The sequence below is a fragment of the Suillus fuscotomentosus genome, assembly GCF_016647785.1.
Source record: "Suillus fuscotomentosus strain FC203 chromosome Unknown F5891scaffold_14, whole genome shotgun sequence".
Classification (NCBI taxonomy): Eukaryota; Fungi; Basidiomycota; class Agaricomycetes; order Boletales; family Suillaceae; genus Suillus; species Suillus fuscotomentosus.
In genome coordinates, this window is record NW_024539526.1 from 437,033 (window position 1) to 683,881 (window position 246,849).

The following is a 246,849-nucleotide window of genomic DNA, read 5'->3' on the forward strand; positions in this document are numbered from 1 at the left end:
TGTCGAGGTATCTTCCTACAGTGCCTACCCTACCGACGAGGGTCTCCGCTCGCTGCAAGCATATCATACGCCGAGTTTCGTGAACATCTTGCGGCTGGAGATGACCCAATGCTACAATGTTAGTTCTACTCACTCTCCTTGCGTATGAGGGATATACACGATGGCACTGGTTTGTCCTTGAGTTCACTTCGTGGCTCGCGTATCCTTCGTGGATCGTGAAACTCGATTCAGACTACTCTTGGGCTGGTTCCATTTCCAATTTTTTGTTTCTCGAACTCCTTTGTGGAGTGTCATCTTCCCGAAATCGAGGGTTTATGCTTGTGTCCGAACCGGTTGAAAGGAACGTAGTGGAAAGGATGGGAGTAATCTATGTGGTATGCAATATTCTTTCTAGTTTGACCTCCCGCTTTTACGTGGCAAAGATAATGTGTTATTTTCTTGTATTTGTAGCCACCACGTTTCTTTATTGAAGCCCTTCGTAATCGCTAGAAAGCTTCAAGTTCTTTCCATTGCATCTCATTAAGAATCACGCTGAATCAGTGAACTCGACCCGACACAACATTGGGTGGACACCAGTTGTATATATCGCCTGGAAGACATGGAAGGCGTTCCGCGCACACAATTATTTACTTCTCGACATGTAGACTCCAGCAAACAAGCATGCACTCGCCAACCTTACCTTGGTCGAGCAAACTTTTGACTCTCAGCTCCTATACTAATATTATCACCGCCTATCAAGATTATGGGGGCGATATTTCACACACAATCGTATCTTCGTGAGTCATCATGTTGATCACTGACACGATGAAGGCTCTCCTAATGACCCTAATGTCACGCAGCTATCTTCACTGTTTAATATTCTGCAGACGACGGTCATCTCACGTCCAGACTATAGTCAGGGAATGTATAGGAGCGTCTTTCGATGACGCCTCCCTGGTGCCTAAGGAGCTATCGAAGACGCAGATCGAGGCAATCGCTGGCACTGACGTCATTGAAACTCACAATGCTCACAGCTATCTGCTGTTCTCTTTCTTGAGTGCTATGAATAACACGCACACAGACGAATACGGCGGAAGCTTCGAGAACATTCGTTGAGTTTCGAGGTTGTGGGTGACTATGCTTGAAAATATACCACTTCTGAAGTATTTTCATGTTCTTTGCTTGATCTGACTGATGTGTCGAGGAACTTGCTGGTATTCTTGTCGAGCACAGAGTTTACTTTCCCGACTTCTCCAGCGGTGCTACCCGCCTAAAAGCCACCCAACTTAGTAGGCACCGTTTTCACAGGCAGTCAAACAAGCTGCCGGAGACAACCATACTGCTGAGGCTGTCGGCTCTATTACTGATGCCGAGGAGATCCTTGACAAAAGCCAAGCCAAGCCGATGTCGTCGGGATTGTGATTGTTGGGGCGTGAGTACATTCTTCACCAGATAAACTAACTCATGATCGATGTATTGGCGGATTTGCCTCAGACCGGTGTCGCTATTAAGCTACAGAATAGATCGGGTTACGGACGGAAGAAATTTGACTGCCGACTACAATTGCAATGACTCGGAGTTCGGAAAAATACAGATGGTGAACAAGAATGTCGCTCGCAACTTGAATTTAGGACGTTCATATATTCCATCAGTCGAACTACAAAAGCAAATGTTGCATTGAGCCTTCTAAATTGACAAAAGGCTCTCCATCCTGCTGATAGGCTCCGCGGTGCCAGGATTACTAAAGGCCTCTTTCAAAGCGCAGCATTGAAGGCCATGTACCTGTGGGACAACGTTGCTTCCGGCCTTATCTAGTCCCCATATGCCAAGCTGCATCCAAGCTACCCATGGCTCTAAACAGTGATCTACAAATACGGAAAGTCAAGCCACTCGAGTTCGATCAGGTGATCATTAACAATCACACAAGCTTCGGCCCGGGTAACACGTCTATCACTGACGAATACATAACGTAGGGCTCCGATGGCGAACGTCGTATTTTCGCGTCATTTGTACGACCTTCCACGACCTTCCAGGAGGCCACAAATAGCTGACGCAGCGGTCCAAGTTGATGACTCACCACTGCTGTTTCCCGCCACGACATCCGCCACACACAATAACCAGCTGCCGAGGGGCCCATGCATGCGCAGTTTCCTCAGGATGTTCCTGTGTATATATAAGACCTTGTTTGAGCCGACATGATCAGCACAGTCTCACTCGTCCAGTCATCTACCAAGTCTTCCCGCTTCCCTTGCCATATCAGTGATGTCGTCATCTTCAGGACTCTACATCCCTGTACACCGACGGGCACCTTCACCGAGTTCAGCCAGCTCATCAAGCGTCTCTTCCTCACCAGCGCACTCATTGTCACCCTTGCCTCATGATAGTCGTGAGTATCTTCTCGAGTTATGAATACCTAATACTGACCACGTCACAGTGCTCATCTACACGCCTTCAGACTTGCTGCTATTAGCATCATCGCCTCTATCAAAGTTGTCGAATGAGGAATTGAGTGCCTTGCGAGCTGCAGCACCAGAGATCGTGCAGAGCCGCAGGCAGCGCAGATCACGCGAATGGCACATGAACCATAGCCCGTCCTGGCCCGGGAAGCCTCACAGACGCTCTCAATTCCCCTCGCGCTCGTACCCAAACACTTCTGAATCAGAGGGGGAGGGACGTGGATACATGAAGTAGCTTGTTGTAGCAAGACATATACCCCTCCGAGTCAACCAATTTCATCACTCGTCATTCACAGCATACCCCAAGATCAGTGACAATCACATACACCCCCATCAGTCCTTATGTAACGAACATTTCCTTTGCCACCCTGGTATCAATCCCCTTATATATACACATTCATCTATTGTCTTCACTCTATCAGGACATTCAATGCCAACGTGTTTAATTAGAAGAGACTATAGTAGGCCAGTATTACTATCAGTAGTGAAGGTCTCAGCCTTCATATAGTAGTGGCAACAGATGTATCGTATTCCACCGGTACCCAGATGAAGTTTTACCATTCAGGGTGTCTTGAGTATGAACTCATCGGGGCATCGGAATATAGCATGGATCGACAAAACTAGGGAGCTGTACATAAGGTGAAAATATTCCCAACCTCGTTGACTTCCATGCGGACGACCATCCTCGACTTTCTACCCAGACAGTGTTCGAAGCCGGCGCTCTCTTTTCAACTCTCGATCTTTGGTGAAAAAATTTACTGCACGGTGATACCCCTCCTTGAACGTCTCGTCAATGTTGTAAACCGGGTTTGCAACCAAGGTACCATAATCGTCTTCTTCGTCTCCGCTATCCCCCTCTCCATCTTCGCCAGCAAAGAGGAAAATCGGTGTGGGAGCTTTCAGGGTGAAGGGTTCCAGTAGTTCTTTTGGCGGTAAAAGGTCTTCATCTACGAACCCGGGTGTCGACGGCGAAAGCGGCGCTGCCTGCCGGAGGGCTTGGTCGCGCTGTACGAGACCAATGAGTAGCTCCCAGCGAGCGTACCAGTTCAGCTCCCAGGCGCGAATAGCCTCCCATGTACACGCGGGAGATATTTTTGGAGTTCTAGACGATAGACATTCTTGATGAGGCCCGTTGTCAAGCGTTTGTTTCTCGAAGGGTGGTTCATCGTCAGCAACAAGGGTTATGTCCCCATCACCGCATGTCGATGAACCAGTCGACGACTGCAAGCTTCCCGAAGATGCAGAACCTTGTATCTGGTCGGAAATATTGGTTGCCCTTTGATACATGTCGAACACGTAGAGCGTCTTGTGAATGGTCCACAGCGGAAACCTGAAGAAGCACCGGTCGACATTGGCAGAGTACGGATCACGAAGCGCAGAGATATCGCCCACACGAGGGTAGATCGGCGCGTTCGAGTCCTGGACAAAGTCTCTCGATGCATACCCCTCAAAGTCACGCTCCAAGCCAGATAGAGGCACGCGGATTTGCGATGGCAGCCCAGAGACTTCCTGACCATCCATGAGCGTGATGCCAGTATATGCGCCTCCAGGGTCTTGTGCGCATATAGTGTGGTCTATTCGCCGTTTCACTTCTTTGGCCTGCCATTCCAACCATTCGTCATGGCGTGCTGTCCAGAAAGACTTTTGATGCAACAAAGCACTCCGTGAAAATCCGCGGTGGGGGTAGTTCAGACGCTGCGAGTAGGGACGTGACACAGGAGTTGGATTTTGCACCTTTGTTTCTTGTGGAAGCGTCGCATGGCGAACAGGCTCTGGTGCCAATGGCTCCATGGTGACTGTCTGAAGTGAAGGTGAGAATGGGACGCATTGGAGCTCGTCTTCGAAGTTTGTCTGGGAATTGGTGCTGTGGTCATTCACGTGGAGGATTGGTGGACCCATGAGAGGCTCGTCGCCGCCGTCCTCCTCCTCCCTAAATTTCGCGAGTGCCGGGCCGCTACGGAAGAGGTTGCGTGCCCACTTGACCCTCGAAATCGGCAGTTCTGCGTCTGCATCTGATTCAGAGCAACCGACAGCGCCGCCTTCTTCATGAAAGAAGTCAAGTCTACTAGGAGAGCGTGGCGGAGAGATCAAAACATCTGGCTCTTCCGAGGATAGAGGAATATCTGTGTATGGTTCGTGTCTCGCGTCCGCTAGAAGGTCCGAGGCATCGTGCACGCCAGTGAAATAAGGCATTACTATGTAGCAATTAGGTATGATGATAACAATAGACGCGCAGGGATGGCGGAAAATAGCAGATGTGACGATAGCCTTCGGTTGCGTGATGTTAGCAGTTAGGCTAGTGAAGAAGTACGATGTCATTCATTTACGGGAACGCGTCGGTAGCAAATAGACATCAACAGACGCGCGGGTCAATACGGTCACATGACAGACGCGTTCTGGAGTGCTGCCAATCATGTATGTGCTCTAATTTATACTAGGCTGAAGTCTCTGCATCTGGTTTTCTCAGAGCGGTTACCAACTATGCGAACCGCGCAGTAGCAGAAGACAAACATTCACAGGAGGCGGACAAGAAGCGCTTGGGTGAGAACACCGTTGTTGTAAAGGTTGAAACTAACAAGTGCAATTGCCGGTACGTGATCATGATCGTAATTGTTGAGTGATGCCTCGCAGTAATGACAAGGGAAAAATAGGAGGTCCGAGAAGCCGAGACGTTGATTGCTGTTTTGAAACACCAACTCGCATCCATTCAACTTGCTAGTCTGTCGAGGAAGAGGTAGAGAAGTATCGTACTTTAACCGACAATCTAAGATGAGGTGGATGCTCTGATGTTACTTTTGGCCCAAACAGAGCTCAAATGCCTGCGAAACACGTTTCACAACTAGTGTACAATTGTGAGCAGCCCAACCCGTACCGACTAGTCAAAATCCTGACAGTCAAGGGACCCGCGTACCAATCAGGTCGGTCATATAGACACACTAGGAACCTCTGTTGAATCATCGTTGTCTTCAAACACTATGCGTGTTCGCTTCTTAGTTCGAACAGAATCCGCATCTTTCTCTTCCTCTACTTCTTCGTTCTGGCTTTCATGGACCTTATCGTCGTCCATCTTCAGCCCCACTTCCCCACTGCGCACCAACCCAACTTTCACTTTCCTCATCTTGTCTCTACACTCAGAGGAGGGCGCTGCATAACCAGCAAGACAAGAGACCAAGCCTGGCTTCCCTCCTTCACCAAAATCGGGCGCTGGAATGACTTGGGTAATCGTCTGAGTTTCAACGCTGTGCACTTCGATTGTGCCATTTGGCAGAAGTGTTGTTAGGTAGGGATAGTCGAGACCTAGACAGGTTCATCCACGGTAATTAGTCTTAGAACTCGAAAACAAATTGCGAAGTGATAAATAAAATGAAAGTAATTTATGCACCACTGAGAAAGTCGAAAGGTGGTGGAGAATTAGCGAATTCGAGCTAGCAACACGAAAGAGATTCACATAAGATATCACTCACACACAGACACCGGATACGCTGGCCACTCAAGTGTTCCACGTACGGGATCACCATCGCCCGTGACGAACAGACCAAGTGTGCTCCCGCCCGTCCAGCTCAGTAAAAGGAACTCAGATGGAGATATGACAACGATATGTGGTTTAATCGTACTGTTAGCCGAGTCAGTAAGAGTCAGTAAGGAGATGAAAGGCAATGTCCTATTCAACTTACCCCGCCGTGACCTCGACTTGTGTCACTGGAAGCAATTCAAACATTTGTGCAGTTACAAGATCAATTACACTGTAAATATCTGCGGTCGCAATGCATAGGTGGCGCCCTGAACGCTGAGCACGGAGGGATCCAGATCGGAAAGGGATTTCCTAAGGAAGAATAAATGGGCATCAGCTTATAAGCAAAAGAAAGATGGAACACCAACCCTGGTGAATGATAACTTCTCCTCGCCCAAACTATACATGGCAATAGTACTGCGTTTTATAACACAGAGGTCAATGGCATCAATTTTCCCTCGTTCAGTAGGAAAATTTGTTGACGTGGAAGTGGCTCTAGTGGTAAGCGAGGTCGCGGCGGGGCGCTGAAGGTGATTATGGTCGACTGCGAGAGCCTCAACATTGCGGACGGGTTTAGTGTTTGGAACAAGATCAAGCGAAGGGAGGGTGTATATATGTAATTGACGGTCTGAAGAAGTATATTAGTTCATGTTTAGCGACTGAATATGTAGAAGAAAGTACGGTGTAGAGCGAACAGCATCTCAAATTTTCACAACACAATAAGCTGCACGCCCTAGATCAAGCACTCACGGATGAGAGGATAACGCACCACATAATATCAGCACTCTCGCGATACAAGGTACGAGGATGAGCTCGTCGATCTGCTTGCCCGAAGGATGGCTCTGTTGCGAGAGCAAAGCGTAAGCGTCTAGCTGGGCTATGTTAGCGTGGTGTCGCAGGCTTGAGTTGTGAAAGAGGAGAAAAAGAAGAGAGTAATCTAAAGGTGGAATGCATGAAAATGATAAAATCTATAGGGCGATGAATGAGAAGGCTGTTGCAGACGTTGGTACCGACCTTGGTGGGATCCGCATCTGGCTGGAGGGCGTAGCGCAGGAGCTCACCATTCGAGCAGCCAACATATATTTCGGACCCTGTACTTGGTGTTAGCACCGGTTCTTGAATGATAGGGAGACTAAGGAGGCAACGAAAGAAAATAGTTGTCAAGTGACCCATGGTCGTTCACGCACCAAATGCCTGCGCACAAGTAACAGTCCCTGCAATGATTCTAGGGATGAGCGGTTGGAGGAGGTATGGCGGAACTTCAAGTGAATTGACCATGTCGCTGAAGCACTGATTTACTAGCCTGAGCTAGTCAAATGCTAATTACCAGTACTCAGCTGATAAACGAAGTTGATTGATTGGTTCACTACGCCACCACCTTTTATAATCACACCTTTGATCAGTCACATGGTGACTGGCAACTCTTCATTGCATTTGTCGATGTAAGTTACTGCCACTTTGTGATCAAGTCAGTCTATAGTCACCATTGAGCCGCTGCAGTTTTTATTCGCGATATCTTTGTTCTTTCGTTTCTTGGTCGTACAAATATTTAAGCAGAGCGGTCTCGACGTGATAGAGATGTTTTCCAGGCTACTACTCGAGTCCGCTATCGACGACTTAAATTCTGGTCAGTTTTTCGTCCCATAATGCTGACATCGAGTCTCAACTTATGGCAAGACAGTGGACAAAGCTGAAAATGAAAGCCAAAGCAGGGTTACTGTCCCTTCCTGAAGAACTGCTCACTTACATTCTGAGCTTCCTTCCTTGGCGAGATATCCTTCGTTGTACATCTGTGAGTTACTATTAAATTTCTAACTGCTGTCGATCCATCGTCTTAAATGGACTCCGATACTGGCGATCGTCTGGCAGTCATGCAAGGCCCTTCGCCACATATCCATGTCCGAGTCATCCTCTGGGCTTCAGTACGCCATTGAACTCGGTAGCCAACGACTACTTCCTGTTTCCAACAATCACATCCCTGTTGCAGAGCGCCTAAAACTCCTTAGGGAAAACGCTAGCGCATGGTTCAAATTTGATCTCCATTCTTTCGAAACAATCTCCATACCAGAAAAATTCCACTGGTTCACAGCAACGTATATCACTAATGGGCATGCTTGTTTCTGGAACCCAAGAATAGATTCTGTCAGAATCTTTCCAGTACTACCAAAACCCTCACAAGAAACCATCGAACGTGATTTCTCTCCAGGTTCGCTTTGTGCTGTTTCTAACACCAGCGACATCGATGTTTTCATGGACCCAGCGCAAAATCTACTCGCCATCGCCTATGCCATTAGTGGTGATAATTATCCATATGATGAGGAGTCCTATATCGAGCTTCTTACCCTGGATGGAGATGGTGTCCACCCGCAAGCTGCTGGACGAACATTGTTTATGTCCGACTTGTGGCTTCCAGAAGGACGTGAGAACTTTGTAAGATGGTGTTCGAAACTCGAGGGTTTTGAGAAGTATATCGCTTTCCTTCGCTTCGCACCACTGTTTGATGTTATAGGTTCATCAGTCTACTCCAAGTGGTGCTTACATATCTGGGACTGGCAACACTCGACTTCGTCCAATGTGAGTATTAGCCAGAATTAGCTGAAAGACTTGACAGTTGACTCGAATTAGAGCATGCTCAGTGGCTCAACTACACTAGATCTAGATTCCGACAGGCCAATCGACTTCTGCTTCCTCGGGAACGATAGATTTTTGATTATCAGCGACAATTTAGAGCTCTATTTAATTGAGGACATGTCTCGGCCACCGCAGTTGCTGGCGCGCTTCTTGTTGCCTGCATCAGTGTTCAACCTAAAGTGCTGTACTCCGACGAGCGATATTGCATGTAGCTCACACCCGGAGAAACAAGCTCAGCAAGTAACATGGGTCTCAGACCCTAAGTATCGAGTACTCTCTCTTGTTTCACATCCTTCAGGTCTCGACTTCGTTATTTCCACCACGATTTTCTTCGATGACTTTTTTGACTCGGAAGGAATGTCGCCAATAATACCGTGGATATATTGGGGTCCTTCAAATGTTCGTATCTTTCTGCACGATTTTCCATGCAGACTTGGCGTCAGTGGGAGTCGAGCTTTAAATCCATTCCCTGCAGCTGGCGCGACAAACTCGGATGATGAATACAGGCTACACATGATGGATTTCAGCCCATCAGCTGTTAGGCGTCACCAGCAAGGCCTAGGAAGACTGGTTGACGAACCATCCACAGTATACAACTGTGAGTCTGGGGAATACTTGACGACATTCCTGCCCTATGTCGAAGTCGTGTCGGACAGAACATTCGAATTTGGCGAGTTTGCCGAGATATGGCTCGATCAAGACAAGATTTATTTGTTCAAAGAACATTTAGATATAGACCCTGTAGGTTCCTATCATTTTCCAAGGAAGTGCGACATACTCATTGTTTATCCCTCATTATTTCTCTAGAATGATACGGATGAGCTTGAAGTCATCGAGATGTAAGAGTAAACGCTGTATGATGTAGCTAGATCGTCGACCTTCAATTTACTTAGAGTCTAGACTTGTGAGACCTCTCGCTGCTCAATATTATCAGTTGGATCCCCAGGTCATTTATCAGTTGAGATCCGCTACCCTTCAAGCTGCCCTTCCCACCTGCTCCGCAGTACCATGAATTTGAGGTTGTACATGAGGGTTTACTTATATTAGACGGACAACACTTAAGAGTGCTTGTTTACCGACATCCATGGCCAGGCTTGAGGCAGATGGTGTTACACTCGTAAACAAGTCGACATCGAATATTGGTTGCTACCTCTAATATTCTCGTCGTCACATTTTCTCCTTACTCATCTTTATTTTCCTTCTATCCAGTTCCATAGTTTTCTATACCCTACAGTACTTAAACTCGCGTAGAACTACTGTTAGGGTAGTTGATCCTTTCCCCGAAGCAACAAGCTTAGTTCTAACAGTTCTCTCTGCTGGACTCTAAGTTGCTTTATAAGTCAACTTCTCGTGTGAACGTCTTTCTAGACATCACATATTTTGAACTTCGAATACTAAGCCCCCTTCCCCTTCCGCCCAACTACGGTCGCTGCACAGAGGACTGATCACCCTCCAACGCTCCGACTCTTCTATTCCTCGCTAACACCTTCAAGATATCTCAGAAAAACTTCGAACTCGAGTTAAAAATGTCTGCAAGCGCACCAGACAACTTATCCCCTCTGACCTCGCTTCCAACGAGTGAAGAGAGTGTGGATGCCGGCGCTCTCGAACTGGGTGTCGAGAGCGCCTGGAACCTGGACGACGTATCTGTCTCCGGGTTAGAGAGGAGTGACAGCGTTCGCGCTGAGCCTCCCTCCGGCGAACCAACAAGTCAGACTGGGCCTGACCTTGCTGGCGCTGTCATTGATGGCAGGACACCTAGTGTCCCCACTGCCCTAAGTACCCCGTTATTGGATAACGGCGGGAACGAACTAAAAGACTCACCAGAAGATGGTGATGGACTAGGCTCAGTCGCGATGAGCATCAGCCCGCCCTTGGCTCAACACAGTGAGCAGGAGCGCAGGTACCCTCAGATAGGACTACTAGATAGCCTTAGGTACCAGTACAGACGTCACGACGAGCTAGATAGTGACAGATTGAATGAAATGCCCTCGTGGGCTGATCTCCCCATCAATGATGATCTTGGAGATGTTCCTGACCTCAAGAACAACTGGCAGGACAAGACCATAGGGACAGACACACCAAGCCCGCGCATCCCTGCTCAACTAAAAGGAAAATCAGCCGTAAGGCCCTCCACGTTATACGACAACGAGGGAGGACCGACTGATGACCTAGATGAGATAGACGCTCTCAAAGAGCATATCCGTGACCTCGAAAGGCTCGTGTGCCTAAGTCAGTTACGTGAAAACAAAGCTAATCAGAAAGTAAAAGAGGCTCACCGCGCCCCAAAAGTCAGTATCCAGGGTGAAGACGATTCCCAAAAGGCAACCGAGGCCAAGTCAGCCCCAAAGACCGTCAAAATCAAGAGTGAGCAGACCAACAACCTCCGCTACCAACGCGCGTCGTCGCTTTTACCTACTGAAAGCTCCGTCAAACGAGCTATGACCGGGGCGTCCAAACAAGGTCATGATCCTGGTGACCCCGAGCCTCCTTCATCGGACGACGACGGCGAACGATCGTCGACTGAGAGTGACCTTGATCAGCCATCTAAGACAGCGTCAACGAAGAAAAGGCATACCTTGAAAGAGGACTCATCCGATAACGAGTTTGGGGCAGACTTCCTGGCCCAAGAGCCGGAATCGGACCATGAGAGCGATTCGCCTGATACTAAGCAATTTAAACGCGTAGCACGACGGAAGTATCGGTCAAAACTTACCTTGCTCAAGTACCAGCAAGGATTCATTAAAAACGAACCCCCGTTCACCTATAATGGGGAAGCTAACATCATAACGTTCAAGAAGTGGGTCAGAGAAACCAGAGACTGGAAAAAGCGTGCCAGACTTACTACAGGTCAAACCCTCAATCTCCTTGGGAAGTACCTGGGAGGACAAGCATACCGTTTCTATGAGCGCGACGTTCTGGACCTCGAAAAGAAATACTCACTGACCGAATTCTTCGAAGAATTATTTGACTACGTATTTCCGTCTGACTTCAGGATGCAACAACGTCAGAGATTTTTCGAATGTAAGCAGGACGTTAAGCATACCGTGAAGGACTATCTTAGACGACTCCGAGACCTCGCGGACACTGCTGGTGACATTCGCGAGCGTGACATCGTACTCCAATTCTGGGTACATTGTAAGCCATATCTCAGAGCAGCCTTGGTAGACAAGGGATATGAACCTAATTCGATAGACCTTGAAACACTGGAGGAGAGAGCGATACGGACGGAACGAGCCTTCCTGGCCAACTCGCACGATCCTAACGCTCTTCTGGCCCTGAACCCAACAGCAGTAGCTAGCATTGTCAGTTGGAACCAACGGACTGATAACCACGACCGGCGTGAGCACAAACGTCCTAACCGACATGACAGAACCCACTCACTCTCAGCCAATGCTGTCCAGGCCGCTGGTGATAGGCCACCCAGGAGTAAGAACGAGCACCCAAGAGGTCAAAGGCCTAGGGATAACCGTAGTCAGCCAAAAAAGAGCTCAGATGCTATTAAACGCTTACGTGACAATGATCAGTGCTTTGAGTGCGAGCAGAAGGGCCACCTTGCTAAGGATTGCCCAAAGAGACACAAGCTTCCATATAGGCTGGGACCCAGAACAACAAGCCTGCGAGCCAACGCTGTTGGAATCTCTGATGCCGATATCAGAGCCGTTGCGATAGAGGAGGGCGTGGCCCAAGGCCTATATGGTATGGCCGTTGGCGTAGGAGAAGACTTTGGTCCTACCGGTGCTGAACGCCTCGCCGTAATCGCAAATGTGCTAGCTACACTAAGGTCAGCCGTGCCCCTACCAACCGACGAACTCCATGACGCGATCTATGACGCCTATGGAAAAGACCGGTTCAGTCTATCCATTCATGGTGGTGTGGACACCTACCTCCTCAGCGACAAACACAACTACGATGATTACATTGTCTACTATGATCAGTTGCGCGATCCCTCCTTTGATATAGTAGCATGGTTAGTTAGTCTGAAGATTCACAATTACTCCGACTTAATACGCACCAAGTCCAGCTTTCAGCCAACCTGGGGAGGTACCGCTAGTGGAACACCCCAGCACGGATATGAAACGGACGAACCTCCGGGGCTTATAAGTTGTGAATCCTCTGACGAAGAGTATGACAGACTCACTAGTCCCGAAGAGGAGATCGAGGATATCACATCCGAGAATCCCTGTGACACCACGGATAAGCTATTCTGCGGTGGTACATCAACGAACCTACCTGATATCAGATCCCTACAACGGCAATCCGCAAGGCCGAAAGGTTCTTCTAGGATATTGCCGAGAGCGCTCGTGGTGATGGTCCAGATCGAGGGTCGTCCATGCAGGGCACTGCTGGACTCCGGATCACTAACGGACTTCGTGTCAAGTACGTTAGTAGACCAACTAAAACTGAAATATGACTTACTGGAGAAGCCCATACCCCTTCAGTTGGCTGTGTCCGGCTCTCGAAGTGTAGTCAAAGCTAACACTACAGTGAACCTCATATACCAAGACATCTCTGGACCCCGCACCTTTGATATTGCCAATCTTGAGGCATATGACGTTATCCTAGGGATGCCCTTCCTGTTCCAGCATCAAGTACTGCTGGGATTCAACCTGCCGGAAATCAAGATAAGGAGTTTAGACCCCTTACCTATCCGCGGTGCACAGACACAAGTCCTCGAACTCAAAGGTTCCAGCCCAGATATGGACCTAATTGAATCGTACCGTAAGGAGCTCTTTGAGTACGCGAAGGACATTTGTAAGGACGCTATCGACACACCTTTGCCTCCCCTGCGTGCAATCAACCATGTCATCCCGCTGATTCACGATGACCAGGTGTACGCTTGGCGACAGTCCAGATGCCCTGAGGCCCTGCGTCCAATATGGAGGGCGAAGCGAGATGACTATGTACGAACGGGCAGGTGGGAGTTCTTCAGTGGGACGAACGCTGTCCCCATGATCATGATGAAAAAGACCACGAAAGACGGGTCTTTGAAGCTGCGCACTGTCCTAGACACGCGTCAGCGAAACAAGAATACTCGGAAGCTAGCGTCCCCGTTACCCGATATTGACACTATCCTTCGCAACGTGTCGTTGCACCCCTATCGCTCACTACTGGATGGCAAAGATGCCTATGAACAAATTAGGATTGTCCCAGAAGACGTACCTAAGAGTCTCTTCGCCACTCCTGACGGCACCATGATCAGCCACGTTATGCAGATTGGAGACTGCAACGCTGGAGCCACGTACCAGTCTCTTATGAACCATATTTTTGGCGCCTATATTGGTGCCTTCATGGACGTCTACCTCGACGATATAGTGATATACTCCGATAGCCCTGAGGAACACGTCAAGCACGTTAAGATTGTCATTAATACGTTGAGAGAGAATAACTTTTACCTGGGGGAACACAAGCTCCAGTTCTTCAAAGACGAGCTGCACATACTAGGGCACGTTATCGACGACGCGGGCATCCGACTCGACCCGCACAAAGTAGACAAGGTCGTCAACTGGAAGACACCTACATCCAAAGAACTCCTGATGCAGTTCATTGGCTCGGTAGGGTACCTGGCGTCAGGATGTGCTGGAGTGCGTGTTGACATGCAACATCTCTCCAAGGTAGCCGCCCAAACGACGCGATGGATGTGGACACCGACTGACCAACGAGCCTTTGACCTAGTCAAGGCATGCGTTGAAACCCATCGTAACGTTAGCAGAAAGGCGATAGACCTACCTTCAGCCATAAACGGATCGCAACCAGTCAACCTCACCACAGATGCGTCTCTGACGGGAGCCAGTGGTGTGATATCCCAAGGCCCGGACAGGCGGTCCGCCGCTGTTATAGCCTTCTGGTCAGGTAAATTCAATTCTGCGCAGCAGAATTACCCTGTGCACGAGCAAGAATTGTTAGCCATAGTCGAATCACTTAAACGGTTCCGGCACCTTCTGATTGGGTTCCGGTTTCGCATTTACACAGATCACAAGGGTCTGGAGTGGATATCCACCCAGACCAAGCTATCGCCTAGACAAGCTCGCTGGTTAGAGGCGCTCAGCGAATTCGACTTTGAGATTATATACGTACCTGGCGCAGACAATGAGCTGGCGGACGCACTGTCGCGTATCTACAGCAATGAACCTAAGGGTACAGTAAGGTCAGCCAGCGAATACGTAAGTGTTGAGGAAGAAGACATACCTCGAGGCCTGTTACTTAATTTTGTGACTGCACCCGTCTACACTGGATCCCCATTGTTCCTCGGCACGACCGAAGCGCAACATTCAGCTCGTATCGCGACCCAGAGAGTGATAGGTGGTACGGAATCCCCCACCAACAGGAACCACCGGTCACGACCTGCAAACCGGAACGGACCAGAGTCAGTGCCACCCGCGACAAAGAGGGGAGTGAAGGACTCACCAGCGTACCCGTACGCATATTACCCCCCTGGCAGCTCCGCCTCTGCTCAGCCGGGCACTGAACCTCTGGAAGGCGAAAGCCCTACGAACCAAGAAGCCCCACTGAACGGAACACGTCCTGCGGCGGACACAGCAACTGGAGGTGGACCAGCGAAACTGCCACAACGACGAGTGATACTGAAACTGGGTAAACCCCCAGCATCACTGGAGGGCGGGTCAGTACACACTAGTACAGAACAAAGACACTTACCTGCAACACACCCCAAGCATCTTAGCGAATCGCACAATGAGAAGGACGCACCAGTAGGAACAAACAAGGACCTACAGAGTAACGTGACCAGTGATCACATAAGCGTCCCGGTACCAAACAATGACGTCATAGAGCAAGACCTGGGCCAGAACCGCATGGAATCAAGTGACGTCACCCATGACGCAAGTGCGGAAACTCCCGGCTGTGTGAACAGCGCCGACATCAATGTACAATCAGACTCCGTCTCAAACCTACTAGAGTCGCCACCAATCCTCACCGAAACGATAACGTTAGGTGATCCATCCACTGATGTACATGCCAGTATAGTAAACCGGTACTCTGAAGACCAGTTCTTTGAGAAAATCCTAAGTAACCCTGGAGCATATAAGAACTTTGAAGTGAGTAATGGGCGCATATTCCTTAAGGACTCAGAAAAGCGGATCCTATGCATCCCAGACATCTCCATTGGCGCCAGACGCATAAGAGAACTTGTGATATCCCACGCCCACTCCATACTTGCACACCTAGGGCCATCCAAAACCCTTTCGTACCTCAGAGAAAACGTCTGGTGGAAGTCTATTGCCACGGACGTCCAGTCTTACTGCAACTCGTGCTCCACCTGCCAAGTCTCAAAGCCGTCGAACCACCAACCGTACGGACTACTGGAAACACTCGACGTCCCAACTCGTCCATGGGAAACGATAGGCATTGACTTTGTAGGTCCACTCCCTGAATCCAAGACGCTAAGTGGCGTCTTTGACATGATTCTAGTAGCCATCGACCACCTAACCTCAATGGTCCACCTCGCCCCTACGAAACAAACGTACCGAGCGAAAGATATCGCGGAGGTCATGTTCCACTCAGTATACAAATTACATGGAATGCCTACTAACATTGTTAGTGACCACAACACCCTGTTCACCAGCACCTTTTGGCAGAGGCTCCACCAACTCACTGGTGTAGAGCTTCGCATGTCTTCTTCATTCCACCCTCAGTCTGATGGTGCTACCGAGCGTGCTAACCGTACGATGACTCAGATGTTACGGACCCTGGTGTCTCCTCACCAGCGGGACTGGGCTATCAAGCTACCCGCCGTTGAATTCGCCATGAACTTGGCCTGCTCTAGCTCGACCGGGTACCCCCCATTCTTACTGAACTACGGCATGCTACCACCTCCTCTCATTTGGAATACCAAGACCGAGTACCCCGGTGTCCGCGTGTTCCTGCAAAGAATGAAAGACGCCGTCATGAACGCTCACGACGCTATAATAGCCGCCCGCGTCAAAAGTACTGCCAACGCTAACTCGAAACGGAGAGAGAGCCCCTTCGTCGAAGGAGATTTAGTCTACCTCTCCACTGAAAACTTATCCCTGCCCAAAGGTCGCGCTCGAAAGCTCTCGCCCAAGTACATTGGTCCTTTTCGAATCGCCTGAGACTATAAGAATAACACTTTCTTATTAGATCTCCCAAGCGAACTAAAACAACGTGGCATCCACCCTGCATTCCACGCTCATCTACTGCGCCTCCATGTCCCGAACGACGACCGAAGGTTTCCGGGTCGGCAGCTTCAACAGATTTCGGATATTGGTACCCCCGAGGAATGGTCAGTCTCCCGCATCTCTGATCATCATGGTGCGGGTACTGATGCCATATTCAAGGTCGTTTATACGACCGGTGACCACGTCTAGCTACCTTACCACGTTGTTTCACGACTCGAGGCCCTCGTTCAGTACTTAGAGGCTCTGGGAGTTCCAGGTATCAAGCACCTTACTAAGAAATTGCATCCCGATCAAAGCAATATACAGCTCGCAACCGTTGGTACATTCGCCGAAGCGAAAAACTTAGTATATGGTGTATCTGATCTACCACTCAACGACTTAGCCGAGGCCAGCCGAACGTCCGACCCGCAGAGTATAAAACCTCGTGCCGGGTCACCCAGTACCGCTACACTCACCACCAATACCTCTCCCATCTCTCTGCTTTCGATGCCCCTAATCGGTCGCGGACCCCATTCCAACGACATGGTCGTTGATGACCCGGTACCCCTTCGCACCTCCGAGCAGACCTCTGGTCCTCGTCGAGAAAGATCTTCCCACCGTGGACGAGGTTATCGTCACCGTGGCGGGCGTCGAGGGCATGACCTTCCGCCCCGGGCTCGTGAGTCCAACTCCGATGCCATGAGCGCGTTCACTCGATTCTTTCGAGCTGAAGCTCAAGCCAGCAAGTACCCCAGCGGATATCGTCTCCCTGCCGGTACTTACTTTACCCGTCGCACCCCATTAGAGGAGTTCACCACTTAAACATAAATTTTACGACCAACTCTTATACTCACCTTACAAAATGTCTAACACCTACAATTAGTAAAATCACGGCACGTCAATCTGTAAACTCATAAATAGTATTATACATTTAAGTCCCGTGGCCAATGACTAGGGTGATGAGGATGATTTAGCTTCCCTTTCATTCATATTGAAACTAGCGACTTACTTCTGTGCAATATCATTTTGGCTACAGATCCGTAAAGCCACAACTTGGCCACGGGCGTCTTCGATATGACACAATTATGGTATAACGTCCAAAAGTTATGACTCACCAGTAAGTGGCATCCTGCTGCGAATCGGTACTTTTGACTTCGTATGTCATTTGTTGGAGCAGTGGATATCATATGGCGGCAGTTAGATATACCTGGTCTATTCATTTGATAATAGATACTACATTATAATCCTAAATGTGATGGCCCGTTTGTTGCAATCTGTCACATGAGTCAAGCTGTAGTAACCATAGATCAGTAGTCAAACTTATGCCCTCTCGATATATGTTTCAAACTATTTTTACTGTGGAGCATCTCTTGCACTTACTTTGTTCTGATGCATGATTTCAATCTCAGGCAGTAATCGCATATATTTCATAAACAGTGACGAAAAGTAAAGGTTTCCCAGACACCTCTAGCGTATATGTATTGGCTGTCATTCAATGTCTCAATTGTGTAGCCTCGCCATGTTACACAATTAGGTCTACATGGGGGATACGCGATGCTGTGGCAGCAATGTGCTGTGTGTGACAATTCCAGCTTCGTTTGTCACTCTAGATCCATGCCATTCATTTGCGTTTCTGTTCAATTTTGAATAGCTGCGTATCCATTATATTGATCCCACAATGTACATTATTGTGTACATAGATAATACAAATAGGTAGTACATGCATTAGTAAAACGTATCACTGGCAGCGTCTGGCAGAAGTGTTAGCAACAGAGTATTGCACTACATTCTGAGGCAAGTAAGTAGACACATTGCGAGCCCCAAATACCTTTCTACAAAGTGTAAGTAATGTACGAACAACAGAAAGCTTACAACACACTCACCTGTTCCACCAAACAAGAAGAGTGTCGATGGAGGCTTTGGCGGCAGATGTAGGTGGATGCTCGAAGTAGTCGATGATGTAGATGTAAAACTGACGATGATCAAACTCATCATCAACGATACGCCAGGCACCACAGCTTGATAAGGCAAATCGTAACTGGGATTCCAGGTCCCTTCAGTTATCGTCGTGTCTAAGAAAATTATTAAACATACTTGGACTGCTGAATAGGCGATAGCTCGCGGTTGAACTGAGCGCATTCCTAATATTGTCGCAATGTTGGACCGGGTGCGCCGTTCACCTGAGGTCCTAGACCGCTTGTGCGATGATTCCTGGTAGCCCAGGGGTTCTTCTTCGTCAGGTCGTATCTCCCCAGCAGAGCTGGGGGATGTAAAAATATGTTTGAAAGTCTGTGCCAATAGGTGAGTACAATCCCTTGAAAGGAGATACTAATACCCACCCTGACGAGCCAAGCACTTTTGAACAGCCCTTTCGTCGGGTCGTCAGGGTCGTATTTGCCGTTACTATACAAGAATGCTGGCCATGAATGGGCAGTGACTTGGAAGTCAGGTTCGTAGTTTCGGATCCCTTCCTTCGTTCTATGGCTATAATCAGTATGAGGTGTAGTAAGCCGGTTAGTGAGGTCATACCTTGGATTGGCCCAATGGAAATCCACAGGACATAGAAGTTCCCCGGTCGCATCATGATAAAATCCACGTCCGGACTTGTCGACTGAGGAGATTGGTGGGTTGGGGGTAGGACGGCTCTCATTGAGCCACGAAGCCACTGTTTTCTTCAAAGAACTAGCATCATCGCCCCGTGCTGAATCGGCACCTTTATTGAGCTGAATTCAATTGGGTTTAAACATTGATGTGACTACTTGCATGACGGACAACTTACTTTTTGATAAGCAACGTTGAGCTGATATCCGTCACTTTGAGAGTTGATAAGGCTGCGGACACATGGAACCCAGCGAAGTAGCTGTTGAAATGACTGATAGGTTCGTTCCTCCCTAGAATATTGAAAACAGGATCAAATCAACCGACTGAAGTACTCGAGCATAATACTCACTCTTCCGTGTGTTGGTCATCTTCATCACATAGAGCGCTCCTTCGATCGTGCTCTCCGATAAGGTCCTCAACCCTGTCAGTTAAGCTCATGAGGCGCCGGATGGCTCGGCCAGCAGGGACATATATATCACCATGGCTATTGGACATCAGCTGCGTCAGATACATATAGAAATCCATGTTAGTACAATACCTTTTGTTGCGATGGCTTTCTCCCTGCAGCTCAGCATTTTGCTCTTCTAGAGCAGCAATGCGCCGTTTGAGAGCGTTATGGGTCGCATTAGGTGAATTGTTGTCAGAAGGACTCGGAGACTGCGACATGGGTAATAGGAACTTGAAGGAAAAAATGAGGGTGATTGACGTACCCAAGATGATAAGCTTTTCAAGCACCGATATTTGAAATTGACGTGGAGCAAGATTTACGGATGTATAACAAGATTTATGCTTGTCAGAGCCGTTGTAACGGGAAGGACTGCAATGGAACCATGGCCAGATTACGATGCGCGGGGACTAAAGTCGAATAATTAATAAAATGCTCCACTCTGTTTGAATGGAGCAGACCATGATGTCGTTATACGGACCCTTGTGGTGTTTCCGAAAAGAACGGAAATGTGGTGTCAGAGCAAAGGGGTATTGAGCGCAAGCGAAACTCTGAGTCGGATCTCATTGCGGAACTTGTAGCGTCATTGTAATGTCATGGTGGGTCCATGCAAAGGCTCATCACTGGCATCAAAGGTGGTCGTGGGGGCGCTGTGACAGCAGTGTGATGTGTCTGTTTTGCTGAGAGCATCGCTGCAAAGAGGGATCTTTGACAATTGTGGGCTATCAGTGATCTGTTGTAGCCCCGTAGGAGGTATTCTGTATCCTGGACTTGAGTTACCCGTGCTGCTGCTGCGACTGGAAGTGGGCCTCTGGAAGACCTGTCCGCCAAATGAAACGATAAGAATCTTCGTCTCATCTGGATTGTGTAGATGTTCAGGGACACCAAGCGACGAAAGAAATCGGGATCGACCAATAGGCGAGTAAACTGTGTCTGGTCTTTTGCTAATACCACGAACGAGAAGAGGAGCTTGGATGATGCTGCGTGCAAGCGGTTTCTTAGGGTGCGAGTCGGTGAAAGGTATCGAAGGATGGAGTAGGTGTGTGTCGGGTTTCTTCCTGCGGGTTTGTTCATGATGATGCTGTCGACGCTGAGTACCGATACAGCGGCTTCTGTTGCGAGCTTGATGGCCCACTGTTTTGCGGCTAGTGGGTCGAGAATCTTGAAGTCGGTAGCTAGCAAAGTGCCATCTCGTTCGGCCTAGCATATGATCAATCAATCAAAGGATGATGAACCAGAACTAGTGAACTTCACCTCTATATCGACACCCCAGACTTCGCCGCCCTCCTGCTCGTGCTTGGCCCACAACCGACTGAGAACCCCCACCCCCAAAACAGTTGGAGAGGGATAAGCATTCCAACCTGGGACACCTTCAATTACGGGTGGGGGGTGAAAAGACGGTAAGTTGGTGCTCTGATCGCATTGCGCGGAATTGAGTTCGTTGGAGTGGAGGACTGTGATGGGAGGAGAAATATCTTTGCCATGAACGCGCATGCCTGTGGAAGGGATATGATCTCGTGATGGTAGGGATGAGGCAGAGGTGTCTGGTGTTATAGTAGATGAGAAAGCACCGGATCGCGAACTTAGCGAGTCGATTACGGTGGCGGCCGAATCGCATCGCGAGACATGTCCAAAGGTAGAACGGAACTGAGCAGGTCTAGGAGGGGTATAAGAAGCCACCAAATCAGGGTTGGCATAGGGATGTACGAAGTCCTCGTGAGACAGGCGACATTGGGAAGTATGAAACGACGAGACAGTATCACTACGTTCATGACCTCGTGTAACCTCCGAAACTGGAGAGTATGGTGCGGGTGTATCTTGTGTGAAGGACGACGGCCGAGAAATGTGTCCCTTACTAACTGGAGGAAGACGAACCCCGAGTTATGGCAAACCGTACTATGACCTCGACTAGGCTCTTCGAGTGTGCAAAAGAACGGGGCGCATTCAAATCATGCGTTCACATTTATTCGCAAATGGGTCTTTGAGAAAATAGCGTGAACCTGGCATTGGAGAAGGGTGACTTGGAGCTCGCAAAGGAACATGCCAACAAACCGGAGGACGACGCACCGTTGCAGAAGAAGCTTTGGCTCAAGATTGCGCGATACGTGGTGCAGGATAAACAGGACAGTTGTGCCAGCCGTCCCGGGCCGCGTGAACCATTCCGGCAAATGCCGGAGATGTCATAAACAGCCAAAACGGGACATGTACGAATCTAAGTTACGATACGAACGACATTAACTCTGCATTAACTCACTCTAAACATCTACCGCTCCAGTAAAACATGAACAACAACGCTGATGCCAATGGAGGCGGAGGAGTCGGAAATCAGAACGCAGAGGGAAATCAGGAGCATCAGGTACGTCAAGAATTTTTTAATAAATCAGTACTCACCGGTATCCTACAGATCCCTCAACATCTTCTTCAACTCATACCGAGGCCTCGCAACGTGATGTTCACGATGACCGAAAGGCAGATAGTAAGTAACGAATCATCCAGGGGTTACAGTCTTTAACATTTCAAAGCAATTCATGTACGTTACATGGGCCGGCGCACGAGTCCGCGTGCGTCAGGAACTCTACCAACCTGAGTTACCGGTTCAACCCTACCCTCAGCCCCCGGTCTGGACAGAAGAAACGCGTGCGATGATAGTGCTTTGGATCGCGAGGGAGCGCCGAATTTTCCAGATGGAGGTGGAGGAGATGGAGCGTCTCCTGGGACTTCGGGGTGCGCATTAGTGCTTCTAGGTAAGCTGCTTTTAAAATTCTGAAATTTTGAACGGACTTACGGATATTAGACCATACACAAGTTCTAAGAGGCTGGAGGGAGGTTTAGCGACTGCACACATTGGACACTTGCGCGATATACGTACCATGTAACACCACCATACAATGTAACACCACCATACAAATCCTACAAAGTCGATCCAACCTGTATATGTTTTTGCCGTTAGTATTGTCCACTTTCCCGCACAGAGAACCGAACGTATTCGATTCAGACGCTAGGACCAAACGCTTCGCCAGCACCGTCCGCCAACTGACATATCTACCAGGAGCATCGAGTGCCAGATACGCAATGTGCTTTAGCGATAAAAAAAAGTGTACCAGACCCGACGAACGAACCTCCAGGTCACCGGTCCACACATCAAGAGCTTCACCAGGATCAACGTGCCCTACTTTGACAACCATCGAAGAGTCAGCTCCAGGTGAAGACTCCCCCGCAACGAAGTGAATCAGAGTTGTCTCTGGCCAAGCCTTGTCTCCCTGGTTTAACATCCGTCAGGACTTAATGAACTCAGCACCAGGTAGAAAAATCTGACCGCTAGGAACTGTCGTGTCGGACACAAAAGCACCCTCGATAGTGTCATGACCGTGCAATTATGTCCCGGTCGCATGGAGTCTTGGTCACGCCGGACATCGTAGGTAGTGTAGTTGACTTGAAAACGACGTGGTTGCTGGACTCGAGACAGGTTATTGATGAAACGCAGCTCATTCCTCTCGGAATCAGAAAACAGATGCTCATCGCCATCATATTCGAGACCTGATCAATCGTCTGGACCAAGTTACTATAAGGTGAGATCGATTGTTCGCGATAAACCAACTTGATAGCATTCGAAGTTGGTTGCGGATGGATGGATAGAGCAGCAGGTGCCGATTCTGGCGTCTTCCTATCTTTGTTAGCAGTTGGTGGGACAAAGTTGTCGGGTTTCGTAGGTGGGGACATCATTGATTGAGGTGGCGGAGGAGGCATTCCATATTGCGATTGCATTTGTTGGGGGGCACTGCCTTGACCATGCTGACCCTGCGACTGTTGTAATAATGCGAGGATATTTGGAGGTAAACTAGGAATTCCAGTGTGCACCTGCCCTGGCTGAGGAGTGGGTGTCTGAGAAGGCATCTGAGCATATGGGTTAGCACTGGGGCCAGGCGGAGGAGTGAAAATAAATGGCAAGCGCCAGAGTTAGGATCCGAACTGACATATTTTGATAGATTCCCAAAAAAGAGATATATCGGCCATGCGGTAGACTAGGAATTCCAGTGTGCACCTGCCCTGGCTGAGGAGTGGGTGTCTGAGAAGGCATCTGAGCATATGGGTTAGCACTGGGGCCAGGCGGAGGAGTGGAAATAAAATGAGGCATGAGGAGATCGTGAGGACCGTGAGTCGTGTGTTGAAGATAACAGCCGGAGGTAAAAAGCAGAGCACGAACTAAATCAAAGAGCAGGTATAACTGTAGTGTCAGTACTGTAGCACAACAGATACTCGGAGAAAGTCCGCTCACTGCAAATCATAAGATAGATGCCGTCAAGGCTATCACTTTGCCCCAAGGGCATGCTTCAAAAGCTCCCGTGACAACTGTTATCACACTGAGTACATTCCATTTCAAGAATGAGCAGGCTTACCTTGATGAAGATTCTGAACGGTCTGTCTCAAAAAATGCGCACTGACTTGAAACGCGGCAGTTATGAAGAGTTGAAATCAGGGAATTGAACCAAGAAAGGCTAAATCTGTTAGTCATGACTCAACACTTGAGCTTACTAAGCCCAACTTGTCTCAAGATGTAGGTGCACGAATGATATCAAGGGTTAATTGGATCACTGGGACACTGCTTCAAATACACGTGCTAGGAGAGCAGTTTGCTCTTGGAGTATCATAACGATTTCTTTTCCTAACCCAGTGAGTCTCTCTTTGTCCCCGTTATCGGTGGTACGCCGCTTCTTTGCAGGTGGAAGTTCTACTTGTGAGTTTGTGATATCGCGAGCAAAGTCCCGGCGACTCTGAGCCTTTTCATGCTGAGGTTGATTAGTACTATGTGATAATTTGAGACAAGACCTCAGATGAGACTCACTTGCAGCCTGTTAGATTTGCAGCCGAAGCTCGAGTCACTTGACAAGGCACGTTTCAAAATTGTCTGTGGAATATTGACAGGAAAATTTTCATGCTAGTAACAAGAACGCTCATGAGCTATTTCGTCACATGGTATTAGGAAATATTACCTCCTGCTCAGCATCTTCTCTCGTGTTGTGTGTTGGTGATTGTGACCTTTGGGAATCCAATGTCTCCTGAGCATCGAGACCTGGTTTCGCTCTTGATTGAGAGCAGGCTTGACTGTATATGTAGTTCCCTTGCGAATCAGCTGATGCTCCTTGACCATTTGCGGGGAAATGCCATCTTTCAGAATCTGGTGAGTCTCTGACTCCGAGGATTTGTGAAGCACCGTCATTGCGACTAGAGCCTCGAGAGCTATGTTCAGAGCTTTTATCAGGATCATAAGGCATTGTGAAAGATATCTGACAATTGAACGCTACCTCGTCCTCCAAGTCAGGCTAGTAGTACCTCTTACCACCCTAATGATATCATTCGTGGAGCATCAATTACATTTCCAAGCACATGATTCACGGCGACCTGACTAGCGTAAGTTTTGCATATGCTGTATGGGGAAGAGACGAACAGGTGGTACTCAGGTGGAGCGCGAACGCGAGGTGGACGCGAATCGGTTCCGCGTGATCAGATGTTCTGTCCTTACATGTTAGATTTTCCGAACGTGGTAAGCTGTATGTCAACCGTACTCGGATTCGATGAAGTGACACCAAGGCCAACGGGCCCCAGATTGGCCTGAGGATCGTGTCAGACAGCGGCACCTTTCTAACTTGAAATTCCAAACCTGTAACTCGGTCTTGAACACTGCACTGATAATATGCTCCGTTTGCCACACGAGATCGAAAGGACAGTCTTTCAACTTGCAGCAGGCGTCCATCCTGCAAATGATGTGCACTCGTATTTATTGGTCGCCCCCAGAGTTCATGACTGGTAGGCAAAAGTCCTGAGATATGCTGGATTCAGTTGTGACTTACAAGATGGTAATAGGATTGAAGGATTGATGTATCGAACCGTTGTCCTTGCCAGTGAGGCACGAGCATGCCTCTTTGTTGATTCACTTCGTTCTCGACCAGTGTTTGCTTCTGTGAATGTCAAATCTCTCTGTATTCGCGGTATGGTGCAACTCGCCACAGCGGTAGAGGTCATACAACTGTGCAGTGGTATTGTCGACCTCGCCCTCTGGATTCTGCCAGAGGGGGATCATGACATGCTGGATCACCTATTGGATGCATTAAACAAGCTACCTTTATCACGGCTGTCTATCCACTTATCGACCGTCTTCCGTAGAACTGACATGCCATTCCTACCATCCATCTCTCTATTCAGCAAAGTCACCCACCTTGACTTGTTGGAAGGTTGGGTGCTTTGGGGCTCCCCAATCGGCATACATTGCCTAACGCAACTTACACATATTTCCCTTCGACTGTTCACTGATCGGACAGCACCAGCCTTGCTGCAAATGATCCTTGCAGATTGCATTCACCTGAAGGTATTGGTTTTGCGTGTAACAGAGGAAGTTGGCAGGGTAGAAAAATGGTTGCAGGAGCACGACGGTCTCGATGATCATCGTATTGTTGTGACGGCCAAGAGCTCTCGTGATACCTGGAATTGCAAAACAAGTGATGGTATGAGTCTGTGGCAGTATGGAGATTATATTGCAAAGTGTCGAGACGCGATACATGAATGTACATACAATTTAGGCCGAGAATATCTGCAATGATGGTATATGATCATATGGCATCATATGGTTGTCGTTGCACGTTTGTATTTGTTTGTCTGCAAGTTTATGGGTAACGATGCACCAAGTCCTGACTCCATTTCCGCCAAATCTAATATTGACACTACTTCAATCATTTGCCGCGTCACCCATGTTATATTACATCGCTCGCTTACCAGTATACCATACTTTCTCCAATAAGATATGGTAAGCATCAGTCCTCCACAGTCTGCGTTCAGTCTTGATCTGTGGTGCAGATCTATCGCCACCATGAAGTTGAACCTCACCACCATAACCATGACATGGAGCACAAGAAAGCAGGATCTCTCCTCGGGCGTGTTCACTGCACCATTATGGCCCTCGGCCTATGGGACTCGGGTCGCGCTGTCGCGTTCGTTCTTGGTGAGTACTTGTATTGTATCGCTAAATTATCTCTGATGTGCTTGGAAAGGTTGCGGAATCGGTGTTTTGCTTCGCATGTTCTGGGTAATGTCTGTCCTCGTGTATCGCACTGTCAGAGGTGAGCGATCGGAGAAGATCAGCCACGGGTACATCATGTTCGAACATGATGCAGAGACCCACTTCGTGCCTCCTCCTGAATACACTGACGAGAATCCATTCCTTCCCCTTAAGCACTTCATCTACAAACTTCCTGTTCATTCGCTAAACAAGCTCGAGTCCCTTGCTCTGGTGTCCCATGACCTTACAATTTCGCCTGCTGTTGGCATTAGTGGCTGGGGCACATCATTTACCGCAGTCGCTCCCTTCATACGCCCAACCAATTTCTTGTTCCTCTTCGAATCTGGAAGCACCTCTCTCACACTCCAGTTCAGTACGCGCTTCAGCGAAGCGTGAGAAAGCGCAGGTGCGCGCAAGGTACGAAGGCGCGGGAACGCGCGCGGTATAGCGCGAAGCGCGGAAGCGCGCGCATGTAAGCGGAAAATAAGAGAGACTAAACTTATGTGAAGATATAGCAAGATAAGGATGTGAGATGTGTTGTGCTAATGAATAGCTTTCTACTGTGACTTTCTAAGTAGTAGTACTAGGTAAGTTGGGTGAAAGTAAGGTAACTAATAGTATGTACTGCTGGCGCTTATATAGCGCGCCTAATGCGCGCTCATGCGGAGCCGAAGCGCTACCGAGTAGGTATGTAAAAAATATATATGAGTGAGAAACTATGATAAAATAAAGGTGGAACTATGCTAATAAAGGAAATGGAAATATCGCACTAGGGAGCTTGGTGGACAGTGGATGGATGCATCTGGATGGTGGCGCTATAGGGCGCGCAAGCGCGGGATGGTGCCGCATGGCGCGCGTGCGGCGGGAAAGCTGCCGTCTTCCTTAGCTTTTGCGGGCGATCGTCCAGCCATCCTGGATCTGTGCTTGAAGATATGTTTCTGGACCAGATGCTCTCGCGCATCTTAGATCTCTGATTCCAACTCGCAACACTACTGCAATTGATCACCACGAACGTGCCATACCATAATTTCATACATTTCATTTGGGAATGCACTAATCTACCCATTCTGTACTAGTATCCGCCGCCTGCAGCACTGTCAGTTTAATATACAGTGTCTTATGCTCTGATCTGTGTGATCGTGGAGTGGTTAGTGTTTGTCGAAGTTCCTGCATGAACTTTTTTTACCTTCTGAGTCTTTCTATGTGGGCTCTGGCTGCAGCGCATTTATTGTGTCGATGACATGAACATAGAAATTCATGATCATCAGAGGGCACAGGTTGTAAAATATATGAAGGCTTTCTGGAGAGACGATGCACATATCATCTAGAGTCTTCACTCCCATCAGTTTCAAAGGGGTGAGGAATAACTCTGGCCATTGCCGCGCCGGCTCATCATTACTGAGCTGCTCCATAAAGGCTTCCAAAGTGGGATATGGAATTGATGGGTCGGTTTCAATCTCCACATCGATGAGTATGCTTGAAGTGATAGTAGTTACTGACATGGGGTCGTGATAATAGAGGAACAATGACTTGGACTCAGACTTTAATGCGCGGCTGTACTCACTATGGCATCTTTATAACAGAGCTTAGGGTACTACAAGCTCCAAGGATGCTACAAGCTCCGATCCTAGGGCGCAACATGATGCGACTTGGCAGTGACTCGGACTCAATGCGGCGACTCAGTGAACTCCGATCAACTTACGCATGGTTCACGCTAAGCTTAATGTAAACTAAGAAGCCGCAATATATGGTCATGTATTAGCCTCACCAGTTTGATCTGAGTCATCACTAGGTTCTGGGGTATTCAAGTGATCCAAACTCCACGGGTCTTATTGGCACTGCGTTCGTTGTGTCATGATTGGAGTCAAAGTTTTTGTTTGTTGACTAATGGAGATCAATTAGATAATCGCACGCACCTTTACCTGCCAGCAATTGAACAGGCCTTCAGCCCAATCGCAATCGTCATGTCCACGACCAGCACAATCACTATCAGGAGTCATTCCTCACAATCCCATAGCCCTAAAAACAACAGCCAGGGCAGGCCTACTTGCAAAGTGAAAGTTATCGAACGATACAAGCAGCCTCCAACCAGGTTAGCAACGAGCCGGGGGAGAAAGCCGGCGACCAAGGACACTTCTACATCTCAAGCCACCCTCCGTGAAGTCAATCCAAATTTGACCAAGGCTCCCGTTACTGCACGACACAAGGTGCTTAAATTTGTCTCACAATCGAATGGTGAGGCAGATTGCGAGGTATGTCTGTGCGCTTCAACATTCATTTACTTAATCATTACGTTGCCAGGTATTTCAAAATATCACTCAAGCGGACTACAATTATATATCTTGCAAAATCGAAGACTACCCTGCAAGACCAAGGTAAACATATTCCAATAATTTCTTTCGAGTTATAACATACAATTCTTCTAGGTTGGAATACAACTGCAATACCCATACCCTTGTCGTTGAAATGCCATCCCCCGTACACGAGGCTATAATCAAGGTTATCGGCAAAGGATTGGAACGTCTAGACGATTATTTGCAGGATCTCATGGTCGAGAATTTACTGTCCTCAGACACCCATACTAACTTGACCATTGACGGGAACTCGGTGAAATGTGTCCCTGATGTTCTCCACATGGTTACTGCCCTCACCGACCCCCCCATCCTAAGCACTCCTGTCATGGGCGAGGTGGCTGTATCGCAGTCCAGAGCTGATCTACTGCAGAGGCTCAGGGACAGGGTCGAGGCATTCCCAGATATCATCCTGCTCTTCATGGCCGAGATCAATGAACGCATCACCTACAGCCAACCCAAGCATATGAGCAATGCATGGCGAAAGCTACAAAAGGATGAGAATGCTCGCTCCCGCACCACCTTCCTTTCCAACCGCACTGGATCAAGATCACTCGATGTACCCGCTGAAATTGAAGTTGAAGGGCACGTCTGGCATGCGATGTCAAGCGTGCATTTCCAGGTCTGGGTGCAAGACGTCAACGGGCGAATTGACATAGACACGCAGAACCCAAATCTCACAGCACGTGGCGTAAGTCCCACCGGCACTAAGCGATTTGTGACTGACCATACTTACAACAGGAATTATTTCCGAACAAATCAATGGACAATGTCACACTGATGATGGAGAGGGGACTGTCCCGGATGAGGGAACAGTATGCACAGCTGTCCCAACAGGTCAGCCCAAATGTTGACGTTTCGGCCTTGCTGGCCGCGCCTGTCACTCTCCCCTTCGGATGGGATGGGATGCTTTCTAAGCTTGCCCTCGCAAGTCTGACAATGGCTCATGATCGTTATAAGAATTGCCATAATGCGATGGCACGCAGTAGGACAGCCAAGCGCACGGCAGAGGAAGCGTTTGATGCAGGGCCAGCCAACAACACACGTTCACGCACGCGTGCTCGCACTGCTGCACTTGTCCGGGGCCAGAGCTTACCATAATATAGTACCCACAGGTAGATGCCTGCTGCTAAACCCACCTTGATACTCATTGTCACTCAGTCCTACCATTAGCGTTCATCATCATCTTGTACTCTAGCACACCATTTTCAGATACCCGATGTACCATCACATTGCACTCGTGTATGATGCTTTCTTGAATTGATACAATAGTTGTATTAGCCCTTTTGCCTTTGGCATCGACATGAGACACAACTCTGAGTTCATTCTTTGCGAGTTTTACATGACGTACGTAGATATATAGTATTTGAGGTCGATATCACGTTGCAGTGACGCGCTACGGAAGTGGAGCTATTACATAGAGTGGCAGTGCTGCTAGTACTACACCTACAGTTCTTCCACTTCACTGCTGACCTGACGGTCAACTGCTGGGAAATGATCGACCTGAAATGAACATTACTAGATCTACCCTCTGCATACTTCTGTGTCTGACTTTGTGTCTTCTGACGATGGACCATCACCGCTGGGAATGTGGGCCGCCCTGTCCAGGCAAGTTCTCTGACTACACGGGGCTTGGTCGACATCGTAGGACTTGCAACCATTACAAGCACCGCGTGGATCTACAAGCCCAGAATTTCAAACGTCGAGCTCGTGAAGACCCCCGGCACGTTAAGGTGTTTAAGAAAATGAAACCCTCCATAGCGGATGAAGACCAGGTACGTGATACTTATTTTATCGTCCATGGGTGACAGGCTAATTAGTATCCAAGACCTTAGTGGCTTCATCCTCAGGCATCGATTTAGAGCAGTCAACAATCAACCATACTCCCCAGATACTGGATCAATCCAACAGCATCGCTCCCTCCCCATCCACCAACAATTCAATTGGCCACAATCCAACTAGTTCTCCTCCCCCAGACCCTTCCACCACTCTGGACTGTGATCATAATTCACGCCCAAGGCGCATGCAGAGACTCCCACTGCGATATAGGGATGAACTTCCAGAAGCACCACTACCTTTCGCTCAGGATCAGCCAACCTCGCGTCCTACCCGCGTAATTCTCCACGTTTTCGACTCTATCTGCACATTATTCAATAAGTTTGGCATTGCCCGCCAATATCGTCATCGCCCTTCATATGATCCAGATGCATTTGTATCGGCAGATGAACTCTCCAACATACGTCCTACTGAATCCCATACTAGTGACCACAGCATACAGGATGGTGAGGTGCCCTCAGGTGATCCTTCACGTCCAACGGCACCACCTTGGCCTTGGAAAAACATGTCAGTCTGGAGGCTGATGTCGTGGCTGGTGACAGGAAGCGATCGGAAGTCGATGACAGAGGCCAAACGTCTGGTCGATGACGTGATAAAAGCGGAGGATTTCAATGTCAATGATTTCGAGCACTTCGACCCCAACACTCAGATGAAGAATTTTGATACATCTATAGATCACGCCGACACCTTGGACATTCTACAATGAGATGGTTGGAAGCAGACAGACGTGGAGATTATGGTGCCGTCAAAGGAGAAAAATCCTAGAGGGAATGGGCGTGTATTCTCAGTTTCTGGGCTCTTCTACCGGCCACTCACTGCAGTTATACAAGCTGCATTCTCGGAGCAGTCTTCGAAATGGTTCCATCTGACGCCTTTCAGGCGTATTTGGAAATCACCAGTCACAGGGCAAGAGCAACGACTTTACGATGAGCTTTACACCTCGGACGCATGGCTTCAGGCTCACGACGAGTTACAGAAACAAAGAAGGGATGATGGTTGCAAACTGGAGAGAGTTATTGCGGGCCTTATGTTCTGGTCCGATGCCACCCACCTAACTCAGTTTGGGCGTGCATCAGCATGGCCGATATATCTCTTTTTTGGGAATCTATCAAAATATGCTCGTTCGGATCCTAACTCTGGCGCTTGCCACCCAATAGCTTTTATTCCCACTGTAAGCTTTCTAGATGTCTGTCTACCAGTGACGTGTTATTGATTTGTATCTCATGTAGCTACCAGAGTCAATTACAAGCTTCATATCCACCTTTTCGCTGAGGAAGAACTACGACGATATACTTACACATTGCAAGCGGGAGCTGTTCCATGCAGTGTGGCGTATCCTCCTGGATGATGAGTTTGTCCATGCTTATGAGAACGGCATCGTGGTTAAGTGCTATGATGGGGTGTATCGGCGTGTTTTCCCTAGGATATTCACGTATTCAGCGGACTATCCAGAGAAGTACACTACTCTCATCCTCGTCTCTTTTTCAACACTGACTGGGTGTTGATACTTGTAGAGTCCTTATAGCAACCATACGTGATAAAGGGAATCGGCCATGCCCTCGTTGTCTGACTCCAAAGTCAATGTTCAACTGTGTTGGATTTTTGCGTGACGTCTCACAAAGAATGAACCAGCTACGCACATATGTTACCAATAAAGTGGCCAAAGCCCGTGATGCGATATATATGCGTGGTGCTCCCATCAAGGGAGCCTTAGTTGAGAGTATTCTGAAAGATCTTTCATTGGTGCCTACTGTTGTAAGTTTGATGCTTGCTCTCGCAATGTGGAACTGACATTTCTCTAGAATAGCTTTGTAGATCGCCTCTCACCATTTGGTTTCAATCTTTTTCCCACCCTTGTGGTTGATTTGCTGCATGAATTTGAACTCGGAATATTGAAAGCGGTAATGACACATTTGATGCGGCTACTCTTTGCAGTTGACCCGCGGAAGATTGTCATCCTCAATGAAAGGTACGGTGTTCTTTTGGTTCTGATCGATTCTCATCTTTGATGCCTTCGCACACCAGGTTTCGGTTGATACCTTCCTTCAGGGAAAGGTTCCATTCGACGGTTCCCCAAGAATGTTTCATCAATGAAACAGCGAGCAGCTCGACATTTTGAAGATATGCTGCAGGTAAGTCTCTATCATCTCACGCACAACTCAGATGTATTCTGACCGATTTATTCATTCCAGTGTGCAATACCAGCTTTTGAGGGGCTTTTTCCCGAAGAGCACGACAACGTCATCAGGGTTCTCCTGTTTCGCATGGCAGAATGGCATGCCCTTGCGAAGATGCGCCTTCATTCTGACGACACCCTGAAATTGCTTGGCCAGTCCCTTCGACGACTGGGAACTCAGCTTCGAAGGTTCAGCAAATTTACTTGCTCAGCCTTTCGCACTATGGAACTTCCGAGTGAGGTGTCTGCACGTCACAGGAGACAACATGATGGGTTTGAATCTCAGTCCAGACCAAACGCAGCTGACCGAACAGGACCTCGACCGAAGTCATTCAACCTATTTACGTATAAGTTACATGCTCTCAGGTGACTATGTGCAATCGATACGAGCGTTTGGCACCACCGATTCATACAGTACCCAACTGGTCAGCACATTTTTCAACTGTGTATATCCGTGAATTATAGCTCATTTTGGACGCAGGGAGAAGTCGCACATCGCCTTATCAAGAAGTTTTACCGAATGACCAACAAACAGGATGTTCCGAAGCAACTGGCAAAACATGAAAGGCGGCACACACATATCAGGCGGCAGCGGCAGGACCTCGAAATGGACTCGGAGGAACCTGTCGAGACATTTCCAGAACTTCATCATCACCTATCGGATTCATGCGTCAACGTCATCAACCTTGCAACATTCCTTCGTGACCATTCATCTGATCCGGCAGTCAAAGTCAGAGTTTGTCCCTTGCGCACCTCATTTGACAGATACTGATACAGATATATACTAGGACTTCGTTCTCAAACTCAAAAACCATATTCTATCTCGCTTGCTGGGTCTCGAATATGATGGCGATGAGCATCTGTTTTCTGATTCCGAGAGGAATGAGCTGCGTTTCATCAATAACCTGTCTCGAGTCCAGCAACCACGTCGTTTTCAAGTCAACTACACTACCTACGATGTCCGGCGTGACCAAGACTCCATGCGACCGGGACATAATTGCACGGTCATGACACTATCGAGGGAAGAGGGCGAGAATGCACACCCTTTCTGGTACGCGCAGGTATTACGTGCCTTTCGCATACAGGTGTTGCATACTGGATCGCAAGCTCGAAATCGTTCGTCTCAAAGTGTAGAAGTTCTTTGGGTTCGATGGCTCGGGGTGGATCCTACTTATCGCTGGGGCCTTAAAGAAGCTCGCCTACCTAAAGTCGGATTTGTTCCTGAGACTGATGACAATGCTTTTGGCTTCCTCGACCCGTCACTCGTTATCCGTGGTTGCCATCTCATTCCAGCGTTTTCAGAGGGGCGTTCAAATACTCTCCTCAGACACGGTCCTTCTCTCGCAAGGCTTCAGCATGAAACTGACGACTGGGAGTTCTTTTATGTAAATATGTAAGGAGAAATGGTCCTCATCATGCTACAGCCTACACTCACCTTGCTTTGTAGTTTTGCAGATCGAGATATGTTTGCGCGATTTGCTGGGATTGGTGTTGGACACGAGGTCCAGTACACCTCCTCAGCAATCAAGCAACATTCCAAGAAATATTGGGATGACGCTTTCAGTTGCGGAGACGAATCATCCGACGAGGAAGACACCATCGAGGATGGAGATGCCGAGGGAGATGTCATTGAGGAAAATAACATGGAGGAAGGCAATGTTGAGGAAGGCAATGTTGAGGAAGATGATGTTGAAGAAGATGACGACGAAAGTGATGTCAGCGAGGATAGTAACAGTAGTACCGAGGATGTTGATGAGCCTGAAGAGTCAGACTCGGACGGGGAGGATGACAGCGATGACGACGACAACCTATACTATAGATTTTAATGCATGGGGAACGTTACATCACACAGGCCATTTGCAAATAGCTGTAAGTTGAAGGTACTAGCGGGCACCGGGAATGAACATACTTAATTTGGACTTTGTGTTACAACTTACAATGGTATTTCTTAGAATATAATACTTCGACGAGAAGGGTAGCTTTTCTCATTGGTGGAATTAGCGATCCACCCTTGTCAGACTATCCAATACTATCTCAACAGCAAGAACAATGATTCACGTTTGTAGTTTGAGTTTACTTGCAGATAGACTTTGTAGCGCTTGATAATAATAACAAAATTTGGAGCCTGTGTTACAAGGGTATTTCTGAGAGTATAATACTTCACCGAGAAGGAGAGATTTTCTCGTTAGTGTAATTAATGATCCACCCTTGTCAGACTATCCAATAAAATCTCAACAGCAGGCATGATGATTCAGCTTTGTAGCTTAAGTAAGGCCATATCACGATATGAGGTTTTCAGTGGTGTTAGCGATCAGGAAGGAGGCTCATGCCTTTGATCAGTTGCTTAGGGCCGAGCGATCTGCTCGGCCCCGTGAGTACTCTCCCTACCGTCCTGGAGGGCGCAACATCAAGCTGGACAATCGTCCCCCGCTCCGTGATCTCCCATCCGAGAACGGACAGTCACGACGTGCTCCACGTCATGCACCCAGGCACTCACCTCGCAGAGGTCCCACCACAGCTGCCCAGGTCATTGCAGAAGTCAAGACCAACGCTGCTGCAATCCTGGCGCCTCCTCCCGCCACCATCGTCACCACCCCAGACCCAGGTCCGGACGTCGAAGAGATTATTGCCGCTGCCGAGCAACTCGACCTAGAGCAATCTAGTAATCTCCAGGATATCACGCCTGATGACGTCTTTGGTAGATACATCTCCCTTAGCCTGCTGGTCGTCAACACGCTGATCCTCCTCGTCCTATTAGCGGCCTTCGCGTCCATCTCCGAAGGTGCTAGCCCCGCGTAGATTGGCGACTCCAAAAGTAAAGGTCCCCTCGCCGAGTTGACCTGGAGGGCGTATGTTACACTCGTAAACAAGTCGACATCGAATATTGGTTGCTACCTCTAATATTCTCGTCGTCACATTTTCTCCTTACTCATCTTTATTTTCCTTCTATCCAGTTCCATAGTTTTCTATACCCTACAGTACTTAAACTCGCGTAGAACTACTGTTAGGGTAGTTGATCCTTTCCCCGAAGCAACAAGCTTAGTTCTAACAGTTCTCTCTGCTGGACTCTAAGTTGCTTTATAAGTCAACTTCTCGTGTGAACGTCTTTCTAGACATCACAGATGGCTAGCCATGGAACGTATGAGAAAACCATCAATACTGTTCTGCCCTGCTAGGCGGACGCTCAAAGGTGATACCGGCCGTGCTTCAGACTAGTGTAAACAACAAACAAAGCCATCGTGATCAACGCAGTGACAGCACATGTATCCAGGGCAGTACTCTTAGCAGCCAACGTTTGTTGCAACCCGTTCAACAGATGCGTGCGGATCTCCCCTGAGCACCGAATCCTTGCCACCTTTGCAACCGGTACGTTCTGATCTCCCCCAAGCATCGAGTTCTCATGGCAGTAAAAAGCCGTACACTTTAATCACATCAATCAGAGTGATTGATCCAAGGAACTCAATTCGATACAATACATCGACCTTAACTCCTCACCCTGCCGAAAACCCTCCCAATCTCCTCCCCAACCCTCCCAACGCCAACACCAACACCAACCAAAACACCCACATCAACAACCCAAAGCCCAAAACCAGCACCCAAATACCTAGGCGCAAATATCTTCCACACCATCAAATGCCTCCTCAATACCGCTGCGCACGCAGCTGCCCCAAACGCCAGCACCGAGAAATACAACGATATCGCCAGTGCAGCTCTTAGTGCGTTTGGGCGGGGGCGAGACGGTGAGAGGGGTAGGGGAGGAAGGTTCCACAGTACGATCAGCGGCACCGCCAGCGCTCCGAGGAAAAGGGATCCAAAAGTATTGATAGCAATGGAAACGTGTGAAAAGGGGAAGGAAAGCGTCTTTCCGAGGATAAATGCGCTTTTCCACTGGATAGATGAAAACGTCGATTGGTGGCCTGTACTGTGATACATGTGCGTCGCTAGGAGCGCTAGGGGTACGATTTCTGAGAATAAGAGGTCGTGGTTCGGATTAGTATCGGCGAGTTGGAGAGACGCATTGGGGGATGTGAACGCGTTATTTAGGCTGTGGACGTCCCGGACGCTGTCGATGATCTCTAGATACGAGAGAAGAGCGATGGATGAGAGTCCAAGGGCGATCTGTCCGGAAAGTTGAGTCATCAACCACACGACACTAAAGAAGATGAGCCAGAACATGAGATAAGGGGAGCCGAATGCGTTGGCAAAGCCTAAGACAGTAACTTCGGTCTTTTCCTGTGTAGATGCCTCACTCGTTTGGCTTTTTGAGATCGTAAGGCAAGCGGGCGACGTCCACCACACTGACAAACCCCCAATCAACACAGTAGCAGCAGTAGTCCTCGCCACCACGGTCCTCGTCACCCTCAGAGTATCACCCATATCACCCAGGGCCTGTGCAGAGTCTACCCATTCGAGCATCCAGAACACCGTGCCAGCAATCAAAGACGGTGCGAACAACAGCGGGATGAACGTTGCAGCGAGACCAGAGTCTGATTTCGAGATTTTGAGTATGCGCCGGACGACGAGGGGAACCGCGATAGCAACAGGGAAGGCGAGGAGGAGTGCTGTGAGTGGTGGGGCTGATGATGACTCGGAGGCGTAAAAGGTAACGGTACAGTATGGGTGTTGTTCCTCCCTGCAGACGGTGCTCATAGCCATGAGGCGCACACATATAGCGAAAAGAGCGGAAAAGCCTAGTATGCGGGAGCGAAGTCGGGAAGTGGGAGCTGTGAAGCCTGTGATGACAGAAGGCACGATGGACGAGATAAGGAAGAAGAGTACGATGTGGTCTTCCCATACTGTAAACGAGTTTGATGCGAAACATAAGGTGTGCAGAATGAGGAAGATAGGGAGTGATTTGATGGCTTTCAAGGTGATCACGGGGCGGGTGGAAGCTATCATGACGAATGATGATGCGATGGCGGCAGCGAAGAGGACGGTCTGGTGCATGGCAACACCGTCCAAATACTCGTGCAAGACAATGTGTGCCAGGTATCCTAGGGCAGATCCTATAGCAGAGGCGCTGAACGACCACCAGACTTTGTCGTCCACCCACTTTTCCCACTCGACGTCCGCAACATCTCGGAGTTTGGAGTACAACGCCCAGCCGGCGACGATGCTCAAACCAATGACGGCCAATCCAGCGCCCATGAGGAAAACGTTGAACTGAGCCCAGAGGACACGACACGCGGATAACGCCAAACGAGTAAAGTTATCAAGCGCAATGAGACGGTCATTCCCGTCCATCGCATGTACGCCATCCCAGGTGAGGGAAAAATCATACCAGGCAGCATCAAGCTCCTTACCAAATGAACTAGATCGATAAGCATCAAGATAGCGCCTGATCTGAGCTGCGTTGAGTTCCATGGCTTTCTGCAAAGATGAACCATCGGAATCACGATTAAAAAGTTCTGGGATGACGGTTCCGAGGTTATTGAATGGGATGGGAAGACCGAGGAGTAAGGAGATAGTTGGCACCAAATCTATCTGCTGGACATGGCGATGGGGGACCGGAGTGTCTGGGAATGTGATCACCGGTAGAATGGCCTCTGGAATTGTGTGTTCGGGGAGGGAAAGAGGGACCTTGCTATAGATCCAGAGAGCTGACATTGTCTCTAGGATGTTGTCACCGCCGTGATTACCCATCTTGTCCATTCCATGATCCCCAAGCATTATGAGGAGGGTGTCGTCGTCCATGGCTGCAACGACATCGCGTAAAAGAGTGTTCATCTGCTCAAGTTTTTCTCTGAGCACGGGATGATCTGGACCGACTCTGTGACCTGCATGGTCGACCCCTAAACCGTGACCAATGGCAAAATGCCATGAGTTTTTATGATGCCGCATCAAGGGTAAAAGATTGTCGATGACGCCCTGGTCTACGGTGTGAAGATCTTCGACGTTGAAGGAGTCAAAGGCAAAGGTCATGTTTGGCTGAAAAGCATCTGGGAAAAGGGCGAGCCAAGTGTCATCGCCGGCAAAAGCGATCTTTCCTTTGGATTGTATCAGGGAAACGGAGGGAAAAAAAGAAGTGAGCACATACCTTTCTGCCCGCAGCATTTAGCTGATGGATGATAGAATCCTCATGGATGGAAGAGCCTTCAAAATTTTCTCCTGCGTCTACAAAGGTGGGTAGGGACCCTGTGGTGATGCCTTTGAGTCGCTGAAGAGTCGTGGTCGGCGGGTCAGAGTGCGCGTTAAATATGAATGATCTGTCGGGATGAGCGGCGGTCAATTCGCGTGGTAGAGTTAGAATGTTGTGATGGAAAGGTGAAACAGGCTCTGGCGGGTGTTCCGCGATGAAATCAAAGCGTAGGGCGTCTATAACGAGCAGGACAGCTCTTTTGTGGGTAGCGAGTGAAGTGCAGGCGTCTACACTTCTGTCGGGGAGTGCGAGTCGATTGAGGAGGAATCCCTTTGTGAATAGATAAATCCCAGCTAGGTGAACACATAGTACCCAAAACAAGATTCTAAATTCCCGAGATATCATTGCATTCAGAATATACAAGTTCGTCGAGTACAGTAACATTGATGCCCGACAGCGGGGTTTTTATAATTTCCCACCTTCAAAGACCCAACTCCGGACCCAATTGATTCTTTTCGCTTACCGAGGCGCATGAGCGCAACACTGCCGGAATCCGCCTGGGTAGATCCTTGGCCCACTTTCCTGCCGCGAGCACACTTTCAGACAAGTACCCACAGCCCGCCCTGAGATTTGGGTCTCCCAACTTGTGACAACTTGAAGACCACCCGACAAGCACCAGCACAATGAGCGCCGTCACACCTACAGGGACCGAGGGTACCACAGTCGAGTTACGAAAACATTCAGCTAAAAATGCAATCACGAAAAATATCATCCTATCAGCTGTAGTGAATAACTTGAAACTGATAGGGGAGAGTCAAACGCACCCCCACATGAGTAAAGCATACGGTAGGCTGTATATGATTGCAAGCGTCTCGAGGCCGTGCTTGGGGTGCACCATGCTCTGCAGGTGTGCTTGCTAAGCAAATACATTCATTGGAGATTGCCACTACGCGAGTTGTAACAAGACGTACCACATTATCGACCATGTCTGGACCTTGAGTGTAGCTTTGTCTCGCGATATTCACACCAAGCAGCATGCACCCAAAACTTGAGATCACAGAAACGTAGCTCGTGATCTGCGATAAAGAATATCCTCCACCATTATCTACGCTCTGAATCGCCAAAAAGCCAACATTGACACTCAAGAGCACGGTCGCCTGACCATCAATGTGTCAGCATGATCCGCATATCACAAACTTAACGGGAATGAGTTACGAGCAGATTGAAGTCCTGCATCTCGGCGTTCAGCTTTTGAACGAAGGTGCGCCAGTCGAGCTGATGAACTATGGAGTCGACGTAGAGTTTGTGAAGAGAGTGGACGTGCTCATAAGGAGCATTGAAGAGCAAGGGTGCAAGACATTTCATCATAACGGACCGCTTTTCGTAGGAGTTGCCATGTACAGTCTGGTCTCGAGAGAGCCGTGCGCCTCGCTGCCCATAGTAGTTGAGGTATTGACAATGTCCTGGTGCAGGGAATTGGAGAATATCTTGAACCAGAATTAGGTCACGTACTAAAATGGTTCATTGTCCTTGCTAATAGTTACGATGTCATGAATGTCGATTTACTGCGCGCGAAACACGACTGCTTACCGACGAGACATTTGTCATGTGCCGACTGAATCCAATCGTCCTCCACTTGACATGCGATGAGCTTTACGATTTCGGGAGTTGGCGTGACTTACCATCTACATCTTTGATGAGGTCCAGAGTGTTCCTGAGGACATCCATGCTGAAAGCACAGACTGCCGATACTTCCGAAGTCATGCAATCTGGAACAAATTGAGTTCTCTTATGATGTCCCGATGGTAAAGAGCTCACCGCTTATCGCAAAACGAATGATCTGCTGCAATTGTCGAAGGACCTCGGAGTGGAGAGCACTTGCGTGCGGAAACAGGTCGATATGTTTCCTACTTGCGTGAGCAGCCACCATGCCTCAACTGATGCAGTCAGTATAATGCATTCTGGCAATGAAGCATACATTGAATGTACTCACAAACTGCTGTAGAGCGTACCAGTACTGAGCCTCCAACTCAATCTCTGCAAGTGTTCATCAGACACAGTCAAGCGCGGGTCCACAAAACTGACTCTTATGAGCAAGTTCAGTGACTCCACTGCATTCTCGCAGGATGTCGACGGCATCGAAGTCCAGCAACCAGAACAGGCACCTGTTCTTATGATGCACGAAATAATATTCTCCTATAATGGTTTCTCCGACATCCTTAGGTTCCAATACGAGGTCTACATTCGCCGGGAAAGAAGAATAGTGACAAGCATGACTATAAGCGAGTTTTGCAAGGTCCTCGATTGTCTCAGCAACTCCGTCGCGAACGAGATCCGCCTGCGTTATAACGTGAATTTTTCTTGAACATCCGTCAAAAGTCACCACGTTCTCATAACAGTAATAGAGACGGCCTTCAGGATGAATGTAGGCTTGCCATCCAGGAGGAGCTGATATCCTAGAATGTATGCATGAGATACGAAAGTGGCAAAGTGAAAATGTGTTACTCGATAGGATCTATCATCATGTGTGGGATGTTGAAGTTCCCAATGTCTCTCTGACTGTGTGTCAGTGGTCAGTCGGACATGGTCGATGATCTCCAGCGCCGACCTACATGATGTTGCCTGGTTTATATCTCTGTGCTTGTACTCTTTCGGCAGGCATGGGCCTGAGCTTCAGACGTCCATCGGAAGACCATATGACTTTCTGAACATCAGATCCATGGATCGGGATAGGTCGACTTGGTTGGTGGACTGTTGGAAGATGGAGGGATACTATTTGCATTGCAGTTTGTAAGAGGATCTCGGGAATTCGTTCTGTCCAAGGGAGGCAGCAGGTTTGGGGTATATATCTATAAAACTCAGCATCGGTTCGGGAGCCTCCATGCTGTATAATTCAAGCTTCGATCGAGTTCCATATCACGTTTATCTCAAGCTGGATGCAGGAACCCTGTCATTTTATTGGTGGCGGTCTCTATACATAGTCAGTCGCACTAGCCTTATGGCAGTACTTACTGTACGAATTGAACCTGCCACCGAAATCGGAAGTTCGGGCCACGTTGTGTCAACGTTTCAATGTTCAAGACGCGGCACTCCCTGCTCGACCCACATAGTTAGTCAGGTTCGTATGGTGTGTACAACCCCGAAGAAATGGACTCGGATGTCGACAACGAAACATACAAGCTACATACATTTCGATCAACCATTCTCTGGCAGTGTATTCCTGTGTACTCTGGTGGCACACACCTGGCCACAGTGACGATAACCTGCCGCCGGACTTCTTTCGGCGGCTTGGGCATGACCACATTAAATGTTACTCTCAAAAACCATGAGCACTATGTAAGCCCGAGTTGCCAATGTCAGGAGTGCTGTGCGAAATTCTGGACTAGATGATCCCAGTCTTTTGTTCGACGAGTTGTTGGTGAAGATTGCTGATACGGTCCGTGACTGTTTCAAGGTCTGAGAGCTTGTGCGTAACTGCATCCAATTTCCTGTCTTTGAGGAGGAATGGAGACTGCCACTAGCTCGGGAGTAGGAGGTTTCGAGGTCTAGTACCTCATCACCATGATCAATAGAGAAGCGAGTGAATTATTATATCCAGACGCCAGTACAAAACCGAGTATTTACTATACAGTGCACAAGTGACACCTGGGACCGGCGATTTGATCTTTGAGTGTTGGCCGTATGTTGACAGTTGTTCGTGACATTGAGATTATGACGGAGATTTGAAAATAGTGGCCGATTTGGTCACGCGTCACGTCAATGTTCACTGGCGCTCTTGAAGCTTGAAGGCTGCCATCCGATCTCCTAGTCAATTCTCGTCTAAGCAATTAACAAATATTACGATTGCCCGGTTCAATGTACCCTGCACGATGAGTAAGTGTTAATCTGCCTTGATTGATAAGTTGAGCGAGAAGACATCGATATGGTTTTGCAGCATGACGAACACGTCCAAATGGCAGGGCTACTACCTCCAAAGGACAACTCTTCCAGCCAGTAATGGTGTCTTCGCAGAAGGGTAGGCATATCAATTACCATTCAGTTCCTCAGAGTCACAAGACCGTGACTTGTCAGGGACTCAGGGTATGCCTTGGCCCCCTGCAGGATGATCACTCTTTTTATACACTTTTCCTGCTCTCGTTTTAGTCACATCGTCAGTATTTAAGCGAAAACTAAGTTCCGACCTCTTCAAGCACACGTCCCACCAGCTGTACCGCTCGAAAAGATATCTGAAACATTCAAGTCATCCGAGTATATATGTCCACGTCCATTTCGGCATCTCAGTGGGGTTCCCCTACCGCTTCTAGGCGGGCTCTCCTCATTCATGGGTTGACTATGTCCTCACAATCATGGGAGGGCGTTGCTCAGCTATTAGCAACAGAAGGTCAGGTCTTGCAATGTTAGGTGATGATACTCTGTCTTAACGGCTAGCCAGGGTTCTTTGTTGTCGCGCCGAATCTCCTTGGGCACGCATGGAGACGAGGCACCGACTATCGTGTGTCCACCCTTGCTGAGGACCTCCGACCGTATTTTGTCATGGACACGTCCTACGATGTGATCATAGGTCACTCTCTTGGGGGCGCGGTGACCTTATCGCTCTTGCCATTCCTGTCCAACACAAAAGAAACAACTGTTATACTCCTCGATCCTGCCCTCGAGCTCACAAAGGAGATCGTCGACAAGTATGAAAACTGGTTTCTGAAGGAGATTGCCAATCTCAGAACCGCTGACGACCACATGGCTGAGAACCCTGCTTGGTCTCGAGGTGACAGCACATTAAGAGCGCTGGGAATCTCCATGTGTGATCATACTGTTGTCAAGAGGATATTTGAGGTAATAGTTCTAGCATCGAAATGGGAAACATTGCTGACTTCTGCTGTGAACAGCATAACAGGCCATGGTCTTTTAGTGGCCTGCTCAAAAACATTTCACCCCAAGTGAATATCACTGTGCTGGCATCAGATCCGGCGCTCGGTGCTATTTGTCATTTGGAGCACGTCCCGTGTGACGTGGCGAGATTGCACGCCAAAGTTCTTATCGGAATTGGTCACTGGATTCAATACGAGAGTTTGAATATCATCATGAGTGAAATTCCGCTACGAAGAGCAAAACTATGAGCCGAGTACTTGCAAAGATATTTTTTGTGGTGTAGTCTTCGTCTACGTTCAGTTAATACGGTCGCTATTGATATTCTTCTTCAGATTCTGTTGCTTGTGTAATGTAGTTTCGCAGCGATTTCAAAACGCAAGTTAGGTTCTCTCCGCCCTAAATAGACTAGGACTTTACGGATGGGCAGGACCTGCCATATGTGCAAAGTCACCGTTTCAATGGTATGTCCTGATCCACTACTCTCGCATTTAGACAGACGCGTCAACCTCGGCCGGTTTTTTCTCACTGCTGTTTACCGTGGACTCTGTCAGCTTTTAAGTGCAGAGCGACCGCCAATCCTCTTCGATATTCTCTGCTGACAAGTCCTAAAGACATCCAAGTCATCTCAGTGTGCACATGACCATTTCAGCGTCTCAGTGGGGTTCTCCTACCGCTTCTAGGCGGGCTCTTCTCATTCATGGCATGACCATGTCCTCGCAATCATGGGAGGGCATCGCTCAGCTATTGGTAGCAGATGGTCAGTTGTTTCCTATATAATAAAGTGAGCCATTTTTAACAGGTTGATCAGGGTTTTTCGTCGTTGCTCCGAATCTCCTCGGGCATGCATGGAGACAGGGCACCGACTATCGTATTTCCAACATTGCAGAGGACCTCCGATCGTATTTCGCCATGGGCACATCTTACGACGTAATCATCGGTCATTCTCTTGGAGGCCCAGTGGCCTTGTCGCTCTTGCCATTCTTGCCCAAGACGCAAGAGACCACTGTCATACTCCTTGATCCTGCCCTGGAGGTTACAGAGGAGAAAATAAAATCAACATGCAATTCGTTCTAAACGAGATGTCAAGGATCAGAACCCCCGAAGAGCATATGGCTGAAAATCCTACTTGGTCACGACGTGACTGCATATTAAGAGTGCTGGGGATGGCCATGTACGATCGCGCTGCTATCGAGATACTTCGGGTAATATTTTAGTTTTTGAAATGGCAGGCATTACTGATAGTTTCTGACCTTTTCTCGGACAGCAAAACACGCCGTGGTCTTTCACTGGGTTACTCAAGAGCATTCCACCCAACGTTAAGATCACTGTACTGATATCAGATCCAAAATTTAACCCTTTTTTGGATTACGTCCCTCTTGAGGTGGAGAACGTGAATTCCAAAGTTCTTACAGGAATTGGGCACTGGATTCAATACGAGCTTCCGCATGCTATCATGGATGAAATCCCCTTACCGAGAGCCAAACTGTGAGCCATGTAAAGAAGGGATAGTGTCTTGCGAATTAATCTTCATCTGTAACCGCTAAATCTAAATGTATACTTACTTGCTCTTGATGTTGGCCTCAGATCGCTTAAGATAACGATAACTGACTGAAACCTAGTGTCGTCGCTCTTGCCGTTCTTGCCAAACCCGAATAAAACCATAACCCTCGATCCCATCCTGGAGGTCGATGTTAAATTTACATAAGACAAAATTGTTTTTTCGGAAAGAAGGTCAGAACTGCCAAAGAGCACAATGCACGTGGCTGATAATCCTGCGTACTCGTGACGTGAATGCCGCCGGGAGTCTCCATGTGCGATTGCCCCGTCGTCGAGATACGGGTAATATTTCAGGTGTTGAAATGACACCTTGCTAATAAAGTCTGCCCTTGTTTCGAACAGCAAAGCGACAGACTTTCAGTGGGCTGCTCAAGAGCATCCCCACCAACATAAAGATCACCCTAAAGGAGCTTGGCGATAACTGTTATTCGGATCTATCCTCTGCAACATGAAGATATTCTTACCGGCATTGGTCCCTGGATCGATACGAGTGTCCGGGTGTTGTGATTCCTCCACCACGAGGAAACCTGTGGGCCCTCCCCAAGAGTCTAGTGTTCTGCAATATGACTTATATTTGCACACTCGTTATATGAGAGAATGGTTTACTGTTAACGAGCACGACGCAATCATATTCAGTACAGTATATCATTGCGTAATTCGGGAAGCTGTGGGAACTCACCCGCTCATGCCATCTTAGGGAGTCTTGTCTCATGTTAGATCGCTCATTAGTCCACGAGTCCGCTGACGTCACTCCTAGCAGGACTTGATTCGCGTTCCTTAGACCTGTAATGGAACGTTCAGTGCATAGCCTCTAAGGGGGTGTTTGAAACCTACCTGAGTGTTCCGACATGAGACCACCCATTGAATTGTGACGTATCCACCCATCGCCTTCCAACATCCTGATAATGACGTTTCCGCTATCGAATTCGTTGATAGAGATATGAGATTGGTATAGATAAGTTAGCTGGCCTGGAGAGTAGTAGTGTGAGACTCGACGGAGTTTTAAGTGTGGCGTTAGGCTTGGTGTGTTGGAAAGGGAAAGGCCGGGCGGCTGTAGTACGACGTAATAAGAGGAGCGGCATGCAGTCATCCAAATCATGCACTACATGAGCCGTCCCGGTTTCTTAAACAACTTCTCATCACTTTCCATCGTACCTAGCGCTTGACACCATCTAACTGTCACTGAAACATTCAACGCGTATTTTGAGACTCGTTCTCTCTTGGAACCAGTCGAAATAAGTAGTACATACTATGGCACAGCGGAGAGCATCTATTCCAAGACCAACCCGCGGACAAAGCCCAACAATTGCTGATGTCCCTACTGCAGAGGTAGAGAAGTGGGTCTCGCAGTGGGCACATGTATTGGCTAAGGGTGCGTCTAGGTCTATAACAACTCGTTCCATATCTGCTTCGAATTCAATTCCGGACCTTGATACTAACATACAATCGTGCAGATTTGATCGATGTGCGCGTAGTTGAAGTAGATGCAGACATGTCCGTCGAGGACGCATGCGATGTGAGTTCAATGTTGGACTTAGTAAGTGCACTAGCGCTGACTCTTTCTCTAGCTCCTTCTGCAAGAAGAAATCCCGTGTCTCGCTGTCCGCACACTTCCGGATTCGACTCGCACAGGTCCATCTTATCTTGGACTTTTTGACGTGCGTTATTCTTTTATTTCGCGCTCGTCCAACCTGACTCGTATACCCCTCCATTCTGTCCGGATTATCGCCATACTATGCTATGACACAACTTGGACGATGTGCATGTAGTTTTCAGATGTGAACGCATTCCTCACGCTCGCCGCGACACGGCACACCATCTCACTCGCAGAGCTTCGTGCTAACTCGCGCGCCGATCAGATTATGAGTGCTGCACGAGAAGGACGTGTACCTGTGCACCTTGTTAGCAGTATGTGTTGAACATTATTCTTCACGTCGATGGCGTGTTTTATGTCTTGTTTATCTTATCCTACGCCACGGATGTTGTGACTTCGTATCTCTTGCATCTTCCTCCTCTACGCTCATGTTGATGCACCTTCACTCGCAGATCTCTCAGAAAAGAATTACCTAGAGACTCTTCCGAACGATGCCAGCCTTATTTCGCTGCTTGGAGTGTTTGCGAAGGGGACGCATAGGGGTAAGCGTCCCCGTCCGCCTATTTGTTTCTTTTGCTAACACTTATCTCTGCGCGTTGCATTTTGTTCTGTACCATGTAGTGCTTGTCGAAGCCGCCCCACCCACCGCTCCTGCAGAGTCTGATACTGCTCCGGAGGCGACAAGAACACAGACTACCTACCTTGGTGCAGTCTCCGACCGTGCCGTGCTGGCGTACTTCGTCAATTTTGCCATGCAATCGGACACTGTTGTACACCCTCACTCTCCCATGCAGCACCCGCATTCTCCTCGGCTGCCAGCTTCAGTGCAATCTTCCATCCAAATTTCCCAGCCTTCTCAGTCTCCCAAGCCTGTATCAGCCTTAACAGCTTCCCGCCCCACTGCTCCGCTCCAACCCCAGCCCCAGCCCTCTTCCACTCTCACATTTGCAAGGCTCCTCTCGTGCCCCCTATACTTACTTGCTCTCCCGTCGCTTCAAATGTACACATCTGTAATAGCTGCTACCAGCTCATCTACAGTACTTGACGCGATGCGCCTGATGAGCGACGGTGGTGTGAGTAGCGTAGCTGTTGTCGATGATGGCGGAGGAGGATACGGAGCTGGATACGGGTCCTGGGGTGGGCTGACTGGAGCAGTGAGTGTTACTGATATCGGAAAGGTGTGTTTCCTTTGCTATCGCCGCAGTGCGGAGTTTGATCAAATTTCTCTCTCTTTTCACGAACGGCATCTGGCTTCAATCTATATGCATTATCACAATATACATACAGCTCGTCGTTCCTTCGGAGTCCAACCACATTCTCTCCGCGCCTTTACACCAGTTCGTCGCGCAGATCAAGGAGCCAGGCGGAAGCACGGATGGAGCAGACCGGTATCCTGGTTCGTGTCTCTCTTTGCTTGTATTTGTGATTCCACAACAACGCCTCATGTGCTTTGTGGATACTCGTTTCAGTATTAGAGTGGTTTAACTGATGCATGTCACACAGTATATGTCGTCCTCCCCACCAGCACACTCTCATATACAATTCAGAAACTGCTTGCGAGTGCGTCACTTTTCTCCGAGTCACAGCGTGGGATAGACTGATGACTTGATCAGCCAATTCGCACCGACTCTTCGTAATTGACCCGGATTTCGAGCCCAGCTCATCTCCAGGCTCACCCATGGGCGGCGGACTGTGCGGAATTGTTAGCGTTGTTGACAGTGCGTATTTTGTTCCTCGAATATCTCGATCATCTCTAATGCCTAATCATGTAGTTCTTTCTTTTTTCGCACGTATCGCCAACCTTCCAAATGTTGATCCTACGCAACGCATGCGGCACCGACGTGCCTCATCTTCATCTTCGTCTTCACACTCGTCTCGGGCAGTGTTTGTGCGGGACTTGTCACGGTCGCTCACACAAACACGAGATCTCTCGCAATCCAGCAGAGATTTCGCGCGCTCAAGATCGAGTAGCAAGACGAGCATACGTCTCAGCCAAAGCCCGCGAGTCATCCCAACTGTAGATGTTGGCAGTCCGCGCTCCATTCCAAGTTTGGGGCTAGGGGATGTCAGGGAGAGTCCGCGGATGATGCCGACGCTTGGTGCTGGTGACAGAAACTCGTGGATGGGTTTAGATTTTGGGGAGCTCGTGGGACAGTGGGAGTGATTGTGAGGTCTTCTATTTTGCTTTTGCTTTTCGTGCGTTATTCGATGATTTCCGGCAATAACTTAGGGTTCGCTTGCCATGCTTTTTGTACACAAAGATAATTGTCGACAGGGATGTATGTAGGTTTTTAGAGTGATTTCAAGCACCAGTATTGACTGCTGGACTGCACTACAAGGCTTGTAAATACTACTGAAGCTAATCAACGATCAACTCAACGGGCACATGGTCTTGACGTAAGGTTCTGGTTAGTTCAGAGACTTCACGCGAGGATGCTTACGGCTCAGTACCCACTAGATCCGACCGCTTGCGCATTTCGTGTGGACGTTCAGATTTGGAGTCTAAAAATTGTCACATAGCATGCTCGAGGAAACATGCTGCATCATACAGCAAGTTCAGAACAGCGGCATTTGATATCAATGCCGCGACTTCCACTAGATCTAGGTTAGATAGAACCACACACCGCCAACGTGTTTTCGTCCACAATATTTCCTGTGAGTCTGGTGAATGTTTATCATTCCCCATCAAGGCTCACGAGGGAAGTCCTTTACGTCCTGACCAGCTTGTCCAATTAGGAGAGGTCCATCTATGTTCAGCAAGAATTCAATATTCAACGAGGATAAGAAGTTAACAATGCATGTTTTGGTGATGTCTACTACATGAATAAGGGAAATAGGTATAAATAATCGATAAAGGTGTTGATTTTTAGCTCGTGTAAGTCACATGATATGTATAACTCCGCGACTCCGACGGAATCAGAAACACCTCAAGGCTGTCCAACGAATATCCTCACACCTGGTCAAGTCCGGTGGATCCTTATTATCAAGGAAGAGGTTAGTAAATCGTAATTCTTCAGCGGAAATGTGAACATTCAACGTTTAACAGTGATCTGTGTATTGTGATATTGTCAGTCAACAACTATTCCCTAAATATTCCCTAAGATGAGCTCGAGGCGATACGACAAGTGAGGTACCTCTCAAATACGCCTGTCATTGATACTAATGAGAATGCACAGTCCTCCACCTTACTCCCTCAGGTGTGTAAGCCTCGTTGACAGGTTGATACTTGATAGGTGATGACAAGCCTTGCAGTTCCTCAGAGGCAAACCCTCTGATAGGGACTCGCAGGCCTTCTCGTCGTCATCAATCGTCCTGTGTCTTTGCAGCACTCATCGCTTTTTTTGTCGTTGCATTCACCGTTGTCAATCTCTGTATCAGCCTTTCCGAGGACCCCTTGGATCCAGATGTTCGAGAACGCATTCGCAAGGAATGGAACATTGAACTTCGCCGGCACGAGGAAGAAGTTCTCAAGCGCATTGACATCAAAAAACATTGGCTTCTGGAAGATAATGACAGGATTCGTTCCCGCGAACAATGGCGAACGGAAGTCAAAGAACATGAGCGTGAGTTGGAGGAGAGACGAAAGCACGAAGAAGAAGAACGCCTAAGATTGAATATGTTTTGGACTGACTTGGCGTCCCACACATGTACGACGTACGCCACTCGAGAGTACACTGCCCGACTTGTGAATGTTCCGTCATACTACAACCGCCGCGTGGAGGCTTGCATGGCCACACCAGTGGAGATCCGTGGGGTTGAATATACACCTAAGTGGTGCGAGGATCATGTGAGGGTTCCTGTGTTTCTTGGTAGTACAAGCAGCTGATATTCCGAGTTCAGGGTCCAAACAATGTAGTAGGTCATTGGGAAGTCGACCAGCATGAGCCAGATTGCGCGTCGTACTGGAACTGGTACAAAGATTTTGTTTGTCGATCCTTCTCGTCAGCATATTTGCAACTTATTGATTGCTGCAGGGTTGTGTTTCGCCTGGATCCGGCCAGCGAGTAAGTTTCTTAGACATGAATTCGCGAGCGAAGTTGACGGTATGCAGCGTATTGAACATTACCTCGAGAACCTCCCGTCGGGGGCTGATTGGAAGGAGTTCTGTGCTACCACTCCTGCAAGCTTCAACGGGATGCATTTCATGGGGTCAGAAATCTGCTTTCAATGGGTTCGCTGCTTAGTCGCATCAATTTGGCACGATTTGTTGATTATTTTATAGAATGGTGGCACATACGGTCATTGGGTTTTTGATGACGATAACTGCAAGTAGTCAAGTCACAATGACGCTTCGATGTTGGATGAGGCTCGGAATTTTGATGGGCTATTTTTGCTGTACCATTCGAGATACTTCATGTTTTATGTATTTTTTTTGGATCACTAGTATTCACGAGAGCGTTGAAGGATAGGCACTGCTGCAGCCACCACTGAGGGCTATGAACTTCGGAGCACGCAACACCACGGAAAACAAGATGACTAACTGGAGAATGTTCCGTCGAGTTATGACCATCGTTTGGAGGCTTGCGTAGCCATACCGTAAAGATTCACTGGACTGAATGTACACCCAAGTATTGCATGTAACCCTGCAGCAAGACTTTTGGAAGAACTTAGGTTTCACCATCTGGCGCTTACAGCCTGTCAGCTTGCTCAATTTAATCAGAGTAGTAGATTTTGGTCGTGGAGTTGCATAGCGGTCACATGCGCAGAATGTCTGGGAATAATTGAAGAGCTGTCCATAATTTCTGATATTATACTAGAATACGAGAGGGACCGGGAGAAAAGAACACCCCTGGATGGGCGTTGCCATTACGACTACAGGAAGCCTTGAAGTTGTACAGGCTCATGCTATGAGATATTAGAGATATTCAGGATATCGATTTAAACATTGTCAGTATGTATGTCAAATCACTTGACTAAATAATATGACGAAAACTTTGTATGTCTCCTTGAAATCTATTTCAGAACACCGAATACTTCGATCATGAAAGGGCTAATAAATAGAAACAAATTCCCCTACTCCTTGCAGAACAGTTAACTTCACCAAGTATCACACACCACTGCCAGTCGATATATACACATGCTCCTGAAAAGCGATTGAGGTCATACCAGTCGCTGCGTCAGCATCGGCAACGAGTTTAGCGTGGTATTCCCGAATGCCAAGGATCAGGCGTGGTCCCAGCACAAACATCTGCACGACCTGCGAAATCTGAACAAACCCAGAAATGATATTAGCGTTCAGGAGTTATACTATAGGAACGGTAAATTATGGTAGCGTGCAAAAGTTAAAGACTGACATACCGTTAAGAGTATCGGAGAGAAATCAAGAATGAGCTCGAAGCAAGAAACAACAACAAAACTACCAGGACCGACCCTTCAGCGGAAAAAGGAAGAAGAATCACAGTATGGACTTACCTCGCAAAGTAGAGCATGTGAGTTGTCATCAATATCGTAAAACAGTCCCCCATAATCCCTCCTGTCGAGTGTCGTCGAAGTTCACGGAAGTGTTTTACCGCAATCCAGACTGCGAGACATAGTGCGAGGACCTCCCACACGGTGTCGAGTATCCAACTGATGGACTCCAGAGGTATGAAATCTTCCGTAAAGCCAATCCAACATTCATAGGTGCCAGAGAGGATGAATTGCTCTGGTATTCATTAATGAGCTCCATGCATGTTTGTTTTCATCCACAATTAAACGTACCCGCAGAAGCATCTATCGTCATAAGCAAGGTGACCACTCCACTGACAATGTTGACAGCCAGGAAGGTGACAATAAGAAATATCAGGATCTTTCTGGATCGTTGATGCATGGCATGCAGCCGAATGATGATGATGACTTGCAGAATGTTTTGGTCAAGTCAATATCACTGAGATCTCGTAAGTGCTAAGCTCACCCCACAGCATCGCAAATACCACAATGAACGTCCAATAATGTACGATAGACGTAATCAAGCCTAACAAATCCAGTCAGTGACCAGCCTCGGGTAGCACACACTCCAAATAAACTCACATCTGTGGCAGTATAGCGTGGCAGTCAACGATGAACCAAGAAGTTGGCAAAGAACCACACTCACTGCTACATGGCTTCGCGTTAATTGGAGGGGGATAGTAGTAGGCATCCGTGCAGAAGACTCACTGTATCTGTCAGCCAGATGGTCGGAACACAGTCTGTATGCTGTTGGTCAGAAGAGGCGAAGACAGTGAATGTAATAAGGAGACATACTCAGCATGCATAAGCTGATTATAAGAGATAGACAATTAGCACAACACTGATCATTTAGCCTTCAGAACATACGCAGCATATGAGATTCCAAGGTAACGCACCTAGGATACTTTCAAGTCAGCACAACATGGCAACTGCGACAAACAAGCTACATACACCGAGATACAGAGCTGTCATTACCGACCAACGTTGTCTCTGGAATCGTGTATATTCTCATGCGTGTTCCTCTGATACCAGACTCTACTCATCCAGATGAGTTCTACCTATAGAAGCCATTCTCAACGAGATAGCTGCTCCGGTCATAGCATCGACATACCTCTTGTCCAAATGTAAGTGCTGAAAATACTTGTAAGATATCAGCAGTCCTTTAATATAATCATGCTCACCCCAATCATACGTCACTCCAACGAAGGCGGCAACTGCGAAATGGCAGCCAAGGTTTAGATCGAGTCAGCTTCCATGTCCGACTAATCTCCACGAACATCCCAGATGGTGGCTCGAGCCTCGTGGTGTCCATGCGAATAGCCATAATACAACTCCGCGACTCCGACGGAATCTGCTCAGGAAAACCTGGCATCCTCATTGTCAGCAACATAGGTCCAACGAATATCCTCACACTTTGTCGAATCCGGTAGATCCTTATTATCGAGGAAGAGGTTAGTAAATGGGAATTTTCAGCGAACATCTGAACATTCAACGTTTAACAGTGATCTGTGTATTGTGATATTGTCAGTCAACAACTATTCCCTAAATATTCCCTAAGATGAGCTCGAGGCGGTACGACAAGTGAGGTACCTCTCGGATACTCCTGTCATTGATACTAATGAGAATGCGCAGTCCTCCACCTTACCATGACAGGTGTGTAAGCCTCGTTGACAGGTTGATACTTGATAGGTGATGACAAGCCTTGCAGTTCATCAGAGGCAGACCCTCTGATAGGGCCTCGCAAGCCTTATCGTCGCTATCGATCTCCCATCGTCTATGTGGCACTCATTGTTCTCTTTATTATCGCAATCATGGCTGTCAAATTCTCCACGAGCCTTTCCAATGACCCCTTAGATCCGGATGTTCGAGACCGCATTCGCAAGGACTGGGACATTGAACTTCGCCAGCACCAAAAAGAAGTTCTCGAGCGCATCGACACCCAAAAGCGCTGGCGTTTGGAAGATAACGAAAGGATCAATCTTCGCGAACAATGGGGAACGGAGGTGGAAAAGCACGATCGTGAAGTGGAGGATAGGCTAAGGCGTGATGAAGAACACAAAAGTCATATGCACGAACAATGGGAAAGAGAAGTGGAAGAACACAAGAAAGAAGTGGAGGAGTTACGGAGGCGCGAAGAGCAAGACAGAATCATTCTCCGCGAAAAATGGCACAGGGAAGTGGAAGAGCATGACCGTGAAGTGGAGGAGAGACGGAAGCACGAAGAAGAAGAACGATTGAGATTGAATATGTTTTGGACCGACTTGGCGTCCCACACGTGCACAACATACGCCACTCGGGAGTACACCGCCCGACTTGTGAATGTTCCGTCATACTACAATCGTCGCGTGGAGGCTTGCATGGCCACACCGGTGAAGATCCATGGGATTGAGTACATGCCTAAGTGGTGCGAGGACCATGTGAGTGTTCCTGTGTTTTTTGGTATACAAGCAGCTGATATTACGTGCGCAGGGCCCAAACGATGTAATAGGTCATTGGGAAGTCGACCAGCATGAGCCGGATTGCGCGTCATACTGGATCCGGTACAAAGATTTTGTTTGTTGATCCCTCTCGTCGGTATATTTGCAACTTATCCATTGTCGCAGGGCTGTATTTCTCCTGGATCTGGTCAGCGAGTGAGTTTTTCAGACACAATGTAGTGAGCGAAGTTGACGGTATGCAGCGGATTGAACATTACCTTGAGCACCTCCCATCGGGAGCTGATTGGAAGGAGTTCTGTGCTACCACTCCTGCAAGCTTCCTCGGGATGCATTTCATGGGCTCAGAATTTTGCTTCCAAAATGTTCGTTGTTTAGTCGCATCAATTTGGCACGATTTGTTGATTATTTTCTAGAATGGTGGCACGTACGGTCACTGGGTTTTTGATGACGAGAGCTGCAAGTAGTGAAGTTACAACAATGCTTCCATGTTGGATGAGGGTGATGTTGTCTTGGAATTTTAATGGGCTATTTTTGCTGTACCATTCGTTGTACTGTATACTTGCATCACTGTATGTCTTTTTGGGTCACTAATATTTGGATAATCAGGGATAGGCACTGCTGCCACCGCCATTGGGGGCTACGAACTTCGGAGCACGCAACGCCACAGAAATCATGACCCAACTGGCGAATGTTCCGTCGAGTTATGACTGTCGTTTTGTGGCCATACTGAAAGATTCACGGAACTTAATCAAATGTAGTACACTCAAGTATTGCAAAGATGATCTTGGTGTTCCTGTGTTTCTTTGTGTTATGAGTACTGGTAGTTGATATCCCTCGTTCAGGGTCCATTCATAATTTAATAGGTCACAAGTTGAGAAATCGAGCAGCAGCAGCCGAATTGCTGGACACTTTGGCCGTCATCAACGCATGCTATGGAAGTTTTTTGTCCATTAAAAGGAGTACCACTCTATGTAGGATAATACACAATATGCACATCGACACAATTAATCCAACGAATTAAGCACATGTACTCCGAGTATAGTCGAATAGATACTGGCGAAAAGACAGATATAAACATAATTCGATACTAAATCTTTTACAGGCCACGAGCCTCGAGACGACCCCGGAAGATCTTCTGGAACTGCGGGACGTGGTCAAAGTCCATCAGAGTGTAGTGTTGCCCTGGCACGTCGGTATATGATGGCTCGCCACGGCTGAACCCAGACCATGGCTTGAGCTGGTTGTTGAGCCAGTCTGACTTGCTGCCGCGGAGAGGAATAGCGTAGAAAACGTCCGTGGCAGCTGAAGAGACACGGCATATGAGCAAGTGATAATGAAGTGAGAAAAGAAATGACATACAAACTGAGCCTGATGGGTTGTAGTCCTTCCCGCACTCGATCAGGGACCCGGCGATGTCCACCCAGTGGTCAAGTTTCTCAGGAGTCAGCTGGAGCTCGACGAGACGATCAGGGGGAGACAGCTTCCACACAACCTCGAGCTGCTCCTTCCTCGTCATCGGCCTCAGAGCAGGCGCGAGATCATTGGCATCGTGCTTCGATACGAGACCGAGGAAGTACGACAAGTTGAGCATGCCGCCCGTCCAGTCGATCTCGTGCATGCGGTCCGCGATATGAGGAGGAATGTTGATGAGACCGACGAATTTGACTTCTTCGCCCATCGCCTCGAGCCGCTTAGCAACTTCGAACGCGACGACACCGCCGTAACTGTAGCCCGCGATGGCGTATGGCCCAGTTGCTTGGGTCTTCTTGACTGCTGCAGCGTAGCACGACACCATCTCGTCCATAGAGGTGAAGAAGGGGTGACCGGGCTCGAAGCCACGAGCACGGAGGGCGTAGAAGGGACGCTCGTTCTGGAAGTATTTGGCAAGGTTGACGAAAATCAGGACCTCTCCGACACCAGGGTGAACGAAGAAGATCGGAGTTTTGTTTCCGGTCAGCTGAAGAGGAACGATAGGGTCGTACTCTTCAGTCTGGCTGTCCTTGGAGAGCAGGGAGTCGACATAGTTGGCGAGGCTCGAGATGACGGGGTGCTTAAGGATCTGGATAGTGGGGATTTCAGGAAGGTCGAAATGTGCCTCTCCCTCACGCTTAAGCCTGAAGATGATATGCATTAGTGAGAGCCATTTTAGGGCGGGAAGTATATACTGACCTAATAACATCAATGGAGGTACCACCGAGTTCGAAGAAGTTGTCGCTGGCTGACATCTCGCTTTCCGCGAGGTTGAAGATCCCAGCATATATCTTGGCAAGCGCCTTCTCCGTCTCCGTGGATGGCGCGACGAACGTAGCGCCACGTGCCTCGCTCAGAAGCTCTTCCGAGCGAGCGATGTGCTTCGCGAGCTGGCCTTGCTTGAAGAGACTGATCAAACGCGCACGAGACAGTTTACCGAGAGTGGTCTTCTCCATCTGGTTCACAGGGATGGGAACGACTAATTGAGGCGGCAGCGTGATCATTTTCACGCAGATGTCCCGAAGGGCCCGGTGAGTGGCGAAGAGCTTTGACGAAGCGTCTGCTCCATCGAGGTCGAAGGTTGGCGAGTAGAAAATGATGAACCCTTCCGTCTCCTGACCAGGAGCACGGTACGGTGCTGCAGCGAGGAACGAGTGAGTCACTCCTTCAACGGTCTGGAGGTGAGTCTCGAGCTCAGGGATGCCGTACGAAACACCATGGACGATGACGGTGTCCTTGATACGACCGCTGAGGCGCATGATCCCATTCTCGATGATGCCAACGTCGCCGGTGCGGTACCAGCCCCCCTCGACGAAGCTGGAGGCCGTAGCCTCTGCGTTGTTGTAGTAGCGTACGAAGACCATCGGCCCGCGAACCTGGAGCTCACCGCTCTCCCCGTCGGGGCGCAGGGTCGAGCCGTCTGCGGGGTCAACGACACGCATCTCGCAACCATCGATGGGTCTCCCGAGATCAAGGAACTCGTGAGCAGGCTCGCTTGTGAGCACATCCACGGGATGGTAAATGCATCCGGCACTGCAGAATCCCCATCAGTTTCTTTATGTACCCATATGGTTTCATAAGTCTTACCAAGTTTCTGTCATTCCAAACCCAGGAGAGATCTCGAACGATACAGCGGACGGGTTCTTGCTAAGCTGCTTCATGGTAGCAGCGAACGCCTTCGCGGTCTTGGAAACAACAGCTTCACCTCCGCTGTTGATTCGCTTGATCGAAGACAGGTCGAAAGTTCCGAAAAGGTCGGTGCGCTTTTCCAGATCGCGCGTAAGCTTGGACAGCAAGAAGTTCGGAGCAAAACTCAATTCGATCGACTAATGATTAAATCATCAGAGGTGCGTTTGGCTATGATTTCATACGGACATACCTCTTCGTCAATCAAACGGAGCAGCCGAAGAGGATCAGCAAGGATAGCAGACGCGTGCACGTGGAGTTGCGAAGCGCCGTATAGCAAAGGCGTGATGTGCATTTCCAACGATCCTGCGACGTGATCAAATCCGACCCCTGAAAGTCATGATCAGTTTGAGGATAAAGGTTAAACAACGCGCGTCATACAGTTCAAGACTCGAGATTCGGAAGTCAGGCCGTAACTTTGGCCCTTTGCACGGCATGCAGCAATAATCGTGCGGTGCGTGTGCACGACAGCCTTGGAGAATCCGGTAGACCCTGAGGTCAAGAACAGGATCGCCTCGTCGTCTGCCTTGGCTTCGTATGCAACCCAGTCAGCTGAGACGTTGAATGTCTCCGCCGACGCCTTTAATCCGGAGAGCAAGTGTACTTCCAGACCAGAAATGGTGCTAATCTGCTCGGCCCCAAGTTCATTTGTCAACCAAATAGCAGACCCAAACAAGTTCTTGATGTGGGCGACATGGCCCTCCTTGTGCGCCTGTTGCGCGCTAAGTGCAGGCTGCAAGCAAGGCACATAGCCAGCCAGCAGACATGCCCATACAGCAGCCATATTATCTTCGTGCTCCGTCAGGTACACGACGACGACTGAGCCCGTGGGCTTGCCCCACTCTAGCATGGCACGTGCGAGGTTGCGAGCATATTGGTTGAAGGTGCTGAAGGTCTTTGTCTGAATGGAGGAGTCATGTGCTGAGGAGGTTATGAAACCAAGCTCGTGGGACGGATAACGGTCGACAGCTTGAGCGATGACGTCGTGGAGAGTATTAGGTGGAGAGACGATGGATGTCTTGAGGTCGGTGAAGAATTCAGTGGTAGTGGTAGAAGCGACTGCGATGGGTGCCATTGCGAGATGAGTCTAAGTTCTGAAATTGTATGAGGATAAGATAAGGTGTCTAGGATATTGAATGCGGATCTCCTTGGAGGTCCGAGCTTATATAGTACGAAGTCAGGGCCACAATCGAGCAGCACTGCGGTGAGCTTACGCAGTACCGTTAGTTAGACTCAGATACGTCGTCGCAGGATGCACCGCTCAGATCACTGGGTGGGACTATTTTCAAGTCAATAATCGCTTGCGGAATCCTACAATGTGTTAGCATGTATTAGCACAGGACTAGCTTGTAGAAACATGAAAAGTCACCGAAGAGCCTGAGAGCCGGGAAGTCGGATGTCAATGTGCTCGCAAATATTATTGAGTCCCGTGAGACAGACCGATCGGGAGCTAGGACGACAGTACGAGCTTAGTCTAGTACTGCAGTGTACATAACTGAATGGCCTTGGCCCATGGATCGATATGGTGATCGGATCTGCACAGCGTGGTGCATATATCCAGCGTATCACCGCTAGTGACTCCGCTAGTTTGGAACAAGTTCAATTAGCTGCGTCGTGAAGTCACTGCATCAAGGCCACCTTTCGAAGGAAAAGCACACTAAAGCCAATCTGATCCCCGACGACGCTTTCATGAAAGCCGGTGAGGTGTTATCGCAACTCCGCGACCATGCTCACAGCCTAGGTGGTAACCACATGCTTCTTATGCATGGATCGTTGTCTTGATAATTATATGGCACTACCGACGATATCTTACCCTCTGCATCGACCAGTTCTTGCCAGTACAGTTGCCCGATATTCTTGGAAGAAAGACTAGCCGACCTTTTCCGATCGGTCATGAATTCTCCGCGAATAGTCAATCACAGTAGGCGATGATCGATGATCCGCTGGAGTTGGAGGCCGTTTGCGACCATATGCAAATATATATTTTACAACATCTGTATCGGTTTGTTAGTCTAGTAACCAGGTCAGCCTATCTTGTCAAACTTACTGCTAGGACTTACTGGTATGTCTCGATTCACTCAGTCTTATCTATAGCGGCCAACTTATGATCGGGAATCGAGATTTTCAATTCAGGAACTTGTACATGTGATGATATCGAATAAGGTGGCAACTTGATAGTTGGACGAGACCAAGCTGAGCGCTGAATTGGTAGCTCGCCCTTTTGATTATTAATTATTACGTAATACTTATTTGGTTGCAACTTATCAACTCCGCGACTCCGACTGAATTCGCCCATAAACACTGCCTCTAACATTTATAGGCGTTACAATTTGTCAAATCTCCGGTAGATGTTTGTCTGAGAGAGAGGTTTGTAAATGTTGATTCTTCTGCGAACATTTGATAATCAACAGCTATTCGCCAGATATTTCCGAACATGTGGCAGGATAACAAGTGAAGTACCGTCTTGAATACTCTTGTCATCGATACTGATGAGAATGGGTAGTTCCTCACCCGGGCCCCCACCTTACCATTCTCGGTGTGTAAGCCTCACGAATAGATTAATACCTGATGGGTGACGACAAGCCTTGCAGCTCATCAGAGGCAGACCCTCTGATAGGGCCTCGCAAGCCTTATCGTCGCTATCAATCTCTTTGTGTCTATGTAGCAATCGCTCTCTTTGTTATTACATTCACGATTGTCAATTTCTCCATTAGCTTTTCCAAGGACTCTTTAGATCCGGATGTTCGAAACCGCATTCGCGAAGACTGGGACATTGAACTTCGCCAGCACCAGAAAGAAGTTCTCGAGCGCAATTACACCAAAGCACGCTGGCTTCTGCAGGATGAAAACAGGATTCGTCTCCGCAAAAAATGGCAAGCAGAAGTAGAAGAGCACAGGCACGACATGAAGGAGAGGCGGAGGCGTGAAGAGCAAGACAACATTCTTCTCCGCGAAAAATGGAGCAGGGAAGTAGAAGAGCACAAACACGACGTGGAGGAAAGACGGAAACGCGAAGAGCAAGACAACATTCTTCTCCGCGAAAAATGGGGCAAGGAAGTGGAAGAGCACAAACACGACATGGAGGAGAGACGGAGGCGCGAAGAGCAAGACAGAATTCTTCTCCGCGAAAAATGGAGCAGGGAAGTGGAAGAGCACGAGCGCCAAGTGGAGGAGAGACGGAAGCACGAAGAAAAAGAACGCTTGAGATTGAATATGTTTTGGACCGACTTGGCGTCCCACACGTGCACATCATACGCCACTCGAGAGTACACTGCCCGACTGGTAAATGTTCCATCATATTACGACCGCCGCGTTGAGGCTTGCATGGCCACACCGGTAGAGATCCATGGGGCTGAATACACACCTAAGTGGTGTGAGGATAATGTGAGTTTCCTGTAGTTCTTGGTATACAAACAGCTGATATTGCGTGTGCAGGGTCCAAACGATGTAGTAGGTCATTGGGAAGTCGACCAGCATGAGCCAGATTGCGCGTCGTACTGGAGCTGGTACAAAGATTTTGTTTGTTGATCCTTCTCGTCGGCATATTTGCAACTTAATGATTGTCGCAGGGTTGTGCTTCGCCTGGATCTGGTCAGCGAGTAAGTTTCTCAGACACGATATGGTGAATGAAGTTGACGGTATGCAGCGTATTGAACATTACCTCGAGAACATTCCGTCAGGAGCTGATTGGAAGGAGTTCTGTGCTACCACTCCTGCAAGCTTCAACGGGATGCATTTCATGGGGGCGGAAATCTGCTTCCAAAAGGTTCGCTGCTCAATTACACCAATTGCGGCACGATTTGTTGATTCCTTTCAGGATCATGGCACATACGGCCACTGGGTTTTTGATGACGAGAACTGCAAGTAGTCAAGCTACAATGGCGCTTCGATGTTGAATGAGGCTTGGAATTTTGATGGGCTATTTTTGCTGTGCCATTCGCTGTACTTTATACTTGTATCACTGTATGTCATTTTTAGGTCATTAGTATTCATGACTTCGAGTATTCACGAGAACCTGAAGGATAGGCACTGCCGCCGTCACTGGTGAGTCCCAACGGCAGCTACGAACTTCGACACAACGCCACAGCAAAGGGTTCATGGGGCCAGCAAATGTTACTGCGCTGTAGATGGACAGGGCGCAGTAATCTTGAGGTCCCCAGCCGCCCAGCGAGTGCAGGATAGACCGAAAACTCAGACCCAGCCGCGACATTCGCAACTTGACCAAGGGAGCAAAATGCATCAGGTGTTTACTGAGGCCTGAGGTACGAAGGTAGGAGAAAGCCCACCAAAGGAGACGCTGGATATCAAGGAAGCAATTGAGGCAGCACGTCACGGCCGGGTTCGTCCTGCGTGCCTGTGGTATGACGTCTGATTATTAAGAAATCGCGCAATTATAGGTGACATTACACCACAATGTTGATGCTTCTACAAATTTGCTATCTCGTTCCAATTCATGCCCGAGGTCCGATTATGAAACTGGGGTACAGGCTGCCACCCCAAGCTGGACGACACAGGCATCGCAGTACGTTAAACATTTCGTCCCTCGCCCTCGATCTGCATACCCACAACTCAAGCAGCACTGCGGATAATATCCGATCAATCCTGTCATAGAGCCCACCTTTTCCTTTGTCGAACGCGAATCAAAACTGGGTACTTGCTAATTCAGCACATGAACAACGGTAGTATTTGCCCTTCGAGTCATGTTGCTTCAAAAATGGATAAGGCAATCATGGGAGACTGCGTATCCGTAGCAATGGACGCGAGGTTGACACAGAAGTTTGAACAGTCGTCGTCTGATGGGATCTCGTGTACTGTGGGGGGTGTAGAAGACTTGCCACAATAATATCCAGCAGCAATAAACCGTGTAAGTGATTCTTCTGAGGTGGTGTTCGTAGTAATCATCTGATATCCTTGAGAAGCAGATATTGAACCTGACCTTGCGACTGCAGTAGCTCAGGACTTTAAAATTAGTGACGAAGCATCGCTCATCCGCACCGAGTGGTGCAAACCGATTGAAAACCCGAATACTGTCCGGCTTAGTAAGCTTGCGGGGGTCGTATCGGGTAAAGAATTGCACCGCGAGTCATTTAGCTGGACACGCGACTGAATTTATGCAAGCGCCAGTTTTTGCTAGAAATAATCCTTAGGCATCGCAAATATCAGATATTCACTTCTACCCCGCGATAATATTATGACTACCCCGCATTCCCCAAGCAACTATCCACTTGGATCTGCAGTACCACCTTTCACTCAGCATGCGATATCTGTTTCACTTCCTACATGGGCAGACAATGTGGGATATGAGGAAGGAGAAAAGCGAGTTGTTGATGCTATGGTGACCGGATACCCAAGGTTCTTTATCCATCTACGCATCGAAAAGGTATGTGTCTGTTCCAAGTCAAATTAAATAGTATGTCCCTAACCCATTAATCGGAAGCTTGCACGGATATGCGAGCTAAAATTTGGGGCAGCCAACGAAAAATGCATGTTATACCCATCCAAGAAGGTCGCAGATCAGTGTCGATCTTTTATGCTTGATCGAGCATCATTAGCAGGCACACCAACGCACGCGCGGCTCGTGCAATATCACATTTATCCTGAGGACACTCCCGTGCCATCCACGCAACACACGGTAGAGCTACACATCGTTCTATTCCCTGCAGATGCATGGCCTTTCGCAAAACAATTCTGGCAGCATACAGGTCTCGGTATTTCTTCCCGCCTCGCGGACTACTGTCTCTCCCTTCTCCCGGTTGAATCACCAAATTCTCCGGTACTCTCGTCAACGTCTCCCCGTACTCCATTCAAGACGCTGAACAAACACTATAGCGTCAAGCGCGCCCCACAATCGTCGTCCTTCGGATCGGCTCTTTCACTCAGTTCGAACCTGCAAGAGGAACTCAGTAAAGACCAAAACATCTATCTTGAAGAACGATACGGGAGAAACCTCCCAGTTAATGCAGGTTCTCAAGCAAAGCGGGCTATGCGCAGACGAATTGCTGGCGTGCTCGTTAGAGACAATTGGGAAGACTGTCCGAATGGTCCATGTGCAGGCGCACAAGATGTCGAAGTGGGGCCCAGCCACAGAGGAGTGAAGGACGTGACGGAGGATGATGTATACCTATTCCCAACTGGCATGTCTGCAATTTGGAGTGCCCATCAATTGATTCTAGGCACACGGCCACCGGTCAAGAGCGTGTGCTTTGGGTACTTTTTTTTAAAGTTGCATCGAGATACGTGCTGATAGTCTCTTAGATTTACCTACACTGATACCCTAAAAATCCTTCAAAAATGGGGTCCTGGCTGTCACTTCCTCGGACACGGTCTTGACTCTGACATAGACGCGCTGGAGACAATTATCAAGCAGGAGCTTTCCGCGAACCCTTCCGCGCTGCCTATTGCAGCTCTTTTTACAGAGTTCCCGTCAAATCCTCTCCTTCGCTCAGCTGACATCTCCGTCCTCCGTGCCCTTGCAGATAAATATAATTTCGTGATCGTCATAGATGAGACCATCGGAAACTTCGTCAATGTCGACGTGCTGCAACATGCAGACGTCGTTGTGAGCAGCTTGTCCAAGATCTTTAGCGGCGACGCAAACACTATGGGCGGAAGGTAGGTATCTTACCATCCTCAGAAGCTTGATCTCATACTTGCTACCACTCAGTTTAATTCTCAATCCTCAAAGTCGCCACTACGCCACGCTCAAAGCACACATGTCTGCTACCTATGAAGACACATACTTTGATGAAGACGCAATCTTCATGGAGCGCAACTCCCGAAACTTTGCATGGCGCATTCGCATCATCGATGAGAACACGCTCGCCGTTTGTGACTTCTTACGATCGAGATCCATCGCAGGTGGAACATCCATACCATCCCCCGTCATTAAAGAGGTCTTCTACCCAAAATATATCACGACTGAAAACTACCTCTCGTGCAAGCTCCCAGAGGGAGGATACGGAGGGCTATTTTCACTCACGTTCACCTCGACTGCTGCTTCGCGGGCTTTCTTCGATAACATGCCATTCCAGAAGGGCCCGAGTCTTGGAACGAACTTTACGCTCGCGTGTCCATATACCATTTTAGCGCATTTTTTCGAACTTGGATGGGCAGCGGAGTACGGTGTAGAAGAGGGCTTGGTGAGGATTAGTGTTGGGATGGAAGAAAGGCAAGGACTTCTGGAAGGTTTCGAAGTCGCTCTTAGAGCTGCAGAAGCTGCGATGTGACGTGATGGCGTCTAGTTGGAGTGCTTCAACAGTACATTCAAACGTTCAACGCTTAACTCGAGACTCTTTATGTAAAGGGTCGTTCGACCTTTGGCGAGGTTACTCCTTTTATTATAACCTGTCTATCTGATGTCACTGCACTAACAAACAGTTTAATGTACAAATTATCCACCATTACCTGATCGAAAAAGGGAGCATGAAAGCTTCGAATACAACTACAAGGTGAACGGAAGAATACGACAACGAATGCATATGAACAATAGTGCATGGAGGAACGAAATCTCTACTCTATTCAAACTTCTATGAGCCATGACGACAACGAGAGAACGTGATGAAGGAGAAATTTTGAATCCATCAGGAATCTGCGTCAGAGGAAAGCCCATTGCCATTCCCCTCAGCGGTGTGTTTGGCCTCTTCTGCCTTCGACCCAAGGACGTTAATGATCTCGCCTATCCGCTGAGTGAGCTTTTCAAGCAGTGGAGACACGCGCTCTTTGACCTCTCTACCCACGCGATTGAGCTTCTCGGGGACAGGGAGAGAAGGATTCGTGATGATATCGTGTAAGTCTGCGACGGTTTTGGAGATGTCAGGATATGTAGCCTGTATGGTCTGAGGGAGCTGAGCGGTAGAATGCTGTATTTTCTGCATCTCGGAGAGCAAATTGTGAGCAACACCATAGAAGGCATTTTGAGCATTATTGAACTGGTTGGAGGCGAGAGCAGAGATAGAATTAGCGGTGTCTGTCGCGCGTTGACTGAGGGATGATTGGTCAGAATCAACGCATATATGCGCTAAAAAGAGGGTATCTCACACTAGGACACTTTGCTGCTGTACTTGCTTGAGATGCTCTGATGAATAGACGTAGAGATGGTCCTTGAGGTGCTTGGAAACGTTGATCGCACGCTGATACTGATATTGAGAGTCGGAAGATGTAGACGAGGGCGAAGAAGCACCCGATTCATTGGAAATATTTCCAGTGATTTTCTCGATGTAGTCAACGACCGGTGCAAATTTCTGAAAACTCATGTCAATCGTGTAACAGGGGTTATACGTCACGTGGTCCCCACCTTGTCGATCCCCTCTGCAACGCCAACTGCAGGTGTTTTGACATTCTCAAATGTCTTTCCTGCAGTTTCACGCACGTAACTGGCCACTTCCTCGGGCTTGGCCTGGAACGGATAAGGGTACCTCGACTCAACTGCATCGAGACCCTTGTTGGCGATACCGTCCGCACGGACGAGGAGTGGGGCTAGACGAATCTGAATAGGCTGCGAGTAGTTATAGGCGGTGTTGGTGATTGATTGAGCTGCGTGGTATGGAGAGCGGGTGAGCGTGTTTTTCTCAAGGATGGAATTTATCTGTTCAAGTGAAGACGCAATTAAGGGAATAGAAACAACACGATTTAAAACCGTGATTTCAGGTACTTTGAACTGTGATTGCGCGGTTGATGCCATTATGAAGGTGAATGTGAGGTTACTAGTAGGTGTACAAGAAGGGAATGGAAAAGAAATGGAAGCGCAAGGGGTTGATATACTTCGAATGTGGATTGACATGTGATTATACCCATATCGCGTCTGTCACGGTCACGCTTGTCGTATCTGTCACAGCTTTAGCACTTCCGGGATTCCCCACGAATCAAGCCTTGATGTGCTATCTAGATTCTCCGAGAAACTGCTACTTCCGATGCTTCGTCACTCTAGAGATTTGATGCATACGGTATCAATGACCTCGAATTGGCCTCGACTCATCAGGTGATTTTTCTGCTTCTTGTTCACCGCTCTAGCCGCTTTCTTGACATCCTTATTGTGGTAGTAGCACAGGTATGCATATACGTGGAGTGCTATCGCTTATGACAGCCGATCCCTCGTGATTTTTCAAGCGAGGGGCTGCGGAATTACCACTATCGCATGACAAGACATTTCAAACCTTCAGGTTAGACTAGCCTTGGACTAGCCTAGAGCCTGAGAGCTAACCCTGTTTCACCTCAATATACACTCCAGCCAGTGCAGAGTTTATTTGCATGGGAATGAGACGCTGTCAAGTTTTCACCGTGCAGGGAAGCACTTTGGGCCGTCTTTGGCAGTCTTACTAGTCAATCATTGATGAGATGGCTTGGCACCTCACTCGCCAAAATAGTGAAATTAATGAACCAATAGCTCATACGGACACTTTCTAACAACAGAAACAGCACCAACCTGCATATGGCGATCTTAAGTTTCTATGCAATGTTCGAATGTCGGTCGCAGACCGGCACAGACAATACAGATAAATGATTGTGACCTTTTTTTGTTCTGGTCCGGTTCCAATTTCTGTCAAAGTACTCTATGTCGGACAATCCAAGGAAGAACGATGGGTACTTGATGATCCGCGTTTCGGCCACGAACTTGGCGGTAACGTTCAAGTTCAATTCTATTTCTACTACTGAGAAAGTGTCGAGTGTGCATGTTTAATGTACATATAGCATATGGCACGAGAATAATGGGGAACTAGTTGAGGATAGGATATTTATACTGAGTCGCAAAACTATCACGTGTGAGACATAGTAGGATATTGAGTATTGTCAAAGGGAACTGGGAACGAAAGGAACTCGACGTATCGGCACCAACCAACAAAACAACCTATGAGTACTTAGTCAAAGAAAACACTCGAACTTTGGATGTGCTTCGTTGTCTACACCCAAAAAGCGCGTCAAATATGCACGGTCATCCTCCAAGTGCGCCAGAGCATTCTCACCATCCTTCAACGCGAGCAATGCTTTGTCATTTTGTGCTTTGAAATAACTTGCCAGCGCCGGAAGGATAAAACATTGTGTATAGTTCGTCCCATTTTCATACGACCCGGGGGCCTTCCGCTTCAAGTTTTCGACATCAAAAGAGCCCCAGTCGATTTCCATTGCAACCAAACGCACGATCGTGAAATCATTATTATCCCAGGGTTCATCATCATGCGGCCCCGGGAGATAATCCTGAATCTGGATGCGATCGTTAAACACAGCCGCCAGTGCAGTCGCGATTATTTGGGCGACCCTGGATTGTGTGGAGATGCATCGTAAAAATTCATATAGCATCAGTCACACACCAGCACAGATGATGCATATGAATGATTGTGACCTCTACAATCACTACTCTTTACGACAAGCTACAATAGGTATCTATAACCTTTAGCAAGATTCAGCTCGCGCTCTTCCTCACCAGCAGCTTCATTCAATCGCTCAAGATGCCGCCTAAACACCCAGCACAATGAAATGCATGAGATGGCTAGCACGATGCAAATGAGGTACGAGTTTGTATATGTCGGGCCCCAGCTGGATGGCCAAATGTATCTGGTGTGGTATGAAATGTCATTAATGGTGACATACAAGAGATACTAGAAACGGACTGACGGTGATAAGGTGTTCCCTGATGTTCCAATGCAATTCATGAACCCGATCGCAACCGCTCGCTTAGAGCTAGAACGAGCGAATGTATTACTGATCCACGTTAGCAGAATGACGTTCGAGACCTGTGCTTGGGCCATGAAAAAACTGGTTTAAATAATCAGAAACGCAGAGATGAATGATGCATGAAATACGACTGACAGTGAGATGTAGCGAACGGTAAAATTCATCGTGGACATAGCCAGAACATATCCAGTAATCAACATCAATAACGCAAAGGTCATATGCCCAAAGCGTTCACGCGTTGCGTCAGAGTGACTTGAAAAACATAAGTCTTCACTGAGGGGTAAGTTGAAACTTCAATAGCGCCTACCGTGCGATAGTGACTGCGGTGATTGTGCTCATGATCCATGGCGGTGTGCACAGCAGAAGACTGATAGTAGGCGAGTACCCCATTGTGGCCGCCAAGGTCGGGAAGAACATATTAAAAGACAGAGATGCATTACAGCAACACAATGCCGTGCCAACCAACCACGCTCTCCAATCAGTCATTAATGACAGGACAACAGCAAAGCCGCCGGATGACGTAGGCTCAGCGGTACCATGGCCTTCTGAATCCTCCTCCATCCGCTTTTGAGCCAGATTATGCTCTGCAGGGGTGAGCCAACTCGCAGTGCTCGAAGGAAAGTCAGGAAGTATGAACATTCCACCGATGCCGACTAAAATCGTCAAATAGCCCTCTATGAAAAACAGCCACCTGAACTTGAAAGTAATCAAAATCCATGCCAAGCATCTTCCAGGAAAAATGCCTGTTCCGCACCTCCAGGCCGCATAACCAAGAAGCCCCTCCATGGTTGCTAGAATTCCAGAGGCTAGCAACGAACCAAAAGCATTGCTAATTCCAATTCCTGCGGTAAAGAATGCGGTCCTGTACCCAAGCTCTTCTCGCTTATACCTGCGACTCATTCAGCAAGCCTGTCACGTGAAGTGAAATGCGAAAAATACCATCTTGAAAGCAGATAAACAGCACCAGGATAAAAGGTGGCCTCTAAGAATCCCACCAGAAAGCGTGAAGAAAGTGCTTGGTAGTAGCTGCAAAGATATATATCAGCGTTATAATCGTACACTATTGTACAATACACCAACCTCGTAGATATCCCTTTATTGATATTGTGGGTTGTTGCCGTTCATTTTAAGTTCGCCATCACAAACACGAGTGAGACGACAAAACACACCAATGAGAGTGGTCAGGAGACCCCATAGCGACATGCAGGTGGATAGATACAATGATGGTTTTGTTATGCGAGTGAGAATGAAGTTTCTGCCACCATGGTTCAACTTTCAGAGAGAAGTAGTAAAATATATAGTTACTTACGATGGTGTTTGCATGAACACATAGCCGATGTATAGACTGCTGATCAACGTATTGAACTGTGTACCCTTCATACCAAGGTCTTCCTCGAGACCACGAAGCCTCGCAGCGCTACGGATAAAAACGTATATTAGCTAGAAACATAGATATTCCTTGCGGAACGTCTTACGCAGCGTTACTTCGATCCATCTGGGGGTTGTAGTAGTTATCACAGAGGTGGAGAACGGACGAGACAAGTTACTGATGCCTTACGCACCTGGTTTAAGATGTAGATAAGAACAAGATACGCTGTTCTGGAATCTAGCTTTCGTAGAAGATTTCGCTCCACAACCTTCCTAGAAATGGACTCCGGGTCGTCATTGTCGTCGAGGGATGTGCCATAGGCAGACTGTGTAGATTCGCCGACGTCTAAATGCAGCAGCGACCTACTTTCGCTGGGAGAGGACATCTATGTTCAAAAGCTCACAGAATCGTATAGCGGTGGCACAAGGACAAGCTCTAATGATATCTCTCACTTGCCTCCAACTCCGAAAGTTCATTTTTAGCTAGCATTGCCCATGATAAGCCTGAGTAAGCCGGCGCTGTACACACGGTGCGCGGTGAGAATGACGTGTCCGAGTCGTAGTTTCTCATTAACATTGGCCGTTGCTGACGATAGACTTGGTAAAGGTAGGATGTGCAATTGGAAGTAACATTGAAAAACGAGTCGTATACCGGTCGTTCCTGATTCAAAACAAACGTTACAGTGCTTTGCATTAAAAAGTTCACTCCTTGATTTGGACGCAACACATTTACATAAGATAGGCCTCATTCATACTCTGGTTCATCACGTGACTTTAGTGTGACATTTCACTGAATTCACCTGTAGCTCGCTGTACATGAAGTGTAATTGAAAATGGTTCCATGATTATGTGCATAGAGTATGTGGCAATACACACATGTAGTTTTTACGAGTTAAATCGAGAAAATGAGGAACGAGTAGGCATTACAGTTACCAAAAAGCTTAAATGTGCGAAATGAGTGACATCAGCATTGAACAGTGTTGGGGTTATTCGAAGCGAGTCTATCGTGAACTTGCGGTGTCGTCAAAAGAGGTTGATCTTGAATGGAATGTTCTTGCTGCCCTTGCGGCTGTTCCACTAGAAGCTATTTGACGGTAGTAAGCCTTTTTCGACTCTTTAGTACTCTGATTTCAAGTTTTGATCTTTTCGAATCAGATTCTCCACACGCTCACTTAGATTTATGGACGCCTATCGCAAGGGCCTCGATGGGAAGCAGGCCGCGTGGGCGTCAAAGTGATATCACGGTCATTGAGTACTCCCAGAGACAATAATGGCAGAGTTGACAGTGGAAATAGCGAAAATGTCTTGATGTATCTTGCAGTGAATGAGCTGAGCAATATTCTGTAGAGATGTTGTATTTTATACCCTTGATACCTGACACCAGTGAATGGAAATGCTCTATACCGCTACCTATGTGTGATTGACTGAAGTAGCACTCCACCGCTGATTGTGGCGCCGTTTGACGGTCACAGATGGTCACCGAAGTCACAATGAGTCACAACAGCGCATCTGCCACCAAAATGCCTACTCCTCCTTTGATTGTCTGAAAATTGAAATTATAAGTAGAGCGTTCTGATACTATAGCACATGCTTGCAAAATCACGGAACAGTCTTTGCTACTTGTGAGTTGCTGCAGAGTTATGAGGCAAAGATGTGTTTTTGACCTCTTAGGTCACATGATGAACCAGAGTATGAACGAGGCCTATCTTATATTTGTACCCACCAAAAACCTCTGAATATTCTCGCTTGCCGTGTGACCTGTCACACTCTAGTATGTCTCCACACCTCACAGAATTCCAGCGGGAGAGGGTAATTGTCTGTCTATGCTTATCATTCAGAAGCTGAATATGATCAAGGGAAAGAACACGTGAATCATATTATTAGGTGCTGACTAACGACAGTAAACTGAAGTAAGAACTATGCAAAAGGCAGACAACATATTAAATGAGAGTTTGGGCAAAACCCCAAAGGAGTTTTTGACCAAAACATGAGACAGGTCTCTTCTTAGGAGGGGCAAGAGCGAGCTGAGATTCCCTATAATTAGGAGCGTGATGACGCATCTAGCATCAGCTCGACCCCAAGCTTTAGGAGACAATGTGGAACTTATGAAAATTAAGGTAGTGCATAGCGCATAAACAGTTCTAATACTGGGCAGTCCTGTAAGTAGGGCGCTAGTATCACTGCATGTCGACGGAGATATAGAAGGAAGGCATTGCTTGACCAGTGTCCGATTGTTTTTACAGATTCGAAAGGTACCCCCCTCAATAAATATTCTAAGGTCCCTCCAATGCGGATACCATGGCCTTTGAGAGTTCCTCCACCCAGACTATCACTGGCCATCTGCAAGCATTGCAGGAATTGTGTCCTCATCAAAGGACATAATCCTGACCGGTGTTTCCAGCTAAATAAAGCATCTCCGGCGGACGGTTTGTTAATGTCGAGGTGATTTTTCATGGCTGCGAGGGGATTGATTGTGCCTGTTTGAGTGGCCCAATAAACGTCTTCACCGGCGAGTGCGACCTTGGTACGAGGTAAGTGGAACATGGTCACACGGAAACCATTGCGATCAGTTTCGTCTCTCATGTTGCTTACCCATATGTGCATCAGCAGATCAAAGCTGCACAGAGAGGGTACCATAAACTCGCCAGTGCGTGCGAGCATGAAGAAAGAAGTGGTGAGACATGCGTATACTGCAGCATGTAGAGGTGTGGATAGGTCTAGCATTGAGTGGAGGCGAATGATGAGTGATGTGGTGAAGGGTTCTCATTTTGGACGTGTGGAAGCTGCAGGAGCGAGACATTTGCCTCCTTCTAGTGCTAAGGATATCTGATCTTGTTCGACTCGCCAAGCTTGACCGTGTAACAGGTGCCAGGCTCTTACAGAATATAGGTAGTTCTCAAGTGTTTTACCAGAATATAACCCGGCACAGGAAGCGGTGAACATGAGAATCAGAATTGAAGACACTGGGCAGCGTTGGGACTCCGTGTTGGAGATATGCTCAGCGTTGTGAATCAACAACTTTATTGATCCGCATGGTACTCCGGACCAGTTCTCCAATACTCCAACACTCCGGGACGTTTCTGGAGTCACAGAAGATGTGAAACACCAGAAGACCAGAGCCATATGATTCTCTGGTGCTGGGAGCATGGGAGTGTGCAATCATGGTCAGTATGTGGTTGAGGTCATTCTCGGATATTGTTACTGGTGAGCCTGTGTGATCTAACAAGGACCGTGATATTCCTGGTACCCATAGCCTCAGCCTATCCCGCGCTAAACAATGTGGTCTAAGAGGCGACATGACGGGTGTTAAGTCTGGTTTGTAGGGATGAACTGATGCGCTGGTAGAGGAGACAATGATGGGGGCTGGTTTAATGAACTTGGTGGGTCTATTCCTGCCAGAAATCTCGTAATTGGAGGAGTTGTTCTCCCCAGTAGCTGTCGTTCTCTGTGTCAACCACTTCATTAACACTCTGTTGTGTATCGAAGACGCTGGGGACGATCAGATTCGGTGGAGGGTTTGACATTGACGAGAAATTGACAGAGATCTCCTGGGAGGGCAATTGGGGGTAGGAGGAACCAACGTGGAGGGAAGATTCCTCATGATGGATCATCCGCTGGGTTGTCTGCACTGGGTACGTACTGCAGATGGAAGGAGGTTCCACTGCTGATTGACTCCAGCAAGTTGTGGATGCGACAAAACACAAGGTTGGTGGCTTGGTTGCGGCTGCGGTGGTTCTTCCACCCATTGACCACTCCCTGGTTGTCGCAGAACAACTGGAAGTGTTTGTGGGTGTTTGATTGATGACCATTGAGGATGGCGTGTACGAGGAGCTCGAACCCCACACACTCAGCCCACCCAATGTCACGCTGACCTCCGCATGTTTGCCATCTGGGCAGCAGACGCCAGGCTCGCCAATACCCATTGAGAGTAATTGCAATGCCGAAGGATGTGCTTGCGTCCGAGAAGGCCCGTAAGTTGATGATGGAGGAGGGTTGTGTTTGTGTGATGGAGCATCCCACGAAGGGGTGATTGAGGCATTCTTCCCACCACTCAAGCTCTTTGTTGAGATGTCGACTGGAGTGACGTGGCACAAAAGGGCTATCGTGACTGACTCCGAGCATGGTCTCCAATCCGCTGAGGTATGCACGTCCCGCTGGGACCACCAGACATGAGTGCAACAATTTCCCATAGAGCCGTTGGATGTCGAGTAGCATGTGTGTCGTGTGTGAGTGCCATTCTGCGATGGCAAGTAGATACTTTGCTTGTTTCTCAGGAGATAACCAGGCTGATAAGTGCGAGATGTCCCAAAGGAAGCCCAGATAGAGTGCCACAAAGCTGAATAGCGTGTCTTTCATGAGCTCCCACAGTATTCCCAGGAGACGAGACAATCTGGTGATATCTTCAAATGCAAATGTGAAGTCTGCGTTGATGTCAGACCTTGGTGAGGAATCAGAAAGATCACGTAGAGGAAACTTGCAATTTTCTGCATGGATGTCAAAGCTACCATCATCCAGAGGTCCATTTTCATACCACAAACAGCCTCCTGACCGTGACTTCCCATTGGTCTCCAGGAGATCATGCAGGTTCTTCTGATGTTTGTTGTAAGTAAGAAGATGCTCGTGTCGTATGTGAAAGAATAAATGATCATCCACCCATTTGGCCAGGGGTCTGATTCCAGCTGTGCGAAGTAAGTCCGCTCCAGCATCAGCAACATGTCCATAGACACCAGCTGATGGACCCATACTGAAGGATACGCAAGTGTCAATGCACAAATCTCCATCAGGAAGGCGAACCACAGCTGCTGCCCACTGTGAGTGATGTAAAGGAATGGTATGATAAGCTTCAGCGACATCGCATGTGGCTGCTTGAGAGCCGGGTGGAAGAGAATGAATGATGGTACATATGATATCGAATGTTCCCCAAGTGCAAGGGAAGTCATCTGAATTGACACTGGAGTTGATGGATGCGTTGGGATGAGCCAGAGATGTGTTGGCAGGGAATGAAAAGTTCTGGATAATGCAGAACTTTCCAGGTTTTCCCACTTTGGGGATGATGGAGATCATAGATGACTGGAACGGACCCAGAAGAACGTTGAGGTTGTCTTGTGAAAACGGGCCGATGTATCGCCCAGTGAAAAGCTCACATTCCAGAATTTTGTCGAAAGCGGTGCGAAAGGTGGTGAGTGATGCGCTATTGTCACAAGTTCCAAATACAAATCATTATTCATTCCTTAATTCTAAATCCTTTAAGTGCCCAGTCACAGCGCCTGTTCCTAAGAATATGTTTACTGTTGAAGAAGTTCCTATTATTGCGTCTATTGTAGAATTACCAGAGTCACGTTGTCTTCTTAGATAGATGATCTATAGATAAACACCTATAAAAACAAATATCTCCACGGTCAGCGATTCAGACAAATACCAATGGCTGATAACATGGTTGTTCGTGGGTGGCTGTTTACACTTCCCAAGCTATGTCAGACCACAGTACTTCTGTAAGGTCAGCAACAATGCAGTCAATCCAACAAAAAATGAAACTGAAATGAAATCACTCCAACGGTATGGCAGTGATTGAAAGACGAAAGAAAACTAGTCAACCCAACGGTATGGTGATGACAAAAAGAAACAAAGAAAAAAAGACACCTCTTCAAACCTTCCTTCAACAACAATGCCTGGTAACAATCGTATCTCGAAAGAGTTGTGTGGAATTACAGCAATCAACCCCCTCAGCACAAACAGGTAGAATCAAAGGTCAAGACTAATCAATGCTCAGTAGAACTCTTAGCTCACTGTTGAACCTGCTGCCAAGGAACTCACGATGAGTATTAAACAGAATCAGGAACGGATGTCCTTGGTTTCAGTACCAAGTCCCCTATTCAACAACTAAAGTCTAGCAGACAAGGAAGATCCTGGCTCAGTATCACTACTCAGATGAGTGAGGTCAAGCGTTACTGTCAATCCCTAAAGTCTCCCCACTAAACTATTCGGAGTCTAGATGGATGAAAGAGACAACACAAAAGCTTCTGAAAATATGAATGAAAGCTTAGCACCGAAACTTGAAAGAGAAGAAAGAGAGAGGATCACAGAGAGAGAGAAGAGAGAAAAAGAGCGAAAGAACGAAAAAAAAAGAAAGAGAAAAACAAAAGAGTGACAGAAAAGAAAGAAAGAAAGAACGAAAGAAAGAAAAGAAAGAGAAAAAGAGACAGAAGAAAACTAGAAAATCAAAGAAGAAAAATCAAAAAAAAAAGTTCTGTCGGTCGTTGAGCACAGTGAGCTCAAGGTCTTGGTCGTCGTTGGTGGTGATGAGCTAAGGGTGTTGCTGAATGCTGATGCTGATGAGCTTAGGGGCTTGCTGGTTACTGAAAGTTGCTGGCTGACTACTGGTTACAATGACTTTGCTGAAGGTACTTGACAGCCCTGGTCACTGTTGTTGACAATGATCACACTTCACACACAATTTTATTCTGAAAGTGGGGCTTAAAAGCTCTCTTCTTTGGGCAAAAATTTGGGTCTTATATACAAAAAAAAGGGTGGCTGTGCTACATTTTCCCGCCATCTATGAGGGGTGAGCTTAGTCAGCGGTACCAAAAATCATTTTGCAGGGGTTGCTTATGTTGCACCAAATGAGACCATAATTAGTCAGCATTAGTCAGCATTAGTCAGCATGCTTGGGCTGAGTGTTCTGTCATCACTTGATTTGGATCAAAAGTCACCTGACTTAAGATCATGTGATTTAGCATCATGTGACAGGCTGATTGTGCACTGCAAGAGAAATATTCATGATCATTGGTGTTCCATTCTGATGTCACTTTGTTGAATGAGAAAATGACGTGAGGCAAGTATTTAGGGTTTTGAGGAAGTTTTCCCAGGGTAACCCATGTGAGAACTATTTTTCACAGTCACCTGACATGTGTGGGATTCAGCCTGAGTCATTGTTGAGGATGACTAAGCAAAATTCATCGCAGAATTAAATATACAAAAATATTCAGCCTGTCCGAGTTCCATTGAAAAGATGAAATGAAATATTTGTCTGAGCTGCATTCTGGCTTTAGAATAGAGGGAAATGGTTTCGTAGTGATTTCTAGGGTATTAGGCTCATGGGAGAGCATTAGTCATCCATGCACCAAACCAGTTTGGTGCAGGTCAACGTGATCTATCAGACAATGCCGAAGATGTTGACGTCATACCACGCGACACTCTTGGAATGTCCCAGAGTCTTACTGCGGCTGCGGCACATGTTATGACATCATAGTTATATATAGAATCATACAATACCTTTAATTATTCTAATTGGTTAGTTAGTTCATACTCAGTTTCGATCTCAGTTTCAATATGTGTATATAGGTAGCTCATCGTAGTCAGTAGTTCTTTAGTTCAAACCTCTTGTATCTCCAAGTGAGCAATACCAAGACGTACCTGCTGTCCATCTTCTCTTGTGATTATTCTGTTGTTTGAGTCCTAGTCTCTGCCCAGCGTTAATTCGTTATTGGGTTGTGACATTAGGTTTGAACTATAGGAGACTCCGACTCTTGTGTTACACTCTCGCATCTCTCTTTCTTTCGCTTGGTCATGTTGATAGCCTTCACACCATCAACCGAAACAAAGCCGTTATACTTTTGCCCGGCTTAAAATGCCACGACTTTTTGATTTCATCCCTTTACTCATTTGAGTGCATTTTCTCTACCTATCATCTTTCGTAGTTAGTAATCCTATACCAGGCCCTGTCTTACCACAGCCGCCAGTATATGGAGGTGTTCACGACATTAGGTGTGTCACTGCAACCTTGAGTGCTGGCCCAAAACCCTGCCTGCTCAACGTTACTATAGTTTCATTTTACCTATCCTTTTCTTCATACGCACGTAGGCATTCGTTTCGAGTCAATAGCGGAACTGTCTAGATGACAAACCGTGCTTTCGACCTACGAGGATTTAGAGACATACCCTAGTGAGACTCACACTTGTAAGCTTCGGCTGAAAGAGTGATAACTTGTCCTAGGCTTGTACCCTCAGAACGGAGATTGCATTGTCCCTAGTTTTTCCCACTCGATCGAGTATAGTTTACATATCCTTTCTTAGTCAGTATTAGGGAAGCGTCAGTTGGGTTGATTAAAGAACCCTTTGACCCTGAAGTACGAGGTTGATCCAATCAGATATCGGGGACCGCTTCAGTTTTCCGTTTACATAACTTTCTTCTTTTCATCATCATTCCCTTCCGGAAGAGCCCTTACGAGCAGCTCTTCAACAGACATCAGTGAATCGGGTTCCAGAACACAACTGGCACTATGTCTGAATTACCAAACTCTCCTGTATGAGAACAACCTGCACCGGTAGTACTACCATCTACTCCACAGGAAATTGTCGAGTACATCCACTTGTCACTTGCAAACCAAGCGGACAGCTTCAGAGTCAGGATTGCAGAACTAGAAGCCAAGAATGTGGCTCTAGAAGAATCAAACAGACTCCTTGCCGTACACTTAGAAATGCAAGAAGATGAGACTATCAAAATACAGTCTCAACAACCATCATTCGGCTCTGCAGGAGCTAGCTTACTTTCATTGAACTCTTCCCCATCCATCAAATACTCCAAACCCCAAGACTTCACAGGAGAAAAAGACTCCATAGAACTAATGGTCTGGATATCCCAAGTAGCGTTATACACTGCGCAATGGCCCAATATCCAAGAAGGCCAAAGGATCGGAGTGATGCTTTCATTCATGAAAGGAACTGCAGCCAAATGGGCGCAACCTTACATCACTAAACTTGGAAAAACCGGAGATGAAAAGTTGACCGTGGAGAAATTCCTGGAAGACTTAGAAGCCATGTGGGGGCAAGAAGATCGTGAAGGAAAAGCGATCAGAGAACTGGAATCCCTTAGACAAGGATCTTCCTCGGTTCCAGAGTACGCAGCTGCTTTCAGACAAAAAGCTGCACACACTTCATTTTCCGATTACGACCAGCGACAGAAGTTTAGAATGGGACTTCAAGACCGTGTCAAAATACAACTCGCTCATGTCCGTTACGAGGACAAAAACACCATGAAGAAACTGGTGGAACATGCGATCTAAATCGGACGCAATTTCGAAGAGCTAGATGCGGACAAGAAGAAGACGACCTGGTGGACCCCTAAACAAGGCCCCAGGACCACTGAATACAAACCTGGTCCTAGCAGGGAAAGCGACGCTATGGACGTCGATGCCAACAAGCAGCGAGGTGCTCCAAGACCTCAAGGAAAGACTGGATCTTTCAAATGTTACCGCTGCAGTGGCGAAGGCCACATAGCTAGAAACTGCAAAGACGCAGTCGCACCAAAAGTGCAGGTGAAGGCTACTACAGTGCCAAAAGAAGAAGACCCTATTCCAAGTTGGTTCAAAGCTTGGGCTGCTAAGGAAGGCAAGGGTTTTTAGAGGGGTCGAAGTCAAAGTCTGCGAACTTAGACCTGAACAATCATTTCTCCATCCTATCTACCTTTTCGGATGTATCAGAAGTATTTATTAGATCCAAATCTGAGCATTTTTACATTCCGATTACGTTGAAAGGAAAGAACCGACAAGCAGATGTGAAAGCACTCGTGGACTGTGGTGCATCAACATTATTTATAAGTGAGAAGTTTGTGAAGAAGAATGATGTCCGGTGCTGTAAATTATTAAGGCCCATTCCGGTTAAAAATATTGATGGCTCATTAAATGCCGCTGGATCAATGACTCATTATGCTGAATTAGGTCTAAAGATCGGTGACCATGTTGAGGATCAAGCAGCCTTCATGGTTACGGACTTAGGAAGCGATGACATTATTATTGGCATAGATTGGCTAAGATATCACAATCCGGAAATAGACTGGAATGCTGGACGATTTGCACTTTCTCGTTGCCCGATTAAATGTATTACTAAAAAAGAACAAAGACAAAAAAATAAAGAAAAAAGAAAAGAACAAAAAAAGATAGAAGAAGTGCCAGATCTTATTCCTATAGAAGAGGATGACGAAGAAGACATGGCAATGAAGAGGGCAATGGTTGAGGAAATAGAAGATGAAGAGTATCCTGGAGAATGGATCAAATATAAAGCTTCGGTTGCTATGGAGCAGAAGGTCGCAGAAGAAGCGACAAAGGTGAAGAAATTGGTTGAAGAAATGGTTCCCGATTGGCTTCACGAGTACCTGGGAGTTTTCTCAGAAGAAGAATCTAAGCACTTCCCTGAAAGAAAGAAGTGGGATCATGCGATAGATCTTAAAGATGATGGCAATCTTCCACTAAATGCGAAACCCTACCCCTTGTCACCTAAGGAGATGGACACCTTGAAAGATTGGTTAAAAGCCGAAACTGCACTGGGACGTATTAGAGATTCACAATCTCCAGTGGCAGCACCTTTTTTCTTTGTGGCCAAGAAAGATGGCAAGTTGAGACCGGTGATGGACTATAGAAAGCTCAATGAGAAGATGGTTAAAAATGCGTATCCGCTACCGAGATCTCAAGATTTAATTGATGCTTTAACCGGTGCCACGATGTACTCCAAAATGGATGTAAGATGGGGGTACAATAATATTTGCATGAAAGAAGGAGATGAGTGGAAGGCGGCCTTCAAAACGCTGTTTGGTCACCACGAACCAACCGTAATGTACTTCGGTTTAACAAACTCCCCTGCCACGTTTCAAACCATGATGAACGAGATATTCAGAGACTTAATTGATGGAAAGACCGTAGTTGTCTATATCGATGATATCCTCGTGTTCACGAATGGCAATAAGGAGCAACACCGAAAAGTTGTACGAGAGGTACTGAAACAACTAAAAGAGAATGATCTGTATCTGAAGCCTGAAAAGTGTAGCTTCGAACAGACAGAAGTCGAGTTCCTCGGGTTGATAGTGGAGAAGGGTGGTGTTCGAATGGACCCCGTGAAAGTAGAAGGAGTAATGAAATGGCCTGTACCCAAATGCGTTAAAGATATACAAGCATTTATGGGCTTCGCCAACTTCTACAGAAGATTTATCTTCGGGTTCTCAGACATTGCCAGACCAATGAATGATTTATTACGGAAAGATGCCAAATGGGATTGGACGGAGAAACAGCAAGATGCTTTTGATGAACTGAAGTCAAGGTTTACATCAGCTCCGATCCTAGTTATGCCTGACATTGAGAAAAAGATGAAAATAGAAACCGATGCTTCTGATTACACAACTGGAGCGGTTCTATCTCAACTAATGGAAGATGACCTATGGCACCCCATGGCGTATTACTCTAAGTCAATGAACGATGCAGAAAGAAATTATGACATCCATGACAAAGAGTTACTCGCAATCATTCGAGCGTTGGAGGAGTGGAGGCACTATGTGCAGGGAAAACCTCACCATGTGGAGATTTGGACAGATCATAAAAATCTCGAGTACTTTATGACGAGCCGAAAGTTGACAAGAAGGCAAGCCAGATGGAGTTTGTTCCTGGCGGAGTATGAATTTACGCTCCAACATAAGCCTGGTGTAGTCAACGATAAGGCCGATAAGCTTTCTCGGAGAGAAGACCACAGAGGGGGGGTAAAAAACGACAATTCTGATCGTATTTTGTTAAAACCGGAGTTTTTTTACTGTAAAAGCTGCTAAAAGAGGTCAAGTTCTAGTGCAAGGAGAAAAACAATTGCTGAGAAAGATAAGGCAATGCACAGAATGAGAGCCTGAAGTCGCTAAAGCGCTACAAACGCTAAAAGCAGCACCGGTACAATTGCGTAGAGGAGTCGAAGAGTGGAATGTAGAGGATGGATTGGTGTTATTCCGAGGACTGGTTTACGTTCCAAACAATAAAGAGATCCGCCGAGAAATATTAGAGATGTTTCATGACTCTCCACCAGCTGGACATCCTGGACGAGCCAAAACCTTAGAATTAATTTCCAGAAATTATTGGTGGCCTTCAATGACGAAGTATGTCCACAATTACGTAGATGGCTGTGATAGATGCAGAGCAACGAAGATCCACTCAATGCAACCACATGGTCTGCTTAAACCAAATGAAATACCAGCGGGACCTTGGCAATCAATCACTTGTGATTTGATAGTAGATTTGCCTAAAAGCAAAGGGTTCGATTCTATTTTTGTTGTCGTTGATCGATACACGAAACAAACACACATCATGCCTACGAAAAAGGAAATTGACGCTCGAGGAATCGCGAAACTTTTCTTAGATAACGTATGGAAACACCATGGAACTCCGAAACAGGTGATATCGGATAGAGGAACACAATTCGTCTCCAAGTTTATGGGACAAGTGTCAAAACGCCTAGGCATAAAATGGAACATGTCGACGGCTTATCATCCTCAGACGGACGGACAAACGGAAAGAATAAACCAAGAAGTAGAGCAATATCTGAGAATGTTCACGTCTTACCGCCAAAATGATTGGGTAGACTGGCTTCCGATAGCAGAATTCGCTCACAATAATTCCGTCACTGTAACCGGTCATAGTCCATTTAAAGTACTCTACGGATACGATCCCGAGTTTACTTTTTCACCAATTTCCAACTCTAAAGTACCTGCAGCTGATGAACGAGTGGATGTAATGAAAGAGGCGAAGAAGACGCAGAAAGTATGCTGTGAATGGCGAATGAGCGGATGAAGAGATTCTACGATAAAGGAGTAAAAGATGCACCACAATTCAAGAAAGGAGATCTGGTCTGGCTCAACGCCAAAAATATCCGTCAGAAAAGACCAAATAAGAAACTCTCCGATCGACGACTTGGTCCGTTTGAAGTGCTAGAGAAGACGGGTGATGTAAATTACCGCCTGAACCTTCCAGCAAAATATCAGATTCATCCGGTATTCCATGTAGAACTACTCACTCCACATTCCCCCTCGACCTTAGTCCAAAGACCTCCACATCATCGTCCGCCGCCAGAGATCTTATCAGAAGGTGATTCCGAATGGACAGTACGAAAAGTCCTAGACTCGAGACTGCACAGATCAAAACTCCAATACCTAGTAGAGTGGGAAGGATATCCGATAGAAGAAGCGACATGGGAACCTGAGGAAAACCTTGAGAATGCACGGTTGAAAGTTCAAGAATTTCACTGGCAAAATCCAAAGGCATTGAATCCCTGCAAAATTAACAAATCGGTGTTCAAAACCCAAGAGTTTTTGGAATGGCGCAAGAAGTTTATCCGTCCTAGTTTCATTTGCGATGACGCTCATCCTAGAGAGGGTAATGTCATGAGTTCCAAATACAAATCATTATTCATTCCTTAATTCTAAATCCTTTAAGCGCCCAGTCACAGCGCCTGTTCCTAAGAATATGTTTACTGTTGAAGAAGTTCCTATTATTGCGTCTATTGTAGAATTACCAGAGTCACGTGATCTATCGGACAATGCCGAAGATGTTGACGTCATACCACGCGACACTCTTGGAATGTCCCAGAGTCTTACTGCGGCTGCGGCACATGTTATGACATCATAGTTATATATAGAATCATACAATACCTTTAATTATTCTAATTGGTTAGTTAGTTCATACTCAGTTTCGATCTCAGTTTCAATATGTGTATATAGGTAGCTCATCGTAGTCAGTAGTTCTTTAGTTCAAACCTCTTGTATCTCCAAGTGAGCAATACCAAGACGTACCTGCTGTCCATCTTCTCTTGTGATTATTCTGTTGTTTGAGTCCTAGTCTCTGCCCAGCGTTAATTCGTCATTGGGTTGTGACAGCTATTAGGGGGAGATTGCGTGTGAAGAACGATGGGTATGGACAGGCTGAATCCAGACCATAGACCCTCTGATAGATTGGGATACTCATTAAGAAGATCGTATTTACAGAGTTGAAGCTCCCATTCCCGATGGTTATAAGGTGTGAGTGGGTGAAGTTTTCTGCGCACGAGCGCACAGCTGAGCTCCATGTGATGTGGCAAGACACCCGGAGCACACATGGCATTCATTGTGGTGCCGACTGCTGCATCCACATGATCTTTGCCAATTGACACAAAGGACTTTGTCTGAGTTCTGTATGAGCAAGGACTTTCCAGAGCACGTTGATGAGGCTGGAAATTTGTTGTTCCATAAGTGTTCGGCGACTCATTCAATGAATTTGTGGCCATGGGTCCCCAGACAGACAGCGCACACGGCTGGGGGATGATTGCCATGTGCGCTGTCTTGAAAACCTGATTGGTTGCCAGAGGTGTTGTGAGAGCTTGGTTCATTGTGCTTGTGATTGTCCTTTGGTGAATGCAAGCGCCTCCTGGCAGACAGAGATGGTGATCCCTTCGAACATCTCGAGCTATGCTGCGAGGAGTGATCTCTGTGGTTGCTGCGCGACTCTTCCCTTGAGTGTTGTGGCTGTAGATTGGTATATGCAAAAGGCATAAATGCAAATGCAAACACAATGTACCACAAAGATTAGTAAACACATTGATGGGTTCAAAGGACCAATCAAGGTAAGGCATAACGCAAAAAAAAACGCCAATTTTGAATTTTAAACGCGGTGTCTTCTTAGATAGATGATCTAAAGATAAACACCTATAAAACCAAATATCTCCACGGTCAGCGATTCAGACAAATACCAATGACTGATAATGTGGTCGTTCGTGGGTGGCTTGTCTTTGCTCCTAAGGTACAGTCAGCAATGTATAGTTCTGCACAACAGTCAGCAGTTAACAATCAACAGTCAACAGTCAATCCAACAGTATGGATATGAAGCACAATGATAACAGAAACAGAACCCGATTGGTCAGCGATCAACAACAACAACAACCAAACAACAGCAAAAATATCAAGAGACACAGTCACTCTAACAGTATAGAGATGGCACAATACAAACAGACACTCCTCCTAACACTTCACACAGCAACAATGATTCGTACACAAACTTAGTGCAGCAAGTTGTATGGAGTTACAATGATAATCCCCCTCAAGAACAAAACAGGTGAGACTACTGTCAGACCTAGTCAGAGCTACCGTAGCACTCTTAGCCTAATATTGAACCTGCTGCCAAGGAACTCACAATGAGTATTCAAACAGACTCAGGAACGGGCGGCCTTGGACTTCAATACCAAGTCCCCTTTTCAATAGCTAAAGCCTAACTCGCAAATGACTACTTTGGCCCAGTATAACACGCAGATGTCTGAGGTCAGCGATTCACTGTCAACACCTAAAGTCTCCCCACAAGATTATCCTAAGTCTTCAGTGGACAAAAGAGACAACACCAAACTTCTGGGTAAGAATGAGACTGAAACTTTGATACTTGAGAGAAAGTTGATAGGAAGGAACAACAACACAATCAGACTGCTACAACAGAAACACCAACACAGTCACGTTCACAGAGACTGTTAGCAACAACGATCACAACACACAGAGACAGCAATCAAAGGAGATGGTCAGCACACACAGTCACCAACACACCACACTCAAACTTGAGAGACAGAGAGAGTGAAACAGAGAAACAGAGATGTTAGTTTCACAGTCACAAATCTCAGACACATTTCCAGAGAGACAGATAAAAGAAAAACAATCACAGAGACAATCTCAGAGAGAGACACAGACACAGACACAGAGAGAAAAAGAAACAGAGAAATAACAGAAAAACAATCAGAGGAAACGAAAGAAAAATAAAACTAGTCTTGCTAGTCGTCAGACACAGTGAGCTCAAGGTATGTGCTAGATGTTCAACACAGTGAGCTCAGATATGTTGTGCTGGTTGTTGAGCACAGTGAGCTCCAACCTTGAACCACACTTGCTGAATGCTGATTCACACTTCACTCACAATTTTATTCTGAGAGGGTAAAAGTGGCACTTGGGCATGCATTTATTGGGCAAGAAACAGCTCCTTATATAGACAAATTGGTGGCTATACTACTAGTTTCTCGTACTTAAAGTTGTAACTTTACTGTGATAGTACCAAGTCACACAATATCTTTGAGTCAAAAAGTAAATATTCATAACTCTCGTTGGTATAATGATGAGTCAGCAAGAGCTGTGTATAGCCCATGGGTCAGGTGTCCCTTGATGACTCAGCTAGACAAGGAGTGAGAAAGTGATTACATATTGTGTACATATGTTTGTGCAATCTGTGGCTGATGAATTGATTGGTAGCATAATGACATAAGATGCGTATTTAAGGATTTGTAAGCTTTCCCACAGGGTAACCTTACGCAAACATATTTTTCATAGTCACCTGATATGTGTGAGAATCTTTCTGAGTCATCCTCATGGCTGACTAAGCAAAACTCATTGCAAAATTAAATGTACAAAAATATTCAGTCCACTCGCATATAATCTCATAAAATGAAAAAAAGCGAAAAATATTCCCTTAGCCTTAGTCTGACTTCAGATCACAGGAAAAATGATTTCATAGGGCATAGGGCTCATAGGAGAGTATTAGTCATCCATGCACTGAACCAGTTTGGTGCAGGTCAGCGGTTGGTTCAATGCGGTTGTGAGGAGAAAAGGAAATGCAATTAGAAAGATTTCAAAGTAATTGAAAGGAGGTACTAACCTGAATATCCTGTCTGTGCACATCGGAACGAATGAGCAAGGCATGATATACTCGCTTGAAGGTGCATGCAAGGGTTGGCTCGTCGATGACTGAAATGTCCCAAGCACCTTTTGAGGATGGAATAGTGTTGTGCCACGCTCTGCGTTGCTCTTCCTGGAATAGCATGATGGCTCGTTGAGCTAATAGGTCACAAGAGTTCCAGTAACAATGTAGCATGATGGCTCCCCAGAATTGAGCTAGCATCAGCACACATTGTTGAGGCCAGTCATGTTCTTCTAGAGCTGCGACTATACAAGGAATGGCTTGTGCAAAATCTGCTGGAGATAAGTGTCTATCCGCTATGATGCCTGATGCTGGTTTAGAGGATGCGGAGCTTATCCAAACTGTGGAACCATCTTCACTGGTGGTAGGAACTAAGCTATTGTTGTCGCAAGTGCGGTAGTTGACCATTGCATCATCTAGTCCATGGTTCGTCCAGTAGTACAGTTCTATATACTGACCTTTGTCCAGTTTGCATATTGTGAACTCTGAAATTAAGATTAAGGCTTCTTCATCATTGGCGAAGGGACAAGGGCACATGGGTATTGGAATGTGTTTTAGACGGTTTTTCTTCTTTTCATCCGCACGCGCTGCAGCTTCTTCAAGTTGCAAAGCTGCTCGTTGACGTTCCTGATCTTCTTCGTCTAGGCACTGCTTCTCTGCTTTCAGTCTGTCGTCCTCTGCAAGTTGTTGTTGCCACTGTAAGCACAGGTCTTCATTGGTGGTCACCCATATGTTGTGAAGGGTGTCAGCGGCCTGGGCTTCGGTGACGTTGGCTGTTACCATGCTGATCCGACTGATGTGATACCTTTCGGACATGAAGTTGGGGCATACTGAAAACCTAGGATCCGAATGGAGTCTATCCATTGCAATTTTTCAGTAAAACTGCTGCAGCTGTTTTGACGATGTTTTTAAAAGTAGACTAAAGCAGAGTATGGCTAATGATGATAGCACAAGGCGAAATGCTCAGTGTATGAGCACTGATAGGGAGAGGAAGAGAAAGCACGAGTTGTTCTTCCCGAAATGGCATAGACTTCATTCTAATCATGTGTTCGTTCCTCACACTTTGAGAGAACACGACCAACGGAAGACAGTTGCCGAAATAACTTGTTGAACTCACCGGGTGATCTACAAAATTGACACTTCACCAAGATTTCGGACATATGAGATATCCATTTGCTCGTTGTCATGGCAAGCCTCATATTCTCAATCAAAGGAGAACAAAAGAAATACATACAATTGTTGCCCGACGAGGCTTAGTGCACTTGGTGTCTGATCGGCAGTGTGACAATCAGATAGTAGCTGTTGTGGTTAGGGTTAGAGGTTTTGGTAGAGGAATGGTTCGAATTTTACATCCACCAAATACATACAAACACGTTGCATCCAAATCAAGGAGTGAACTTTTTAATGCAAAGCACTGTAAGTAGTGGCCGTAATATTGTGGCCTCTCACAGGCCCCCTGAAGCTCCCTATAAGGTCTGTCCGTCCAGAACCCCAAAATCAGCCCCAAAAAATGCAATTTTTCGACCGTCAAAAATGCTAAGTCGGATAGAGGTCAGTGGTCACACAGTGTGACCTCCGCCAAAGTGTGACATTTCCATGTTGTGCACCGCGCAATACTGGGAGTACATAAACAAGATATGTTAGTGCTTGGGGACATATAACTTCTAACTGGCTTCTTAGACAATCCTTTCCCCACTGCTGGAAGCTTCAGTATAACCCTCTTCACCGAGGGACGTGCAAGAGCATTCCAACAAGCTGCAGTCTATCTCCAAGTCACTACATGACCTGCCCTGAAGTGCGCCTGAATCACCACCAAAAATGCTAACTTCGGACAGACATCGGCCCTCCAAAAGCCTCAAAAATGCTAAGTCTGGACAGAGATTTGGCCAAATTTCGGCCTCAAAAATGCTAAAATTCGGACAAACCTATGGGGGAGCTTCAGGGGGCCTCCTCTCACTTGGCTAACAATAGCCGCTTTAGCCGGCTATAACCGACAGTATTTAATCGAGTTTAGGGAGTACCGAGTAGCAAAGGATGGGATTTCGGGGGTGCGCATACTGAGGGCGAACAGTGTCAGGATGCTGATTATGTTGTAGCGAGTCAGACTGCATTCACAGATCCCGATTCAGCGCGAGCACCTTGATCAAAGCTAATTGGCCTATTCCGAATGGCTCACAACTCATCCCACACAATTTCCGATAGCATACATATATCTTGCGTCCGATGCTTCCATTAAAATTCCTCGCTGTGCAATAGCTTGCGGGTGAGTGAGCTCAAAAGATCCTCTGTCATAAATACTAAGCCAGAAACCGAAGAGGCAGAAGAAAAGCGAAGACGAATATCAGCGTTATCTAACGTCTACCGCTTCCCTATTGCTCACACGAGGATGTATGTCAGCGACACCAACTTCACTCCGTTGTTGGTCCTGCAGATGCAGAGCGATTTTTTCTGCAAGGCCATCCTTCTCATTGAAGCTCTCGGGTTCTCCATCCCCATCCTCTTCATCGTCTGTTTCTTCTATGATGGCGCCTTGTTCTCGGAACACGAGGTAGGAGCCCTCAAACACCTGCGAACCACGGTTAGGACTGAGTAAGGCGGAGTGGCGACTCTGACCTTGGAGTTCTGTGCAGCACAGATTGCCTTGATAATCTGACCCTCATGCTTAGCGTGGAGTGTACGTCGGAATGAATGAGTCAGGAAAGGAGAAAGGGAGCTGAGTGGCCAATCTGGAGGTACGAGGGGAATGACCTGTAGATGTTTTGTATGAGACGTCGTAACGACAAGGTAGTGCACATCGAGTTCGTGCCTATAAGGAATGCACTCACGTCAACAGCATCTAGACTCGCAGCCTGTGAGCTCAGTAGTCTTGTGGTTTGCTGGGGCTCCCTGCGAAACAATCATATGTGCCAAGATCAGGCTCGTGGGGTTTTAAACGTACCCATCTTCCATATAAACTTCTAAAAGCATTCTCACCAACTCACCCTTTCCCTCTGAACTCTTTTCCCTCTCCAAAATCCCAGGACCACCCTTAGCTGCGAACAGCGCGCCCCATTCACCCATTCCGCAAGCTTCGACAGCTTTTGAAGGAACAACAATGCCCCCCGTCCGAGCGTATGTCTCCGCAGAGACCGGATCTCGTAGCGTGAGGGCCAGTGCGCGGAGGGCCATCCTGTGCATTCCCATCTAGAGAGCAACTCAGACAATAGGAAACATTGTGTATCAGAAATACTGACCTTTCCGTCAAGCAACGCCACTTCCAAGCCAAGGACTTTGTCGAAGCCGCTAGCAACAATCTGCGACTTGATCATTTCAGCATTATAACCCGATAAGGCCTGCAGAGCAAACAAAGCTTTGAGCCGTGCGCGTTTCGATGGAGAGTCGGGTGCTGTCGATGCGAAATAGGTAAGGAAGGACGATTGTGGACGTTGAAGCTGCGTAGATGGAAGGGAGAGTGCATGTTTTTGTGAAGTTTGCGAGGTGTAAGAAGCGACTATTATTTATGCACTGGGTTGAATATTTGAGCGACTAGCATGAATTTAACGCACATTTGGCACGCCAGAGTTTCAGAGTGCTCTCGTCTTGCAGGCACTCGAGCAGCTCGTCGACACATGCTTGCACGAGCTGTGCATGGAGTTCCGCGTCCTTATCAAAAAGATTCACAGTAAGCTTCCATGATAAATGCGGGGCATAACGAAATGCGCAACATACATCTCGCCTTCTCACAATGACTAGCCACTCCAAGAACTTCCTTGCTGCACTGGAATGTAACTGTTGCAACTCGGAAAGAATGGCGAGATCCTCTTCTCGGTCTTTTTCTTTGGCAGACCTCTTGGTCGACATAAGAAGCTACACAGTTATGTGATGAGTTGCGCACATCTACTGTCGTCTTATGCTTACCATAAGCCCTCGCTCTGAATCTCGTGCTGTTAGCCATACTCCCCATTTTCGAAGCATTGCCCTGTCTTTTCCCTGTTTTGATTCTAGCAAGGCAAACATATTACTCAGGGGGTCCGACACGGAAGAATCACTATATAGTCCCTCAATCAATCTAAGGTGGGCATCAGCATTGTCGGTCTCTGTTGAATGATGAAAGGGAGGGTCAAAGCAGTACCTACCCCTTCCAAATCTCCATCACTCGTCCTTCGTCGCCTCTGGCCCTGAGTAATGCACATAGAGCACCTACTTCTCCGGCTTCGAGGAGTACAGGTTCCACAGCTGAAAGGCTTGCAGAATTTGTGCTTTCAAGGTGAGAAATGAGAGAAGTGGTGTCACCCGATCGTGCGAATAATATGGCGAGGGCTGTATCCGTCACCTGGCAATTCCTTTAGAATCATATAACTCAAACATGAAATCATATAATGACCTCCTGCTGCTTGTGCTTTCCTTGTCCCTTGAAGCCTTGGAGGATAGACTTGATCATCACTATGGCTTCTTCCCGAAGAATCTTGTGAATCTCCTGGGTAGCAGGCGCCTCACGAGTGGAGGGCGGGAGATGAGGGGAGTAATTCCTGACTAGGTTTGCGGCAACTATCAGTTCCGCCCAGACGGGGGAGAGGGGTGGGTGAGTCGGGTGCCGGGGTGTCGGAAAGAGGTAGCAGCGCACGGTCGGGAAGAGAAGGATGGGAAGGGGAATTTGATAGATTTGAACACTCACTAAGATCATCAACGTTTGCCTCGATAGGCATTCGCTTTGAAATACCGTCGTACATGTCCGCCTCTTCACCATCAGTGAACAATGGCCGCGATAACTCAGGAAAGTAAGATACAAGGATACGGGGATCCAGTCCACCTGCAAGAAAGTGTGGGGCTGCATCCACGAAACGTGTTTGAGAGAACAGAGTGAATGCGATAGCTTGGTGTATGTATTCCAGTGTTTCCACCTTTTGGACCGGTCAATATTCGTCTGACAAGCAGATAGAGTAACAGCACCTCGTCAGAATCTAATGCCTGAGCAGATGCGAAGTTGTTTGCGAGGTCGACAGCATCCTTGATGTGGTTGTTTTCAAGCAGTGCTTCAACTTGAGCAATGGCAGTCGATTGAACCAGCGAATGAACAGTGTCCTGTCCGTAAACCAAAATGGAAGAACGGGGGAAAGAACCATGGCGCATCCTGACAGACTTGCCAGTGCGTACAAATGCTGACGAGCTTTCAGTTCCTCAATTTCAGAAGGATGCAAAAAAAGTTAATAGTCGGGTGCGGTCGATATCCAAGATGAAGCCGTCCTGGCAAGCTTATGGTTAGAATGACTTGTTACTATTTCGACATATAATGCTGTAGCGTAATTGATTAGTAAGCACTTTACCTGCGGTGACGAGGGCAAACTTGCAAGCTTACAAGGTATCCATAACGCCAAGTACTTCCCGACGCTGCCATGCTTGACGAAGACACGATAAACTGGGACGCGCTACGAGCTCAGAGCCTTCTCTCTGGTGGATTTGGAAAAGAAAGAACACGTGTCTGGTGCGCGGAACTGTTTACTTATTTCCCTGAGCTGCTTAACTTATCGTATCTTCACAGGCCAGCCCTGCTCGGAGTCTGCGTTCCGTCAGAACCTCCTCCATATGCAGAGGTCTCTCCAGAACCTTGTACAAACGATTCGGCCCATCCTGACGAGCGTCAAGTACGTTTGGACACCGACCGGAGCTTTGTGATGTATCCCGTAGGCAATGTATCTCATGGCTACTTTTCTACGAGTGTTCGAACATGTCACAGGCAGACGATAATGACGATAGTCGCCGAACTGTATTGCAAACTTCTCTCAACAGTTTGATCGTTTCCCTCCTCAGGAAGCGTCGGAAGTTGCACTATTTCCAAGGATACCATGACATTGTCACTGTTGTCTTTCTAACTCTTCCACCAGAATTTCAGCTCCCTTGTGTAGAAAAGCTTTCCCTCCATCGATTGAGGGACTCTATGGGACCCACGTTAGAGCCTGTATTGGGACTTCTCCGGATCGCGCGTAATCTTCTGCGTATCATCGACCCTAAATATGCAATGTTGCTTGAGAGGTATCTTAAAGCATTCCACGCCTTGCCACGCCTTGTTTGTTAATGTGTTGTACATTGCTTCGTAGCATTGCGCCACTACCGTTCCATGCCCTATCAAATCTTCTCACTCTCTTCTCACACGAAGTACCCACCCTACCCCTTATTCAGCATGTCTGGGATTTTCTGCTCTGCCGGGAACCTTTGGCAGTGGTATGGCTAGCCGTCGCTGTAAGTGCTTTTTTTCACGGCCATTGCTGCGATACCATTCTAGGGCAAATATCGTTGTTTGAGTAATCCCATCATTGACTTATATCGTGCAGGTTATTCTCGTTCGAAAACCTGATGTTCTTCGATTAGCAGCAGAAGAAGAGGACGGCATGATACATTCAGTTTTGAATGCTCTGCCTTCACTCAGTGATGAATCCGAAACAGCGAACGACGTTCCCTCCGATCAACATACTCGATCAGTATCACCAGATGAGGAAGACACAGTCACCTTGAACACAGAGGAGATGAAGCGGCTCTCAGATACACCCGGCGAAAATACAAGCCACGAGCTTTTGACAGAACAACATCAAATGATCGAAGAGAAACTAGTTCCCTGTTTAGCAGAGAATGGAGCGTCCAAGAATATCACCGATGGTGAAGTTGTACGTGGAGAGACCAATGTGACTACTGATGCTGGCCACTCTGCTGATACTCGGGGCATCCAACGATCGGATGATTCGCACCCCACCTTGTTCTCAGTTCAGCCTCAGGAAACTCCGGCCATGGTTTCTCCAGAGATACTCGTCGATAATACTGCCGAAATTAATACTGACATCCAGCCCTCACAGCCACAACTAGTCCCACCCAACCCACCGTTTCTTTCTAGACCGACGTCCCCGACGTCGCTACGTACATCGCGTTCTAGTTCATGCACTGCGTCCCGTTCGTCCTCATTACCACCTCAAAAATCCTGCCAGCCTCCAGTTTCACTTACGTCCCTTCTAACACACGCCGCACAGCTCCTTGAGACTTATCCTCCCACCCTCCCCGAGCTTCGCGTTAAGGACATACTTGGGCCTAAGAGCGTTGTGCACACGTGGAGACCTCCTCAAAATAGTTTCTCTACACAATACGACAATGAACGTGATGACGACGTAGAGAGCTGGGTTGGGAGCCCTGATGTTGTTGTCTCATTTATAGAAGATGAAGATATAGAGAGCGAAAATGAGCGAAATACGAAGTCACGCAAAGACCCCGTCCCAAGGCACAGGAAACTCGTTCTCCTTCATCGCCTGCGTCTTCGGTTCGGACTACTCACTTCCGCCGAGAAACGGATCCTTCTGTTGGGTGCGATAGCGGTAGTTGGCCTTGCCGTTGCCCTTCGCCAGAACAGGGGCATTTCTGAAATGAGGAATGGGTGGATAGCATGGGTATGGGCATTCGGCGGTGGAATTCGGTCTAAAACTGTGGAATGAACCAGACTATCAGTAAGTACTGGTGTTATCTCGACCCACTTCAACACTAATCAGTCTTCCTAAGAATATCGTATATCACATATAATCACTGAACAACTTGACATTTGTATGGAACACTTATTGAGTCTTCAAATCAGAAACGTCTATCACAGGCTGATCGGTTCATATGCGAGTCTTTATTTTGTATAGATTTACAATTATGAACAATGTTCACCACTGGTGAGGTTTAGGCTACAAGCCTACAACGGTTCCGAATTTCGATTGTAGCTTTGTGATTGTGATCACGGAGTCCCCCTCCCACAAAAACTGGATTAATCGCGACCATATTACACCGAAGCCTTTCCTTCGCACGCCTTTGCAATCAATGATAATCACCAACAACTTGTGCGACAACAAAGATCGGTGTCTTATCGGCGGGCAGTCGGATTGATATCTAGGCCAGCCAGAACGTTGACAATACATCCAACGACGTCTTTAAGCTATGCCGGCTACCCAGTATAGATAAGTTCAAGAACGAGCATGCATTTCGTGTTCGATCTCTATAAGGTCCGCTGATCTGTGGTACGATATATCCAGTGTTTGTGACTAATTAGGGCCCGTTCGGCAACCGGTCGTTTGTATCCGTTTTGTTTGTTTGCGTCCGTTTCGTTTTGGAACAAACGGACATTGAGGTGAAACAGTGCTCCCACGGGTGTCACACACTGTCACACTCGCACGAACCTGCAGATACTACATCAGATAATGAATGATAACCATCAGTTTGCTACTCGAGCTCTATAGCTATGACCTCCTCATCATCACAAAAAAGAAAGGCCCTTAAAACCTCTCTTAAGGCAACACACTCGCAGAAAGAGAGCTGCAGTGCTAGCTGCTGCAGTGGCTGTGGTCACCTTGCCCTATATCAACAAGATTCCCCAGCACAACTCTATCTTGACAGGGCATGGATGGGTTCGGGAGCTCTTATCAGGACATCCCCATTGCTTTCATAATATGATGGGCCTATCTAAGCCAGTATTCCGCTGATTGCTCCATGAGCTCAGTGAATATGTGGTGTTCTCAGGCTCCCTGGTATCAGATGAAAGAGAGTGTTCTATTTTCTTAGGTCGCATGGCGGGTAGTAACAGTAGTAAACGGAGTAGGGACAGTGGGATATTCAGTTGACAAGAGAGCAAACAAGTACTAGTGCAACACTGCATTATGCAGCAGCATGACAGGCCCTTAACGAAACAAACATGTTGCCGAACACGTTTTGCCATTTCAAATGAAAATGGACACAAATGAACAAAAACAAATGAAATGGACGCAAATGACCAGTTGCTGAACGGGCCCTAAGCTTTTCAATATTAAGAATCGGAAATATCAGGATCATTGTATTACAGTGTGTTGCAAATGACTTTAGAGTCCTGTTTCCAAAAATTTGCCAATCTTTTGTTTGTTCCTTTGTTTTGATGTGTGACTTCTGTCACACTTGGTCAATTTTCATGCCGCTAGGAGCTGGCAATGAGTCGCAATAGCTGGTGGCAATGCAGGCTCCTTCCCAACCACTGCTTCAAGTGTGGAAGTAGTGTTGTTGGCAGAATGCTGCCATTCTGCCGGTGGCAATTGCCGGCAGTGGGTCAAAGGTGGTTGGCAGAAGTCAGCAGAAATATTATGACCTAGTATTTGTTCCGACTAACAAACAGTAAAAATTTGACATATGTTAGAATACTTAGAATGTATCTTGGTGGTTGTTACCATGGCCTCAAAGTCCAAGGGCCATCCCGTCTGAAAACTTGTGTCTGACCACTTTGTTATTGGGGAGAAGGTCAAAAACAACTCAAACCGCTATTTCTTCACATGCAACTACTGCTCGGCATCCATTGAGGGCCATGATGATAACCATCTCAAACATTTAATTGACCAAAAAACATGTCCCAATGCCCCTGATCGTACTCGTGCAGAAGTTTGTGGCTACCTTGCTACAAAAAAATGGACTTGACATTGCTCTCGCTGACAAGCTACAAAGATCATTTGCATGGATCCCTCCCCTCGCAACAGACTCTGATGACCAGGATTATCTCGAGGGTCTGGAATCAATTACAGATGAGGAGTTGGTGGATGAATTTGAAAGATTCGAGCGCAAGACACGGGAGGCTGGCCAAGCACGAGAAAATGATGAGGCAAGCGGTAGTTTGTTTGCAGGTGATGTGCCGGATGTTCTGGATGGTGGCCTTGTTGACTGGAGTGAGCTAGAAAGGGTTAACAAAGGTGTCACACCAACTGGCTTCGTTGAAGAGATTGAGGTACTCAATCAAAGCTCAAACAATATATCAGGGTGGAATGTTGATGCACTTTTGACGTCAGAAGGCATAGCCTCGATGTAGTAGTTGAAACTATTTTTGCCATAGTATAAACATAGTTGAAAAGAGCTAAAAATGCTCACAATACATTTTGCCGACTTCTGCCATTCTGCCGCTCTGCCGTTCTGCCAACTGCCGAGAGGCCAATTTACTTCTGCCCACGACACTATGTGGAAGGGCTACATCCAAGGTCACATGATACAACAAAATTTCAAACCCAGCATAACCTTATTCCCCTCACACTCTCAGCAGCGGCTGGAAGATAACATTTGTAAACAATGTGAGCCACAGTGGCTGAACCAGTGGAATGCGAAATTTATTCATGTAGAACGAACTTAGGGTTAGAAAGACGCAGGTATTTTGTATTAGAAAATTTGTGCTACAATTGAGTCCAGGACAGTAGCACATTAATGTCACAGTTGATGTTGACAGTCATACAATGGAACATTCATTTCAATACCTATTGACTACATTTGAAGATGCTGGAATCAAGCCTTTTCAATTCTTCTCAATGCTACTCACTCGCCAGGAGCTCAACAACCATCCACATGTCCATGAACTCCTTGTACATTCAGAAGACTTAATCAGTGCAATTATCAAGCATCCTTCAAGACCATATAACTCAGCACACACAGTGACCCAACTCATACAAGGGGTATATGTCCGTGAAGTGCGCACCATGGCTTCCGAAGAAAATGGTTCGCACTTTGGGGCATCGAGTGCAAACATGCAACAACTTGAAGAGTTCAGTATCGAGGAGACCGCACAGACAATGAAGTCTCATGCACCAGGATTGTGGGGATTGCTTGGGACTCTACTCGGCGAGGATGAGAGGTTGGGAAGTAATGAAGACGTGGTCATGAGCGATGTGGAAGAAGCTGTCAATGTCTATTATTGGGACTGCACTCACCTCTGAAGGGGATACAGTGGCCTCAAAGTGAGATATTCACACAAATAGATGTGCCACTATATGTAACATTGTCAGTATAATGCCTTGCTCGCATGTCAATGTCTTAGATATTAATTAAATCAGAAAAAGGTCGTGATTTTGAGTATCATGATGCAGAGTACGAACTGGAAATCCAATGCACTACAGAGCATCATCAGGATATTCTTGCAGTCGATGCACACACCGCAAAATGTCGTCGACACTCTTGCTCGCATCGGAATATCAATATCTACAGACACCATTCATGCTGCAGTGAAATCTATGTCAGCCGAATCACAAAATGCGATGCGAGAACTTGGTCAGAGTCTCCTCATGTCATATGCCTATGACAATTTTGATGTTGACCTCAAATCTCACCTTCCTGTCGCGGAAAAATCAAATGATTCACTGAAACACCTTACCTCCAGCCTGATGTTTCCACTGTGACATGGTATCACTATTGATGATTTGAAATGCTCCGAAGAGCTCTGGAGGCAGTCAGCTTTGAATACTCAAGCAATAGAACAGGACTTACGTTCCTGTAGAACTTGGAAGGATCTTCTATCCATCCACTCCGAGTCTGAAGTCACCCGAAACCTAACAAGACAGGACCGTTTCAACACATGGTTATTCTTGATGGATCTATGCACTCACGGACCAGAGTATTTCCACCTCTTTCTTTCTAACCCTAAGTTCGTTCTACATGAATAAATTTCACGTTCTGCTGGTTCAGCCACTGTGGCTGATGTTGTTTACAAATGTTATCTTCCAGCCACTGCTGAGAGTGTGAGGGGAATAAGGTTATGCTGGGTTTGAAATTTTGTTGTATCATGTGACCTTGGATGTAGCCCTTCCACACTCGAAGCAGTGGTTGGGAAGGTGGAACTTTCGAATCGTTGATGTGACCAAAAGTCATGCATTTGGCTATTACGGACTATTATACAAACACCAAGCTTGCAAAAAAATTCTCGTGCACCTCTAAAGTCATTTGCAACACACTGTATATGAATTGCTCGATGACATGACAGCTGTGCGTCGGCTTTTTGTTAATAGTGCAAACCCTAAAGACACAAAGAGCACAACAGTATGATCGATCCTATGTAGTTGAAACCCCAGTGAATAAATGATCAGGAAGTGTGTTTATGGAGAACTTGAAAGGCATGATCGTGCAAGTGATTGCCGCTACGCGGTTCTTTTTGTAATTAGCATTCGTCGATGCATCATTTATATACAGGAATATGATATCAACGATTATTTTGTCCTCCGAAAATAGGATATGTGAGGTACCTTGCAGGTGAAGAGCAGTTGGATTGTGATCAAGATGCTTGCATGTAGTAGGGGTGTAAGATGGGCGACTCGAAACTGTGTCGAGCATCTCCTTTGAAAGTGTACCTTGTATAATCGGAACTTCGACATAGAATTAGCGCTTGAAATAATGCAAGATTGGAAAGTAGTCCCTTCTAAGCAGACATGTTGGTGTATGAGTTCGTACATGAACAGGTCAAGTCAACAACTTCATCTATTTCATACCTCCGCTAGCACATTCTATTCACGTTCTAGATGGGCTGATATATCCTTGGCAGAGCATGAGACAATGTCCTATGATTGATTCTGATGAGAATGCGCACAATAGTTGGGATAACTGGCACTCCTCACTGGCTACAAAGGAGACATGGCTATAATATCAAGGATTCATGTGTTCTCTGATGTCACGTTCAGTAACAAACACGCTAATTGACCTCATGAGCGAGAACCTGACAGAAAACAACCTTGACCGAGAGTGACCGACAGCTCAAGAACGGAATAAACATCACCCAAAACACTCGCTCCAGCGTGAAATAGGTATAGTGCGCGTCGCAGGAAATGATTGGCGCAAGTGCATCACACGTTTTTCTCGATGAGAGAGCTTGGATAGCCTAGCGCCAATCAACAAATACATATCTGGGCATTCAGCTTATTTAAATGGCAAGCAAGATCATCAACACATGCTGGGTGAAGACATGGCTTTGGAAGCTCACATAGCTGCTGAATCGAGAGTAAGAGATGCGCTGATGACAAAAGGAGTAAGTAGTGGTTGCCACCTCAGGATCATACAAGTTCTGAAATGCAAAGCACGCCATTATCTCGTGCAAGCAGGTGGGACGGGTGCCGTCAAGAGATTCGAGAAGTGAAATGAGACATGATTGCATTGATTGTCTTTTGGTATCAGCACGCAGAACACAAGTTTGATGGAGTTTGTTGACTCGGGAGTCAATAAGCGACGAACCGACATCGGTCCGAAAGGATTCCCACGCATCTTTTAAGTACATTCGTGAAAAGTCGGGGATATCGCAATATTCACTGCACCCGGTACCATGTGTATACAAGGTATTTCCTCAAAATGTCTGATCAAGTGGGTTTAATCTTTTTCTCGCTTGCTTGTTCCCCACGTGCACGGCAATATTATAACACTCGTTCGCGAAAAAAACAAAATGGGTTAGTGGGGCTAAGTTTACAACCTTGATGAACCAAAGAGGACGATCGGAGCTATTATCATGTTCAGATAGGTGAGCCAGCTGCCATCGCGTTACTTCTGGCACTGGCCGATTGAGTCCGCTCCAAGTCTCTCATGCAAGCACGTTTAGGACAAGGAGCCGCATACACGGTATGCCACTACCCGTTGTGGAAATTCTGGCTCACTGTAGCTTCACTACGATGCACATCGCATTGCAGCAGGCTCAATGATTTATCGATCCGACTCATCAACAATCACAAGATAGTAGTAGTCGGAAAGCTGATCGGAATAAATTAAAGTTGTAAGTGCAATTGATCCGTGCTTGAAGCTTGGATTTCCATGTTCCACGGGACACTGCTAACTAGAACAAAGAGCACGTACTCGTCCTCAAAGTGATCTTTAAGCTTAAGCACAGGCCATCGATAATGATCCAACACGGATAATGTTTCGGCGATCGCCAGTTGACATGAATTACGGAATCACTTACTTTATCATATGACAGTCATATTCATCTTTCTACTTCGCAATTAAACAAGGTACGTAAACACTTTTTCTGATACCCGTGAACAGGCTGATGGCGTGTCTCAGTGACAACTAGGTTCTTCTTGTGCTCGATCCATGTACGTTGTGGCACTGGCGGGGAGACGTGCAGACATTGAGTCAACGTGGAGTATAACGCACTCTCGATCGATTCTGATATTGCTTGTAGAGTGGCGTCCAATATCCTCGAAGATGAACTATAATGGATAACGTTAAACAGTCTGTGCTCGTGGAGACGACAATGAATAAATAGTCTGCAGAGAACCCGTTCAAAGCACACAAACTTCATTCGAATCTCACCCAACACTTCACTCGAAGCACGCCCAACACCTTCAATATGTCCTTCAACTCAAACTCAACTGAATCGCCTCAGAGCAAGGCAGAACAGCAGCGCCTATACAGAGAGAAGGAGGGAGAGGGATTCGCGGATCTTCAGGAAGCAATTCGTGAAGTGACGGCGGGGAGGGTTGACCCGGCGAAACGCCATGAAACACTGACGGCAGGCATGTTAATTCATTCTGTCAGTATTCAATTACCTAACCCACACTCCAGCTGCACAGAAAATTAGAGAGCTCACTCGTCAGAATGAAGAGTTACGCAGACAACTCAACGGAGTCCCTCATTCGTCGTGGGGAGCGCAAGGTGCATCACCTGGCTACTAGACTCACTCAGATGCTAAACAGCACACAGGTGGTCAGACACACGGGGCATGGCCGGATTTCAACACTAATTAGTCTTCCTAAGATTATCTGTGCATCGTATCTACAATATGTAAGGACGAAACGTTTGATCCCGCGGAACCAATTCTCCTGTCTCTGCTCCAACTGTGCTCGTGCTGAGCTCCACTTGTCCTCTAAATTGGTCTAGTGCTATGTGCGCTTGACGTCTATCGATCATTATCCTCCTAACTACATACTCCTGTGCTGAGCTCCACCTGTGCCTCCACCACATTCAACGGATGTCAAGGACTCACGCTCGAGAATGCGGTACTGGACCTTCGTACAAATTCGTTCGCGCAATCAGCTTTACACTGCGCTATCGAGAGTGCGATGTCGAAGAGACATTCGGGCGCTATTTCTTACAAAGGCTGAGGAGAAGACTACGGCGAACGTAGTATAGACACGCGACGTCCGAAGGTGATCGGTACTCTTGTATCACATATAAATTATATAATCACTGAACGACTTGTCAACATCTAGTATTTACTATTGAGTCTTCAAATCAGAAACGTCTATCACAGGCTGAACGATGAACAATGTTAAATTGGCTGACTACGCTACTGATGTAACTCAGGTACTACAAACTCGTCAGCTCTTCGAAATATACTATCGTGCCAATCATGTTCATGTGCGAGTCTTTGTCCAGCCGCCGGCTCGGTGTCAATTGTGTCCACCCTTGTCATGCTGTGCTGCTCATTTGCGTGCCCTCTGACACTATCAGCCACCCACACGTGGATACCATCTACACCTTCCAGCACGCCGTACAACACTGATGCAAGCTCACATCCTGTTACCAATTCTCATTGCTCCTTTCTTGTTCTTTCGTTCCAGTGCTACATATATGGCGACCACCTGTACTTTTCATGAATTGGTCGCTATCCAAAATGTATCGTGACAATGCGACAATAAAAACTACTGGAAATGAAGCGGCTACATTGTTCTACCTGATGGTGACTTAATGGTAGCATTTGATGGATGCTCGCGCCATGAATCCCATGATTGATTCTGCAGTGACCAATGATGGCACTCCTACTCACACTTCACTTCTATGCAAACGATATTCACTGTCCTCCTGTTACCCACTGTTGTCTCGCCTTGCCCATGCTATTTTCACAGGAACCAATAGAACCTCTCAGTGACGGCAATCGCACGTTGCCTATTCTCATCGTGGCTGTGAAACAGACATTGACGAAGCTCTCCGCACATATTGGCTAATGGGGTCGCGCTTGCCTCGAACAGACTTTTTTCTCTCCTCTCTACAAAGCCTATTTTGCGACGAATCCAATGATAAAGTTATAAACACTAGCCGGCGGCTACCGCGAGTACGGACAACAGCTCTACACGGTCGATTCATCGAAGTCCAACTACTCAAGAGCCACTGCATTCCACGAATAACGTTTTATTCTCGTCCTTACTGCTCCTGTTGGACAGTGAAACGCAAACAGATTCCTTTGCGGCTACTCAAGGCTGCCAAGGTTTTACTCTCTCGCACGGTTCTCGGTTTCAGAACAGATCTTTTTATATAGATTTACAATTATGAACAATGACAATGTTCATCACTGGTGACGTTTAGGCTACAACGGTTCCGGATCCATTTTGGTTGTAGCTTTGTGATTGTGATCACGAAGTCCCCCTCCCACAAAAACTGGATCAATGGTACACACCGAAGCCGTTCTTTCACACGCCTTTGCAATCAATGATAATCATCACTAACAATTTGTGCGACAACAAAGATCGGTATCTTATCGGCGGGCAGTCGAGTTGATATCTAGGCCAGCCAGAACGTTGACAATATGACATCTTTAAGCTATGCCGGCTACCCAGTATAAATAAATCAACCTTGAGTTCAAGAACGAGCATGCATTTCATGCTCGATCTCCTACACTGCTTGCTCTATATTACTGATTTGTGATACGATATGATCGGGTCAGTGTTTGTAACTAAGCTTTTCAATATTAAGAATCGGAAATATTCTGCAACTCCCGGGATGATTGCATTACGAATTGCTCGATGCCACGACAGCTGTGCATCGGCTTTCTGTTGATACGCGAGCCCTAAATCCAACTAAAGATACAAAGAGCACAACGGTACGATCAATCCTACGTAGTTGAAACCCCAATGAATAAATGATCAGGAAGTGTGCTTATAAACAGCTATGGAGAACATTATGCAAGTGATTGCCGCCACGCGGCTCGTAATCAGCATCATTTATGTACAGAAATACGAGACCAACGTTTATTTTGTCCTCCGAGAATGGGATATGCAAGGTGGAGAGCAGTTGAATTGTGATCAAGACGCTTGCATGCAGGGGCGTAAGCCGGGCAACTCGAAACTGTGTCGAGTATCTCTCTTGAAGGTGTACCTTGTACAATCCGAACTTCGACATAGCATTGGCGCTTGAAATAGTGCAAGATTGGAAAGCAGTCCCTTCTGAGCAGACACTGTGTTGTGTGTGAGTGAAGCATTCATTGGCTGCCAGCGGTGCTCAACCTGACATCCTAGGAGAGGCCTTGCGGACTCGTATCAAAAAGACGAGCTTCCTGAGGAGAAAGAATCCAAGGATGAAGGGGCATTTTCGATCACCCCTGCGCTGTTACATCCGGCAGTGAGCTCAACTAGCGCTAGAAGACAAGTTTTGACTTGCACTTACTCCTACCGCCGTTAAAAAATCCCCAGTGGCGCCGACGAAGCATTCACCATCTTCAGATTTAGCTAGATGCGTATATATGAACAGGTCAAGCCAGCTTCATCGTGTATAAAAATATTCAGACATTTCGCAGATCAGATGCAGGACTAGAAATTTGACAATAGTATTATTCATCGCGTGAACACAAAGCGGCTCAGTAATTCAAACTGACCATTTCTGTTCTCAGCTTGCACGGATATTTCTTACCTCCGCCAGCGCATTCTGTTTGCGTTCGATGTCCTTGACAGAGCGCGAGATAACGTCCTACGATTGTGATGAGAACGCATAAAATGGTTGTAATAAGTACACTAGCACTCTCACCGGCTACAGTATCAAGGACTCATGCGTTCTCCGACATCACGCTCAGTAACAAACACACCAATTTTACTCGTGAGCAAGAACCTGACAAAAAACAGCTTTGACCGAGAGTGACCGACAGCTCAAGAACGGAAAATACGCGAGATAAACATCACCCAAAACACTCGCTCCAGCGTGAGATAGGTATAGTGCGCGTTGCGGGGAATGATTGGCGCAAGTGTATCACACGTTTTTTTGATGAGAGAGCTTCTTGTATAGCCTAGCGCCAATCGACGAATACATATCTGGACGTCAGTGTGTTTCAGCTTCAAGATTTAAACGGCGAGCAAGATCATCAACACGTGCTGGATGAGGACATGGCTTTAGAAGCTCGCATAGCTGCTGAATCGAGAGTAAGAGATGCGCTGATGACAGGAGGAATATGTAGAACACCGTGCTCAACGGCTGCCACCTCAGGATCATGCAAGTTCTGGAACGCAACTTAGCACCCCGTGATCTCGTGCAAACAGGTGAGACAGGTGCCGTCCAGGGACTCGAGAAGTGGAATGAGACATGATTGCATTGACACTAAGATCCTTATTTCGCGCATCTAGTATCAACACGCAGAACACAAGTTTCATGACAGACTTTGCTCAGTATAACAAACTAATATCTGCAGTTTTTTTGAAAGGGTTCCCACGCATCAGGGTCATTCGTGGGAAGTCGGGGATGTCGATGAAGCTGCAATGGCCAATTCAATTCACACCGTGACGGCGGGGAAACTGACATTTTGCCTTTGTCGCCAGTGAAATTACATTCGACAGAGTACTTGCTCTGGAACGCTCTAGGCTAGGTCTGGAATGGTCTAGCCAGGTCCAGATCTGCTTTTGATTGAAATCTTGCAAGACGTAAAACGTTGAAACCTCCGACTTGTCACAGCACCGGTACCGGTACCATAAGTTCTTCAAAATATCTTATCAAGTGCTTTTTTTCTTGCTTGCTTGTTCCCCATGTTCACGGCCACTCGTTCGCGAAAAGAACAGAATGGAATAGTGGGGCCAAGGTTACAGCCTTGATGAACCAAAGAGGACGATCGGAGCTATTATTTGGTTTCCATAATCTAGATAGGTGAGTCATCGCGTTACTTCTGAGATCAAGATTGACTGGCCGGTTGAGTCTGCTCCGAGTCTCTCATGCAAGCACGTTTAGGACAAGGAGCCTCGCTATGTTGTAACAATGTATGGAATGCTGCCCTGATCACATACACGGTATGCTGCTGCTCATTGCGTTCACCGTAGCTTCACTACGATGCACATCTCATTGCAGCAGGATGATTTATCGATCCGACTCATCAACAATCGCAAGATAGTGTATGATAGTAGTAGTTGGAAGGCTGATCGGAATAAATTAAAGTCGTAAGTGCAATTGATCCGTGCTTGAAGCTTGGATTCCCGTAGAACGCGGGACACTGCTAACTAGAACAAAGAGCACGTACTCGTCCTTAAGCGATTCTTAAGCACAGGCCATCGATAATGATCCAACACGGATAATGCTTCGGCAATCGCCAGTTGACATGAATTACGGAATCACTTGGCTTTCTCATATGACAGTCATATTCATCTTTCTGCTTCGCAATTAAACAAGGCACGTAAACACTTTTTCTGATACCCGTGAAAAGGCTGATGGCGTGTCTAAGTAACAACTAGGTTCTTCTTGTGCTCGATCCATGTGCGTTGTGGCACTGGCGGGGAGACGTACAGACATTGAGCCAACGTGGAGTATAACGCACTCTCAATCGATTCTGATACTTGCTTGCAGAGTGGCGTCCAATATCTTCGAAGATGAATAATGATGATAACGTTAAACAGTCCGTACTCGTGGACACGATAATGAATAAATAGTCTGCAATGAACCCGCTCAAAGCACACAAACTTCATTCAAATCACACAACACTTCACTCGAAGCACTCCCAACACTTTCAAGATGTCTTTTAACTCAAACTTCACTGAGTCGCCTCAGAGCAAGGCAGAACAGCAGCGCCTATACAGAGAGAAGGAGGGAGAGGGATTCGCGGATCTTCAGGAAGCAATTCGTGAAGTGACGGCGGGGAGGGTTGACCCGGCGAGACGCCACGAAACACTGACGACAGGCATGTCAATCCATTTTGTTGATATTCAATTACCTAACCCACACTCCAGCTGCACAGAAAATTAGAGAGCTCAATCGTCAGAATGAAGAGTTACGCAGACAACTCAACGGAGTCCCTCATTCGTCGTGGGGAGCGCAAGGTGCATTACCTGGCTATTGGACTCACTCAGATGCTAAACAACACACAGGTGGTCAGACACACGGGGCATGGCCGGGGGGAACTACCGCTATCCCCTACGTTCCTGAGTCTAGCTTCGGTGCTCCGGGGAATAACTTCAGCTCCGCGCAATATCCCGATCAATATTATCCGGGCAATGCTGCACTGCCGGATATGAACTACTTGCGAGGGTACCCCGGACAAGGCAGGGGCATTTAAGTGATATATCAATATTATCCGGCGGGAGCAGGATGGATAACATATGCCTCACTATTTATTACATTACATAGTCCCCAGTAGTTCTTCTTGTGCTTTTTGGAAAATGATTGGATCGCTCCTTTGTGAACTAATAAGAATATTATTAAGGATCCGCTTGGGTGATGGAAAATTAGTTTTTATACATTCCTAAGACGGCCAGTCAGCTTTGCCTCCGTCTTTCAGGTGAATTGCCGTGAATTTGATTTACTAACATTAAAATTCGATTGCTACCATATGAGTCTATAACGATTGGCTTGGTAACCTGTCGATCAATGTAATAGCAGTGATATTACGAGGGCATTGAAATGAGGCTGTGGAAGTAGTACCAGGTTGGTAATATATTTGGACGAAGATAAAAACATAAATATAGAAGCTGAACGTTCGAACTCCAATCGAGGCAACGTGGGTTCTGGTTTCCCTGATGCAGTGTTCACTACCGAAAAATATCGAAGGAACAATGAGGATGTATCAGTGGTATGTTTGTCTTCCAATCAGGACTTGATGTTGGAGTCAACACCGACGGACTCAGAAAAGATGGCAGGAGACCAAGAGTCATTCCCGACGACACCCGAAAACTGGAATCCAAGACAACATGGACGATCCAAGAGCAATCTTATGTATGATATCCATAACTGTGACATCAGAGACAGACAGCAGAAGTTAAAACGCGGTACGTTATTGACAGTGAGCCCGCTCCACTTGGGCATCGGATGTGTCGAACGTGTTGCACAAATACCACTCACCGCTCTATTGTATCGCGGTAAGGTTCGCAAGGGTTGCTAAATTGAAGGAATGACTTGCCGCCAAGGACTAAGGTCAGGCTTTACTGGTGCCTGTAAATAGACTTGGAGAGTTTGAGGACAATATACATTATGCTGAGAAGAATCACTATGCGTATAGCCTCGACGCTGCCTCATACGTGCAATAAGTCGCAGACCTCAAGGTACTGACGTGCAGCCCAGCCAATGAAATTAGGTTAGGTTGAGTTCGCATCCCTGAAGGCACCAGTGACGTGCAGCTCACACAATGGATTTAGGTTCTCAATGTGTACCTGGATATCTTTCGGACCCGACATCTTCGGACGAAGTTTGCTTCCATGAGGGCGCTACTTAGTTTATTTCGCATGAGTGTCGAAGAGAGACCTGAAGATACTATATGCTATACACGTTAGAAGCATCGAGGCGAAGAGAAGCGCGCTCGGATGTCAAACTGAGCAATAAGCCAACCGAGTGCACGCACCACCGTCGGCGGCACCCAACACACCACCCCTGCACGTCACCCCTGATTGGAGCATGATCCTGGGCGCTACGAGCGACCTTGAAAGTTGACACGAGGATCGATTGGGAACAACGAAGACAAGGCAACCATGTGGCATTCAGGCCAAATTCATGAGGTCAAGGGATTGAAGTCCGGCCGATGTCATCGTTGAGATTGCATAGCTACGAGCATTTACAGGATCTGGCGTCTTAACTGTGACTTGTGCTTGCACTACATCCGATGACGAGGCAAGAAAATCTCAGTGCTGTGTTTGTCACCTTCATGAAGCAAGGTAGCAACGGCAATGTTTTCAGTATTTAAGCCAATTGACCTATGACTCACTATGATTTATTCCCCTGTCGAGCAAGCACACTGTATATCCTCGTTCCCTCCAAATTCGGGGGCTTTCGACATGATGCATGACGATACCAAAGACCATGCATACAGGCAGAACAAGTCCACGCAGCAAAAGCAATACAGAGACAGGGAGACCGACGGCTTTGCAGAGCTTCGCGAGGCCATTCGCGAATCGACAGATGATCAGGAAACTCCCAAAACAAAATACGAGACGTTATCAAAAGGTGAGCATACCAGAGTAAAATTTGAGCTACAGAAGGATTCAATGCGTGATTAGCTGCGCAACATATCCGGCAACTTAACCTGATGAATCTGAAGCTGCAACAGCAACTTTACATGCTAAAATCATCGGGGACAAACGGCGAGGGCTGTATGATGACACAAAGTAGGTGTCAGCTTCTGCAGGTCTGGCTGCAAATTGTCTGATAAACAGACCCTACAGTGCGGGTACCTGACATGTCCTTGCACTGGAATGGTGATGTCAAGTCGGCTTGCACGCACCGGACGACACAAGTCGTATCGCAAAACACACTGCACGATTTTTACATCGGTATGAGCCCTGGGGTGTGCGATGCTGCCATGCTGGAGGGCGTGCGGGACCAGATGAGTACCGTCCCACGATACAGTAACAGCTTGAATCAGATCGACCAGTATACGTCCTTTGGATACCCTTCGAACCAACCTGCGTCTCGCATCTCCTATGATAGAAAATTATAATAGAAACTGAAGTAAATGTAGAATACTAGAACTTGCCGAGCTTTCTATAGGTGACGGCACGCTTATAATGGATGGTTGTAACTGGTTGGTGTGCTATGTACTTGTGTAAAATGCATTCAGTGAGTGTACTTCAATGGCGACATCTAGGCTCGTGAGCCTGACCCTGGCTTATGACACCATGGATAAAGCGGAGTGGCGAAACCAGATCTTAGGCAACTGGTCACGCGAGTGACGAGTCCCTGGCGACGGAGTTTAAATTCTGACAGATTCAGATGCCGGTCGTGCTGGTAGTAACCGGTAACAATCGCGTAGTACAGCTTATGTGTCTACCGTCGCGCAGACTGTATGCTATGTCGATGTCAACTCCAACCATACACAAGTTTGATCATCAATTTTGGCCCACCCTTGTCGTGTAGTGCTCTAGAAGCTATCGACAATCTACCAGTGGACTTTACGAGCACCCTTTCGACGAAAGCAAGCAAACTCTTGAAGCTTTCGCACAACTCACTTTTATTTTGTAAGGAACACAGCATCCTAAATTTTCAGCTCAAATACTTTATATCCTTGCTGATAGAGTATAATAAGAGGTCTGTGGCCGTCATCCGAAGCTCACAAAGGATTTTTAGGATGGCCAGGATTTTTTTTGTCTTGGTCAGGGCTAGCGAAGGATCGATAATCCAAATGAAGGGTTCAACAGATGGTACATTTTGGAGCATGAACGTGCGGGATGCATTAAGTGGTATCATTTTATCACCCTATTCAATGTTCAACGTTCAGTACTCAGTACTGCTCGACTCCGATGCGCGATGTCGATGATAAAATCGGTCGGACGCCCTCGCACGGAAATGGAACATGTACTGCTCAAATGGTACACATGTTGTTCAATCTGCACAAGTGAGATTTTCATCGATCTAGGTCTACTGACTATAGCTACTCCAAACTTACAAACCCGTCGATCTCGATGCGAGGGCGTCCGACCGATTTTTACTGGGCATAATGTTTAAGAAACTCCGCACTTCGCCTCCGAAATCTCTCCAAGATGATCCAGCCAGTCTTACCGTTACTACGTTAAGTACTTTAGTAAAAACTGGTTACGAGTCTAGGATACTAATCATATGATATGCACTTCGGCTCAGAAAGAACAGCATCTCGGTAGCACTTTGAAGATGATCCCACGGCGGTATGGACGACCCTTGAGCCACAGGCCTGTGTCAGGATGTCTCCTTGGTGGGTTCATCTGAATTTCTCTCCAGAAGATCCTCTTGCGGAAAGTGAGTCCATCCTCCTCTCCTGATCCTTCGTACTCATCAATATGTCAAAAAAAGATTTCGGCCTTGAGATACCATGTAATACATTTTAAGAGCCAACTTAGTGCATGTCGTTATAAATGGATGATAATCTTTTAATGGGTCTTACGTTGAACGCAGCATGCCGCGGAACTCAATCTGTGGTTTGTCGATGCCTTGCAAGGTTTTGTAAGTTATTTCAAAGTTTGAAGGTGCTAACTAAACTTGTAATCCGGCGGCATTGTGAGATTGGAGGTTTTGTCCGGCACAGCAGATGACTTGGTCCCATGTGATGACGGACAGCATGTTCAGATCCTTCCGCACCTGCTGTCCACATCTCCATATGTTGGTGCAATGTCCCGATGGAACCAGGCAGAAGATTGCAGGACACGAAGATGTGGAGTAGAGACAAATCGAGATTACTTGAGAAATTGACGATTAGTTCATGTTAACCCTGTAAATGCATGATCCGGCAAGTTGGAAAACCCCGGGCCTCGATGCAGGCGGGTTCGAGCGCGTCTAGAAGTCGGAATCTATGTTTAAACTGTGAAAAGCCCCGAAAGACTCGGGCCCTAGATACTCCACAAAGTCTCGGGAAGCACTCGCTTGTGAGTAGTGTCGGTGTCATCCGAGTCGAACAAGGGCTTACGATACCCAACCAAGCTGCCCGTAATCAAATGCCAGAATCTGAGAATGTACATGTGATTCACGCCGTAAATCGACCCCCAACAGATAAAAAATCTAGCTATCACGGGTAGTGAGAAGTTGATGTACACTAGGCAATTCTATTGTCCCATACATATATTTGTTCACCATGGTTGTAATATTGGCGATCCAGACTCCAATGAGAATTCACCTGGCTGATGATCTGATCATATGCCGGGGTTGTGCTCGTGTTCTCCAATGACACGTCATCGCACAGTTCATACCCTGTGTTGGTGACGTATGGATGTGATTCAGTCGGCGGTATGCCTGCGAGCTGACAGGGCTGCTCGATGAAATGATTGTAAAGTACAGGAGAATATGAGCCTTGCGTACAAGGATCTGCTGGGCGTCAATGAGGTGCGGATTGCCTGTGGACAGGATATACTTACTACTGATTGTTGTTGGGAACCCTCCTACACAACTTGGTGGCGTTTCGGAACCGGTTTGACGGGACTTTACATAAACTTGTTGTTGCAACTTTGCGTTCAACACAGAAAGCTCCCTAATCAGCCGTGCAGCTGAAGACACTCAGCTAATTTTATTTTTTCATTCAATATATATACACACCTTTTCGTAGAACATCTTGTCTTGTCTTGGGGTCTGACTTTCCTTTGCTAGCATGATAGATCTCCGCCCGTACCAAGGAAAACCCATCGAGCTCCTTGCTTCTGTACTGTCTTTGCAAGACCGACTTGTTTTGCTTTGGCATTGTTTCCACAAGGTGTTCAAGTTGCGATGGAGTTGAAGCAGCTGATGCGAAACAGGACAGTACGGTAGGCATAAGGTGACCTCGAGGCTTGCCTCCTTATATGCCGATCACAGTTGTGCCATCTGATAGGCGCCAGCGGCGGCCAATAGGTACAACTTACGTCCAGCTCCTGGCTTAACGGGATAGTTGAACCCTAAAAATCCATTGATGTGCAGGGACGAAATGAATTAACGCTCGCCCGCATGAAGTTCGGGTTTGGTGACATGGTGGCAAGGCTCAAGCCTTTTTCGTTATTCGGAAGCCCTTATATTTGGAGACGTCGAATCAGTGCGTGCGAATAAATGCACGTGATTACCTTCTGAATTCCGCCTGACGTCATGCACACCGGATATAAAAAAATTATGCAAACCTGTGCATGACGCACTGCCCAAAGCGCTCTAGTCGTGCGCTTTGCACCTCATGATGAGGTACAGGCGCTGGATTGATAGCGTACTTTTTACTTCTGGACTGCGTTATACTTGGAATGACGCTGATAAGCTGATCTTTGCAGAATAATAGGAAACCATGGCATCGCAATCTCCGTACATCCCGCGCTCTATCATGCCAAGGTCTGGGAGTATTACTACAGCAAGAACTTGAATGGCAGAACTCACATGGGCAGCGCTACTAGTACGCGTCTATTGAACTTGGAGACATGTGCATCTGGGATTGCCCAGCGAATATCATTGCAAAGCCCGGGGATGCTTCTCGGTAGTCGAGCTCTTGATTGGACGCTAGAATCAAGCCACTTTGGTACACGCTCCTAAGACGTGCACCAATCTGGGATCGTCACCGTATCATTGCAAACCCCGGAGATGCTTCTAGCCAGTCGAGTTCTTGATTAAACTCCTATAGAATCAAGCGACTTTCCTCCTTTACGATATACAGCGTACACGATCCTCGGAGCAGCACTTGACCTACAGTGCCTAGTACCCACGATTACTCCCGAAGTTGACGGCTGCTGGGCAGCCGAAATTTGATCTGTCGTCCTAGTTGGAAGGAGGCATTGCAACGCTAAACTCGGACCATATATACTAGTCACTTCGGAATGGAAGTTAGCGCAGGTGAGAGGTCTGCCAATCAATGTTTCGGTTCAAGCCACTGGTGTTTTTTGTCCTAGCTTGCTGTAAAGTTATTTGCCCTTTCTTAGATACAGGAAGCCGAACTTCCAGTGAAACTTTTTCTCAAAATAGGAATTGGCACGACGATTATTTTCCTAGTCTGACTGTCGAACTGTTCAATTGGTTTCTTCCGAGTCGAGTGCCTCCTGTATCGAATCATCGATTAAACACTTATACGGATTCATCGGATCACTGCAGGATGAGAAGGCCGTCAATGTCGGTAGAGGCCGATTATTTGACGCTTGTGATAAGGTCTCAAGTCAAGTCCAGGCTCCATAGCGCGAATATCTTCCTTATGTTGCATAGTACACAGCACTGAGTACTATAAACAACCAAAGTGATTTTTTGCAGGGTTGCAGTAGATAACGGAATTCTAAAGACAGTTGTTGAACTCTCTTGCATGCTGAGCGCAGGACTAGTAGGCTACTACTTATGTACCCATGCAGCAAGCAAGGACCTTGCATAATTAGTTCATTGCTCTTTTTCTTGTAAATATGAGGTACAAAGTATTATAGCTAGTATGCACTCCCTCTGATGCATTGGTAACACATAGAGATACAGTATGTTTTATTTGGTGTGTTATAGCTACTGATCGTATAGCAAGCCCACTTCACAGGAAGGAGCAGGGTGAGGTATGGGCCGGCTAATTGAGGAGGTACGTCGTGAAACTATCAGATCACAATACTTTTTTTTTCACGTTTATTGTCATTTTAGGTTGACCCAATGTTGACAGTACATGTGGTTTATAATACTGTATCGAAACTTGTGGCTGGTAATTCCTGAGGGGATGTGAAAGCTGGTCTGGTATGAGCTAATTGGGTGCGGGGTGCTTGCGCGAGAGCACGAGACAAGGTACTGATGCAGGATGTGCGGGACCCGGGTATATGCGGAAGTATGGACATTGGTTTCTAGACATGCGCAGAGGACGCGATACATGACTTATATTTGCCTGCAACTTGCAAGGTGGTCTCAGCCAATTGAAATCGCGCATCGTCGCTATTGAAGTACTCAGGAGGATCGACTTTGGTGCTATTCACCAATTATCAGAGTTGACAAGAGTTCCGACCTCTTTTCATCACGTTCTTACGTTACACTGTTCGGTACCTAGTTTTTGCCACAACTCGGCGAAATGGTGGCGTAAGAGGGCACTGCATAAAGAATGGCATGAATTTTTTTCGTACATGCATGAAAGGCTATATGTATAGTTAGGCTCAACTGTAAAACTAGGGGTCGGCGTTGCCGACGTGGACCTTGCTCAGCTTTGCGCCTGTTTATAGCTCTACCGTGCTCGTTTAGTGTGCCGGTCTCTATTCCTGTTCCTTTGCACAGAAGAATTCCTATTCTCATTTTCAATAATAATTTACAGTACAGAATTCTGCGGGATCATAGAGAACGCACAGAGACCTCCAGCCATAGCAGAGCTCTCACCCGCAAAAATGAAATGAATTGGACACCAGATGAAAGAAAAAGCAAAAAAAAGGTATGTGTAGTACAGACTTCTGCGGGATCACAGAGGACGCACGGAGACCTCCAGCCATAGCAGGGCTCTCCCCCGCAGAAGTGAAATCAGGCGAAAACTGAGTTTGCGAAAAAAAAAAGGGAGTTGCACGGTCAGGACTCAGCCGCAGTGAAAACGAAAAAAAGCAGGTCCGAAAATGACGAATATTGGAAGGGAAGCGCGCTAGCTCCGCCCTGCTACACCAAAGGGAGTTACACGGCAAGGTGGGCGGAGCTCTGGGCGCGCATGAGCGCAGTGCGCCACTTGTTATTACGAAGTGGCGAGATCATTGGGTAACAAGCAGGTCCGAAAACGATGAGTATTGGAAGGGATCGACAAAGTCGAAGTCGATCCCCACGAATCGGAGGTAGATCATAAGTTCGCACGGTGACGGATGAACGTGCTATTACTAATGCACCATCGTATCACGTTGTATGGCGTCACTGTATTTACTATTATTTGGAAATCAGTCCATGTGAACCTGACCTTGCTTCGCAAGGTAACAACTCAAGTGGGCATTTAGGTATATGGACGGTCCTGTCAGTGTACTTGGCAGTCGGTGCGCTTATATAAGCACCACGTAAACTTCACTGTCAATATTAATGCTGATCCATCGCTGATCCATTTATTTGGCTTTTCCTGTCAAGAAGAAATGATCGAATCATTATTGAAGAAGCATTCAAATATTCAATCAGTTTGTATTGATATATACAATCGGTCGCAGCGAGCTCAGCTGAGGCGAACTTAACACATGTCTCGAGGCTACCACTAGCTAGTGCCAGACGGATCTGTTGCTAGACATCGCGACACCATTTAAAGATGTCGGACAACCTGGGTTCCACGCGCCATCCGAGTGTTGGTGTCTTTCATCCACATGGTCATTACCCCACTTCCAGTCAGCCAATGGGTGTTGGACTGCGAATAACAGGTCAATGGTCCTGTGCTATATCTCGTAAAGTGAAGAAAGCTTACCCAGATGACAGTCGATCGAAGCCGTGGCACCATAGCCTGGTTCCGGATGTGGCGATTGATAGAGTTCCTCCAACATAGTGTTGCGATAATAAAGGAATTCAATCATTTCTGTAGCTGCGGTGAAAATGTCAACGACGCCACGATTAGGGGCTAGTTGGCGAAATCGGGTTACCTTGAACAATCGTCCCAAGTCGAGTCAGATAGGTATTTGCGCCTGGGGATATGTCATAAAGTAATTTTTGGAGTTGTGCAAGTGCATGCGCTTCTTTTGCCCGGTACTGCCGTTGCAACATGGCCTTGTCCTGGGCTGAACTCGCACGCTCCAAGCTTGCGGAGTGCGATTGAGAATGATGGAATGAATGCATGACCACAGACTCGGACATTTCAGTGATCCACAGATGCGTTCACTAAAGGATTAAATACTTGTCGTCCAGCGACGGACGAGTACAAGGAGCGCACAGGGTCCCCTTGGCACGCCTTTGAACGAGCAGTATGACACGATGATACTTGCACTTCAGAACGCCGAGATAACGTTAAATCTCTACTTGCGTGCTCACCGTGGTAATAGACCATCGAGGACATCGCTTGCGATGATACTAACCTGATGAGCTTGCACATGATGCCACATTCACTGGCACGTTTGTTCAAACCTAGATGTGCAAATTTATTCACCCGGGGGGGACAACATTTTACCGTGACACACCCACAGCCATGGTGATGGAAACAGCTGCTTGGACTTTGGGCAGTACTGCAAAGGTTAACCTTCATCAGGAATAAACCGACTCGGACATGGAAGTGGAAATTCACAGCATTATGAGTCACGTGATTTGGCAACGTGTCTACAGTAGCAAGACTAAGTAGTAACTACCGAGATCACCATAAACTTTGTGATTTAGCAATTTACTGACTACGTAGGCTTGTAGGAGTCAGGAGTAATGCGTTCTGGCGCACTTGTTGTTCTTGGATGCGCGCTGCTTGCTTTCAGCGCGTCTCCCCCAGTTGGTGTGTCCTTGCGTTCCTCTTTCAGTGCTGCAGATCCATTGCTCGAAGCCCTGTAAGTTCGGACTATGTACTTGACCCTCTCGTGCAACTGATACCATCACTTACCAGAGAAACCCTGGCCCTTACCTCTCCAGAGCACCTATTCTCACTCCTTAATCATTTCCCCCTCCCACTAAAACCCGCGACGCCGGAAGAATCGCATAACGTTGTCTTAGATCTCGCAACAAATTACCTTCTGGCTCCTGAGATAGCTGCCGTGAATGTTAGGCTAGCTTTACATGCCGCAAGTCCCAAACTCGCTGCACAGCACACACACGAAAGTGGAAGGGAGGGATGCGAGGATTGGGTAGATTGGTATGGAAGTATTGCATGCAACGCAGAAGAACTCAGGCGCCTCGTCGAAATTTCAGTCGCAGCTTCAGATTCCGAGTCTCGACCAAAAATGAAGCGCCTCCAAACAGATCATACTCCACCTCTTCAGCCATCACTTGACGCCCCCAGATGGACAGCAATACACTACGCTGATCCTATGGCACCTGAATTCAAGCCACTACATCGCGCCCTACTCTCTTTGACTCATGATATGGAATACGTACTACGCTGGGCACGGCCTGTCATTGCAACAGATGGACCATATTTGTCTGGGTTTGGTGTCGCACTGGACTTGAAGAAGATGGATTACCTCGCTGTGGATGACCGGAAGCGGGCTTCTTCCACCTCTCGTGATGATTCCTCTGCGAATGAGAGTCAGGAAGGGAATGAAAATGACGTGCTAAGCTGTGTTTTCGAGGCCATGTCATACATTGATACCGCAATGGAGGAGGATGCTACCACAAATAATCCCTTGAGTAGAGAGGAGATTCAAGGTAGCTTGAATTTTATCATTATTTTATTATTTGGGGCTCATCTCGCATGGCGCAGATCTTGGCCTTAAAGCAACGTCTTTCCTTGCACTCCTTTCCAACCCCGATTCCTTCCCTCCAGTTATCTCTTCATGCCTATTGGGAAATTCGTTCACCCCGCTGCATATTTTGCACACGCTGTCTGCGAATTTTCCGCGCTATGCTGCTCCACTTGCGCGCAAAGTTCGCGTACCGGACACAGTACGAGACGAAGTACAAGATAACTGGGGGAAAGCGATGATGGGCGTGAACACGGTATGGATCAATGGGAGGGTGCTAGAGGGTGAAGCTGGCATATTCGGGTGCGTTTTCTGTCTCTACTATTCTTACCCTCATTTGTACTTTCCTTCTGCCTATCGTGCTGTACTCTGAGGTCCGTTCAGTTCTGATCCAAGTCCAGGCTTTTACGCAACTTTGCGCGCGAACGCGCTCTTATTCGCTCACTCGTCGAACTTGGCTTGTCGCGGTCGCAGGCCATAGAGTTTGTCGTGCACCCAGTGCATTCGGGTCCTCTCGATCCATCTCCGTCGAAATTGAAAGTCAAGAAAGGCACCACGCTTGGTTCAGCGAAGCGCTTTGCCCAAGAAGTTTTGCGCGCAGATACTGAGAACAACGCGGAGGCAGAGACCTTGAATGAAGGACAGAGAGTATATGATATCTCTCCAAAGTGGAACGATCTCTTGGACGGCCTCGTCGACTCTTCAGATAGGTCAGAGGGGGGCGGCGTTATATTATGGCGGAATGATATCGAGGAAGACACGAAATACGCTGAGTGGGGGACGGACTTGACGCAGGTGGGTGTATATACGCTCAGTCGTGGATGATTCGATTGAGGCATGATACTAACTCGTCTTGTTTGCGTTACATGCATAGCTTCTCCGCACGCATCCCACTCAACTTTTCAGTCCTTACTTGCGTTTGCGGGTCAACGTCATTAATGTCGTCCTCGCCCTTAACTTTTCGCAACCGCGATCCCTTTCTCTCATTGCAAACCAAGTAGATAGCATCGTCGCCCGCGGGTTTCCTGTTAGGTGGGGATTTGTTCCAGTTTCTGGTGACGGTGACGGTGCGTGAAGGCACTATTCTAATCGACAATGATGCTCATCGTCGTACGCGGATAGGCCTTAAGATGGCGAGAATTATATACTATGTTGCACAGAAATTCAGTCGTCCAGAAGTGGCCTCTTTTTTCCGCTCTGTATGTCCTTCACTTTGCCCTTATTCTATGTTGCTTAATTATGCTCTTCCATAGTTATCCACTGCGCACACGCAGCAGCACTTCCCTACTCTGTCTTGGAGTATTGTCCATGCAACATTCAACACTCTTGGGGCAGCAGATAACTTTGCAGACATAACTAGCGGGAAGGTTCCCAGCGTTGAAGAAGCTCTTGAAAGTGCAAGGCGGTGGACGAAGAGACTTGGTATTAGCGGCAAGGATGGGGAAGGGTTTGTTAATGGAAAGTGGTATGAAGTGGGGGATAATTTCTTACGAGACCTGCAGAATGAGGCGGTTGGGCAGCTGCAGTTACTGCAGGAACTGGTGAGCGTTTTCATTCATATTCCCTCCTGACCTCGCTGTCTAGTTGATCACCTCATATACTTACCCCCTTCCCTCAGGTTTACCTCCAAGAACTGACCGGTGCTTCCGTGCCGCTCATCTCAACGTTCTTTTATGACCTCCCTACAACACTCTCGAGCCGGAATCCGTACATTTTCAGCAAGGCGCCCTCTTCAGTGCATGCTCCTTCACCGAGTACTGGGAATCTCAAAATTCTCGATCTTGGCGATTTGGGTAAGCGCACAGGGTGGAGCCCGCTCACATGCGCATGGGTGACATCGGGTGAATCTTGTTACATATACTATTTAGGCGATACTAAATCTGTATATCGCTGTCAGATGCCGACAGGACACCTGTAAGCATGGTTGTCATCGCCAATCTGGATTCAGCGGAGGGGCAGGCACTGGTTCAGGAGGCTGTGATGTTCGTTTCTGTGAGTAATCTGTGTCTGCGCGCTTTCGTGCTAATACGCGCATAGAGAGAGGAATCGCAATCACGCATTACATTCCTACATAATCCCTCTACCGGCTCACCTGGGGGTAATGTATCGTCCTTCTTTGCACACGTTGGGTCAACAAGCGACCTTGGAGAGCTCTCTCCGGATGGGTTAAAACGAGCGCTCGACGATTTGAAAACACATGACGCTACACAGGTATTTATCACCGAAGGGATTAAACTCGGATCGGATCCGGAAGCACACGCAGCATTTCTAACTACTAGCCGCCTTTTCGCGCGTGAGGCGGGCCTTCAGCCTGGAGAACAAGCCATCGTTGTTAATGGCCGGGTACGTTTATCCTTGTTTTCAGTCCCACGTGGATAATAAAACTTCATGCATAGCTCATCGGTCCTTTCTCTCGCGAATCGGAGTTCGTGTCCGAAGACTTTGCAACGTTGGAGACATATGAAATGAAAAAGCGAGTTAAACGTGTCGCGCAAGCTATCGAGGAAGTTCTAGCTGACGTCACAGAACTTGATGCGTGGGTGGTCTTGATCTGCGCTCTTTTGGGTTCTGATATCGTATTTTGCGTATACAGGCTCGCGTATGCAAACCTGGTCTCGGTGGCATCGTCAATTATTTATGCAGATCAACAGCCAGATCCAAGTGAAGTTGGATTGTTCGACAGCGCACCTCGAGCTAGGACTAGTAATTATAAACTCCTATCGGGTAGTTACACGTATGTGTTTCATCATCTACATGCAGTCTTGCGACATGTTGAACAAACTATCCTTTTCCAGGAAATTTGAATTTGGCGATCGAGAGAATGCACTGACACACCTTGTCCTGCTCCTTGATCCCCTGAGTGAAGGAGCGCAGAAGTGGATCGCAATCTTAGAGGTAAGCTGTCGTGGGGACTGTAGAATTGTCGAGTTGATGTGGGTGACCGTAGAACCACGAGGAGCTCTTCCCGGAGGTATACTTTGAACTGTACCTCAATCCAGCTCAACATTCCGAAGTATGCAAAATCACTTTGTACAGCCTGGTCCAACTAATCGATTTCACAGATCCCACTCAAACGATTTTACCGTTATAGTGTCGAGCCTCGCGTGCAATATGACAACAAAGGGTGAGTGCGTCTCTTTTCCTGCTTGTCATATCACTGAGAGCACTTCAGCAATGAGATTCCGGCGCAAGTAACGTTCAATGGCCTATCTGAAGACCCGATATATACTCTTAGTATGGACGTTCCCCCCTCGTGGCTCGTTCGCCCACGAGAAGCCCTTTACGACCTCGACAACATTCAGCCGAGCACACTTCCACCTGACGGCCTTCATGCTCTTTTCTCGCTCGACTACCTCGTCGTTGAAGGGCATGCACGGGAGACGAAGTCTAATAGCCCTCCTCGAGGCGTACAGCTCCAACTGACCACTTCATCTCCTGCTGCCAATCATACTCCGTCCGTAGTCGACGACACTCAGGTTGTCGCGAATCTTGGCTACTTGCAGTTTAAAGCTCGCCCAGGAACATTCAAACTTACTATTCGCGAGGGAGGAGGCCGTGAGGTATATGATATAGTCAGCGTGGGGAGTGAGGGTTGGAATAGTCCTTCTGTAGAAGATTCTGGAGAGGAATTGACTGTGATGAGCTTTGAGGGACTAACCCTGTACCCAAGGCTGTCACGGAAACCGGGTATGGAGAAGGCGGATGTGCTTGCAGGGTTACAGCGACACTCGGGCCAATCGCAAACCGTCGTACACGATATCTTGTCCAAGTGGGTGGTTCTCTCATTCTTTACTGCTATTGTTGGTCCTGAATTCACTTCAGGGTTTTATCTCTTTTCACATCAAAAAGTGAAAGCACGACCGAAGTCGCAGAGACGGGCGCCAGACAAGCGGAGATCAACATATTCACAGTTGCTTCTGGGCTGCTCTATGAGGTGCGCTCCCTTTCCCCTTCTGCAACACTGGATGCCTCCAACAACCCTCTCTTTTCAGCGTTTCGCTTCCATCATGATTCTCAGCGTCCTGCGCAACACAAACAGCACTGTGAAATTCTGGTTCATCGAGAACTTCCTATCGCCTTCTTTCTTGGTCAGTTGGCATGACGTATTGCTTGCAACACGCCTCATTGTGATATTACAGGAATTCGTACCACACATGGCCGAAGAATATGGCTTCCAGTATGAGCTCGTGACTTATAAATGGCCGTCTTGGCTCCGCGCCCAAAAGGAAAAGCAGCGCATTATTTGGGCATACAAGATTCTTTTCCTCGATGTTCTGTTTCCCATGGACCTAAATAAAGTCATATTTGTCGACGCGGACCAAATTGTCCGTGCGGATCTACAGGAACTGGTTGACCTCGACTTGCACGGCGCACCATATGGCTATACACCCATGGGCGATGACAACTACGAGATGGAAGGTTTCCGATTCTGGAAAACTGGATATTGGAAAGACTTCTTGGGTGATCTTCCGTATCACATCAGGTGAGTTTATGTCTGGGTTGCATGATGTTGTTTGATCTGATGCTTCCCCAGTGCCCTGTATGTCGTAGATCTTGTTCGTTTTCGCCAGGTACGTAGGTCAGTTTTGATGACAATCCCTGACTGATGGACTTTAGATGGCCGCGGGAGTAAGTCGGTTCCTAGCGCATCCGAGGACATTGGGTGACACTTTGATTTTCAGGACATCCTTCGTGGACAATACCAGATGCTTTCAGCTGATCCAAACTCCCTTGCTAACTTGGACCAAGGTCGGTCGTGTGAGTCTCGAGAGGGCACCTACTGATGCGAGCCAAGATTTACCAAATAACATCCAAAGAGAAGTGCCGATAGTGAGTTGAGACTGTGTTTGAATGATACAGGTCATTAATTCCAACCAGTTCTCTCTTCACGAAGACTGGCTCTGGGTATGTAAACTTAAACTTTAGTATTCTTCCAACCATACTGATGACGTGGCTGGTGCAGTGTGAAACCTGGTGTATGTCATCAAATTCACCCTAGATCTCCCCCTGAACCATCTGAACGTCATATGCAGGCAGCGCAGATCGCCTTCATCGTGCCAAAACTATCGACTTGTGCCAGAACCCCCTGACGGTCAGCCCTCTTAAACTACATTAGTCGTTCGTCTGACGCCTATTTGGTTAACAGAAAGAACCAAAATTATCACGTGCGAGGCGGATCCCTGAATGGGAAGAATACGACAACGAGATCGCGCAATTTGCGGGCCGACTGGCTGCCGCAGGCAAGATTCATTCGAGTGTTGCTACCGCTCGTTCGGATGTCCTTGCGAATGTTGGGTTAGTTCAGCCAGCACACGCCAATGACGTCGAGGGTACTTCAGAGGGCGAGGACCTTCAGCATCCACATGACGAATTGTAGACAAGGATCACGGACAATTTTTGCCGATGGAATTTACTAAATTTGCTGTAAAGGCTGATCCACGCTGATCAATTGAATATGCCAGGTGTCACCTCGTGAGTTCTCCGCTGTTCAGCGTTGCGCCCGGATATGTCTTGAGCCGGCTAGGATCCAGAACCAATGCTGTGATATGCTGGAACTCGCACACCCGTTTGTGAAGTTACACTTTCGCCTTATCAGTGGGGCCTAGTCTCCTCTAGCCAGACCCTATAGAAGTAAGACTGCGATACCGGCCCGCATTAAGCACGACAAACGATCATCACTCAGAACAATTCTGGTACAGGACATGCTTCGCCCCTAAGCCAGGGATGATCGCAACGTCATGTGTCGTATTTACGACTCACCCTAAACTTTCTTCATTGTTGGCGAGAGATAATGAGGCAAGGCCAGGGTCGACGCTATCGCTCGTACTCAAAGGAGATGCATGATCCGGCTCAACTTGCATAGCGTAGATGCGATCAATCTGCGTTCCCTGTTAGGACAGGATAAAGCAAACTCTACCACAAGAGAGGACATTACACCGATAAAAGCGGGAACAGGGAATAGATCTTTGATACTCATTGATATCTTTCGGCCGTTATTCCACACGCATCTACCGAGTAGAATGCGAAAGCGTTTTTCTATGATCTCCGTCAGATTCTTGGATGTGATCAGAAGGGAAATAAAGACGCAACATTATTATTAGATATGAAGCGATTCAGAACAGCATAATCTTATCCGGGATGCTGTAAGAGAGCATTCATTTCATAGAGAAAGCATCTTATCGTCGAGTGAAGACTGATATGAGCTGATACGAAGGCGAAAGACGTTGGGCGTAAATGGGTGTTGAACTTTGTAGGGGCAGGCGCGGAAGAAATAGGTGAGGGCATCGCAGTCTTTGAGTGTGTCGCCTCCGTTCATATAATTTGATGAAATCCGAACGGTGGGGAAGTACTTACGCTATGAGCTCCACTCATATCAGCAGGTGATGCAGGCAGATTTCATAATGAAAGAAGGTAAGATTCTAGAAGCGCTTTTGGAGACGAATCTGTGCAACGAGGCGTCTAAAAAAGGTGAAAGCGGCCCCGCAGGATAGACTTGAAAGGGGATGCCGGGTAAGGTGTGTGCATGAAAAAAATGATCACAGCTGGCAGCTACACAGGCACATACGAGCGTAGCGCCGCTGCAGGAAGGTATGATAAGAGTGTGATGCAGGTACAGCCTATGATGATGTTATTGTTCTTGGGGATACAACCTCGAGTGAGCAACGTTGCGGTTGCGTCAATAGGTGCGTGAAAAGCAATTATGGGGAAGCACGGTAAGGGCGTGTGCGCAAGTGATTGTAGTCTAGGAGATCAATAACAAGAGAGTCACCGCCTCTCCAAGTCACTGTGAGTACTTGGTATAGGCTATTGTATTAAGTACAAACCATGGTGATAGAATCTGCTGTTCTATTTTGTTTATGGCTTCATCTTAGTGGAGACTGAGTGGAAGATCACGAAGAACGACTCGCCAACAAAAAGGAGACGAGCTTAGCCACGGCGGCAGAGAGGATCTACGGCATAAGGAAGCCAACCTAATCAGGAAAAGAAGGCACAAGAACTTCAAAACTAGTACAAACAGTTTCTAAATGCGGACTTATTCAGACTCAGATAATAGACAGGTGTGACAAACTACTAAATTTGGTAATGCGTTACTTGCTGCGCGGTGTCGGAGAACAAAAAGGTCCATGTGTCATCCGAAGATCAGTCATCCCACGATATCCTCGTTTTTTATTCCTCTCACATCACTCTCAACTTCGTCGTCGTAATCGCCGTCGTCCTCAGCCTCTTCCCCGTCGCTGCGCTCGTTGTACTCGTCATTTCACTCAACACTCCATCCTTACCCAAATGCTCCTAGCACACAAACCACATCCTCCGCCCTTCATGTCGCCTAACATATCACATCGTCGTCATCCTTCGGCTCCTCCAGCAGTTGTAGTTCAAGCAACGAAAACACCTGGCTTGCTTTTCATCTCCAAGCAGCCTTCACGACCCTCAACTCCTCGTAGCCATCCACAGCAGCTCCCTCAAAGTCATCAGAAACAACATCGGTCTCCAAGGCCGAAACAGAGACAGCTCGTCCCTCATTCCCAGGGCCGTGCAACACAGCCTCCAATCTCAGAGTCATGCGATGAACCCACCAAGCCCTCCTCACAGAAAAGTAATTTAGATGTTGTCTCGAAGCTCACAGTCCTTCCGGCCACATCATTGCCAGACAAGACCATACGGGGTAGACAATCTAAGGCACCTAAAGATAAGGGAACGACGAGGTAATCAATTATACCCCTTTGTATTCACTCAGCAACATTTCTGAGTACCATTATTCGTTCGCTTCTCCTTTTTAGAAGCCCTTCTTCGAATGCGCAAGCCCGACGCAGCAACATTCGTCAACCTTCACCACCTATTCTCTCGCAGGCTGAGGGTACAACATCTCCGACGCAAACTTTTACCCGTCACAATAACAATCCCGCATCCAATTCCTTTGATCCCTTTGTTGTCAGTTCCGATTCTGATTCGGACAACTCGCTTCCACCCATGACCTTGACGTCCAAGAATATTTCTTCGCCAGCTCCTTCCTTGACGTCTCAGCCGGCCGGAAAACTTGCTGTTCGTCGCCGTCGCCCTTTCCCACAGCAAATTGCCACACCCACCCCTTCCACTCGGGCAGTTCCTGTCCCTAGATCTAATATTCAGACACCTCGTCACAATCTCTCTCGTTCGGCCCCCAGCCAGTCCGCTGTACCACTCCGAACCGCACGGCGCACTTCCGCCGGCTCTGTCACAGATTTCCCGGTCTGTGATGACACCACTGATGTTGATGATGATAATTCTCCTCTATCAACCCCCACTCGCGAGAGATCCGCTGGGACTTGGCAACAGCTTACATTCGAGGGAGGCCCTCGCACAGCACCGCTTAATGCGAGCACAGGGTTCCCGTTTGGTGGGCAGTTGAGCTGCAACACTCCGTCTCCATCCCGCAAACATTTCAGAACGCCCAGTGAGGGTGTTTTTCACATGTCCTTTGACGAGGACATGGCATCGGCTTCTGATGCCTCGGAAGATCAGAGGAAGTTGTTTGGCTTCATGTCAAGGAAGCCTGGGTCAGTTGGACCGAGCATCACCCGCGCTGCTAAGGACAAGGCTGGGTTCTTCGCGAGTTCAGTATTCCAAAACTCGCCGAGTCCCGACGAGTTGCCTCCACCCGCTTTTTGAGCGGTATCTTCATGTCTATCGCATTCATCAAGTGTAGAGGTTGGTGACCTAATTCTTGCGGTGACATCTCGAATCGTTGAACAGCGGTTTAGATTTTCGTATTGGCAAGCAGTCCCTAGACTAATATCACCTCACCACCGACATAATCTCCCTTTCTTTTCGCCGCGGAATATCTTCGAACGTATACTGAACTTAATACACCCTCATCGCGAAAAAAGTCGACATACACCCTGCTTCTGACGACTTCCGTGGCGCAGTGTCTTATACCTCTTTCACCGATATCATTATCCTTTCGAAGTCTTCCATCGGTCAATATTTTCGTTGTGGTCTTCTCTCTTGGGCTGTTGGCTCCCACGTTTCCACGGCATTGCCTGTCTAATAGACTTGCCGCTCTGCACTTGTCTTGCTTGTCATATCATCCGGTCTATTTCGGTCATGGTCACCCGCACACAGGACACATTCGCGGCTTGCCCCAGATGTATTGCATCTGGGTCACCACTCAGTGGCGACATTCATACCTCGCTCGCTGGCGGTTCATTCTCTATCTATTTCTTTTCACCCCTCAATGTGTCACTACCACGGCTCCATCATTATCATGCTTTCGCAACATCGCATCGGCATTTCTTATTATCTCGGTTGCCCGACAGCACTCGGGCTTGTATAAAAGGCGGCACAAGGCGCAAACTATCCACTCTATAAACGACAAAAATATTATCATCAAGTCTTGTGTCGCCCGCTGCGTATTGTGTATATGACGCCACGCCACTCTCCTCCTAGCCGATCGTGCTTATTTATCTATCGGCCTCGCGTCCACACGTGGGGTCCTAGTATTTCCACCCCTGAGCGTGTTCTTGGATCTTGGGACTCCGTCTTGTGATATTCTCATCTTTTTCTTTTCATTCACGACAGTTTTTCTTTTCTCGGTATTCCCTGGTCTTAGTATCGTATACTTTCCCGTCACCCGCCTGTGTTTTTAGCCTGATTTCTTGGGTGCCCGGGTTATTTATTTCATTTCATTTCATTCTCCCATTCCCCTCCCGGCTGCCATGCTTTTTCCGATTCTGCCGGCAGCTATTTTTTTTTCCAGATAACACAAAGGTGTATCAATATCGACTCAGCCCACACATTCTCGGACTATTACGTCGCATCATAACTCTTCACTTCTTTTCCCGAATGTGCTATAGCCACTTTACATTCTCGTAGCATCCGTGCTTCTTTATGTCTTTTACTTTTCTTCTCTGTTCATGATGCGACACGATTTTCCCAGTGTATAATCTGTCTGGGTGTGCGTTGCTTATCCCTGAGTATCCTGACTCTTGACTAAGTCTTGATTACAGTTCTATCATACGTTTTCACCCAATGGTCGTTGTACAGGCGCGGATGTACATACATACTCTACTTTCTTTCCACTATCCACACGCGCCTGTACATCTTTGATCCGCCCGTTAAGATCATACTTAAAACTCTCACTCGTTAAACATCATCCTTATATCAAACCGTACACTCCTTACTGTGATCTGCAATAGACTTCATTGGCTTTTGCAATTGGGCATTGAATATTGAGGACGTAAGGCTTGAAAATATTGTGTTGCTGCAGCTACGCTGATACGCAACAAATTGCGATCAACTGAGTCATGCAGACACGCTGGAGCGCCATCATTGGTAGAACTGGTAATCGATATCAAGATCTTATTTTTTCGAGACACCTTCGTGATCATAGATCACTTTCCTATTCTTGCACCACTAACGCACAGAAAATGGAACCCGGAAAGTACCTACAGGTTGCCGTGGTAGGCGTCGGAGGCGTCGGGACCCAAGTCGTCGAACAGCTGATCGCAAACCCGATCTATGGCTTCCAGCTCGTAGCGCTCACCTCTTCCAAGCGCATGCTCCAGCCCACCAAAGACCTCTGCATCAACCCCATAGCATGGAAGGACGCACTTAATGCCAGCGAGACACCCGTCGACCTCTCCGCGGTGACAAGCACGTTGCAGGAGCTCGTGAAGCAGGGCAAGAAGGCTGTGTTTATCGATAATACTTCTTCGCAAGATGTTGCGGAGATGTACCCTGCGTTGTTGAGTGCGGGGATCAATGTGATCACGCCGAATAAGAAGGCGTTTTCGGGCGAGGCAGGGCTGTATCAGGCTATTGTCCAGGCGAGCAGGAGTGGAAGGTATTTGCATGAGTCGACGGTGGGTGCTGGGCTGCCCATTATCTCGACGTTGAGAGATTTGGTAGAGACGGGGGACAAGGTGAAGCTTTGCTGGCTAAGGTGCGATGGATGCAGGCTGACTGCGTGCGATCAGGTCGTCAAGATCGAGGGTGTTTTCTCAGGGACCATGAGTTATATCTTCAACAACTTCTCTGCCGTGGAGGGAAGTGATGAGAGCTTTTCGTCGATAGTCAAAGGAGCCCGAGCACAGGGATACACGGTGTGTTTTCTTTCTCCACTTGGGTTTGCGCAGTGCTCAGATGCCAATCTTCAGGAACCCAACCCGGCAGACGATCTAAATGGCGCAGACGTCGCTCGGAAATTGACCATCCTAGCGCGTATCATTCCAGAGCTGAAGGATGAACAAGGAAACTTCCCACTTCTGCACGGGTACCAGTCGGTGGAGACTACCTCTTTAATCCAGGATGCCCCTGCGAGCGCTGTTTCCAACGGGGACGAGTTTATGAAATGGCTTCCCGAACAGGACGCACATTTTTCACAGATGCGCGAGCAGGCTGCGAAAGAGGGTAGTGTTCTCCGCTACGTCGGCGTCGTCGATGTAAAAAATAAAGTCGTGAAAGCCGAATTGGCGAAGTACGTCCATGATGGGTTCACGAGCATGCCCTGTTCTGATCAACTCTCCAGATACCCAAAAACTCATCCGTTTGCAACCTCGTTAGGAGGATCGGACAATATCATTATGTTCCATACCGAACGTTACGGTAAGAGACCCCTGATTGTCCAAGGCGCTGGTGCTGGCAATGATGTCACGGCCATGGGAGTTGTGAGCGATATCCTAAAGTTGATTAGGCCGTAAGTTGAAATACGACTGACAAATGTAACACAATTATCAACAGACTTAATGCTTCTAACAATATGGGATATAGGTGTGAGCGAAAAAAATGGGGTCAAGGGTACTGCAAGATGAACTCCTTCATAGGCTGCTCCCAACTGCAAAACGACAGGTTTGAACCCCCGCATGTTTCCAACATGGTCGGCCGCAGTTGCTTCATGATCGTCTTCAAGCCTTGCTGAATACTGTGCGTACTCCTCGCCTGTATCGCTGCGCGATTGCGTAACGGCATGATGCGGGACAGGTTCTCCATACGTTTCTTCTGTCCCTTGTTGACGTCTGCCAGAACCGTTTGTTTTATCTGGTTGTACGGTTTACTCCCCGGTTCCGTGAGGTTGGCGAGCAGGTCGGTTGTCCCGTCGAATACGATCCTGACGAGGGTAGGGTAGAAGTGGACCATGGAGCCGGGCGTGCCGCAGACTTTGGGACAGTCAGGGTTTGGACATCCGGGTGGATTCACGCCGTTTGCGTCTTGACACTTTCCATGGAAGTAACTCGGGAATATGGCTTTCTCCAGGCTGTTGTAAGCACTAATGTTGTAGGCTTGCAAGACGGGAGCGAAGTACACGATGGGGTTTTCTCTACGGCTTGCAGCGGGGATGAGTTGCTCGCTGATCTGGGTCGCCTGTGCGTGTCATCACGATAAGTTTGATTAAAGGACGATGACGAATTGAGGTGTACTTTCCAAGTTCTGAAGGGTCGTGAGCAAGATGTTTTCATAGCGGTTTAGGTATTCATTAGTGATGTCGACGATGCAGTCGCCTTCGCAGGCAGTTACGGCGACCGGCGCCAGGAGCAGGGAGAGCATGGGAAGAATAAGCTGCATCTTTCAAATAAAAGAGTGTGGTGGGCTCGCTCAGCGAGATGGGTGGTTGGTTGATGAATCGATGATGGTTCGTGAAACTTACCCCCTTGTAAGACACGATCTCATCACGTGAGTAAAATCAATTCCAAACAAGTACCAAATGCTTATTAGAAGCAACAAAGAAGCGAAGATTAGGCACATAGAAAGTACGCTCGGTGATATAATATCGTACGGAGAGGACTGTTCGACATGTCAACGACGAGACGATGAGTGAAAGGGGACGCAGACGAAAGGTGTTGTATATCAAAAACTAAGCATGCAATCATTTTCAAGCTGATGAACTTAGCATTCAACTAGATAGTGCCGTGAACGACAGCATCAATGCCAAGGCAGAAACTTGACTTACTATCAAAACGTTTCCACTCGTCGAGATCGAGCATACTGTCATAAGTAACACAATATTTCTCACTGCAATCCTGTTACAGCAAAGGGTGAGTTATGAGGTTGAATCCTGCATGCATGAAGCAAACTCACAGTTTCCCATGTGCACGCATCAGAGCAGCATTCAGAGTGTTCATTGCAATACTCACCAGTGGCAAGACAAGTATCGTCGAAACTAGCTAGGGTTGGACTGATAGACATAGATGCTATCAAAGCAGCCACGGCGGCGAGCGAGAATAGACGCATGAATTATACCAGGTGATCTGAGAAGTAAAAATTTTAGTCGCTCCGAGTGCTGCCAAACGATAATGAGCTGCTCTTGGACGACGCTGTAGAGGAATTCGCAGGTAAGTACGGTATACTTAAGGACAGCCGAAGACCGTGTTAAGTACTTACTATATACTGAACCTACCGTAGGACTCACTTATGTAAGCTTAACCGCTTGCAACAGAAGTGGTGCGATATTAGTTCGGTAACCGGTGAATTTAACAACTTGAAGGATTATGTATAGTGGCTGAGTTGCATTTTCCAATATCAGTACTCAGGGATCAGGGCTCAGGGATCAGGGCTCAGTGCTCCTAGTGCTCAGCCTGATCAGTAAAATACCACATTTCTTATTTTACTTGGAAGCTGCCTGCGTAGAGGCTTAGCTTCTCATCAGACCCTTGTCTTTCGCGACGCGATCTCGTCACGTGAGATAAATCAATTCGACAACAAAGTAATAGTACTTACCCGAAAACTAGGAAGAAGCTTTCAGTCCTGCCACAACTTACAAGTATGAACATGAATACCGAAAATACTGTTTCCTACTTGCCTGCATCCACTCGCTGTATGATGATTCCTGAGCTGCTATGGAAAATATTCGAACAAGTCAACGTAGTTGATCCTTTTGTAGTGAGTACTGCTAGGCGGTTCTCAGAATTTGAATGGGTGATGATTCCTTGAGGTAGAGAAGTGTTAGAAAGACACTCTTGGCGCTCGCCTTGACGTGCAAGTTATTCAGCGGACCGGCGCTGGACCTTGTGTGGCGAAACCTGCGTGGATTTGAACCACTTATCAGATGTCTCCCCCAAAGCCTATGGAAACAGGAGAACAGAAAGCTAGTTAGTCAAATTCTTATGCTCAAGAGTACACCGTTTCACACCATTTCACAGGAATTCCAAAGAACCATGACCCTCGATGATTGGTCTATTTTTTGCAAATATAACTATCGCGTCCGTTCACTGGTCCATCAATGTCATCAGTCGTGCATGAGTGACATGGTCATCTGTGGCACTGAAATTTGGCGTGCCCTCAGCTGTTCCCCCTTCCCCCTTCCACTGCTCCCCAACTTGACGGCCCTTACCTGGACTGAGGCTACCAACGAGACATTCCAATATATTCTGTTGTTTGTGACCCCACAGTTGACGAAGCTCGATATTTCCGTGGCCCGTTTTGGTATATCCTTCACCCTTGGCCCATTTGAACAGTCCATCTTTTCGTCTATCGCAAAGTCATGCCCTTCTGTCTCGCATCTCAGTTTGTCTTACGAGAGATATGACTCCCGAAGCATAGTTGGAGACACGTCGATCGTGTTGCATTTCTGGTCTCATCTAACATCGGTGAGGATCGGAACGGTTTCCGAGGCAGCCATACTACATCTGTCCAACTTGCCTTCACTCCGAGTCTTGGAATGTCGATTGCCCTCAACTTCTATATCTACAGATGCACAGAAGCTCCTACAGCGGCCTGTGTTCTGCGCGTTAGAAGAGCTGACCGTAACATGCAAAAGTCCAGTCATCTTAGAGGCTTTTTTGGAGAAGCTCACTATCACTCCAAAAATATTATCCTTTACATTCGCTCGTGGAGTGGATTCCGTGCGAGTCCTACCGGATCTGATCTCTCGTCTACCCAATGCCTGTGCACACAGTTCACTACAAAAGGTGCAGCTCTGCATTCTAGACGAGGATCGGTCTGCTGATCCCAACGTTTCAATCGGAGCTGCCGCCTTTCAACCACTCTTTGCTTTTCGTAATCTTCGCGTGCTCGACTTCACAGCGGACGGCTACTGTACCGTGCGAATGGATGATGCTTCCCTTTTACAGATGGCTAAGGCCTGGCCACACCTGGAAGAGCTGTACATCTCCAGATCCTCCCATTCAAATTATCGAGTTACTCTGCATGCCTTCGTCCTGCTGTTGTGGCATTGCCCACGTTTACGCTCGGTTGCTGTTCTCATAGACTGGTCCACGATAGATGTGCATGCCATACCCCCTGACCTTCCATACCAAGGATTTTCTCAGAAGGCACTAACCAACTTATTTATTAATGGTTGGAGAATCGAGAATCCAACATCAATCGCCGCTTTCCTTTCAGCCATCGCACCCAACGTGCGATTCATCAACGGATGGGACTCTGATATTCATGGGTATGACTCGGATGCAATAGACAATTCGTGGACAGTGGTTCAGAATTTGATCGCTACTCTACCCATGGTCCGTGAGCAAGGGAGGAGAATGGTGCTGAATAGGCTGATGCGAGGCTCATACAACCACCGTGCCGCTGCGCAGCGGGGGGGCCGACACTGAAGAAATCAGTGTTGGTGGTGATGTTGATGTTTCAAGGAAGATGCAGGAAGTGAGGGCGACTCGGAATACTATGGGTCTTTCTTGATCAAGTCACTTCTCATCTGAGTCTCCCGACGAATTTCTTTCCCATCTATGTCTCGCAATTTTACAGCAGGAACTACGTACGTCATGGCCCTGAAGACTTGATATGATATCAATGTTGTAGTATATGGATACAAAACGATCAACCTTTCAGATGCAGACTCACCTTTTGCTTCCAGCATCACCATGCTCCTCGCCGGCTTCGTACCATCCGAGTCTCCACGAATTTTTCGCTAGTGTAGGTCGGCATTGCTCGAAGCGTACGTGTATGTGGTCCGATTGATAAAACATCGATGTGCTGATTCGCCGGAGTTATACTACTAGTAGGTCCACGCAATGTGCACAACACTTTAAATTTACAGCCGTCTGAGAAGTAATCGAATCCTATAGCGGGGCTAGGTCGCGCCAGAACCCCGACTCCGCATAAAGACATCAAGACAAGATATGATTCACAGATCATATGTAGTATAATATGCGAATAACGATGTAAACAATCTAAGATAACATCTTTCGAAACAGGTACTGGCTATTCATGCCGGTTCTAAACTTTAATCACCAACTTGATTTTATGTTCGTGTCGCATCAATTTATGTCGGTTGAGTCGAGAAAGGATTTATTGACCAAGCCGGTCCACAAGCTTGTGGTAGCGGTGGTCGCAGAGGAATTGATTATTTGCGTCCGACAGAACCCAGAGTCTTCCACTTCCACAATCGTGGAATTGGCGATTTTTTTCACGTGCGTGACCAAAAAGGTAATCACTGGAAATCGCAGACGCGACGCGTCTTGGATGTCCATGTTAGGACACGACTTCCTGCAGTTCTACTTAATATCTAAGTCTTTTCAACCATAAATAGTATTGTGTTTATTTCACACCATCGTACAGGTCTTCATCCATGGCAAATAAGAAACAAAGAAGCTTGCCATCAAGCTCCCGGCAGGAAAGAAACCAGACCGTCTGGATGAGGTCCTCGAAGACATAGGCTCGCAGTGGGCTTAAGAATGATTTCCTTTTTTGTCTCACACACGTGAAGAAAATCGCCAATGACATTGGTTTATCAAACGGCTGAGGATGTAGCCACAAGCTGGTGAAGTACTTACGTATTATGGATGACTCTTTGAAATCGCGGCAGGTAACACGGCGGCCGTGCCTCAGGCCTCGAGGCCACTATTAATATTGTGCGACCGAGCAAGTTGTCCGAGTGCGAATTGCATCCTTCAAGTTCCAAAGTCTTGAACCCCCAAAGTACCTGGCACAAGTATGGAGGCCGAAAGCGCCGAGCATCGACGTGCTCACAACAGGAGCAGTCCTGCCTCTTTCTCGCCAGCATCTACTCGCTGTATCATGATTGCTGAACTTCGGTGGAACATCTTCGACCTAGTTGGCCCTCCTGATACACCTGTTACTCGTACTGTTGGGGAGCTTTCGGGAACTGGATGGGTGTTTTTCGACTTTCCCGGTACGAGAAAGACACTCCTGGCACTTGCCTTGACGTGCAAGTTATTCACTGAACCTGCGTTGAACCTTTTGTGGCGACACCTAGGTGGGATCGAACCTCTTATGAGGTGTCTCCCACAAAGCCTATGGAAACATAACCGGGGAAGACTAGTTAGTACTCAAGCTTTGGCTCACAGGTACAGTACACCAATTTAATCTGTTTAACAGGAATTTCAAAGAGCCATGACCCTCGATGACTGGTCCATTTTTTGCAAACACAACCACCGTGTCCGTTCATTGCTTAATCAATGTCATCGGCAGTACTCGAGGGACATGAACTATGATGCCGAGATTTGGCGTGCCCTCAGCTGTCCTCCCTTCTCCCTTCCCTTACTCCCCAACTTGACGTCCCTTACCTGGATTGAGGCCTCCGACGAGACACTTCAATATATTCAGTTGTTTGTGACCCCAAAATTGACGATGCTCAACATCTCCGCTGCCTATCTTGTACCCTTCACATTTGGTCCATCCGAACAGTCCATCTTCTTATCTATCGCAAAATCGTGCCCGTCTATCTCGCATTTCGATTTCGGTCGAAATACGGATGAATACACAGAATCAGTCGGAGACACGTTGCAATTATGGTCTCAACTAACATCAGTGAGGACTGGAACATTGTCCGAGGCAGCGATATCACACCTGTCTAATCTATCCTCGCTCCGAATTTTGAAATTCACATTACCTTCGATTCTCATATCTGCCGATACACAAAAGCTGCTGCAGCGTCCTGCGTTCTGCGCATTACAAGAACTGAACATATCATCTAGAAACATGGTCTTCTTGGACGCTTTGTTGAAGGAACTCACTATCACTCCGAAAGTGGTTTCCTTCACGATCAAGCATGGAGTGGGTTCCGCACGAGCCCTGCCGGATATGATTTTTCGTCTATCCAACGCATGTGCATACAACTCATTGCAACAGGTGCAGCTCAACATCACTGGTCAGCCCGCTGATCACGAGGCTTCAATCGAAGCTGCGTCCTTTCAACCACTCTTTGCCTTTCGCAATCTTCGCAAGTTCAGCCTCGCAGTGGATGTCCATTGTGTTGTGCGAATGGATGATGCTGCCCTTTTGCAGATGGCTAAGGCCTGGCCCCTCCTGGAAAACTTATCCATCACAGGATACTCCCATTCAAGTCATCGAGTCACTCCGCACACCTTCGTCTTGCTATTGCGACATTGCCCTCATTTAGTCTCTGTTGCCATTCCCGTAAACTGGTCCATGATAGACATGCATGCCATACCCCGTGACGTTCCTTACCAAGGATTTTCTCACAACGCACTATCCCATTTAGCCTTTGAAGGTTCGAAGATCGAAAATCCGATATCAATTGCTGCTTTCATATCAGCTATCGCACCCAACGTAAAATCAATTCAGGGAGACTCGGATGACGAATATTCCTATGAGGATGATGTCTTTTCAGAACACTACCCGGCCTGGAGGATGGTTCAGGATTTGATCCCGGCTTTGCCTATTATCCGTGAGCAGGGGATGAGAATCATGCTGAATAGGTCACTGCGAGGTTCATACAGCCACCACGGGGTCGCACAGCGCGGGGGCTGACAATGAAGAAGCCAGTGTTGTAGTGATGGTGGTGTTTTCAGGAAGTTAGCGGAAGCGAGGGCGACTCGGAATACTATGTACATGAATCTTTCTTACTCAACTTTTATCACGCTACTCCCAATCGGAGTCGCTCGACGAATCTCTTTCCCATCTATGTCTTGCAATTTTATAGCAGAGCTACATACGTCATGGCCCTGATATGCTATCAATGTTGTAGTATACGAATGCAAAACGATCAACCTTTCACTCACCTATTGCTTCCAGCATACCATGCTCCTCGCCAGCTTCGCATCATCTCCATGAGTTGTTTGCTATTGTAGACCATCATTGTTTGAAGCGTGCATTGGATATATGCAGTCCGATTGATGAAGTTTTAGGTGCTTGATATGAGCATCATCTCCAAGTACAGCCAGTCGCAAACTCTTGAACTCGAACGTTAGAGCTGCGCACGGCAAGCACGCGGGGCTGTTGAGCAGGTTCGATTAGAAGGTTAATTTCTCTATTGCAGCGCTTCCTTGCAGATCCTCCACCATCTTGACACTAGGATTGTGGCTATCAGCCTTGAGTTATTGCTCGCGGTGTGGTGGCTGGTTGAAGAATCAGTCCATCGCCTCCAAGTACCAGGAGGTTCTCGAGCAACCATTCATGAGTGGTCAGATCGATGTCAGTTGTCACGTTGTACCAGCATCGACAAGAAAGTCCGAGTGCATTGAGCATACCTAAAGTGGGCGACCTGCAGACAATAGCACACAACGGAACTGGATAGCGAGCAACATCTGGTCCCGAGCCGTCCGCGCACATGCGAAGGTCCCCCCGAGTATTTTGTGCCGGGATGGGTGTATTTGTATTTGAGAGCTATACGCCTGTTCACGTCTAGCACATCGAACCTTCAAACCACACAGACGCGGCTCTGAGGTTCGCTCGGTGACGAGAAATCCGTATCGTATTGTACACATGTAAATGTGATTGATGCGGAATACAATGTGACGAAAGAAGAATTCGAATTAGACTAATTATCCCTTGGATCTTGAGTCTACAGGCCCAAGGCAGCGTGCGCATTTTAGGCGGGCACATGCGGCCTGTTGAAACAGGGTGGGGGCGTGAAAGTGCCGATTAAGGAGGTCTCTGCATTGCAGGTCCTTTTGTACTAAGGAGATACACAAATGTGCTCTCCTAGTCATAATCGCCTGTTGATCATGTGAGAAGGCTGAAATCTAGAAAATAGTGTCAGAAAAATCTCACCTCCGCCACCGCCATCATCACCACCACCACCGTCTCCAAGACCATCCATATCATCTCCTTCACCGTTATCGAAATAATTCTCCGCATAATCATTGTCATATTCCTCGTCGACGTCGTAGTCGGAATCAACTAGCTGTGATCCAGCATCTGAGCGTTCATCGCCTGACTTTTCCTGAAGAGCTTGTTAATATTCCGACAATAAAAGTATGTCTGAAGTCATGACATACTTGGTCCTCAGCGTCCTCCGCTAAGTCATCAAGATTGAGGCGTTTGGTGGTGCCTTTCTTGTCAACTGCTGATCCATTCAGTAACGATGTGAAATGAAAATAAATCTACTGACCTTTACGTTTTCTTTTTGGATTGAAATAGCCCTCGAATATTTCCGAGGGAAAAAAGGGTGCATGAAGGTCCTTCCGCTTCAGTGTAGGCTGTGAAGCAGGACTCTGGCGATATTTATCAGAATAACGCTCCAAGTCTGTAAAGCAAAGGTATTAGGTTCCCGTTTATCAATCGCTTACGATCATTCAAACCATTTGACTTTGATGTTTCGACTACATAGTAGGCTGATTGCCGTAACCGGGTAACAAATCCGGTTTGCAGATCACAGATTCGTTTCTCGTCAGCAGAGTAATCGGTGAGAACAGGCAGAGGATCCAATGGCTGTTCGAATAAAAATGAGATTATACACTATGATGTTACAAGATTGATGCGCCGCACTGGGTACAACGCGTCTCCTTCCCTGGACATAGCTTGTATGTCTGCAAATGTGAGACCCATAGGAGGCATGCTTCCTGCGCCGAAGCCGCCGCCGCTTTTAAAGCCGCCCCTTCCACCACCTCGTCCACCACCGCGTCCTCTAGACATATTTTCAAAACCTTATAAAATTTGGCGATGATCAAAGATGCAAGTATAGCACAGCATGCATCATGCTGAGTTGAGAAAGTTTAAACTCCGAAGCCTTATATAACAAGCACTTGCTGTGTTAGGGTCATCTCGCGTCGCCCCTTTGCCACCACCACCACCCACCCGTCTTCTTTGTTGTCAAGACTCTCAAAACAGCAATAATCTCACCCGCAAATAATCCACGCGTTCTTTAAAACTTGAAATAATGGACAAATCGCTTGACGAGGTTGGTGTTGAGTTGTAAAAATTTTCTGCCACGCGTATATAAACCATGATATCTAGGTCATTTCTTCTCGCCCAAGAGGCGCCCGTCGTGGTACTGGTCGTCGCGGAGGTGCAGGGGCCAAGGCCCAACTTCTTGGAGCTACTGGTGCCAACCCTGCTGCCCGCGCCGCCACTACCGGCGCTATTAAAGCCACAGCCACCACCTCTGCGCAACCCGCAGATAAAATCATCGTTTCCAATCTTCCAACAGATGTGAATGAAGTTCAAATCAGAGTGTGTGGTTTAACTTTTGGCGACCTTGGTGACGTGGCTAATCTTAGCATGAATATAGGAACTATTCTCCACTACTGTTGGAGCCTTGCGCGACGTCACCTTGCACTATGATAGCGCCGGACGGTCAAAAGGTGTCGCAGCTGTCCATTTCCAACGGAAGGGCGATGGTACTTTGGCCTACCAGCAATATAACAACCGATTGATCGATGGGAGTTAGTATCGCCTACTTTATTGTCTCCTTCCTTTGTCTCCCGCAAGAGCCCTTCATCCGTTACGGAGATCCGTTGTCGCTGGTTCTCTATTTGGCCCTGCCAAAAGACGTGCATGCGTGGCGGAAACGCCTATATGCGGGTTCTCAAGACTCTTTTGGTGGCAGAGTCTTGTCCCCACAGCCTCGACACCCTTGAGGTGGGTACCAGGTTGCAAGTTGATCCGAAGGCTTGCTGTCCTTTGAGCTTGCAATTCTGGTGCCGTCGCAGTGCACGTCATTCCTCATGGCTCAGTCTCGGGATTGAGTTCCAGGCCGGTGCAAGTATTATGGAGTGACAGGCGGGGAGGTACTCCAAATCTTCATCCCTTGACCAATCAGGGCGGCCATTCGTGCGCAAGCAAGCCTCAGCTATTGTGGCATATTGGAGGAGGACAGAGTCGACAATGTTCTTGGTAACGGTTTGGACAGTGGCATGCTCCTCGTATCCGTCCTTTTTGCCTGCTTCCTCGCTGAAAGCACAGCCGACTAACGAATGTCTATCTCTTTTTCGCATCGTCTCGCACGTCAACTACAGAACGCCCGATGAAGATCGAGATCGTAGTCGACCCCGCACGTCCCGCCCCGCCCGCTTCGCTTGTATCGCGTGTTGCTCCTGCCGCTTCCGCTCCTGCAACTTCAGATGCTCGAAGTGCAAGGTGCGTGCAGCAAAGTTGCTGATTCCGTTGTCTTACCTATTCGCAGACCTGCCACGCGTGGCTCTCGCCGTGGAAGAGGCCGTGGAAGGAAGGGGAATGAAAGACCTCAGAAGAGTGTGGCTGACCTTGATGCAGAGATGGAGGTTTGTCTTTGAACCTCGTCTCTGGAACATCATGTTCATATAGATTTCTCAGGATTACACTGCGAGCAATGTCGTTGCTCCCACTGCTGCTTAAAGTAGCCCGTACCATGTGTATCTGCTAATGCTGATCGTTCTGTTGTTCCACTTTGATAACGATCCGATTTATTCTTAGTAGTTTCCGTCCTGTATTTTACACGCTTGCTTTTCTGGGACTCTAGTTTCTTTTGTGACCATCGAGTCTCTTCACGTTCGATCTGAGACCTGACATTAATGACTGAGTAAAGCGAGTACTTTGAGGGCCAATTTCTCACTACAGCGTACTTGGCGGTAAATAAGTGCAGTCGCTATTTCTGGTCATTTCAATCACCTTTGTCTTGAAGTTTGAAACCCCTCCATAACCTACATTCTGGCTATGGATCTCCCTGCAGAAGAGGAGCAACCGTTGTATTCTCAGCGACCTGAGTGGGCCGATGTCGTTCCCTTAGAGCAGTACGAAAGTGTCGCCCCTCTTGCGCCCATCTTTTATACGGATGAATGTTCGTGAGCAAACCGGTTTGTCTGCAAACCCTCACTCAATGCAACGATCGGATGGCATCTACTAGACAGAGATGCCACGAACTACTTCAGAGGGATCGTCAAGAGCGGTGAGATGAGTCCCAGGGTGTTGGAGCTCACGGAGAACATAATTCGGCAGAATCCTGGACACTACTCTGCATGGTGAGTGTGTGACTTGCTCTATCACGCACTTGCAGTCGAACACAGGTGACATTTGCATGTGCGATTAGGCAGTACAGGTACAAAACACTTATGGCATTGAAGTCTCCCCTCGACGATGAGCTTCAGCTGATGGATGAACTTGCGATCAAGCATCTCAAGACATACCAAGTCTGGCATCACCGCAGGCTGCTCGTGCAGCAGACTCGCAATCCCGGCCCTGAGCTCGAGTTCATCGCTAACTCGTTGCAAGTTGATACGAAGAACTACCACACGTGGTCGTACAGACAGTGGATCCTCGCGTACTTCAACGACGACGCGTTATGGAGTCATGAGCTGGATTTCATGGAGAGCATGCTTGAAAGTGATGTGAGGAATAACTCTGCATGGCATCACAGATTTTTCGTCGTCTTTCAATCTGGGGTACGAAGTGGGGATGAAGACAGAGATGCGGTTGTCCGGCGGGAGCTTGCGTAAGTCCTAATTCTGGTACTATGGATTCTTGGAGCATTAACGAGATGTACAACAGATTCGTGAAGGAGCGAATTGCGATTGCACCAAATAATGCATCTGCGTGGAATTACCTGCGCGGGGTGCTTGATCATACTAAAATTTCTTATTGCGAACTTCAAGCATTCGTGCTACCTTATTCTCTGCCACAACCTCCTTTAGGTACACCCCCTGAGGTCGTTGATCTCGAGAGTCCTCTTCCTTCGAAGAATTCACAGCTGCCTTGCGTTGCTGCTGTTGAATTCATGGCTGATATTCACGAGGCAGCAGGGGGTGGTGACTTGGTGAAGGCCACTGAGGTGGGATACGTACTTTACGAACTTGGCAAATACCTGACCTATCGTAGCTTTGGAAATCCTTGGCAAATGAGCACGATACTATACGCAAGAGGTAGGTCACTAATTAAGCACTCTGGGGTACATACCTCACCGATTACTTTGTAGATACTGGGAATACAGGATCGCGGAATCCTTGAAGACTAAATAAGCTGGTGACGGCTGACAGATGCCCACCTTAGCACATCATCAGAATTCTTTTCCTTTACGTCGATCAGGTAAAAAGGGCATCATCAAATACTATGTGTGGTTTTCGTTGGTTTTGCATCTCCTCCGCTAATCAGAAAAGACCCTGCAGTTTAAAGTATTTCAAGGAGCCTGTGCAAGGTCTCCAAATGAATCTATCAATAAATGCGCCCGGAATCAAAGCTGTTCACTGAGCGCTAGTCTATACGTTCTAATTCAGGAGGTTGGTACTTTTCCTCTACTATGTTCGAGAACCCCTGCTTCTCCCAATTAATTCGTCATTGTGTACCTTCTTTGTACTTCCCAATCATCCTTTCGTATCACCGCAGGCTGTGTCGGCAGCGGACGGAGCTCATCGCAGTCCATAATTTCGAACCCGCTCCCCCCCAAGACCGCTGGATAAAGGTGAGGACAACATCATATTGAGTAAAAAAATCTGGAATTTACACGGTCTAACGACTTATAGTGACACTATGACAGGCTTTTGATGTTTATGGTTCCATGGCTGCAGTATTTCTCACTCATGCGTCAAATCACTATCCTGACGAGTGGAAATGTTTATATTAGAAACGAAGAAAGAACATCTACGGCATATCGTTAGGTACGTGTGAAACAGAGGTGGTAGAACGTATGCTCGGTGAAATGACATCGTACGGAGAGGATTGTTAGACATGTGCAGCGATGAGACGGAGAATGAAAGAGGGAAGCAGACTCGGACGAAAGGTGTTACAGTACATACGATGCATATCAAGGATGCAGCGAAAAGTGTGATCATTTTCAAGCTGATTAACTTAGCAATCAACTAAGTATTGTGCCATGAACGACAGCATCAATGCCAAGGCAGAAACATGACTTACTGTAAGCACGTCTCAGCTCCTCGAGATCCAGTATATTGTCGATAGCAACACAATATTTTTCAGTGCAATCCTGTTACAGTAAATGGCGTGTCATAGGTTGAGTCCTGCATGCATGCAAAGTAAACTCACAGTTTTCCATGTGCACGCATCAGAGCAGCACTGGGAGTCGTCATCGCAATACTTGCCAACGGCAAGACAAGTATCGTTGGAGGTAGCTAGGGTTGTACTGATGTACATAGATGCTGTCAAAGCAGCCACGACCGCGAGCGATGATAGATGCATGGGTTATAGGAGGTGATATGAGATGGGTCCGAGGGGTTTTCGAGTAACGCCGATGGGGAAGAACTTCAGCCTGACGGCATGCTTGTATGTCCTGAAAACCTTTATAAACATTCGGGAAATATATAAAAGATACGAGTGTGGTAGCCTAGGAATTGACGATCGTTCGGGTAAATGTGTCGGATGTGGCTTTAGACAAGCAGTTCGGGTCCGCCTCTTTCTTAGAAGAAATGACTATCTTCCTTCGTCTGCACAGGTTTGTCTAGGGGGCGACCTACCGCGACATTAATAGTTAAACTCTTCGAGTTGTCGTCGAGGTTAGACAGGGATCAATAAAAATGACCCATATTTCCATCCAATTTTATGCACAAGCTGAACTTGTTGGCCGGGCGTTTTAGGTTTGCGAATTGAGAATATTCTTTGACCTACCAGATGTTCGGGGAAGGTCGTCTCAAACCGCCACATTGGTCCACAAATGCCTCATCATGGTTGAACAAGAACATTCGTATTTCTTATAAGTAACTTCGAAGTTCATTGTGCCGTACAATGTGACAATTATGCTCAGTCTTAGTTGGAAAAACCGAGAGGAAAATGATATCGTACAGAAGGGAATGTGGACGAAGTATCTCCAGAAGTGCTAAGTTGTGCATGTAAAACGGATATGCGTGTATCGATCTCGTTCTCCTGTGGAGGGGTATCTCAAGAGGCAGTAAAATTGTCCCAGTACATTGATCAATCTCAGCTGCAACTAGCTGAGAATTATGCCACATAAGCAACATCATCGATACAGAGATATAAACATGACTTACCCTCGAGCTGCCTCTTTTTTCCTGGGCTTTCTGGACCTTCTGGACCTTCGCCTTCTTGGTCAACAGCGCAATATTTGTTAGTGCAATCCTTTTATAATCCGTAAGTGAGACAGTACTGGACATAATCCTGGACATAAAGCAAACCCACAGTTGTATACATGCACGAGTTAGAGCAGCAGTCAGGGTCATCATCGCAAGTCTGGTTGATGGCCTTGCATGTCGTTCTGAAGACAGCTGGTGTCGCACTGACAGATATAGATGCTGTCCAAGCAACTATGATGGCGAACAAGGATAAACGCATTATTTGCAGGAGATATTGGATAGGTTCCTCTTGAATAGTAAGTCTGAGATGGGGAGAAAGACAGCATCCTTTTATGTCCTGTAAACACTCTGAAAGCGAACAATTGATGGGGTAATACGAATCGTTCGTCGGCTGCGACTGACAATATATGGGTGATTCTGATGCGTCGGAACTATTTTATGAAAGTGAGGCGGTTCCAATACGCTTCTGAGACGAGCAGCTCGGGTCCGCGTAACAATTTATTACTTCTGTAGTCACGGTTGGACCTTGCACGACTCCTCAAGTTGCTACCTGGGTCGTACCGTAGTACGTATAGATCTGTGCGCGACACGCGGGCAGTTTTTCCACATGCTGGAGTTGGCGGCTTGAAAGTTGGCAAGCTGTAAATATCTCAATACTAAAAATAACGTTTTATCCTGCTCGTGCTCCCTAAATACGTGATGCTGACAACTGCTGTCACCTGCTTATTAGTAAGTATGAAGGTTCCGTCTTCGGGTTGTCTTCGGGCGGCTGCATGCACATGGTCAACTCAACCGGATGATGGTGATTGGTACCTTGTCATAACATAGCTGGCATGCCTTATCAATATTTTGATGAGCGGAAAAGGCTCGTGCTAGAGGAAGAACTACGTATCGCTAAGTACCGATACTATACAAATGTAGTAGCAACTATGTCAGCATCAGTCCTAGTTGGAAAGGCCGAGTCATGATCAAAACAATATCGTATGGATATGATTACTTGTTGAGGGTGTGGACTGAAAGGGGAACGCAAACGAAATGGGTATCGAGAAGTGATCGTGTGTAAGATAGATACGTATGTGTATCGATCTCGTTCTATTGAAGGGTATCCAAGAAGCGGTAAAACCTGTCCGAGGGCCATGATCATATTGATCAACTCAGCAATCAACTATGAATTGTGCTATGAACAACAGCATCGATATGAAGGCAGAAGCGTGACTCACTCTCACGACGTGCCAGCTCCCCGATAAGTATGGAGTCGTCATCAACACAAGTTTTCGCGCTGCAATCCTATTACAAACCACAAAAGGTGAGTCACGAGTCTGAATCTTAGATGCGAAGAAAACTCACGGATGTATACGCGCACGCATCGGAGCAACAGTCAGAGCCTTGCTGGCAATACTTGCCAACGGCATGACATGATCTGCTGAAAACAGATGGGGTTGCGCTGACATACATAAATGTCGTCAAAGCAACCAAGACGGTGAGGAAGGGAAAATGCATTGGTCGTAGGAGGCAAGATGGAATCTGGCTGAGGGCTCTGAGATGGGGAGAAAGAATGCAAGCTTTTATGTCCTGAGAGCCTTGATAAATGTTTTGAAAAGGAACAATGGATAGGGTAATAATTATTGTTCGTCGGCTCTGTGACTAGCGCATATGAATTCTAATTCTCAAAGTTAGGGATTTTATGAAAGTGTGAGCTCACAATGGTTCGAAAGGTGGAGTGTATGGCTTCAAGCAAACAGTTCGGGTCCAATGACAGATGAGCATCATGGCATACGCAATTAAGTTGAATGCTTAAGTTGTCGCTGTACATATGGATCGCATAAAATGAAATGATCCACGCCGTTATGCGCGACGCATGTCAAGTGTTTCCATTCGAGTGTCTCCACATCCTGGACTTGATAGTGTTTGATGTTGGCGAACTGTAAAACATTCAACGTAAGTATATACTTCGCGTTGATTATGACTGATAGGCTATGATCCGTTACGATCCAGAAGCTCATCATGACTGCATCGGCTTTCTTAGAATACAAATTGCTTAGCAAGTTGAGATTCTTTTTCTCAATAGCCTGCTACTTTCCTCGTCAGCGCTGCAGATATCATGAGAGTTCTAACGACCATAAGCAAACCACAATCAGAAACATAGGTAAAAAGATCGAAGGCACTTACTGCAACACAGGAATTGATACTAGTACTGTTGAGCAGTCCGCATCGCAGCGGTAGTGTTCACTATCCGCTCTATGAAAGCGCTTTGGCCATGCTATTCGAGATATTTATATCATCATCAAGTTGGAGAGACTGGAACATTATGTTTGTAGTACTTGTAAGTGGTAGGAGTCGGAAGTTGCTGACCAGTTTAAATTCTAAACACCACACCTTGTTGACACCAACACGGTCTTCGCCGCCGGCGCGCCTGACGCGCCTGAGATCAGTTCCGTAGCCATTCCCATGATGGCACTGTATACTGTGTATCCTCCACCTTGGCGAAAATAATACTTCCGTTCTGGCCCGACATGCGACTGCGAAGAGCATTCACAATGTTCTTGAAATTCACGCTTCCGCTGGCGTTCATCATAGGTTACATGGTATACTATCTCTATGAGCCGCATGGGAGCATCGGCCTCGTATTCCATCAACGAACATGGATACAGCGCGAAATACTCCCATTGTCCCCACTTGCAGGATGTTTCGAGCCCGAGCGCATTAGCACACTGTACAACATCAGTGACGCCGTGTATGGCGGGAAACGGTTTGAGGTTCAGGCAGGTGTACCATTGCGAATGGGTATGGACTGCTACGAGTTAGCAGGAATAGTAAGATTTGCAGAAGGGGAACGAAAGGCAGAGGAACGGTATATCCCACCAGAGGAGCGAGCACAGTTCCACGCATATTGGCGCGTCGATCTTGCACCCCTCGGTGAGAGACAAGAATACATGCTAAAGTCATTCTTCGCTACGCAAGACCTGCCTCGCTCTCGTCTAATGCTTTGGTCAAACGGCGATCTATCACTCAATTCAATCGTGCAAAAGTATCTCGAACTGTTTCCTAGCTCGTTCACACTTCAGATAGTGGATATACCTGAATTAGCCAAGGGTACGGCAATGGAGAACCACCGCTTACTCAATCTCGAGGACAAGAAAGCATGGGTGGATGGCGACCTCGTCCGCTTACTTGTCATCTGGGCGTACGGCGGCGCTTGGATAGACGTGGACATGCTCCTAACCCGAGACCTCTCTCCATTGCTTGAGCACGAATTTGTAACGCAATGGGACTGCTACGGTAATCTAATCATCAACCCTTTTTCGTCCACTGATCCACAAGTTTCCTCAGACAAGATTTACCAACCGTTCAACGGTGCGCTTATGCACTTCCGCAAGCACTCGCCTTACCTTTGTGAAGCCTTCCATCTCATGGCACACAGCACTCCCCCGCGTTCTCCAAGTACTGATTGGGGTTCAGTTCTTTACCATAGGCTATGGCGGCGCCTCCTCAACGAATCCATACCCCCCTTCAAAATTTTACCGTTCTGCTTCTCCGACCCTCTGGTATGTCGACTCGATAACAGAGCGCCAGATCCGTTTGAGCCTGATCGCATAGACGGGAAGTGGACTGGCAGACCTGGGGAGGGGCTTGAGGAGGGTGGAGCGCTAGATAGGGCACTAGGAAAGATATTTGCCGTCCATTTGCATAATAGGTGGGATCAAGCCTTTCCCAAGGGCGGCTGGGTGGACCGGCTGCTGTTGAGGAAGCACGAGGAGGAGATAGAGAGGAGGGTGCGAATAAATGGTAATTTCTGATATTGTGACCTGATAGCTTAGAAATTGGCTGCAAGTCCTGACAGGTAAACTTTCGAGTTTCAGAATGGCACTCCGCCGGACAACAAAGCGATAGTAGAGTGGGTGGTTTGTGTTCTGTTCGAGCGACCAGAACAAGGGTGGCTATAAGATGATCATCTGCGCTTGGATGAACATGAAGTAAGACTTTCGAAAGTGGAAAACATGGAACAAGGAGTTGGCTCATGAACACATCCGTGTATGAAAAGTCATCCATGAGAGAAGGACATTGTCACGGTGCGTTGCGAGAGTTTGACTGTTGTCAATGGAATATACTTCCATATTCCCGGAGGCAACAAGAATGAAGAACTTGTCCTCTTGTGATGGAATGTAGTCGCTGAAACCGCAATCGAAAGAAAGACTGAACTGTCATATCCCTTAATTTTTAGCCGACAAAAGTGATTGAACTAGTAGCCCTTGAGTCTTGAATTGCCAGTCCTACATTTGTATACTATGTAAGGCGTTGTCCGCGTTTACAATGACAGCCCGACATAGCACACCGATAAATGGCAAGGAGCTCCTGCCTTTGTCATTGTTCCCAACTCTACCATCACAGACTAGGCTCAGGAATTTACTCATTGGGCACCAAAGTTACGAGTAGTACCGTTCTACGGGGAAGCGAAGGCTCGGGACGTGATCATTCGATATGAGTTGTTCCATCCCTCCGACCGAAAGGGCAATGTAATTCACGACCATTTGAACCTTCGCACGACCCCTGGGATTTGATCAATATTTGGTGGCCAATATCGTTCTTGTCGAGAACTTCCAAGAATGGTTACGCTGCATCAGGGTGAGTGTCGTTCGTTACGCGTTATCAGCGACCTCCAATGGATCTCGTATGCAGGACTCCGCCTGCCCACGTAGTCTAGCCTGGAAAGTAAGTGAGCAGACACGATGGAGACATTCACAAGTCTTGTGAGCGTGCCACCACCAGAAGCAGGTCTTGCGTAACATGTAGAGTGAAGGTCGTCGCGTTAACATGGCGACTCCAGCCATGGCAATCTGATAAATCGCCAGAATCGAACGCGCCGGATAACAGTCGTGTAAAGTGGATGCAGTTCCTCCCAACTAAACGATATACACCGCACACAAACACATATGTATGTCCAAGTCTTAATATTGGTGAGGGTAGCGTGCACTTCAGTTGGAATTCAAGAGAGAGACGCAGCGTCATACAGTCTAAGTCGCTTGCGACGTGTAGCTGAGCGGCACATCCACTTCAAGGATCCCATCGAGTTAATTTGGAAGAAGGCAGGGGTGAGCAGTGAGCACAGTGAGATGGATACACTTGTTCACTCATCTCTCGTACCCGCACTACTAGGAGGTCGTACGAGTCGAGAAACGACAGTGTAAGATACAAAAGCTCTGGTGGGAGCTGCACTAGTGTTTTGGCCCACATAATCTGGCACTGATACAAAACCATATTACGAACAGGCAAATGTTCAGCGTTTGCATAAGAAAGAGCAAGTCGAGGTTTCAGTTGACTGAGACTAACAAAAGACTCCGATCTGTTACAATAATGAAAGCGCACGTGGAATTCCATTTTGGGTGTGTGAAGTTAGCCTCATGCTCTGCGAGCAGAGAACTGAATGACAAGAACAAGACCGATGTCTTCCAACGGCGCATCCATCACTCGGATTGACTCGAGATCCCCAGTACACGCCAGACCATTTTCTCCTATTAATCACGTCATAAATGTGGATGGTCGCTCATCTCTGGACAGCGAACGCAGTTCCACGTCTTCTCCCGTAGTTGGCATTAATGGACACTCCCGTGCCCTCGTGGACGAGGAGGGCTTGGACCCCATCGAGAAGCTGAAGAGAGAACTCGAACGCGAGAGAGAGGAGAAAGATAACCTTGCTGCACAGTATCGTAACCTCTTAGCCAAACTCACGACGATGCGTACAAGTCTAGGCAATAAGCTGCAACAGGATGCTGTACGTTTCTATTGGAGTATCTACTACTTTTTGCTACCCTAACAAACTATGCATAGGAAGAACTCGATAGGAGGGAACAACTTGTTCAGCATCTTACGGCTCAGAATGAGGATCTGGTTTCTACAGTCGAGACTTTGAAAGCCGAGCTCATCGCATCTCATGAAGAAGCAGAACACAATTCAAAGGAGCTAGATACGATTCGGAGTCAGGTCCTGAACGAAAATGCGCAGGAAAGTCTTCTACGCGAACGTGAGCTTCGGGAGACTTTGAGTGAGCTTGAGCGATGCCGCATCGAACGTAGCGAATGGGAACGCGCCACAATGCAGGAGAAGATGTTGGGTGATGAAGCAAGATTGAACCTGGAGACGTTGAGGCGTGATCTGGAGATGGAACGCGAAGTCCGAGATCGAGAGTCAGTTGAGTTGGCCGCAGCACGGGAGACTGCGACTAACTTACAGTCAGTGCTAGAGGATTTTTCAGCATGTAAGCAATATCATGCATATTTTATGCTCAAGTTCTCTATGCTGAAGCATTGACAGCCAAGGAACACGAACTTTCACAAGCTGTGAAGGACTACAGATCTCAGCTTGATGATGTCAACATATCATTAGCCGAATTCAAGCGACGAGCTCTAGACGCAGAGGTCCGCCTCGTGTTCTGGTCGGTTATCTAACCAAGCTCAAACATCAGACAGGCTCAGCTTGACGAACTGAAAATCAATGCCTCGCGGACACAAGAACTAGAACAGGACGTCAAGGAGAAGAATCTATTGATCGGCAAGCTGCGACACGAAGGTCTATTTTCATCATCACACATGTTGCCTAATATCAATATTCTTTTCAGCCGTAATCATCAACGAACACCTTATGGAAGCCCTCCGTAGACTTCGGCGCAATTCGTCGGACACGAATGTAGATCGAAGATTGGTCAACAACATTCTTCTATCATTTCTTTCCACTCCACGTGCCGATGCAAAACGCTTCGAAATGCTCACGCTCCTTGCATCTATTCTATCATGGACGGACGCCGAACGTGAAAAGGCAGGCCTCCAGCGTTCTTCGATAACGGCGTCATCTGGCCATTCATTCTGGGGACGTCCATCGAATATCGGGTCACCAAGTCAAAAGGCAGTTGATTTGGAAAAGACAGATGAGACCGAGGTAATACCACGAATTTTGTTGCTGCAATAGCAAGCTCACCGCTTTTCTGCTCTAGTCTTTCTCCCGCCTATGGGTAGAATATCTGCTCACGGAAGCAAATCAGGGCGAAACGCCCACAAGACAAACACGCTTGAACGCCTCAGTCCCAAGCAGTCCTATGCACTCACCAAATACTCTCTCCTCGCCAACGGGGCTAAAGGGAACACGGCGCCTAGCATCATTCACTAGCGCAGCAAGCGCGGCAAGCTTACCGAGCTTGGCGCTGCCGCCGTCCCGGAAGGGTAAGGAAAAGGAGGTCGTACCGTGACGTCTGCCGGTCGGACTTGCCGATGCGATGCTCGTCGCTATCTGACTTTATTCCGTTTTTGCACGCTTGGACACTCAGTGTCATTTTTTGTTTCCCATGTTATTTAGGGCACGCGTTGCTACTGCCTTGTGGGAGATTATGCTTACCTCTGGTACAGTAGTATTAATAGCACCAACTCAAATGCGGCAAAGGAGGTCGATACGAAGGAGGTTTACGTGGTTGGAAAAAAGCATGAGACGTTCAAATATGCCGCTTATTGTTCCGCGAGATGATGAGTGAGCTTCTATAAAGCGGCAACTTGGGATAGACCAAGGAGTTTAATATTGAAGATACTGACTATGAAATTACTGTAACTTATAAGGACAAGTGCACTTAGCCATGGTCTTTCATTAACAAAATTCTCCAAGGCAAGCTCAGTTTAATGCAAGAAGCATTTTGCGGGGGTCCTCGATGTAGTCGCGAACCTTCACTGTAAACGCCATCAGCACGCTAGGTGAGACCAAATGATAGGAAGAGTACGAACCCAAGAAGGTAACTGCCTCCCGACCATCGAGTAGTCTGTGGTCGTAGGTGAGGGCAACAACCATGATGGGTCGGATGACGATCTGGCCGTTGAACTACGACAGGCCTGTCCTTGATCGCGTGCATGCCTAGCACAGCAGACTGTGGCAAGTTGATGATGGGCGTTCCGTACAATGAGCCGAAGACACCGCCATTGGAACTGAATGCGCGAAATTAGTCTCAGTTTGTGTTGATGATCAGAAAAGCTTACATGGTGAAGGTGCCTCCTGCCATGTCCTCGAGAGTCAACTTACCGTCCCTGGCCTTGGTGCCGAGAGCGGCAATCTCCTTCTCGATATCAACAAAGCCCATGCTCTCAGCATTCCTCACTACGGGAGTGACCAAGCCCTTCGGAGTCGCGACAGCAACACTGAGGTCGACGTAATCATGGTAAACAATCTCATCACCCTCGATGGACGCGTTTGCAGCAGGGATCTCCTTCAGTGCCAGCGCGCACGCACGGGCGAACGCGCTCATGAAGCCTAACTTGACGTCGTGTTCCTTGAGCACCTCATCCTTGTACTTCTTTCGCATCTCCATGAGAGACGACATGTCGATCTCATTGAAGGTTGTGAGCGACGCGGCAGCGTTTTGAGACTCCTTCAGACGCTCGGCGATGCGCAGACGCATACGGTTCATCTTGACCTAATAGGTAGAGGTAGGTTAATATCCTTGCAGGAGGTGCAGCGATGAAATGCTTACCCTGGTCTCACCCCGGTTGCCTGGTGCCTTTGGCGCAGCGGGAGGTGCTTTTGACTTGACCTCCTTTGATTTTAAGTCCTGCTTCACTTCCTTCTTGGACTCCTTCGGTCCCTCGGGAGGAATACCGCCACTTTGTCTGTCGACACTTGAAGGTGCGGGAGGCTCCGGCGTCGTCTTGTCCAATTGTTGGTCCTTAGGTTCTTCAGGGTCTACCTTCTTCTGTTCTTGAGGGGAGGGAGATGCTAGAACCATGTGAATAAATGGTGTGTGATTAAAGACGTGGGACATACCACCACCTTCACCGGGTTCAATTCTGAAGAGGTCCTGGCCGACGCTGACAGTGTCCTCCTCCTTTGCGAGCAGCTCCACAATCTTCCCTGATTTAGGCGCATTCACAGAAACATCAATCTGAGGGAGAGGACGTCAGTCGTGTTGTTCGTACGATAGAAGTATAATGAACTACTATTCACTTTATCTGTCTCAATTGTAGCGACTTCCTCGTCAGCCTCGACGCTATCCCCAACCTGTTTTGACCAAGACCGAAGAGTACCTTCGGAGATGGACTCTGCCATCTGCGGCACTTTTACGGTCTCAGCTGTGAATCAGCAAGACCAACAGAGCACGTTTGAATGATCATGTTTCTTTGTTTAGATACGTCATAGAACTGACCTTGGAGAAGATGTGATGAATGGAACTGTGCGCGTCTCATTTGCGAGTCGGCGACCTTCCTAGACAGACAAGAAAGTGATCATCCGTTAGCTATGCTTCCAGCAGAAAAAAAACGCGCACCATCCTTTCGACAGCGATACAGCAGTGTCGCGACATCGGACATTTCTGCTTGCGAGAAAAGCACTACTGCGTGCTGCAGCGATGACCCGTTTCGACAGCATGTTTTATGGGCCAGATTAATGTGGTGGAAGATGTCCAGGAAATAAGAGTAATATGTTCCATGGCCCGGGAACCTGGAGTCTCATCGGCCATGGGACTACGGAACAAATTGATGTAATATACATAGCCACAACAAACACTGCTCCAGGGCGCCGATCCTCTGCTTTTCTACACTCACACATCCGCATCTTTTTTTTTCAAGAGTTATCCGAGGTGTCCCCTTGTTTCGCACCGATAATTCACTTCGGCGCCCCCAGGCTGTCTTACTTGACATGACTTTCGTGGTGCCTGAAAGAGGTGTTACATTGCAATGTTGATCATCAACTTGTGATCGACAACCTGGCAACAGCCCCAGGAGACATCAAACCAACGGAGCCACGATATCATTAGCTGCAGTGCTTGCGGGAGGCTCAGACTGTTGAACAGGAACCCACTCCACCGCAAAACATCCTGATCTTGATGATTTAGTGGAGGTCGCTGCCAGAGGACCAAGTGTGTCACGACGTCAGATATTGACATATTATTGGGATATTGACAATCAGGATAAATTACCAAGTGATGTCAGATGAATGCTCAGATCGCAGCGGCTGAGAACCAACTTGGACCATCTAGATGACGGTGAAGGACTCATAATATCATTCTTTTGTACTCATGAACACCCATGACAGGCGATTATACTACTTCCATGCATATCTTTAGTACGCAAAGATCTGCAGTGCAGTAGCCCTACGACTCTTCTCACAAGTGACAACTGGGCATGCATTATCAGCACTTCGCCCAGACTTCTCCTGACTATTTCGTGCTACTTAGAGCATAATTACAACTCTTTCAAACACCGCAAGCAATGTATCGCTCGCCGCCTCGAATCAACGCACTCCATGCAATAGTCGATATCCATTCATTTTCAACTTCGTTTAGGGTCCGACCAATGTTTGAACCCTCGTTGTAATGATAGTGTTCCGCATGTGTGTAATAAAATCCTGAATTTTCGATACTGAGCCAACCTCACAGGGAAGCACACGCACAACACATATACGAAGGCAGAGCCACAATGTGAACTTATGGATGGCTCCAGTCCTGCGCAAAATACTCCCCCTCACGTGTGTAGTGAAAAGAGGCAGCATTCTTTTTTCAAATCAAATGTTCCCTAGTCTCCTGCAACGTGAATCGCTCTTCATAAGGCACATATTCGTTCGCTTCCGCTGTCTTCCTCGGATGCCTCTCCACCCCCACAAAGGTCACCAACAGTTATTTCACCACTTTCAGTCTCTTGTGTTGGCTGCATAACTCTGTAGTGGTGTAAGCCCACTGGCTTATTAAAGTTCCCGTAATCTACTACATACATATATACCGGCCGCGATACTGAAAGACAAGCTCTCGGTATCATTCCTTTTGGCGTAACAGTTAAGCGAATGTGACAGTCTTGACTAATAATTAAGTTACAAGTGGATATAAACCTTGAAATTCTTCATCAGCCACGAGTATGTGCAAATGTAACAATCCTATCTCGCTGGCCACTGTCTTCCACAGGCGTGAGCGTTAATGGCTCCGGGGTGTATTCTCCATATTGTGTGCCGGCGCTATCTGTCTGAAAACCACTATCAACAGGTGAAGGCGAGCAAGGGGTGACAGAATACGGCGTAGATTGTGTAGTCACCGTAAGGTGACGGCGACTAGACTCGCATGGTCGATAGTCATTCATCGTCGTCCACAATCTGACCGCACCATCGTGGCTTCCCGTAGCAAACATGAAAGGGTTGTCCGAAGCATGATTCCATGCGACACACGTCAGGTCTCCGCCTAGGGCTTGGGCACGGACATGATGAAGAAGCACGGCTGAATCGCGGTCCCAGATATGTATATCACCAGCTGCTCAGTAGTCGTTCAATTACAGGGCTGGGAGGAACCGGAAATAGCGCACCCTTGCCGGCACAAAGCACAAGCTGATCATCCTTGCCTCCAAAATAGCTCGGTCCTGCGAAGTCAACCGACACTTTGGGCATATAAGTATGACGCAAAGTCAGCCGCGCCTGATCCTTGACTATTTCTAGCTTCCACAGCTGGGGGAACGCCTAGATGTATGCACGAGAGAAACTGAGTAAAATAGGCGAATCGGCGATATACGGACAGACCTTGTTTTCATAAGATACCAGAGCCACTTGTCCGTTCTTAGCCAGCGTTATATCACGAACATCATTGAGTACTGGCGTTTGGCTGCCACAAGTCGTCAATACATGCCTCAAAGCATCATGTTAATGAGCTCACTTTTCTATAACCCTCGTCTGGATGTTATAAACTAAAATAGATAAGGAATCAGATCCCACGAAAAACGACAGTGAACTCACCCAAAAGCTGTTTTTCTACTCGGGACTTGCTAGGATGCAATCCTTTGGGAGAATATAGGATCGGCCCGACGCCCAATAACCATTGTAGATCGGGAGTAATGGTTACATCATGAATGAACAACCGATTGAAGCGATACGTGTCGAGGACCTGAAGAATGAGACTTGAGCACCATTCCAAAAAATTGACCTTGGTGCACGCACATTGCCGTTAAGATCCTGTCGAAATGAGTGGATACGTCATAAATAAGAGCGCGATGACCACTCACCAGTTTGACCACTTCGCTACCCTCGACGGACAGAAATGCTGCGAAGATCACTTGTTGGCATAGTCTGCGGGTGCCAGTTGGAACCTCACCTTCTCCTCTAGGCAACCATGCAATTGACTGGACATGATGCTGACGTTCGATGGTTTTTCGACACACTCCATCCTAAAGATGACATACAATTCAGCACGGCATTACTCTTCTTCCAGTTCAACCAACCTCTGTCCAAACTTTGATAGCCCGATTCAGCCGTGTGAGGAGAAGTACACCGACTGGGGACCTTACCAAAATATCAGCAAGTCATGGACACGAAGCAAGAATAACGTACCAAGCAACTTGACCGACAAAGCCAGAAGCATGTGCAAGCACACGATGGGGCACACAAGGATCCTATAGAGATATCATTGCCACGTTTCAATCAACCACTAGCACCACACACCCCGACGCGGAAGATGATGGACGTCCGATCCCAGCTATTAAAAACATCAATACACAGCGTACTCCACAGGCCGGAAGGTCATACCTTGAAGTTGCCAAAAACTTCCCATTGGGTGAAAATTGCAAGTGCCTGACGAGTGCTGAATGCGCAGCCAAATCTTGCGTTGTCTCTAAGCTCTTGAGCTTAGATATGAGGGAAGCAACTTTGGAGCCTCTAAATGTTGTAGTGATACCTGTCTCTGGCGTCGTTCTTGATGCATCTGTGAACGCCGACGAAGTTGTTCGTTTCCGCACAGGAGAAAACGGGCTGCTAGGAGAAGACGTTGCAGACTGAAGCATCATGACGGACCGAATGGCACTTGTTAAACGGTCTCGCGCTGTAGTCGGAGAGTTTGACGTGCCGCTGAAGGTGGTGGTTGGTGACTCCAAGTTGGGATGTGAAGAACCCTCGCCACTGAAACGCGAGTAGGAGTCTGTGGATTGTCGGATGGGTGATAGCGGAGAAAGGGGTTCAGGAGAGCGTGATATAGTGTGAGCATACTCACCAGTAGTCAGGTTGTCGCCTTGCTCTATCGCGGTTGTCGTGATTGTCCCCATCGATGACACCCGTCTACATCTGTGACCTGCAAATTCAACACCTTTTTGCACATACTGCGAGCTCCAACCAAAGGTTTTGCTGACAAATGAGACGAGACGCAGGGCCATGAAGCGTCGCAGAGCATCTTTGAGAACATCAGAAAGCCACTTCGACCCACGATGATGCACAAATGTCCATTTCTCAGAGGCAACCCAGGCTGAAACCGCTGCTAGGCCAAACGAGGTGAACGCAGTAAAAACGGTTGTGATTGTAGATGTAACTTTGCCCTGTGATACATCATAAGTAAAAGGAAATTTCGAAAATGACCAAGGGAACTCACCTGGTGTGTAGAATATGTGAACAGTACAAGTCCGGCCGAGAAGCAAGTCACAGACATCACCAAAAATACTAAGGGTGATCGTTTAATCCACATCAGTACCCACCACGGTACGCGATCACCAGGTGATCGACTACATGCATCAGCTGGGACTCGCTTCAAGTCCAAGGGGTACTCACTACATAGCCTGTTTCCAAGAAAGCCCCAGTAAACTATTAACAGCAGCAGCGATGCTGAATACAAGCGAGGAGAACCAGAATGCATTAACTGCATCAGAGAGCATATCTCCAGTCTGAGAATACGAGAACTGCAGTGTGGTCGCAGTGACGGCGGAGAAGAAGGTGGCCACGGTGGACAGAGTTAAAAGATTTGCTGCAGCGTGATTCTGTGCGAATCGAATAGTTGGGACACCTCGGACTAAATTAGAATCATGTCGCCTGGGTAGACCAAGGGATCACACACCAACTTCGATGAACATAGATAACGTCCCAGTAATGCTGTCGATGTGCTCTCCCATTTCAGCCGTAAGGTCATGAACATAGCGCTGTACAGCAGGGTATTTGAATTGTCCTGATAGAAGATATTTAGAATCGCAGGTCATTGAGTCCTACGATATTGAGAGAGGCTTACCTCTGTATTCTTGTAAACAACATGCCCAGTACTGATAAAAATTAACCAAACGCTAAACAAAAAGGTGTAAAGTTATACCTTCAAATCGCCCTCGAATGATTTTATCGAAGTGTTAACAGCCTCATCAGTGAATTCCGGAAATTCGTTCAAGCATTTCAAGAAGGTCATGAGGGCAGCAGCGAAGTTCTCAAACTGCTCTGGGAGGCTCTCAAGATCAAGGCTGTCTTCAATATTGACTGGAACACGACCTGGCATGCTCTTCCGCCGCCGAGCGTTGCGCTTTCTGTCCATTAGATTGGGGTTGACCAAAAATTCGCGTTGCTGACGAGAGATTTTCCGAGGAAAGAGATCAGCCGCATTGTTCCGGAAAAGGAAAAGGATTTGTGCAAGACGTTCTCGGAGCCGAAATGCGGAGGACAGAATTCCGACAGAACTACCAAGTTGTCGTGCAGCATTGCCGAAGTTTCTGAGCTGTCAGTGTGAACACCATGTCAGCCTAATCAGCTGCAAAACTTGTTGTTAAACAGCAGTGACCTCTTTGTCGAGACTATTGATCTTTCTGAAGAAAAGTTGAATGAGAAAAAAATTCAGGGTTGATGGTAAACGAACTTCTGAAATCTGTTAAATTTCTCTGCTCCGGAAACCTGCAGTTGCTCGTCCACAGTCGCTAATCCGATGTTCAACCAAAGGTACAGCTGTCAGACGACCCTACTCACGGGTATCTCTGTCATCCTCAAAGCTTGGATTCTGATCAAAGTCTGAGTTGAGAAGTCGATAAGCAGTCTAGGAATACATGGCACGGGGAGCTGACCTCGGTCAAGACATTCAGCCTGGCTAAGCTCGTTTAACGCATTTAGGAGATTGAGCAATGTCTGCCTCCGTTTGGTATCGAATCTTGAAGGATCAACACGGGGTTGATTAGCAGTCTCTCGGAGATCACCTGTAAAATCTTTCAAAGGGCCAGCTACAGGCGCGGGACCGGTAGCTGGGAAGTGGTACACAGGTTCAGCCACGTTTCGTTTGCAAAATAAAATATATTATACCATGATGCATATTGTTATACACGGCTGTGGCAGCTGCAGTGCAAATAGCTGTTAAAGATAGTTTTAGTTATAAAACTTTTGATAGGATGTGGTTTTATGAGAGTTGTGGTGGTGCTGCCAGTGAGTGAAGAAGGGCATAGACTCGAAGCAGGCGAGAAGCAACGATACACTCCATTTGAAAGAGCCTGTCACGAAAGGAGTTGGGAACCGAGTTATTCGCCACACATCATAAAAAGTCCTGAGTAAGATTCAAACACTGCCATAATATGCGTTGATAGACCTGAGACGTGATTTGGCAAGTATTAATTTAAATAATAACTTATGATGCTCCGGATATCCCATCCCTAGGTCCCAACAGTGGCGTAGTCCCCCAGCTCACTTTTCATTACTTCCCCGCTATCGCTAACAACCGAGCTCAAGGGAGCAAAAAGTGCTACAAACTTTTGCTGCCGAACCGTGGCGTATCGGGCCACGTGCCAGTGTTATCAATTGCTTCCACCAACTATTTTAGCCAGACCTCAGAAATCGTGAACGGTCCGAAGTTCGAACGCTGTTCATGGCGACTCTCGTTCGCACCCAAGTCGTACAAGCCCGTCGAGCAGGACGAAATCCTTCGAACTTCCGTTCCAAAACCATTTCCCAGCGCAGACGAAAGAGAGCAGCTACTTCAAGAAGCACTTTTGGAAGAACTTGCCGGGGAGCAAGTAGAGTATGAAGCTCATACCAATGGGAGCATATCGCAAAGCAAGCCGCAATCGACGGCAGCGCTACATAATGTAGACCACATTGACCCAGAAAGACTGCTCGTGAGTGATGGATACCTCAACGATGTGTCTGAATAATCCTTAGCTCAATTCTGCAGACTGTTATCATGCCATCAATCACTGCCGTACAAAATTCGTGTCTCATGACACTCAACAATTTGTTATCTGTCCCTAGAAGATGGCAGCCAATTGTTCCAGACAGGCGCCATTCGATGCCAGCCTCTATGCATTTCGAACGGACGCCGCAATCATACTCCGCGCTTGAGACGCTTGTGTTAAATCTCAGAAATCATGATGGTGGGGAGATACCTCGCAAAGTTCTGGATGACCACACAGCTCTCCTAGAAGAACTTAGGGATCGAGTCGATGCCCTAACGCCTTCTATGAACAGACAGGATGCACATTTTGCACAAGTCATAGTATCACTCCTTTTGGACTTGGACCAGTTGCCTGCAGTTTCTCCCCCTTTGGATTCAGCCCTTCAAGCATCTTCATCCACTTCTCCTGACCTTGTCGTTCGATGTCCCGCTGATCTCTTAAGTACCCTAAAAAAGCAGCTTGGCGATCTGCAATTGGAAAGGAAGGCAAGGGCAAACATTCTCTCCCCACAATCCCCAGTACAAACTGTACAAACTGCGCTCCTTTGGTCCAAGATTGAACGAAAACTGGACGCTGTAACAGCACTTTGTAAAGCTCGCGCCGATTCCCGCCGTTCCCCCTCCTTAGATCATCTTCCCCCACAATATGACCACGCAGGTCACGACTTCGAGACACCCCCAGAATACGATGCTGAGTATCAATCATCTTACGAGAAGGCTGGTATACAGCCACCACGGTCGATACCATCTCCCAGCATCCCCAACGAGAAATTGCGGATGGATTTTGATGCCGTGATGCTGGCAATCGAGCGTCTGTATATCGTTGCACCCCAGCTACACAACCAACGAGTGGAATTGAAGAGCGCCAAGCTCGCCCAAATGGAGCGTGCACGGCTTGAAGGTCCTAAAGTCCAGCCTTCTTTATCTAAGGGCAAGCAGAAAGCTCATGACCGGGATATGCGCGACCTTGACCATATGCTTGAGCTCATCCGGAAAGCGTCAGACCGCAAGTTGACTGATCAATCGGTCGTCATGGATAGCAGACGAATGGTCAGGTTCAGGCAAGCAAGGCAGGAGTACGAAAATCAGGTATTTCCTATCTACTTTGACCAGAGACAATCGCTTATCAAAGTAATCATTCCAGCGAGGTGCATTCGTCGACCATCTTATCCAACGCTCGGGAGCTGGGCGATTGCATGACCAGGATGCCATCCTGCAGCCCAAAGTTAGAGCACTGGATGAACTCGTCACTCTCCCTGAGTTCATTCGCGAATCAATGTCGGGTATCCCACCCGAATCGCGTCAACACACATCTCCTTCTGGAGATGCACCCGAGGAGCCGGTTCCTGACGTTTCGGCAATGACTCACAAAAAGTCACGCAGTCGAAGCATATCTGCCCCACAATGGTTGCGCCCTGCAGCGGAATTTAGCCGACGGCTGTCTAAGAGCACCAGCAGACCGGGCTCGTCCCACGGGCTTATCCAATCTGGAACCGAAGAGTCGCAGCAACAAGGTACACACTTGGATGTTATCATCGACAAAACTAACCAAAGTTCTGCAGGGAACATTGCACTCAATGTTTCATATGTCGCCGAATATCACGAGACCTTGAGACATGTCCTTGTATTCGTAGCAGTGTCAGGCATTCCCGTTGACACAGAACTACAGGCTGAAGTGTTGCCAACGTCATCCAGTGGGACTGAAGGTGATTGGTTGGTGATTAGGAGTTCTTGGGCCTCCTCGCCTCCACTAAGCTTGCCTGTCCGAGTCACCCCTGGAAAGAAAGATGTTCAAATTCGCCAAGGACACTACGAGCTCAAACTTGGGATTGCGAACCCACAGGCGGCGAGGTCCTCTTCACCCGATGAACCTACCCCGTTGATGTCTGCTGAGCAACTCCTATCATCGAAGCCGACATCCTGGTCCTGCATATCTTGCTCGCTCCCCCTCGTCCATTGCCCAAAGTTGTTCAAATACCGCGACCTCCCATCAGAACATTGGGAAGAACTTGTCGATGCCTGGATGTGCCATGCAGACCAAACACTACATAATCACATTGCGAAGCATGGACGTGGTTTCTGGCCAGAGGATAGCGAGGCTCTGGTTGGAGGTGGCTATATTCTCTTCCAGCAATCGGCAATAGTATCCAACAACGTCTCCTGCACCGAACAGCCCCTGGTAAATCCATATTTCTTATTGAACTCGTGCTATTGTAGGACGAACAAGAAGGCCGACGTTGGGCTTCCACCAGCGGCTGCTAGTCGATCGTCGGTGCTCTGCCTTGATACCTTAGAAGCCCCCGCAGGTTTCTTCGTACTATCAAGTAGTGGGGTATGCGTCGTGAGACTGCGGCAAGTTTCACTTTCGGTTGATACAAAACGTCCAAAATTGAACGCGGGGCAACTCGCGAGTCACTCTTTCAAACAACTCTCTTCACTGAGGATCATGTGATGGGAGCTACGCTCGAGTGCACAATTTTATAACTCTTTTCTCCTTATCAATTTTGATGATAAACTGATTTATTATCTTTAGCGAGATGGAGAGTCGTGGCTGGCACGATGTATATGCGGCGCAATAATTGGTCGGCGGCATGAACGACATAGCCCAGATGGCACAGCTTCAGGGATGTACCGCCTGTTCAAGTATGCGGTGCGGCCAGTGAGCCAAACAGTGGAGTTCGTAGTCACAGTATACCTATATTAGTGTGCTGACGGCCTTAACAGACTTCCCCGATTTCCAATGTCTGCATTCATCATGCAAGATATGCTCGAGCATGTGTCTGCTCATGCAACGTACCGCTTTGTTATCTCTGATGAAGAAGAGGAGCGGCCGCGAATTTTGGTTTGTTGCGATCTTGAATCATATTGTTTAGATTTCTCACACTCCGCGTAAGGTATGGCTGTTCAAGCCGAGGATTCGTGTTTCGTATATGCTGCCTACGTCATACCTTATTCCGAAACAGGGTTCCATCGACGCGTCAAAAGTGTTGTACAAAATTTTGGGGCCGTCGTCGTCAACGATGGCTTTGAAAGAGTGCGTGATCTTTGATGAACATTAATTCATCCCTCTGACCTCTTGTACGTAGCCTACTATCTCGATACCCCGGGTTTCCTCAAGCAGAGCACCTCTTCTATCCAATCGACGTCTGTCGCAAGCTCGCAGGGCTATTGACGGAGAGCACGCATTCGTATCCAGAGAATGTGAAGACAATGACGGGTTTGGATGTTGGCTGGTTAAATCGTGGATCCTGACAAGTGGATATCCCACTTCCCTGTTTTCGCACCAAATCGAGTGATGTTTATTGGACGCTCAAGTTGTCAGAACAACTGTCACATGATATCATAGTTAATAACCTAGGCATAGGTCTACATCATACAAAACGCTGCTACCACGCTACGAACACGTAGTTTGGGCAAAGTTGAATTTCAGGGGTTTCCGCTGCATTGACAATTGTATTTGTTCTGGCAATAAAGACAACGCTGCACGGAAAGTGTTGCTTTGGATTCTCCGCGCATGGTGCGGAACTCGGAGCACGTTGAGAAGAACGTCCTACAGATTAAGTATACTAAGTAAATATGCACAGTGGTGGTACACAAGGAGGCATGCGAAAGTGATACACGGGGTAGATTACACCTCTTGGCTGTCAAGACTTTGTTTCTTGCTTTTTGCAGGCAGGAGCTAAACGAGGCCATTTAAAATGACTGAGCAGCTGGTAAAGGGAAAAAAGACGTACTGCAGGGTTGATGTAAGGTACGACACCGCCCTCAGAGATGATCACATCTCCGAGCAGTTTACTCAACCTGAGGACGAAGTAAGTCAAGACTGCGACAATCAGTTAGTATAGGGGCGCACTCTTCATCGTTACGAATAGCTAATTGAAGGTGACGAGGGTTGATGCGACGTTTCTTGTTGTCACGAGCTGCATTTCCAGCCAACTCCAAGATTTCAGCCGACAAGTACTCTAGTACGGCAGCAAGGTAGACTACAAAACGCGCGTCAGTTTCAATGCGAGACTAAAAAACTTGGCAACCCACCCGGTGCACCAGACCCAATGCGCTTGCTGACATTGGATTTCCTCAACATGCGATGGATACGGCTGACTGGGAACTGGAGACCAGCTCTAGTAGAACGGGACGTGGACTTGGTGTCTTCACTCTTGACCTTGCCGCTGACCTTACCCTTGCCGCTTGACTTTGCAGAAGGCATAATGAAGAATGTGTAGTTGTTGAGAAAAAGGTAGAGCAGGCAAAGTTTTGAGTTGAGATGGGTTGCAAGGTAACTAACTAGACGGAACGCTGTATTTATAGTCCACAGTCTAGACGCGCGCCACAATCAACAAAGACGCGTCGTAGCCAAATAAGTGCAAAGTCACGTGAAGGTATATATAGGAGATGTCGTTCGCGCTTCCCGAGCGTTGTAACCGCCATTATTGCCATCCCTCCCGCACTGTTGAATTATTATAGTAAATCTCATCCGTTTCGCCGATATGCCACCTAAACCCACGTCAACTAGTGGTAAGGCCCCAGCTTCTGGTGCTGCCACTAAAGCCCCTATCAAAACCACCGAGGGTACTACTAAAGCTGCGAAGAAGACCGCTAAGACTGCCACAGCCCCAGCCGCTGGAGAGGAAAAGAAGAAGCGCAAGAAAGTCCGCAAGGAGACTTACTCTTCTTACGTCTACAAGGGTAACGCGTCATTTTAGTCAGAAAGCTTTAGGTCTGACATGTTTTTCAAAGTGCTCAAGCAGGTACACCCAGACACTGGTATATCTAATAAAGCTATGGCCATTTTGAACTCGTTTGTCAACGACATTTTCGAACGCATTGCTACGGAAGCTTCGAGTATGTACTTTTACCTTCTTTCGATCTCACTTAACCGTTAGTTCTAGAGCTCGCTGCATATTCCAAGAAATCGACAATTTCATCCCGTGAGATACAGACGGCAGTCCGTCTCATACTTCCCGGAGAGCTTGCCAAGCATGCTATCTCTGAGGGCACAAAATCTGTGACCAAGGTGAGATTTACGTCAGTCATATTCACAAACTGTCCCTAACGGCTGAGACAGTTTTCGAGCTCTGGCGGCAAGTGAAGAGCCCTCTGTTATCAGCTGTATCGTTAGGCGTTGTATTGCTTCTATTATTATCTTTATTATTATTTTATTGGGATCTAGTGCTCTTGTCGTTTTTCGTTTGAGCGATGGCTACTTCATGCAACATTTGTGGTAGTGACTTCGAGTCCGACAGTGAGGTCGCTTAATTTGTATCCTAGACATTGACACCTTCAGTACTCATCCAGGTATCTCCGACCCTCGTACTCTTATTTCAGACCTCTGCATTAAAGCACGCTGCGGACATGACTGCCTAGGCCATTTACGTCTTGGCCCATCTTGGATGATCTAAAAGTACATTCCGCCTGTCTATCGGGCACACGTGTAAACCAAATGTTGTCAAGAACCCCCAGTTTCTTAAAGCGCCCAAGTAAGGGTTACGACGTCGTGTTTCCTATCCATCCGATAATCTGTCAACCCCCTTGTAAGAGGTAATCACTCAGAGGAACTTACCTGTGGACTCCAGACCTGAATTTTCTCTTTATTTCCGATGTTTGAGGGCTTTCAAACACATCTGTGGAATATCCTACTTCTATCTTAACATCTTTGACACCTTGAGGTCGAAAGTGCGATTCAGACATGTTGGGGATGGCCGCACTCGGGGTATCAATCCGGGTTGTGCTCATAGTAGGAATGCGTGGCTGTGAGCGGAGTGGGCCCCCCGATGTTGAATGTTGAGCTGCTATCTGCTGAATGGCCCTCGTGATCGTCATCACATCGCCCTTCTGGTCTACCCCATCAAACATCTCCCTCCCGTTCTTCATCCACTTTTTGCGCTCCTTATCGTACAGTCCTTCCTCGCAGATCTTATCCATCGTAACTTGTACGAGATCGTCCAGTGCATCTCGCTTACGCGAGGGATTTGTACCCATCAGGTATTCCAACAGGTCTTGTGCACCTGACATTTGTATAGCTTGGCAAGTGGTTCACTGAGGACTTGAGCCGAAGACCAGGGCGATGGTCGTCGCAGATAGACAGGTAATCTAATCCAGGCAAGCTATCGGACATCATTCCGAGTCTTATTCCCAGAAGAACCCATCATGATTCCCCTCCTGAAAATTTGGTAAACGATGCCATCTTAATCAGTCGCGTCTGTGACTCAAACTTTAGGGCTGTTGAACTTACACTTCACGCGTCACAACTCTTTCAATTCACAATCTCGAGCAGTCCAGAACCCTTCATGAAGTCGCGGTAGTACTATTGACGAATCGGATGAGCCCGAACACTTCTGATAAGTCTGGAGCTACTGCCACCTGACTGAATGACTACAATGATTACGATCATGGCACCCGGTCAGTACTGCGGCATATCCGAAGTTCTACAACATCAACTCCGAGTCGTATGCCACGTAATATCGATTGAGCTGCATTTTATCTATGAATGCAGACGATGGAGCTCCTCATCGCGCTTGTATCAGCTTTTCGGGTCATTGCAGCACCGTTCGCACTTTCTGAAGAATGAACGGAGATGAAGCAACTGACTCGGGGTTGCCGGGGGAGTAACCAGGTTTGTCATAAATGAGTTGCACGAGGTAGTCTGCTGATCTTCGAATGCAACACGGGCGACCTTGATCAAGGCTAACTCGACTTCCAATGTCCGTAATTTCCGAGTCCCCCATAAGGTGGTTGACGAGCACAACCTGTTTCTCTGCACACGGTAGCTCAGGATATTCTGGAGGCTGGAATGTTCAAGATCTTCAAGTTTACAATCAGGCTCGGAGTGATCTATCATGATTCCGAGTCTGGTAAACTTGCTCCGAGGTCGCTGAACGGTCGCGCACCATCGTACTACAAGATGGAAGTATCATCTTCCTTCTATTTGGTCTGCCTAGAGGTACTGAGAATACAAAGGTCAAGATTCTATCCTACATCCTGGAAATCCATGCATGAAGCGACTCAAACACGACTTCCAGCTTTCATCTCCGTCGACTTCTGTAGAGCTCACCTGTAATTGGACGAGAACTGAACGTTAGCTCGGTCCGAGCATTGGCGAAATCGCCGCGGCTGGGGGGAAGACCTTTATGGCCCGGATGTGACCAAATACTTATCTCGTCTGAACAATGCCCTGGCAGTTAGTAATTGCTAAACATCGGAACTGTACGTATTAGTCATCTCGTGTTTTCCAGACTCATCCATTGTGATTTCTCAGCATATATGACTGCGTCACGGCGGGTCTTTCTCATTTCCAAAAAGATTTGTTGGGTATTCCCTCGATAGCTCATGACAATGGATTGCATGTCTCCCAAATTCGATCCAATCACGACGTAGCAACATCACCGCTGACGGCGTATGATAATGACATCAACATTTGTTCGTGCCCCGCTCAATCAGCCCAGCAACCCGCAAACGGATCGACCTGTCGAATTTTATACACTAGGACATGAAGCGCTTGTTGATGTCGCAACTGCAAGGCCAGAACAGAAGGTGGGTGGTCCGATGACGTTAAACCTTTACCCTATCTTCGTATGGTCCGTCTAGGGAGAACCACTTTCGCCCGGCTGAAGATCGCCTTTGAATAAATTTTTATGAACCATTAGCCGTTCATGTGGGCCCAGACCACCACAATATTGGCCAAACACACGGTCTGCATCACTTGGCTCCATCTCGCCGTAGTTGTTGTATTCTTATCTGAAATAACATCTAGGTACAACAAACGTTCACGATATGGGACGTACCATGTACCCCTGAAGCGAATTGAATCGTACCGAACCTCCGGAGTAAGCTACGTTATTGCCAGTTGTGACATCACAAGGCACGGCTAACAGCGTCGGACAACGACCCTTGGAAGCCCTTTGAGCAGACTTTCATGTGTATACGAATGATTCGGTCACCCTCAGGAATACCGGTCCGCGTGAACATATGATGCACTCGGGTTGCTCTCTGAAACTCCTTCCGACAATATCAATTATCAGTTGGTTGCCCATGGATGATACATGATTGGTGATCATTCTACGGTTCCACGACTCTCGCGGGTTGGCTTGAAAAGTTTTAACTAGAAGACCTTCTAATACGCATACGAATTCGAAGCCCACATAGTCGAGCGAACGCAAATATATGACTAACTTCACGATGTGACCGGGTTTTTTCACGAGTTGGAGCTAGTTTGACGCAAAGATTTGCGGGGAAATCTCGCTGCAAATACGCATCTGTTTTGTCATTTATTGTCTGCTTCGCCTTCCTTATTTCGATCATGCATGAAAAAATAGATTGAGTTGCTACCTTGCGTTAACCGCTTTTCTTCACCGATGGGGCTGCTGATCACAGGGTGGCATTCTGTATCGACTCAGAAGCATCCAATCAGCTCCACAGGTAGTCTTGTCGCCTATGGCATGTGCAACCCCGAGTCGGATGATAATGCTGGCGATATCTGTGTTGGTTTAGTAGGATCCGGCACCAATGCTCGCCCCTCTTCGTTTCCTCATAAACACCGAAGGGAAATCGTTCACCGATGTTTGTCCCCTCATTTTCTTTTGCTAGAAGTGCCACGTACTAGTGATTAAACTAGATCCGCAGCCGAATAGTAAGCCCTAGACTTACCACCATCGTAACAAAGACCCTGTAGATAATTCTAAATGGTGCGATTAGTATCATATTATGCGCATCGTGACGCATGGCTCGATAACCGTTGTGGCGAACCTAAACCATGTAGCCTTGTTGCCGTGTCTTCATCATGCCGGTCAGGTGTTCCCATTGGAGTGGATATTAAAAACGTACCAGAATGATTTCGGCGGCACATATGCATGGTTTGAAACTGCTGAACTTGTTAACCCGGCTGTAGCCGCATGGCTGCCCCCAGACCCTGGTTGTGATACCCGGCTTTTCGAATGGGAGCAAGTGCCGAATGTAATCAGGGTCTAGTGGTGGTGATCGTCTGCTGTCACGAGTAACGACCTATGGGCAACCAATAGGTGGCACCTAATCACTAGTAGTCTTTATCCGGAAGACACGGTCCGTCGGTAAAAGGGAATGCGAAGCCGCTTGGAAGGTCGCCCCTGTATCGGGTGTTCCCGATAGCATCCCGCTTGGTAATCTGATAATCAGAAAATCACTCAATTTTGCCTGAACATATCTTATTGCGCCTACTATGAGATTTGAATCAATAAAATTTGGTAGAGAAATGAGTGCCAAGAACTAAGTTTAAGATTCATGTCTTTCTATTACGCTTGCCTATTTCTTGTCTAGTCCTTGTCTCCGAGTAAAATATGATCGGCGGTCGGGCCTGAGGCAAGATAGGCTATCTTTGGGGCTCGTCATCGCTCACCACACTAGCCCAGCCCAGAGCATTGGGAAATGGTATGTGGTCCATAACCTGATAAGTATCTACCATGGAATATGCTATTCCACGATGGACTCTGAAAGGTGATTTAGTGTTTTCCTCCCATGGAGACGCAAACTCCCAGATGGACTCGGAATTCATCTCCCTAGATATGTACATAGATTTACAATCTCTCGACTTCTCCACGTTGTCGTGAGAACAGTGGCGGTCTCAGAATTAACGCCCCATCCAGCCCTGATAACGACGCATGAGTAGGGTTATGATACCAAGCTGCGAAATATACATACACCATCAACAACCAACAATTCACCACAGACATATTGACTTGCGCCGCTGGCAAGGAACACTACTGGACCAGCAAAGTCCCCGGGGCTACCCCACCTCCCTGCTGGTATCCGCTCGGATATCTGCCTGAGGCGTATGGGGTCCGCTAGCAGCCTTTCGTTCCTAAAGGCATATCAAAAGGTGATCAGACTGGAGAACAAAGGTAGACGCCAAAGGGCTGAATGATAACAGTCTGTAAAGAGAATAAAATGTGCGAAATGAAGGCTCAGCCGGCGGGAAGATGTCGGTGCTGTTAAAGTTCGCACAACAGGGATGATCTCACAAGATGCCCGAGCGATAACAAGAAAAGATATACGTACATGTCTGTGGCAATATACCCCGGGCAGATGCCGTTCACTTGAACGTTATGCTGGCTCCATTCGTTACTGAGAGCTTTCGTGAGTTGGCCGAGTGCACCTTTAGCGGCGGCATAAGCCGGGACGGTAAGGCCGCCTTGGAATGTCAACAAGGAACAGAAATTAATGATTTTCCCCCTCCTAAGCGGAACCATGTGCTGGCCCGCCGCTTGTGATATAAGCCACACGGATTTGAGGTTCACGTCGAGAACCTAAAATGAGTGGAGAGAAACATGTACAACTTGAGAATCTGATGCCGGGAAGGTTAAACAGAACTTGAGGGAATGACCTACATCATCCCAGTCCTTCTCCGGGAAATCGACACTCGGCGATCTCCGCTGTATTCCTGCACAGTTGACCAGAATATGAATACTACCGCCCATGAGCTCCAGTGCCTTGGGGAAAAGTTCCCTGACAGAATCCAAGTTGCTCAAGTCGCAATAGACGACTTGGGTGTTCACACCTAGCGCTCGAATGGAGTTCACTGTGTCCATATCCGGCTCCACACCCGGAGAGGGAGGACGCTGAACAACACATATTGAGGCACCCGCTTGAGCTAAAGCCAAAGCACACGCAGCACCTATGCCTGTCGTTAGGTCAACCGCGAGGGTAAGAACCAAGATAACAAATTGAAAATGCCTTGATCAGTTGAAGCGAGGTTCTAGGCGAGGAACAAGTACATTACCTCTGGTAGCTCCAGTGATGAGGACATTTTGACCTGCCAGAGCAAAAAGTTGTAGAGACGGTACATCGGAGGGGGTTGGATCCATTTTGAGACAGATTCACATAGATTGAAGACTCACTTCAGGGGATTTTATATCGTCGCGGGCAGCAAGTATAACATTTGTTGACCAAGATTTGATTTTACCCCGCATCGGCTCACGAGCCGAGCAACCGGCAGCGAGATTTCGATAAATGATTTTTTTCTGGTAAAAATGGAGGTTTATAATATATTTGTCCCGATTTGGCCATATACCGGAGTTATTGATTCGCATTTTGCAAATACGTTTGCGGTAAACCGGACCGAATGAATCTTTCCCAATCTGGTTGTATGATAAGTTGAAGTTTCTCCTCACGAGATTGCTCCTTCTTGCAACTTTATATTGTATATATAAGGTCACCGGTTGATACTAGGATGCAGTAGTACGTCCTTTCCCTCCACCCATCACAATCATGTCTCCTGCTACCGTCCAATTGCAACGTGCAGCCGTCCTTCACGGTCCCAGGGACCTTCGTCTCGAGGAACGCCCATTCTGGCCTCCACAGTACAACTATGCACAAGTAGCAATACAGTCAACCGGACTGTGCGGAAGTGACTGTGAGTCTTCTCTGTCTTTCAAAAGTTTGAGCTTCGAGCAAATTTCCTAGTACACTATTACCTAGAAGGTCGCAATGGTGATTTTGCACTCCAAGCACCCCTCGTCCTTGGCCATGAATCAGCAGGTGTGATCACTGCTGTCGGTCCGGGTGTGAAAAATCTAGCCATCGGTCAACGCGTCGCAATAGAGGCCGGCGTTATGTGCAGGAAGTGCAATTATTGCCAGGCTGGTCGCTACAATCTTTGCAAGGACATGCACTTTGCCAGTAGCGCAAAGACCTTCCCTCATCTTGACGGGACACTACAAGACCGGATGAACCATCCAGCATACGCTATTCATCCGTGAGCCCCCAATATAATTGTTTCTCTATACACGCCTCTAACTCCTCATCAGACTCCCTGACAACTGCAGCTTTGACCAAGCCGCCTTGGCTGAGCCGCTGTCAGTTTTGATACATGCTGCTAGACGAGCCAAACTTGCTTTAGGTCAACGTGTTCTCGTATTCGGTACGGGTTCCATTGGCATCCTCGCTTGTGCACTGGCCAATGTATATGGTGCCTCTCGGGTCGTTGCCATTGACATTAACGAGACGCGACTGGACTTTGCGAAATCGCACGGTTTCGCTTCACAAACATACTGCCTGCCCAAGGTTGACAAGGCCAGAACGCCCGAAGAGCAGCTTCGACGTGCAAAAGACAACGTCTCGGCTATCTTGTCTAAATTTAACGAACCCGAGGGCTTCGACGTAGTCTTCGAATGCACGGGCGCTGAACCCTGTATTCAGATGTCAATTCACGTAAGTTCATGGTCTGTGAAGCATCGATCATCACTGACTTGCGACTTTTAGGCTGCTGTTACAGGCGGCAAAGTCATGTTGATTGGAATGGGGTCACGGAATGTGATGCTTCCGCTTTCTGCAGCAGCCCTGCGTGAAGTAGACATTCAAGGCTCCTTCCGCTATGCCAACACCTACCCTGAAGCTCTCAAACTGCTCGGATCGGGCAAACTCCGCAATGTAGAAAAACTTATTACACACCGCGTTCCCTTGGCAGATACCACTCAAGCTTTTGAATTGTTGGCTCGTGGCAAAGACGAGAATGGAAATATGGTGATGAAGATTATAATTGGACCTTCATCATAGTTCTCGTTTATCTATTATCTATCATCTTTATTTGTAGTGGACGGACTAAAGAGCTGCAAATGTTGTAGTGTAATTTTTCATATTTCAGCACAGGCATCTTGGATAATCCTATGGGTATTTGTAAGTTATTTACGTACGCGCCCTGTTGCAATAAACAAATATTTGCAGCCATATTTTCTCCGGATGTCATTGTGGACGTATTTAATTAGAGTTCTGCCGCAAGGGTGAGGTGAATAGAAACGAAGTACTGTCTCGCGAGATCTTCTGCAACAAGCACATTTTGTTACCCTGAGCCGGCGGAATTTGGCGTTTGCTTGCGAGACGGATCGGAGCCGTGACTGTAGTAATTACATCAGGTATGAAGTTAACGTCTTACGTCGTACTTGCGGGTACCACAGCATGCAACGGCTATCATTGCTCCCAGTTGCCAGGGTATGGAAAAACTCCGTAAACTTCAAAAGTTCGAGTTGTCCCGGCGTCAGCGATACTCTCCCTCGAACCACTGGTAGCCGACTGGCCGCTAGAATGAGGAGAGCCATCCCACTCCAGAATTCAGGTACATGAAAAGGAGACAATGATGGCTAAGTCGAGCGCACGAGTTGATCACCAGTGATCACCTGTATCTGCAAATCAGGCGCTTTTGTTGCTTTTCCTCAACAAGACGTAAGTGACCAAACTGTGTGGATCAACCTGCCTCAAAATTCGAAGTAAAGTGAGGTTACCTGGAGGTTACGTCCCTTCGCTGACGATGCCGCTATATCGAACACTAAGGCTACCCTCAAAAGCAAAAGCTGTAGAGCCTCACGCAATGCACTTACCTCCATTGACACACCGCGGAAAAGCTTCCATGCTGCAGGTTCACGAGAAGCGTACGTCTTCTTCTCCCGCGATGATTGAAAGGCGCTACAGATGTACAAGGAAAGGAAGCCGAAGGTCTGGTGCCATTATCTTTTGCGGGTTTGCAGCGGAGGCAATTTTTTTGAGTTCGAGGAAGTCCCATGCGCTGAAGACGCACGGACGCGGGGGTGAATCTTCAACAACGGTATGTGCTATTTCAGGCGCGCATAAATTCCGTCCTGTGGTAACTGTTATCGCTTTGGTGAGGCCAAATTCCCTTAGCTCATACGCGCCTTCAGGACAACCGGGGCCGAGGTCGATGGGAAAAAGAAGGACGAGCACCGCTTGAACCAATGTTATGGTCCGGCTCGTGATGGCAGAGCCATTACCCTCACATGAGCAATGATCCGTTTTATGCATTTGCTGTTCCGTTCTACGGATTTGATTTCGTCGTTGCAGTGAAAAAATGATGTCCATGCACGCGCCACCGAGAGAACACCCTTGAACGATGTGTTATGCATCAATGACATGGAACGAACTATCCGAGTCCACGTATTTAGGATGCTATATTGGTTGCTGAGAGAAGCAGCGGAGCGGGCGGATGTCGCAAGCGTGTCGCGGCGTGGGCGAAATGGGTCAAACAAGGAGGGAAGAAGTAGCAGTCTTTGGTTGGTAGTTGGTCAGCCGGACTGCTTGTCGCAGTATGTTTTTATGGTGGCCACTGACTCGGATTTTGGCTTCGCGATTGCAATGACTTCGCACCTTCGGAATCAACCATGTGAGCAAAATTGCTATATCTAAACCGCCGGATGCTCACATGCGTGCATACCGTCTCACATTATTACAAAGAGTTATCGGTTAGTTGAACCCTAGAAGCTTGTTGGGGTACATACTCTTATCTGTTACATATACCGAAGGTCTATATTCATGTAACCGAGACAAGATCATGGTCAGAAGCTGCAAGTGCGAATAACCGCGCGCGTCGCGAGGCTGATACAAAAGCTGCAACAAGATACTAGACAAGCTCAGTCTAACAAGATACAGTTTGCGATCCAAATCATGAATCCTATTTCTGTACAGCGATGTCCAAGTGAAGTGGCTGCGAAAAAGTATTACCGCTCTACTTCCACTCTGTCTACTTTTGGCGAGTTGACAATGATTATTCTGAGACATGGTGGAGACTCAATATACCCAAGAGGTAAATCGTAGCGCAGGGCCCCTGCGCCTAGAAGTTCCGGCAGAGGATGCTCCTCGTAGGTTTCGGTCTCCGCTGCGTTTCTCCTTTATCGCGGTTGCGGTCAGTATCATTTGATCAACAGTGAGCGACATGTGTATCAAGACTCGGTGAAGAATCCATGATTTCAACTGATCAGTCACTGACGGCCCGCGTGTCAGTTGCGATGGAGTGATGAGGGAGATGAGTCCAACGCCGCCGTTATCGTTTGTGACGTAGGCACCTCGATGGATGATTTCATCACTGGATAAAATAATTTCAAACCATACCCAGTAGTGGTAGAGTCCCTAAATCCGGTGTCGTCACTCGACTGCCGGGCGCATATAGTCCAGCCTCGCCACCATTGAGTGAACATAAGTTTCTCAACACCCAAAAAACACCCCCGCGTGCCATAGTTTCTAGCTGTATGTTAGACAACACCTCGGCAAATTGATAATTTATTAACATACCGCCATCAAAAGATCCTTCATGTTGCATATCGGTTATACGGGATCCGTTACCACTGATGTACACAGAAACTCACTAGTTCGAGACGTGCTGCCAAGTTGCAATGGCATATTGTCATATGCGCGGTAGCCAAGCCATACTCCACCACCTGCCACAGCAAATCAGCGCTCAGCAGCAAACTACAGGAGGTAGAGGCATACATTGCATCATCATTATACCGGCAGTAGACGAATTATATCACACATAATCTCACAAGATCATCGTCACAAGTACGAAACTTATCCTGCCTCACGCAGTATAGGTCATAATAAGACGGTGTTCCAAATATAAAAGGATACACGCACCCATACTGATCGTACCCTGTATATAAGCTAAAGGTAGCATGCAAGCTATCTGTTACTGCTTGTTGATTTGTCGAAGACGAGATTGGTAGCCATCGCCGAAAGCGCCTTTACATTTTTCCAACATCCAAGTTCTTAAGATGATGTATTATGAGTTGCACTTGAGTGTACTGGCACCGTACGATGCTTAACACTAGAAGTGCCTGTGCCAGTGTCAATAACAGCAGTGAAGGTGTTGGTGCAATTTTGGGTAATTGAGATATGGTTTGGAAAAGAACAGGATCCTGTGTACGGCGAAAGTTAGCGAATATAAATATGTCACAAGACAGGGACAAAGTTCCACTAACCCATCATGTAGACGGTGCGTTCGGTCTTGTACAACTGCGAAGGGAAATGCAATGTGATGGTCGCATCACAAACCAATGTCATGCCAGTGATCATCCAATTGAGCATGGCTTGCCGCTCCGAAGCTTGGCTCGACTTCACCATACAGCGTCAAGTACTTGTACTAGTACAATTAACATTAACCCCGACGGCCGTCACTTCCAGGTCATGCGCTGCGGCGAGCACGAATTAGTCAGCAAGTGTTTAAACAGACAAGTCAGCAACCTGACAGTGACAAACAGTGACGATCTCGGAGTGACACTAGTACGTACTAGCTCACGGTGTCCTTGCCATTAGCCTACGGGCAAACGCATCTTCACTGGCCTCGAATGGCGCTTCCAGACCTTACCTATATCGCTGCTCCCATGATCAAGCAAAGTGATGCTCCCTTCCGGTTGTTGACACAGCGACATGGAGCAACTCTCGCGTATACGCAGATGCTTGACCCTCACAAGCTTCTTGAGGATCGAGATTACCTTGAGTTTCATCAGCGTGATTTGACTTTTGGTCGCGATGCTGGTAACGAGACGGATGGATCGGTAGTGGTCCAGCTATGTGGCAATGATCCTGAGATCATCGTTCAAGCTGGAAAGAAGATACAGGGCTTGTGCAGCGGTATTGGTGGGCGTAATGCCTCGAGTGAAATATATTAGTAACTGAATCGACTGCAAAGTTTTCAGATTTGAACCTAGGATGCCCACAAGAGCATGCTCGTGAAGGTCACTACGGTGGTTATCTCTTAGCCAAAAAGGACTGGCCACTCGTCCAGACCATAGGCAAGCAGTTTCAACCTCATCGAATACATTCTCAATTGGTAGGCATGTGATCCTAGTTTCTGCGATGTCCCATCTATTGCAGCCACCGACTTCCGTAAAACTACGTCTCTGTCCTTCATCGTCACCCCCATCATCTACAGTTGAATTTGCCACCCTTCTGGAACAGGCAGGTGCATCTTGGGTAACTCTTCATGCGCGTCACGTATCCGCCATACGACGGCGTCAGGGTGCCGCAGATTTAGATGTGGTTCGCACTCTGAAGGCGGCACTCAGAGTACCAGTCGTGAGCAATGGCAACGTTCGCACATGGGAGGATGTACAAAGGAACAAAGAAGAGACCCGAGCTGATGGCATTATGGTGGGAGAAACCTTGCTAGGCAATCCTTGGTTTGTCCGCTGTCCTTTATCTCCTGGTACCATGTCATTGATCATGTATGAACAGCATATTTGCAAATGTCATCCCAGATCCTGTCCAAGTATCTCTTGAATACCTAGAAATCTGCAAAGAACTTCCTGATATTGCGACTCATAAGACTATCGAGACTCACTGTCAGACATTTTATTGAATTTCAGTGGTACGTCGTTCATGCAGCTTTCGTCGCGCAATCGCATGTCTTACTGTTGTCGTCAGCTCTCGGCGGCCATGGTACAACAAATTTCGCACAGCTGCTGCCTGCATGTGAAGGGATTCACGACATCGAGCACTTACTACGCACAAAAGTGACCAGATGGCGGGGCAAGGCTGCACTCAAAAATCATGACGCATGCACTGATGATCTGGAATATACCACGGATTGAAACGTACCATTTTGCATCAGATTCTCCCCCTACTTGCCAAACTTACAGGTTTTTGTTATTCCATTGCGTTCTGTATCACGGCATAGCGGTTGTCATAAACATGATGTATAGAAATAAAACGATTTGGGGACCCATATTAATATTGGTCTGTAGTCCGAGCAGATTTGAACAAACAAGTCCTGACAGTGACTGCTGCTAAGCATTTACTTCTAGCTTGTCGCCCCCAGCTAGTGTGTTTTGCGATACCTTTGCACCTTCCCAAGGATTTGATGGAAATATACACGCAGAAACGTATGTCTGCACCCCAGCCTCGTGCCTGCGCGTGATTCCAGTCGAATTCTGAGCTAAAATATCAATGCTGCTTTTTAGTCACTGGCAAGAAAGTGCGTTTAAATATGGATCCAAGCATTGCGATCGGTCGATCTCTTCGACCGTTAACCATCAACTTTGAGTCATCGAGGCATCAAGCTGGCTGGACGACTTCGTTCACTCAGGTTTGCGTTTTCGAGTCAATATCATATTGATCGTATGGCATATTTCTCTATTCTATTCAAGGCTTCCCATCGTTCATGCGGCAGCGAAATTGCTTCAACAAAGATAATAACGACCAACTCAGCAGGTCACTAGGAGTCGAGCTATGAAAAACAACTCCAGTACAGGGGCAGAAGCATGACTCACTCTCGCGTTCTAACAACTCTTCGGTATTTTTGTCCGTGGGATAGCACATCCCACCGCACCTCTATTACAAGGCGCAAGGGGTGAGTACAAGGTCAGATCCTGCCGGTGGATTCAAAGCAAACTTACATAATTATACCCGCACTTTCCAGAGCAGCACTCGGAGCCTATGTTGCAGGCCACATAATCGGCTTACAGTCCCTGCTGAAGACAGCTGGTGTGGCACTGACAGACATAGATGCTGTCAGAGCAGCAATGACGGCGAGGAAGGAGAAACGCATTGGTTGCACGAGGTAATATGGGATCTATTCGAGTTCGAGTTCGAATGACTCTCAGATAACAGGGGGACAGCCTGCTTTTATATCCTAAAAACCTGGCTAGACATTCTGGGAGTAGACCATAAACACCGCTCGTCGGCTCTCTGTAACGGACAGGAGAAATGGAGACTAGCAGGGTTGGGATATATTTGAATTGTGTGGCCTAACCTGTATATTTCGGACGCTGATTATTCCGGTTTATTCGGGTCCGATTAGGGTGCATTGACCACAACAATGCTCCAAGACTCTTCAAGTTGCTGCCAGGCTTATGCAGGATGAGAGATGATACACGATACATATCCTGGCCTGATTATCGAGTTCAATGCAAGTCTACCTTCAGTCGTCGCTACGTACGCCATCTCAATCTCTACTAACATAATGCCAGTAGGTTTACGACCTCATTGAGTACGCGCCGGGACACAACAGACGCGCGCCAAGCTTTCGTGCAGAAATATATATATTTGGAACTGCGAATGGCAAGAATCAGCAAAGCCTAAAATCGAACACAAGTCAAGGTTCGCAGCTTATCACGTGATGTTTGTTGACACTGGCAGCATAGCGACTGGCTTGGCCCATAGGCGAAGCCCAACCCAGAGCGTCCAACAGAACGTCGCGAGGCCGATCACGTTCTTAGCACCTGTTGCAGTCACCGGTCTCCTAGGATAAGGGTCTATTAGCTGGGGCAAGGGGAACGCCAAGATGACGGGGATGGCAACGGTTTCGAAGTTCTCGTCAGGGGCTACCGCTACCCAGCCGTGCCGGCCTTATCGTTCTGTCTAGCAATTGATACTGCTGAGCCTATATCATACCTAGTGGGAGTACAGCCTGAGGTCCCGTCGTACAACTGCATCCACGTCCAATGACCGCCTAGCTGCATCCAGTAACCATGACCCACCGGCAGGGTAGTTTACGATTAGGGTAGAGTTAGTAGGGGCAGACCTCAAGTCTCATAGCCTCTAGCACATCGAGACCCCCTAAACCCATTCACTTAGGCGGTTTCCGAACCAAAAGGATCTGGCGCCTTTTTGCAGAGACAATGCTGGAGCTTGAAGAGTCTTAGGGTATGGTTTTGGTCAATGCATGGACCCTAATCGGACCCGAACAGCCCGTAATAATCAGAGCATCCGAAATATACATGATAATAGCTTACATACATATATCCCATCAGTAAACCGGTGAGTTCTTGCTGGGGATTATGGTGATTATGGTGCTTTTACATAGTCATATATTGCTTTATATCACTTTATATTCCAATGTGACGAAAACCTTTCCTATATATTACGATATATAACGATATATGACGATATCTTCTTCTCACAGGTTCTCTGATGGCCCCCCAACCCTGTCAGTCTCCATTCCTCCTGTCCGTTACAGAGCCGACGAGCGGCGGTGTTTATGGTATACTCCCAGAACGTTCAGCAAGGTTTTTAGGACATGAAAGTAGGCTGTGTCTGAAAGTCATTCGAACTCAAATGCGAACTCGAATAGATCCCATATTACCTTGTCCAACCAATGCGTTTCTCCTTGCTGCTCTGACAGCATCTATGTCTGTCAGTGCCACACCAGCTGTCTTCAGCAAGGAATGTATTGCCGATGGTCAGCCTTGTGGCGAAGACTCCAAGTGCTGCCCTGGAAAGTGCGGGTTCAATTTTGTAATTTTGCTTTGGATCTACTGTACTGTAGGATCCAACCTCGTGACTCACTCTTCGCGCTTTGTAATAGAGTTGCGGCGGGATGTGCTATCCTAAGATTCTGCAGAGTTGGTACGTCGCGAGAGTGAGTCATGTTTCTGCCTCTGTATGGATGTTCATAGCTTATTCCCAGTGACTTGTCGAGTTAGTCATTATGAATCTGATCCTTGTTGAACTAATTTCACTGTCGCTTGGATAGGAAATCCCATACACTTTATGATATTGCACATGAGTGAGCAAAGTGATAAATGGTCGTAGAGAAGTACATCGACCGATCATTGACATCATGCTTGGGTCCATGTTTGAACCCATTTTCGTGGCAGCGACTGATTATAAAAGACATCAATCAAGATATTAGCTCAAAAATTATCCGTACTCATGATCACCCGAACACTATAGGTACAGGCATATGTTTCTGGGTGTTTTTCCCCATCAAAACCTTGCAAAGGTGCAAAGGTATGATCGCAAAACACACCAACTGAAGCTGGAAGTAAATGTTTAGTACGCCCAGACAAAAGTGCGAGAACACATTAATACGAACTCTTATGTACAGGCCGTATCAGTTTGTCAATTCCGAGAGGTCGTACGTATGTAGGAAAGTCTATCTTTTGGGTAATAAGACAACGAAATTTCGGCCGGTAACTCCCGGTAAATTGATAGATTACCATGCACATACCAGCCTTGTGTCGTTTACAACTCCTGCCATTCACTTCGATCATTGACCCTTCAGGCTCGTTGTAGCTTTCTCTCTCCTACACTAACGATAGCCAGGGGGCGTTCTAGCCATTGACATTATAACCTAGGACACTTAATCATGGCACGAGTAACAACGCTTTCTCTTCTCGCATTCTTCGCATTCATTGCTCCTTTTACGCATGCCATCAAATTCGCCCTCCCAGCAGCTCGTTTACCCATCCCAAAATGTATATGGAACGCTGCACATATTCATGCCCTTGTCATCGTCACCGCCAACGTTGGACCCGGGACCAACCAACGGGTAGACATCGAAATCTTAGATTCAACACCCCATCGCAACGTCTATCTCTCAAAACGCGACATCAAAGGCGAGACAAGACTTGCTGTCACAGCACATGGCGAAGGAGAGGTTGGAGTCTGTTTCAAGAATTATCTATCTCCTGGTACATTCGTTGGTGGCAGGTGTCTTATTGGCCATTACTTATGGCGTTATAGACATCAAACTAGACATGGCGCGGAATATGTCGCGCACCGTCGATCTGGATATTGATATTGGGGCTGACGCTGTTGACTACAAGTGTGTACCCTGTTCATTCGCTATGATAGCTTACTGACTCCCTCCTTGTCATCAAGTGCAATTGCAAACCAAGAATCACTCTCTGGACTTGAGACAGAAATGCGAAAACTGGAAGGCGTTGTAAAAGAGATAGTTGACGAGCTCGAATATCTTAAGAAGCGCGAAGAACGGTTTTCAGACACCAATCGTCAGTCTCCTTCGATTCCTGCACATTACTTTTATGAATCTTTGTTTCTTGCAGTTGTGACGAATCGCCGCGTGCAGAATTTTGCCTGGTTCACCATTCTTGCCCTCGCGGCGCTTGGCGTTTGGCAAATTCTTCACCTCCGGTCGTTTTTCAAGCGCAAGTACCTCATTGACTGATGAGTGTGTGAAGCGTGCAATGTGGATGACAGTACTGCTTATAACTTGGGAGATGTGCGGTAGGACGCTCTTGTCCTTTACATCGGATTCAATATACACCCTTTCATTATACAGGAAATGTTGTCACCCATTTTTTCTGCTTCAATGCCTAAGTCATCATTACAGTTGGGTATCTTCCTGGTGGTCTTCTATTACTCGTCGAGGTAAAACAACTATTTGGGACAAGGCCATGAGCATCACACAGCCTCGTGAAACCAATTTTACAAGTAACAGCTACTGACTTGCCACTACGTGAGAAAACTGATTGCCTTTGGCTGCTATGCATGCTATGGCTCAAGGCTAGCTCGATACGCATGCCCCATTGCACGTTAAGCGCGTGCTCGAAATGTATCAAGAATTTGTCCGTCGGTACTATGCGGACCGGCCATGTTCAGCTGATCACCCTCAAAATCCAAAATTCAGTATTCCATGCAGCTGAAAGGAGATTCCATCTCTCGCTTTTTCGTCTCCATTAAGGAAGACAAGCATGTCCCTAACAACTTCAGCTTCCAGCTTCATTTCAAAGATCGAGGTTCGTCCCACAATGTGTCGCAGGCTTCCCACTGTACTCACTGTCAAATGTAGGTCTTCCGCGTGCCTCCACGCTGGCTCTTTGTGCGTATTGAGACAGCCGATGGGTTCGTTGGCTGGGGAGAATCCACCCTGGAAGGACACACCGAAGCAATTGAGGGCGCTTTCGCTGACCTTGCACAGCGTTTCCTTGGTTGGGATGCAGATGGTATCGAAGATATCTGGCAGACTGCGTACCGCGCTCGGTTTTATCGTGGTGGACCTGTTTTAATGGTGGGCGTCTCTGCCTGCTTCCTTGTTTACTATTCGTCTAAACGTATATCTCGACCAGTCAGCTCTGTCTGGCCTTGATATTGCGCTCTGGGATATCAAGGGCAAGAAGCTCGGAGTTCCCGTGTGGCAGCTTCTAGGTGGTAAAGTCAGGGATCGTGTTCGTGTGTATGGATGGATTGGTGGCGACCATCCGAGTGCTGTCCGTGAAGCAGCACGTGAGCGCAAAGAGCAAGGATTCACTGCTGTAAAGATGAATGCCACCGGTAGGCTCTGTAGCCTTGCGATACAACGAGTCTGAATCGTACACAGAGGCTCTCGCGTGGCTTGACTCCCCCGAGCTCTTAAAAGGGACAGTGGAACGCGTGCGTGAAGTTCGCGCGTTAGGGATGGATGTCGGAGTAGACTTTCATGGACGGGTGCACAAGGGTATGGCTCGCCAGCTCGCCAAGCTTCTTGAGGGCGAGGGCGTCTTATTCATCGAGGGTGAGAAGCATCCTCATGTGTGGTCTGTTCGCACCAGTACTGAATTTGATTCAGAACCCCTTCTGCCTACTCAACCTTCGGAATTTGCGGACCTTGGGCGTCTTGTTTCTACTCCTATTGCTGCTGGGGAGCGGCTCTACTCGCGACATGAATTTCGCCCTTACTTCGAAGGACATGCGCTAGATGTCGCACAACCAGACGTGAGTACTCACCTCTCAGCTGAGCTCCAAAGTCCATTCTCGTGTCGTGTTTTTGCCTATCTCCTTATGTTCCAACCAGCTGACAATACGAATAAGGTATCCCATTGCGGTGGAATATCGGAGTTGGCACGTATCGCATCTATGGCAGAAACGTACGACGTCGCACTTGCCCCGCACTGCCCGCTAGGACCGATTGCTTTGGCCGCATGTATTGCTGTAGGCGTATCGAAGCTCAATTGTGGGTCTTTGGCGTGTGGTCTACTCCTTATAGAACAGGCACTCATTACGGTTCCGGGCATCTAGATTTTATCCAAGAAATGAGCTGGCAGGTGGGTTTCTCGCTCCAATATCCCTCGACACGTAGCACTTAGAAGACTGGCTGGATGTAGATGCATTACAACAGTGATGATGCAGACCTCTTCACGTATCTCGCAGATCCGAGTGTGTTTGCTGTGAAGGATGGGTATATCACAACTCCCAGCGGTGAGTACTAGTCTTGCCCGGGCTCTGTTTGGTCCATTCTATTTTTGGAGAGATCTGCGCGAAGGGTCATCCATACCGTACACTTTACTACCTCTTCCTCAGAAATGACTATGTCGACAATCTTCTTTTCATCCGCAGTCTCCAACAATCCAGTCTTAATGCTCGCCGTTAAACGCCTGACATGACATTTGCATAGGACCTGGTTTGGGCATCATTATCAACGAGGAGCTTGTGCGTACCCGTGCCAAGGAACATAGTCGGGCTGGTGTTGAGGCGTGGCGTAACCCGATATGGAGGGGAGAGGATGGAAGCATTAGGGAGTGGTAAAATTTCATTCCACTACTTAGCCGCGAGAAATCGCAACCTGTACAGTTTATTCAACAGGCATAGATAACAATCTTCGACTATGCAGTGCTGGGAAAATACATTCAGATGTCACATACATACATGCTCGCCTGTACCTTATTGCGCACTAAGCCAGAACTTCCCGCAGTACATCCACGATCTTCTCCACTTCCTCAACGGTGTTATAGTGGACAAGTGAAATGCGGACGACTCCGTCATTTATGTCCAATTTTGGGCGTAGATTATCAATAAGATAATACGCACCGAAGTAGCCGCATTGAATTGAAATCTGCGCAACACCCATAATAGTATACAATCACTGAGTGAGATCATTTGGAAGACTTACCCCTCTCTTTTTGTTGAATGCTTCCACGATATTCTTACTCTTGATCGCGTTCTGTCCGACGACAACAAAGGAGACATTGGAAGTCCTTGAGAAATTGATCTCACTTTCCCCGATGATGCGAACGCCTCTGTCAACTTGTTTTGCGTCTGTCAGAAAGCGGAGCAAGGGCGTCAAAATTTCCTGCTCGTGTTTTGCGATCGCGTTGAAAGATGCTGTAAGATCATCTTCTGGAGTCAACGACTTCAGATATGGCACGATTGCCGATGCACCATACACGAGCTCTTGGCCTGGACCGTCTGGTTGAAACTTATGGGGCTTGTCATCCACCTCTAGAAAATCGTGGACAATGGACGTGAAAGATGTCTGCAGAGCTGCTGGCCGCACATAAGCAACGGCATTGTGAGCCCCGAACACCTACAAATAGTGTCAGTGTCAGACATCAAATCGAAGTCGCGGATACTGAAACCTTGTATACAGAAATTACGCAGTAATCGACATCCCACTTTTGTACGTCCATTCTTTTGTGCGATGCGTATGCGACGCAGTCCAAAGCCACCTCGATCTTCATTGCTCCTTGTTCTTTTGCACGCTGACGAAGAGCTTTCACTATCTCTTCCACAGGAATCACAGATCCTAAAATATTGGAGCACGCGGTGATCGCGGCCAGCCTGGTGCGCGATGAAACCAGTGGCAAAAGTTCTTCGACCCTATATATGAGCGAGTAAGGATTTTCTGCAGATACTGGTATGGGATGCCAGTATTTGACCACGGCATTGCGCCGCGCAGCCAGACGCTTCCAAGGACCGTTGTTGGCTAAGATGAACAGTGAGTTTTCTCAACAAAAGACACGAAAAGAAAGTGGCAGACACCTTCATGTTCATAGGTGATGATGAATTCGTCTCCAGGTTGAATATCATTTTCAAGTGCTCTAGCGATATTTTCAAGTAACATTGTCGCACTCGATCCAAACCCAACCTCATCGAGAGATGTGGCATTGAACAACTCTACAGCAGCGATGGAGCCCTCAGAAACACGCTGAGAGTTCACGGCCGCATAGTCAGTTTCCAGCTGAGCGTTGGTGTTGGACAGATAATCCACGATCCGATCGATCACTGCCTGAGTAGTCCGTGACCCCCCTGCGTTATCGGCATAGATGTGGCCCGATCTCAGGGACGGAAAGCAAGCACGAGCTTGGTTGATGTCAAGAACAGCCATCTGTTGTCGTCAAGGGTATAGTCTGAGTATGATGACTGGTACGAGCCCTTTATAGCACAGTAGTCCAGCATCGTCTTTGCACGGAGAGACCAAAAGTCCCGCGAAAACTTCCGATCAGGGTTTCCTTGGAGAATGAGTTTTATGGTCCGGATGTCCCAAAGGCTACTGGATCTGGGACCTGAAGCTTCGCATCCCCCAATAGCCCTCCCCCAACCGTATAAACTACCCTCCCGATAGGTCATAGTAACCGTTTGCAGCCAATCGATCATCGAACACGGTTACAATCATGCATCGGAATTTGTACTCCCATTAGGTATATGGGCTCAGTAGTATCATTCCTGAATAGAACGAGATGGTCGGCGCGGTTGGCGCAGCGGTAGCCTCTTGACAAGAACTTTCGCAGTTCGAAGCCGCTGCCATTCCCGCCGTCTAGCGTCCTTCTTACCCTAGCTAACAGACCTTACAGCAGGTGCTAAGCCGTGGTCGTTTCGCGACACTCTGCTAGACGCGTCTGCTTTTGGCTCGGGCTTTGCTTCCAAGCAATTCGCTATTCATTTCAGTATGCATTCAGTAAATAATCATGAATACCGATGTAGTGGGAAGGCCTGGCGCAGGTCCTTGGGAGCGCCGGCCTCGGCACAGTGGCAGGAGTTCTGGTTCGTAGTCGGTGGTGTAGTAGGATCTGGCGCAGGTCCTTAGGAGTGTCAGGTGTCCTGGCGCAGTAGCAAGGGTCCTGGCTTGTAGTCGGTAGTCCGGCGCACTGTGCTAGTCAATTCCTGGATAGATAGAGCCATAGCCTCCCGCTATAGAGGTTTGGCCTTGGTTCCCCTTGCAGTCCTTGCCCGTTCTATCGATCCAATACAAAAGGCGTCGCAGCTTGATCATGATGGGGGCATATGATGAGTGGGTGCGGTTTCGAGCCCACACGTAGCTCGGAATGCAGTCCAATATGCGCTATGGATGCTCAGACTTCAGGCCTGATTCTATAGTAATTAGGTCAGTGCATAATATATTGTTCGAATAAGAAGGAGAGGGAAGGATTTTGGAGTTGAATGCGAGTTGAAATAGTTATGGTGGGCGGAGGCACAACTTAGATGCTTCCAAGATATTGCTTTGCATTTATATTGAAATTGGGAAGTTCGCCAAGTTACTAGCGAATCTGTAGATGAGTCATGAGCAATATCGGATGATCCCAGTGAGCACGTCACGTACTAATAATCTCAAGCGTGCCCATACGTAGTAGAGCAACGATTTCACTACGGAGGCTCACACGCATGCAGTACTTTTGATTAGCGAGATCATCCACACACACCAGTCCTGCGATGAAAATATATAGCGCGCGTATAAACATTGCATCATTAGAAGTCTGAATCGTGTAAGTGCTATAGTTTACATCCATAGTAGATATCATTAGCGTCTGCCGCTGTCGCCCAGGATACAAGTACTCACAGCAGATCAATATATCATAGCTCGCTATCTATTCTCATTTTCATTTCTATACCCTCCTCGTACCTCCTCAACAACAGCCGATCCACCCAACCGCCTTGGGGAAACGCTCTATCCCAACGATTATGCAAATGCACAGTAAATATCTTGCCTAGTGCTTTGTCCAGCGCTCCGCCCTCCTCAAGCCCCTCCCCAGGTCGGCCCGTCCACTTCCCATCTCGACGATCAGGCTCAAAGGGGTCTGGTACACTGTTGTCGAGACGACAAGCCAGAGGATCAGAAAGGCAGAATGGTAGAATTTTGAAGGGGGGTATGGATTCGCTGAGGAGGCGCCGCCAGAGCCGAAGATATAAAATTGCGCCCCAATCGGTGCTTGGAGAACGTGGAGGAGTACTGTGTGCCATGAGATGGAAAGCTTCACAGAGATAAGGCGAGTGCTTGCGGAAGTGCATGAGAGCACCATTGAATGCTTGGTAAATTTTGTCTATAGGATCTTGTGAGTACGTGGGCGAAAGCGATTTGATTGTCCATCTACCATAGCAGTCCCATTGCGTTACGAAACTCATGCTCAAGCAATGGAGAGAGGTCCCGGGTCAGGAGCATGTCCATGTCTATCCAAGCACCACCATATGTCCAGATGACAAGTAACCGGACAAGGTCGCCGTCCACCCATGCCTTCTTGTCCTCGAGATTAAGGAAGCGGTGATTCTCCATTGCCGTGCCCTTGGCTAATTCGGGTATATCCACAACTTGAAGTGCGAATGAGTCAGGGAATAGCTCGAGATACTTTTGCACAATTGGATTGAGTGATAGGTCGCCGTTTGACCAGAGTATTAGACGAGAGCGGGGAAGGTCTTGCGTAGCGAAGAATGACTTTAGCATGTACTCTTGTCTCTCATCGAGAGGCGCGAGATCGACGCGCCAATATGTGTGGAACTGTGCTCGTTCCTCAGGTGGGATATACCGTTGCTCCTCAGTCCACTCCCCTTCTGCAAACCTTACTGTTCCTGCAAACTCGTAGCAGTCCATACCCATCCGCATCGTTACTCCTGCCTGAACCTCAAAACGTTTCTTGCCGTACACGGCCTCGCTGATATTATACAGCGGGCTGACGCGCTCGGGCTCAAAGCATCCTCCAAGTGGGGACAGCGGGAGTATTTCGCGTTGTATCCATTCTCGTTGATACAATACGAGGTCGATGTGGCCGCGTGGGTCGTAGAGGTAGTATACCGTGTAACATATGATAAAAACCAGTGGAAGTGCAAATTTCAATAACGTGAATACTCGCCGTGGTCGCAAACACGAAAAGCAAGAAATTGGTGATTTGCGCCGTGGAGAAGAGGTACGGCGTGCTTGGTCATGCACGGGAACCATTTCATATCCTGCTCTGCCAGTAGATGTCATGAGTTGGATAGATGGGGTTGTGGCATGGTACCAGTGTGAACGATACCGCATGTGTTGATGAACGCTTAGTTTGGCGCGCGCTGCTTATGTTTACATTCGCTTGTAATTGATCCACTAGCTTCGCTAGTCAAGCTCCTCAAAATGTCTACTACATTTCTCTCTTCGCGAATATTAGCTCTTGGGGCAATACGCCATCCATGTCGCTCTCTCTCTACGACATCACGGTGGTCTGCAGACCCATGGCCCCTTCCGCATACCCCACAACACCTCTCCAACACTCAGACACCTTCTGATATCCCACCGCCTACTCCCCTTCCACGCGCAGGGGAGTCCAAGGAGACGTTGCGTGCAAGACTCGTCTATCAGAGCAGGAAGCGCGGAACTTTGGAGAGCGACCTTCTGCTGAGTACGTTCGCAAGGGATCATCTGAGGCAAATGGATGAGACAGAATTGAAGGAGTATGACAAGGTGCTTTCGCTTCTTTGATTGGTGGCGTCCCAAACTTAGCTTTCATTATAGCTACTTGACGAACCGGACTGGGACATATACTATTGGGCGACTGAAGGTCGCACACCTCCTGAGCGGTGGGTAAAGTCATCCGTGCTGGAGAAGCTCAGGATACATGCAAGGAATGAGGGAAAGGTTGTGCGCAAGATGCCTCCGTTGTAGACGTATCAGTGAATCTACAATCGTGTTCTATCATTTACCCACTTTGCATAGTGTCTAAACTGAATACGGAAAAATCTCTGTGTCAGAGTATGGGCATCAGAATGGGCCCATTCGCCGAGGAAATGCTACATCATAGCGCTAACTTTCTGCCATTGGTCGGACCCTCAGTGGATTCAAATGGCTCTCATGCGATGCGAATGGAGAACTCTAAACTTTGAGCAAATAGGACGTGGTCCCCTAACTTTTATGCAGGTAACTCAAAAATGTACAATCAGGGCCAGACCAAGCAGTACTCGCACTGGAGCAGGCGTTCATGGCACCATCGAGCGATTGGATACAGGTTAGTGTGATGTTTTCACAATCATAGCTGGCTGTTTGATGACGTAGAGAACCTCACAGCACGAAATCTTCTCTTGCCGATCAGATTAAGCACATGTGTTGCGAATGCCAGCGGCACACATAGGTATATCACATTGCTTATACCCGGGTTGAGTTGAGTAGGGCTAACAATTATGTCTGCCTGGATCCAGTCATGTTTAACTCCATCGGAAAAAGATGGCATTCATCAACTTGCAGTGTAGACATTGCACGGGTGCTGGCAGGATTCTGTGGTGCTACGTAAGAACTCAGATGTTACCCCTGGCCCCTTGATGGTTTTCACCATATGCAGGGATATATCTGAGTGCCTTCTTTCCTCTTGGGATATGAAATCTGAACGACTGACAGAAAGAGACGCTCTCCTGAGAATGACGGAAATGAATGAGGTCAAGGTTGAAGCTCTCTCGACAGCAGTTGTGAATGACGCCACGATGTGCGCGGTAATTAATCTATCAGGTTACCAGCAGTGACTGATCTGCCGAGAATAAAACTTTAAACCTTGATGATCTTCAATGTGCGTTTCAAGCTCGTCTCATTATCGAGAAGATATACTTTCTTTATCACCTCTCAGGAATCCCATCCGCTCTTTGACCAACAAACTGATACGGCCCGTGAGAGTCCGCACTGATTTGTTCTCGCAGTCTTATCAGGGGCATAGTACTAAGCATTTACCGTCTACCCCAGTTGATCAGGGTATTTTGTGATACCCTTGCACCTTTGGAAAGATACACTCAGAAATGTATGTCTGCACCCCAGCCTCACGCTTGCGTGTGACTACAGACAATTCTTGGAGCTAAAATGAGTTGCTAGCATGAAAGTGGCTCCAAACGATGACAAAACTGGATTCACCCTAGCATCATGATCGGTCGACCGACAGATATGTCAATATTGTTCTCTACGACTGTTTACCATCAACTGGAAGTTATCGAGGCATTAGACTGGCTGGACACGACTTGGCTCACTCGTATGTTGCGCTTTCGAGTCGATGTCACATTGAGTGTATGAGATATTCCTCCACTTTATTCAGGGCTTCCTATTGCTTACGCGGCAGCGAAATTGACCCGACAACGATTATACTGACCGAATTAACAAGTCCATAGGAATCGAATCAACTCAAACGGCAGTAAAATTGGCCCAACAACTTGAACGATCATGATGACCAACTCAGCAAGTTACTAGGAATCGAGCCATGAACAACTACTCCAGTACAAAGGCAAAACATGACTCTTACGATCCGACAACTCTCTGGAATTTTTTGAACCCTCAGGATAGCAAGCCGCTAATGTCAACAAAAGTCGTGTTCCCGCTCTCGTCTTACAAACTCATGCTCGCGACAAAACACCTTCACCGAGAATATACGCAAGCGAACCCCCATCCAAGTTTATGATTTTGTTGGGACGATGGCGATGGAGTTCTGGAAGAATCGCTCAAGACCGATGTTACGAATAAACATGTGGTATATCATGTACGATCAACGAATAGCTGATGCAAACTATTTGCGGATCTGTTAGTGCAGTGTTAAGTAATATAATTTGCTGTTGATAAATCCTCCCTCTCCGCAAGTTTCTCCTGGTACCTGTTGAGAAGTAACCTCTCCACCCAGCCCCCTTTTGGAAATGTCTTGTCCCATTGATTATGGAGATGCACAGCAAACACATTCTCAAGCGCATCATCTAGGTCTCCACCTTCCTGCAGCCCGCCCTTCGTAGTACGCCACCACCGTGCCTCGCTGCCATCATCCCCGTCAAATGGATCAGGTAACCTGTTATCCAACCTGCAGGATCGGGCATCTGAAAAACAAAATGGAAGGATTTTGAAAGGCGGAATGTGGGCACCCAGGAGACGGCGCCAGAGCTTGAGGTAAAGAAGTGCGCCCCAGTCTGTAGAATCGGCACGAGGAGCTGCTGAAGTCGCCATGACATTGAATGCTTCACAAAGATATGGAGAGTGTTTGTGGAAATGCATCAAGGCGCCGTTTAGAGGCTGATAAATCTTGTCTGCGAGACAAACTTGAGTCTGGTGCTCATGGACTTTCGTGACAAGGGCTTACCGTAGCAATCCCACTGCGTGACGAACTCGTGCTCGAGTAGAGGAGAAAGGTCTCGAGTCAATAGTGAATCCATGTCAATCCACACACCCCCATAATTCCATATAACTAATAATCTGACAAGATCGCCGTCCGTCCATGCTTTCTTGTCATTTGTCTTTAGCAATGGGCTCCCGTCCAATGCAGTTCCACTCGCCAGATTTGGGATATCCACCACCCGCATTTCGAATGAATTCGGGTGCATGTGGGCATATGATGCAAGTATAGGGTTCGTCGACAAGTCCCCATTCGACCACATTACGAGTCTCGAGGCTGCATGATCCTGAGTCGCAAAAAAGGATTTGAGCATCCACTCCTGCCGCTCTGAAAAAGGCGCGAGGTCTACGCGCCAGTACGTATGGTACTGTGTCCTTTCATCAGGAGGTAAGCGAGGCCTGTCCACCATGGCACTGGTCGACCGCGGAATTGTCGCAGCAAACTCATAACAGTCCATCCCAAGTCTCATGCCCATCCCAGCATGCACCTCTACTTCCTTCGGTCCTTTCAAGTACCTAGAAGCGTTGTATTCTGCACTGATCCTCCTCTCATCAAAACATCCAGCCAGCTGTCCTACGGGCTCGATTTCGCTGTTGATCCACTTGCGCGAGTAGAAGGTGATTTCGATGTGCGGCTCATAGAAGTAAAACGTGTATAATATGACGGCCACGGCAAGCGCAAGAGTGATTTTCAAGAGCTTGGTGAAATCGAATGAGCGGACTGCTATAGGGATCCGGAGTGATTGAGAGCGCGAACGGGCGAACGGGAACGGGAACGCGGTGGACCTAGTTCTGGCACGGTATGCATTGGCAGGCGTTCGTAACCTGTTCGTGACATGGCGAAGGTATAGTGTATACTCGCAAGTGAACCTGTTAAGATATATCTACATGGCGCGACGTTAGAAACTTGAACAATGCTACAAATTGCCTTGGACGAGTTACCGGTAAATTTCTCTAGCACGTCTTGATCATGTGATGCAGTGTTCGTGTACTGATCAATTGTCGTGGTATAGTTCGTGCGTTGAATGTAGAACGGGACGAATATTGTCTTCTTTTTCTATAGTCTGGGTGGTAGGAGAGACTAGTGTTAAACATGCACTGACTTGATCAAAATTCCGATGCCGTTACCACGTAGCCTAAAATAGGAGCTGTTTGTGTACGACTAATACCAATTGTCCAGACGCTCGACCAGCTTGCAGAGGTTCACAATTCAAGTTGTCTAACGTGTGCACTGGGTCACACAATATGTCACCTGCAAAGTGATCAAGCTCAAGGCCGGGATGGGCTTGTAGCCTTGTACCAAAGATTATATGCATGGTACTAATTAAATACAATTTGTACAGTGAAGATATGTGCGCGATAATAATAACAATAATGCCATAGAGTAACAAATAAACATGTTCAGACAAGGAAACAAGACAGTACTTTTGAACGAACAGAGTCCTAGATAGCGAGTGGGTTGCTAGTTGGATGCCTTAGAAAACTCGAATAGGAACGCAAGCCCTTAGCGCGTCCTGCTGAAAGAGAACAGTCACGTCCAAATAATACTGGAACCTACCCCTCAGATGTGAATCTTCTGTTATAGGAGGAAACTCACCTCGACGCTAACACCAGGCCAATCGACTCCTGGTATCATATCCTTTGACAACCGGAATTTGCCCTTATAAAGGCCATCGGGTAGATACGCCTGGCATTCAGAACCACCAGGGTCATTAGAATGACGGGGACGCTTTGGAAATCCAACAGATACTTGTGTTTGTACAGTATGAGTTTCCGAGAAGGAAACTTGTGGTAATTCAGGGAGTGGTTTGTACCGGACGGCCGAGAAAGGCTCTTCACGGCTCTTTGGTACGCGAACCACTGCAGTTGCAACCATCTTTGCTGCACGCTTTAGTAGCTTGGTTCGCGATGTCGGAAAAGGGCCAGATAGACTGTCTGAATAATCACTGAGTTGTGTGGTATCGGGGGGAATAGGGGGTAGCTGGGGCTTTATGGTAACTTTACGGACTAGGGAAACAGCAATGGTGGCATCGGCAGCGATTTCTCGGGCAAGTACGGCGCATTGAGGTTTCGTTGTAAATACCACAAAATATGGGACAGAGGTACATCGAGAAAATGTTTGCGAGCGTGGCAGAGTGACCTACAAATTCTGTTCGTAAGATGATACACATGTGTGCCACTCCTTCGACCTACCGCGCAATGGAATGGAACAGATCGCTCTGGTGTAAGAGGAGTTTCGAGCCATAATTCAGACGCGATAGTCGGAACCGTCCATTAGACTGAAAGTCTATGTTTGGATGAAACAGAATAGGAACTTCCAGCCTGTAACCTATGAGGTGAGCATCTGAAATTTAGTGGTGCCTGACATTGGAACGCACATCCCACTGGTCTCCGACATATCTGAGGGCTCCCACACTGCACTTATGTGATATGACACCTCAGCCTTCTCCACAATAGACAAGTCTCCTCGCCTGTTATCGCAAGGGATCGAAGCACAGAAGGTGGGAGGCATCTCTTCACCTGGTCGACTGCCGCGAGGAATTTGGAAGCTGAATTCGCAGAATCTAGGCGCAGGGCCATTCAAATTCGAGTGATTGGGAAGTTTCAGCACCCAAAACACGTCGGAAACAACAGTAAACGGGTCAGGGAAAGGTGAAATAGCAATGACAGTAGAGGACGATAAGAATATGTGCTTGCATTTCGAAGCTTTAGGTCCCTGGGCAGATTCGTCGTCTAGATCCTCCTTTACAGAGATATACTCAAACACGCCTTCAATCTACAATAGTGATAGTTGAGTTCACGTGTATAACTCATGGTATAAGTTAGACTTACAGATATGTTCAGTCGACCGTTTTGTGAACAGTTCGGACCTATAATAACCTTGCCTTCGACCTTGTCATGATCTCCGAAGACTGGGCAAGAGATTATTCCATCAAGTCCGACCCGTTTGACCGTGTTAATAGAGGAGCTATATAGTTGCATATCCAGAAGTAACGAGCTGTGCATACCAGTCAATGACCGATCGCCTGGTGCATACCACTGTACTTTGTGACACTTACTGGAAGGTGGATACATGTGAATGCGAAGTCTTAAGACAACTGTCGAGCCCCGCAGCCTGCACGAAGCTCGATGGCGGTGGCAATGCACTGGGGTCGAGGCTCGGGCGAGGCTCGACTCGGAGCGCCAACGTCATCCTGAGGGATGAATAGGAGAGTCGCCGTGAACCTCTAGAAGGTACGGTGAGCCTCGTTCCTCATATAATCTTGACCCTCAAACCCTACTGTCCAACGTTCAACTCTGCTTGACAGAGAAGCAGGGTTCAGGAATGTGAGTGGGACCTATTTGTATGGGAACAGCCAAGTTCTAATATTGAAAATGATTTAACATTTCCCCCGTAGCCATGAGAAGAAAATAATTGGAATTTCACACTGAAGATCTGCTGATTTGGCCAAAATCATGGAGTTTGTCTTCAGACACACCGTGGTTTTGAATAGTACACCACGACTCACGTTGTCGACAAAGGTACCTGGTTGTCGTGAAGGGCCCCCATGATGTTGTATCTGGCAATAGTAATGCCTCGCGAGCTAGCCTGAGGTTCCTGGCATATCACTGAGGTTTCCCCAGCACCGGCACTGCACCGCAGCGAACGGTTCTCAGAAATGATTGGTGGGCTCAAGACAACAGGACGTTCCTGAGAACTATAATATGAAAAAGCGCCCAATAAGGTGGCTGTAAGGTACATGGGCAACGCCGGCACACCCAGGCTGGTAAATAATTTCTCACGAACGAAGCTCAAGGGAACTATGTATTAAGCCTGGCCTATGGCGGGGTTTGTCAATTTACAATTCCTGTCAACGTTGCTACGCTAAATATCTCTTTCATGTCAGGCTCGAAGATTGTGGTTACAGGTAGACACGTCTCCCTTCCATCTGAGAAGCCTTATACTGAAGAACGATCAGGGGCATCTGGTGTTCTCGGCACTGCCGTTCATAAGGCGTTCGAGAAAGCATTGCGATGTGAGGTTGTGGGCTTGAAGAATAAAAGCACCGCTAGCCATCTAGTGCAGCTAGATTTGACAGATAAGGAAGCGACCAAGCAGAAATTGGAAGAAATTCAACCTACCTGTGAGAGCGATTTCGAGGTGGTTCCGCGCAGGTCTTCACTGTGATTGGCAAGGGGTGATTCATTGCGCCGCTGAAAGGCGACCTGATGTTGCCGAGAAGGTATGAATATTCACACCGACATCGATGTTATGTTGATCCGTATCATATATGACCTCAGGATCCAGTCGGAACCCAACTTGTTCGTCAGAAGATAACTTAATTATTAGCAGTGCCATCTGACAGCACTTGTCCAGCTGAATGTTGAAGTTCCGGGGTACCTCGCTGAACTCGCGAAGGCCATTAACTTCACACTCGTGTATATCTCTACTGGTGAGCATCGCACTGTAGCTGTCATGAATTCATTGTGATTCAATAATGATTAGACTACGTTTTCGACGGAAGATCGCCTCCTCCTGGCGGGTATACACCGGAGTTGCCTACTAGTCCACTTCAGATCTACGGTCAGACTAAACGGGATGGCGAAACTGCTGTATTGCAAGCTCGGCAACAGGGTTCCAGGGCAGTTGTTTTGAGAGTTCCAGTATTGCAAGTGACCTCCCGTCGTACTGCTTCGTTTTGACTGTGATCTCACCCACGCTTAGATACGGCCCTGCACCTAACAATGCAGACTCAGCCGTTAATATCCTCGTTGATGTTGTACAGGACCGATCAAAGGAGTCTAACATGGATGACTATGGGATCAGGTATCCTACCAACGTATTGGACATTGCATCCTTTTTAGTCCGCTTGACGGGTGTGTACAGATTCGTCCCTGCTGGGAAACCATCGCACTAAATACGAGGTTTGAAAGATATCAGCCCCGATACTTTACCGCCAATTCTCCACTATTCGGCGAACGAGTCCTTCACAAAGTACCAGATGTGCAAAATCTTTGCCGACATCCTTGGTCTCAATGACATGAATCATATCAAGCCTGTCTCAACACCTCCAACTGGTGCCGGTGCCACATCACGCCCTTACAATTGCCACCTATCTACTGCTGAGACAGAGAAACTACTTCCATTAGAATGTACAGGGTTTAGAACGTGGTGGGAGGAATATTTACACGATGGCGGAAAGTAAATACCTAAATTGTATCACTATCAGAAGAGCCCTGCACTTTTCCTTCTCCGATTTCAGCCATTGATTCATGAACTATTCGCGTTCCCTTGATTGATGTTAGTGATCACTGTTTCTCCTTCTCCAATTCCTTTCTCTGCTCTTTCCCTGTCTCCTTAGTACCTCCACGTTCTTTCTGGTGGGAGAGTCAACTGATAATTACGTGCATCCTCGCTGCTCTCGGTAATAAACTCACCAACTCCGGCTCAGCAAAGTAGGCTAAAATGTTCAAAATTGAACAGGGACACAACAGTCGTGTTGGATGATACGCACTCTTTCGTTGTTCCGCATCCAACATCGGCTCCGAGACACTACCATCGATGGAAGAAACCCCCATAGGGATATGCGAGCCTGTATATTCAAGAGGTGGTGATTGTGTGCCTCCAGATGACATTCTGTTCGAATTTACGGTGCGTAGATGATGATGGTAAGTCGCAACCCCTAGCTATGACATCATGTTATCTTGTTGCTATTTATGGTATTTGTACAGAGTCTGGCAAGCACCTTATCTTTTGCTCGCAGAATGATCTGATCCCCCGTCCTTTGTCTCGTCGTCCACTTCCTCAACATCCCGTAAACTACGTGCCGTACGTTCATATCCAGATACGTCGATTTCCTCGAACGTGTCAGCGGCACCGATTACCGGGAAGGCGCGATTCAAAGCCCAATAGACAATTGCAGAAACTCCGAAGCCCGTAAAGAACGACAACTCATATATCCGAGTAGCTGCTAGAGGGACCGTGCGCCCTGCTGGGAAATAACATTTCAGGATCGATGCATCGCGACCGTGGTGACAACTCACTGGCTCCAGCGAAACCGACAGCGTTAATAAGGATCCCGGAAATATATGCGGTGTATGCCCTTAACACCACTTGTCAGGGTTGAACGCTTCAAGGCAATCAAAACTCTCACCGGAAGTTGATCCCATACGTGTACCAGTACCAGCTGCCCCTTTCGGTGTTATAGAGGTCCTTCACGTTATAATGACCCTTGCGGACGACGTAGTATTCCGTCACCTACAGCAGCCCGTTCACAATAATGAAAAGAACAATTACAGAAGCGCCTACGTACCATCACCCCAGCAATGGAGCTCAGGAACACTGAATATGCGGAGAGGTAAGAAGTGAACTCATTACTATTTTTCAGGAGGTTCCATGGACACATGGCGAAACCAACGGTAGCAGCGATATACCCGCCACGTCGGATGTTCTGCGGTTGGTTCTTGAGTATGTTAGTTCTGAATATACACCGGATATACATACAATAAAACGAGGGAACAGTGCGGTCAAATCGCATCCTGCCGACACTGAATTTGCGCAGATGTTCGTGCTTGATAATCAATGTCAGCTCGGAGCCCGCTCTGAAATCTGGGTAGATTATTTGACACACCCCATCTAGGAGGAGAAGAAGCATTAAATTCGCAATAGCGAAGAAAATATGCGACGTCACCTGTGCAAGCATGAATGATGCTGAGATAAACCATACCTGCAAAGAGGAAGACGTAAAAGTGTCAGACATAAGCCCAGCTCCTCGGATATCACAATCACCCACCCCGAATCTCGTCGCTTTCGACGGATTGTCGTTCAAGAAATTTCCCAACAGATCGATGGGTGACCAAATGGCTGTCCCGTAAATTGCCTGCGACGACGAGCTCACAAGGATTCCGATCAAACTTACAAACGCCGCACTTAGAGGAATCGCAAACAATTGTGGGTATAGCGCGGCGGATGAGGTGCGAGCGCGGGAGGCAAAATCCGGTGCGTTGGTGACCAGGGTTACCTTGTTACTGATGCATGACATCGAACTGACCACCATAGCCCAGCCCAGCTCTGATCCGTGCAGTGTAGAAGGTTGATGCATGACCGGACCGATTCCATGAGCTTTCACAATGCACCATATGAGAAATGTGATTGAGGCTATGGGCATCAGGAATGGGTGTCACAAGGAAGAAGTGGCGGCTGAGGAAGGTCACTTTATGAACTGTCCTCATGGGAAGATGTGATTGTACTTACACCTTGTGCACAGGGAACCAAATGATCGGCAGCGAAATGAGCCAGAAGAGGAAGAAGCATAGGAAATCTCGAGTGTCCGTTCCAGAGGATGCAGGGCATCGAATTTGCTATCGGCCAGCTTCAGTTGAGTATGATTATCACAGGAAATGATAAACGCACGCAGGTCATATATGCTAGGCCACATTGCTCTGAGCATTACGAGCACACAGGAACCTCCGATGCTCGCCTGGACGCCATACCATATGCTATGTTACTTAGCCCGTGCATCATTGCGAAGCCAGGAAGGCGCACCATGCCATAGCGGCGCGATTAAAGACACACCACAGACTCCCAAACATCCCGAAGCTCGTGCGATTCACGATTGGAAACATCACATGGAAGATAGCACCAGGACGTGCATTCAGGACAAGGAAAGGTGCGATAACGCCATAACCAAGCCAGGTGCATATCCAGGCTTGCCACCACGACATCCCTAGTTGGATCATGGACCTTGAAGATTTTAATACCGACCAAAATTATAATGATGGTGGTGAGCGTACGATACGATCATCCACATGTTTATGTTGAACGTGTCCGCCGTCCAGAAGGCAATGTAGTTGTATGCACGCCACTGTGCGTTTCTCCGGCTCAACAGGCAGCAAATCATAGTTCTATCATAGAGAAAATTGCCGTCAGTACATGGGGGGATCGTATCCATTGTGGATACTCACGGCAACGAGCTGCTCGGTAATGGTGAGGTTGGAGTCACGAGTGACTTCGAAGCTTTGGACGATCCTATTAAGTAGGCCCATGATAAGTACGAGTTGAAATGGTAAGAGGGCGCTATCATCGTTCAAGCGCTCGGATTCACAGTTCTTTAACCCGATGCTTATCATGCATGGCTAACGCCACTCACGCGGCACCATTTTCACATGATATCTTGGGCTACCAGGCGGTCACGACTCACCGGCAGCTCCTCCCTATGCGTCAAGATCCTCCAAAATGGCCCTCTGTTTCTGATAAAATTCAAGTGAATGAACAATCTAAAGATGCAACGAGCAGCAGCTGACAGAACCATATGTTTTCAACATGTGCCCACCAGGAATTTTCAACTTTGGCGATTTCTGCAGCAAGTACCGCGACAGAAGTAAGTGCATTTCCATGATGTTTCTCCGTATCGGCTCTCCGTCGAGAGATAACCTGCAATTATATGCTCTGCCACAGTCACCCGCCTGTGACTGCCTGCCAAGTCTTTCCGAGGTTAAAACAAGATGATTGATTGAGACGTGAGTGTGAAGGTCAGATGCATGTGCAAGCTACTTTTGGAATATTGCAACAATCTTCATATACTAATATCCCTTCCACTGTAATCGGCAGCCCCCACAAGTCGGCACTTTCACACAACTCGTATTTCTAGCTACTTAGGCACGAAATTCTTAACATAGGTATCATTCTCCCTCCAATACGAGGTTGAATGACCATGATTGAAATAGAACTGAGTGGGATAAACCTTAAACATGCTGAAGCCACGCAAAGATGTCACCTGTGTCGCAAATTCCTAATTTGGATTTCAGCGCCTTGCAACGTCTAAAACGGGAGCGGACCTTTAAATGCCTTGTCTTAACAGAGACGTCTTTGAAATATACATTGAAATACACATGTAAATAACAGTTGCAATGGCGGTTGCAATGCATTGCAACCGACTTAGTCATCTTGGGATCGTGCTGATTAGTAAATAGCTTGAAACAGCTTGAAATAAGCTTGCAGGTATTGTAATGAAAATAAAATATTGCAATTTCTGCTATTGCCTTGTCAGAAGGCGAGCTATATCTTTAGTATTGTAATAGTGACTGGTTCGAACTCTGAATCAAGACCTAAAACTTATAATACAATTCAGTTGATGTTTGCTTTATATAGATCTGGTACTTACCTTGTTGTTACACTTGGACAGACTGACATAGAGCACCCACAGGTGTTGCTGGCATAGGAGAGCATGCATGTCAGGTGCACACTATTAAACATAATAGGTCAAAAAATGTTAGCAACTGCGAGGCCATAGTAAAAACAAAGAACCTACACATTTAGACAACTCAAATTCCAGGTGGGCACTCAGGTAGTGTAATATAATGACTTGGCCTGCTAATAGATGTACAAACAATCAGTGGTTGAAAAAGTTTGAGTGATAATTGTAATAAATGAACTTTCGAGGAGGCCAATGTCATCATGTATTGGTAGATTCTGTTTGGGTCTGAATATGAATTGAGTCATTTATTAAGAGGGAGAATGGTGAGGGGAAAAGGTTCAGATTAAACATTGTGTTGATGAAGTGTACATTAATGGGATTCAAAGCTGGTTTTGAAACTTCCTTGGAACTTTTTTGAAAGCATCAACAAACATGGGAGCTTTTCGGAACCCCAGCAGCAGGTATCGGAGTCTGAAATCGAAACTTTATGCTGCACAGGCATGATGCCCCCAATACGTTCACCCACTGTAAGGCATTCAGCATGCCTCAAGCAGCTTTCCAAAATATCTGCTGGTCTAAATATGAGTGAACTACCACCACCACCACTGCACCGCTGCCACAACCACCACAACCACCACAACCACAACAACCTTTGGAATCTTTGCATAGCAGGGGGAGGGCTAGGGCTAGGGGGAGAGTGAGGGGTGCTACTGTGACTCGTGGGAGGGGATGAGGACGAGGAGGTACTGACCATCCAGATCCCCCCAACATCAATCTGCAACCGATCTGGACAACAACAACACTACAGGCCCTGAAGATTGGCCTATAACTCATGAGGACAACACCAGCTTTGTCCCCACCAAGATCAGGTGGGACACCACCAATTTTGACGGCACTACAATCCTCGTATCCTGGCTTGCCGCACATCCAGCTGACTGTTGCGTACTTTTCTCCGATAACAAAAAAAATTGCAGCAGCGGTGATTGGCACTGATCGTCCTTCAGGCAAGAGTAAAGCCTGATATCTACCTTGTAATCGCCAGACATGTATTCGAAAATGACCCAACATATGGGACCCGGTACACTGTAGAAGGGAACCAGCCAAAGTTTGGACAAGCCATTGCCAATTGTCTTGCATAGTATGTGCATCTTCCTCCTTTCATGTATATTCACTAACAAAATTTTAGTCTCAGGGGGAAGTATAAGGCTGCAACTGATCGTTTTGGGATGACTGGCGCTGGCGTCAACCCTCTTGACCCTCTATCTCAAGTAAATCTTCGAGGCAAGTTTTATTTTAAATTGTTTAAATTATCTGACCAAGCTAGAACCATTACAGCGCAAGTATTGTCTGAATTTACCTGGTTCGAAGACCTGGATGCACTGTGGAAGGACAATCCTGCTTTTGCCCCAAAGACCTTCTCCTCCATTCCTGGAAACGATCGCACTGGTGCCCTCCATGCGCTAACACAGCCTAAACACAAACAGACCTCTCACCCTACTGGCAAGCAGGTTGCCTCTCATCCTGCAAATTCCAGTGCCACTGCAGATGATTCCATGGTGCGCTCACAAGCAAAGGGGAAAGGGAAGGCTCCAAATTTTGAACCCGATGATGCCCCTCATCCTACTGCCTCCCAAGATCTTTCCAATACCAACCCTAACCTCGATGATATGGATGCTGACCTCGATGATATGTACACTGACAATTCGCCTGACAAAGGCATGCCCCCTGCTACCTTTATTGGGGGGCACAACCCTCCATATGACCCTACATACAACAACTTTGACCCTGCACTCGAGGAGCGTGACACCAGAAATTGGGATGATGGTGCTGAGGAGTTGGAGATGGAGGTGGATAACGAGGAACAGGATAACACTCAGTGCCCAAGCAATAAACACCCACACCAAAGATCCCCCTCACTATCCCATGCCTTCAAGCCAACACATTGCACCCCGCAGTATGATCGTCGTGAAGCAGCCTTCACTGGCAAGTCTCACGTTGCTCGTTCCATGGATCATGGCTCCCCTCGTGCAAAAAAGCCAGCATCTATGTCGTCCTTGTCGGTGAATACCCCCAGCACGTCCACATGGACGTTTGCTTCATCACCCAGCATGGTATCACAAGACTCACAGACTTCACTCAGACCCGGCCGGAAAAAGGCTGCACACAAGTGCAGCCTTTCAGGGCATGTTCAATTGGGAACATCAGATGTGCTTGACCAAGTAAGCTCTCTCACCAACGATATGAGCTATATCTACTCTGCAAAGGAATCTGCCTCTGAGTACAAAATTGCCAAGGTCAATGTGCTATGCCATGAGTGCAATATACAATTCCAATGGGAGCAGGGTGTAATTGAGCACAGTGAAGCTGCTTCAGTGCACCAGTGGTCACAGGAGGCAAAGGCACTCGAGCTTCATCTTCTCAAAGCCCAGGCCAAAGTTCAGTCAGAGAAGGCAGCGGCTCTTCACCTCGAAATTGAGTTGATCACTCTCAAAGAAGGGTCATCATCGAAAGAGACTTAATTTATTGTTTACTTGCTCGCAGCTGTTGTTGTACTTGTTTATGTTGGGGCTTTCATTTGCCATTTGCATTGGACTCACTTGTTTGTGTATTCATGTTCAAAGTCATGTGCATTTTTCATACGCGTAGTGTACCTTACATGTTCTATTTCACTGATGATATGCATCGTACCTTGTTCTTGCATACCTCTGCCTCCTCTCAAGCATTTCAAGCAAGTAGTCCATCAACTGACTGCGAGATGCCTGTCCAGGTGTTCCATCATACAATGTGTCACCGGCTCCATCCTCACCAGCATCCTCCTCTCGTTCCTCTTCAAACCCGTCCTGCCCTGTGGCCCATTGAGTAGTAGATATGTGGCACTCTTCCTCGAATTGGATGACCATGTTGTGGAGAATCAAGCAGCACATGATCCAGTACGATGTATACTCGAGGTGTTTCTCAGTTTGTATCAGATGCCGAAGCTCATGGAGAGATTGGAAACGGCCTTTGAGTGCCGCAAAGACATGCTTGATGCGAACGCAGACCTAACCCCAAAAATCGGTAAATAGATACAATGAAAAAGATAGTATACGTACCGTAGAGAGATTATAGTTGAATTTCTTTTGCACTTTGCTTAGTGCGCCATTGTGTGGTTTCTTAAATGGCACAATGCACCACGGTTCCAAAGGGTATGTGCTGTCAGCCCAGATCCAGTGGTTGTCTCCGAGGAGCACCTCGTGGTCTTGAAAAACATGTGTAGAGTGGAAAGTGTGTGCATCGTGCGCGCTACCGACGTGGCTGATTGAATAATCCACAATAATAAGATTATGAGGCATTGCCACTACCTAGACATATATTAGTTGAATGTTTTAAGAAAAAAATGAGAAATACTCACCTGGCAATTGAGGGAGTAGTCGGATTTTCTATTGAAAATGTCTCTCCATAGAGCCCCGGCTTGTTACAAAGATTGATCATAGAGCTGTCAGTAGCGAAGATACTGTTGCGCCATTGTGGGCAGATCTTTGAGATGTACTCTCAGGCACGAGCAGCATCATTAGAATTGAGACTTGGGAAGAAGATGAACTGGTCATGATGCTCGAGTAGAGCAATCATGACACAATTGGTACAATTAGTGACCGAGCCAACGCTAACACCCACCCATTGGCAGACATCTTCATTAGATATCGTGTTGCCATAGTGGCCTGCACGATTGAGAAAAATAGCTAGTTGCAGGGCAATGGGGAGCTGGCAGTTATTGGAATTGTTTTGAAAGATGGGATTATCGCTGATACAGTCAAGGATGTCGTCAAAAATTTCAGGGTAGACGTGCAGTTTCTGGTGAAAAAGATCTGGGCGATGGGCAGCAAAGTGTGGTAAGAGCTGAATCTGCGGTGTGCGCATGGGGGGCTCATCAGGGCGATGGAGGACTTGTGCTCTTTCTACTTCATCACGAAGTGCCGTGATATCCCCCAAAAGGCGCAGATAGTGTAGATTGACATTGCAGAAGTTGGTACCCAAACTGTCAGTTGAATTGTCTGATGAAGTATCCGATATATTTGGTGAGATAGGAGAGAGTGGGGATATGATCATGGGACTCGGTATTGTACTATCGGAGCCTGAACTGGACTCATCAAGATCTAACTCATGTCTAGCATGCTCTGTACGAGCCATCACAACTTCCATTGAGGCAGCATCTAGCTGGTGTAAGAGGTCTTGACACGCAGATTGTTGAGGCATCGTGTCTAAGGTAATCGAGCGGAGCTTGAAATCACACTGAAAAAGTTTCATGGCTCTTTCAACATAAGTTTCAATGCACTTTCAGTGTGTTTCAAAATCTTACTTTGAATACCACTATTGTCATTGGTCTAAAGTGGTTGGTTATGGTAGAGAAACAAGAGGTATAAACATGTTCACTCAATACTGTAAGTGATGCTCAATGTACTATTAATATTATGTAATAGACTCAAAGTAATAGCTGCAGTTGTAGTCATCAATTCAGAGTCCTAATACATGGGCAAAATTGAGTAATATTACTTGCAAGAATGAGTTGCATGAGTTGCTGTGGTCTCAGAAGGTACAATGGTCTTCTTTTTTCTTCACCTTCCCCTGTCTTCACCTTGTGATCCTCCCAAAGCCTTGAATAATCCCTGAATGGTCCCATCAGTGTCAGTTTTGCCCTTGTCAAAGTTGCTAAGGGAAGATGCCCCTCAGATGCTCTCAATGGTCTGTGGCACAAAGGCAGGCTCTTTGGCTGCAGTTATAACATTATCAGGTGCACCATGGGCAGGTATATCCACAGATGTGTCATGTCATATCCCGTATTCCGGACCTATGTCCAACAATGTTCCCACACTTCATCTGGACCTCTGGACCCCTGTATCTCTATGCATCGGACCTCCATACCTCTGCAGCTAGCCTGCATCATTCATCCTTTGTCCCATTGCCCTAATGTCATATCCCATATATCCACACATCTCGTCCGGACCATATCTGATCTGATCTGATCTGATGTATAGATCCATTTCCTAGGCTTCTTGATTCATTACTGTGCATATAACATTAACACAGCCTATCCGGTATTCCTTGTTCCTGGTACCTTGGTTATACTTACTACCGGTATGATTACTGATCCGTTAACCTATGCTTCATTTCCGACTCCCATTTGATAACTTTGTTTATGCTTCGTACATAGCCTTGGACCTTTGCTTATTGATCTTTCTGATAGTCATTTAGTATATAAACTCTTGTATATGTCCTGTAGTTCCTCAGTCTGAATATCATATTAGTCCTCGCACTAGATCTCACTCTAAGTCCTTATATCAGTTCTAGTCTCCCAACTTAGTTGTTACCCATCTCAGGCCTAGGGAGTTTCTCCCTAGGCCGAGCTCTGCTTATCCAATACTCTGCTCATCCACTCATCTGATCCTCTGAAGTTTCTGGAAGTTCATCTGGATCTTTCCTGTGGTCCTCCGGACCTATTCTGCTTTGGACTTTGTCCTTGCAGCCTTTCCTCTGTTTGCTTCTATTCAGGACTTGTACTGAGTAGCCATTACACATATCTGTATCAGGACGAAACCTCATTGTAATTTCCGGAAGTTCCTCCGGAACTTTCCCACACTCATCTGGAAGTTACTTGCACCCATCCAGAAAGTCCTCCCGAAGTTTCCCGCGCCTTCGGACGTCTTCAGACTTTCTTCGGACACCAATCTAAAATTAAGGGCACATACTCAGGTAAGGGGCGCAGCGCACGAGCTGAAGCCAAGCCCCTCAGAATCAGTCCTACCCTTTGTGCACGGTCTTAACACGTCATCACTATCTACATCAAGTACTGCCATAGTTTAACTGATTGCTTTGGAAAGATCATGGTTAGCATTAATGATAGCAGTTTGTGTGGCACTGAAAATGTAGTTGTTGAGCTTAGTGATGATCTCCCTGATGTGCTTACTCTTCTATTTTATCACAAGAGCTTTCTTGTAGTTGTAGAAAAGTTCCTTGTAGTTGATGTTTGATTTCTTCCCAATGCTGAATCCAGAGAATTCAGTGTTAGATGAGAGAAAAAAAATGCCTGTATCATTATGTCAGTGAGAGGATCTAACAGTGAGGACAATTTCTAATATTGTGCCATAATGGATGCCCATGCAATTGATCCTGGTGTGACTTGGTGGACGTCCCACTTTTGTGAATTTGTGTGTGTGCTACCGCCGTGACTGGTACCCTGGTAGAGTGATGTAACACCATGTAATGCTACTTTCAATATCTGAGTGTGTTTGTTGTAAGACATGTAAATGATAAGAGAATGACTATCTTACCTGTGCTAGCATTTTCCAATTTCTGAACACAATCTTGAGAGGTTTGTCTTCAATCAAATTAGGAAACAGAACCAGTGGGAATGTTGTGTATGTTGGGTTTGTAGCAGATGTGACTCCAAGCATCTTTTGGATCTCAGGGACACCTACATGGTCATAACCAATGTTGGTAAAGTATTTTGATGGAAGGTCAGAGATTGTGCCAACAACATTCTGTAGCTTCTTGATCTCACTCGAGTGAGCATCTGCAATGCTTTTAAGTACCTAATACCATAGTGAGGATGAGCACATAAGTCCAGTGAAGAAAATTACTCATTAGTTCAGCAAAATAAGAGCTTGCCATGACTACATGCACTCATTCTAGAAAGCCATGGTACAACTCATCCAAGAAAGCAGATTTCTGTATGGGTGCAGTCTTGTATTGATCGATACTATCAAAAGGAGTCAGAGACAAAGGTAGGAACTTATTGAGAAGGTCCTTGGAAGGAAACATCTCAGTCATCATGCCATACTTGTGAGCATTGATGATGATTGTAGTCTCATGGGCGACAAGTTTCTCAGAAGGCTCTGCATTCACCTTTCACCTCTGCTTGGGCTTCTCTGCAAGGAGAACTTTGTTCTCTTCCTTGAGAGCCCTATTCTCTTTACAGAGCTTCTGAATATCAATTTGCAGTGCTTTGAGGGCCTAAAATATCATTGTAATGTAGTGTATACCAAGTTTGATTGTTACTTACATCTAAAAGTTCTCCTTTTGATGCACTAGGCCCAGGAATTGAATGATCAATACCAACATCGGGACCATCCCAGTCGCTGTCAGTATCTGATATGAATCAGTTTTGCTTGAGTTATTATAAGATGCAGGAAGAGAAAGGTGAGGAGAATTTAGCCACTTATACAACTTTATATAATGCAGAGTCTGGCACCACCTAATAGCAAACACCACCAGTCATATTACATCGTGGTAAACTCAAGCCATCACATACATGTAATGAAGCATGCTGGTAGTAAGTAGCTAGACCAAATAGGGAGGTATGGATATTCACACTGCATGTGGGACCAGAGTCTTATGAGTTCTTGGCAGCTGAAAAGAGGGTGAGACATAATTCTGCTTGAGAACAGCAAGGGCAGATCATTGTTCTGCTTGAGAACAGCCAGAGCGCACAAATTGCATTTGGCCAGTAAATGACCTTGGAGTTTGGTTGCATGTCCTTCGCAATACTACTTGTGACCATGATGACATCTTCAGTGGTGGTTGCAAATTCCTTGATGGCCAGATACCAATCATTACATGGAAATGGGAAGAGAATATGAATACGCACCTTTGTATTAGAAGAGCTTCTTGCATACTGGAGGTCTGTATAATATAAAGCAGATAGACAATGTGAGTGAGGAGGGCCCTGCATTTTCTGGGGCTAATTGGAAAGTCATTGAAAACATGGGCTATATTAGCAGATAAAAAACAAAATAATCACACCTCATCAGTTGCCTGGAGGTGAATCTGTTTCCCTTGTGGCAGAGGTATACTGCAAGCAGGTAAGAAGTCGTTCAAAAAGTTATTGAGTCTAGTGCAGAAGTTTGAAAATACATTGTTGCTATGGTGAACATTCTTGACCAACTCAAGTTTGTGGAAGTTGTTTTGATCCAAGTTTCACATGGAGGAAACCTGCCATTAGCGGAATTGGGACATCCACATCTGATATGTTGTTGTCAGATTGATTTTGTATAACCTGTAAGCAATGATATTCATCAAAGTCTGTAAAACAGTGGTGAATATCCTCTGCAACCAGTTGCCAGTGATTTACATACAGGATCTGTAATTGAAGCATTTCAGAGAGTATCACCTGGTACAACTAAATAGTGTGACCTGTTGTCATATCCCATATATTTACGCTTCTCTTTCGGACTTCGGACCCTGAATCCAGTCCGGTCCGATGCATAGATCCACTTCTGATCCGATATCCGATAAGCTTCCTATTTCATTTCCTGTTCATTTAATATTAAACACAGCCTATCCGGTATTTCCTCTTCCCGGTGTTTTGGCTATACTTATTACTGGTATGATTACTGATCCATTAACCTGTGCTTCATTTCCGACTCGCATTTGATAACCTTTGCACATGCTTCATACATAGCCTTCGGACCTTTTCTTACTTATTGTTTCGTTATCCTCTTAGTATATAAGCCCGTGTATATGTCCTGTAGTACCTCAGTTCAAATATCATCTTAGTTTGTCCTCTTTCTGTCCTCCAGACTTGAGTCTTCAACTCTTGTCAAACCTCCGAGACTTCGGATCGATTCCGATAGTCTATACTCTGTTCGTTTCTAGTCCGGATCTGTCTGGATTAGTCTTATATGCATTTCCGATATCCGGAAGTCATCCGGATATATCTATGAGACCCATCTGGACCTTCGGATGTGTTATCATTAGTACTTTGAAATAAGGGACAAGTACTTGGGAAAGGGGCACAGCGTACAAGCTGAGGCCGAAGTCCTTCGGATCCGATCCTACGAGAGTACGATCTTAACATCTGTTCAGCAATATTCTGGAAGTTAGTCCACAACAAATACAAATTCTTTAATGATCCATGCACCTTTTCATTTGGCTTTGTGTTGTAGTTATGTGTAGTTCCTTTTGCTTGGATGTTGTTGAACAGGTGCACATTGTAACGAGTTGATTCCTGGTGGGCTATACAAAAGGTCTTACCTTAAAACTGAATGCGCAAGTGAGATGTTCATCCCAAAGAGACTGCCTGTAGGATTATCTCTTGATATAAAATGCAAGAGATATCTTGTTAATATTGAAGGAGAGAGAAGGAAAAGATACCTCCAGTACATTCAGAGTTCTGATGATGTTGAGCTCTGATAGTGTCCAGTCAAGGTCTGATATCAAGAAATCAAGCTCTGAGGTTGCATGAGGCTTCTGGTGAGCTTCTGGTGAAACAACAAGGTTTCTGGTGAGGAATATGGTGGTTTGTCGAAGTATAAAACTCATGTAGTATAACTATGTGAAGTCTGTCGAAAGACTTAGGGATATCAATAAGCAAGATGGCAGTGGTCAGGCCTCTGAATGAACAAAATATTGATTGTGTGAAATACTAAGATCTGAAAGTGACTCTACTAACTATGACTCATAGCAAGCGTGAAAGTCCGGAATCTGCATAGGCAAGAACTGTAGCAAGATAAGCCATTCGAAATATAATAAGACTCAAGGTGAGCTACTATGAAGATATACATATAATAATGCATGAGGTGCATACCTATATGTATTAGCAAGGGTTTTTGATGTATGCACCCCTAGACATAATCAATAACAGATAAGCAAGTGAAAATACACCAGTGAAGTCAAACGGACAAGGACAGGATATGGTATGGAGGACTAGAAAAGCTAAAATGGCCTTGGAAGTGGATGGACAGCCTTCAGACAACTTGGACAAGCACGTGGAACTTTCAGAAGGTCAGAAGAATGTTGAGGAATGTAATATGTGAATTTGGCAGGATGCATGCCCAACACCAATTCAAGTGTTACATCAGTGAACATCTGTATGAGTCATCAATCAAAGCGAGTTCTGTAAATGTATGTCATCAAAAGCAGGATTCAGAAAGGTTAAGAAACACTCAAATCCACACCACAAAACTCATACTCCTTCAGTGTTTTCTCTTTCTCCTCCAAAGTGCATTTCATTTGTGCTAATTTGATAATTGCCTGTGAGTTGTTGCTTGTTTGGAGAGAATATCTTTTAGATGCATCCAAGAGTGAATCTTGAGGAACCAGGAAAATATGGCATGGCCACAGGCTCCATACTCCTTGAACTAATGACATTACACATCTATAATTGTCAGCAACAGTCTGCAGCAAATAAATGATCATAATGGTTAATACTTACTGCTCCTCATAATCTGCTGACAAAATGAGAATTGATAGGAAGAACCAGTGTAAGAGTTGGTCTAAGCATTTGAACCATTGACCCATTTTTGATTTTGATGATAGTGATGAGAGGATCCTTGAGAATGCCTTGTGCCAAACTGTGTTCTTGAAGTTAACCCAGCCAGGCTTTTTTGCAAATTCTTTGTCCTCCTTCACCTTATTAGTGAAGCTAATTATCAGTACAATATCACACATTCTTATAATCCTGGCATCAACATACAACTGGTAGCCAGCCAACAATATAACCACCACTTATACCTTCTCCATTCCATATGTCTGTAGGCAAGTTTACTAACTGAGCAATGATAGGATAGGCTTTCACAGTACCAGCATTTGACAACTTAGTCTTGTCGGCATACAATATAAAAGTCAGTGGCTTAGCACCTTCAGGCAGTTGCGACTGGCAAACTGTTAAATGGGGGATCAGAAGCCACCAGACAATGCTGAAATTCCTTGAATGCGTGAATTTGGTCTTGAGGCCACTGTTTGGGTGATACTTGACCTTGATATCATCCTATCCAAACATATGATCTTTGACCATCCAATATATCATCATGCATACTTCATTCACAAGATGGCAGTGCATGCTCAGACTGGTGCTAGCTCAATTCACCTTACAAAATATTGGTCTAGTAATGTGCACATGTACCCTATTAGTATTAAAGGAGAACACACCTGCTGCACAGACAGTCTGAGATGCTGCATGTCGAAGTGCTGATTTAGAATTAGCCCCTGCTACAGATTCATTGATAAATATATCTGAATTGCAAGGTCAAGAGAGTTAAAATGACAACATACCCTTTGCTCAAATGGCACTCACAATGGCTTCATCTCAAAGTTTGTTCTCTATTTTCTTCTCACATGCCTTTCAGTGAATACTCTGGCTGTGTGGTCGGTGTAACACTTGGGCCAGCGCTGGACACATATCTGGTCAAAATCACATCTTACATTCCTTGACACACTTCCAATCTTCTGAAGATTGTGCGCACTTGTCCAAGTCGTCTGAAGATCATCCATTCATTTCCGAGGCCTTTTTAGCTTTTCCAGTCTTCCATACCATGTCCTGTCCTTGTCCGTTTGACTTTGCTGGTGCATTTTTCACTTAGTTATTTGTTATTGATTATATCTAGGGGCCCATATATCAAAAACTCTTGCTAATACCACTTCAATCAACCACTCAAAAAGACCTCTTAGGTCTATGTGTTTGTGGCTAGCAAAAGACCTAGTGGGTGGCTTTAGGATGGTATTCCCAATATTTTACCCTATATGCTGGGATATCCTAGCTGTTATGACACTAGGTTGTGTGCAAACTGAGATAATCTGCTCAGTGACAACCACCACAGTGGTACCAAGTGCTGAGGTTCTTCGGCTCCTACAGACAAGCAGGAGTTGTATACGCTGGCGTAGCTTGTGTGAATAGCAAAGGGTTATAGGCGATTATAGCGGGTTACAGACAGAAGGGTTCTGATAGGGTCCTTCTGAAGGTACAGATCAAATGTCGAGCAAGTAGCTTTAGCAGGATAAGGGGTTTAAGGTAAAACCCAGTAAGATTCAAGTAATGAACATCTACTTTAATCTTCGATCTTATATAAGGCTACTCTATCATATCTAAGCTCAGCTTAAAGCTGGGTTCTAATTTGCTTATTTATCAAGTCAAAGATACCATGCATAAGGCAGGTCTTCTAAGATAGGACCACAAGGTGTCCTTCTATTAGTACATAAGGCAACATGAGGCTTGTCTTCTTATCTTGATAACATGAATAGGTCTTCTAGACCTATGTCGTCATATGTATATATGACTATAGGCTACTAACTCAAACACTTCTAAATCACACCTCTTCTATCCAGCCTCTATCCTTAGGGCAATATGTAGTATAGATTCCTGAGGTAGTCTATTATATGTCCTACATATTTTTAATAAAATCTTCGACCTGTATGATATATCAATGTGACTGTTTATAAATAGATGTCAATTGTCATATTTCACACATATGTTAGTTTAGTTATCATGCACTTAGCTTTTGATGGATCTTTCCCAAACTTTAATATCATAACTAAGGATATATATGAAAGGTATTCTAGGTGTCTGATTATTAAAATTCAATGATGTGAGAGTATAGACTCCTTATCAGTAGAAATAGCAAGTGTACATACTATCTCAGCATCCCAGCCTATATCTCACTGATCCTTGTCATAAAAGAAAAGTATATACACTTTGAGTCTTAAGGTAACACCTTTTGTATAGCCCACTAGGAATCAACTCTTTACACCAGATCTCTTGGTGACATATATCACAAAGTTTCATCCACTTCAGGGCCTCTCTTTGTAAGTATTTGATTATTTATCATTTATTGCAATTCTAAAGGAGGACCACTAGGTGAAGCAACCAATGATGCATCAGCTACCGTTGAGTTTACAAAATATGAGGCCTTGATTATCTGCTACTATCATGTCAAACTTGTGGGATGGAACCACCCTCAATGAGTCAATCCATCAGACCTAAAAGGTGGTGTTGAGGCACTTGAGAGGCTTGCTGATGTCATCAAGATCAAGACCTGCCACTTTGTAGACATTAGTGCAGAGAAAGTTGAAGAACAAAAAAGAAAAATGACAGATCTTGGAGCTGTACTGACTTCCGAAATGGAGCCTTCCATTCTACTGCCTACTTTAGAGCATTTATCTAACTTAGATACCTTACACTCTCAAGTTACACAGCCTTCTCTATCTCTGGCACTACCAGACTCACTTTCACATTCCTTGTCAGAACTTAATAATGCTTTAGTTAATACATCAAATACATTAGAGTCTGAGCTAATGTTAAATCCTATTACTAATAATCTGATAGACTACAGCCTTCTTCACATGTCCTCGAGTGCCTTGTTATTTGTCACTTCTAATTCTCATTCATCATCACCAGCTCCCATTGTCAATCCTAACACTGATGATGTAGTAGAATCTGTCCTTCACGTACTCAGTAGTAAATCAAAGTCTGTTATTTTTTAATAGTAGCTGATTGACATGCCATCTAGATACTCAAATCCCTACATTCAATATCACTCCAACAACAATGACAGAGCTCTCCAATGAACCCAGTGTCAATATTTACTGCTGCAAATACTAGGCAGGGGCTAATGAGAATGAGAAACTGCAGCTACATACAAAGCGGGCAAGAAAATTGACTGCAAAACAGGTAGCATTTGAGGAGGAGGCGAGAGCAAGGTAAGCTGTATAGGGCAAGAGCATGAACAGGAACAAAAATAAAAGAACTTAGTTTTCTCTTAGTTTACATCAATGTACTGCTTCGTACCTTGTGAAATTTATGGTGGTTCAACTCAGAAGCCAGGAGCCACTTGTATTCATGCAGAGGAAGCTCTACAAAAGGTTCAGCTTGTTTAAATCAGATAAAAAAGCATACTTCTTGGTAGCACAGCACAAACTATCCTAGCTTCTTCTTCCTGCTGCTGGACACCACTAACTTGCATAATCTTGGCTTTGCTACCACCTGCTTGCACAGCACATTTGCAGGAGACACTACTTAAGAAGTTTCACAAACTATTGACTATAAACTGTTAGTAGGTAGCGATGTTGATATTGATTGGTGGTGGTGGTTGAAAGACGAGGAGGGTGCCTGCTGTTTCAAAAACAAAAACAAGCAAACAAATGTGTCAACACACAAGGTGATCATAAGAGAAGCCATAAGCATGTGATAGCTATAGGGCCCAATAACTACAGTGGATAGGTAGTAAGAAATATGTATCATTTAGCAGATATGATAGCTGGCTGAAGTCCAACACACAACAAAAGAAGACCACTTAGAGGGAATATGACAGATAATGCTGGGTGCCAATATGACATGCAAAGAATGAAGGAAAAAGATCAGACAATGGTGCAAGTATTGAGCTTATCATTGAGGACAATGACAGTATATGGAGATAAGTATAGAAATATCACTGGGCACAGGGTAAACATTAAACAAAAAAAAAAATAATACTATTACAGTAAATACAAAAGTAAATAACTCACCACTAAGGTCATGACATGGTTGTTTGCTGGTGTGCACCCATGGTGCTCTGTATGAATGAATTCCTAGCTTACTGAAGGGGACAGAAAAGCCCTATCTGTCCTCTTTACTAAGAAGGAAATATGGGAAGTATAGGTGTGCAAATGCAAGCATATCAAACTTTGTTTGTGTAGTTTGCAATATTTTTTTAACTTTCAATAAACTTTGCATATATGCACATATATACATGCACAATGCGCATGTGCATTGTGCATATTTTGTTTGTGTTACTCCATAACTTGTACCCCATGCATTTGCATCATATTTATTCTAAGCTAGTGCAGTTGAACTTCATGCATCTTCTTATCCACTCACCATGTCATTTGTCTCCACCATGACACTGGCTTGATATAATCATTTCCTTGCATTTCAAGTTACTACTAAGTCCATAACTATATCTCTCACAGACTACAACATGACAATCATGAGCCTACTGGCAGAGTGGTAAGCAGTTAATTTATTCACTGTGACTGCTGTTTCTAGTATCCTGAATAAACTTATTCTCTACTTGCTTTAGCTAGAAATCACATCTCTAAGGCTTGACATCACTGCTCACCATGTGCATACAATCAGATCATGGCTGTATTTTCTAGCACAACAGTGAACTTTTCAATTGAAAGTGTCACAAACAAGAAAACAAGACTAATAGACTAATAAATCTCACTTCACCTCAAGATCTTTTGTTTCTTTTTCCAGTTTCTTTTCTCAGATTCTCACATAATCTCTTTGGTGCTCTCTTACTCTTAGTGAGAACAGGCTAACAGTATCAAGAATGGCATATTCATCATAGCATCTATCATTGCCCATAATGAACAACCATTAGTGTTTCATTTTTGCAATTCTGGCACTAATGTGCTCCATTATAATAGCCCATCATTTTGCCTTCTTGGATACTTTTGCAACAATTCACAGCTTCAAAATGTTTATCTTGGTGAAGGTGATGATATTCCAAACATGGTAGTTGCTAAGATACCTGAAATCATTGTGATGAAGGAACTGACTTCTGATGGTTTTGCCATTTTGCATTATCAGATACCACCTTTACAACAATTCAAAGCTTCATGAGCACAGCAATACCACAAGCACTATAGTGAGGGCACAGTGCTGTGAGAGGTTAGCTGGTGGGAGTAGGTGTTAGGTCAGAGAGGCCAAGTAGTGCAGGCAGAGTAGGTGTCGGGGGTCTTGGGTGTCCAGGGTCCAAGATTAGCAGGTAGTTAGCATGCATGTGGCTTAGACATGAGCAGCATCTTAGTTCCTGTCCTTTTCAGAGCTCTAGGCTAGCATCTCCATCTGGTGATGAGAGTGGGGAAAACATCCACTGGATCAAGCAAGACCAGATTATAGGGCATATCTCAGTAGAAGAGTGTGCAAGGATACATCAACTTTAACCAAGACAACTATCACTGCTGAATTACAGTACACCTCCAGTTTCTTTACTGACAAACCTACTAGAAACGAGACCTTCAACATCATTTAAACCACTGTTCCCAGTTTTGTTTAACACAGAAGACGGCTCACTGGAGGAAACTGGAAACACATTTCGTCTATACCTAGTAAAGTTTATTTCTATTAATAACAACTCGTCACTGAACTCATTAGAATCTTCATTATCTTCCATCACTCCAACCAAACCCTTGGTTAAACCTTCAGCCAAGTCAGCACCCTTATACCTACGTCAACCTATCTCTGCATTACGGTCATTGCAGCCAGCCTTGAAAACGATGACAATGTCTGACACAGTCAAAGCTATACTACTGTTCTATGAGGACTATGGGGAGAATGAGAACCCATTAGCATGGTTCACTCAGTTCGAGCTATCTCTTCCCATGAACTGGACAGATGCACAACGAGTCCAATGTTTCGGTATGCAACTGACGCTGGGAGAAGCAGTAGAGGAATGGTACCAAAGCCTGATGTCTAGGCAACTCAGCTCTTTCACAGACCTCAAAGTGGTGTTCTTCAAATACTGGCCTCATCCCAAATGCCCTAAGCTAACAAGAGCACAGCAGAAGGAGCACATCATGACACAAGTTCTGAAAGAGGAAGAAGTAGAAGAATGGACACAAGTAGGATGGACGGGCAACTATATGTACGTAATCTGGGCAATCAAGGTCTTGAAGCTGGCATTAGGAATAGGTGATATTAATGGCACTATGATTAAATACACCCTAGAAGGCATTTTGAATGTACTGAAAGACCACTTAGAATGCGCATATACTACCTGGGAGGAATTTGTTGAAGACATTCAGAAGGTCCCAAATGTGAAGCTCAAATGTAGCAGAGAGAACCTCGAAAAGAATTGAGCCCAGGATATGGAGATAGCAAAACTCAAAGCCCAGTCATGACATCATGTAATGGACCTCTGGCATACAATGGAATTAGAGGAGCATTCCCTCCACATACACTACTTACAAGGGCACAGATACTGGAGAGAACAGTGTTAGTACCATAGAGACCCAATACTGAAGCAGAAATGCACCAATACAAAGCCACCATAGACTTATGGCATCACACATATGATACAGATGGGATGACAACCTTAGACTGACCACACCCTCTAAGACCAGGAACTCCACTAGTGGGTTCAGGAGAATGCTATAACTATGGGATGGTTATGGAGCTGACCCACCTAAGCTCACAATGCACAGCATCAAGTCCATTACATCCACATGAAACTAAATGACATCAACAAGTTGCAGGAATGTTATAACATACAATGTTGCAAGAAACCATCGACAGGCATATGGACAGGGACAGTCTCATGGGGACCCATCAATGTACATACATTCTTTGAAGTCTTCCCCAGCAGAGGATCCTGGTGCATGCTAATTGGAAAACCACTGCTAGAGCAAGTCCAGGCAATTTAAAACTATTGCAATGACACTATAATGCTCCCACACAGTAATAATTTCTATTGAGTTTCAAACTTTGTAACATATCATTCACTACCAACTTCATACCTACCATCAGCTATTCGATTCCCATCTATCACTAATTTTAATCGACCGTCTACATCTTCCTTAGCCCTCAGTTAAATATACTTAAATAATACTAACACTTCATACATACAAACTATAGCACCAACATCTAACATATATTATACAAGCAATGACCTTCGGGCATTGGGATTTATTGGCACTATTACAAGAGCAGACTTTTGTACACAACATTTGCCGTATCTCTGTTCTCATTTGCTCTCTCAAATAAGCACAGTGAATCTTCATGATTTATCTTTTGGTACATTTATAACACAGATGAACTCCACACTCATGGGAGATGGACTAGATGGGCCCATGCAAAAACCCCTCGGCATCCCAGACTCAGTCTTGGAGTTCCACAATGCTGATAGTGGACACTTACAACTTTGGAATACAGAAATCACTTTTTCACAAACAAAATACAACACTCTCACAAAACTACAATGTAGTGCTAATCTAAGTAGAGACATACAAGTTATCATGCTACTGTCAATTTCAGAACAGGAACATTATTATACACCATCAGCATCCTCAACAATTTCTAAAGAGATTGAACAGAAGACTGGGAACTAGGTGACTGATTATTGCAAGTGGCTTCATTAGTACGACAACCCTGTCTTTGGCAAAGTGATGGCATTCAAGTACACTTGGGTATTGCCTCTCACCATCACACTTAAGGTTTGGCTTTGTCATGATGACAGACAATTCAACATACTGGATAATAATACTACCTATTTTGTAGACACAGTGAGTTTTGCCTCCAGTCTCAAGTATAATGTGATCTCACATTTATTTCAATGATTAAGTCCTGAAATAGATGATAATGGCCTTTAAGCTGTGCAAGGTATAATCAGCTGTGCACTAGTGAAGGTCAGAGACTGCATACTGCTCCATCTTGATGTAATATTGGAGAATGAGGATGAGGATGAGGATGAGGATGAGGATGAGGATAACATCACTTAGGAATATAATGTCAGGTATGGCTCTTAAATTTATTATGATATATAACACATAGTATTTATATATGACAGTGTTAACTCTCTCGAGGCCACCCATATATGGACACCTCCTAGGTCACCTATGGACTGGCAAAATATATACTTCTATCTATGGAACACTGCAAAGCAAACTGGTTATGTGTGCTACACTGTGTGACATAAGGTATAAGGCCTTGATTAAGAAGTGCAAGATATAGGTAGTATTTTTTGAATCTGCCATGCAGAAAAAGAAATTGGCCTAATCCAGCCTTCATAAGTTTGAGTCCTTCTTGCAACATTTTGAATTCTCTCTAATATTATTTTTTATTTTAAAGTAATTAGCATGCCTCAAGGCTCTGAATATACCATGTGATGACTTTTTTTTTTCACCACATTTGTTTTTGGTTGCTCTTACATTGTCTTTGCATTCAAACTGAGTCACTGTATTTTTTTGTTAGTGAGTCTTATATCCTGATCTTCCCTGTCATGTACTAGTAGTACCCCATTCATATATTGCATACAATAAAATATTGGAATACTCTGATCAGAAATTTTTCCTCACTTTCACAACCCTACTTAATTGGTCTGCCCATGGTTATTTTCTCGCTGATACACTCAATATGGATATATATTATCTATATTTTGTGAAAACAGTATATTTAATCTCATGGAATCAATTCACATTGTAATGTATGAACAGTTGCCTCCAAACATCGCCCCAAAAATGACTTTCAACACTTCAAAAGTATAGTATGCAGCCAGGTTCATTGTGCAGATTTTTCTTTGAGATATACCTTTTATGCTTACCACATTTATATTTGTGGATTGTGATATGTTTATGTGTTTTTGAGGCAGTGGTGTCAGACACAAGACCACCCAAGAGCCAACATGAAGTTTCTATGAGGACTGGAATGCATTCAACTTTTTTTTTCTTTTTCTCATTCACAAAAGAAAGTGAATATACTGAAATATTTTATGTGCCAGGATTATGAATAAGAACAAAGTGTCTTATTATACAGCTGACCAGGACATAGACAAAGATATGCACAGCTATTCTACTAGCAGGGACTCCATTGACATGGATGAGAATGAAGAGGCTACCAGTCAATGTGATAATACTGATGACATTGAAGGGAACAAGCCTATTGTTCAGCTTAATGGCAAGGAAGATTCAAATGACAAAGCTAATGAGGATGTAAGCTCAGAATTAGAGGACAAGCATAGTGAGTTTGGTTATAGAGATTTGAAGAAGCACATAATAGAGGAGAAGGATGACCATGAAAATAATAGTAATGATGCTAGCAGCATTGATCTTGGTGCTAGGGATAAAGAAAATGCTGCAGATAATAAGGAGGACTATAATGACTATGAAGAGTATGAAAACACATGATAGTCTGAATATGATGCATTTTTAAGTAAATAACACTTCATAGCATATCTGTCATTACTATATCTTATAATTCATAGCTGCAAGACCTATGGCCATATTTAGAAGCCTATGCCAGGCTTATGACATTTGCCAAGGCCTTGTCAACTTTTGCCACTTTTGCTGATGCTGTTGTTGAGGTGTACCTCATCATGCAACTGCTTCCTCTATGAGGAAAAAGTGGTAATGCCTTTTGGGCCTTGTATTTCCTTACTTATGTTCAATGCCTGAATGTCATACTCCAATAACATAGAAACTTACTAGAATGTACAATGCAGATGTATGTTTTGAAATGTGCAATATAATCAGCAGGGACTTCCTTTAGTGACATCCTCCCACTAAATCAACTTCATTATCTTGTTTTGCTTTATCCCTTACTTTGGCCATATTGCTAATCCCGTCTAAGAGCACAAAATAGTTTTCACTTTGCTAAGACATTTTTTCCAAACAAATACATTGACAAAGACTTCTACTATACTATTTCAACCTAATAATTTTTTGTATCATGATTTAATTGTGTTAGAAGTACTAGTAGTGTTAGGTTGAAGGTAAACTTTATTAATAGTTAAAAAACTCTATGTGCCTGTATAATACTGTATATTACTATGTGTCACCATAAGGCACTATGTAAGCCTATCTTGCACAAGGACTTGCTATGTAATGCTATGCAGTACTATCATGTGGCTTTTAGCCAAGTAAACCTATAAATATCAATAGGAGTAAATAGCAAATGATTGACAAGCCACTAGTCATTATTATCCCTCTTTTGATGTCTGTCACCAGTACTCTCACTGACATGCTTTTCTAGCTTATTATTACAAACTCTCAAAGAGTTCAAAGTCTTAGCTCCCAAAATTGCCTTCAAACACTTTGATTCCCCCTTCTCCATGTGTACAACATGATTAACTCCAAGTCTGAAAAATCCTCTATCCCTTGTACAATGGTGTTCTAACAAACATATAACTGCAACACAAGTAAGTTCTTGAAGACCCTAAGACAGTAGTAAAGACAAGACTCAACATTCAATATGTAGACTTGAATAATAATTAAGATTGTTTAAGTTTAGGTTAGCATTTCTCGGATCACTTACTACACCTACTAATCTCTCTTCTGACTATTCATCATTGCAAATTGAAAGACCACTGTATGATTATCCTTGAAGCATTGCAATATCCTTAACATCATATGATCATAGGTTGATTCAGTACACTCAACATTGTAGATTAATATTTACCATCATCTGAGGTCATTGCCAATATTATACCTGCAGAGTATGTAGCAGTAGTAGTATTTATATTAGAAAAATAAGAATTTGAAGTTAGAGCAAAGCAAATAGCAGAGTAGTAACTGAGTCATACATATATACTGACTACAGCCCATCTTTTATTATAGATTCATCTACTTCACAAATACCTGAGATCTTTACATCATACTTTTACTTCCCATCTATGAACAACTGGCTGCATACCTTGCAAAGGCCATCAACAGGTTTATAGAAGACATTCCTTATAACAAATTTTTGATCAACATCACTATGCACCTAAATCACTGTATCCAGAACAAGGACTTCACAAACATACCAGACTTGCATCTTACCATTACAACACAACCATCAGATGATATGAAGTTAATGAGATAGTAATAGTGAAGCAGGTTTATAGATGAATAGAAGAATGCAGACTTTCTTCAGATACTAACTGTATGGTACACAAACTAAGCATCACATGCAATAGCCATTAAGAGATCAATTACACTTTTATGATATCCTTCAAGAGTGAACTAAATGACATTAGCCACAAGAAGGAAAAATGTCACTACTTAACAACTTCACTTGGCTCCTATATTAGATTATAAGGAGTTCATCCCTTCCTATATCAAGAAGAGCCTAAAGTTTGCACTAGTAGAGATCAAATCTCATACTTAGATTAATATCAGTGAGATCAACTATAGTGTATACAAACATGGTGCAGATGGTCACTTTGATTTCAATAACAAGAGTGTTGCTATATTCACAGAGAAGGTACATAGTATATGTTTATCTTATTAGTAGTTACTACTTCCTCAATTTGCTGCCTGCAAAATCTCTACTCTATATTATAGATGGATGATACTGTCAAGAGTTTGAAGGGGTATATTATATCATTGATGGAGTGTATGGGGCTTGAGTACTCTGTAATTTAGAGTGTGCATGATTTACATCTCAGTTTAGGGCCTATTTGGAGGGTAGCTCTCAATTCTATCTTCTTTGCAATTTATATGATAGCTTATTGTTGTTATTTGGATTGGTATAATTATAAATATAATACATAAGTGTAAGACAATGCATATTGCTGTTTAATCATGTATCCAGCCAATAAGTGCCTTACTCTCACTCATTCCAATCACTTTCTCATCTGATGTAATGACTTGCCCCTTGTCTAATGCAGCACTGACTTCTTTCTCCACTATATTATTATTTGATGTGTAGCCTAAATGCTTAATAAGTAAGTTGGAGGTTTAGTCTAAGGGAAAATATAGAGAACCTAAGAGGAAACAGAAGAAAAAAGTGAAGTGGAATGGCAATGACAAGGGGAAGGGTCGTCAGTAAGCCTTGTCATATTTATCATTAAGAGTAAGTGTCCATTGTTTAATTTGATTTTCTCCTGCACCAATAACTTACATGATTGTTACTTCTAGTCTTAAGTTCTATCTGTCATGCTGCTCTTTAAATCTGCTAGCCTACTGTATCAAGTTAATTTCATTTATGATTGAACTCGGACTCATACTAGGTTGTTGTTATTCATATCACATTTTTAGTAGTTATAGACTTATCACATGAACAAACTGTTACGAACTCAGATAGAGTCTTCCGTAACAACTCCAATAAAGGAGATCAAGAGTACGGGTTCAAGTAGACGACGACTAGAGGTAGAACTCTAGCGAAGTGATCGAGTAAAGGCTAGTCTCTTTGCAAAGAGCTAGATCGGAGGCACCCTTATGTCCTAGTCAAGTATCAGGGAGAACTGAGTAGATTCAAGTTAAGGAAATATACAAGAGGTAGCTAGGGTTTATATATGTAAGTAGAAGTGCATGGGCCAGTCCATGAGGCGTTGTAAAAGTACAGGAAAAGGAAGTCAGAGATAAGGAGAGTCCTCATGGTCGACATGAGGTGCGCTAGAAGTGCGACGGGGATCAAGAAGTATAGTATATGCGTAGTCCTGCAGGTGATGATGGGAAAATGATGGGGTCACTGTAACATTACCCCCCTGTCAACGTCTGAAGTCTCCGACTTCAATCACAATTCTGGTAAAGCTCCGGGTCGAGATCAGCGTCTTTAGCGAATTGACCTTTATACTTGTCTGCCTTGTTGTCTCTCTCGTTTTCCCATTGCCTGAGTTGATAATGAAAGGCATAGGTGCCGGGTTTGGTGGTGATGATACATTTGCCCATAAGATCTGGGCAGTTAGAGGAGAGGTGGCGGGGTTCGTGCTTATTGCAGACACGGCAGAAGTACTTGGGACATTTGATCTGGCGATGGTCTTCTTCGCTGCAATAACGACAGGTGATGGTGGAGTAATCGACACCATTGCGATCACGGAAAGTTTCTTCAGATTGAGCTTGGACGGAGTTGGAGATATATTCTTTATCTTCAACAAAGGGGGAAGCGGGATTAATAGGACGTGAGAGTCCGACACCAAAGGAGATGGTCTCCCTTCTTTTCTTTCGTTCATGGCATGGGTTTCCCAGGGAGCGGACAGCGAATTGGGACTGTGGAGGGATAGGGATGGGGGTGTCATCGTCAGAGAACGAAGGGGAGGTGGGGATGGTCTGCATCATGGGTTCTGGGGAGAGGGTTATAGAATAGCAAGAAGAGCGTAAATAATCGTCTGGTCTGGGGAAATCGGGAAGAGTCATGGCCGACTCGATTCCTTTATCCATCAAGCATCGGAGGGTGAGGTGCTTGATTTTTGCTTGTTGGGAGACAACGAGTCTGGCTTTGTCGTCGATCATCATGGAGTTGGTATAAGCAATAGTAAGATCAGCGGCGCAGAAGGTGGTGATCTGAGCTAGGGCATCAAGATCTTCACAGAAGAATGATTTGAGGGGAAGGATACAGTCACGAGATAGAAGGGCAGCTTTGACAAGGCCTTGTCTTTCACAAAGAGCAAGGTCAGAATGATAGGTTTCAAGGGAGGATGCGGAAGAAGAAGAGGATTTCTTGGAGGTAGGCATATTGTTTGTGTGTGGTCAGATGAGGAGTCTAGCAAGTCTGAGGCGGTTTTTGTAGGTTTTCAGAATTTCTTGGGCATTGGCGAGTTCCTTTTCGGAAAGCCATGAGTTTTCGGAGCTAGGGTACCCTTTCCATGACACGAGGAAGCAGTGTTTTCCTTTTACATTTCCCTTGTGGGCGAGAACAGCTTCTATTTCGTATTCTTCCTGCCCATTAATGTGGTCAGGGGGAGGTTCAGGGTAGTTTGGTCCATGGATTTCTGTTTCATGATAGGAGGATAGCTCGGAGGCATGGAAGACAGGGTGTGATTTCCAGGAGGGAGGGAGTCGGATCTTGAATGTGATAGGGAAAAGGACTTCTTCTACTTCAAAGGGTCCATATCACTTAGGGGCGAGCTTCCTGGAAGGAAGGTGTGTGATGAGGTGCGCAGCAGAGAGCCAAACCTTGTCTTTAGGTTTCCAGGGTACAAACTTCTTTCCATATGTCCAATCAGCCATGTGTTGCATTGCAAGGTTGTGGCAGGATAAGGCTTCTTCTTGAATCTTCTGGAGGTGTTTAATTCGTTCTTCTGCTGCAGGGATGGATTATTCAGGGAAAGCATAAGGAATTCATCGGGGTTCATAGCCCATCATGAGGTAGAAAGGGGAGGCGTTGCGAGGTTCAGGTTTTCGGTGATTGTGGACGAATTCAGCCATAGGGAGGTGCTTGACCCATTCAGAAGGTGTGGATCGGCAATAGATGCGGAGATAGGTTTCGAGTTCCTGGTTCAGGCATTCAGTTTGCCCGTCAGTCTGGGGGTGGTAGGCAGTGGAGAGGGCGACTTCGTAGGCGAGGAGTCTTCCAAGTTCTTTTGCGAGTTTGGAGGCGAATTGGGGACCTCTATCAGAAATAATTTTGTCATAAAGGCTGAAGTGGAGGAAAACTTTCTTGAAGAAGAGTTGGGCAACTCCTTCAGCAGTGATGGTTTTCTTGCATGGACAGAGAATTACCCCCTTCATAAGGCCATGGTCTACCATGACCATGACAGAATCATAGCCTCCCAATTTGGGGAGATCAGTGATCAGGTCTACGGAGATCTGTGAGAAGGGGTGAAGCGCAGTGGAGGGAATAGGATTCAGGGGAGGGGAGGAAGGGTGCGTGTTTGATTTCATTTGCTGGCAAAGGGCGCAGCCTTCTACGTATTTTCGGATAAAAGTGCCCATGCTGGGCCACCAATAGTCTTGTTTGATGAGTTCTTCAGTCTTAAAGTGTCCTGGGTGGCCAGCAGTAGGGTGATCATGGTGGAGGGAGAGCGTCAGGAGCGGTGAGCTTGCTTCCTGCAACATGGTGGAGTTCTAGGTCAAATTCATTCAGGGTTAATTGCCAATGTGCTTGGCAACGGGTAAGGTTCTGGGCAGATCAGAAGTAGAGAAGGTTCTTGTGATCAGTGAAAACTATCACAGGGTGTGTGTTTCCTTCTAGATAATGCCTCCATGCCTTCAGGGCACAGATAATGGCGAGAAGTTCCCGATCATATACCTGGTAGTTTTGTTCTGCGGGGTTAAAGGATTGGGAAAGGTATCCACAAGGGTGGTATGCTCCATTCTCATCAGTCTGGAGAAGAACGGCTCCAGTGGCCATGAGGGAAGTGTCAGTGGCAAGAGCAAATTGTCGAGAGGGATCGGGGTTATGGAGGACGGGTTCGGAGAGGAAGCATTTCTTCAGCTTCTCAAAGGATTCGGTGCAGGGAGGTGTCCAGTTGATTTGGTATCCTTTTTGGTTAGGTCGATCAACGGTCAGGCGAGGTCAGAGTAATGGGAGATGAAATGGCGGTAAAAGTTGCAGAATCCGAGGAATGATTGGACTTCTTTAACTGAGGTGGGGGTCTGCCAATCTCTGATTCCACAGAGTTTGGCGGGGTCCATGGCCACTTGGCCAGGGCGGATGATCATGCCAAGATAGTCGACTTCTTGGACATCAAAGAGGCATTTTTCGGGTTTCAGGAAGAGGGTTTCTTTTCGAATGATTTCAAGGACACGGCGGGTTCTTTCATGGTGTTCTTCTAGGGACTTCGAGAATATGAGGATGTCATCCATATAGACGATCATCCATCCTTCGTTGATTTCTTTCTGGAAGGTCTGATTCATGTAAGCTTGGAATGTGGCTGGCGAGTTGCACAGCCCGAAGAACATGACCTTCAGTTCGAAGAGTCCAAATGAGGTGGTGAATGCTGCTTTCCAGCAATCATCAGGGTGGATTAAAATGTTGTTGTATCCAGAACGAACATCCATTTTGGTGAAATATTTCGCATCGTGGAGCTTCGCGATCAGAGGCGGGATCAGGGGAAGGGGATAGGCGTTCTTTATTGTCCATTCATTAATGTAACAATAGTCTTGGCAGGGTCTGAGGGAACCATCTTTCTTTCCTACAAAGAAGAAGCCACTCGCTTGAGGTGACTTCAAAGGTTGTATGAAGTCTTTGGAAATATGTTCATCAAGGAAGGCTTTCACGGTGTCAGTCTCTTTCGGAGATAGAGGGTAGGTTTTCGCGGATTTCGGAATGTAGCCTGGTTTGGTTTCGATTCTATGGTCAACACCAGGTCTAGAGGGGGGAAGCTTATTTAAGCCGTCTTTGGCAAAAATGTCAGCAAAGTCATAGAGGTAGGAGGGGACAAGCTCTTCAAAGGATTTCTTCTTCTTTTCTTGAGCATCCTTGAGGGCGAATTCTTGAGCCTTGTTGCTGGTCTTCAGATATTTGTCTTCTTCGGCTTTTCTCAGGATCCACTGATTCCTGAGAGGGGTGAGAGATGCCATTCGGTGGATCTCGGCAGCAGATGTGCCGTCACGAGTGAGAGGGGTGTCGAAGGAGAGGTTTTCAAATAGGGTTACCTCGGAACCATTTTCAGCATATCTAATTAGTACCTCATCGTCATTGAGAGTGTATGTTGCAGGGTCATCTACCCTGTAGGCGAGGAAGGTGTCTTTTTCCCAGGGTTTAGTGGGAACGTCATCCCATACGTCCCAGTTGGTGTCATATTGGGGAGGGACAGTCATATCGGGCATGGTAGGGGGGATTTCTTCGAGGCAGTCATGAAACACTTCTTCATCTTGAAGTTTGATTCGTTCTATGATTCTTTTGCTGTTTACGGGCAGAGTGTTTCGGACGGGGTGATCCCCATTCTTCTCAAGTTCTTCAGACACGGAGGATTTCATGTAGGTCATGTGTACTCCCCGCTTCTTTCGGTAGATGTTCTCGAGTCTGATGGATCGAGGGGTGGATAGTAGTCAAAGAGTGTCATCAGTCCAATTGATGTCTGGGTTCATGGCATTCAGCCAGGGTTTTCTGAGGAGGATCATGTCTTTGTCACTCATATTGAGGATATTGAACTTTCCTATCATAACTCGATCGTCAATCTTGATTGCGAGATGGCAGAAATGCGTGACTGTGTGTTTGGAGAGTTCTCCATCTGCAGTGCGGATCTTGATTGGTTTCGATAGTTTGTGCGTAGTGATCTTGTGTTTTCTGACAAACATCCAGTGTATAAATGTTGCAACTGCGCCAGTGTCAATGACCGCAGTGGTTTCCAGCGATTTGCTTTGATGTTCGGAGGATAAGATGGTGACCGGCACCCTAAATTCTCTGGTCTTTCCTACATTCTTGATGGTACGTACATCGAGACAGGGGAGTTCTAACGCTGTGGTAGGCTCCCATTCTAAAAATCCATTCTCTTGGTTTCTAGATCTTCATCATCAGACAGATCTTCGACCTTGCTTGAGATTTGTTCATCATCAGGTTCAGCACGCCTTACTGGTTTCTTCGCTTTATCATTCTTTTGGGCATCTCCGGTCTTCTTGGGGTGAAATGCAGGGTCGTTGGCACGATGTCCTGCCTTGTGACACAGGAAGCATAAACCTTTCTTCATATGTTTGGTTCTGGCTTCATCGGTCATGCGGTCCACATCCATGGCATTAGGATCGTGGGTTCTGGTGGGTGTATATCATGGGGTTGTCTTCCAGTTATTCTGGGAAGGATGGTGGGATCAGTGGGACATCAAGAGTTGGTATGCAGACTCCATGTTGACAACCTTCCTGACTAATCCGTCAAAGGTGTCAGAGATATCTCCTGAGTGGCAGATCTTCTGGACGACTTTGGGTTTCAGACCACAGAGGAAATAATCTTTCTTGGCAGCGAAGTTCGTCATTCCAGCTTTTCCGCAAAGCTGTTTGAATGTGTTGATGTACTCATTGACATCTATGCCTTGTTTAAGGTTGTGCAGTTTGTACAATGCAGTACCTGCGGAATCGATGGGGTCAAAGGAGGCGGCGAAGTCATCTAAGAACTTTGCCCAAGTTCCATAGCCATAGGGTTGTCTGGTCTCTAGGTTGATTTCCATGGCATGGTCGATGAAATCTTCCATCCATGTGGCTGCTGCGCCTTTCTTGATGAAGGAGAGGGCAAAGCCGATCTTCTCAGTATCTGTTTCATAGATTTTCTCATTGATGGTGAGATATAGGTGGATGAGTCAGATAAACTTGGAGGAGGTATTTCTTTCTCCATTGAAATCAGGTGGGGTGCCGATCTTCTTTTCAATTGGTCTAGGCATTTCTTCGTCAGAATCTGGGCCTTCTTTTTCTTCATCATCAGAGGGTTCTTTGTCTGGATCTGGCAGAGGAGCTTCATATCTAGCTCTGTATCTGGGTTGGGGTTCAGGTGCATCAGGGATTTCTTCGTCTTGGTCTATGACAAGAGGAGCAGGTCTGGCTGTGGAATCGGCGATGGGTCCAATTGATACTCTGCTACCACCAGGGATCGATGACAGTCCTGGCTGGTTGAGGAGTGATGCAAAAGGGGATGGTAGTGTCTGGGGTCGATTCTGTCCAACTGTCAAAGTTGGGGATCTAGGATATGAGTTCGGCCCAAAGGCTTCTTGGGCGGCGTGTCTCTGCTTCCGTGAAGAAGACGTGCTGGTCAAAGGTGGGCCCCGCTAGATAGCTGGGGTATCAGGGTAACTTGAATCTTTTGTTACAAACTCAGATAGAGTCTTCCGTAACAACTCCAATAAAGGAGATCAAGAGTACGGGTTCAAGTAGACGACGACTAGAGGTAGAACTCTAGCGAAGTGATCGAGTAAAGGCTAGTCTCTTTGCAAAGAGCTAGATCGGAGGCACCCTTAGGTCCTAGTCAAGTATCAGGGAGAACTGAGTAGATTCAAGTTAAGGAAATGTACAAGAGGTAGCTAGGGTTTATATATGTAAGTAGAAGTGCACGGACCAGTCCATGAGGCGTTGTAGAAGTACAGGGAAAGGAAGTCAGAGATAAGGAGAGTCCTCATGGTCGACATGAGGTGCGCTAGAAGTGCGACGGGGATCAAGAAGTATAGTATATGCGTAGTCCTGCAGGTGATGATGGGAAAATGATGGGATCACTGTAACACAAACTACTAGAAATACTTAGCTATTAGATATCTGGCTGGCACTACTATGAATATCTCTCACTGTACTACTACAATGTACCATTATACTATTTAAATCATAGCATATACAACTTAAATATCCTCAAGTGCCCAACCTGTGATAGACCCATCTTTCAGAGGGATTTCATCCAATCAAAAATACTCATATGATGAGCTCCAGAACTATTCAACACAAACAATTCACAGAATGTATGTGCTGGTACTGTTAATATTAATACTGGGACCTTTTTCTGAAGTCTCTAGCTCAAGCACTAATAATTCACTTGTGAACAACACATTATTCATTTAATTGCACTCATCAACTATTCACAGTATTATTCTGTCCTTGTCCATCTCTCAGACTCAACATATATCTACTATAGTACCTGTCTGTGCTACTGCTAGTATGTATATTAAAGGTATTTTGCACTCTAACTTGAAGCACATTAGAATACCTAGGGTCATTGGTGTTCTGCACAACAAATCCCTTGCATTTTTGTGTCACTTGACCACATCAAATGGAACATGTTCTACTGGTGGGTTAAACATCAAAAAAATTCTATCACTGATATTCCTGATAAAAATAAAGCCAGATACAAACTATGAAAATAGCAATAATGTAAGTTCAATAGTATCTATATACACTATCCAAATAACAATGTTGCCTAGGAATCTACTAACTCCAGTGACACCCAGCCTAGTAATGAATTCCAGGCCTAGCTTATTCTAAATGTGACCTGAGTGTAGCAAGATGTTTGGCTTGCTGAGAAGACACTCACAGATTACATTGTTAGGCAGAATGTGTGTTAAGAACATGCTCAAGGGTCAAATCCGAAGGACTTGGCTTTAGCTCATGCACTACACCCCTTACCTGAGTATGTGCCCCTAACTTCTGAAGCTATCAAATAATGTCTAAAGGTTGTTGGATAATGTCCAATGTATGGGAATTCCAGCGGATGTTTGGGAACAAGTGATAAGACTAATATGGACAATGTCCGAACTAGAAAGGAGATAGTGAAGGACTACCAGGGGTAGAGGTGGAGGTGATAAGTCTATAGGAGTCAATTCTAAGACTAGCGGAGGACAACAAGAGGAGAAACTCAAGTCGGATGGAGGAGGGAATGAGCAGAGTCTAAGATAATATTCGAACTAAGGAAGTACAAAGATTCTACAGGGTTTACAGTGGCTCAAAAAGTGTCTTAATGTTTGTAACTTTTCATGTAATTGCTTTATTATGAGCCAGGGTGTGGGAATATGACTAAACTATAGGAAGATGTCATAAAGCTATACTTCTTAGCCTCATTTGAGTTCCATATAGTGTGGGAAGCTGATGTCATCATGTGCAGATATGGCTATTTTAATTTGGTGACTCATTGAGACACTTCTTTGACTTTTAGTTTGACTAACACAATCTCAATAATTATGATACTTTATGTGACCTTCTGTTGCTCTAATCACTTCTGCCACTCTTCTAGACATGCTATCTATCAATTTTGAATATTTCTTCTTAGTATTCCTTTGTCACTCTGCTGCAACTCTGTCCTACAGTTGAAATAGCCCCTATGATAAATTTTGATAGGCTGCAAGCAATTTCTTGAATATTTTTCAGAGATATTCAATAGGGCTAATGTATGGGGACTGTGCTAGACATGATTGAACATTGATATTATGGTCTTTGAGCTGCTAGTGACTGACTTGAAATCTTACTTAATATGAATGAAGATCTTACATTTACCATATTCTAACTGGGCAGGCTGCTAATGCTACTCAGGCCACCTAATTCATCAATTTCATCATCTCCAGCTCTGTTTCCACTCAAACCATCAATAATACTTGCAAGGCAACAAATATTAAAGCTACAATCAAGAAGAAGAGGACTCTCCTATTCCTAGCCTATAGAAAGAGAAAGTAAACTTTAGCTTTAAAGCACCAGTACTGGACTGGAAGAGGACCATATTATAAGATCAGACCAAGATAAATATGATGAGGTCAGATGGCTGGGAATACATCTGTAAAAAGACAGGTGAACCACTAAAAGATAAAAAATTATATAAACTCTTAAGTGTGAAGTAACAAACATAGAGGTATAGGACTGTATGAGATGTAATAGAGTGTATATTCTCTGTGTGAAGTAAAGTGAAGGACCAATACCAAGTGGTACATCTCTATTTTAGATGAGAGTCTGCTAAGAAGCATACAGAAATCATAGATTAATGAGGAAGGTACTATGTTGCAATAAAATAATGATCCTAAATATATGTCTAAATTGGTCACTAGCAGCTCAAATACCACGATCTCAATGTTCTATCATGTCTAGCATAGTCCCTATACATCAGCCCTATTGAATATCTCTGAAAAATATTCAAGAAATTGCTTACAGCCTATCAAAATTTATCATAGGGGCTATTTCAACTGTAGGACAGAGTTGCAGCAGAGTGACAAAGGAATACTAAGAAGAAATATTCAAAATTGATAGATAGCATGTCTAGAAGAGTGGCAGAAGTGATTAGAGCAACAGAAGGTCACATAAAGTATCATAATTATTGAGATTGTGTTAGTCAAACTAAAAGTCAAAGAAGTGTCTCAATGAGTCACCAAATTCAAATAGCCATATCTGCACATGATGACATCAGCTTCCCACACTATAGGGAACTCAAATGAGGCTAAGAAGTATAGCTTTATGACATCTTCCTATAGTTTAGTCATATTCCCACACCCTGGCTCATAATAAAGCAATTACATGAAAAGTTACAAATATTGAGACACTTTTTTGAGCCACTGTATGATATGGCTCTTTGTCATAGTAGGTGTTTAAGTAAGCTTCAAGCGCAGTAGTTGTTGCATTGAGGACTGTAATGACCGTGCACATAGCATGCATGGCCATCTGCATTATGCATGTCAGATACTTCTTATTACTCTCCTCTGCACTGTTGTTCATATCCTCTGCCTCCACAAGGTCATATTTGTCCTCATTAGCATTCTCGTCGTAATCAGGATTACAAGGCATATGGTAAGCATTATCAGAGCGTGACATCTTGTTCAAGCTCCGATGATTAGCAAAGCCATAATTTCTGCAAACCAAATTCTAACTTGTGCAAATAATGGTGGCTGAACAGACTCTTATATTTTATCACATATTTTTCACAACTTTCTGTATGTTTTTAAATCATACTCAATATAACACTTCAACATGTCACCAGTCTTCAAATGGTCAATGGATTAGAGTATTTAAGTGGAGAAAGTTTATAGACGGAAATATATGAGAAGTGAACAAGTCATCATGGAACATCCTGATAATGGAGTCACCATGGGTCATATTTCCTTATTTAGATAGTTACACAGCCACATTTAGAGTAATATATAATGGATTCTGTTTCCCTTCTGAATAATATATCTCCTTCTTGAAATATCCTTTTTGCTTGAGAGAAATTCCCCTTTTAAGAAGGAAGGAGGATTTGAGTATCTCCCTGAAGTTTCTCACCCTATATTAGTGTGAATATCTGAGTGAATATTGATTTATTCTCTCCATTCTTTAGCCATCTTTCTTACAACATATTGATCTTCTGAGGCCTACCTTAAGCCAATTCTTAAATTACACTAGCTGGTACACATTTATCAATCATCTAGTTGTAGTTTCGTTATTCTCTTCATGACACTTGATATCTTTTCTGTGGGGAGAATCTATATACTTATTAACAATTAGGAAGGAAGACAAATAAGACTATGGTGAACATCACTTAGGTGCCATCAATTGTGCACTAATGTCCTGCTTTCTTGCAAAAACACCAGAATTTTAATTTCTCTTACAAAAACATTTCTTTTGATGAGACAAACAGAACTGTAAGAGCCATTTTAAATCTGATCAAAGTTGACTAAGATAAAAATTTTGTTGGCAGTCAGATTGGCCACCTGCTATCTATCCTACCTATAGTCAGTCAAAAAGTTGTGCTACAGTCTCTGGAACCCATTGGTAGGACTTGTACTTGGTTGAATTGAACTGCTGGACCTTCAGCTGTGCATCTTTTGTCTCAAGCCCTGACCGATAGGCATCCAACTATCTGTAAGTCTGATGCTTCCATAACCAGATAGTCTGCAATTAAACAGATACCAATGCTCATGGCATATTGGCCTTCAACCCATCAAACATGCAGTCACAGTGCTCATGAAGGTATCTTTTGACCTGTCCCCAGAAAACTCAATAAAGTTCAGCTCGCAATGGAACTTTGGTAAGAATATACAAAGATGACCGGCATTCTCAATGATCTCCTGAATAAGTGAATGTTGCTCTTGAAAGTCAGGCCGCAATTCCAATATACATTTGTTACAGCAATGAGTAGCATCTGTTTCACACTTTGATTTGCATTTGCCACACTGTTCTGCATGATATGGAAATCATACAGAATACATACATGACACATTATCCCACTTATCTATAGTCTGTTAGCTTTGTTCTCAGACTACACAAAAAATACTTTGAGCATAGACTCAAGTGCAACAGATAGCTTTGTGTGCTCCAATCACACAAAAGTATAGTGTTTTGAATAAAAGTCAATCAAAAGCTTACAAAAACCCTATCAAAAAAGCCCGTGTTTTGCTTTGTTTTCTTTGATGATTATTCTTATCTTATTTTCTCTGTGTTTTTCTTTCATTTCTTTACCTATATGATTCACTGACATCCCAGATGCTTCATAAAATTTACCTGCAAAGTATGATGTCATAATAATATCATATGGCTCCACAGATAGTTCTGGCCTATTTTATTAGTTTCTCTGATGTCATCCATGATGTCATAGTGATATCATTGGATGCTAGAATTTTCTGCTCCACCTAGTTCCACAAATGCTCCACATTGTTCCATGATGAGGTTATTTATCATATAATTCTGATGTCATTTCTCTTTTCAATCTTATTTCTTAGTACTATACAGTTTCTCCCATCTCATGTATAAATAGAGAGCAAATCTCCACCCAAAAATTATAAGAATATATTTTTCTTTCAAACATCTGAAGGAATTCTCCTTCCAAATTCTTCCACTTTCTCTAGCATTGATAGTTCTTTGTGTTCATCAGAAAGTGTAAATATCCTTGCCTAGTGATAAATTATCTGTTTTTAACTGGCAATAAATAGCAAGCCCAGGGCAGATAACAAGGATATCATAAGAATTCATTTTTGTTTCAAATATCTGAAGGAATTCCCCTCACATTCTTCCATTTTCCATAACATTGATACTCTTTGTGTCAGTCAGAAAGTGCAGACCAAGTAACTAGACTTGCTCTAAGATCATTTTTATTCCTTTCTTGACTGTACCTGTACTGCTTAGTGTGCATCTCACATACATTTCAGAGGACTAGGAGTATCAAGTCAAGCCATTTTATCTGTGCCCACAGATTCCTTTGTTGGACTATCTGCATATATATTTTCAAGTTGTATAACTCGTAGTTGTATAACACACAGTTAGTTATACACTATTATTCTATTATTTTGGATACATCCTTTGTACTTTACTTCAAAGGAGTCCAAACCAGCATCTTTGATTTGTATCACACAGTCATACAAATCTCTCCATTTTCCATCAACAAGTCCTTACATATTTAGGTAGGGGAAATTCTAGCAATATCTGCTACATCTAGTTGCAACCAGTTGTACAACAGTATGCACATCACATCACTTATCTGTCTAGTCAACAACAATAACAAAAAAACTAGAGAGATTTATTTGTATCAAGTATTTTTCCATCTAGCCATAGGAAAGACTAGATATTTCTCTGCAAGGTCTATATTATCTGTCTTGTCAGATAAAGTTAGGTTTCTTTTGTAGAACATCTACTGTTCTAGGTAGAATCACACCACCAGGCTGTATAGCAGGTAATCTCTCATGAACAACATGTTATCTACCACGAAAGAAGAAAAGTCATAGACCATGAACTTGAGGTTGTTTGGCAACATCTAGTCTTATAAAAAGTGTAATTGTGGTATCATTGCCTTTTGACCACTTTTATATAAGACACCTAAAGTAAGAAGACATCACTGGAGCCCACCATGAGGGAGGTTTTATTGGTCAATTCTACTATATTTCTATCTCTATATAGATATTACATTTTATGAGTAGTATCCCTACTTATCCAGCAAATTATCTAAATCCTCCATTTTTATCCTATTTGTCACAATTGACAAAATCTGTACCTAAAGTTGCATCTAGTCATTTGTTGTCTTCAACAATGTCTACCTATAATACTATGACATTGTCGATCCTTACTATGCTGATTCCAGGTAGTAAAGCAACACCCAAGAAGTTCAAAGGAGACTTCACTGAAGTCAAGAAATTTATCAAACATTACAAGAAGCTCTTTGACTATCATCAAGTCACAGACAAAAGGACAGATGTGAAACTGTAACTCAGTATATTCATGTCATGTCACCGAGTTTATTGAAGGATTAGATTCATATGAGGACTCTGATTGGGATCAATTCAAGGCAGACATTTTCAAGTATTATGACACTGATCTGGATACAAAACATTACAAAAGAAAGGACTTACTTTCTTATGTCAAGTCTATGAGGAGAAACCGAATTCCTACTCTAGCAGCATGGAAGAAATATGTCTGAGGGTTTATTACAATTGCAGGTTGGCTTCAATCTGCAAAGAATATGTCTAGAGAAGAGTATGCCAGTTATTTTTGAAAAGGAATTTAAAAGAAATTATGTGCTAAGATAGAAGGTCAACTTCTAGCAAAAAATCCTAACAAGGATTTGTCAAAAGCTTTTGCTATTGACAAGGTTATGTCTATGGCAGAGAAGCTACTTCACCATGATCACTTTGATACAGATTTGCTCATCTCTGAAGATGAAACTGATAGCTCAGACTTAGAGACAGAGGCTACCTCTTCTATAGAATCTGATTCTATTATCTCTAGTGCAGAGGATAGTGACTTGGAAGAGGAGATTAAGCCTCGCAAATCCAGGAAGAAATCTCAGAAGAAGCATTCTTTCTTAAAAGACACCCCAAAGCATAAGGAAAGTTGTTCTGACACAAGCACACCCAAGGAAACTTCCAGGAAAAACAAGGGTAGCAAAGATGCTACTACTTTGGAACCTCAGGATGAAATTAAAAGCTTAATCAAGCAACTCAATTCAATGTCACTTGATGATCCACAGTATGTTTTACTTTATTATTGGGTTATACGATTAGACTCTAGGGTCATGAATATTATTTCTCCTCCTCCTCAGAGGAATAGTCTAGGAGCATCTTCTGATTCAACGATCTCAAGGAATTTGGCCAATCCCAGCAGTTATGGGAGGAATAATAATAGTCAACCATATCATAGTTTATCACCAGGAACCAGATTTTATGCATCACCAGGTGCTTCACCTCAGGATAGAATCTGTTTTGGTTGTGGAGAAAAAGAGTATGTAGTCTCATATTGTCCAAAGCTTGCAAAAATACAAGCAGAGGGCAAAGTTCAAAGAAACAATAAAGGACAAGTTCAATGTACTGATGGAAAACCTATCAGACAGCTACCTGATGAGTCCATTATTGAAGCAATAATGAGAGAGGACAAAACTGCCACAGTTACCACTCATTTTATTAGTGTTGCCCCTGAAAAGATTAATACTAGTTCTAATATTAGGAAACTTACAGCAAAGCCTAGGGTCTATGAGGATATGAACATAGATGCATCTTCAGATAACAATGATCTGGATGCATATACAGTGGCTCAAAAAAGTGTCTCAATGTTTCTGACTTTTCATGTAATTGCTTTATTATGAGCCAGGGTGTGGGAATATGACTATGCTGTAGGGAGGTGTCATAATGCTATACTTCTCAGCCTCATTTATGCTCCCTGTAGCGTGGGAATATGATGTCATTATGTGCAGATATGGCTATTTGAATTTGGTAACTCATTGAGACACTTTTTGACTTTCAGTTTGATCAACACAATCTCTATAATTATGATACTTTATGTGACCTCCTGTTGCTCTAATCACTTCTGCCACTCCTCTAGACATGCTATCTATCAATTTTGAATATTTCTTCTTAGTACTTCTTTCTGACTCTGCTGCAACTCTGTCCTACAGCTGAAATAGCCCCTATGATGAATTTTGATAGGCTGCAAGCAATTTCTTAGATATTTTTCAGAGATATTCAATAGGGCTAATGTATGGGGACTGTGCTAGACATGATTGAACATTGATATTATGGTCTTTGAGCTGCTAGTGACTGACTTGGACATATACTTAGGATCATTATTTTATTGCAACATGGTATCTTCCTCATTAATATATGATTTCTGTATGCTTCTTAGCAGACTCTCATCTAAAATAGAGATGTACCACTCTGTATTAGTTCTTCACTTCACTTCATACAGAGAATATACACTCTATTACATCTCATATAGCTCTATACCTCTATGTTTGTTACTCCACACTTGAGAGTTTACACAATTTTTTTTTTCTTTTAGTGGTTCATCTGTCATTTTATGGATGTATTCCCAGCCATCTGACTTCATTATATTTATCTTGGTCTTATCTCATAATATAATTATCTTCCAGTCCTCTTTCAGTCCAGTACTGGTCTTTAAAGCTGAAGTTTACTTCCTATTTCTATAGGCTAGGGATAGGAGAATCCTCTTCTGATTGATTGTAACTTTAATATTTGTTGCCTTGCAAGTATTGTTGATGGTTTGAGTGGAAACAGTGCTGGAGATGATGAATTGATGAATTAGGTGGCCTGAGTAGCATTAGCAGCCTGTCCAGTTAGAATATGGTAAATGTGAGATCTTCATTCATATTAAGTAAGATTTCAAGTCAGTCACTAGCAGCTCAAAGACCATAATATCAATGTTCAATCATGTCTAGCACAGTCCCCATACATTAGCCCTATTGAATATCTCTGAAAAATATCTAAGAAATTGCTTGCAGCCTATCAAAATTCATCATAGGGGCTATTTCAGCTGTAGGACAGAGTTGCAGCAGAGTCAGAAAGAAGTACTAAGAAGAAATATTCAAAATTGATAGATAGCATGTCTAGAGGAGTGGCAGAAGTGATTAGAGCAACAGGAGGTCACATAAAGTATCATAATTATAGAGATTGTGTTGATCAAACTGAAAGTCAAAAAGTGTCTCAATGAGTTACCAAATTCAAATAGCCATATCTGCACATAATGACATCATATTCCCACGCTACAGGGAGCATAAATGAGGCTGAGAAGTATAGCATTATGACACCTCCCTACAGCATAGTCATATTCCCACACCCTGGCTCATAATAAAGCAATTACATGAAAAGTCAGAAACATTGAGACACTTTTTTGAGCCACTGTATTATCCCAGGCATTGACACAGAAGAGAAAGACTATTATGTCTATTCTGCGGAGAGAAACATCAAGACTAGTACCACAAGGCAAGAGCACTTTGATGAAGTTTTTCCTTCTTCTTTGAAACATACAAGTACCAAAGACAGCAGACCAAAGGGCAAATAAAATGTGCCAGGTAATAAGCCTTACACTGCCCCGCGATCCAAGGCTTCTTCAGAGCTAAACAAGACTTCAGAGTCTAGGGAAAAGCCTAAGCCACTTAGTAAAAGCGGCCAAGGGAATCTTAATTCGAAAACTTACATTGAACCTCAATTCAATGAAGATGATAATAATATTATCATAGAAGATGCCACTAAGGAAAGTAACTCTTCCAAGATAAAAAACAAGAAGAAAGAATCAAAAAATAATGAAACAAAAGAAAATACAACCAAGCCTATACATCATTATATTTTTGATTTGGCAGCTCATACCAAACCAGAGAAGGTTTTGGAATCAGTTCTTAGGACATCAGTCTCATTGGAGGTTGGACAGATACTTGGTGCATCATGTGAGCTATCAGGAATTTTAGCCAATGTGATTAAACCAAAGCCTTTGATTACTGAACCTAAGATTGAAGCACATTCAATTTGGACCAAAACATGCAGTTTATTAATATGAATGACTATGCATTGTGATGGTGAACCTATTAGTGCCATTATTGACATAGGAAGTCAACTCAATGTGGTTAGTCACCAAGTTTGGAAAACCCAGATCAATTGTCCAGTTGATCTTAGGCATAGTATTTCAATGAATGATGCCAATGGCGGAGAAGGCCAATTTCATGGCCTAGTTCAAAATGTATCACTTACTTGTGGTAGAGTTCATACTCAAGCAAATCTCTATGTTGGAGATCATGTACCTTTTAGTCTATTGCTAGGAAGACCGTGACAACACAGAAATTATGTTAGCATAGATTCACATCAAGATGGATCATGGCTTGTATTCAAAGATCCACATAGTCTTCAAATTACACATGAAATGCTATGTACTTCAGATGGAACAAATCCTGAATGGACATTTGAACCATCTACCTGGTTTAATTCCAGGATTTCTACAAAATTTTTGATGATAGATTCTCCAGAATCTACTTCATCTATACTTGGATTATCTAATATTGACTTTTTTGGAGTTACTAAAGATCCCAAAGACTTGAAAATAATGAATTTTTGAGTATTTATATGTATAATCCAAATTCAGATTATCCTACTCTAACCAGAGCTGAGGATATTCAGAATCTTCCAGCACATTATGATGTCATAGATGATGTCATAAATGATATCACAAACTCTAGAATTTGCAAAGAACATAGGTTCTTTTGGGTTAAAAGAGGCTAGAAGACGCAAATTAATTGCATCCCTTCCAAATTTTCTCTCACAAATGCTACAGATGCTTGCACTACCTTTTTGGATAGCCAAACATCTAATATGTATCGAAATTCAAATAAACAGTCTCTGACTTCCATTTTAGGCACATTCGGCAAATTCTAGCTGAGTTTGAATGTGGAAAACAGCGCTGTTACTATATCTCTCTATCCAAATACTCCTATACCATCCCCTACCCCATCCATCCAATATCCTGCAATACCTGCTTACTCCCCTGTCCTTTCAGGATAAGGTAAGGTATCTTCTAACTCACTAACCACCCAGGAACAGCTTTCTAACTCCAGCACTTCGTTCAAGATCCAGATGTACAAGACTCTGTTTTTGGCGGATACAGCTTAGATTTGGAGCCTGAGGAAGGAGATTTTGTAGGAAGAGACTGGGAAAGGACTGATATAGGTGTGTTATCATATTTTTCAAGTTTTAGACATGTTTTAAAAATTCAACACTTGTTTTTGACAGTGCGTGCTAATTCTCTGCCTTGCGGCGCTGAAACTTGGCAATTTGAATTGTTGGACACTGTTTTGTCATGTGTGCATCCTTCAAATGCCGAATCCTTGATTTCACATTCTCATCTCTCCCATTCTATCAATTCTATCAATGTTTTATCATGTGGATGTCCTTTGAATGTCAAAACATTCATTTTGTCATGCACCCATCCTTCAAACATCGAAACATTTGTTTCATGCCCCCATCTAATTCCTTTAACAAATTCTTTCAATTGTATTAATAATTTGGCCTTTCTACTGTCATTCCTCCCAGGCCAAGACTTAGGGCCTTGAACGACAAAGTCTCTCATTGTGAGAACTCTGTTATTTGCACAATGTGCTTGCATATGAGCCTCAAAACATTCTGACCATTACGCCTGTTGAAGGCACTCCCAATATTTCATGTGTGGACACATCTGGTATGTTTGTTTTGTGTGTGTTTCATGCTTTGAGTAACAAACACACTTGAATCTTAGTGCATGTATTTGAATCGAATGCAATGCTCGACATCAAAATGTTGGATGCCAAACTCAAACCTTTTGACACAGAACTTCCATATCTTGTCCACAGATATCCATCATTGCTCGACAACGTATCTCAATGCACCATGTCTCCACCTGCTGCCTTTGGACAACAAGTACACACAAATGTGGGCTTGTATGCCAGCTAGGCAATGTCATGGGTATCCAGCACCCACTGTGGGTTGTGGGTGTGGGTACCCAGGGGTATGGGTGGGGGTAGGCACTTAGGATACCCACACCCACACAGTGGGTATGTAGGCAAGAAAATTATCGAAACACAACTTTGAACTTTGGTTCAGTAGTGTTCAATCTCTATGCTACTAATATGTTAACTAATTGATAAGATAAACTAGCCATAGACTCACCTCAAATAGCACTACAATTTTCATCAAGATACATAATGATAATGACAACTTGTGTTTGGCCAAACTCATCAATATATATTTTTATTTTGCTCAAATTACTACTGATTAACAACATAAGACTCACAATAGAGTTGTCTCAACTAGTATTACAAGGATAATGTCAACTTTTATTTTTGCATTTTTCAGAGACTTACTGATGTTGGATTGTTATTTAGCTTTATCTCTCTCAAATGACTGCCAATCAACAAGGTGAGATTAGCAGTATATTTGTCTCCAGTACTACTATAACATTCATTAAGATATCTAAGTGTGTAGTACCAATTATTGATGTCATACCCATGGGTATACCCTCTATGGGTGTGGGTATAGGTAGCCATCCCTGGTACCCATGAATAAACCCACACCTACTGGTGTGGGTGTGGGTTTGTGGTGGGTGGGGGTGGGGGTATTACCACAGATACCTATGGGTATACTCATGTCATTCCCTAATGCTAACTCTATTAATGATCTGACGGACTGTAGTACTAATGTATACACTAGCATACAAGACCCTAATATATCTGTTTTCCATTCTCAATTCAAGAATTACAACATTCCTATTGTCCCTCATATAATATTTTCTGACTCTACAGCATTGATGCTTGTGTCTTTGAAGGACCAATAAATCAACATGTACCAATCAATTCATCTAGGACTGACAGAGGATGGCATACACACATCATTTTCACCTCCACCTCCATATGTCTCATATGATGCTTGTGTTACCGACTGTCATATCCCGTATTCCGGACCTACATCCAATAATATTCCCATGCCTCATCCGGACCTTCAGATATCCTATCCATGTCTGCAGTCCTCTATCCATCCGGATCCCTACACCTCCACACATCCACATCCAGATCCCTTTACCTTCGCAGCTAGCCTGCATCGTTCACCCTTGTCCCATTGCCCTAATATTATATCTTGCATATCCACGCATCTCATCCGGACCACATCCGATCCAGTCCAATCCGATCCTATCCGACGTATAGATACATTTCCTATCCAATATACGATAAGCTTCTTGATTCATTTCCTGTGCATATAATGTTAACACAGCCTATCCGGTATTCCTTGTTCCCGGTACCTCAGTTATATCTATTACCGGTATGCTTACTGATCCATTAACCTATGTTCATTTCCGACTCGCATTTATTAACCTTTGCATATGCTTCGTACATAGCCTCGGACTCTGCTTATTGATCCTTCCATTACTTCTCTTAGTATATAAACTCATGTATATGTCTTGTAGTACCTCAGTCTGAATATCATATTAGTCCTCGCACTAGTCTTCACTCTAAGTCCTCATATCAGTTCCAGTCTTCCAACTTAGTTGATATCCATCTCAGGCCTAGGGAGTTTCTCCCTAGGCCAGAGCTCCGCTCCTCTAAAGTTCCGGAAGTTTGTCCGGAACTTTCCCGCGGTCCTCCGGACCTATTCTGCTTCAGACTTTGTCCTTGCAGCCTTTCCTCTGTTTGCTTCTACTCAGGACAAGTCCTGAGTAGCCATTATACATATCCGTATCAGGATGAAACCTCATCATAATTTCCGGAACTTTCCCACACTCATCCGGAAGTTACTTGTACCTGTCCGGAAAGTCCTTCCGAAGTTTCCCGTGCCTTCGGACGTCTTCGGACTTTCTTCGGACACCAATCTGAAATTAAGGGCACATACTCGGGTAAGGGGCGCAGCGCACGAGCTGAAGCCAAGCCCCTCAGAATCAGTCCTACCCTTTGTGCATGGTCTTAACACCGACACCCATACTATATTTATTTCAGATGCTATACAAGCTGTGTATGCATTCTCACATTGTCAAGATTAGCTCATTACAACTGACTGGGACTCAGCTTCAGACATTCTTTCAGGGGACTCTAATAGTCTATCTGACTCTCCCTTACCTTATCCAATTCTTGAACCAAGGTCCGAACAAGACTGATCCAAGCATGTTTCAGAGCTCATTGACCATTGAGCACATGCTCGAGGCACTATTGCTATGGTTGAAGATGCCCTTCCTGCTCGTGTCCTGACTGAAATAGTCCAAAGGCCCTCCATTCTCACATGCGAAAAGCACTATTGCATGAGAACTCATATTCCAGCCTCCCATTATCAGCCTTCGTGCCCTCCTATCAATCCTTTCTTCTCTGACAATGAAACAGAGCACCTATATACCATTGCTACTGTCACAGAGTTTTATGGTGAGCACCAGCTTGCATCAACTATCAACAATGCACTGTACATGCCCTACCCTAATGCTAATATTGTGCATGCTCTGACTTAATAGAATCTTCTCGATAAGCAGCAGGGTTCAGACATCATAGCATTTGCATGTGCTCATGATAATGAGCTTGGTATTCAACAAGTTGAAGTTATTTTGGTCTCCTTTCAGACCAAGAAAGGTATTCAACCTGTTTGTTTTGAGATCTTTTCTAGCCGAATTCTCAAGGATGACTCTAATTCTGACTCTGACTCTGACTCTAATGACACTGATCCTAATGACAAAGGATTTCACCAAAAAGGCCAAAATCGAGATGACAAGGGACCTGAGGGAGGTCCTGTCTTCTTTCTCTAGTCTTGAGGTACTTAATCATTATGGTGGCTCATATGTACATTCTCTGATGTCATTGTCTAGCCACAGCCTGTTTGTGACTGTGTTTCTCGTGTTTGTGTTTGATTTTGATCATTTGTGCTCTCTGTTTTTGTATGTCTATCTTTTGTATTTTATATTCTTTGAAAATCCAAAAATTGTCCTATTTTTTTTCTTTTATCTTTGCTTGCAACCATGTTTATTTGTATTCATTTGGTTTGCATTTTTGTATATTTGTACCTACATCTTTTCCATTGAGTTTCATTTTCTCATGTTGTTTTTGGCTTTGTATTGCTTTGGGCCTGTCTTATAGCCCTGTATTTGTATCCAAAACTCCCCTATTATTCTTATGTGTCCTCATTACTAGGGACATTATGTACTAGCATAGTTTATAATGCAATGCATCCATTTAAAAATTCTACTGTGAAGTTTGAGGAATTCACAAGTATCACTTCAAAAGTATTTAGCCTTGCTATATTTTGTGAAGATTTTGCAGAGATATCTTCTAAAGAACCTATACTTGTGTACTCCGAGGATATTCCAGAATATCAAACAGCTGAAGAGTACTATATGATGTACCAAAAAGATAGTCAGGAGCCTTTTATTGAGCCTTAAGCTATCATACCAATCTCTTTGGAGGATCCTAGTAATTCAGATTCAGATTATGATGATGCAGATATTATATTTGATTGTCAATCTTCTGACTTGAATGATCCTACCTATACTCCTATTCTTACAATGTACAAACAAGTTAACAAGAAAGTCAAACCTGTTTCTGGTATATTCCCCCAAGATGCATGTGTATCCAGGCATTTTCCACATAATCCATTGGAAACTATGGTTCCCTTAACTCCCAATCCCTCCAAATTCATTTCAAATGAAAGACTTACCCAACATATGGAGAGTCTGAATATCAACTCTATTGGATTTCTGTGGCCAGAAGAAGAAAAATTATTCTGCCATGTGATGCATTTAAATCAAGATGCACTTGCATTTGAGGAAACCAATTGTAGTACCCTTAAGGAATCCTATTTCACCCCCTACATTATTCCTACTATCCCACATAAACCATGGAAATACAAGAATATTTCTTTTCCCCCTAAAATACGACAAAAGGTCATTGATCTACTATGTACAAAGATTAATGTAGGAGTGTATAAACCCAGCCAGTCTGCTTATCATTCTCCCTGGTTTGGTGTACTCAAGAAAAATGGAAAACTGTGGTTAGTTCATGACCTTCAGCCACTTAACAAAATTTCTATACATGATGCTGGCCTTATTCCCATTATGGATGACTTTGTAGAGTCATTTGCAAGCAAACAGTGTTACACTGTTTTTGACTTATTCTGGGGATTTGATGTCAGAAAAATACACCCAGACAGTCAAGACTTAACAGCTTTCCTCACTCTCCTGTGATTGCTATGGTTAATAGCATTATCAATGGGATATACAAATGCACCTGCCAAATTCAAAGGTGTACTAGCTTTGTTCTTCAAGAGGAAATTCTACATGTTGAAAATGTTTTATTGATGACTTACTAGTGAAAGGACCTAAGTCTATTTACCCAGATGAAGAAGACAAACCAGAGGTTTTAAAAGAAAATCCTGGTATACAGAAATTTATTTGGGAACATGCTGTTGATGTTCATAGAATTATACACCATATCAAGGATGTTGGTGCTATATTTTCTGTGACAAAGATACAGATCTGTTTGCCAGATGTCATCATAGTTGGACAAAGATGTACCCCAGAAGGATGGTTATTAGATATGGACAAGGTTTCCAAAATCCTGAACTGGCCTATTCCCACCACAGTCAAAGAAACAAGAGGCTTCATGGGCCTATGTGGAACTGTTCATATTTGGATTTTAGGCTTTTCTGAACTAGCCAAGCCTATCACTTGCCTCTGGAAGAAAGATGAGCCATTTATTTGGGGAGATGAACAAAGTGATGCATTTGAGATATTGAAAAAGAGAATTTGTTCAGCTCCAGCTATGGGAAGCATAGACTATGCCTCCCCAAATTCAGTGATTTATCAGTTGATTCTAGTTTTATGGCTGTAGGAATTATCCTATCGCAGATTGATGGCAATAGAAAGTGTAGACCCACACGCTATGGTTCTCTACCAATGGGAGACACAGAGTCATGCTATTCCCAGCCCAAACTTGAACTCTATGGACTTTATTGTGCTCTTAGGGATTTCTGACTTCATATTATGGATGTACAAAACCTTGCTGTGGAGGTTGATGCTACATTAGTAAACTACTGGGTTCTATATAGTTCTGTAAAGAGCTGTACAGCGTGAGAGGCAGACAGCTTGGTCCCTTCTGGATAGCTTACTACAGTAACACCTTTCCCTGTCAATCCTTGTACAGACATTCACAGACACCCCAAGAACTTCATTTCTGTACACAATTCACCACAAATCTTATTGTATACTACTATCCAGTAGCAGGTATTCTCGCACCACTGTTCTCACATTTAAAAATAGGCAAATAACTGCAAATATAGAACCTAAAAATCAGCAGAATCACCAAAATATATTCATTTCACAGATAAACGGAAACATGTAGTAGTAAGTGGTAGTATAAGCGATGACAGGAACACATGAAAGCAAAACACCCGAAACCTAATCCAGAATGACTCGCAAATAATTATGCTTTGTCATGTCCCTCCCGTCGAGCTTGCAAGACTCCGCACTGCATGAGTTC

The 246,849-nt window shown here is 46.1% G+C and overlaps 69 protein-coding genes across 69 annotated transcripts; 34 read left to right on the forward strand and 35 right to left on the reverse strand.

The window, feature by feature from the left end:
• Positions 1–555: 555 nt before the first annotated feature.
• On the forward strand, positions 556–1,260 carry F5891DRAFT_117089 (uncharacterized protein). The gene is made up of 2 exons (XM_041365521.1): positions 556–776; positions 840–1,260. Exons 1-2 carry the CDS (start codon positions 661–663, stop codon positions 1,093–1,095), a joined length of 372 nt encoding a protein of 123 aa, XP_041228692.1. The 5' UTR covers positions 556–660; the 3' UTR covers positions 1,096–1,260.
• Positions 1,261–2,758: 1,498 nt separating this feature from the next.
• On the reverse strand, positions 2,759–4,724 carry F5891DRAFT_117136 (uncharacterized protein). The gene has a single exon (XM_041365541.1). The coding sequence runs from the start codon at positions 4,626–4,628 to the stop codon at positions 3,129–3,131; it is 1,500 nt and encodes a 499-aa protein (XP_041228693.1). The 5' UTR covers positions 4,629–4,724; the 3' UTR covers positions 2,759–3,128.
• Positions 4,725–5,358: 634 nt separating this feature from the next.
• On the reverse strand, positions 5,359–7,224 carry F5891DRAFT_1185752 (CNH domain-containing protein; the record flags this gene model as incomplete). The annotated part of the gene is made up of 7 exons (XM_041366590.1): positions 5,359–5,732; positions 5,900–6,048; positions 6,110–6,258; positions 6,315–6,574; positions 6,716–6,914; positions 6,961–7,037; positions 7,134–7,224. 7 exons carry the CDS (start codon positions 7,222–7,224, stop codon positions 5,359–5,361), a joined length of 1,299 nt encoding a protein of 432 aa, XP_041228694.1.
• A 108-nt stretch (positions 7,225–7,332) lies between these two features.
• On the forward strand, positions 7,333–9,443 carry F5891DRAFT_117257 (uncharacterized protein). Its single transcript, XM_041365597.1, has 5 exons — positions 7,333–7,573; positions 7,628–7,738; positions 7,816–8,520; positions 8,572–9,318; positions 9,385–9,443. The coding sequence occupies exons 2-5, from the start codon at positions 7,643–7,645 to the stop codon at positions 9,418–9,420; spliced, it is 1,584 nt and encodes a 527-aa protein (XP_041228695.1). The 5' UTR covers positions 7,333–7,573; positions 7,628–7,642; the 3' UTR covers positions 9,421–9,443.
• Positions 9,444–18,450: 9,007 nt separating this feature from the next.
• Positions 18,451–19,979, reverse strand: F5891DRAFT_978157 (uncharacterized protein; the record flags this gene model as incomplete). Its single annotated transcript, XM_041376761.1, has 8 exons — positions 18,451–18,544; positions 18,596–18,684; positions 18,807–19,001; positions 19,052–19,196; positions 19,242–19,435; positions 19,492–19,603; positions 19,663–19,797; positions 19,852–19,979. 8 exons carry the CDS (start codon positions 19,977–19,979, stop codon positions 18,451–18,453), a joined length of 1,092 nt encoding a protein of 363 aa, XP_041228696.1.
• A 373-nt stretch (positions 19,980–20,352) lies between these two features.
• Positions 20,353–21,582, reverse strand: F5891DRAFT_1213247 (uncharacterized protein; the record flags this gene model as incomplete). Its single annotated transcript, XM_041369245.1, has 2 exons — positions 20,353–20,958; positions 21,013–21,582. Coding segments are annotated over 2 exons (1,176 nt in total), but the record flags the coding sequence as incomplete, so codon positions are not given.
• A 457-nt stretch (positions 21,583–22,039) lies between these two features.
• F5891DRAFT_1185756 (uncharacterized protein) lies at positions 22,040–22,493 on the forward strand (the record flags this gene model as incomplete). The annotated part of the gene is made up of 3 exons (XM_041366591.1): positions 22,040–22,114; positions 22,163–22,234; positions 22,281–22,493. The coding sequence occupies 3 exons, from the start codon at positions 22,040–22,042 to the stop codon at positions 22,491–22,493; spliced, it is 360 nt and encodes a 119-aa protein (XP_041228698.1).
• A 256-nt stretch (positions 22,494–22,749) lies between these two features.
• F5891DRAFT_1185757 (uncharacterized protein) lies at positions 22,750–23,893 on the reverse strand (the record flags this gene model as incomplete). Its single annotated transcript, XM_041366592.1, has 5 exons — positions 22,750–22,800; positions 22,860–23,018; positions 23,075–23,295; positions 23,322–23,671; positions 23,733–23,893. The coding sequence occupies 5 exons, from the start codon at positions 23,891–23,893 to the stop codon at positions 22,750–22,752; spliced, it is 942 nt and encodes a 313-aa protein (XP_041228699.1).
• Positions 23,894–24,347: 454 nt separating this feature from the next.
• On the reverse strand, positions 24,348–25,031 carry F5891DRAFT_1185758 (uncharacterized protein; the record flags this gene model as incomplete). The annotated part of the gene is made up of 3 exons (XM_041366593.1): positions 24,348–24,545; positions 24,602–24,694; positions 24,750–25,031. The coding sequence occupies 3 exons, from the start codon at positions 25,029–25,031 to the stop codon at positions 24,348–24,350; spliced, it is 573 nt and encodes a 190-aa protein (XP_041228700.1).
• A 584-nt stretch (positions 25,032–25,615) lies between these two features.
• F5891DRAFT_947961 (uncharacterized protein) lies at positions 25,616–26,353 on the forward strand (the record flags this gene model as incomplete). The annotated part of the gene is made up of 1 exon (XM_041374776.1): positions 25,616–26,353. A coding segment is annotated over one exon (738 nt), but the record flags the coding sequence as incomplete, so codon positions are not given.
• Positions 26,354–26,670: 317 nt separating this feature from the next.
• On the forward strand, positions 26,671–26,962 carry F5891DRAFT_1213249 (uncharacterized protein; the record flags this gene model as incomplete). Its single annotated transcript, XM_041369246.1, has 2 exons — positions 26,671–26,752; positions 26,802–26,962. Coding segments are annotated over 2 exons (243 nt in total), but the record flags the coding sequence as incomplete, so codon positions are not given.
• Positions 26,963–36,264: 9,302 nt separating this feature from the next.
• On the reverse strand, positions 36,265–39,676 carry F5891DRAFT_1106068 (uncharacterized protein). The gene is made up of 2 exons (XM_041363648.1): positions 39,210–39,676; positions 36,265–39,154 (listed from the first exon to the last, which is right to left on the reverse strand). Exons 1-2 carry the CDS (start codon positions 39,654–39,656, stop codon positions 36,656–36,658), a joined length of 2,946 nt encoding a protein of 981 aa, XP_041228703.1. The 5' UTR covers positions 39,657–39,676; the 3' UTR covers positions 36,265–36,655.
• An 8-nt stretch (positions 39,677–39,684) lies between these two features.
• On the reverse strand, positions 39,685–42,396 carry F5891DRAFT_117386 (uncharacterized protein). The gene is made up of 12 exons (XM_041365637.1): positions 41,864–42,396; positions 41,757–41,810; positions 41,337–41,707; positions 41,264–41,288; positions 41,070–41,158; positions 40,934–41,020; positions 40,842–40,886; positions 40,764–40,784; positions 40,467–40,714; positions 40,223–40,408; positions 40,076–40,167; positions 39,685–40,024 (listed from the first exon to the last, which is right to left on the reverse strand). The coding sequence occupies exons 1-12, from the start codon at positions 42,031–42,033 to the stop codon at positions 39,733–39,735; spliced, it is 1,680 nt and encodes a 559-aa protein (XP_041228704.1). The 5' UTR covers positions 42,034–42,396; the 3' UTR covers positions 39,685–39,732.
• A 623-nt stretch (positions 42,397–43,019) lies between these two features.
• F5891DRAFT_117391 (Alpha/Beta hydrolase protein) lies at positions 43,020–44,586 on the forward strand. The gene is made up of 5 exons (XM_041365639.1): positions 43,020–43,124; positions 43,186–43,632; positions 43,684–44,081; positions 44,135–44,396; positions 44,450–44,586. The coding sequence occupies exons 2-4, from the start codon at positions 43,506–43,508 to the stop codon at positions 44,363–44,365; spliced, it is 756 nt and encodes a 251-aa protein (XP_041228705.1). The 5' UTR covers positions 43,020–43,124; positions 43,186–43,505; the 3' UTR covers positions 44,366–44,396; positions 44,450–44,586.
• Positions 44,587–46,740: 2,154 nt separating this feature from the next.
• F5891DRAFT_1020650 (uncharacterized protein) lies at positions 46,741–49,664 on the forward strand. Its single transcript, XM_041361135.1, has 10 exons — positions 46,741–47,046; positions 47,129–47,190; positions 47,243–47,332; positions 47,444–47,582; positions 47,721–47,810; positions 47,890–48,446; positions 48,556–48,664; positions 48,772–48,828; positions 48,882–48,986; positions 49,041–49,664. The coding sequence occupies exons 1-10, from the start codon at positions 46,926–46,928 to the stop codon at positions 49,430–49,432; spliced, it is 1,722 nt and encodes a 573-aa protein (XP_041228706.1). The 5' UTR covers positions 46,741–46,925; the 3' UTR covers positions 49,433–49,664.
• A 572-nt stretch (positions 49,665–50,236) lies between these two features.
• On the forward strand, positions 50,237–51,581 carry F5891DRAFT_117569 (uncharacterized protein). Its single transcript, XM_041365730.1, has 8 exons — positions 50,237–50,262; positions 50,341–50,393; positions 50,445–50,465; positions 50,521–51,055; positions 51,109–51,192; positions 51,243–51,272; positions 51,320–51,439; positions 51,491–51,581. The coding sequence occupies exons 2-8, from the start codon at positions 50,371–50,373 to the stop codon at positions 51,539–51,541; spliced, it is 864 nt and encodes a 287-aa protein (XP_041228707.1). The 5' UTR covers positions 50,237–50,262; positions 50,341–50,370; the 3' UTR covers positions 51,542–51,581.
• Positions 51,582–51,995: 414 nt separating this feature from the next.
• On the reverse strand, positions 51,996–53,104 carry F5891DRAFT_1020667 (uncharacterized protein). Its single transcript, XM_041361136.1, has 4 exons — positions 52,969–53,104; positions 52,681–52,912; positions 52,567–52,624; positions 51,996–52,474 (listed from the first exon to the last, which is right to left on the reverse strand). Exons 1-4 carry the CDS (start codon positions 53,075–53,077, stop codon positions 52,316–52,318), a joined length of 558 nt encoding a protein of 185 aa, XP_041228708.1. The 5' UTR covers positions 53,078–53,104; the 3' UTR covers positions 51,996–52,315.
• A 1,019-nt stretch (positions 53,105–54,123) lies between these two features.
• On the forward strand, positions 54,124–55,793 carry F5891DRAFT_1020681 (uncharacterized protein). Its single transcript, XM_041361137.1, is given in 8 exon segments — positions 54,124–54,146; positions 54,198–54,826; positions 54,914–55,112; positions 55,165–55,248; positions 55,299–55,328; positions 55,376–55,495; positions 55,547–55,686; positions 55,701–55,793. The coding sequence occupies 6 exon segments, from the start codon at positions 54,507–54,509 to the stop codon at positions 55,595–55,597; spliced, it is 804 nt and encodes a 267-aa protein (XP_041228709.1). The 5' UTR covers positions 54,124–54,146; positions 54,198–54,506; the 3' UTR covers positions 55,598–55,686; positions 55,701–55,793.
• A 346-nt stretch (positions 55,794–56,139) lies between these two features.
• On the reverse strand, positions 56,140–59,693 carry F5891DRAFT_117807 (atromentin synthetase). Its single transcript, XM_041365797.1, has 7 exons — positions 59,659–59,693; positions 58,671–59,600; positions 58,483–58,619; positions 58,191–58,429; positions 57,303–58,136; positions 56,493–57,247; positions 56,140–56,435 (listed from the first exon to the last, which is right to left on the reverse strand). The coding sequence occupies exons 2-7, from the start codon at positions 59,362–59,364 to the stop codon at positions 56,230–56,232; spliced, it is 2,865 nt and encodes a 954-aa protein (XP_041228710.1). The 5' UTR covers positions 59,365–59,600; positions 59,659–59,693; the 3' UTR covers positions 56,140–56,229.
• Positions 59,694–60,596: 903 nt separating this feature from the next.
• On the forward strand, positions 60,597–62,303 carry F5891DRAFT_117832 (uncharacterized protein). The gene is made up of 8 exons (XM_041365799.1): positions 60,597–60,656; positions 60,712–60,740; positions 60,793–60,825; positions 60,881–61,673; positions 61,725–61,808; positions 61,859–61,888; positions 61,936–62,055; positions 62,107–62,303. Exons 2-8 carry the CDS (start codon positions 60,724–60,726, stop codon positions 62,155–62,157), a joined length of 1,128 nt encoding a protein of 375 aa, XP_041228711.1. The 5' UTR covers positions 60,597–60,656; positions 60,712–60,723; the 3' UTR covers positions 62,158–62,303.
• A 915-nt stretch (positions 62,304–63,218) lies between these two features.
• Positions 63,219–65,692, forward strand: F5891DRAFT_117878 (pyridoxal phosphate-dependent transferase). The gene is made up of 4 exons (XM_041365805.1): positions 63,219–63,669; positions 63,727–64,496; positions 64,545–64,901; positions 64,954–65,692. The coding sequence occupies exons 1-4, from the start codon at positions 63,481–63,483 to the stop codon at positions 65,513–65,515; spliced, it is 1,878 nt and encodes a 625-aa protein (XP_041228712.1). The 5' UTR covers positions 63,219–63,480; the 3' UTR covers positions 65,516–65,692.
• F5891DRAFT_117865 (uncharacterized protein) lies at positions 65,693–67,067 on the reverse strand. Its single transcript, XM_041365802.1, has 3 exons — positions 66,583–67,067; positions 66,327–66,529; positions 65,693–66,269 (listed from the first exon to the last, which is right to left on the reverse strand). Exons 1-3 carry the CDS (start codon positions 66,967–66,969, stop codon positions 65,870–65,872), a joined length of 990 nt encoding a protein of 329 aa, XP_041228713.1. The 5' UTR covers positions 66,970–67,067; the 3' UTR covers positions 65,693–65,869.
• Positions 67,068–68,563: 1,496 nt separating this feature from the next.
• Positions 68,564–70,780, reverse strand: F5891DRAFT_1020710 (MFS general substrate transporter). Its single transcript, XM_041361138.1, has 11 exons — positions 70,520–70,780; positions 70,433–70,452; positions 70,267–70,374; positions 70,127–70,212; positions 70,038–70,050; positions 69,897–69,983; positions 69,712–69,846; positions 69,265–69,648; positions 69,093–69,209; positions 68,898–69,038; positions 68,564–68,837 (listed from the first exon to the last, which is right to left on the reverse strand). Exons 1-11 carry the CDS (start codon positions 70,709–70,711, stop codon positions 68,654–68,656), a joined length of 1,467 nt encoding a protein of 488 aa, XP_041228714.1. The 5' UTR covers positions 70,712–70,780; the 3' UTR covers positions 68,564–68,653.
• A 13,351-nt stretch (positions 70,781–84,131) lies between these two features.
• F5891DRAFT_947912 (uncharacterized protein) lies at positions 84,132–84,350 on the reverse strand (the record flags this gene model as incomplete). Its single annotated transcript, XM_041374771.1, has 1 exon — positions 84,132–84,350. A coding segment is annotated over one exon (219 nt), but the record flags the coding sequence as incomplete, so codon positions are not given.
• Positions 84,351–86,751: 2,401 nt separating this feature from the next.
• Positions 86,752–87,684, reverse strand: F5891DRAFT_947938 (uncharacterized protein; the record flags this gene model as incomplete). The annotated part of the gene is made up of 1 exon (XM_041374773.1): positions 86,752–87,684. The coding sequence occupies one exon, from the start codon at positions 87,682–87,684 to the stop codon at positions 86,752–86,754; it is 933 nt and encodes a 310-aa protein (XP_041228716.1).
• A 1,168-nt stretch (positions 87,685–88,852) lies between these two features.
• On the reverse strand, positions 88,853–92,239 carry F5891DRAFT_1020722 (uncharacterized protein). Its single transcript, XM_041361139.1, has 14 exons — positions 92,156–92,239; positions 91,750–92,092; positions 91,475–91,700; positions 91,184–91,347; positions 90,936–91,132; positions 90,718–90,868; positions 90,529–90,666; positions 90,366–90,462; positions 90,054–90,310; positions 89,759–90,003; positions 89,646–89,706; positions 89,434–89,568; positions 89,201–89,386; positions 88,853–89,117 (listed from the first exon to the last, which is right to left on the reverse strand). The coding sequence occupies exons 2-14, from the start codon at positions 91,927–91,929 to the stop codon at positions 89,109–89,111; spliced, it is 2,046 nt and encodes a 681-aa protein (XP_041228717.1). The 5' UTR covers positions 91,930–92,092; positions 92,156–92,239; the 3' UTR covers positions 88,853–89,108.
• Positions 92,133–94,522, forward strand: F5891DRAFT_1020725 (rab-GTPase-TBC domain-containing protein). Its single transcript, XM_041361140.1, has 6 exons — positions 92,133–92,281; positions 92,339–92,480; positions 92,534–92,829; positions 92,895–93,036; positions 93,129–94,283; positions 94,336–94,522. The coding sequence occupies exons 1-5, from the start codon at positions 92,193–92,195 to the stop codon at positions 94,269–94,271; spliced, it is 1,812 nt and encodes a 603-aa protein (XP_041228718.1). The 5' UTR covers positions 92,133–92,192; the 3' UTR covers positions 94,272–94,283; positions 94,336–94,522.
• Positions 94,523–95,129: 607 nt separating this feature from the next.
• F5891DRAFT_947901 (uncharacterized protein) lies at positions 95,130–95,294 on the forward strand (the record flags this gene model as incomplete). The annotated part of the gene is made up of 1 exon (XM_041374770.1): positions 95,130–95,294. A coding segment is annotated over one exon (165 nt), but the record flags the coding sequence as incomplete, so codon positions are not given.
• Positions 95,295–96,187: 893 nt separating this feature from the next.
• Positions 96,188–96,634, forward strand: F5891DRAFT_978175 (uncharacterized protein; the record flags this gene model as incomplete). The annotated part of the gene is made up of 1 exon (XM_041376762.1): positions 96,188–96,634. One exon carries the CDS (start codon positions 96,188–96,190, stop codon positions 96,632–96,634), a length of 447 nt encoding a protein of 148 aa, XP_041228720.1.
• Positions 96,635–97,289: 655 nt separating this feature from the next.
• Positions 97,290–97,985, forward strand: F5891DRAFT_978176 (uncharacterized protein; the record flags this gene model as incomplete). Its single annotated transcript, XM_041376763.1, has 2 exons — positions 97,290–97,496; positions 97,644–97,985. 2 exons carry the CDS (start codon positions 97,290–97,292, stop codon positions 97,983–97,985), a joined length of 549 nt encoding a protein of 182 aa, XP_041228721.1.
• A 10,378-nt stretch (positions 97,986–108,363) lies between these two features.
• On the forward strand, positions 108,364–109,366 carry F5891DRAFT_1020769 (uncharacterized protein). The gene is made up of 3 exons (XM_041361141.1): positions 108,364–108,675; positions 108,729–108,836; positions 108,894–109,366. Exons 1-3 carry the CDS (start codon positions 108,438–108,440, stop codon positions 109,166–109,168), a joined length of 621 nt encoding a protein of 206 aa, XP_041228722.1. The 5' UTR covers positions 108,364–108,437; the 3' UTR covers positions 109,169–109,366.
• Positions 109,367–111,127: 1,761 nt separating this feature from the next.
• Positions 111,128–112,139, reverse strand: F5891DRAFT_1020771 (uncharacterized protein). Its single transcript, XM_041361142.1, has 3 exons — positions 111,727–112,139; positions 111,549–111,677; positions 111,128–111,498 (listed from the first exon to the last, which is right to left on the reverse strand). Exons 1-3 carry the CDS (start codon positions 111,938–111,940, stop codon positions 111,230–111,232), a joined length of 612 nt encoding a protein of 203 aa, XP_041228723.1. The 5' UTR covers positions 111,941–112,139; the 3' UTR covers positions 111,128–111,229.
• Positions 112,140–116,433: 4,294 nt separating this feature from the next.
• On the forward strand, positions 116,434–122,778 carry F5891DRAFT_1213293 (glycosyltransferase family 24 protein; the record flags this gene model as incomplete). Its single annotated transcript, XM_041369247.1, has 27 exons — positions 116,434–116,552; positions 116,609–117,366; positions 117,422–117,704; positions 117,803–118,196; positions 118,276–118,468; positions 118,524–118,600; positions 118,655–118,942; positions 119,020–119,242; positions 119,299–119,393; positions 119,439–119,744; positions 119,798–119,937; positions 119,995–120,135; positions 120,197–120,296; positions 120,349–120,414; positions 120,464–120,525; positions 120,574–121,170; positions 121,224–121,335; positions 121,394–121,489; positions 121,541–121,884; positions 121,936–121,972; positions 122,019–122,030; positions 122,084–122,150; positions 122,197–122,231; positions 122,280–122,306; positions 122,365–122,377; positions 122,435–122,493; positions 122,548–122,778. 27 exons carry the CDS (start codon positions 116,434–116,436, stop codon positions 122,776–122,778), a joined length of 4,875 nt encoding a protein of 1,624 aa, XP_041228724.1.
• A 1,907-nt stretch (positions 122,779–124,685) lies between these two features.
• F5891DRAFT_947984 (uncharacterized protein) lies at positions 124,686–126,050 on the forward strand (the record flags this gene model as incomplete). Its single annotated transcript, XM_041374778.1, has 3 exons — positions 124,686–124,998; positions 125,092–125,107; positions 125,186–126,050. 3 exons carry the CDS (start codon positions 124,686–124,688, stop codon positions 126,048–126,050), a joined length of 1,194 nt encoding a protein of 397 aa, XP_041228725.1.
• A 1,757-nt stretch (positions 126,051–127,807) lies between these two features.
• On the forward strand, positions 127,808–129,079 carry F5891DRAFT_948083 (homoserine dehydrogenase-domain-containing protein; the record flags this gene model as incomplete). Its single annotated transcript, XM_041374783.1, has 4 exons — positions 127,808–128,302; positions 128,357–128,482; positions 128,537–128,856; positions 128,908–129,079. The coding sequence occupies 4 exons, from the start codon at positions 127,808–127,810 to the stop codon at positions 129,077–129,079; spliced, it is 1,113 nt and encodes a 370-aa protein (XP_041228726.1).
• Positions 129,080–129,124: 45 nt separating this feature from the next.
• Positions 129,125–129,941, reverse strand: F5891DRAFT_1213310 (uncharacterized protein; the record flags this gene model as incomplete). Its single annotated transcript, XM_041369248.1, has 2 exons — positions 129,125–129,731; positions 129,783–129,941. The coding sequence occupies 2 exons, from the start codon at positions 129,939–129,941 to the stop codon at positions 129,171–129,173; spliced, it is 720 nt and encodes a 239-aa protein (XP_041228727.1). The 3' UTR covers positions 129,125–129,170.
• Positions 129,942–130,057: 116 nt separating this feature from the next.
• Positions 130,058–130,699, reverse strand: F5891DRAFT_1020803 (uncharacterized protein). Its single transcript, XM_041361143.1, has 3 exons — positions 130,455–130,699; positions 130,327–130,396; positions 130,058–130,273 (listed from the first exon to the last, which is right to left on the reverse strand). The coding sequence occupies exons 1-3, from the start codon at positions 130,496–130,498 to the stop codon at positions 130,112–130,114; spliced, it is 276 nt and encodes a 91-aa protein (XP_041228728.1). The 5' UTR covers positions 130,499–130,699; the 3' UTR covers positions 130,058–130,111.
• A 404-nt stretch (positions 130,700–131,103) lies between these two features.
• On the forward strand, positions 131,104–133,059 carry F5891DRAFT_118426 (uncharacterized protein). The gene is made up of 3 exons (XM_041366407.1): positions 131,104–131,255; positions 131,312–131,464; positions 131,516–133,059. The coding sequence occupies exons 1-3, from the start codon at positions 131,139–131,141 to the stop codon at positions 132,926–132,928; spliced, it is 1,683 nt and encodes a 560-aa protein (XP_041228729.1). The 5' UTR covers positions 131,104–131,138; the 3' UTR covers positions 132,929–133,059.
• Positions 133,060–134,126: 1,067 nt separating this feature from the next.
• F5891DRAFT_1276706 (uncharacterized protein) lies at positions 134,127–136,289 on the forward strand. The gene is made up of 2 exons (XM_041370243.1): positions 134,127–134,615; positions 134,673–136,289. Exons 1-2 carry the CDS (start codon positions 134,268–134,270, stop codon positions 136,065–136,067), a joined length of 1,743 nt encoding a protein of 580 aa, XP_041228730.1. The 5' UTR covers positions 134,127–134,267; the 3' UTR covers positions 136,068–136,289.
• A 616-nt stretch (positions 136,290–136,905) lies between these two features.
• On the reverse strand, positions 136,906–138,199 carry F5891DRAFT_118442 (DNA-directed RNA polymerase III, subunit Rpc31). The gene is made up of 6 exons (XM_041366440.1): positions 138,027–138,199; positions 137,840–137,969; positions 137,650–137,784; positions 137,537–137,601; positions 137,310–137,481; positions 136,906–137,254 (listed from the first exon to the last, which is right to left on the reverse strand). The coding sequence occupies exons 1-6, from the start codon at positions 138,171–138,173 to the stop codon at positions 137,241–137,243; spliced, it is 663 nt and encodes a 220-aa protein (XP_041228731.1). The 5' UTR covers positions 138,174–138,199; the 3' UTR covers positions 136,906–137,240.
• Positions 138,200–138,303: 104 nt separating this feature from the next.
• On the forward strand, positions 138,304–140,010 carry F5891DRAFT_1020811 (uncharacterized protein). The gene is made up of 6 exons (XM_041361144.1): positions 138,304–138,438; positions 138,495–138,710; positions 138,769–138,922; positions 139,496–139,616; positions 139,663–139,759; positions 139,812–140,010. The coding sequence occupies exons 1-6, from the start codon at positions 138,418–138,420 to the stop codon at positions 139,851–139,853; spliced, it is 651 nt and encodes a 216-aa protein (XP_041228732.1). The 5' UTR covers positions 138,304–138,417; the 3' UTR covers positions 139,854–140,010.
• A 47-nt stretch (positions 140,011–140,057) lies between these two features.
• On the forward strand, positions 140,058–141,908 carry F5891DRAFT_1020820 (protein prenylyltransferase). Its single transcript, XM_041361145.1, has 5 exons — positions 140,058–140,295; positions 140,362–140,476; positions 140,545–140,946; positions 141,003–141,373; positions 141,427–141,908. Exons 1-5 carry the CDS (start codon positions 140,172–140,174, stop codon positions 141,456–141,458), a joined length of 1,044 nt encoding a protein of 347 aa, XP_041228733.1. The 5' UTR covers positions 140,058–140,171; the 3' UTR covers positions 141,459–141,908.
• A 2,414-nt stretch (positions 141,909–144,322) lies between these two features.
• On the reverse strand, positions 144,323–145,860 carry F5891DRAFT_1020827 (uncharacterized protein). The gene is made up of 6 exons (XM_041361146.1): positions 145,661–145,860; positions 145,381–145,601; positions 145,194–145,296; positions 144,839–145,135; positions 144,507–144,778; positions 144,323–144,455 (listed from the first exon to the last, which is right to left on the reverse strand). Exons 2-5 carry the CDS (start codon positions 145,422–145,424, stop codon positions 144,653–144,655), a joined length of 570 nt encoding a protein of 189 aa, XP_041228734.1. The 5' UTR covers positions 145,425–145,601; positions 145,661–145,860; the 3' UTR covers positions 144,323–144,455; positions 144,507–144,652.
• A 168-nt stretch (positions 145,861–146,028) lies between these two features.
• F5891DRAFT_947862 (glycosyltransferase family 32 protein) lies at positions 146,029–147,288 on the forward strand (the record flags this gene model as incomplete). The annotated part of the gene is made up of 2 exons (XM_041374768.1): positions 146,029–146,770; positions 146,822–147,288. 2 exons carry the CDS (start codon positions 146,029–146,031, stop codon positions 147,286–147,288), a joined length of 1,209 nt encoding a protein of 402 aa, XP_041228735.1.
• A 1,593-nt stretch (positions 147,289–148,881) lies between these two features.
• Positions 148,882–150,914, forward strand: F5891DRAFT_118564 (uncharacterized protein). The gene is made up of 6 exons (XM_041366572.1): positions 148,882–149,261; positions 149,318–149,744; positions 149,801–149,904; positions 149,956–150,055; positions 150,105–150,421; positions 150,477–150,914. The coding sequence occupies exons 1-6, from the start codon at positions 148,914–148,916 to the stop codon at positions 150,726–150,728; spliced, it is 1,548 nt and encodes a 515-aa protein (XP_041228736.1). The 5' UTR covers positions 148,882–148,913; the 3' UTR covers positions 150,729–150,914.
• A 227-nt stretch (positions 150,915–151,141) lies between these two features.
• On the reverse strand, positions 151,142–152,881 carry F5891DRAFT_1185798 (uncharacterized protein; the record flags this gene model as incomplete). The annotated part of the gene is made up of 9 exons (XM_041366594.1): positions 151,142–151,197; positions 151,252–151,333; positions 151,386–151,449; positions 151,501–151,934; positions 151,992–152,233; positions 152,282–152,399; positions 152,462–152,586; positions 152,661–152,719; positions 152,781–152,881. The coding sequence occupies 9 exons, from the start codon at positions 152,879–152,881 to the stop codon at positions 151,142–151,144; spliced, it is 1,281 nt and encodes a 426-aa protein (XP_041228737.1).
• A 1,272-nt stretch (positions 152,882–154,153) lies between these two features.
• Positions 154,154–158,754, reverse strand: F5891DRAFT_1020888 (WD40-repeat-containing domain protein). The gene is made up of 22 exons (XM_041361147.1): positions 158,513–158,754; positions 158,281–158,454; positions 158,186–158,227; positions 158,079–158,136; positions 158,004–158,028; positions 157,548–157,940; positions 157,470–157,500; positions 157,302–157,409; positions 157,019–157,250; positions 156,843–156,972; positions 156,011–156,789; positions 155,927–155,960; positions 155,816–155,877; positions 155,707–155,767; positions 155,580–155,652; positions 155,491–155,528; positions 155,426–155,440; positions 155,225–155,372; positions 155,145–155,175; positions 155,012–155,093; positions 154,801–154,951; positions 154,154–154,748 (listed from the first exon to the last, which is right to left on the reverse strand). The coding sequence occupies exons 1-22, from the start codon at positions 158,520–158,522 to the stop codon at positions 154,351–154,353; spliced, it is 3,075 nt and encodes a 1,024-aa protein (XP_041228738.1). The 5' UTR covers positions 158,523–158,754; the 3' UTR covers positions 154,154–154,350.
• A 746-nt stretch (positions 158,755–159,500) lies between these two features.
• On the forward strand, positions 159,501–162,626 carry F5891DRAFT_1185800 (HECT-like ubiquitin-conjugating enzyme-binding-domain-containing protein; the record flags this gene model as incomplete). Its single annotated transcript, XM_041366595.1, has 6 exons — positions 159,501–160,463; positions 160,519–161,706; positions 161,908–162,050; positions 162,099–162,216; positions 162,269–162,408; positions 162,461–162,626. The coding sequence occupies 6 exons, from the start codon at positions 159,501–159,503 to the stop codon at positions 162,624–162,626; spliced, it is 2,718 nt and encodes a 905-aa protein (XP_041228739.1).
• Positions 162,627–163,002: 376 nt separating this feature from the next.
• F5891DRAFT_1106133 (histone-fold-containing protein) lies at positions 163,003–163,656 on the reverse strand (the record flags this gene model as incomplete). Its single annotated transcript, XM_041363649.1, has 4 exons — positions 163,410–163,656; positions 163,228–163,357; positions 163,109–163,175; positions 163,003–163,053 (listed from the first exon to the last, which is right to left on the reverse strand). Exons 1-4 carry the CDS (start codon positions 163,579–163,581, stop codon positions 163,003–163,005), a joined length of 420 nt encoding a protein of 139 aa, XP_041228740.1. The 5' UTR covers positions 163,582–163,656.
• Positions 163,657–163,861: 205 nt separating this feature from the next.
• F5891DRAFT_1127383 (histone-fold-containing protein) lies at positions 163,862–164,463 on the forward strand (the record flags this gene model as incomplete). The annotated part of the gene is made up of 4 exons (XM_041364176.1): positions 163,862–164,060; positions 164,082–164,216; positions 164,264–164,388; positions 164,440–164,463. 4 exons carry the CDS (start codon positions 163,862–163,864, stop codon positions 164,461–164,463), a joined length of 483 nt encoding a protein of 160 aa, XP_041228741.1.
• A 4,131-nt stretch (positions 164,464–168,594) lies between these two features.
• On the reverse strand, positions 168,595–170,280 carry F5891DRAFT_1020904 (uncharacterized protein). The gene is made up of 5 exons (XM_041361148.1): positions 170,122–170,280; positions 169,730–170,022; positions 169,401–169,648; positions 169,044–169,203; positions 168,595–168,990 (listed from the first exon to the last, which is right to left on the reverse strand). Exons 1-5 carry the CDS (start codon positions 170,204–170,206, stop codon positions 168,973–168,975), a joined length of 804 nt encoding a protein of 267 aa, XP_041228742.1. The 5' UTR covers positions 170,207–170,280; the 3' UTR covers positions 168,595–168,972.
• A 227-nt stretch (positions 170,281–170,507) lies between these two features.
• Positions 170,508–172,217, forward strand: F5891DRAFT_1106142 (GroES-like protein). The gene is made up of 4 exons (XM_041363650.1): positions 170,508–170,754; positions 170,805–171,096; positions 171,149–171,551; positions 171,603–172,217. The coding sequence occupies exons 1-4, from the start codon at positions 170,610–170,612 to the stop codon at positions 171,894–171,896; spliced, it is 1,134 nt and encodes a 377-aa protein (XP_041228743.1). The 5' UTR covers positions 170,508–170,609; the 3' UTR covers positions 171,897–172,217.
• A 26-nt stretch (positions 172,218–172,243) lies between these two features.
• On the reverse strand, positions 172,244–174,616 carry F5891DRAFT_978198 (uncharacterized protein; the record flags this gene model as incomplete). Its single annotated transcript, XM_041376764.1, has 8 exons — positions 172,244–172,477; positions 172,619–172,687; positions 172,715–172,799; positions 172,912–173,233; positions 173,627–173,735; positions 173,858–174,014; positions 174,115–174,254; positions 174,491–174,616. 8 exons carry the CDS (start codon positions 174,614–174,616, stop codon positions 172,244–172,246), a joined length of 1,242 nt encoding a protein of 413 aa, XP_041228744.1.
• A 768-nt stretch (positions 174,617–175,384) lies between these two features.
• F5891DRAFT_118951 (tRNA-dihydrouridine synthase) lies at positions 175,385–176,693 on the forward strand. The gene is made up of 5 exons (XM_041367177.1): positions 175,385–175,760; positions 175,820–175,915; positions 175,972–176,302; positions 176,358–176,490; positions 176,547–176,693. The coding sequence occupies exons 1-4, from the start codon at positions 175,469–175,471 to the stop codon at positions 176,479–176,481; spliced, it is 843 nt and encodes a 280-aa protein (XP_041228745.1). The 5' UTR covers positions 175,385–175,468; the 3' UTR covers positions 176,482–176,490; positions 176,547–176,693.
• Positions 176,694–176,908: 215 nt separating this feature from the next.
• F5891DRAFT_1171755 (uncharacterized protein) lies at positions 176,909–177,669 on the reverse strand (the record flags this gene model as incomplete). Its single annotated transcript, XM_041365554.1, has 4 exons — positions 176,909–177,057; positions 177,392–177,452; positions 177,518–177,555; positions 177,585–177,669. The coding sequence occupies 4 exons, from the start codon at positions 177,667–177,669 to the stop codon at positions 176,909–176,911; spliced, it is 333 nt and encodes a 110-aa protein (XP_041228746.1).
• A 2,601-nt stretch (positions 177,670–180,270) lies between these two features.
• Positions 180,271–181,032, forward strand: F5891DRAFT_930956 (emp24/gp25L/p24 family/GOLD-domain-containing protein; the record flags this gene model as incomplete). The annotated part of the gene is made up of 4 exons (XM_041373957.1): positions 180,271–180,535; positions 180,588–180,669; positions 180,726–180,856; positions 180,911–181,032. Coding segments are annotated over 4 exons (600 nt in total), but the record flags the coding sequence as incomplete, so codon positions are not given.
• A 334-nt stretch (positions 181,033–181,366) lies between these two features.
• On the forward strand, positions 181,367–183,673 carry F5891DRAFT_119074 (enolase C-terminal domain-like protein). Its single transcript, XM_041367351.1, has 9 exons — positions 181,367–181,603; positions 181,657–181,875; positions 181,934–182,138; positions 182,185–182,358; positions 182,413–182,558; positions 182,655–182,796; positions 182,862–182,887; positions 182,948–183,041; positions 183,238–183,673. The coding sequence occupies exons 1-9, from the start codon at positions 181,559–181,561 to the stop codon at positions 183,366–183,368; spliced, it is 1,182 nt and encodes a 393-aa protein (XP_041228748.1). The 5' UTR covers positions 181,367–181,558; the 3' UTR covers positions 183,369–183,673.
• F5891DRAFT_1127389 (pyridoxal phosphate-dependent transferase) lies at positions 183,514–184,947 on the reverse strand (the record flags this gene model as incomplete). The annotated part of the gene is made up of 4 exons (XM_041364177.1): positions 183,514–183,675; positions 183,733–184,146; positions 184,199–184,545; positions 184,602–184,947. The coding sequence occupies 4 exons, from the start codon at positions 184,945–184,947 to the stop codon at positions 183,514–183,516; spliced, it is 1,269 nt and encodes a 422-aa protein (XP_041228749.1).
• Positions 184,948–186,306: 1,359 nt separating this feature from the next.
• Positions 186,307–187,866, reverse strand: F5891DRAFT_1020927 (uncharacterized protein). The gene is made up of 2 exons (XM_041361149.1): positions 186,951–187,866; positions 186,307–186,877 (listed from the first exon to the last, which is right to left on the reverse strand). Exons 1-2 carry the CDS (start codon positions 187,846–187,848, stop codon positions 186,411–186,413), a joined length of 1,365 nt encoding a protein of 454 aa, XP_041228750.1. The 5' UTR covers positions 187,849–187,866; the 3' UTR covers positions 186,307–186,410.
• Positions 187,867–187,894: 28 nt separating this feature from the next.
• On the forward strand, positions 187,895–188,642 carry F5891DRAFT_1106160 (mitochondrial protein). The gene is made up of 2 exons (XM_041363651.1): positions 187,895–188,265; positions 188,317–188,642. Exons 1-2 carry the CDS (start codon positions 187,939–187,941, stop codon positions 188,464–188,466), a joined length of 477 nt encoding a protein of 158 aa, XP_041228751.1. The 5' UTR covers positions 187,895–187,938; the 3' UTR covers positions 188,467–188,642.
• Positions 188,643–190,213: 1,571 nt separating this feature from the next.
• On the reverse strand, positions 190,214–192,141 carry F5891DRAFT_1020930 (glycosyltransferase family 32 protein). The gene is made up of 4 exons (XM_041361150.1): positions 191,869–192,141; positions 191,692–191,810; positions 190,895–191,650; positions 190,214–190,841 (listed from the first exon to the last, which is right to left on the reverse strand). The coding sequence occupies exons 2-4, from the start codon at positions 191,762–191,764 to the stop codon at positions 190,363–190,365; spliced, it is 1,308 nt and encodes a 435-aa protein (XP_041228752.1). The 5' UTR covers positions 191,765–191,810; positions 191,869–192,141; the 3' UTR covers positions 190,214–190,362.
• A 260-nt stretch (positions 192,142–192,401) lies between these two features.
• Positions 192,402–194,119, reverse strand: F5891DRAFT_1127392 (uncharacterized protein; the record flags this gene model as incomplete). Its single annotated transcript, XM_041364178.1, has 7 exons — positions 192,402–192,473; positions 192,524–193,066; positions 193,120–193,145; positions 193,181–193,248; positions 193,305–193,695; positions 193,728–193,924; positions 193,986–194,119. 7 exons carry the CDS (start codon positions 194,117–194,119, stop codon positions 192,402–192,404), a joined length of 1,431 nt encoding a protein of 476 aa, XP_041228753.1.
• Positions 194,120–194,717: 598 nt separating this feature from the next.
• Positions 194,718–196,596, forward strand: F5891DRAFT_1020936 (NAD dependent epimerase/dehydratase). Its single transcript, XM_041361151.1, has 10 exons — positions 194,718–194,834; positions 194,886–195,050; positions 195,103–195,149; positions 195,208–195,228; positions 195,284–195,359; positions 195,413–195,575; positions 195,632–195,783; positions 195,841–196,284; positions 196,345–196,367; positions 196,422–196,596. The coding sequence occupies exons 1-8, from the start codon at positions 194,807–194,809 to the stop codon at positions 196,110–196,112; spliced, it is 924 nt and encodes a 307-aa protein (XP_041228754.1). The 5' UTR covers positions 194,718–194,806; the 3' UTR covers positions 196,113–196,284; positions 196,345–196,367; positions 196,422–196,596.
• Positions 196,216–196,542, reverse strand: F5891DRAFT_1185814 (uncharacterized protein; the record flags this gene model as incomplete). Its single annotated transcript, XM_041366596.1, has 3 exons — positions 196,216–196,284; positions 196,345–196,367; positions 196,422–196,542. 3 exons carry the CDS (start codon positions 196,540–196,542, stop codon positions 196,216–196,218), a joined length of 213 nt encoding a protein of 70 aa, XP_041228755.1.
• On the reverse strand, positions 196,597–199,155 carry F5891DRAFT_1020944 (permease for cytosine/purines, uracil, thiamine, allantoin-domain-containing protein). Its single transcript, XM_041361152.1, has 15 exons — positions 199,011–199,155; positions 198,871–198,934; positions 198,793–198,810; positions 198,700–198,770; positions 198,452–198,649; positions 198,320–198,405; positions 198,163–198,227; positions 198,130–198,133; positions 197,700–198,064; positions 197,593–197,633; positions 197,411–197,477; positions 197,220–197,357; positions 197,061–197,164; positions 196,951–197,009; positions 196,597–196,898 (listed from the first exon to the last, which is right to left on the reverse strand). The coding sequence occupies exons 1-15, from the start codon at positions 199,037–199,039 to the stop codon at positions 196,654–196,656; spliced, it is 1,554 nt and encodes a 517-aa protein (XP_041228756.1). The 5' UTR covers positions 199,040–199,155; the 3' UTR covers positions 196,597–196,653.
• Positions 199,156–200,605: 1,450 nt separating this feature from the next.
• F5891DRAFT_1185816 (uncharacterized protein) lies at positions 200,606–202,621 on the forward strand (the record flags this gene model as incomplete). The annotated part of the gene is made up of 4 exons (XM_041366597.1): positions 200,606–200,799; positions 200,861–201,044; positions 201,107–201,240; positions 201,289–202,621. The coding sequence occupies 4 exons, from the start codon at positions 200,606–200,608 to the stop codon at positions 202,619–202,621; spliced, it is 1,845 nt and encodes a 614-aa protein (XP_041228757.1).
• Positions 202,622–206,208: 3,587 nt separating this feature from the next.
• Positions 206,209–208,009, reverse strand: F5891DRAFT_978210 (uncharacterized protein; the record flags this gene model as incomplete). Its single annotated transcript, XM_041376765.1, has 8 exons — positions 206,209–206,355; positions 206,408–206,657; positions 206,989–207,089; positions 207,139–207,224; positions 207,567–207,666; positions 207,724–207,816; positions 207,879–207,927; positions 207,990–208,009. The coding sequence occupies 8 exons, from the start codon at positions 208,007–208,009 to the stop codon at positions 206,209–206,211; spliced, it is 846 nt and encodes a 281-aa protein (XP_041228758.1).
• A 1,999-nt stretch (positions 208,010–210,008) lies between these two features.
• F5891DRAFT_947957 (uncharacterized protein) lies at positions 210,009–210,732 on the reverse strand (the record flags this gene model as incomplete). Its single annotated transcript, XM_041374775.1, has 3 exons — positions 210,009–210,231; positions 210,289–210,485; positions 210,550–210,732. Coding segments are annotated over 3 exons (603 nt in total), but the record flags the coding sequence as incomplete, so codon positions are not given.
• A 12,308-nt stretch (positions 210,733–223,040) lies between these two features.
• F5891DRAFT_1185821 (uncharacterized protein) lies at positions 223,041–223,982 on the reverse strand (the record flags this gene model as incomplete). Its single annotated transcript, XM_041366598.1, has 1 exon — positions 223,041–223,982. The coding sequence occupies one exon, from the start codon at positions 223,980–223,982 to the stop codon at positions 223,041–223,043; it is 942 nt and encodes a 313-aa protein (XP_041228760.1).
• Positions 223,983–246,849: the final 22,867 nt, after the last annotated feature.

Excerpts from the sequence above, each read along its gene's own strand:
- F5891DRAFT_117089 (XM_041365521.1), top strand. The coding sequence starts at position 661 with ATGCACTCGCCAACCTTACCTTGGTCGAGCAAACTTTTGACTCTCAGC. Across the intron at positions 777-839 it reads TCACACACAATCGTATCTTC|CTATCTTCACTGTTTAATAT; the intron begins GTGAGTCATCAT and ends AATGTCACGCAG.
- F5891DRAFT_117136 (XM_041365541.1), bottom strand. The coding sequence starts at position 4,628 with ATGCCTTATTTCACTGGCGTGCACGATGCCTCGGACCTTCTAGCGGAC.
- F5891DRAFT_117257 (XM_041365597.1), top strand. The coding sequence starts at position 7,643 with ATGAAAGCCAAAGCAGGGTTACTGTCCCTTCCTGAAGAACTGCTCACT. Across the intron at positions 7,739-7,815 it reads ATATCCTTCGTTGTACATCT|TCATGCAAGGCCCTTCGCCA; the intron begins GTGAGTTACTAT and ends ATCGTCTGGCAG. Across the intron at positions 8,521-8,571 it reads AACACTCGACTTCGTCCAAT|AGCATGCTCAGTGGCTCAAC; the intron begins GTGAGTATTAGC and ends GACTCGAATTAG.
- F5891DRAFT_1106068 (XM_041363648.1), bottom strand. The coding sequence starts at position 39,656 with ATGATATCTCGGGAATTTAGAATCTTGTTTTGGGTACTATGTGTTCAC. Across the intron at positions 39,155-39,209 it reads TAAATGCTGCGGGCAGAAAG|ATCGCTTTTGCCGGCGATGA; the intron begins GTATGTGCTCAC and ends TCCAAAGGAAAG.
- F5891DRAFT_117386 (XM_041365637.1), bottom strand. The coding sequence starts at position 42,033 with ATGCAAATAGTATCCCTCCATCTTCCAACAGTCCACCAACCAAGTCGA. Across the intron at positions 41,021-41,069 it reads CATTCGTTTTGCGATAAGCG|ATTGCATGACTTCGGAAGTA; the intron begins GTGAGCTCTTTA and ends AATTTGTTCCAG. Across the intron at positions 40,168-40,222 it reads CAGACATGGTCGATAATGTG|CAAGCACACCTGCAGAGCAT; the intron begins GTACGTCTTGTT and ends GTATTTGCTTAG.
- F5891DRAFT_117391 (XM_041365639.1), top strand. The coding sequence starts at position 43,506 with ATGTCCACGTCCATTTCGGCATCTCAGTGGGGTTCCCCTACCGCTTCT. Across the intron at positions 43,633-43,683 it reads TCAGCTATTAGCAACAGAAG|GGTTCTTTGTTGTCGCGCCG; the intron begins GTCAGGTCTTGC and ends ACGGCTAGCCAG. Across the intron at positions 44,082-44,134 it reads TTGTCAAGAGGATATTTGAG|CATAACAGGCCATGGTCTTT; the intron begins GTAATAGTTCTA and ends TGCTGTGAACAG.
- F5891DRAFT_1020650 (XM_041361135.1), top strand. The coding sequence starts at position 46,926 with ATGGCACAGCGGAGAGCATCTATTCCAAGACCAACCCGCGGACAAAGC. Across the intron at positions 47,333-47,443 it reads CTTATCTTGGACTTTTTGAC|TTTTCAGATGTGAACGCATT; the intron begins GTGCGTTATTCT and ends ATGTGCATGTAG. Across the intron at positions 47,811-47,889 it reads TGCGAAGGGGACGCATAGGG|TGCTTGTCGAAGCCGCCCCA; the intron begins GTAAGCGTCCCC and ends TGTACCATGTAG.
- F5891DRAFT_117569 (XM_041365730.1), top strand. The coding sequence starts at position 50,371 with ATGAGCTCGAGGCGATACGACAA. Across the intron at positions 50,394-50,444 it reads AGCTCGAGGCGATACGACAA|TCCTCCACCTTACTCCCTCA; the intron begins GTGAGGTACCTC and ends GAGAATGCACAG. Across the intron at positions 51,193-51,242 it reads GGAACTGGTACAAAGATTTT|GGTTGTGTTTCGCCTGGATC; the intron begins GTTTGTCGATCC and ends TGATTGCTGCAG.
- F5891DRAFT_1020667 (XM_041361136.1), bottom strand. The coding sequence starts at position 53,077 with ATGCATCAACGATCCAGAAAGATCCTGATATTTCTTATTGTCACCTTC. Across the intron at positions 52,625-52,680 it reads CACATGCTCTACTTTGCGAG|TTTTGTTGTTGTTTCTTGCT; the intron begins GTAAGTCCATAC and ends CGGTCCTGGTAG. Across the intron at positions 52,475-52,566 it reads TCTCTCCGATACTCTTAACG|ATTTCGCAGGTCGTGCAGAT; the intron begins GTATGTCAGTCT and ends GGGTTTGTTCAG.
- F5891DRAFT_1020681 (XM_041361137.1), top strand. The coding sequence starts at position 54,507 with ATGGCTGTCAAATTCTCCACGAGCCTTTCCAATGACCCCTTAGATCCG. Across the intron at positions 55,329-55,375 it reads CTCCTGGATCTGGTCAGCGA|CGGATTGAACATTACCTTGA; the intron begins GTGAGTTTTTCA and ends GACGGTATGCAG. Across the intron at positions 55,496-55,546 it reads CAGAATTTTGCTTCCAAAAT|AATGGTGGCACGTACGGTCA; the intron begins GTTCGTTGTTTA and ends ATTATTTTCTAG.
- F5891DRAFT_117807 (XM_041365797.1), bottom strand. The coding sequence starts at position 59,364 with ATGGCACCCATCGCAGTCGCTTCTACCACTACCACTGAATTCTTCACC. Across the intron at positions 58,430-58,482 it reads TCCGTTTGATTGACGAAGAG|TCGATCGAATTGAGTTTTGC; the intron begins GTATGTCCGTAT and ends TTTAATCATTAG. Across the intron at positions 56,436-56,492 it reads CAACCCATCAGGCTCAGTTT|CTGCCACGGACGTTTTCTAC; the intron begins GTATGTCATTTC and ends GTGTCTCTTCAG.
- F5891DRAFT_117832 (XM_041365799.1), top strand. Across the intron at positions 60,826-60,880 it reads CCCCCACCTTACCATTCTCG|CTCATCAGAGGCAGACCCTC; the intron begins GTGTGTAAGCCT and ends CAAGCCTTGCAG. Across the intron at positions 61,889-61,935 it reads CGCCTGGATCTGGTCAGCGA|CGTATTGAACATTACCTCGA; the intron begins GTAAGTTTCTCA and ends GACGGTATGCAG.
- F5891DRAFT_117878 (XM_041365805.1), top strand. The coding sequence starts at position 63,481 with ATGACTACCCCGCATTCCCCAAGCAACTATCCACTTGGATCTGCAGTA. Across the intron at positions 63,670-63,726 it reads TCCATCTACGCATCGAAAAG|CTTGCACGGATATGCGAGCT; the intron begins GTATGTGTCTGT and ends ATTAATCGGAAG. Across the intron at positions 64,902-64,953 it reads GCAAACACTATGGGCGGAAG|TTTAATTCTCAATCCTCAAA; the intron begins GTAGGTATCTTA and ends GCTACCACTCAG.
- F5891DRAFT_117865 (XM_041365802.1), bottom strand. The coding sequence starts at position 66,969 with ATGGCATCAACCGCGCAATCACAGTTCAAAGTACCTGAAATCACGGTT. Across the intron at positions 66,530-66,582 it reads TTGCAGAGGGGATCGACAAG|AAATTTGCACCGGTCGTTGA; the intron begins GTGGGGACCACG and ends ATGAGTTTTCAG. Across the intron at positions 66,270-66,326 it reads CAGCAGCAAAGTGTCCTAGT|TCAACGCGCGACAGACACCG; the intron begins GTGAGATACCCT and ends ATCATCCCTCAG.
- F5891DRAFT_1020710 (XM_041361138.1), bottom strand. The coding sequence starts at position 70,711 with ATGTCCTCTCCCAGCGAAAGTAGGTCGCTGCTGCATTTAGACGTCGGC. Across the intron at positions 69,039-69,092 it reads ACCGTTCGCTACATCTCACT|TTTTTTCATGGCCCAAGCAC; the intron begins GTCAGTCGTATT and ends TATTTAAACCAG. Across the intron at positions 68,838-68,897 it reads TCAGGGAACACCTTATCACC|ATACATTTGGCCATCCAGCT; the intron begins GTCAGTCCGTTT and ends ATACCACACCAG.
- F5891DRAFT_1020722 (XM_041361139.1), bottom strand. The coding sequence starts at position 91,929 with ATGCGCCATGGTTCTTTCCCCCGTTCTTCCATTTTGGTTTACGGACAG. Across the intron at positions 90,463-90,528 it reads TCATTGTGAGAAGGCGAGAT|GACGCGGAACTCCATGCACA; the intron begins GTATGTTGCGCA and ends CTTTTTGATAAG. Across the intron at positions 89,569-89,645 it reads CGAGTCTAGATGCTGTTGAC|GTCATTCCCCTCGTACCTCC; the intron begins GTGAGTGCATTC and ends AAACATCTACAG.
- F5891DRAFT_1020725 (XM_041361140.1), top strand. The coding sequence starts at position 92,193 with ATGCTTGACGAAGACACGATAAACTGGGACGCGCTACGAGCTCAGAGC. Across the intron at positions 92,481-92,533 it reads GGAGCTTTGTGATGTATCCC|GCAGACGATAATGACGATAG; the intron begins GTAGGCAATGTA and ends AACATGTCACAG. Across the intron at positions 93,037-93,128 it reads TGGTATGGCTAGCCGTCGCT|GTTATTCTCGTTCGAAAACC; the intron begins GTAAGTGCTTTT and ends TATATCGTGCAG.
- F5891DRAFT_1020769 (XM_041361141.1), top strand. The coding sequence starts at position 108,438 with ATGATTTATTCCCCTGTCGAGCAAGCACACTGTATATCCTCGTTCCCT. Across the intron at positions 108,676-108,728 it reads ATACGAGACGTTATCAAAAG|CTGCGCAACATATCCGGCAA; the intron begins GTGAGCATACCA and ends ATGCGTGATTAG. Across the intron at positions 108,837-108,893 it reads GGGCTGTATGATGACACAAA|TGCGGGTACCTGACATGTCC; the intron begins GTAGGTGTCAGC and ends CAGACCCTACAG.
- F5891DRAFT_1020771 (XM_041361142.1), bottom strand. The coding sequence starts at position 111,940 with ATGCCTACCGTACTGTCCTGTTTCGCATCAGCTGCTTCAACTCCATCG. Across the intron at positions 111,678-111,726 it reads ACAAGATGTTCTACGAAAAG|CTGCACGGCTGATTAGGGAG; the intron begins GTGTGTATATAT and ends GAGTGTCTTCAG. Across the intron at positions 111,499-111,548 it reads GTTCCCAACAACAATCAGTA|ATCCTTGTACGCAAGGCTCA; the intron begins GTAAGTATATCC and ends GACGCCCAGCAG.
- F5891DRAFT_1020803 (XM_041361143.1), bottom strand. The coding sequence starts at position 130,498 with ATGAACACTCTGAATGCTGCTCTGATGCGTGCACATGGGAAACT. Across the intron at positions 130,397-130,454 it reads ATGCGTGCACATGGGAAACT|GATTGCAGTGAGAAATATTG; the intron begins GTGAGTTTGCTT and ends TTGCTGTAACAG. Across the intron at positions 130,274-130,326 it reads CGAGTGGAAACGTTTTGATA|TTGAATGCTAAGTTCATCAG; the intron begins GTAAGTCAAGTT and ends GGCACTATCTAG.
- F5891DRAFT_118426 (XM_041366407.1), top strand. The coding sequence starts at position 131,139 with ATGAACATGAATACCGAAAATACTGTTTCCTACTTGCCTGCATCCACT. Across the intron at positions 131,256-131,311 it reads ACGTAGTTGATCCTTTTGTA|AGAAGTGTTAGAAAGACACT; the intron begins GTGAGTACTGCT and ends TCCTTGAGGTAG. Across the intron at positions 131,465-131,515 it reads AACAGGAGAACAGAAAGCTA|GAATTCCAAAGAACCATGAC; the intron begins GTTAGTCAAATT and ends ACCATTTCACAG.
- F5891DRAFT_1276706 (XM_041370243.1), top strand. The coding sequence starts at position 134,268 with ATGGAGGCCGAAAGCGCCGAGCATCGACGTGCTCACAACAGGAGCAGT. Across the intron at positions 134,616-134,672 it reads AACATAACCGGGGAAGACTA|GAATTTCAAAGAGCCATGAC; the intron begins GTTAGTACTCAA and ends TCTGTTTAACAG.
- F5891DRAFT_118442 (XM_041366440.1), bottom strand. The coding sequence starts at position 138,173 with ATGTCTAGAGGACGCGGTGGTGGACGAGGTGGTGGAAGGGGCGGCTTT. Across the intron at positions 137,970-138,026 it reads AAGGAGACGCGTTGTACCCA|CCATTGGATCCTCTGCCTGT; the intron begins GTGCGGCGCATC and ends TTATTCGAACAG. Across the intron at positions 137,602-137,649 it reads TCCAAAAAGAAAACGTAAAG|TTGACAAGAAAGGCACCACC; the intron begins GTCAGTAGATTT and ends ATGGATCAGCAG.
- F5891DRAFT_1020811 (XM_041361144.1), top strand. The coding sequence starts at position 138,418 with ATGGACAAATCGCTTGACGAG. Across the intron at positions 138,439-138,494 it reads TGGACAAATCGCTTGACGAG|GTCATTTCTTCTCGCCCAAG; the intron begins GTTGGTGTTGAG and ends CATGATATCTAG. Across the intron at positions 139,617-139,662 it reads TCAGATGCTCGAAGTGCAAG|ACCTGCCACGCGTGGCTCTC; the intron begins GTGCGTGCAGCA and ends ACCTATTCGCAG.
- F5891DRAFT_1020820 (XM_041361145.1), top strand. The coding sequence starts at position 140,172 with ATGGATCTCCCTGCAGAAGAGGAGCAACCGTTGTATTCTCAGCGACCT. Across the intron at positions 140,296-140,361 it reads CATCTTTTATACGGATGAAT|ACAGAGATGCCACGAACTAC; the intron begins GTTCGTGAGCAA and ends GGCATCTACTAG. Across the intron at positions 140,477-140,544 it reads CCTGGACACTACTCTGCATG|GCAGTACAGGTACAAAACAC; the intron begins GTGAGTGTGTGA and ends ATGTGCGATTAG.
- F5891DRAFT_1020827 (XM_041361146.1), bottom strand. The coding sequence starts at position 145,424 with ATGTTTTACAGTTCGCCAACATCAAACACTATCAAGTCCAGGAT. Across the intron at positions 145,297-145,380 it reads AACACTATCAAGTCCAGGAT|CGACAACTTAAGCATTCAAC; the intron begins GTGGAGACACTC and ends CCATATGTACAG. Across the intron at positions 144,779-144,838 it reads ATGCGTGCGCGTATACATCC|GATTGCAGCGCGAAAACTTG; the intron begins GTGAGTTTTCTT and ends GGTTTGTAATAG.
- F5891DRAFT_118564 (XM_041366572.1), top strand. The coding sequence starts at position 148,914 with ATGACAAGAACAAGACCGATGTCTTCCAACGGCGCATCCATCACTCGG. Across the intron at positions 149,262-149,317 it reads ATAAGCTGCAACAGGATGCT|GAAGAACTCGATAGGAGGGA; the intron begins GTACGTTTCTAT and ends AACTATGCATAG. Across the intron at positions 149,745-149,800 it reads GCTAGAGGATTTTTCAGCAT|CCAAGGAACACGAACTTTCA; the intron begins GTAAGCAATATC and ends AAGCATTGACAG.
- F5891DRAFT_1020888 (XM_041361147.1), bottom strand. Across the intron at positions 158,228-158,280 it reads GGCTGAATGTCTTGACCGAG|ACTTTGATCAGAATCCAAGC; the intron begins GTCAGCTCCCCG and ends TTCTCAACTCAG. Across the intron at positions 157,941-158,003 it reads TCAATAGTCTCGACAAAGAG|CTCAGAAACTTCGGCAATGC; the intron begins GTCACTGCTGTT and ends TCACACTGACAG.
- F5891DRAFT_1020904 (XM_041361148.1), bottom strand. The coding sequence starts at position 170,206 with ATGGATCCAACCCCCTCCGATGTACCGTCTCTACAACTTTTTGCTCTG. Across the intron at positions 169,649-169,729 it reads CGGAGAAGGACTGGGATGAT|GTTCTCGACGTGAACCTCAA; the intron begins GTAGGTCATTCC and ends CACTCATTTTAG. Across the intron at positions 169,204-169,400 it reads GGGTATATTGCCACAGACAT|GAACGAAAGGCTGCTAGCGG; the intron begins GTACGTATATCT and ends ATATGCCTTTAG.
- F5891DRAFT_1106142 (XM_041363650.1), top strand. The coding sequence starts at position 170,610 with ATGTCTCCTGCTACCGTCCAATTGCAACGTGCAGCCGTCCTTCACGGT. Across the intron at positions 170,755-170,804 it reads CGGACTGTGCGGAAGTGACT|TACACTATTACCTAGAAGGT; the intron begins GTGAGTCTTCTC and ends CAAATTTCCTAG. Across the intron at positions 171,097-171,148 it reads CCAGCATACGCTATTCATCC|ACTCCCTGACAACTGCAGCT; the intron begins GTGAGCCCCCAA and ends ACTCCTCATCAG.
- F5891DRAFT_118951 (XM_041367177.1), top strand. The coding sequence starts at position 175,469 with ATGGCGCTTCCAGACCTTACCTATATCGCTGCTCCCATGATCAAGCAA. Across the intron at positions 175,761-175,819 it reads GGGCTTGTGCAGCGGTATTG|ATTTGAACCTAGGATGCCCA; the intron begins GTGGGCGTAATG and ends CAAAGTTTTCAG. Across the intron at positions 176,303-176,357 it reads ACCTTGCTAGGCAATCCTTG|CATATTTGCAAATGTCATCC; the intron begins GTTTGTCCGCTG and ends ATGTATGAACAG.
- F5891DRAFT_119074 (XM_041367351.1), top strand. The coding sequence starts at position 181,559 with ATGTCCCTAACAACTTCAGCTTCCAGCTTCATTTCAAAGATCGAG. Across the intron at positions 181,604-181,656 it reads GCTTCATTTCAAAGATCGAG|GTCTTCCGCGTGCCTCCACG; the intron begins GTTCGTCCCACA and ends TGTCAAATGTAG. Across the intron at positions 181,876-181,933 it reads GTGGTGGACCTGTTTTAATG|TCAGCTCTGTCTGGCCTTGA; the intron begins GTGGGCGTCTCT and ends TATCTCGACCAG.
- F5891DRAFT_1020927 (XM_041361149.1), bottom strand. The coding sequence starts at position 187,848 with ATGCGGTATCGTTCACACTGGTACCATGCCACAACCCCATCTATCCAA. Across the intron at positions 186,878-186,950 it reads ATTGCTTGAGCATGAGTTTC|ACAAAATTTACCAAGCATTC; the intron begins GTAACGCAATGG and ends AAGATCCTATAG.
- F5891DRAFT_1106160 (XM_041363651.1), top strand. The coding sequence starts at position 187,939 with ATGTCTACTACATTTCTCTCTTCGCGAATATTAGCTCTTGGGGCAATA. Across the intron at positions 188,266-188,316 it reads AATTGAAGGAGTATGACAAG|CTACTTGACGAACCGGACTG; the intron begins GTGCTTTCGCTT and ends CTTTCATTATAG.
- F5891DRAFT_1020930 (XM_041361150.1), bottom strand. The coding sequence starts at position 191,764 with ATGTCACGAACAGGTTACGAACGCCTGCCAATGCATACCGTGCCAGAA. Across the intron at positions 191,651-191,691 it reads TCCACCGCGTTCCCGTTCCC|CAGTCCGCTCATTCGATTTC; the intron begins GTTCGCCCGTTC and ends GGATCCCTATAG. Across the intron at positions 190,842-190,894 it reads CACGCAGTGGGATTGCTACG|ACAAGATTTATCAGCCTCTA; the intron begins GTAAGCCCTTGT and ends TTTGTCTCGCAG.
- F5891DRAFT_1020936 (XM_041361151.1), top strand. The coding sequence starts at position 194,807 with ATGTCAGGCTCGAAGATTGTGGTTACAG. Across the intron at positions 195,150-195,207 it reads GACCTGATGTTGCCGAGAAG|GATCCAGTCGGAACCCAACT; the intron begins GTATGAATATTC and ends ATATGACCTCAG. Across the intron at positions 195,229-195,283 it reads ATCCAGTCGGAACCCAACTT|CTGAATGTTGAAGTTCCGGG; the intron begins GTTCGTCAGAAG and ends GCACTTGTCCAG.
- F5891DRAFT_1020944 (XM_041361152.1), bottom strand. The coding sequence starts at position 199,039 with ATGCATGATAAGCATCGGGTTAAAGAACT. Across the intron at positions 198,406-198,451 it reads AATCGCGCCGCTATGGCATG|CATATGGTATGGCGTCCAGG; the intron begins GTGCGCCTTCCT and ends TAAGTAACATAG. Across the intron at positions 197,358-197,410 it reads CACTGTTCCCTCGTTTTATT|AACATCCGACGTGGCGGGTA; the intron begins GTATGTATATCC and ends AACCAACCGCAG.